We start from the raw sequence: 231,933 nt of genomic DNA on the forward strand, positions 1-231,933 counted from the left end.
ATAATTGTAAAAATCTATCTCTGAACACGCGTTTCCTTTTTTTTGTAAGCACTGTATAAATCCATAAATCTAATAGCTTGGATGGATTTCATCATTATGTTACTCTTTTCTGCTTTTGTTAAAACCACCTTCACATCAGGGTGAACTTCCCCTTTAATGGAAAACTTTTTACCGAGACTGGTATAGGGCTATGCTGGATGCCATTCACCCGTTATTACCATAAACAGACTGTGAATATATCTGTCATATATCATGCAGATTCAAGTTATGGGCAATTCACAAAATGCATATGAAAATCCAATTATTCTCAACCGAGAACCAATAAAAACATGAAAAAAAGACTTCCTTTGAATGAGTGAACAGATACTAAGTATTACAGGTTTAACCTGCTACTACTCTCATTACAATGTCCATTAGAAACCAGGGAGGAGGAGGGGTATGCAGAATCGCAGAGGATGATCCCCCCCCCCAACATTCTGAATAACATGTAGGGATTGAACCTCATACCAACATACGTTTATTCCACTTAATTTGTCTTACCTATTTTTTTTTTTTAAATATGTTGGCAATTCACCATGCCCTGTGATTATCTGACAATAGATGCCGATATAGATCAAACTCACAAATGACATGCCACAATTCTGGTATTTGTGCTCAAGACAGACTGGTTTTATTTTATAAACAAAAGTTCTACACAAAATATCTCCCACAAAATACAAACATTTTCCACCATTTTTTCGTTAGCTCTTTCTGTATCCATGATTGCAGGAATAAAGCAACACTTTCATTGTGAAATATTTCAGTAAGCATATATTTGTACATTCAATGGGTGAAGAAGGACTATGTCCCTTGATATGATCCTCTTTAAAAGATAGATGTGACATACAAATGGATATACAAAATTCATTTTTAATACAAATATGGCTGACAGAAAGGGAGATTTGCTGAACAAGACTTCTTGTAAATTTGAAGTTATTTCTAATTGTAAGCTACATCCATTTTATGAAAAATATTACAATCAAAACCAGTTCTCCCAACAAACTGACCAAAAGAAATGGTATCAAACTGATGCTTATAAGGAATGCATATGAAGAGTTTAGATTAGAGTCTGTTCTAGCTTAATATGCCTAGACGTCAGAAATACAATAGTTCATATAACATTTCAGATTCCAGGTGTATTGAAAATTCTTCACTTATTCAGCCTCGTCTCGATTGTGGTTTCAAAATAATACAAAACCAGAAGCTTTTTTACTGGTATATTTGCATAATTTCAGAATATTCTTTCTACATCAGTATTACAATAAGAATTTATGACCAGACCAATTAAACAGGCCACACAGTATACCATCCTGCCCATCCAGACATAAAGCACACATATAAAGCATAATAAAGAGAATACTACCAAATAGTTGCTAAGTAGTCTAAATGTTATCTGCAAAGTGGAAAATTTGTGAAAAAAATATTAATTAATTGAATCCATTCAGAAAGCTTTTAATAGTAAAGTCTATTTGATTAGATACATTCAATACACATTATTATTCAATTGTATTCTTGTACTGTGTTTAAAGGACTTAAAAATTCCTTTATAGTTTGAGATTACATATAAGAGAATACTGAGTGGGTAAATGATTACATATAGATTTCCATAGGCTCTTTTTTGTGGACTAGAATGTAAGCTGGAGATGAATTATACTCCTAAGATATACGTAAATAAACTTACCTCAAAATCTAATATACAAACCACAATGCTGTTTATGCCATAACGTATTTAAAATAATTGTTCTTCTAAAGAAAATTCATGAATTACAGTAAAATTTAATCAACAGGATTTTTTTTATCATCACTTATGTTGAAAAAAAGAAAACTAGCATCTTAGAAATATGACGAGATCGATGTATAGCATTTACCAAATTACGAGGTTTAAATAATAAATCAGAAATAATGCAAAACTTGATGGCAAAGATGAGATTATAAATCTCTGTGGCAGTTGAATTGGTTGAAGATATATCCACAAATTTATCCTATTTTAGGACATAAACAATGAAATGATTGTGCATTAAACAAAATATGGAGAGTGCATTAAAAAAAGAAAAAAGCCTTCTGGCTTTTAAAGACAATTATAATAAAGAAGAGATTTGATAATCAATCACATGGATGAATATGAATGGGTAAGCACCCTGTGCAAAGAGAGTTCTGTAGTACTTATCATTATCAACTCTTGGAAAGCTGCAATGTGCAATGAAAATAAAAACTTTTACTTATTACTTGATTTTAAGAGAAAATAGTACTTCATATGAAACAAACAAAATGGCAACATTTCTATGCAAGAGAATCTTGGAGTTTCTTGTCTGATTCCTTAAGTCCGATCCACGTATTAAGTTGACGAGCACGGATACGTCCCCAAACGACATGATTGGTCATACCCAGGATTTGAGCAGCCTGCCAAGCTGCACCCTCTGGTGACAGAGTGGTAGTACAACCAAGTCCTGGATAGGAGAATAGATAGGAGAGAATGGTTTTGTGGTATACATGAATACAAGATAAGGAAAGCTAAACATTATTCTAAAGTTCTTGATTGGGAAGAGAGGGGGAGGAACAGGAAGGGGAGCAAGAGGACCAGGAGAAGACAGAATGAAGGTACAGGAGGAAATGGAACGGGAAAGAGGAGGAAGATGAATTAGGGAAGAGGAACGGGAAGAGAGAGATAGGAGAATGAGAAAAGGAAGAGAGTAGTGAGGATGACAGAAGGGACAGGATTAGGAGGAAGAAAACACACAATATAGGGGTAGGTGGAAGAGTAAAAAGGAGGGAGGGGCAGCAGGACATAATAAGGGGTAGGAGGCAGGGGAGGGGAATGGGGAATTACAGAATAGGAGAGGCTGGAGTGGAAAGGAGTTTGTAAAATGAGGAATTAGAAGAGGTTAAGAGGAAGAGGACAACAGAAAATGATGAGGTGAAAGAGGACTTCAAACAGGATTAGGAGGAAGAAACAGAAGGCAACTAGCCAATAAGGGAATATCAGAGAATGGGAGGAGTGAGGAGATGGTGGAATGCATTGTGATTAAAATGATGGACAGTGCACAGTGAGTACATTCTTTAAAAATAGAGTCTCTTCAAATTACAGAACAAAAATTTCTTCACAATTGGTCCAACAGCACAGAGTCTAATTTAGAACAAAATTTTCTTCAAACTATTGATAAATTCTTATTACCACAATCATTTAACATTACACTGAATGGATTATTTCTAACCATCTATAAACAAAACTAGACACAAGATTTGTGTCCAAAATAGAACATATATATTTTTGGAAAAAAGTGCAGAATTGAAATACCTGGTATATGCCCCTATCCACAAAAACCAAAAGGAAAGAAAATCACAATTTCTGCCCAAAGGAGGAGAATGATTTTGCTCCACCCAGTCAGATAGTGTTCTTACACCAATCTACATTCAAAATATAGTGTTCTTTACTGTTCTTGAAAAGAACACCCTTACCTGATGGCAAACGAAGAGATGACCAGATGTCCTGTGCCCCCCAGTCAGCCTTCACAGGTGGACAGTTGATGACGGGGAAGGTGGCATTCCCTGATAGAACCGGTCCCAAGCCGTTACTCCTTCCAGCCACAGCGATGAATACAGCAGGGATACCAAGGGATTCGTAGTACTTCAGAATGTTGAGGGTCTCCTCTGTGCCCTTGTGTGCTGAGGTCACACGGATGTCACAATGAATGCCAAAGGAAGTGCATTCATTCTTGATTTTCTCTCCATGAGGTAGGTCACTGGCTGATCCCATCAAGACCACAACCTGGGCCTTGGGATTAGGGATGAAGTCCTGACAGATAAAAACAAGAGATGGTTCGAGTCTTATGAAATCAAATCCATATTGATGATGTCATTCCTACCATGCAATCATTAAGAAAAATATTTAAAATCAAGGATAACTGATATATCTGGTATTTCTGGCATAGATAAGGAAAGTCAAGAATTTTGAAAAAATAAAAAGTGAAACACCTCTAGAAGTCTCGCCTGCCTTACGCAATGAAATATAGCAGCAGTGCTACCTTTGAAAACAACTAAGTTGAATAATCATTCACACACACAATAAACATTCATATGACAATAAAATACTAAGTTGAAGACAAACTGCCTGTTTAGCTTAGCTTTGTGATTGATCATGGGCCCATTTCTACGATAAAATATTGATTACATTGAATGATCAATCATGAAAATCAACATTATGACCAATCAAAAAAACTTTATGCTAAGTTATGGGCCCTACGATGAATACTTACATTGAGTTTCTTTGCGACCCATTCAAAGTTCCTCTTGACCTGCTGGAGTGCGTCGTCGGTGACCTCTTTCAGATCACGGTAAACCTGTTTGTCCACCATAAGTCGTTTATCTCCAGCCGGCCATAGACGCCATGAGTCACTGTCAATGATGTCAGCAAGTAAGATCTCCCCTGGATGAAAAAAAAAATATTGAAAATTATTAACTATTTGCCAATATCATTTTTTTTCTGTTGAAATTATTTCATTGCAACATCAACTTCTTGTCACATTAGGCAAGATGGGAAGACTTTGAGGTGATCACAGTTTCATTTTCAAATATATCAGTGTCATACTTCTGTTAATTTTTTTCCACAGATTTCAGTGTAAGCTAAAATGTCTATCATTGAAATAGTAACCATGAAATCAGAAAATACATGGAATGCTCTTTTAATATCTTTTTAAACATTTTTCATGTTTATAAATCCTTCATGAAACTGATTAATCAAAGCCCATAACATACACACTGTGACTAACCGGACATTTATAACAATGCTGCTGGGCTTATGGACAGATATTGTAACATATGTTCATACAATAGGCATCTTCACTGGTAATTATCATAAGACAGAATCAATTTCAAAGATTTGTTTTCAAATGGGATAAGAGCTTTATGATAGAAAAATGAATTAAATTTGATTAATGGAATTCGGCAAATTCAGTAAGGTTTGTATGAAACCAGGACTCGTAATCAACCACCCACAGCATCGAACTAGAAATCAGAGTTCCAAACATTAAAGTACCCTTTAAATAACACATGTATTTTCACATAGAGTACATTGTACTTGCCTGTCTCTGCATCAACGCCAAACTCTATTTTCATATCGATAAGAGTACAGTCCAGTGCTGCCCAGGCCTTCTCTAAGACTTCAAAGATTGCGACTGTCATACGACCCATGATATCAACCTCATGAGCTCCAATAAGACGACCACCATGGGTCATCTTAGCTTCAATCAGCTGTGCATACGACCACTCTGGATCACCAGCAGCATCATCCTATATGAGAATACATGCAAGAGTAATATATTTTATTTTTTCCCCCAGCACTCTGTGTTTTTGCCTGTTTGAGGACACAAAAATTTCTACAATTAAATGCCAACCAACACAGATGAACTTTATGATAATAGCATGCCAGCAATATATGAAGAGTCACCTCCACACTTATATTTCACTGAACAGTTGTTGAAAATATGGAAAATATACAGAAATCACCATTTCAAATGTTATCTATTATTCATAGTTTATCTATCAAATTTCATGAAATACAATTCTTGTGAAATAAAACCGACATTCTCTTTTGGGTGATGTTTCTTTATGAACAAACAATAGGAGGGATCCAATACTGTATAATTGGCTGGGATACATGATCCTGATTGCACAAAAAGCTTCAAGGGAATATTACTGGCTTCCCGCAAGAAGGGACTTTAAGGGTAATGTTTATGAATATTTTTTTCAAATTTCATATATAAAGAGAAAAATCGTAAGTTATCCAATGATACAAAGCTATTCAAGTACAACTCAAAATATCAGCGAATTAAAAAGGCATACCGTTAGTAAAAAAATAATCTTAAAAATTTCCTCAACGTCCTTTCTTGTGGAAAGCCATTAATATGTCTAGAAAAAATTGGTGCAAATTGGCAAATGTTTCCACAGCATTTCCACAATCTCCTCCTTCAAGCACCAAAGATTAAGTGATCAACCTACCTTATAGAAATACTCTAGCTTAGGGGGTGCAAAACGGTACCCTTCATTAACCCCTGGGTTGCGTTTGAGGAATGAACCAGTAGCCACACGCCTTGTAACCCATTCAATTGGAATCATTTCACATCGACGACCAACAAATGCTGTCTCGGACTCCTGCCTCACAAAGTGGGTCTTGATACCTGAGGAAATAATAGTGCAACTATGTTTAAAAGCTTTTTAAATGATTTGTCAAATCGTTTTGGCTTTCTTAGAAGTTATTTGTAAGGGATTTTCAAATCTTTCCCAATGTATTAATGACTATAATGCCAACTCTTAATCCGAACATAAACTACCCATTTCCCTAGAGATATCATAATGTAATAAAAGAATACATCAATCTATATAACATCTTAATAAGAAAATTAGGTTTATTGTCTTTAAACTTCTTTTTTTTTAGATATTGGCTTTAAATAGAATGAAGGCAGCATATTAGTTTATCAGCTTTGTTGAGGAAACTATTTCTTTGCTCCTTATGATCTGAATATCCAAATTTGGAAAATCTGGGAAAACTGTTTATCTCCATTCCATTTTTTTTTTCATTTACAAGGAAATCTGTAATTCAACTTTTGTACAAAGTACCAGGGTGCTCTGAACAGGTGCTGATAGCATTATGACAATATGAACATGGAGTGAGATAACATGAACCAAATTTTCTTAATGTCACTTTTACAAATACACACACATGCAAGATTGTTTTTCCATTTCAAGTTTTAAGAAAAATCTACATTGTACAAAAATATGTATTAATACTAAATTTATAAAAATCTAGCCACTTGACTATTAGCTAGAAAAACCTGCAACAAATCTCAAAATGTGAAACAGATCTTCACCTTGCCAGACCAAGTAATATACCACAAACACTGTACCATAAAACTCACCAATCAAGTTGAGGAATTCAAACACTTTTGCAGCAGTGGCATTTGAGATTGCGGCCTTTCCCGCCAGTTCATTAACACGCTGTGCATTGTGGGCAGAAATCCTGTCTTTAGATTGAAGAAGAACTTCATAGTTTGGCAGCTCATAGATGATCTTTGTCTTGCCTTCATTCAGCTGCTTGCCTGGTGTGGCTGTTAAGTGAAATAAGAAACAAAGAGAAATAATAATGCATTATGTTGCAGCTAGATCTGTAATGCAACCATCTATTCAAGTTAAAGTTGGTGCCTGTCTTTACGGAGACTACTACCGAATAAACTGAAATAGTAAAATAACTAAGGTTCATGCAGATGATCGGTTAGAACACGGGGAGGATTAAGACTGTAGAATACTGAACATCAGAGTGTAATGAAATGATGGGTGATTCATGCATAGTCATGCAAATAATTCAGTCTCATTCCTCGTGATGGACAGAGAACATGTAAAATATATTGGAATCCCCACAAACAGCTAGATATAATCAATTTGATCGGGTGAAAATACAGTTTTCCTTAAAAACACCAGAAGTATATGCAAAGAGAATTTTGCTTAGCCTATGTACAAGCCAAGTCCCAAGAAATAAAGGGAGCATTAAAAAACATATTTCAGTCATTTATATAGAGGTGTATACAAAATGCAGTTTGGCTCCCTGTATATAAAGACCATGTGAAAGTAACTATCCTGTTGTTAAGCCACAATATGTTGTAGACTCATTGACATTGAAACAACTATCATGCTCAGTTTAATGCTGATGAAATCTGTCTAGGAGTTTCTTTACCTTCTTTCATTCAAATTAAAGAGAACACTTTCACAACTTTATGTAACAGGAGCATTGATACCCAAATCAGTTTTCCAGTGCTGTGTCATATGTACAGTGTAAGAGATACTTGGATACTCAATACTTGGATTTTTAAATCTGAAATTTGGGGAAAGTGCTGTGAGTCCATGCAAATGTTGACTCTTCTTCTATGACGATTTACAGCCTTATTACAAGTTTGGTGATAATCCTATTCCTACATACAAAACATTTTGCAGCATGCTATTAATATCAGAAAACTAATGTTACAAGGGAATAAATGAGTCTAGAGAGAAGTAGAGACACTGAAAATTTCACATCATGATGCACCACTGCAAGAACTGATCAAAATATCAACAAATGTGCTGCTACCTCAATTTTTTTTGCAGTGATTAACAATTACGTTATTTTGTTATCAAGGGATCAGCTATATGGTAAAGCAATATACCACCATCTCTTTTTAGTTCACTAACGAATGACATGCAGAAATGAGACTTTGAATATCTCTTTTTAATTGCTTAATACCCCCGTCACACTTATTGGGAATCAGCAGGAATTAAGCAGAACCAGCCGGAATGAAGAACTTTAAAAATTTGTGCCACATTCGGGAGGGAATTTGAAATTTTCGCTACTTTTGCAAAAATGTCTTCCTTTTTTGCGACATGACCGGGTGACTTCTACTGCCAAATGACGTTACATCAACAGCTGGCCGCGTTTTATGCGATTCGGTTTTCTCTAGAATGTGATCAGAACCGGATCAGAATGCCTCGAATGTCAAAAGAATATTTAGAGTGCAGTCAGAGAGCAGTCAGAATGCACTTCGAATGTCGTTCAATATTTCTCCACTTCGAATGCACTTCGAAAGTTTTGAACATGAGCAAAACATTCGGGCCGGTCACAACAATGGACTCGAATATCTGGAATGCACTCAGAATGCAGTCAGAATTTTTAGAATGCGCTTCGAATATCCAGGAATGTACCAAGAATTTAACTCATTCCGACGGCATTCAACTCATTCCGCCTCTAGTGTGACGGGGGTTTAATGTAGCTCAGCTGAATGATAGAAAATATTGAATACTCACTTCAAAATCTTTTTAACATAATCAAGGTTTATAACTAGCTGTTGGATTCACTTAGTATTACAGACAAATTGTATTTTTTCTTTGTTAAGTAGGTATGCCTATTTGCCTAAATTGGTCAAATATGTTTTTATTTCTAATCTGCTAGGAGTGTTTGAAAGCCACTGCATGGTTTTATTTTGTACTGCGTAAGTGCGGGGTTTTTGTTTTTGCACCTAATCATGTTAGTTTTACTAATCTACAGTATGTGCATGTGTGTGTGTGTGTGGGGGGGGGGCAAACAGCAATCTCAAGGGTTATACTAAAGAACACAAGTTGCGTGGGGGGAGAGTTAAAAAGAATATAATTAAAAATTATTCACTCTACACGTACAAGCACTCATAGTGAAGATGGGAGACAAGAAAAAACAACACTTCTTTATGGGAGGGGAAGAAGCCAAGTGTCCGTGCATTATCAACTTCTGAAAGCTTGTTTACTCTTTGTTAGTAGCCCCCACCCCAACCCTTGATAGGCTAGGCATCAGCAAATTGAAAGCATTATCCCAGATTGCACATCAAGCAAAAAAAAGTCCATGCTAATACCACATGCCTACCTTTCATTCTCTTTGATGGAGGTTGTTCTGAAAGAACACATGCAAAATAAAATACAAAATAAATGATCTGATGATTAGTAATTGAAAGGATGATCATCTACTTTCCATTTGGTCTCGTCCCGTATGGTCTTATCCTACTTTGAGTTTGGCATTTGAGAATTGATTGCTCAAAGTGGGTATTAAAACAAGAGTAATATGACCAGTAAGCAACCTGAGTACCGGACCAAACTGATGGTCGACCACATACCGGTGTGGTATTAAACTAGAAATTGAGAACTCGTAACTCCCGTCTCTTGCCTGCAACCTGAATTAGAAAGCTGGACATTGACTCACATTAAATTGTACAAGAATATCATGTGCCAGGAATCATTTTAAAGGCGCATGGCCAATATGGGAGACTCCCTATGGAGAGATTATATACAAATAGCGAATAGGCATGAGTGCAATGGTGTAAGATTTCGCATGAGGTGAAAGAAAGATGCTCTATTCAACTCGGCTAACACCTCGTTGAATAGAGCATCTCTTTCTTTCACCGAATGCAAAATCTTGCACCATTGCACAAATAAGAATATTCGCTATTTGTGTTGTAGAATGCCTCGGAATTTAAAAAAAAATAAAATAAAAAGGGAGCAAAAAATTGAAAGTGAAAAGCAAAATCCCACAAGCGCACAAGACCTTGGGCAGCATTGTGCATTTAGCCAGTAGGCTTATACGCGTATTGCACCTTCATTCTACTGAGCGCAATTAATTAAATTGTATTGTGACGTCACCTCCTAAAGCCGTGCAACGATACGTTTGGATGGTACCTCTTGTGCCCAACGGTACAAATGTTTGACGTTCAGCCTCTCATTTGCTCGCATACAACAAGCTAAGTAGGCATTTTACAATCTCCAATATCAGAGACTTTTGTAAAGAATTTGGGTATCCAATTTCAGAGACAGTCTCCAGTTTGGGAGACCAATTTCCTTTGTTTACATTTGCTTCAAATGGATTATCTTGGCAGCAAATGAAAATGTGATGAGCAGATTCCTCATGAAAAATTACCCTTTTTCACCATCTACTTTAACAATTCACCGTCTACTTTTGTTTTCATGAGGATTTTTGCTGTCATCCACACACAAAACAAATGAGCTTCTGACCTCAGTGAGACAAAATTTTGGGTGGAAAAAATGTTTTTGTTAGTGTTTTCTTTTGTTCTTTTGCAAAGCAAGCCCGGGGGGGGGGGGCACTCAATCAAAAATGTGGTAGGGGTGTGCCGCGAGACAAAAAACAAGGGCCTTGGAGCGGGCTTATTGTAAAAAGGAGGGTCCTGGGAACGGGCTTCGGAACTAAATGTTTGTGAAAACGGGGGTCCTTGGAACGGATCGCCAGCGTGTCAGTACGTGCGTATGCATCTCTAAGGAACGGGCATGCGAGCATGATGCAGCTAGCGCGGCTTCCGCCGGGTGCGCTCGTGCAGAGGCGATGGTCGGACAGCGCCCTGCGGCCACTCATTGTAGCAGATCAATGCGACCGGGATGGCGCAATGAAAAATATGCGAAGCTTTGGAGCGAATTTCTTTCTCCTTTTTTTCTCGATAAGAAAATGCTATGCCTTGGAGCGGCTTTCTTTGTTCTTTTTCTTCATAAGATAAAAATGCTATGCCTTGGAAAGGAAATTTAAGTGTAAAAATGGAGGTCCCCTCCGCGGCACATACCCACTACACATTATATACTGAGTGCCCCCCCCCGGAAAGCAAGTCTCTTATAGAGAGATTATCTCCCATATTGAAGAGAGTCTCCCATATTGAAGAGAGTCTACACATTTTGGCCGTGTGCCTCTACTGGACATCAAGGCACAAACTGAACCCTCAAAGAAAGGAAAAGTTAGACCTTCATGTCACGTTCGTTCTCGATCAAACATTTTGTTTTCAATTTTGAAAGAACGAATGAACGAGACAGAAATTTTCCTTTTTTGAAGGTCCAGTTTGTGCCTCGAAGACAGGATTCTGTGTTGTGTGATACACCTTTATCCATAATCGAGGTTAAGTGCATAATGGCGGTCAAGTCTCCATGTAATCACAGCGATTGGACGAAATTCACCCTCTACAAAACAGTTAGCGGTATCAGAAAGTCTTAGGGCACTATGCACGTTACTCATTTTGATTCGTCTATTCACAATCATATTAGCAATTTTTTAATTTTACACATTAAAAGTTATACCAAAGCTGCTTCTGTCTCCGTTATGTTGGCAGTTCAGCTGAACTCCTTTGGCTTCACTCACCAAATACAGAGACCGAAGTTCTAGCGCAATCTGTACAGGGGACTCAATCATGGCCATATGTTTACGTATTAAGATCGGATAAAAAGGGGAAGTGAATTTGCGCGACAGCCGAGGTAAGTTACTGTTTTTGTTCCTTTCAATTTGATTTTTCCCCATTTTTTGGCCATTAATGCCAAGAGGCAATATCAATTTGCATTTTGATCGCATTAATTTTCAAAATTTTCATTCATTAAAGACAAAAATTGAAGAGCCCCAACGGAGGGATTTTGCATTGCAAGTACTCTAATGCACTCCTAGTACCAATGAGGTCCAAACATTACATGTATGGACCTCATAGGCGACATCAGTGCTAAAATTGGGTTAGAGATTTATGTGGATCTAAATTTATTGTAATTTCAACAAAAGTACTAGCTAAATTTGAGGCTTTTGTTGAAATTTTGCTTTAATGATACATTTATGCTTCAATTAGTAACAAAAAATTGAAAGAAATGAAGGGGAACTTACATTTTGACGACTTTTTCCTGATTTTCTTGGCAGTTGTCCTTCACTTCTGACTCTCGATCGGACCTGATATGCAGATCACGTATACGCGTTCTCGTCAGGTGATCGGTCGGTTATTCTTTTCGCCAGATGTTGATAATTATATATTTCATAACGCAGCGTTCATCGCAAATTTAGCTGAAAGAGATTGAAGTTGAACAGCGCAAGCTTTAATTTATTCAGAAATAACGTTTGATTGCACAAGTTTCGCCTCGGACATTTAGGATCATTTGGTCCCATATTGGCGTAACTACGGGGGGGGGGGGGTGTCCCTACCACCGTCCACACCGGGCGTCCACAAGCCAGCAATTATCTTTTTTCTCTCTTTTTAACCAAAATGCTTCCCCCCAGAAAAAAAAGAACCAGGGTTAAAGAGAAAGACAATTATGATAGAGGAACACAAAATACTTTATTTTTTCAGCTTTTAATGCATCGACTTATAATCAAATATTAAATGGGGCTTAGAACATTTTTTTAAAAAGTCAATTAATAAAAATATTCCGCTCTTCGGGATTTGAGCTTTCATGAAATATCAATCTTTTTCATGATTACCGAAAATACTTCAAATGTCCAAAAAAAAATTATCGGTGTATTAGCTGATACCTTGCGCCCGCCTTAATTATTTTAATGTTGAGATACTTTGCTTTAATTTAATGAATTCCTAAAAGCATTAATTCTCAGATCATTTGTCGCAATCGAATGATTCGATTGGTAAGCTAGTTGTATAATTATTATGATTCATGAATTGTTTAAAATGTGTCTCTCTATCAGTTTTGAATATTTAAAAAAATGTCAGCTCGTGCTTTTTGCTCGCAATATTTTGATTAGTAAGAAATTCTTGTGTATGCGAGTTTGATACATAAATAACTAGAGAGAGAGAGGGGGGGGGGGTGTCCCTCAGCTACTTGTCCTTGCTTATTCCATATTTTTTTATTATGCTCGTGTTGTGAGTATTTCAAAGTCTTTTCTTTTTCTCACCCTTTTTATTGTCTCGGAGCTTCCCTCTATTTCTTTGCTACGATGTATAGCCCATCTTACTTGTTTCATTTTTTTATGTTCTCATTTCATTGAAAACATAATTATTAAACTGACGTAGAAGACTTTACAACAAAATTTTGATATTGTTTTTTCTTGTTTGTTTGGCTTTCTTTTTTCTTCTTCTCAGTCCTTTTTCTAATTAGTTTCCCTTTCCTTATTTTATATTATTTCATTTCATGAGGCATCCGCCAACTTATATACAACAACAAACGTTAGAGGCGGATATCCAGTAAGGGGGTGTGGTGGTGTGCCCTCTAAAAAGAGGAAAATAGGAAGGAAAAAAAGCAGGAAGGAGAAAAAATAAGAAAAAAAGACGATGATGGCAATGATGATAATGATGATGAAAATTATCTTGGTGAAGATGATAGTGGTGGTGATGGTGGCGGTGATGATGATGATGATGATGATAATAATGATGGTGGTAGTGGTGATAAAGATGAGAATGAAGTTGGTGACGATGATATGATGATGATGTAATTTTGTCTTTAAAAAAATAATAGTGCAAAGGTGAAATCATTTAAAGTTTATTATGAAAATAGCAGAAAAAAATAATTTGAAAAATTGTACGTATGCGTATGGAAAATCTATCCCCCACCAAAAAAGAAAAAAAGTGAGATTTTGTTTTGTTATTTGTGACGGCGTAGGCCTATGCGAACAGCTGTGTGATATAATTATGGTAAAAAAAGTAAATGAAATGCCAAGAAATACATGATAATGACTTTTATTGTACATTCAGTATATCAGTAGATAAATTCATACTCGTTCCAAAAAAGAAGAAAGTGGGTATATTATGGACCATAAAAAATGGGCAGTTGCTCTATATATTATATTACATAGAATATATAGAGCAACTGCTCGTGTGTAGCGGTAAGTTATTCACCTGATCTACATAATTCATGCGGCGCACGGCGCGTGCGCAATGTTTAATAATTATTGTTGTGAATACAATGAATGTCATCAAAAACATAATAACACAGATCAAATAGTGCCAGCTCGACGCGCAAAATGAGAAAAAAAATATATATTTTCTGCCCTGATAATTGGATAACCCTAACCTAACCCAATTTCTAAGTATTTTTATCATAAACAGGATAACTATATACAATGATTGAAATTAACTTTATATTCTTTTGCGAACAAAATGAATATGAAAGACAGCTTTTTGATAAAGAACACAGTTTTAGAGCGTTAGAGCGCGATTTATACCTACAACCGCTAACATAGGCGGATCCAGGGGGGCCGAGGGGCCCGGGCCCCCCTATTGGCGGAGCAAAAAAAGAAAAAAAAAAGAAAGGAAAAAAGAAAAGGGAAAAGAGAGGAAAAAAGAAGAAAGGCAAACATAAGAGGAGGAACATGATTAAATGAAATAACATTAGGGGAAGACTCTGAAAATAATTTTTTTTTAAATCTATTTGTTAGGATAAAAAATTTTCGCTCGCGCTTCGCGCCTTATTGTCTTTTAGGGTATTTGCATATCTTGCTCAATATGGAGCTTGAAAAATCAAACTTTGAAGTCATTATACAAAACATATTTCAGCTGGGAAATTGAACTTTCATTATTTTGTTTCATTTACAAATTGATTTTTAAAAAGTGCTCTGTAAAAATGTCTGTGTTATCATCTGAACATTATCATTTTCTGCTTGCGCTGCGCGCTCGCAAAATTTGAATTTTCAGGTACGTATTATTTTCCTGTATTCCATAAAGTTCTCAAAAAGTTCCCTATTCAGGTCAGATTGTTAAAACGTATCAGCTAGCGCCGCACGCTATAGCATTTGAATTAGTCGGTTATGTATATCCCAATATTAATTCTAAATCAAACTAATTTGATGACAGTTTATCAAAAAATTCGACTCGCGATTTCTGCTCGCATTGATAGATATATAATGCCTCTTATGCATAATTACAAAGTGCTTTAAATGTCCAGTTTTCAGGCCATAAAATTAACACATTTCGCGCTCCCATGCGAGAGAAATAGGAAGATGGTCATCAATTTCATATGATGACATAATGCCCTCATAGCATGTTCCGGTCCTATGTAAAAACTCAAAGTAATAAAAATAAAATACATCAGCTCTTTTTTAACTGTGATCCATCACAATTCACAATTTTCCCACAAAGTGTTTGCATTACAGAGCTTAAATTCACCCTTTGTTATATCATATATTTTTAGCTCGCGCTTTGCGCTCTCTTTATTGATTTTCATGATAAGTTACTTAGAATACCCAAATTCTAGGTCGAAATCTAAAACACACGTTAATTCAGATACGCAGATTGTTCTCTATTTAAATCATTATCCAGTTTCAGATCACAATATCAAAAAGTGTCTGCTCGCGGATAAATAACTTATCCTTTTCATGATAAAACATGAATAGTGCGTCCAGAATCTTTCCCCATAATTTTGTTAACCCATCACATTTCTCCTATTTTCTCCTCCCTTTTATTTTCCATTAATTTTTCTTTCGTTCACTTTTTTTCTGTCCTCTTTTCCCATAATTTATTTTACCCATCACATTTCTCCCTATTTACTCTTCCCTTTTATTTTCCATTAATTTTTCTTTCGTTCACTTTTTTTCTGTCGCCTTTTCCCTTCTAAGTTCTATTTTTTTTCTCGTCTCACCGCTTTTCCTCATCCCCAGCCCTCGATCGACGCCCGTGCAGATTCGCAAACAATATCAAGAGTATGTCTACTTGCAAGGGCGGAAATCTCTCCCCAAAGGTAGGGGGACCAGGGGCTGGAAAATTTGACAAGCAAAAAACAAACAAAAAAGAAGGTTTATCACCCTCTAAAGAAGGTCATCTTGACCAAAAGAAATTTGACAAGCAAACAAGCAAAAAAAAGGGGGCATGCCAAAAGTAAGATCGTCTCTTCCAAAATACATTTCGAATTTGAACGACATGACCAAAAATAGTAGGGGGACATTTCATAATGTGCCCCCTACTATTTTGGGTGAGGGGACATGTCCCCCGGCCCTGGGGTTTGCGCCCATGTGGGTGGGGGTGTTGCGCCTCCCTATCGGGATCATATCACAGCGAGTATACACTCTTCCATATTGGAAGAGTGTTTACTCGCTGAGATTTCGATCTCACACATAATTTTATAAAAAAAATAGAACAGCTACGCCTTGAACACAGGCCAAAATGCCTAACGATTTCTCCGCGGCATTAACAACTCTCGTAAAGGGCGCTCCATTTGTAAATAACGTTGCATGAACAGCTCTCTATGGCGACAAAATTTACCGCGGAATTGCAGCCAGCAGCGTGGGAAATTGGCAGAAAATTCAAGAAGAGAACCGGTGAGTACCGATTTAACAGTATTCATGTATTAATTAATATTTATTTAATCATAAGAATAATTTTTTTTACGGAAAGAAAGCTTAGTTCTAAGCTAGGGCGGCCCAAATGCGCGTGAGTGGAGTCCCAGTTTCTTAACACGGGTAAGTATTGCGGTGTCGCCTAGAGTGCTCTAATGGTGGCTGCACGATAGCGAGCCGTCTGTGTATGAGAAATTTAAAAAACAAAAATGTTAACAAAACTCCTCGAAACAGACGGCTGCCAGCTGTCTAATTAAAAGTAACAGCATTATCGTGATATTGAAAACCACCATTCACTTATCATGTCATACATTACAGCAGCGCTTATTCAGTCACACGCACAGTTCCCTATTTCCACATCCATTCACTTTGTACACAAGTGTGCGTACACAAATCTACGACTACGAGTGGTTCCCAAAACCACGATTCGGCCAAAGTAACCTCTCACTCTTCTTCAGTCTCAATTTCTCATAGACCAAAAGCTTCAGTCTGTGTTTTATATATCATGTATATTGGTTGTTCTGCTGAACTCTGTTGGCTCCACTCTCTCGAGGAGAAAAAACTGAAAAATGTTTGGCCAAATCGTGGTTTTGGGAACCACTCGTAGATTTGTGTACGCGCACTTGTGTACAAAGTGAATGGAGGTGGAAATAGGGAACCGTGCATGTGACTGAATAAAGCGCTACTGTATGAAGTGAACGGTGGTTCCCTATATCACGATAATGCCAAATGTTTATATTAAAAAAAAAAAAACTGACGGCTACCAGTCACCACTTGTCTTTGTACCAGCTGCCTAAATTTCTCAGAGTCATTGTAATGTTCAACTGTAGCTGATAATTACCTGCCATAATCAAAGATATTCTTGCTAACAAGTCTGTCAGGATTTCGTTGAATCAAGTAATTCTAGGCCGAGTGTGATGATTCCACTCAATGCAGCTGTGTCGTCGATATGTACACTCAGTATGTAGGCCTAGACGGTATCTACAGAAGTGCACTCGCTCTGTACTGTACATAATATAACAAGCCTTGGCTTCAGCTAGCTCGATTCAAATTGCACGTGTACGTAACATGAGCACGTGCATATTGCGCGCGCCACGAAGTGTCAGGTGATCAAGAAAGAACCGTAGTCTAAAACCCAGGCTTTGTCGTTTGGGACACCAATAGTTATTGTGTGTGACATGAATTTTTTTGCATAACATGGAAGACTGCAAAAGCGATATATGATACATATCCCCTTATCCTTGTCACTGCCTCAGATTATGTTAAAATTAATTCCTTCTAGAGAAACAACTTATAAGTTGAGTTCTATAGGCATATCCGCCACATCAAGCCCTAGCTTTTATACGCCTTCTTCTTTAAAGGACAAGTCTACCCCAACAAAAACTTGATTTGAATAAAAAGACAAAAATTCAACAAGCATAACACTGAAAATTTCATCAAAATCGGATGTAAAATAAAAAAAATTATGACATTTTTAAGTTTCGGCTCATTTCACAAAACAGTTAGGCACATCTTGTCGGTATGCAAATGAGGGAACTGATGACATCACTCACTCACTATTTCTTTTGTATTTTATTATATGAAATATGAAATAATTTGATTTTCTCGTCATAGTCAATGAAATGAAGTTTCATTCCTCCCTAAACACGTCGAATTCGATTATTTTAACATTCTGTGCTTCAGGCAAGGAGCACCGGGGTCCTATATCGTCAAATAGACCAGTTCGTAGTATACTTCATGGGCAATTTTGGTCAAATGACCTTTCATTTCTTCCATCATGAAAGGCAGATTTCAAAGCAAGATATTACGTTAGCTTACCTTACATAGCAGGATGAAGAAACTGAATAGATCGGGTGACTAGAATAGCACACCAATGAACACTTAATGAAGGTATTTGTTGCATATGCATATCTTAGCATGTTGCACAATGTACTTGACAAACTGTGAAAATACAGTCGTTCGTGGAAGCATTGTTGTTTTTTGTGGATGTAAATGAAAACGACAATTCAAAAGAATATATGAATAATCAAGACATCAAAGTTGGTGCTTATCTCATTAGATTTTAAAGCACCATGTCACTTTAGTACAAATGACCTTCTTCTGATCATGCGTAGAATCTTTTGATCATGCGCAGAAAGGAACTACGAACTGGCTTATTCGTAAAAATTGAAATATTGTATAATTCAAAAAAAAAAAGAAAAAAGAAATAGTGAGTGAGTGACATCATCGACTCTCTCATTTGAATGTAACTGGCTCGTTCATATTACTATTTTGTACAAATAAGTGGAACTTTGAAATGTCATAACTTTCTTATTTTACATCCGATTTTGATGAAATTTTCAGCATTATGCTTGTCTAATTTTTCTCTATTGATTCAAATCAAGATTATTCTGAGGTGGACTTGACCTTTAAAGGACAAGTCCTCCCCAACAAAAAGTTGATTTGAATAAAGAAACGAAAATTCAACAAACATTAAACACTGAAAGTTTCATCAAAATCGGATGCAAAATTTCACAAAGCACATAGTCAATATGCAAATGAGGAGACTGATGACGGCATCCACTCACTTTTTCTTTAGTATTGAAATATGAAATATTCTGATTTAATCGTCATTGTCAAATGAAACAACGATCCCTCGCTGAACATGTGGAATAATTTGAGTTGTTTACTCAGTCAAGTTGATTCTTATTGTCAAATCTGTATATAAAAAAAAAGAAATATTGCTTATTTGCATGTCACGGACTTATGCATATAATAATAATAATGACCAGGGTAGCCACTTCAGTTGCGAAATTTGTTCTCCCAGCGGGCCCTGCTATTATTACCCCGGCTGCAGCTGGGCTGCCTATAGGCGCTCAAACATTCAATGAATTAATCCTGCCGGTATATGATGATTAATTTACCCACCTGGGTCGAGTACAGCAAATGGTGGATACAAGTTCTTGCAAAGAAAACACGACATGGCTATATAGGATTCGAATCCATGACCCCTCTGAAAGGCATGCAATAGTCAAAACCACTATACGACGCGCCCACGATGTGCCCATATCACTGTCTTAATTGTGAATAATGAAGCGAAACTTTAAAATGCCATAAGTTCCTTATTTTACATCCGATTTTAATGAAATTTTCAACGTAACGCTAGTTTGATTTTTCTCTATTCATGGGTTGACTTGACCTTTAAACCTAACATGTACATATTTTTGTTTTCTTCAGAACAAACTGATTTTTGTATGAATTTATTACAAAAAATGTGGAAATTTGTTAACTTGTGGAAGAAACTAAGTGTTTTGAATTGAATTGAATTACAAACCTGCGGACCACCGCTGATCCTCGAATATCGGGGGAAGTGGGCAATATGAGATGAGATGGGGGCACTAGCGTACCTATGGGGGGGGGGGCAGGGGACAGACTGCCCCCCTGACGAGTCACAATGGCATGCAAGGGACGTATCCATGCCCCCCCTGACGAGCCACGAGTGGCCCCCTCCTTTAAAGTTGAAGACCTTTTTTTTTTTGCTTGTCAATATTTTTGGGCGGCCGATTTTGCCCCCCCCCCCTCCCCTGTGAGTATAGGGTCTACTGAGAAAGGGAGCGTGATATGACAATATAAAGCAATTTGAATTTTTGAAATCAATTTGTTATTTTATTTTTAAATCATTTTCAATTCTCAATTTAATTAATGTGCCAGTACATTATTAAGTATAACCATGGAGGTAGCCGTAATTTATGCACTTTATTATAATTATTTAGACCTGAAAGATGGACATTGATTTCTAACCACCTTTAGTATAGATGAACGGCATGGTTTTATGACAAAATAATCGTAAATCAAATCTTTTTATTTCTTTATTTTCCGAGATGAAAACTGGAAATTTTTAACACATTTTTGATAAAGAACAAGAATAAAGATGTATAGGCCTATCACAATAAATAATAAGGCAGATCGCGAGCAGATTTTTTTTTAGATTAAGACCTTAACGCCCGAGTAAGTTTTTTTTTTTTTTAACATGAAAATTATCCTCAATAGACTGATGCAAGCGTGAGCTGATTTTTTTAAACATTTTTTAAAGAATAAATTGAGTCAGCATTAAACAATAACAGTGAGCACGACTGAAGCGCGAGCTGAGATAAATAATATTTAAAATGTCTGCATCATTCATTATTCTGTTATCCATATTAACCTTGCCTTTTCACTTCTGCCATGCATAAGCTAACATTTTAAAGCTTTCTACAGTAATTGCTGATCGACCATTCTTCCATTTATTCTTACGATAATTCTGTTTCTGTTCATGGGTAACTCCCGTTGGAACTCGGCAGGACAGCGTTCTGCTGGAAAGCTGGTATAGGCCAAAACATTTTGGCCATGGGTGTCGATCCCGGGGGGATGGGGGGATATATCCCCCAATATTTCAAGTGGGGGGGGATGGCCTGTATTATCACCCCCCCCCCATAATTTAGGGTAGAAAAATTATAATAATGATGATGAAAAAATGAAAAGTTTGATCATGATGATTATACATGTAGTATGCCATCGATCAGTTTGTTTCCCTCGCAATTTGTGTATACTGTTATTAAATAAAAACATTCTTTTTCAGGACTGAAACAGATGGGTGGAGGGTCAAGATGAAAAAGAATGAAATGTTTATATGATATTTTTTAAAACATGGCGTAAAAGGACCCAATGAAAAGCAACTTTTGTTGATAGAGTGTTCCATCCCACCGGTGGTGAGTAAATTAATTTTAATAAATCAATTAATTCAAAATTAGGGTGGAAAATTAAACGGGAGTAAAATGGTGGCAAGATAAATCGTCTAAGGAATGACGGTAAGCCCGATATATGGTACACGAGAAGCCACACAGTTTGTAAGTTGTGCTAGTCGGGTTGTATACACAGAGGCGTCGATCCTCAATAATTCCGCATGTGCAACTAAAATATAAGATTGTACTGTTACACTGAAATCAGCAAGCGATATTGAGATACCAACTCGATTTTGATTTAAAATCGTGCTCAAAATGTCTGCTTTTCAGATTGGAATATAAAACTTTTCAGTTCGCGCTTCGCGCTCGCATCATTTCTGTACCAAAAACCCATACTTTTCATGATTAAATAGATGAATAGAATGTCCCATTTTCAGTTCTAAACCTCGAAAAAACTCCCGCTTCGATTTGCAATAATCTTTTGTTGGATATATATCTTGTTCTTTATTAAAAGCGTCCAATAATCTGTCTTTTTTCCCCAGATCGAAATATTTCAGCTATTGTTCTTCTAGATAACCATCTCAATCATTGGTACCAAAAATGCTTAGAATATCAAGCTTTCAGGTAAAAATATAAAGAAATTTCAGATCGTTCTCTAATAAGATACATGTATCTATCCTCCTCATGAGTTACTACAAACAAACCTAAACAGGTACATTTTTCCTGTTTTCATGTCATACTAAAAAATTTCAGCTCGCGCTTCGCGCTCGCATTGTTGGTGAGGGTGAGATTATGTGTCTCTTTCTCATGAGTCATATATATATAGGCCTATCTGTGTGTGTTCGTTTTGTGTGATAGAGCGCCTTTGGAACGTTGATTCATGATTTTGCCCCCCCCCCATCTGAAAAATGGATCGACGCCCCTGTGTATACATCATGCTCAATAAACAGATCACTATGTACATGGTCCAGACAATTTTTGGCATTTTCTTTCTTTCGCATGAGTTTAGAATAGGCCTACTTGTAACACAAATTGAATTTTCAAAAAAAATTATATAAGTAAAGTACACTACAACAATGAAGGAATTTCCAAGAACACCGTGCATATCAACCATTCCAAATGTCCTTATTTGTGATTTTAGTGGCGGTAATGTTGAAAGATCCCCATCCACAAGAAAATTTGTGTCAATCATCCCCCAACCAAGAATACCGATCGACACCCATGATTTTGGCTGACCTTATATAGACGACAGATATTAACGGCCTATAGTGGAGGCTATGCAGGATTCGAACTCGCAACCTTGCGATTATGAGTCCAATGCTCTAACCACTGGACCACACGACCCATGATTTATAATTTATACATGTTTAATGATTTATAATATTTTGATGAACCATTTTTTTCTCACCTCATAGCAGAGTGAGACTAAATAGGCGCCGCTTTTTCGACGGCGGCGGCGTCAACATCAAATCTTAACCGAAGGTTAAGTTTTTGAAATGACGGCATATTAAGGACCAAACTTGGACATATAGGCCCGTATTCTGAAGTCGGGTTTAACTTAAACTCAATAACCAATTGTAACATAAATCACTATAACAGTAGATATTATCTAGTTTTGGGATGGAATAGCCAAAATATTCAGCTGGCGCTACGCGCTCACGTAAAATATTTTTTCAGATACCCTTCCTGTTCATGATTACCAAAAGGGCCTAGAACGATCAAATTGTAGGTCATAATTTTTTTTCAGCTCGCGCTTTGCGCTTGCATCTATTTTTTTTTTTAAAGATAGATGTCTATTCTGTTCATGGTCACCAAAATACTTAGAATCTCAAATTTTGGGTTGGAATATCCAAAACTCTCAGCTCATGCTTTGAGCTCGCATTAATGTTAGTTAGATTCATTTCCTGTTCATGATTTAAAGTGCTGCAGAATCCCAAGTTTTCAGTCAGAATATCAAAAATTTTCAGCTCGCGCTTCACGCTCGCATTTATTTTTCGGATAGAAATCGATTCTGTTTATGGTCACAAATAGGGTTTGGAACCTCAAGTTTTTAGTTTAAATATCAAACATTTTCAGCCCGCGTTTCCATTAAATGTAAGTTAGATACCCTTCCTGCTCATGATTACCAATTACTTATAGTGTACAAGTTCTAAGGCATATTACAAATTTTCAGCTAGCGCATCGCGCTCTCATAAAATGTTTATTTAGCTACCCATCCTGTTCAGGGGGGGGGGGGGGAGGAGGCATCATTTTTCGAAAAGGACACAGGGGCACCGATATCAGGTCGGGCCCGTGGGGTGCAAAATCCTGGATACGCGCCTGCCTTACTAGATATTTTATGTTGTTTGTAAGAAAAAAATAGAAGTACTTTAAAATTTTGACTTTACTGGTGACCACCCCTAAACAAAAGCTTTTAACGGCTGACTGCATATGGGAAAAATGTTGGAGAAAATATTTTTCCGTCCTCCCCCTAAATTTTCATGCTTCTGCCGGCAACGAGTACCTATCATGTATACAGGTAAGTGACAATGCATAATAGTGGACGATGCGGGAGCGGACTTCAGCACCCCGGTTTAGCACACACAAGTCCACTCCCCTATTTTATTTTATTTATTTATTTGGTAATATTTCAGTGATTGTTTTACTTAATTGAATTAAGTTGTCGTATAATTTACTTGAGTAAAATGGATGAAAAAAAGTAATCTTTTACTTAAAACTGCCAAACTTATAGGCCTACTTAAAAAAATTAAAGCAATAAAGTTCTTGCCTCAAAGTTTAGTTTAGTTTACTCCAACATGTTGCAGGACTAAGCCTTTTCATCGATCAAGTAGAATGTATGTTGCTGCTCTAGCTCCTTCAGACAAAATTAGATGCGCTAAAGTTGGCAGGGGTATCGTAGCCAGCAAAAAAAATCCATAAAAACACACGAGTAATTTCAAATACCGGTAATATTTTTACAGTGTATCACAACAGGTCATTTTTATTGTATTAAATAAATAAACTTCGAAAATGTTCAAGCCCTGCCCAGAAGCCCTCCCCCCCCAAAAAAAAAAACGAAAAAAAAGAAGAACTGCGCATGATAGAGGTATATTGACAGAAGCGGATCTAGAGGGGGGGTTGGGGTGGGGTTGCAACCCCCCCAAAAAAATCTGGGGACCATTTTTTTAAATCTCATCTTTTTTTTAAACTTGTAATTTATTTTATTCTATTTCTATGTATTCATTTCATTTATTACTATTATTATTATTATTATTATTATTATTACCTCTTTACCAAAAATAGTGGTGTTTTAGATGCAAGAAAACGCCATTTTCACACACAGATTTTCAAAAATTTCCCTTCTGTGGGAGGGGGACACCCCCCTACCACACCTCCCCCCTCGCTCGCTCCGCTCACTTGGACTCGGTCGCTACGCTCCCTCGCATACCACCCCAACCCCCCCCCCCCTTTATAAAAAGCTGGATCCGCCCCTGATTGATTTCCATATTCACGGCCCCGGCCCCCGGCACTGCCACCTCCAAGTACAAGTACCAACTTGACGGATCGGTGATCACGATCGCTCGGATCTCATCACGTTTTATTTTGATTGCATAACACGAATCTATCGGGCCGACCTGACTAGGCCTACACGAAATTGGAAACTTGGCAAAGCAAAACCAATGAATTTTGCAAAAATGTTATCACCTTTAAAGCATCCCGGAAGGCTATGGACTTGTTTACATTATCTACGGATTCGACATTTCGGAATTTCAGGTATGCCTTTCGGTCTACTGGAGCTGGATTTGATCCAGACTAACGTCAGCAGAGAGCATGCAGACGTCGCTTTGGTCCCATACAATGATAACGGCGTCGGTATTACTAGTATTCTATAATCATTACTCGCTATTGAATCAATGAGTGGTGGCCTGTCCTTGTTGTGTCTACAACTACAAGTTTACAACCCTGTTACCTATTCCACTTAAGAAATGAGGCCAAAATCGTTATTATGCCTAGCCATTGGCATTGACATTGTTAAAATCGGCCAGACAAAGTGAATATTTAGTAAATTCCTTAAATGTTAATATTAATTTATTTTGATATTTAATTGTGTAATTCAACATTTTTGGCAGGTTTATTTTTTGTGGCTTGCATTTGTTTTTTCCTTTTTGGAATGACAGTGTTGTTACTGTTATTAGTTAGAAGCATTAGCCCTGCTCAGGAATGTTCCTTATAATGATTGTAATTTTTTTAAGGCAGTGTATACAGCCACACGCGTGTGTCTTTACCATCCAGCCACTCCTAGTACCAATGAGGTCCAAACATTAACATGTATGGACCTCATAGGCGACATTACCCAAAAATATGGGTTAGGCAATGCTGTTCTGATTTCCAACCCAAGACTTTGGTAAATGTACGCCTTAATACAAATTGGAGTTACGTGATATGACTTTCATTTGTTGGGGAAACATTAAAAGTATTAATTAAGTAGTTCAAATTAAAATATATTATCATTAAACTTACATTTCAGGCCCTTTTTGTTGATTTTCGGTTAGCGTTCCACACAGCTGCGACGAGTGATCAACTCCGAAGTGATACGCGAACTGGTCAGCTGATCGATCAGGTGATCGGTAGATTATCTTTTTGTCAGACGTTCATAATTTATGTAAAGCGTATCAATCTTCAGTATCTTGATTCCAAAGTATCAGTATTGCAGATAAATGTCATTATTGATTGGAATCAGTGGCGGATCGGGGGGGGGGGGTGGGGGTGGGGGTGAGCATTTCTGCCCGATCCCCCTATTGAGATTTGTAGTAAATATTTTGGAATTAAATACGTTGTTCATACTAGTTATGCGACCCCTCCCTTATGATGATCACAGCATTATTTGTAATGGGGATATTTCGTTAATAATTATTCTTGTCTCTTCTTTCTCCTTTTTAGCCTTTTTTTGCTTGTTAAAACCTTTTTTCCTTTTTTTTTTTGGGGGGGGGGGGCTCGCCAAATTTTACGTGGGTCAAAATTACCTTCATTTTTTTAGTGACAATCTTTTTTTCATTTGTCCAGTTCTACGCGAGACAAAATTACCTTCGATCATTATTATAGTTAAAAACTTTTTTTATTTTTTATTTATTTATTTATTTTTTTTTGGGGGGGGGGAGGTTGCCAAATATCACGCGAACGTTTGTCAGCTTTTACTGTTTTATTCGACTTATAATCAAATATTAAATGGGGCTTACCACAGTTTTTTTTTAAGTCAATTCATAAGAATATTCCTCCTCGGGATTTGAGCTTTCTTTCATGAAATATCAATTTTTTTCATGATTACCAAAAATACTTAAAATTTTTTATCGGTGTATGCCTATAAAGCTTTAGCTCATGCGTTGCGCCTGCCATATTTTAATGCTGATCAACTTTATGCTTTTAATGAATTCCTAAAAACAATAAATTCTCAGATCATCAATTTTGTCGCAATCGAATAATTCGATTGCGTCTCTCTATCAGTTTTGAATATTCATAAAAAATATCAGCTCGTGCTTTTTGCTCATAATATTTTGATTAGTAAATTCTTCTCTTATATAATCGAGTCGGATAGATAGATAGATAACTAGAGAGAGAGAGTTGGGGGGGGGTCCCTCAGCTACTTGTCCTTGCTTATTTGTTATTATTTGTTATTATGCTCATGTTGTGAGAGCTTTGTGTTTTCACATTTTTTTCTTTTTCAACCTTTTTATTGTCTCGGAGCTTCCCTCTATTTCTTTACACTATATTATAATGTAGTCCTGTTTCAATCATTGGCGGCGGAAGCCCCAAATTTTAGGAGGGGACAACCTAAAAAATTTTGACAAGCAAAAAAAAAGGCTCTCAACCCAAACATTTTAGGGGGGACGTAGGAAAATAAATTGACAAGCAAAAAAAAAAGGTCAACAACAAATTTAGGGGGGAACGTCCCCGCTTCCGCCGCCTATGGTTTCAATTCTTTTTTTGTTCTCATTTCAATGAAAACATCATTATTAAACTGACGTACATGTAGTAGACTTTATTACGAAATTTTGACATTGTTTTGTTTCATTTGTTTGGCTTTCTTTTTTCTTCTCCTCATCTTCTTTTTCTTCTTACTTTTTCCCTTTCCTTATTTTCTCTTCAGTATTTCATTCAGGTATCCGCCAATTTATACAACACCAAGCATATAGAGGCGGATAATCAGTGAGGGAGCATGACGGTGTGCCGCTCTAAAAAAAGGAGGAATATTGGAAGAAAAAAAAAGAAGAAGGGATGGGGAAAAAATAAAGAAAAAAAAAGATGATGATGGCAATGACGATGATGAAAATTATCTTGGTGATGATGATGGTTGTGGTGACGGTTGTGGTGATGATGATGGTGATGCTAATGATAGTGGTGATGATGATGATGACGAGATGTAATTTTGTTATTTTGTCTTTGAAAAAATTAAGTAGTGCAAAGTTGAATTCATTTAAAGTTTATTATGAAAATAGCAGAAAAAAAAATTGTATGCGTTCGAGGAAAATCCATCCCCCACCAATCTTTTTCAAAGGTAAGATTTTTTTTTGCCCGGGGGGGGGCCACTTCCATTCACGAGTGGATACCATGCGCGACCATGGGGTCTCGAAAAGCAGTAAACACGTAATTTCCATATTCTGAAAATGCACCCCTTAACAAGTATTGGCGTGTGAAACCCTACCCTTAACAAGTATTGGAAACAAAACGATACTCTTGGCAAATATTCCCTGAAATGAACCCCTAAACAAGTACAGGAATGTTTTATTGTTACGGGTCCTTCGGTCGTCGGCTTTACCTTATTTGGTTTAGTACGACCCCACCTTCTACACCTCGCGCAAATCGGACTCTAAACACGAAGTGTTGGAGCAAAAAGGACATCCTTTATAAAACATTTTGATTTTGTTTTATCATCCCCGCAAATTAGACCCTAAGGCGACGGTTTTCCTAGCGAATTAATAGATACCCTTTTTTCGTTATTTTTGTGTTTTTGACACCCTTATCACGTTACGTAGGTAACGTGCCCTATCGTGAAAAGGACATCCTTTTTACGTTTTTTTTTGGTCGCGCATGGTATCCACTCGTCAATGTAAGTGCCCCCCCCCCCGGCCCCCCGGGTTTTTTTGTGACGGCGTAGGCCTTTGCAAGCAGCTATTATTATGGTAAAAAAGTAAATGAAATGTCAAGAAATACATGATAATGATTTTTATGGTACATTTTAGTAGGCCTATATCAATTCATACTTGTTATCAAAAAGAAAAAAGTGGGTCGTTACGGACCATTAAAAATGGGAAATTTGGGCATTTTATATTTAGGATAGAGCAACTGCTCGTTATAGACGTCACAATAAATCAAGCATTCTAAATTCTATCAACTCCATTTTTTGTCAAATAACACCTTCATCGATATTTTGAAATGATTTTTCTCATATTTTCATCATCTTTTTATCAGGGTGAAATTCCCCTTTAATTTACAAAACAGATTCGCAAACAATATCAAGAGTAGTGGGAGGCAAGGGTGGAAATCTAAGGTAGGGGACCAGGGGCTGGAAAACAGGCAAAAAAAAACAAAAACAAACTAACAAAAAAAAAACAAAAAGGAAGGTTTATCACCCCCAAAAGAAGGTCGTCTCGTCCAAAATACATGTTTTACTTCGATTTAAATGATGTAGGCCTATTTCTTTCCATCATATATAAAAGAACAAAAATAGTAGGGGGACATTTGATAATGTGCCCCTACTATTTTGGGTTAGGGGGAAGTGTCCCCCTGGGATTTGCGCCCATGTGGGTGGGGGGTGCTGCACCTCCTTTCGGAATCATTATGGAACAGTGTGAATAGTCGCTGTGATTTCGATCTCATACCTATAAAAAAAAATAGAACAAAAGAACGCCTTGACCACAGGCCAAAATGCCTAACAATTTTTCCGCGGCATTAACAACTCTCGTAAGGGGCGCTCCATTTATAAATAGAGTTGCATGTGTAGCTGTCTATGGCAACAGAATCCATCGCAGAATTGAAGCCAGAAGCGTGGGAATTTGGCAGAAAATTCAAGAAAAGAACCGGTGAGTACCGATTTAAGAGTAATTATATATTCATTAACATTTATTGAATCATAAGAATAAAGATTTTTTACGGAAAGAAAGCTTAGTTCTAAGCTAGGGCTGCCCAAATGCGCGTGAGTGGAGTCTCAGTTTCTTAACACGGGTAAGTATTGCGGTGTCGCCTAGAGTGCATCCAGCCACACGCGTGTGGTTATATCCAGAACACCCATCTGTGGATACCGCCACACGCCGCCAGTAATAACAGTAAAACACGTACTGGTATGTAGGTCTGACCGTCTATATCACGATCAAAATAACCTCATTTCTTCAATAAATTCTTACATTCTAAACCCATTTAATATCCTTAGATCGTTTCAATTTCATTCTCACCGTCTTCTCTCCTTGCTTTTCTTGTCTTGTTACAAACGGTCGTCTGTTTAACAGCAAATTCTCTTTTTCTACTTGTGGCGATTCTGGCTTCCTTCGCGGCGGCGGCAGACCCATACAGCGTCTACTACTGCGCTGCGCTAACGCTGTATGGGTCTGCCGCCGCCGCGAAGGAAGCTTAATCGGTACTCACCGGTTCTTTTGTTGCATTTCCAGACCACTTCTCACAATTCTTGGAAAATATTAGCGGTAAATTTTTTTTTAAATAGACAGCTGTTCATCCATCTTTATTTATAAATGGAGCGCCCTCTACGATAGTTGTTAATGCCGCGGAGAAATCGTTAGGCATTTTGGCTTGTGTTCAAGGCGTTCTTTCTGTTCTATTTTTTATATTGGAGATTGTGCATTTGTTGAATAGCGCCGTCTACGTCAGGTATGAGATCGAGCGTATGAGTGTATTACACTTCCAAAATAATTATGATTCCGACCTAGAATCACGGCCGTCACTAAAATGAAGGGAGGTACAAGTAATCCCCCCAGTAGCGGACCGTGACTATATTTTAACAATGCACAAAATCCTTACTCACTGCATGTGCAGTAACCTAGTAACCTAACTAGAACCTGCTGCCTTGCCATTTTCATCATGTACGTACTGAGCCTAATTTTTATAATGTATACGGTAATATACATTTTTAAAAAAAAAATTGAGAAAATATAAGAACTGGCAAAAGATGTGGTAGATCCTCTCTTATGACAGACCCTTGATCTCCACTTTATATGTATTGTACGGGTACATAGCTCTATGATATGAGAGGAGCCCATGTTGATACATGTATATCATTCCAAGAAACAAAGAACTGCAGATAGACCCCAATGTATTTCCTCTATTACTGCAATCTTTTTCTCTTTTTTTGGGGGGGGGGTCCTACCATTGTATATATTTTATATCTGTCCTGTGTTACATAGTCAATCTCAAGACATCATTAAGAAATCATCATGTCATGAGTTTTCCAACAAAACTATTGACAATATGTTTAGAATTGAAGGATATCATACAAACTGAATAGTGAGATTTGCGCTTACACCATGTAAGTTAGTCCTGAAAAGGATTGTTGATGTATCTTATAGTAGCCCTTAAAAGAAATGTTCTTGATGTTTTGATCAGAAATGCTCTGCTCCTTGTCAGGAGTGATGAAGAACAAAGCATATCTGCTTGAAATTTGGAGAACAGATCTTTTAAGAGGTATTATAAGAAAGATAAGCCAACCGTCCTTTTTCAGGACTAAGTTACCTGGTGTAACCACAAATCTCATCATCCAGTCTTACCAGTTACCACCATGCAAACCTTCAAAGTTCATAATACAAACTTACTAGCACACGTTGGATGATTTTTCTTGCCATGTCTGAACAATGAAATATTGTCAAACTTTGTCACAAGGATGTACACATGGAAAGTAGAAACCATATTTTTCTAATTTTATGAATCCCAGCAGTGGCATAGTATGGAATTTTTCTCCTATGCAACCCCGTACTTGTATCATCCAGGGTTCTTGCTATAATTGTCCAAAAGCAGGCCTTAATTGAGCCTGGTTGAGAGAAAGGCCAAGTGACAATTAATTTTTTTTTCCTCTCTCAGTCCTAGTACATGCTAAACAATACATTTTCTGTTTGTATATTCAGCTTCTGCAAGGACAAAAGCTTCAAGGGACAGAAGTATTCCTCAGAGGTATATTGGACAACCTACCTCCTACACCCACAGGCACCTGTTGAGAGATGAGGAGATCACTCCAGGTATAACCTCACAGGAGTTCAGGAGACGGAGACAGTATCTTATGTCGGCCATCAAGAAATCAATGTATGGTGATTGCCCCAACCATGTTGCTGTTATCTTAGCAACAGACACCAAGTACATGACTGACGAGATTCCCTATCCATTCCGCCAGAATACAGACTTCTTGTATCTTTGTGGTTTCCAGGAACCTTCAAGTGCCTTGGTCCTGGAGAGCACTCCAGGGAGTTCTCTTCCAGATCATAAGGCAACTCTCTTTGTACCCCAGCGAGATGCTGATAGAGAACTATGGGATGGCCCAAGAGCAGGGGTTGATGGAGCAATTAGTTTCATTGGAGTTGACAACGCCAATGTGATCAGTGACTTGAGCGAGTACTTAGATCAGTATGCCTCCAGGGACAAGCTTGTTGTTTGGTATGATGTCTTCAGGAATGTCAACAGTCAGTTGCACAAGGAGGTTGTTGGTAATCTAGTGACTCCTTGCAGGAACAAAGGCCACACTGTGAACATTCTTCAGCAGCTTATGCACTCTATCCGTGTCATCAAGTCTCCTGCAGAGATCAAACTGATGCGCGAGTCTTGCAGCATTGCTTCTCATGCCTTAATTGATGTGATGCGCTTCACAAAACCAAACATCGACGAAGCCCATCTGTATGCAAAAATGGACTTTGAGGTAAGACTGAATGGAGCAGAGTTCCTAGCTTATCCCCCTGTTGTTGCAGGAGGGAACCGGGCTAATACATTGCATTATGTGAAGAACAATCAGATTGTTGAAGATGGAGACATGGTGTTGATGGATGCTGGCTGCGAGTACCATGGTTACGCCAGTGATATCACAAGAACATGGCCAGTCAATGGAAGGTATGATTCCATCATGATTTATCTCAGCATTCTTGTTTTACAAAGATTTATAACATTTTCCACCACAATCACACTACTTCACTTCATTACATTCCCCACTCTATTGAGAGCAACCGTAATTAACATCTTAGCAGAGTAAAGGCATGGTCACACCGCCCAAGCGTTGTTGGAGCGGTTGTGGAGCGGAGAGAAAAAAATCATCACCGCTCACTACGGTTCACCATTTTCGATTTCGATTGGTTTTTTTGTTTTCGATTTTTTCCCCAATTTTGTGAGCGAAATTTGGCCCTCTTTCACGACCGCTCCAACAACGGTCGATAGGTGTAACCATGCCTTAAGTTTGATATTTGTACTTGTGCTTGCATAGCACAGGTCTAACACTTTCCTTTTGTGCTCTACTACTATAGTGCATATCATAAAAAAGTTTACACTTTGAAAAAACCTTGGGAATTAAAAAATATACAACATATAGGTAATATTTTCACATATAATCTTGGGTTTGTGTCTCATCTATCCAATGAAAGTAAAAGTTTTGACAGAATGTTATGCTTGAGTGAGCATTTTTCATTTTTGTAAAGCTCGCAGAAATCTGTTTGCGCAGAAATGCTCATTTTCATGCTGTGTCAAGGGGAAAGTACGAAATCAAACTTACACTGCGAAACATTTCTCATACATTTCCCTTGCACTTCTGGTCAATTGAAATAAGACTGATAATTTCAAGCATTTTGTTACAAACTTTGCCACCCAAACTGAAATTTCAACACTTAGCAAGCACAACCTTTACCCTTTTCGTGCAACCTGGAATTATCTTGAATTTAGATTAAATATAGCATCGGGGCAACTCTGTAACATTGGTGTGGTGGGGGGGGTTGTATACTTGCCAAATGGATACTGCACTCGGTTGTGCGGTCCTCAGTGCGGTATATCTATTGGCTCTTCTTGCATATCATTCATTATTTGGCCCTGCATGCATGCGCTTATGTGCATTATTTGTATAATGTCCTTTGTAAACAAAGAAAAGCACATTTAATTTATCCTACACATCATATCTAAAACATTTTTTGAACAAACATGCATTTTAGAAGTTGGCATTGCTAGCTTTCCATAGTTGTGATTGATTGAATCAAACAATCATAACTCTTTGTAAGACAGGACTGTGGTGTAGTTCACAATGTCTTTGATTCAAGATAAACATGATTAGCCATCCCCTATTGATCCCTCAGGTACTCTGATGCCCAAGCTAGTGTTTACCAGTCAGTTCTAGATGTTCAACAGGAGTGCTTGGACATGTGTGAGGTGGGAACTACACTAGACCAGATCTATCATCGTATGCTGGATGGACTAGGCCAGAAACTTCAGGATCTGGGCATTGTGCCAAGATCAATGAATAATGCAGAGCTTATAAGGGTGAGTTGATTCCCCAGTACAAGCAGTGTAGCATAGTGTGAGAAAATATTATATTTCTCTCCCACCAAATATTTAACAAACAATAAATTAAAGATCATCTGTCCAAAACTGTTCAACTTTTCTCTCAAAGTGCCCCTTTGGCCCACCCCTTGGATCCCCCTCCCCCACGTTGTTGAGAATTATTGTTAAAAACGGAACTAATATCTTCAATTTATCAGACGATCCTAACCCCTCATAATATCTGCCCCTTCTGCATGTATCTAGGAAAGGTCACAATGATCATTTTGTTGAAAATGGTTTGTGCTCATGAAAATGTTCAGGTTATGCAATTTGTTCATTTGCCGGACCAGTGAGTTTTCCATTGCATTTGGTGAACATGTTCACTGTTATCTTAGTGATATATTTCCAAACTTAGGGCCCAACCATTAGCAAGTAATGTTGAATGTTTTCACAAAAAATTGTAATTATTATCACATTTACAATATACAAATAATGAATGTTTATGAGTGCAATGAATCATTACTTCATCTTTCACCAAATGAAGTATTCTGTCCATTGCACAAATGAAAAAAAAATCATTATGTGGTTTATGTGACACCTATAAAATGATTTTTTTATCTGAAATTCATGAATTTCAATGCAAAACATGCTCATGCAGTGCGAGTTCGGTCTGTTGATTGTTACGTCATTGCAACATGCGCACTGCTGGTGCATGAGCTGCAGTGTCGGTGCTCGAGTGCAATGGACAAAATCGTATGGATCCAAAATTGCACGGTTGATGACATCATTGCAAAATGGGCTGAATGAACGATAACAAACAACCAATCAAATCACAAGGATCTATCTAAGTGTCATATAACAAGTAATTATGAGGGTTTAAAGAAAGCAGAGGCCACTATTTGTGAAAAAGCTAATGGGGCATTGTAAGAAAGTAACTTTTATATAATGCTGTAACCGATTTTTATTCCAATTCCCGATCCGATCCGATTTTCCCTTTTTTTCTACATTTTTCCGAACTCCGATTTTTGACCAGTGGGGAAAAAATCGGATCGGAAAAACCAAAACATATAACAAGACAAAAAAACATGTGGCAACATGTTTGCCGTCAAAATGCGCTGGTGAATTGTTTTGATCTCAGACAAAAGCGGTGGAAGGAAAAGAAGATAAAGGGGAAGAAAATTATGATTTGTTTTTATCTCTGATATTAGCGGAAAGGCAGGTGGAGAAGATTATGATTTGTTTTGATCTCCGACATAATCGGGGAAGAACAAAACGACGATGATGATTATAATTGGTGGTAATTTGTTTTGATCTCCGTTTAAAATGGAGGAAGAAAAACAACGAAAAGACGATATGTTTTGATCTTAAGCGGAGGCAAGTAGTTGAACACGCTGACATGCGCGGTAATATTTACGACTATCTGACTATACGTCCTCTAAGAGTTTACGATTACCTCCGCTATCACTACGATGTTGTAGAGAAGGTGAATATCATGGTTAACCCCTCTGGATAATAATGCGTCTTTTTCGGGAGGTCATGCGACCTTTAAGAGTTTACAATTACCTCCGCCATCACTACGATGTTGTAGAGAAGGTGAAAATCATCTCTAACAACTTTGGATAATAGTGCGTCTTTTTCGGGAGGTCATGCGACCTTTAAGAGTTAACGATTACCTCCGCCATCACTACGATGTTGTAGAGAAGGTGAATATCATGGTAAACCACTCTGGATAAAAATGCGTCTTTTTCGGGAGGTCATGCGACCTTTAAGAGTTTACGATTACCTCCGCCATCACTACGATGTTGTAGAGAAGGTGAATATCATGGTAAACAACTCTGGATAATAATGCGTCTTTTTCGGGAGGTCATGCGACCTTTAAAATTTACGATTACCTCCGCCATCACTACGATGTTGTAGAGAAGGTGAATATCATGGTTAACCACTCTGGATAATAATGCGTCTTTTTCGGGAGGTCATGCGACCTTTAAGAGTTTACGATTACCTCCGCCATCACTACGATGTTGTAGAGAAGGTGAATATCATGGTAAACAACTTTGGATAGTAGTGCGTCCTTTTCGGTAAGTAATGCGACCTCTAAAAGTTCACGACGGACGCCGCCATCACCACGATGTTGTAGAGAAGGTGAATATCATGGTAAACAACTTTGGATAATAATGCGTCTTTTTCGGGAGGTCATGCGACCTCTAAGAGTTTACGATTACCTCCGCCATCACTACGATATTGTAGAGAAGGTGAATATCATCGTAAACAACTTTGGATAATAGTGCGTCTTTTTCGGTAAGTAATGCGGCCTCTAAAAGTTCACGACGGACTCCGCCATCACCAAGATGTTGTAGAGAAGAGGCCTATATCGTTCAGCGGTAGTGTCCTGCGCTGGAACGTCATTATCTTATTTTCCTTCCTCCGATTATGTCGGTCGGAGATCAAAACAACTCATCATCTTCTCCCTCCGCTTTTGTCGGAGATCAAAACAAATTCAGCCATCAGTGTAGCGTACCGCATTTGTCCACGCGCCGGCCACATACAAATTTTAATGTATTTTTTTGTTTTTGAATCCGATCCGATATCCGAACCGATTCCGAGTTTAGGAGCAAAACTTCCGAACCGAACTCCGATCCCGTAATTGCTCTAACTTACAACATTACTTTTATATCTAAGTCAGGTATACGTCCCAAAATCAAGAATAATTTCTTATGATTTAAGGCAAATTTGTAGGTGTTCAGTTTGCTTGTTGAATTTCTTGCAATTCCTTATTACGCTTGATTTGGGACTTACATGTACACATGCAATTGAAGTTGAGTTTCTTGCAAGGCCCGGTAAAAATATCATCTTCAACTGTGTTAATACTTAATTTTGTTTATTTTGATTGTAGGCAGCCAAGAAATACTGTCCTCATCATGTTGGGCACTACTTAGGAATGGACACGCATGACACCCCTCGGGTATCCCGTAGCAACCAGCTGCAGGCAGGGATGGTCATCACGATTGAACCAGGTAAATAGCATAAATCTTGTCGGAAACATTTGTTACAACTATTAGTTGATATTCTGGTTGTAATGCTGAAGTTAATCCATGGTTCACTCCAAACTTTAATTGACCACCTGTTGACTTTCTTTCGTAATAAAGATAATTCAGATCGTAGATTAAATAAGTATCGGAATTAAAATTTCCAAAATGAAATAAATGTATTTAAAATCTTCGCTAACTTTGTTTGTCATAGATATTGAATGATATGAAAATTAAGCTGTAGAAGTGGGAAATAACATTCTTGTTTGCTTAGATTTTACCACCCAAAATATTTATATATAACTTCATCATTCCCCCCCCCAAAAAAAAAAAGAGAGAAGATTTTTGTAGAATGAGAGGCGTACCATAAGTTTTCCGAGTTTATAATATATGTTGGAAAATCTGAAAATACAGACAAAATGGAAGTAATTAACTATCTAAAAAGTGAAATGTAACATTGAAATTGTTAGAAAACCATCCTGCATTTATATTTCTTTATGAATGATGTTTTGCTTGTACAATATCAGTAACATAAGCTCACTCTTAGATAACACAATGGATTTATGGGTGAGCTAGTTCTACTGCAAGTGAATTTAAAGAAAGGTTGGACTAAGAAGAAGATAATTCGGAATTGATAAAAGAAAAGTATTTTGAGATGGATGTTGAGGAGGGAGGATGATGATCCTGTGGAAAGAGCATGGGATGTGGAAGTAGCTGATACATGTAGCATAGGAAAGGGAAGACCAAAGATTACATGAAAAGATATGGTAAAGAAGGAAAGCAGTTAGGTTGGACTAAAGGAGGAGGATGCTTAAGATAGAAAGAATGGGAAAGAGGGAGTGTCATCATGGTGAAATATTCAGTTATCCTTGGTAAGAGGAAATAATGTTGACTGATAAAAATGATGGTCAGTGAATATTATTATCACTTCATCTCTGCTCTCTCTCTCTCTCTCTTTGTTACATGACTGTAAGGACTCTACCTTCCTGCAAACGACAATGACATACCTCAAGAGCTGAGAGGGATTGGTATCAGGATTGAAGATGATGTCTTGATCAGAGAGGGCGGTGCGGAGGTCCTTACTGCTGAATGCCCAAAGGAAATGTCCCAAATAGAAAGTATTATGGGTGGGAATTCATGACATAATAGATCATGAATTGAATTAATGAGCAATTATGAAACAGTACTACGTGAACAGTAGTTGACTTTCAATTTTCAAAATGTATACATATTGTTCTCCAATTATTCATTATTTCCAGTAGAGAAAGAGCCATATTGAATAGGAGACAAATCAACTGCCTCCATATACATAATTTGATGGTATTTTCTTTCTCCTGGAAATAAAATGAATTTGAAAACATGTAAATATAAAGCTTTTTTTTTTAGGTTGCTTTCAGTTTGCCTTTTTAACATGCAAAATGAAATTGGATTCAAAGTGTGCTTATTCATTGATAATGGTCTTACCAAATTTCTCAGGAAAAGAGCAATAATAACCTTGAATAAAAATTATGAGGGAATTTAGATAAGAGCACAATCAAGGATTTGTCTTTGATAGTTAAGATGTCAATTTGTTTTCTTTTTTTCGAAGAAAGAAAAAACTCTATTGAATAGTATTCTTTATTTTATCTTCCACCTAGAATCATTTTGGATAAATTAATCAATGATACATAATGATTTACCCATCGATCAAAGTCTATGCACAAAATACATTTTCACCATGGATAATGATAATCATAATTGCTTGTGAATGTGATATTAAAACAATGTTTCTATATTGAAGGATATTTCTGGAATTCAAAGAAATTTAGATCTTGCAAGTTAAATCAGCTTCCAGGAATGTCAGGGAAATCCAGAAATTAGAATGTACAGATTTTTTTTGTATGTGACAATTTTAGTATTAATGAGGTATATAAAAATACTTGGCTCTTTTTGTAGTTCATATTTTTGGAATTTTATGCATTATGCTTATTGCTTGCATTATTGATTTTGTCCCTAGATTTCTAATCACTGTGTCTTCTTCAGGCTTGCTGTGTATTTGTCCACAGTTTGTTTATATGAAAATAAATTTGCATATTACCCTGGGAAAGTCTGGATTCATTTTGAGATTTTCTTTTTGAGCCGTGGAAATACTATCAATTTCATAGATATGTCCAAACTCACATCAAAATGGATATATTTCAGCTATTATTAGATTTGTAGTAGTTTCTTCCTAGATAGTTAACAGATTTTACTGCAATTTGTGGAGAGCTGTGGCCCAGTGGGTCAGTATACAAGGAGCACTTATGCATGAGAGTGATGGTACAAGATTTCGCACGAGATGAAATAAAGATGCTCTGCTCAACAAGGCATATACCCGAGTTGGATAGAGTGTCCCTTTCACTGAATGTGAAATATTGCGCCATTGCACGAATAAGAATATTATCTATTTGTGTTGTACAACGCATCAGAAGTGAGCTAAAATATGAATAATCGATTTTTCCTTAGGATTATAAAGGAAAGGTGATTGAGAGCAAAAGCTCTCAAATGCGCATCTGCTCTGCAACAGCAATGCGTACTTTGTTAGTAAACCCTATGTGTATTGCACTTGCATTTACTAACAAATCACAATGAATTGAATCGTACTATATCAGACCATGCAACGGTACATTTTGGCCAGTACGTGTGCAGCGGTACGATTGTTTCACATTCAGCCTCCCACATGCTTGCGAACAAGCTAAGTAGGTGTTGTACAATAAGAATCAATTTTGTGATAAGTTTTTGCACTGGAAAAGCTTTGACAGACTAAGGCCAGGGTAATGATAGCCAAGGTCTCTTAGAAGTGCATAGAGACGGTATTTGATGTGATATGTGCTATTCAAGAATTTAATATTATTGTGCAGTATTTCACTCTGCCCCATATAAGGAAGATGTATAATACAGTCTATTGGTTCACACGATCAAGATGGGTCAAATAATTACGTTTCTATTGATTTTAATAGTATAGAGCACCAGTCAGCTATAATCTAATCCCACCATGGCCTAGCATCCTTTGGCAAGGCACCAGTCCACACTTTGCCACTCTTCACCCAGGTACTAATTGGTTACCGGGGAGGATGTGAAAGCCTATGTAGTATACCAAGCAATTGAATTGGTAAACTTTTGTTAAATGCTTCCCAGGGAGCAGAGAATGTGCATACATTATATGCGGGCAAGCCTGGGTCTGACGACTAGGTTTATACAAGTATCTGTAAAGCACGTTGGCCCGAATTCACAAAGGTGGTTTTGAAAACCTGCGGTTGAGTCCATAGTTTATGCAGATTTCCATTATAAATTACACTTAATTTAGCGCGTATCTGGCACGTGTATGAAAAATGTCCATTTCTGATGCACGCTTTTGTCACAGTGTGCGAAATTGACGCCTGTTTCTATGGTTAGATACGCTATTTTATTCACGAGTCCACCGTTTGAAGAGCGGACTCATGAATAAAATAGCATGGATAACCACCGCAACAGGCGTCAATTTGGCGCACTGTGACAAAAGCGCGCACTGGCATTTGACATGGTTAAGTACAAGCGGTAAAATAAGCGTAATTTATACAGGAAATCTACATAAACCATGGACTCAACCGTGGGTTTTCAAAACCACCTTTGTGAATTCAGGCCTTAAAGTCATCATGATGTATCAACACAGAATTCATTTATTTTACAATTCCTTAGCTCTTACACAAGTGGCCGTCTGTAAATGTATCTTGAGGCCCGTAGACAAGAGTCCTTAAGAATGATTCTCAACAAATGCATGTTTAGTCTTATGTCAGATCTATAAAGTCTGCATGTACTGTATGTTTTGTATCATAAGCCATGTTCTAGATTGTAAAATTTGAAGTTTTAACATAAAATTTATCATTAATATTATTGAATTTTTAACAAGATTCAATTGTGATTTCGTGTTCACAATTTTTTAGAGGAATGGGAATAGTGCAATTGATAAATCACTGAATTGAAAATCCCATACTATTATAACACACACAAGACCAAATATGAATGAGACTTTGTGGGAGAGGGGAATCAGCTTAAAAGTACAAACTGTGATAAATAAATTCTCAAATATCAATAGCAGGATGCTTTGTATCAACACAGCAATCAAGTGATCAAATTTATGGAATGAAAGTAAAAAAATATGTAAACTGCTTTACAACGCATTATTATGTGTCTCGATTGCTATATAATTCTTGCTAATTTACCTTAGAATTAGAAATATTTCATTTTATTTTTTTCAAATTATTTTACTGAGACATAAAGACTTAAATGAAAATGAATCATTTGCTTAACATACTGATTATTTGAGGAAAGAACCCGATGGGTGCTTTTAAGATGATGTAATGTTTCAGAAAAAAGGTCCTATAATGACCTATGATGATGATGATGATGATGGTGATGATGGAGATGATGATGGTGATGAATGATGATGATGGTGATGATGGTGATGATGATGATGATGGTGGTGGTGGTGGTGGTCATGGTGGTGGTCATGATTGTGATGATGTTAATATCTCTTCACTGTTTGGTAAATCCCAAAATATATTGAATTACACATATTGTATTGGCCCAGATTCAAAAACAGGAGAGGGTACAAAACCTCTATTAATATCAGGCACCCTAGGCAAAATGAGTGCATATATTTTTCTTAACATTCTCAGTGTACACACTGAATCAAGTGCAAATATGTACATGAAATCTGCATTCATTTGTACATGTAGTACCTCTCTTGGTTCCAATCTATTTTGTGAATTCAGGCCCAATTTTTCTTCTATACCTCTCTCACCCCTCTCTCTCTCCCTTTCTTCTATAACCCCAACTACTCTCTCTGACCCCTTTATATATAAATCTCCACCCCTCTCTCTGTCCCCTTTATTCTAGAAACTTCTCCCTCACCCCTGTATCTGCCCCCTGTCTTCTATACCTCTCCCCATCCCTCTCTTTGTCCCCTTTTCTTCTAGACCCTTCTCCCTGACCCCCTTTCTTTTATACCTCTCCCCACCTCTCTCTCCCTCCCCTTTCTTCTATACCTCTTCCCATTCCTCTTTTCACATTTTTTCAATAACTCTCCCCCACCCCCTCTCTCTGTCCCCCTTTCTTCTACACTTCTCCCCACCCCTTTCTTTGACCTTTACTTCTATACCTCTCCCCACCCCTTCTATACCTCACCCACCCTCTCTTTGACCCCTTTCTTATACACCTCTCTCGTCCCTCTCTTTGACCCCTTTCTTCTATACCTCTCCCCACCCTTCTCTCTGTCCCCTTTCTTCTATACCTCTCCCCACCCTTCTCTCTGTCCCATTTCTTCTATACCTCTCCCCACCCTTTTTTTTGTCCCATTTCTTCTATACCTCTCCCCACCCTTCTCTCTGTCCTATTTCTTCTATACCTCTCCCCATCCTTCTCTCTGTCCCATTTCTTCTATACCTCTCCCCACCCTTCTCTCTGTCCCATTTCTTCTATACCTCTCCCCACCCTTTTTTTTGTCCCATTTCTTCTATACCTCTCCCCATCCTTCTCTCTGTCCCATTTCTTCTATACCTCTCCCCACCCTTCTCTCTGTCCCCTTTCTTCTATACCTCTCCCCACCCTTCTCTTTGACCCCTTTCTTCTATACCTCTCCCCACCCTTCTCTCTGTCCCATTTCTTCTATACCTCACCCACCCTCTCTTTGACCCCTTTCTTATACACCTCTCTCGTCCCTCTCTTTGACCCCTTTCTTCTATACCTCTCCCCACCCTTCTCTCTGTCCCATTTCTTCTATACCTCTCCCCACCCTTCTCTCTGTCCCATTTCTTCTATACCTCTCCCCACCCTTTTTTTTGTCCCATTTCTTCTATACCTCTCCCCATCCTTCTCTCTGTCCCATTTCTTCTATACCTCTCCCCACCCTTCTCTCTGTCCCCTTTCTTCTATACCTCTCCCCACCCTTCTCTTTGACCCCTTTCTTCTATACCTCTCCCCACCCTTCTCTCTGTCCCATTTCTTCTATACCTCTCCCCACCCTTCTCTCTGTCCCCTTTCTTCTATACCTCTCCCCACCCTTCTCTTTGACCCCTTTCTTCTATACCTCTCCCCACCCTTCTCTCTGCCCCCTTTCTTCTATACCTCTCCCCACCCTTCTCTCTGTCCCATTTCTTCTATACCTCTCCCCACCCTTCTCTCTGTCCCATTTCTTCTATACCTCTCCCCACCCTTCTCTCTGTCCCATTTCTTCTATACCTCACCCACCCTCTCTTTGACCCCTTTCTTATACACCTCTCTCGTCCCTCTCTTTGACCCCTTTCTTCTATACCTCTCCCCACCCTTCTCTCTGTCCCATTTCTTCTATACCTCTCCCCACCCTTCTCTCTGTCCCCTTTCTTCTATACCTCTCCCCACCCTTCTCTCTGTCCCATTTCTTCTATACCTCTCCCCACCCTTCTCTCTGTCCCATTTCTTCTATACCTCTCCCCACCCTTCTCTCTGTCCCATTTCTTCTATACCTCTCCCCACCCTTCTCTCTGTCCCCTTTCTTCTATACCTCTCCCCACCCTTCTCTTTGACCCCTTTCTTCTATACCTCTCCCCACCCTTCTCTCTGTCCCATTTCTTCTATACCTCTCCCCACCCTTCTCTCTGTCCCCTTTCTTCTATACCTCTCCCCACCCTTCTCTCTGTCCCATTTCTTCTATACCTCTCCCCACCCTTCTCTCTGTCCCATTTCTTCTATACCTCTCCCCACCCTTCTCTCTGTCCCATTTCTTCTATACCTCTCCCCACCCTTTTTTTTTGTCCCATTTCTTCTATACCTCTCCCCACCCTTCTCTCTGTCCAATTTCTTCTATACCTCTCCCCACCCTTCTCTCTGTCCCATTTCTTCTATACCTCTCCCATCCTTCTCTCTGTCCCATTTCTTCTATACCTCTCCCTACCCTTCTCTCTGCCCCCCTTTCTTTTATACATCTCTCCACCCTCTCTTTGACCCCTTTCTTATACACCTCTCCCCACCCTCTCTTTGACCCTTTCTTCTATACCTCTCCCCACCCTTTTTTTTGTCCCATTTCTTCTATACCTCTCCCCACCCTTCTCTCTGTCCTATTTCTTCTATACCTCTCCCCACCCTTCTCTCTGTCCCAGTTCTTCTATACCTCTCCCCACCCTTCTCTCTGTCCTATTTCTTCTATACCTCTCCCCACCCTTCTCTCTGTCCCAGTTCTTCTATACCTCTCCCCACCCTCTCTTTGACCCCTTTCTTATACACCTCTCCCCACCCTTCTCTCTGTCCCCCTTTCTTCTATACCTCTCTCCACCCTCTCTCTGCCCCCTTTCTTCTATACCTCTCTCCACCCTCTCTCTGCCCCCTTTCTTCTATACCTCTCTCCACCCTCTCTCTGCCCCCTTTCTTCTATACCTCTCTCTGCCCCCTTTCTTCTATACCTCTCCCCACCCTTCTCTCTGTCCCCCTTTCTTCTATACCTCTCTCCACCCTCTCTCTGCCCCCTTTCTTCTATACCTCTCTCCACCCTCTCTCTGCCCCCTTTCTTCTTTACCTCTCCCCACCCCTCTCTCTGTCCCACTTTCTCCTAGATATTCCTCCCCATCCTGTGTATCTGCCCCATTTTCTTTTGTTCTTTTATCTGTATGTTTCTCTCTCTCTCGCCCCTTTTCAGGCTCAATTACACATCCTATGAAACAAAACCATCCTTATGTCATACTATTTGTCACTTAAGTAAACCAGTTTATAGACACATTGAAATATAATCTAAAAATAAAAACATGTGTAACTCCTAGTGGCTGCCTGACACAGAATCACTTAATTCATACTGACTGGATTATAAAAACCAAGCCCTATTTGATTCTTTAAAGCAAGGTGCCCCTTGCAGAAATGTCAATACTCTACTGACACCAACTATTATTCACTCATGTTCCCTATTCAAACTTCATTTGATGGGGGTACGTATATTAGATGTAATTTAAACCATGAGTTAAAACTACAGAACGGTCTATATGCACTTCCATTACAAAAACATGAAAAGGATACACACAAAATGACAAAAGACATCTACTTTTATTGTTTGCATCATAAAATTTAATTTTCATTTTAAATAACAACACGAAATAGGAAGAACAAAAATTGTGAAATTGACAATCACAAATTGAAGTACATATTTGTGTGAAGAAGATGATACATGTACATAATGATACCTCTTCCAAGAATATTCTGATCCTGATCAGTAATTTCCTCATATCATTGCGACTCACTTAAAATACAATCCATGCAGCAAAATATATTTTAACAAGGGGGGGGGGGACATTTCTGAGTTCCAAATAAGATAAAATTAAATAAACCTATAAGACATACCAAGGCCATGTTATATGAAAGGTTGCAATCAAATGGTTGAAAATAATCAAAGTAAGATCACAATATCAATTTATGATTGCAACTCTTTCAACGACAGGTCCCTGAATCCTCATATTTATTGGCCAATTACTAAAATGACCATGTAATTCTTTGTATAAATACACAATACACGTATGGATCATCACCCCCCCCCCCCCCCCTCTTCATAACATAAATAAACATTACCAAAATATTCAAAACACACATTCATAAACTGGCCTGTTCACATTTATAAATTTGCACAAAAAATTGTGAAAAAATGAAAACCAAGTTGCATTAACATTTTTCACATAGATGATTTAAATTCATTCCTTCTGGAAAATATTACAAAAATATTGCGAACTTCCAGTTGCATTTTGCAATACATAGCTATAATGTCAAAGGAAAAAGTTAGAATTATATTAACAATCATCTTTGCCATCCACAGGAGGTGCTTTCTTCAAAAATAAAAAGCCAAATGTAAATCACAATACCCGTAGCCTGCCATCAATTATACAAGTTAGCTTTCATTGGTGGGAAAATGTTCACATAAACTGCATTCCTAACAGAAAAGCAAGCATAAAATATTGATGGTATAGAAGTTACCTGGAAAAACCCAGGAAAATGGAGGTGTACAATCAAAGAGTTATAGCTACAGCTCAATTTAGTGACTTATGAGAAATTGTATGTTTGACATGACAGTCTGCAGACACCTAGGATCAGATGATGTGCCAAAAATTATTTACTTTTCTGTTGTGAACACTTTAATAGATAGATAATTACCACAAATGGAGTACCAGGAAAACCTTGTCAGTAAGGGCAATAAATTTCTGACCTCCAAAAGAGGTCTAAGGTCATCAACATTTTCCTTGAATCCTATCCCATAAAAAATAGTGGGCAAGCAACTCCCCCCCCCAAAAAAATAAAAGAAAGTTCATAAAAAAATCTATTGAGGCAGGTGTTACTCTTCCTTCCTGCTCCCTCGGTATGCTAGAGCATATGATGGTAACTATCATGAATTTACAAGGGGGGGAGGAGTAAGTGGTTTAGGGTTATTGGGGTAGGTGATACGCATGTTGGGTTGAGTTTGGTAAAATCCCAAACTCGGCATGCAACCAATCATTCACATAACTGCCAGAAATCAACAAAAAGTGGTACTCTCCCGTTTGCACTGAAAAAAAATCATTGACAACAATCGTCAGAAAACTTTTTAGCTCACCAGAGCTGAAAGCTTAAAGTGGGCTTTAAGAGCAATCGCTTTTCATCCATCTTTTGGTGTGTGCTGTCCGTAAATCTTACATTTTCTACTTCTTCTTAAAATTCCATTGCCGGCTTCCAACTAAACCTGGTTGGAACCCTCCTTGGATAAAGAGGATCCATGTTTGTTCATATGGGGTACACCAACCCTCAGATGTAGGAATGCTAGAGTCAAGTCATGTTATGTAGGTATGTTGCAATACGTGCCCTCACGCTGCAGCGAATCCTGCCGCACCACTGTGCAGGGATTGTAAGGCTGTATATGGGAATCTTCAGAAAATGTGGGCTTCTGATTGGTTGATCAACTTTTTTTTTTGAGAGAGAGAGAGGGGAGATGAAGTTACGATCTTTGGTTTCATATGCTATGCTTTGTATTGGAGAGCCAGATTTTATTGCAAACTTTATACAGAAGTCTGATTTGAAGAAATTTTACCACTGGATACCATATAGGGAGGGACAAAAAAGGTATGTAATATGATTTTTAACATCTTTTCTTGTGTTGTGTGAAATTTTAGCGAAAACTACTGATGCGAAATGTATTTTTTTGGTTGCGAAAAGTGAGATGTTGGTCCGAATTTGCCGCTGCAACTTGCCATCTTCGTTGCGTAATACGTATGGCACAGTAGTGTATTGTGTTGTGAGTGACTGAAAATGATAGTTATACCCGATTTCAAAGTAAATATTTTCATAAAAATATTAATTCTCCCGAAACAAAAGTGGAAAATATTAATTTTATAATTAGTATTCTGAAATAAATTTCACTTACCGAATTGATATGAATTGAAATAGAAAGGATGAAGGTGGATTTTGATTGAATGTTGTGATGGTCTGTGGCATATGAATCTGAATTACATGCAGTAATATACATGTATTAGACATAGTGTGTTGCGATGTTAGAATGAACGTGCCGTGATTGAAATTATTTTTTTATCAGATCTGATTATATTTTTTACTTTCGGAGTTCAGGGGCAGATTCAGGGGGGGGGGGACATCCAGCCCGTGCCTCCCCCTTCCCCCATTTTAATGAGGGGCCCGGCCTAAATTTTTTTTTTTTTTGCTTTTCAAAATTTCCCTGGAACATAATGACATCGATAAATAGTGAATGCTTCTTTCTTTTGCTTAATTGTCATTTTTTTTCAACAAATGAGAACGATTTGATAGTGATTACCTTTTTTGGGGGGGGGTTGTCATTTTTTTATCCCCCCCCCTTTAAAAAAACACGCACACATACAAACACCAGTTAAATAAAGATTAATAAAAATGCAGAGACTCAATATATTTTTTCTTCTTTTTTATATGTTTTATTGAACAAATCAAAACAAATCACACAATTACAATCAATCAAAGCATATACAAATTATTGTATCATTAAACAAAACAAAACAAAAAAAAAGAAGAAAAAAGATTAATAAAAATGCAGAGACTCAGGATATTTTTTTCTCTTCTTTTTTTAAATATGTTTTGATTTAACAAATCAAATAATTACAATCGATCAAAACATTTACAAAATATTGTATCATTCAACAAAACAAAAAAAGAGGAAAAATTCTTTTTTTTGGGGGGGGGGGTAGTGGATGTCTGTTGTATCTGATAAACCTTAGCCTATTGAAAGAAGCAGGGATCAAAATATTTGTTGATCTACATCCCTTCCCCAAACAAACAAACAAAAAATACAATAGTGCAATGTAAATGATTTTTTCTCTCAATCAGAGTTTAAAATTGAGAGTTCAAAAGAGCTAAAGTTTTTTTTTTCATTAATTTATGAAGATGCCTCCGAAGAAGAAACGTCAGCTGAGTATAAATACCAAGCAAGGAATAGCGAGGGCTCACCTGGAAGCTGAATTCTCCACTTTGCCACCTTCAAAGGAAGACTTGCGTAATGGACATGTCCTTAATTTGTACATTCTGTCATGCAAAAATCGCTCAGAAACTGAGAGACGTTTGTCAGCACAATATCTGCTGTCTGATGTGGATGGATATTCCAGTGATATTTCCATTTCAAGGGTGCAGGGTCTTTGCAACAGAACTCTTGAGAAATACAAAAAACTTACCAATCCCAAGGAATTTCAAGTCTTTTCAGCAATATGTAACGAATCATTCATCCTACCAGAGAAGAACACAAGCAACAAACACACTCCATCACCTGCTGCTCAAGTTCCACAAGACCACAACTCTCCTTCAACATCAACCGACATGAAAGACAGTGCTCTTTCAACATCAACAGAAACAGAAATTATGGACAATCCACCTTCAACAAGTTCAACTCCATCAGCATCTGTATCATCAAATAAATCATCAATAGCAACAAGAAGCAGCTCAAAGGTATTAACACCTAGAAAACAGAAACTTAAAAAAAGATTGCTCTTCATGTCATCATCAAGGGCAGAGCTTCTGGCTAAGCACACTGCTCTCAAAGCAAAATTGAAAACACCCAAACGTGTGATCAACCAGTCCTTGAAAAGCAAACAGAAACAAATACTCCTTAAGGATAAGAAGATCAAGGAGCTGCAAAATCAACTGAATGACAATGCTGTGGCAATGGAACTTGAGGCCACCAGAATGAAGTTAAATAAACTCAAGAAAGCACACAGAGAACTTCTGAAGGCAAACAAAAGAAAAAAGAACTATGTGTCTGTTCTTAAGCATCAGAGTGTTGTTAGTTCTTTAGCAAGATGCCAAGATGAAGTGAAAGATCTTGAAACTCAAAATTTAGTTTTGAAAGAAAATATAGAGGCAGCTGAACAGTCTAGTATAAGTGCTAAATTTGACAAGAAAACTTACTCGGGAAATACTCGGATGAAGGTGTTTGACTGTATTGTGAATAAGACGCCGACGGCCAACATTCCTATTCTTTTGGAGAAATTTCATAAAAGGAATGGTCTGGACCTGGAGAGTGTTCCTCAACGTTCAACTGTAGAACTGATGGCAAGAGAATTGGGGGCAATCGCTGAACTCCAAACGGCAGAGATGATCATGGATACTAATAACCAGAGATGCCAACCTCTTGACACAAAAAATCAGACTGAATATCCTCAAAAATCATATTTTTTAGTGAAAAATCAGATTTTCACAAAAACTCAATATGACCAGTGCAAGCCTTGAATTAAGCAGCTGCAGGCCGGGGGCAATTTAAAAAAAAATTGCCCCCGGCTCGCGAGCGTTTTACAGGAACCGGGGGGCAATTTTCTGGAACAAGGGGCAATAAAAAAAAAAGAATATAACTGTGAACCACCCTCCAAATTTGTTTGTAGTAAGCGCAGCTCCTGCAATTTTCAATTAGTACAGAAATAGCATGCTAAGTAATAGGCTTATTCAAACAACTAAGAAATCAGATTTAAATGTTTAAGTGTGTTTTGACACCCTCACTCCACATCCCCTTTACATGGGCTTATATTTACTTTTCATCTTTAATGAACCACAAACAATGAACCCCCAAAAAAAAAATCTAAATAAATGAATAAAATAAACATATAAAAAATAGAGAATTCAGATCAAATAATAAATTTACAAAAAAAAATTTAAGGTTTTTTCATGGTTAGAATCACGGGTGTGGGTGAGTGTTTGTGAGGTGCACTTGGATTGCATGTAAATTATGTTCAAGAAATGAAGAAATTAAATCAATATCTAACTCAGTCTATTCAAATTCCAGCACATAGCCACAGCCCACAGGCTACATGTAAATTTTTAAATGTACATGTATTGTAGGTTCATGTACCTTAAGTTTTTCACAAGTTATTTGAAAACGCAGATCTTCACAGAAAATGCCTTTCATTCTGGGAGAGTCTAAATTCTGTAACAAGTGGAATGCCTCTGGCCGTCTCACCTGCATCACGCGGTTCAATATAGCAGCAGTGCTGACTTTGAATACTACTCTAACTCGCACAAGATGTTCAGTGATACATGGTTACTCTTTTGTCCACTTTTTATGAACTAGACCAATAAACTTAGAGATATGATGGTTATTCAACAAAAAAACCCAACATGGCCAAGGTTCATTGACCTTACATGACCTTTGCCCTTAATCGTGTGACCTGAAACTCGCACAGGATGTTCAGTGATACTTGATTACTCTAATGTCCAAGTTTAATGAACTAGACCAATAAACTTTCAAAGTTATGATGGTAATTCAACAGATACCCCTGATTCGGCCAAAGTTCATTGACCCTAAATGACCTTTGACCTTAATCATGACACCTGAAACTTGCACAAAATGTTCAGTGATGCTTGATTACTATTATGTCCAAGTTTCATGAATCAGATCCATAAACTTTCAAAGTTATGATGGTAATTCAACAGATACACCCAATTTGGCCAAAGTTCATTGACCTTTGACCTTGGTCATGTGACCTGAAACGCGCACAGGATGTTCAGAGATACTTGATTACTCTAATGTCCAAGTTTAATGAACTAGACCAATAAACTTTCAAAGTTATGATGGTAATTCAACAGATACCCCTGATTCGGCCAAAGTTCATTGACCCTAAATGACCTTTGACCTTAGTCATGACACCTGAAACTTGCACAAATGTTCAGTGATGCTTGATTACTATTATGTCCAAGTTTCATGAATCAGATCCATAAACTTTCAAAGTTATGATGGGAATTCAACAGATATCCCCAATTCGGCCAAAGTTCATTGACCCTAAATGACCTTTGACCTTGGTCATGTGACATGAAACTCTAATAGGATGTTCAGTAATACTTGATTAACCTTATGGCCAAGTTTTATTAACTAGGTCCATATACTTTCTAAGTTATGACGTCATTTCAAAAACTTAACCTCAGGTTAAGATTTGATGTTGACGCCGCCGCCACCGTCGGAAAAGCGGCACCTATGGTCTCACTCTGCTTCGCAGGTGAGACAAAATGTATTCATTAATAACTTAAATATTCATCACAATGAAGAAATCATGAAGTTTTTTTACAGTTTTCAAAAATTAACATGAAATCTTAACTCAATCTGAAACAGAAAATCGCCATCACTTAGGCAATTACTGATAGAATTCTCACCCAGAGCTCTGGCAGAGAATATGAGCTCAAACTGGCTAGCTAACAGCATCCAAGTACCACACTCGCGTGCACGGCGTCCTCCTATTTTTTTTTTAGATGGAGCCTTGTTTGATGATTTATTGTCTGATATTTACCCCTCACCAAGAAAGAAATTAAAAAGCTATAATTCACAACTATTGACTTTGGATTAATAAGGCTCCGATTTGACAAGCAAAGTCGGCGACTGTGAGGATACAAGACTCGCATATCCTGTGTTGTGAACGGGGATTTATCTCCTGTGCAATTCAAATTACTATATCACAGAATTGTGATATCCTGACTGGAAATGTGTGCATTAGAAATTGCACATGGTGAAGTTGGGAAAAACTGTTACCGCTATTGGAAGCACGCGCGTACATGTATTACAGGAAAAAAAAAGACGGACGTAGCTCACTTTTTATGGTACTGAAAAAAACACGCACTTGGCAATTTGAAACTGTGCTTATCGTAAATTGAAAGTTACTTGATTTGGGCTTTTCAGATATTTAAATTACATATATGATATGGCTTCACTGCTCACTCACGGGCGGGCGCATACATACACAACACATGGGACAAAAGCAGGACTATGACAGAAAGTCGGGAAATCGTATTTTTGATGGCCAAAATCGTACTGTCGTATTTTACTTGTTTTATCGTACTAAATACGATAAAATCGTACTGGTTGGCATCACTGCATAACCTAACCATGAGGTTTGATGCAACAACTCAGGAGGAAACTCATATTAATAGAATCCATTTCACGAGTAAAGATAAATGCCTCGCTGCCGCTGTAGATGTATTGGCTGGGGGAACAGCAGAAGACTACGCTACACACATCTGCAGCACAGTTGACAACTTGGCAGACACATACTGCTATTTTAACAATGATGCAAATTTGAATGAAGCAAAGGATACAATGGTAGCAAATATACCAAACACATTGACAGACAGATGTGCTTCAAATCATGCAGCAATACGCCAAGTTAACAGTGAATGGGGGAAAACCCTTACAGAACTTAACTGCCATCTCCACCCCCTTGACACCATTGCCACAGCAGTTCGGTCTGCCTTAAAGCAACATGAGGAATCCAGGGGATGGGTGTATGGCAAGGATTGTGTTGCTGGCAACATTGTAGTTCAGATGAACAAAATGAGATATAAATGTGGAAAAGGAGATCCACGAGGGGTTGTTTCCTTCCTGGACAGCAAAGGAATCCCACGGGGTGTTTTGCCACGTTACCGTGGTAACAGGCTCCACATCCTGTTCCATATCAGTGGAAAACTTATTGAATTCTATGATGACTTTGTAGAGTTACTCAGTAGTGGCACATCCTGTGGCAGTTTAAGGAGTGCAGTTTTGCATGACTTTAAGACGGCGACTGCCAAAGTAGAACTCCAAGTATTAGGTCTACTTGGAAAATATCTCACCGGTCCTTGAAAGACTAACTTCTACACAGATAGTGATCATCAGGTCAACCACATTGAGGCCATCAACATCGTGCATGAAGTAGTAGCAGCATTGAAGGAAGCTGGGCAACATCCAGAGCGCCTCCTTACAGCAACCACAGACTTCTTTGGAGCTGAAGTTGGAAAGTCTGATTCAACCTTTTTAAAATTGAAGGAGGTTCCAGAAGATCCCCAGTTTAAAGTAATGATGTCAAGTTGCATCAGTGCTGTCATCGGGGTGCTGGAACGACAATACAGCAAGTATTTTGAACTTGACATCACTGACAAGTTGAAGGAGGAGGCTGCGTCAGCGAGACCCCACAATATGGATGCAGAGGAAATCATGGGAATATTAAGTTCCGCAAAGCAAAGGTCCCCAAATGCCACCGTGTGTTTCCTTTCTTGTCGCATGCGTGCCTGCAAAAACAGGACAGTTGAGTATCTAGATGAGCTTCAGGTAGAGAGGAGGGAAGAAATTCTGCGAAAAGCAGTGAAGTTGGGAAGAACGCACCGTAACAAAAGAAAGAAAGAACAGAAAGAATTGAGGTCAACGATCATGAAAAGAGAGAAGGATAAGCTGAATGTACAGAACACAAAGGAAAGGAAAAAGCTGGAAAGGAAACTTAAAGAAACTGATCTTGACAGTATCCGCACAGAGTATCCAAACTTGGATTATTCCAAAGTGGATGACCTACAAGACATTATTGGTGGAAAGGTGGTTGGGAAGAAAGCCTGCCATGCTTGGTATGAAAACCATGAGTTGAAAGTGTACAATGCAAAAATTGAAAAACTAAAAAACAATAAAGTGCACACAGTTGCCTATTGGGGAGAAGCTGAGAGTTATGATGATGATGCCGAGGATTATGACATCCCCATGTTCCAGCTGGCTGCTGACTTGCTTCATGGCGACCTTATTTTTGCATGAAAGGTATAAGAATATGATAAACAGACAGGTTAATATAATAATCAGGTTGTTGATTTATTTGTTATTCATGTACATGTATTTGCTATTACATTTCCTAAAAGTAAATGCAATGACTTGAAAATATCATGAAATGAAAAAAAGTTAATTCACAATTGATTATATAAAAAGCATTTTGTATTACCGTACCATGGAAAAGACCAAATACTGTAGTTGATCTAACACAATTCTAATCATTTGACAGAACTTTACATAATAAATGTGATTTTATTATGTAAATTATCATTAATTTAATCAATTAATCAACCCCTAAAAAACTCTTTAATATCTAATCTAAAACCAACATTTGATTTGCGCTTAGACATTTGTAAATTTTGACATAATTAATTGATTAATCAGATGGCTAATTATTTAATCAATTAATTGTAGAAATTTATTCCAATCCAGTGTAATTGTAGAAAAATTATAATTATGTTTCTGTAAACTTTCTCAGCTTTGTTGCAATTAAGAGTTATACAGATTTAATGAGTGATATCATGTTTATATTAATTAATTTGTTAATTAATTGATTAATTAACTATGTCATTATCCTTGCTAAAATATATTTGTTCTGTTTCAGCATAAACTTATCTATCATTGCTGAAAATTTCATGCAAAAATCTTCATTCTAAAGAAAGTTATGTTAAATTTTCTTCTCAAAAGGGTAATTTGGTCACAATTTGGTCACAGTTCTGATCACAGCTTTTGTTTTAAAAACAAAAGAATACATAAGAATTATATTGATGATTTTCGCTAGCTTTAAATTGGCATAACTTTTTTATTACTGAGGCTATTGGGTCAAATGAGGTAGCAAATGAAAGGTCTTGCTGAGCTTCAAATGATAAAATAAACCAATATCTTCAATTGTAAATTTTATTTTTTTTGTAACATACCTATGTTATGTGAAGATGTCTGTATGGTTAAAAACTAAAACTTGTTCATTGTAGCCCTTAAGGGTCATCTGGTTCCACCCCTGGGAGGAGTACAGAGCAAGTATGATGACATACTCCTTCTGTGATGAGGAAAAGAAGAAGCTTCATCCTTCTACACCTGTGCAGAAGGCAAGGGGTTAATCACCCAACATGGAGTGGATAGGATTTGAGCAAGGCCTAGATTGTGTGAAGATTAATGTCATCAGTGTTGTTACAGATGCTCATCCACAGATACCAGCATTAATGAAAAGAACAAAGAAGTATGAGTCGGTCAACCATCAATGGGGTATATGGTATGGATGCAAAAACCTGATGATGAAAGAGATCAATGCTGAGCAACAAGAAGGGGCAAGAGGAAATTCAGCCATGGGTAACAAAGATATCCAACCTTCTTTGGCACTTGGCCTGAGGGGATATTGCATTATGGGTGATGAGTCCTTCACTACTGATGACAGACTGGAAACTTAACTTTATGATGTTAAGAAGAGATTTAAAAGATTTCATCACTGTATTTCCTCTGCTATTCTCTTTCATATTCCATGAAATAACACGCGTAAATCGGTACAGACATATGATTAACCATGGTTTTGCCGTGGTCTTACCATGGTTCACTTTGCAGTTTCACTGTGGTATCAACTTGGTTTTACCATGGTAAAAACAGGGAAAAACCAGTTTCACCATGGAATATCCATGGCAAAACCATTATATTTCAATATTATTTTTCAATATTTCCAATTTACTCCTATTATTTCATGGTATAATGGATCCATAGAACAGTAAAACTATGGTTTTACCATACCATGGATCCATGTTTCTTTTTTTTCAAGGGTTATTACTAAATGCAAATGCATATTTGGGCTCGAAATAGGACAAAGCTATTCTAAGAAAAGGCACTTAAAGAAATTGAGGATATTGGGTAGGGGTCAAAATTTGCAAGCACGTAGAGCTGGATGTAAACTACAAGTCCATACAGTAAAATTTTCCAAAAAATAATTATGTTTTTAATAAACTAATTATGCAAATGAGTGCATGCAATTTGCAATAAATGTTGTGTTTGCAAGTTTATATGGCTAGTATAATACTAATTTTCGATGAGAATATCAATTATTACATTTTTAACAAATTTATGCAAAAAAAACGTCGGAGGGAGGCTGTAAGTAAGGGTTAATGAATATTTGATATTACATATATGCTCAAAATGCTTGATGATAATTGACCACGATGTCATCCAACACCCTTGTATTATATACATAATGAATTCACACGCAAATTGTCATTTGACTTTCCATTTATTTCCACAGAAAAGAGAGAGACAACGCAATTTATCGCTGGCGGAGATTTAAAGGGGAATCCAGCCTTAGCCATAAAATGTTGTGCTGGAAAGGAGAAAAATAAATCAAACAGAATGGTGAAAGTTTGAAAGAAATCGGACCAGCAATAGGAAAGTTATAGATGCTTTAAAATTGAGATCACTAATACTATGTAGATTTCAAATTGGCAACTGAGTAAGTAAATTATGACAAGGGGCAAAGACAACTTTCCCATAGGCCATGTATTTTATTATCACAGATTTGTGGTTTTCTCCTAAGTACCCATTCCCCTGGGGCTGTGATCTAAATATAACCCAGGTAGTATACTGTTGTATGTCCTCATGAAAGAAAAATATAATTTGAAATAAAACTTGAGGAAAATTACATTTTAGTCATAATATGTATTAGAGTACATGGAAGAGTAGTCCTTGCCTTACATCACTATGACATCCCATATGCGGCCAATTTGAAGTCTCCATGGGTATAGTGATTACCAATATTTACAACTTTTAAAAATTCATAACTTTCTTGTTGTTTGTTCAAACTTTCACCTATCAACTTGTCTGATTTTTTTCTTACAAAACAAGTATTTATTTGGGTTGGATTCCCCTTTAAGCACTCATCGAATATGTGGCAGCCAACAAGGAGGTACTGTTTGGCAAGGTAGGATTTTGTGAAGCCAGGGTATGTAGGATGGCTTTACTTTATGGTTTAATTCCGCAAGTAGGATAAATACATGTCAAATCAAATGATGCTTATTCTTTTAATCCGCATCTATTGTTCCCCTCATCTCTGACGGAGAAATATAAGATATTTTGCCCTAAGGTCAAATGGTTGCTCAGACACAGCCTCTCTTAGCAACTAGAAGCTCTACAAAGATTATCATAAAAATTTCACCCTAATCTTTACGCGCGGATCTGACAATCTATCAACGCACGCACACAAGGTCATTGAAAAGCGTGTAAACCAGCAAAGTCAATGTTCTTGGATACGTGACTGCAGACTCATTAATTCTAAAATTATATTAGCTTAGAACCCCATATTAAGTTTATCTTAGAGAAAATACAACATTCACATATTGGGGCTCAACGATTTAGAGGCATGCATTGATCATGTAATGAACGGGAGTATTGCGTTAAGTCTTGTCTATTGTTTCAATTGTACTAGATTTTTTTTATAAATCTATTCTTTTCAGGTTGAGGAATGCAAGAAGAGAGGGTGGACGAAGGCCACACAGTGCCTTCATGCTGCAGGGGGCCCAGATAGGGACTGGGCAGAGGCCAGGAAGAAATGGCAGGAGTTGAAAACTAAAGCCCTGTCATATAGGGCGGACAAGAACCTAACAGGTATTACAAATGATGATTTTAAGTTAAGTTAAATTGATCAATGATCCTTTACCTATACAACATTTTTTTTAATGCAGAAGGTACAGGAAGTGTGGAATGTCCAGTATGTATCATGCTCTTAGATGGGCTTTATTTTATATAACTCTTTTATTAAGGACAATGACTGGTGTTTTTTTTTGGAGAGTGTACACCAATGGAAACTGTTCTAAATTGGGAGTTGTAGCCTGCTCTGCGCAACTGATTAGAGACACATTTCCTGTAGCTGATGGACGTTATGTGAAAGTTGAACTTCAAGTTGAAGTAGTTCCAGAAGAGTATGAAATATTAACAGTATTGCATCTTTGAATGAAAAACCCCTTTAGAATTGTGAATGCATAGCCGATTCTACTTACAGCCTTACTTTTATCTATGTTTAATACATTTCATTCAATTTTTCATGTTCTTTATCTATGCTTTATTTATAATTGCTTTTGGTTTCCCTGAAAGATTATCCCATTCAAAATCTATTCATTGGAATTTATTTTTCTTATTCAGGTTCATTCCAGAGGATGCATGGGAACGAGGCAGCAATGTCCCAATCAGCTGTTTACAGTGTCATCAGAAATGTTTCTGAGGCTATCGCAAGAGGAAAGAATGAATTCATCAGGTTTCCAACTACGAGAGAAGAGGTTGAATCTACCCAGTGGAGATTCTAGGAGTACATGACGACTGTAGTGTAAAGACGTGATCAGTGGGAGCTCACATAATTTACATAATAGCAATGTATTTGAATATTTTTTTTTTAATTCCTGGTGTAAAATGCCATGTGATAATGCTTTATAAACAAATACATCATGAGCAGAAATTTTTGCTCTCTCTGCTCATGCATCTGGCATATTTTTCATGGATATTTATCAAATGCTATTGATCCAAACCACAAAATATGGGCAATTGTCATGATTGAGTTAAAGCCACTTTGGATTTACCATGGTGTACTGTTACTACCATGATTAATCCATGGTTTTACTGTACCGTAGATCCATTGTAAACAATGACATAACAGGAGTAAATTGGGACAGACATATTATGGTTAAACCATGGTTTTACTGTAGTTTTTTATCCTTGGATGAAGAGGATCCATGTTTGTTCATATGGGGTACACCAACCCTCAGATGTAGGTATGCTAAAGTCAAGTCATGTTATGTGAAGATGTCTGTATGGTTTAAAAATAAAACTTGTTCATGGCAGCCCTTAAGGGTCATCTGGTTCCACCCCTGGGAGGAGTACAGAGCAAGTATGATGACATACTCCTTCTGTGATGAGGAAAAGAAGAAGATCCTTCATACTACATCTGCACCTGTGCAGAAGGCAAGGGGTTAATCACCCAACATGGAGTGGATAGGATTTGAGCAAGGCCTAGATTGTGTGAAGATTAATATCATCAGTGTTGTTACAGATGCTCATCCACAGATAGTAACATTAATGAAAAGAACAAAGAAGTATGAGTCGATCAACCATCAATGGGGTATATGGTATGGATGCAAAAACCTGATGATGAAAGAGATCAATGCTGAGCAACAAGAAGGGGTAAGAGGTGGGTAACAAAGATATTCAACCTTCTTTGGCACTTGGCCTGAGGGGATACTGCATTATGGGTGATGAGTCCTTCACTACTGATGACAGACTGGAAACTTAACTTTATGATGTTAAGAAGAGATTTAAAAGATTTCATCACTGTATTTCCTCTGCTATTCTCTTTCATATTCCATGAAATAACACGCGTAAATCGGTACAGACATATGATTAACCATGGTTTTGCCGTGGTCTTACCATGGTTCACTTTGCAGTTTCACTGTGGTATCAACTTGGTTTTACCATGGTAAAAACAGGGAAAAACCAGTTTCACCATGGAATATCCATGGCAAAACCATTATATTTCAATATTATTTTTCAATATTTCCAATTTACTCCTATTATTTCATGGTATAATGGATCCATAGAACAGTAAAACTATGGTTTTACCATACCATGGATCCATGTTTCTTTTTTTTCAAGGGTTATTACTAAATGCAAATGCATATTTGGGCTCGAAATAGGACAAAGCTATTCTAAGAAAAGGCACTTAAAGAAAAGGTAAGGCGGTGCTCACTTGGGGGAGGGGCTGGGTCAAAAACCATTAAATAGGCATCAATGGTTAACTTTACTTTTCTAATGGGAAATTAATTGAATTACCACAGGTTACAAAGAGTAGAGGCATAAAGGGCATATTACTTTAGCCTCAGTCTATAAATATTTGGATGGCCTTGGATTAAATTGAGGATATTGGGTAGGGGTCAAAATTTGCAAGCACGTAGAGCTGGATGTAAACTACAAGTCCATACAGTAAAATTTTCCAAAAAATAATTATGTTTTTAATAAACTAATTATGCAAATGAGTGCATGCAATTTGCAATAAATGTTGTGTTTGCAAGTTTATATGGCTAGTATAATACTAATTTTCGATGAGAATATCAATTATTACATTTTTAACAAATTTATGCAAAAAAAACGTCGGAGGGAGGCTGGGAGGGGCAAAATTAACCCCCTTCCAGTTAAGTAAGGGTTAATGAATATTTGATATTACATATATGCTCAAAATGCTTGATGATAATTGACCACGATGTCATCCAACACCCTTGTATTATATACATAATGAATTCACACGCAAATTGTCATTTGACTTTCCATTTATTTCCACAGAAAAGAGAGAGACAACGCAATTTTTCGCTGGCGGAGATTTAAAGGGGAATCCAGCCTTAGCCATAAAATGTTGTGCTGGAAAGGAGAAAAATAAATCAAACAGAATGGTGAAAGTTTGAAAGAAATCAGACCAGCAATAGGAAAGTTATAGATGCTTTAAAATTGAGATCACTAATACTATGTAGATTTCAAATTGGCAACTGAGTAAGTAAATTATGACAAGGGGCAAAGACAACTTTCCCATAGGCCATGTACTTTATTATCACAGATTTGTGGTTTTCTCCTAAGTACCCATTCCCCTGGGGCTGTGATCTAAATATAACCCAGGTAGTATATTGTTGTATGTCCTCATGAAAGAAAAATATAATTTGAAATAAAACTTTTGAGGAAAATTACATTTTAGTCATAATATGTATTAGAGTACATGGAAGAGTAGTCCTTGCCTTACATCACTATGACATCCCATATGCGGCCAATTTGAAGTCTCCATGGGTATAGTGATTACCAATATTTACAACTTTTAAAAATTCATAACTTTCTTGTTGTTTGTTCAAACTTTCACCTATCAACTTGTCTGATTTTTTTCTTACAAAACAAGTATTTATTTGGGTTGGATTCCCCTTTAAGCACTCATCGAATATGTGGCAGCCAACAAGGAGGTACTGTTTGGCAAGGTAGGATTTTGTGAAGCCAGGGTATGTAGGATGGCTTTACTTTATGGTTTAATTCCGCAAGTAGGATAAATACATGTCAAATCAAATGATGCTTATTCTTTTAATCCGCATCTATTGTTCCCCTCATCTCTGACGGAGAAATATAAGATATTTTGCCCTAAGGTCAAATGGTTGCTCAGACACAGCCTCTCTTAGCAACTAGAAGCTCTACAAAGATTATCATAAAAATTTCACCCTAATCTTTACGCGCGGATCTGACAATCTATCAACGCACGCACACAAGGTCATTGAAAAGCGTGTAAACCAGCAAAGTCAATGTTCTTGGAAACGTGACTGCAGACTCATTAATTCTAAAATTATATTAGCTTAGAACCCCATATTAAGTTTATCTTAGAGAAAATACAACATTCACATATTGGGGCTCAACGATTTAGAGGCATGCATTGATCATGTAATGAACGGGAGTATTGCGTTAAGTCTTGTCTATTGTTTCAATTGTACTAGATTTTCTTTTATGAATCTATTCTTTTCAGGTTGAGGAATGCAAGAATAGAGGGTGGACGAAGGCCACACAGTGCCTTCATGCTGCAGGGGGCCCAGATAGGGACTGGGCAGAGGCCAGGAAGAAATGGCAGGAGTTGAAAACTAAAGCCCTGTCATATAGGGCGGACAAGAACCTAACAGGTATTTTAAGTTAAGTTAAATTGATCAATGATCCTTTACCTATACAACATTTTTTAATGCAGAAGGTACAGGAAGTGTGGAATGTCCAGTATGTAATCATGCTCTTAGATGGGCTTTATTTTATATAACTCTTTTATTAAAGACAATGACTGGTGTTTTTTTGGAGAGTGTACACCAATGGAAACTGTTCTAAATTGAGAGTTGTAGCCTGCTCTGCGCAACTGATTAGAGACACATTTCCTGTAGCTGATGGACGTTATGTGAAAGTTGAACTTCAAGTTGAAGTAGTTCCAGAAGAGTATGAAATATTAACAGTATAGCATCTTTGAATGAAAAACCCCTTTAGAATTGTGAATGCATAGCCGATTCTACTTAAAGCCTTACTTTTATCTACGTTTAATACGTTTCATTCAATTATTCATGTTCTTTATCTATGCTTAATTTATAATTGCTTTTGGTTTCCCTGAAAGATTATCCCATTCAAAATCTATTCATTGGAATTTATTTTTCTTATTCAGGTTCATTCCAGAGGATGCATGGGAACGAGGCAGCAATGTCCCAATCAGCTGTTTACAGTGTCATCAGAAATGTTTCTGAGGCTATCGCAAGAGGAAAGAATGAATTCATCAGGTTTCCAACTACGAGAGAAGAGGTTGAATCTACCCAGTGGAGATTCTAGGAGTACATGACGACTGTAGTGTAAAGACGTGATCAGTGGGAGCTCACATAATTTACATAATAGCAATGTATTTGAATATTTTTATTTTATTCCTGGTGTAAAATGCCATGTGATAATGCATTTTCAACAAATACATCATGAGCAGAAATTTTTGCTCTCTCTGCTCATGCATCTGGCATATTTTTCATGGATATTCATCAAATGCTATTGATCCAAACCACAAAATGTGGGCAATTGTCATGATTGAGTTAAAGCCACTTTGGATTTACCATGGTGTACTGTTACTACCATGATTAATCCATGGTTTTACTGTACCGTAGATCCATTGTAAACAATGACATAACAGGAGTAAATTGGGACAGACACATTATGGTTAAACCATGGTTTTACTGTACTTATTTATCCTTGGATGAAGAGGATCCATGTTTGTTCATATGGGGTACACCAACTCTCAGATGTAGGTATGCTAGAGTCAAGTCATGTTATGTGAAGATGTCTGTATGGTTAAAAAATAAAACTTGTTCATTGTAGCCCTTAAGGGTCATCTGGTTCCACCCCTGGGAGGAGTACAGAGCAAGTATGATGACACACTCCTTCTGTGATGAGGAAAAGAAGAAGATCCTTCATACTACATCTGCACCTGTGCAGAAGGCAAGGGGTTAATCACCCAACATGGAGTGGATAGGATTTGAGCAAGGCCTAGATTGTGTGAAGATTAATGTCATCAGTGTTGTTACAGATGCTCATCCACAGATAGTAACATTAATGAAAAGAACAAAGAAGTATAGGTCGGTCAACCATCAATGGGGTATATGGTATGGATGCAAAAACCGGATGATGAAAGAGATCAATGCTGAGCAACAAGAAGGGGCAAGAGGAAATTCAGCCATGGGTAACAAAGATATCCAACATTCTTTGGCACTTGGCCTGAGGGGATACTGCATTATGGGTGATGAGTCCTTCACTACTGATGACAGACTGGAAACTTAACTTTATGATGTTAAGAAGAGATTTAAAATATTTCATCACTGTCTTTCCTCTGCCATTCTCTTTCATAAGGCAGTGCTCACTTGGGGGAGGGGGGTCCAAGACCATTAAAAAGGCATCAATGGTTAACTTTACTTTTCTAATGGGAAATTAACTGAATAACCACAGGTTATTGCTTTGATAAAAAAAAAATTCAGGTTGAGGAATGCAAGAGGAGAGGGTGGACGAAGGCCACATAGTGCCTTCGAGATGCAGGTGGCCTAGAAAGGGACTGGGCAGAGGCCAGGAAGAAATGGCATGAGCTAAAAACCAAAGCCCTGTCCTATAGGGCAGACAAGAACCTCACAGGTATTACAAATGATGATTTCAAGATTAAAAATGCAAATTGATCAATTATCCTTTACCTATACAACATTTTTTTTAATGCAGAAGGTACAGGTAGTGAGCACCTATTTTGTAAATTTGGGATTGCATTTCTGGATTTCAAAAAGTCAGAAATCCATACAATGACATATTAAAAAAATGACAACACTAACCCCAGCAGCACTTTCATATGACATAACAAACTGAATTCAAAACCCATAAAGCCTCTTTCTTGCTTTACAAAACAAAAGGGTTCAGTATAAATATATGGCACAGGAAATTCAGGGGAGGCAATGTTAAAGACAACGCAATGGCTCTAGTGACAGTGCACCTCCATTTCCATCAGCATTGGCTCCAGAGGGCGACAGACTCGCTTACAATGACTGGTGTTTTTGTGGAGAGTGTACACCAATGGAAACTGTTCTAAATTGGGAATTGTAGCCTGCTCAGCGCAACTGATTAGAGACACATTTCCTGTAGCTGATGGACATCATGAACAGAGAAAGTAGTTCCAGAAGAGTATGAAATATTAACAGTATTGCATGTTTGAACCAAAAACGTATTTCGAATTGTGAATGTATAGCCCATTCTACTTAAAGCCTAAATTAATACGTTTCATTCAATTTTTCATGTTCTTTATCTAGACCTATGCTCTATTTATAATTGCATTTTGTTTCCCTGAAAGATTATCCCATTCAAATTCTATTCATTGGAATTTATTTTTCTTATTCAGGTTCATTCCAGAGGATGCATGGGAACGAGGCAGCAATGTCCAAATCAGATGTTTACAGTGTCATCAGAAATGTTTCTGAGGCTATCGCAAGGGGAAAGAATGAATTCATCAGGTTTCCAACTACGAGAGAAGAGGTTGAATCTACCCAGCGGAGATTCTAGGAGTACATGGCGGCCTAAGTGTAAAGACGTGATCAGTGGGAGCTCTGATAATTTAGGTAATAGCAATGTATTTGAATCTTCAGAGTGGACCTATCGTGAAGCAAGTCTCCAGAGTTTTGGCGGACACTACAATGTATTTCACTAAACTCCTCATCAGCACACATGGAATGGAGAAAGTCAGAATTTGAAGATTTTGTCAGGAAGGAAATTATGAATGTAAAGGCTACTCTGAAAGGATTGAAGAAGTCCTGGTATTTCACAGAAAGCAAACAAATGATTTGAAAAAATGTATGTACACACTGAAGAAAAAAGTTGCAACATTAGAGACTAAAATTGATCAGCATGAGCAATGTTTGAAGCAAGCTGAAAAAAAGTTGGAGAGATTTTTTATTCATATTTTGGAATACCCCAAAGTGCAAATGAGAATCCCATGGAGGTTGTGAAAACCTTTCTTAAGCTACATTTTGGCATTGAAGGAGGGATTGAGAAGGCCCATAGAGATGGTCCAAAGATACGAGATCCAGCGGCTGAAGAGGGAGCTGAAAACTCAAGAGCAGTGTTCAAGGAGAAATTGCTTGTGCATTTTTGGAATCACAGAGCTTGAAAATGAAGATACAGATAAGCTGTCATTAATCTGGTTATTAAATCTCTCTCTGTGCCCACCTGGAGAAGGACGACATCGGAAGAAGCCATGGGCAGAAAGCTTGCCCCAAACAGCTTTCCACACCTATGCCATATCATCTACATCTTCAACTGTCCCTCAACCGCATCCACCTGCACCAATCATTGTGAAGTTCACGTCCTATAGGAAGAGATATGAAGTGCTGTCTCACAGGCGAAAGCTTGCCCGCACAAGAAAATCAATTCAAGAAGATCTTACAAAGAAAAATGCAAAGCTACTTAAGGCAAGTCGGGATAATGCCAAGATCAAGGCTGCTTGGACCAGGGATGGGCGATCATTTTACCATGTTTTATTTTTCTTTCTCATATTGACATTTCTCTGTATACCGTGATTAGGTTATGTGTGATAATGCTGGAAAGTATCGTGGCAAGGTGGCCTGGCAGCACTCATGATTCACGGATTTTCTCTGAGAGTGCACTGAAATTGCAGCTAGAGGCAAGAGCAGATGGTGGGTGCTTGCTTGGAGATAGAGGGTATGTTAAATTCCTATAATTTCTTTTGTTTGTATTAAAAACAAATTACATTTTTCCCCACTCAAATAGGATAATTCAAGAGTCATATGTGTATCAACCAAATTAAGAATTATTGGCAGATTACTGTGTTTTCTTTGAGGAATTTGATACCATTCGGAAATAAATCACCCAGAGACATTGTTCACTGGACTGTACAGGGTGTATTGGTGTGTCATGCAATCAGAGACAGATTAATGGTTTATTTGAACTTGTGCAAAGGATTCCTCTAATTTCTTGGGCCAAATAATGATAAACTTATGGTTGGTTTCATGGGTTTCTAGTAGAGAAGAAAAAGTATTTGTCTGTCTCATCAGTTTGAAATTTTTAAATCCCGTGCTTGCATAACACTTTTGTTCCTTAAAATTTTCTAATATAAACTAGAATAAGCAGAATGTTGTTCAGCAGAAATTGGCAGTTTGAAGAAAAAAAAAGAGTACTTTATCGTAAGTCAGAGCTCATTCAGAACAATGCCTTAAAAGTTGTCTATCCAACAAAGCATCATTTTTTTTTAAAACTTATCACATATAACGATCACAGAAATGGGTGATTCAGCCATTTCACAACCAAAACCTCCATCCACAACAGCACCTCCTCATTCTTGCAATTCAAACATACTGTAGTACAAACATGTAAACATTATGGAAATACCACCTCTGAACATTTCTTACTGTAAAGGAACATCTATCAGGCTATTGGGCAATAGCAAATCTATAAAGCATCCTCAAATCAATTAAACATTTTTTTTCAATTGAATGGAAATTTGCAACTGATTGCTGATCTGCTCCATGCAATACAAAGTGTAAACTGATTTGCTGCAGCTACAAGTGATTTATTAGTTGTAATTGCAAATATTTTCTAGCTAATAAATACGTTATTTTAGGTCTCTTGAGGCTTGTGGCTCTTACCAAACTTCAGGATACATCAAACCTACATTGTACCTGAGCTGAGCTGGTATTTCGGCTGAAGATAGCAGACTCTGTATGGCCATCACATTGGTCAGTCATAACTGCCCACTATGCTGGATGAAGTTCACATCAAGTGACCAATGTTGTTGACCACTGGATGGATGGTCATCATATTATCATGCTGAGTGAAGGCCACTTTTCTTCTGGTACTCCTCATAGAACCGAATGCTCTGTTGGGTTGTCTGGGGTTTCACATTGGTCAAAGCTTGGTCAAAGTGTCTCTGACTGACCGCTTGGATGTCCAAACTCTCCTGCATTGCTGATAATGCTGCTTCCCTACATACCGCTACGACCTGTCAATTGGATAAATGAAATGCTGAATTATGAACAGATATTCCATGAAAAAAAATAGTCTTATTAAAGCATTAATGGGGCAAATTAATACTTGTGCAAATTCCTGAAATGGTTGTTAATTTGATAATTCATACTTTGCTTTTAGAGAGAAAGATCAATATTTTCAAAAGGGTGACTATCAAACGTAAAGCATGGAATGGCTGAGTCCACACTTAATTAGAGTTCTGTTGTAAATCAATTTACTAAAAGGAAGACATTTTCTTTAAAAAGGCTGTAAAAAGCCCCGGTAAAGGGAGAATAATGTGCATAAAACTCAAGTATCATCTATTATCCCAACCTCAAAAAGTGCGGTTACCATTTAATCTTATTTTAATAGTTGATTCTTTGACAAAATTTGAAATTTGATATTTTAAGTATTAAGCACCCTTTTTCTGTTCTTCTATTTCTTTCTTTGCAAATTACCATCTTTTTTGTACAAGTTAGTGATTTCATTATAGAAAAAAAGCTACAGGAAAAAAATATAAAATCCTTAGTCCATTCCTTACTTCATAATTGGGTTTTTACAAAAAAACTTTCATTTTGATCAGGCAGCAAATAAACAAATTATTATCATCCGCTAAAACTCATGGCTACTATTATACAGAGATGCCAACCGCTACATTTTTGCCGTATTTGTTACGTTTTTTCACCCAAAATACGGCATTACTTTTTTCTTTGTAAAATATGTTTTCTTAAAATTTCAATCGTGTACAATATGCATTGTGTGTAGCTAGCTGGGTGTTTCAGGCGAGTGTGCATTACGATTGGTAGTGCGGTAATAAATTATGCATTTCTACTAATGCATAAATCCCTAATGTGGTGGTGCGTGTGTGCTGGTGCGCGTGTTCGACAACCCATACACGAGTACTGAGCATAGCAAGCTCGCTGTACTACTGTACTGTATAAATGTAGTGGATCCCCATAGTATGTAAATGCGAAGACATGTTTTGCCCGTGTGTGTGTGATTGGTGCACAATCGTCGTCGATTTGTTGTCTTGATTTGTTAATTTGTCGGGTCTCGATTAATCATGGCGTCAACTTCGTCCTCTAAATCACAAGTCTAAATCACGATGGAAACAGATGTTTCGAGAGGAATACTAGACTCGGTGGCCTTGTATTACCCGTTCCAAACTGGATGAATTTACCGCAGGGTGCACTGTCTGTCAATGTGATTTCACTATTTCACTATTTCACAAGGAGGAGCGAATGACATTACTGCCCATATCAAACGGAAAAAACACCTAAAAGACATTGACCAAGATTGAGCACAGAAGATTTGGTCCAGTTGGTCGAGAGTTGTCATTGTCTGGTAGTTTTTCAGCAAGACTTTTTTCTTTACAGGGAATATTGTGAAGAAGATCAAAGAGACACATTTTACCATTTCCACAGATGCCAGCTCAGATCGCAGTGCTGATGAACAACTGTAACCAATCATCCTGAGATTTTTTGACCCTGATGAAAGACAAGTAGTCAGTGTTTTGCTTGAAATACTCCACAACTACCCCACAGCGATCAACTGCAGAAAACATTTTCCTAATGATTGACAGAGGTCTTCAGGAGAACAGTGTCCCATGGGAATGGGTTTTGTGTTTTTCTGCAGACAATGCAGCCGTCATGATGGGGAGCCTGACTGGGACAGCTGCTTTCATAAAGAAGGCAAATCCTAACCTCTATACACTGGGATGCCTGTGCCATAGACTACATTTGGCAGCTGAGAAGGGGGCACAAGAGCTCCCATTTCCTCCAGATGACTTACTGATCCAAGTGTATTATTACTTGGAGAAGTCTAGCAAACGCCACAAAGAGTTCAAGATCTTCCAAACCATGTGTGGTGTTCAAACTCATTCAATTTTGCGACATGTATGTACAAGGTGGCTCTCCCTGGAAAATGCATTGAACAGACTGCTGGAGCAAGGGACCCCACTTCAGCTATACTTCTAATCTGGAGCCGAATCTGGAAAGAGAAAATGTAAGGAATCATCAGTCCCTCCCCAGTCAAAGAAGCAAAAAGTCAGCCATGATTGTCCAGATGGTACACACCTCTCTAAAGATGGTTCTGTAATAGGCTCAACTCAAACATCTGCCAAGTCATCTGCCAAGACATCCACCAACCCATGTGCAATCAAGAAATGTGCATCTTCCGTAAGTTTGAAAAAAAATGAGTAAAACCTGACAACTTCAGACCATGATGTACTAAATTTAAAATTAATTATACCATGTCAAACATTTACTTACATGTACTGTGTTAGCCCATTCAGTACCACACCATATCAAAATGTGGACCAATGTACAATCATTCTTGATTGACTTAAAAAATAAAATACCAAAGACTATACCAAATGACAGAAACAATTTCTGAAAAAAAGGACCCCTCATTTGTCAGTTTAAAGGCATAATAATCTGCAATTCTTAAATTGGCAACATATACAAAGATTGAAGATTACTATTCTAGGAGCAAATTGGCAACTTTTTCGATCGGAAAGGATTGCCAAATGTTTATATCGTCTACACAAAACATCAAGTTTCACTGAATTGCCATAAAATAAAGAAAGTAATATTGCCAATTTGATGATTAAATACTGATTTATTTCCTCAGAAATAAATATACATGTGATTTGTTACTCAACAAAATAAGGTTGTTAAATTTTACCTGATCTTTTTCTTCACTTTGAAAGATGACCACTAACAGTTCTGCCAATCCAACCAAGAACTAGAGTATTAGCAAGCATCCTATTCTGGCCTCTTTATCTTCACTCACTCTGAGCAGTGCTATGAAGTCATTCAAGATACCACATACTTCAGTGAGTACTTCATTTGCATCTGAATGATCCATTTAATTTTGTATCTGCTAATACATGTAATCAGTCTTTGATTGATGCTTTTTGAGCCATTCATTGCTCTTTTAGTCTTAGTGGATATTTGTTCTTTTCTGACTTTTCATGTATAATGTAAGTTATCATAAACTGTAAATCTTGGTTAGAAATCAAATATAATTCAACAACCAATGCACCCTGAAGACCCTGTACTCTTTAGCTAAGACATTTTCAACTGGTGTTTCTAATACCATGACCGAAGCAAAGAAGAAAAGCACCCAGCATTGAATAACTGAGTGAATATTGAATTTTATAAGGGATAAGTCCATTCATTGAAATATTTAAAATGGAAACAAATTGCCATGAAATTGTTAAAAGAAATCACAAATGTTTATTTTCCTACTCCTTTTTTAGGTCAAAGAAAGCACTACAACCACTGCAAAGTCTAAAATCAAAGTGAATCTGGCCTCTAGTAAGAATCCGCTTGCAAGTTTGGGTAAAGATTCATCATTGAGTGGTCAACAAGTAAAGAGTCCATCACAGGGTACTGTAAAGTTGTTTGCCTGTTCAAGGTCACATAGTCACACCTTCAGCAAGAATGGAATGACATCCAATAGTACCAAGTCTTCAACACAAGGCAGAACTGTTGCTGGGTCATCTCAACAGAGTGCAAACAAGGCTGGTGGAATCTTCAGCAAGTTTCAGGATAGGAATAAATTGTACTGCTTGTTCATCCAAAATGTCAGCCCAATGTACAATCATCTGAATGACAAACTACAATGCCTTCTCCATGATCTGTTAGTTCGCTGGTGCATCTAAAATCAGCTTGGTAGACTACAAATCTGAAATGAATCAGAAAAGCAATGAAGACTTGATTCGAGGAAATGCTGTCCGAGAATTTCTTGCCTCTGGGAAGCTCACCCAGGATGAAAAGACAGAGTTCTTTGCAGCAGTCCAGAAGTACTTTCTGTCTGTGTGCAATTAGGTTCTGGCCAAGTTCCCTTTTGAGGATGAAGTCATACAGCATGCCATGTTGCAAATCCAAGGATGAGGATGGAAACAAGCTTTGCTTGTGTATCTTACTTTGTGAGAAGGTTTGGGTACATGCAAGATAAGCTGGATGAACTTCAATTGGAGTATGGCAACTTCCAAACAGATCCTCTTCCTGGCATCCCTTTGGAGGAAAGAGCTGACACAAAATGGCTTCTCATTTCCGATATGAAGGATGCCTCTCTGAATCAGAAATATGTGTACCTCCCAAAAGTCATGCTCCTGGTGCTCTCTATTGCCCACAGTAATGCTTCAGATGAAAGGCTTTTTAGCCTTGTGAGAAGAAATGCAACTGATTTCCGACCAAACCAGTTTTTCTGATGCTACTCTGGAGGCATGTAAGAAGGCAGCAACCAGCGTCAGTAAATAACTTACAATAAAAAGAATTTTCATGTCCACTTTTTAAACTACAATACTCTCTGCTATTCTAACAATTTACCTAGATGTATTAAATGTGACTCAGAGACTTCTATAAAGAATTTAGCTGTGAATCAGTGGCTGCAGAACTTTGACTGGAACTCATCTGTATTTTGTCTGATATCAAAAGCAGTATGGAAGTTAGAAGTACAGCACATGTATATCAATCATTGTGCATGAAGAGGAACTTATCTGTTTAGCCAGTTTAAAAGCAGTTTGGCAGTGAGTCAAGCATTATACATAAAGTGGAACTTGTATGTAATAAGCATGTTGTTTAAAGCAGTATGGATGTGAAACTTGGCATCAAGCATTATTCATCCGCTGGAACTCAACTGTATTTAGCCTATTAAAAGCAGTATGGCAGTGAGTCAAGCATCATGCATGAACTGGAACTCCACTGTAAGCCTACATGTGTTTAGTCTGTTAAAAACAGTGTGTGGTATGATTAATCAATCCTGACAATTATTCTACACTTTAAATTCGACAGTGCCTGCTGTAAGATTCTATGGTTAGATATTTGTTTATATTGCATATTTTTAAGACATATAAATTTTATTCGCTCGTGCCGGTTTCATTTTTTTTTTTTCTAGTTTGATGAATGCGTTTTGTTAGAAATGGAATCATCTTACCAGAGAATGCACCATGCAGGATTCTGAACCCCAAAGTTGAAAAATCTCCTTACTGTGGGAGAGGCACACCCCCTCTCCCCGGCTCGGTCGTTTCGCTTCGTTATATTTTACAAAATACTTTTTTTAATATCAAAATACTGTTTTTTCCTCTCAGAATACTGTTTTTGCTTTTTGGAGGTTGGCATCTCTGATTATGTATATATTTAGATAGTAGGGTTTGCTGTAGGATCCATGCAAGCTTCAATAAGGTTTCAAACACTTTCCACATGGTCTCAAGCTTTTAATAATGAAAGCGTCCCTAAGTAATTATGCAAAGAAAAACCTTTGTAAATAGAACAGATAATGAATTGAGTGATATATTATCTGTAAAGGAAAATGATTTACAAAAGAAACCAAATGCAGGCATTCCATCAAGAGGGACCGAAAATTACAGTTTTTCATTGATCAATAATCATTCATCTTTAGATTATTTCCCCAAACATTACCTCTGCACCAGAGTAGCCATCTGTCTGTTTGATGAGCATCTCAACCAAACAGCCTTCATCAATGGGCATCTTCCTGAATTGAATGTTAAAGATTTCTTTCCGAGTGTGCTCATCCGGTAATGATACGTAAAGGATACGATCCAATCTACCTGGTCTCATGAGTGCCTGATATCCAATGATAAAAAAAAAGTCATTCATATTATTTTCTGTTCAAATTTTGCAATGCAAAAGCCATTTATATTGCACTAATTGATATCTCCTGGGGCCATTTCTAACAGTTACTACTATGGTAACTTTTCCATTATGGCAACTACCATGATTACTGGTAGTACTAATAATTGTGCGTCTCTATAAAACAGACCCCTGATTCCTGGAAAATAATCCCAGACCAAACAGAATGGTAAAAAAACTTGACTAATTACTTTGTAATATAGTAGAGTTTCCCTTGCAGGATGTGAAAAGGGTGCCCTCTATTGTGAAAGGGTTCATTTAGTCATAATCTCTTACCTTATCTATCATATCAGGTCTGTTGGTAGCAGCTACAACCACCACATCTCTTAGACCTTCTACCCCATCCAACTCAGTAAGCAGCTGACCAAGAACCCGGTCACCAACAGAACTGCTTCCAGAAGAGCTACGGACGAGGAAATAAACCAATCAAAAATGAAGAAAAAAAAATCAAAGAATCTGAAACCTGAAAGAATCTGAAATCTGATTGAATTACATACAAGAAGAAGGAATAAATTTAATTTGAACATGGAGTTAAGTTTTATCATCAATGAGCTTGGCCTAGTAGCTTGCATCCATCCTGTGTCAACAGCACAGAAAGATTGTTAGCCTAACAGAGCACCAACAGTAAGCCCTGTCACATCTGTCGGATTCTAAAGTCAAAACAGCCATTTCAATGTGTTAATAATGCATTGCTGTAATATTAGGCATCACTGTCACATTACCAGTTGTAACAGGTCCTCTGTTAGTACATTGTTAGCGCTAACAATGTTTGTGTGCAGTCAGTACTGGGTGTTAATGTATCTGCCTGTATTCCAGGTAACAATGGATGTTGTAAATTGATTCAACTGCAGACAAGGGGTCCGTTTAATATAGGACTTGCAACTGTTGTAGCTTTGCCATTATGGCAACTACCTTGGAAACATTTATTCTGATTGGCTGCTGAGCCCTGTTGCCATGGTAGTTGCCATTATGACAACGTTACAACAGTTGCAAGTCCTTTATATTATGAAATGGGCCCCTGGTGAGTGACTTAATGAAAGACTGGTGATCCCTTTTAAAGAACTAAATCAACACAAATGAAAATCTGGGGAACGTTTCATGAAAGGATTTGTCTTATATTTTATCCGACAAGTCCTGTTTTATCTAACAGTTGCCATAGTAATGGTGCCTCTCAACCAATCAGAATCAAAGAAAGTTGTCAGATCTGACAACTTGTTGATGAAACCCTCCCCTGGTGTGTATTATTTACCACAAGAAAGGATCACCAGTCATTCGTAGAGTCACTCGAAACAGCTTTATGAACCACCCACTTGGGCAGAGTTTCATGAACCTTATCAGCACTGTCATTGTGCAATTACAACGGCCAGAGACCAGTACTTCTCAGCAAATCAAAACCTCAGAATTCGCTGACATGTGCAAAAGTATGCATACATTACAGGACTGGTTCCTTTGGTGAAACCTACCTTCCTCTCTCCACTGCAATACCGTCTATCTCGTCAAAGAAGACAATAGCTGGAGCAGCTGACCGCGCCTTCCTGAAAACCTCTCTGATAGCTCTCTCGGAGTCTCCTACCCACTTACTGAAGAGCTCTGGGCCCTGGATGAAATGGTTCAGGAAAACAGAGATTTTGGTGCATTCAAGAAGAGCAGTGCAAACACAATTTCAATATGATTACATACACCTTAACCCTAATTCTCCCGGGGGGGGGGGGCATAATGGCGCCCCTCGACAACTTTCGCGATATATCTGCCGCGCAAAATTTTTTGACCTCGCCGCTCACTGACTTTTTACTTTCAAGTCTCGCGCAAATTTTGAGACCAAATTTGTGACGCCCAGGTACGCGGTTACGAAATTAGGCAACATTATGAAAGTGCATGTCAGACCCAAAATTGCTCAAAAATGTGATTTCATGTACAAATCCAATGCAAATTGTGTATATAGCCAAAATTCATAAATGTATCATCATTTCTACTTTTACTGACCAAGCTCAATTGATTTTGCCTTGTTTATGATAAAAACTAAGTCTGGAATGATTTCCACATAATACATAAGAAATTTTAAAACAATAAAATACATAAGAAATCGGTCTTGGTACCAGAGTTTTTTTCATTCACAATTGTTATGAATGCTATAAAGAATATTTTCACCAAAAAATAGCATTCTAGGAGCTTTATTTAGTGAATCAGAGCAAAAAGTATGATTTCATGAATAAATTAGCATAATCAATTCATATAAAATAAAAATATATGAATTCAGTGAAATCTACCAATGCAACTGCCTAGATTACGTCATTCTCTACCATCATGCAAATTTTCGTTCCGTGGCTGAGATCTTAAGGGGGGGCCATAATGCCCCCCCCCCCGGTAATGACAAGAATCAAAATACCCCGGGAGATTTAGGGTTAAAATGTTGGAAATAAACATCACATCTTGCCTCAGGAATGGATCCCAAAACTTGGAATTATCTAAGAATGAAATCAAAATGTTTTGAATGCATATTGGGACAGTCTCCCACCCCCTCCAAACCTTACAAATTTTAACTGAACATTAACAATGATTTTTTAAGTTTGTGGAAATGTTTATGATGGACCTTAGATACATATATAGTGAAAATTACATTTATACTGCATTCAGCCTCACTACTCCTCTGCCGTGTCAAGGATTTTAACATGAAGGAAGTGACTTACTTTCACAGAGATGAAGTTGAGACCACTCTCTGTGGCCAGGGCTTTAGCTATCAAGGTCTTGGAACAACCAGGTGGACCATAGAGTAGAACTCCTCGAGGAGGGGACACACCAAGCCTTGCAAAGGATTCTGGGTGTTTAATAGGCCATTCCACAGCCTGACGTAACTTGAGCTTGATGCTCTCCTGTCCGCCAATGTCTGACCAATACACCTGAAACGAAAAGGCAGGACAAGAAAGAACAAGGATTGAAAATGTGGATTTGAAGAGGACTAATTTTGCATAAGGTGAAAGAAAGATGCTCTATTCAACAAGGCGCAGCCAAATTGAATAAAGTGTCTCATTCTTTCAACAGTACACAATAAAAAGTATGATGTATCTACTATTCCTACTACTGCTGCTACTATGACAACCACCATTACTAAAGAAAAGAAATAGTCACTTACTACATCTACCATTACAACTGCTGTTTCGACCAAAATTATTACTTCTACTTCTACATCTGCTGCTGCTACTACTACTACTTCTGTTGCTGCTGCTACTACTACTGCTGCTGCTGCTACTACTTCTACCACCACCACTACTACTACTACCACCACCACCACTACCACCACCACCACCACTACTACCACCACCATACCATAGTAGTAGTAGTAGTAAGAAAGGTCCTTGAGATAAGAATGAAATGCCTTCAATGAAATTAAAAAATAAAAAATCCATGAGGAGGTTCTTATCATAAGCATCAGAGCTGAGGATTATCTTTTGTATGGGGGGGGGGGGGTGTACCAATAGATCCCCCTCCCTCCCATGAACAAAGGATAATCCTCTGCATTGATGGCCATGTTATCAAGGACCTACAACACATATAAAACACACAATAAACATCATTTTACTTGGGCATTTGAATAATTACGCACATTGGCTTATCTATGAAACAGTCCAAACGCCCTTGGTATGTTACAACTGTTCCATATGTGGTAACATGTCACATGCTCCTGCAACAATTGCTCCAGTCTTCTTAATATCTCACAAGGCATAGGGCTAGCATTAGGACTGTAAAAGAGTTTTTGGTACAGAATAATGTAAAGATAAGGATAGTGGTTTATTTAGTTTTGGAGGTTAGGTTTTATGTTGGGTGTAATGTACAGAATTTCCATTGAAGCAATTGTCACCAGAGCAAATGTCATGGAACCCCATAGGTACTTTGTGTTAACATTTCCTGCTATTGCCCTCAATGATGTATATTACTCGATATTCCATACCTTTGGTATGTCAACTTCAACTTCCCTCAAAGCGCTGGGTTTGACCTGGGTCATAGCATGGAGAAAATCTTCCTTGGTGATTGTACCTGAGGATATGCTATTCCCATTTACTACATCTTGGTTCAAGGTTTGCAGTCTCTCAAAAGCACACATCGCAGCTAAATAAAACAAACAGAGGCAAGAATAACAACAATATTACACTATCATATAGCACTTATTACTAAGGTCAATCTCTTCTGGCTTTTCTGCTAATAATGTATGCTCATTTCCCACTCCCTGGGAAGAATTCAAGAAATTGCAAAGAAATTGGTGAATCTCTGAACCATAAAAAAGCAATATCTTTATAAGAAGTTGACTTTTGACATTGGTTAGGTCGAATTTATTTTTTAACTTTCAAGAAATGTACATTAGGATGAATTTGGTGACTCTATTTCAACATGGAGATATCACACATGAATTTTATTTTTAATCAAACATGCATTTAGGAATTGTTTGATAATTGGGTTTGGATTAAAACACAGATAAAATACTCTGGTTCATAAAATGGGACTGCAAATATACTACTACCCATGTCCATTCACCAAACTATTCATGTACAATAAAGATAATACATGTACTTGCTCATATAGCACTTAACACTTACTTTATCAGAAGTCTCTACGTGCTCTACAGTAATACAGCACAAATGTTCACTACAATTTCTAACATCCAGCTACACACCAGGAATGAAATATAAACAAGCAAATTGATGCTAAAGTATCTACATTCAGTAACGCAAAATTTTCCGACATCACAAGTGCTCCTCCGATAATGTCTCTTAACATTCGGGTTAGGGTCGGAGTAATGATTTGAATATTGGTCCAGAATTATGTCAGGACTGCGATTAAGGTTAGATTTAGGTTTTAATTTGGGATTATGTTTCGCTAAATGTGTGGATTCTCAGTAAGTGCAATTGTTGCAGGAGTTAATGTCATGGAAACCTAGATTCTTCAGCAGCACATAAAAATGCAATTTGTAATAATTTGAAGATACCGTACCTTCTTTACATAATGAAGTTAGATCAGCACCTACATAACCATGAGATGAATCAGATATCATTGTCAGGTCATCAGCTGTCAAGCTATGTGATAGATTACCTGTCAATTTCTCAAGTATCTAGGTTGGAAAAAAAAAATGAAAAAAAATCAGGGTAGTTAATGAAATGGTAATGTATGATCAGTTTTTCTTACAATATTTAAGATACAAAATAAGATTCAGAAATTAGCTCCTCGGGAAGCATGAAAAAATATCGTGTCAGAGGTCAATTTCATTGTTCACCATGAGAGGAAAAAAAACGATCCTGAATATTGTGCTTCTCAGTTAGTGAATGTGTTCTCCCCCTCCCCCATTTTTATTTCTTGAAGTGTCACTATGAAGTGAAAGGTGACTCACATAATATGAACGTATTATTAAGAAATTCACATCATCTAAATCAAGATTGCCTCTTCACTATACAGGGCCTAGCAAGAAACAGATACGGATGGTTCATATCAGAGATAATATAACATGGGTGGGTGGTTTTCACAGTGGGCATAGTCATATTTCTGTTCAAAAGAATATTGACTCAAAGGTTTTTTCAAATGGTTGTAAACTGAAAAATAGATCTTACCAACATTTAGTATGCAGAGTCAATGGTATTAGAAAAATAATCAAATAGAGACACAAGATTTTCTGTCATCAGGCAACAAAAAAAAGTGCAATGTATTCAAATCATATCTACAAAATTCCAGACTTGTATGGACAAAATATAATTTGACACCACTCCTGATATGATAATGAAATCATTATATCATGTGACTATGACATGATGAAAGCATTATGCCAAATATGCAGCCATAACAGTACATAGTCTTTCGAAGACTATTTAAGCATACATGTATTAATAAACAAAAATGGGTTACCTCTTCATATCAGAACATAAATAATGATAAGCTTTGCCAATCCATATGATGAGACTTTATGCAATTTTATTCAACGAACCTGTCTTCTTTCTCTTGCATTGGGAACACCTATTTCAATCTCGCGATCAAATCTTCCAGGTCTCCTAAGGCCGGTGTCAATGGAGTCAGGACGACTTGTTGCTCCAAGAACAAGGACATGACTACGTGATGATGAATTCTGTAAAATAACATCACACACAGGTTATTCATAGGAGGATGGTGGCGAGGGAGCAGGAGGAAGGGAGAGGGAGGAGTGGGGTGAGGGGAGGAGTGATGACAAGGGGAGAGGGAGGGGAGGGGAAGAGAGGGAAAGGAAAGGGAGGGGAAGGGGAAGGGAAGAAAGGGAGGGGGAAGGGGGAGGGTAGGGGATGGGAAAGTGTAGGTTTTTGTCCTCTGTCCTCTCTTCAAGAACAAAGAGTTCACAAACTTCATACATTCAACTTGTCTAGTCGCTAATACAAATTCGAATCTTTTGGAATCAGAATACCGAATACAATCATCAATGCAAGGTAAACCCTACCTTCATCTCCACAAGGAAGCTGGCAAACTTGTTCTTCCCTGAAAATATAGCCCACTGGAAAGAACTCACCAGGGGCCCGTTGCATAAAACTTTTTACCTGAGAAAACTCAGGTTGTTTTTACCGGAGTTTGTGCCCTGTGATAAAGTCAATGGCGGAAATCAGACTAACCTTAGTTTTCAGTTTTTACCAGTTTTCTCAGGTTAAAAGTTTTATTCAACAGGCCTCAGGAAAAGTTTTTATTTAAAAAGCACTGAAATCCTCATTACCCAAATAACAAAGGCCCTCCTAAAACCGAATAAAAATAATATCACCACTCCTCTCAGCCCTGAGTTACATTTCCTAATGGAGGACTGGGGGGGGACTACTACAAGGTAAAAAGGTAATGGGAGGGGAAAGGAAGGGGAGTGGAAGGGAAAAGGGGAGTGTGGTGGGGGGGGGTGGAGAAAGAAAGACACCTAGCAGCATTTACCTGTGCCATTCCATCCATCAAAGTGATTAACATTGAGACAACTCTCTTCTCAAGTTCACTGTTCACCCTCTCTCTACGAGGACAAAGGGCATCTAGTTCATCTATCAGGATTAGACTAGGTGCATTATTAGTAGCTTCCTCAAACATGGCTCTTAGTCTTGACTCGGATTCACCATAAAACCTGTCAAGGGTTAGATTGAGAATACTTTGTAATTATTTCATGTATCTCACAGGTTTATTGATAAATAAACGAAATACTTATATCAATGTAATCCCTTTATAACGCACTGTAAATGAATGACTTAGCATCCTTAGAATCCACGTTATGTACAGTACTTGTTCTGTCAGAAAAGCATCTGCAAGTATTCACAAGAGTTTATCAGAAATCAAAGTAGTATATGTTATTGACATGCAGCTTTTGTATCTCACTTGTACTAATCATATTTACCTGAATGCTAACATGCGAGAAACTGAATTATATAACAGCATATAATTTGACCAAGAGCATTTTGTACTTAATAATTGTTATTATCACAATTTCTGGGTGTCTGAGTGGAAAGCAAACATCAAACAGTATAACTATGCTAAGTCAAATTCATGTACACCCAACTCAAAAATTATCATTTTCCAATAGATGTTTTTTTTTCTTGATAAAGAAAATGATTTTACATTAATGTCCAAACCCCAAAGTGAAAATTTGGTATGTCTCACTCTAACAAATCAGAGGCATACAGTTACAAACTTCATACCAGTATATGACTTACTTGCTGAGCACCTCAGGTCCATTAATGATAACTGTGTAGACTCCTGATTCAAAGGCTACTGCTCTAGCAAGCATTGTCTTACCCACTCCTGGTGGACCATAGAGTAGAATGCCTCTTGGTGGAGATATACCTACAAATAAAATAAAAACAATAGTTACATTTATGTTGCACTTATTACATTCTGTTCTTAAGTGCTTTACATTTCAATTATGATTACTTCCTTCATCGGATGCTGATATATCTGAACAGAATGTATATTTCTCCACTCCCTAGGGAGCATTCCAATAAGAGTTGATTGCTAGGTATACTACATAGGCTTTCACATTCTACTAGGTATCTATTTAACACCTGGGTGGAGAGTGGCAAAGTGTGGATTGACGCCTTGCCAAAGGATGCTAGGCCAAGGTGGGATTCAAACACACAACCCTCTGATTACAAGGCAAGAGTCAGAACCGCTACACCACGACACTTCCACATTCAATAGGAAATTTAGAGTAATGCAAAACTTGGGATGTTCAGAATGGTTAGTTAAAAATAAAGTTAATTTAGCAGATAAAGTAGGTATTCAGAGGAATAGAAGGAAGAGGAGCTTACTCGTATGAGGACTTATTTCATGACTCGAACTGGTCCACAAAAAATCAGACCTTGGGGAATTAGAGTCACTAATCTAATACAATCGACAATACAGGGTAAACTCTACCTTCATCTCCACAACAAAGCTGCATACTCGTTCTCACCCGACAAAATAGCCTACTGGAACAAACTAACCAGTGTTCATTCAAAAAGCACTGAATCTTCGTAACCAAATTACAAAGGCCCTCCCATAACCCCAAATTTAGGAATAATACCCCCACTCTTGTCAGCCCTGAGTAATATTTCCTGATGGAGAACTTCAGGGAAAACTTCTACAAGGTACAAGGTAATGTAACTTGCCAAATCACTAACCAAGAGAAGCAAATATTTCTGGATTCTTGAGCGGCATCATCACCATGTCTCTGATCATCTTCATTTGTCTCTCCATGCCTCCAATCATGTCAAAGGTCACACGTCCGCCTAGTTTAGTGATAAGTTCATCTTGATCTGAACATTTCTTCTCTTGCTCAGAGGTTACAATCTCTATGTGAGTTGTCTTGGTGATCCTGTACACCCCTGATTCCTCTGTGACACACTGACTTCTTGAGTAAGAATCTCTTGTTTTCTCTAGTGATGGCTTTTGAGATAACCCAGGCGTCCTTTTCGGTGTTGAGGATGCAATGATACTTCTTGATTCTGACAAATTCAAAGAACTGAAATCCTTTTCCAAGTCACTTGCAGAATCCATAACCATGGAACAACTGAAGTCTGCTGCGCCAACCTTACTAGAATTTCTAATAATACCACCATCACTACTTGTTGATGTATTTGTATCACCTAATCCTTCATCATTATTTGTAAAGGAGCAATTAGAGATGTCTGTCCTCTTCAGGTGTGATGTTGCATCACTTGACACTGATGCTGGAGTTCTCTCTAGATCATTGATCAGTCTCTCAGCTGATTGGGTGGTCATAGATGACTGGTCTAAACGAGACGGTTCAGCACCCGTTTGTGCAGTAATTTTAGTTACCTCTAGATCAACCGGCTTGCCATAGTAAGTGAGACTGAATAAGCTCCCGCACACTATGTGCTTGCAGTTCAAGTATCTGGAAGCAAAGTTCTGGAAATCTGAAGATTGCATTGCAGATATATCTTCATAAGATCTGTGGAAACCAAGAGAATGAAAGAGAAAACAAAGTATGACTAAATTTATAATCAACAAGAAGACATTAAAAAAGACCCAACCCCCCAAAAAAATCAAATCAAGTAAAGAATGAACAGAAAATTTACTTCCGTGATTGACAAACAGATAGCCGTAAGTAATTAAGATATTTCAAATAGAAATTTAATAGGGGTACTCCTGTTGAAAATACTGAAAATTTGATCAAAATTGGACAAGGAATAACAAAGTCATGGCATTTTTATAGATTTGCATTATTCCAGTGAAACAGTTCTAGGTATGTCTCATGAATATTCAATGAGAAAACTGATTTTGTATTTTATGATATGAAATTAGGTTTATTCAATTTTTTTTCCTTCAAGAACCAACAAAATTGGAATAACTGATTAAGTGCATCAGATATTCATTGCTGCAACTATTTCAATATAAGGAAGACATATCAATCACACATACATGAAAAAAAAGAAACAATCATGATTTCTTGTTATTATATGAAATCATGATTGTTTCTTTAATAACATAAGAAAAAAAGTGGGAAAATGGGGGTGTGACATCATCAGCCCATCTAACGAATATTCATGATGTGCAGATAGCTTTTCACAATATATTGCTAAACTTTAAAATTAAAAACTTCATTATTTGTTATCAGATTTTGATGACTTTTTCAGCGTTTTGCTCTGTGAATTTTACTCTATTTATTTAGATATAAATATTTTCAGCCCAGAGAATCCCTTTAATTCTTGACCCAGTTATTTTGCTTTATAGACAGAATCTAGTAACAAAAAGGATGTGAAAAATGCTTCACAGTAAATATGTCTGCAGGCATTAGTGATTATTTTGATGCCAAACTCTCAAAAAGGACCCCCAAAATAGAACTTTACATCCTTGTATTTGCCAACCCTCTAATTGATAGAAACATTGATAATTGAACCTCTCCTAATCCGGATCAATTTAAGATACCCCCTCCCCTAAAATGGCTTAGCGTAATATAGAGCTACTTAATATGACAACAATAACAATAACTCTTCAATGAACATTGGATATTGGTACTACGTTATATCACCTGTTATGATATTGTTAACGAGTGAGATCTGCATGGGAATCAGACAATAAAGCTGCTTTAAAACACAGCTTTTCTCCTTAGTACCCCCAACCCACCTTATCAGGGTCTCAATGAAAGGGTTATAAAAATGTCATCCCTCCCCTCTAAAAATTTGCTTGTCTTAGCTGCAAAATTGCATAAAAACATTGACTGAATACCCATATATGCAATATCATATGTGTGTACTTTTTTTCCAAACATACAATTTACGTCTGGGACACACCTTCAACGTCACCATACAAAACATGTGACCAGGGCTCAAACAGCTCTGCATCAAACTGTAACTTCCCCAAATAGCTTGGAATAGAGTGACCAGCATTCCACAAGGCCCAGTTGCAGCCCTATTAGCTGAGCCATCTATTCCACTTCACAAGGAACTTTACCTAACAAGAACTGTTGCTGAAGAAGCTGCTGCCACACTCCCAGAGACAGCTTCCACCTTGACCATCTTTCCTTCACTCCATCCATGGACCTTCTGAAGACTCCTGTGGATACCTACGGATCCTGCAGGGAGGTTTGTGACAGGCCATACGATGCAGATGGACTTGGACTGATCTCCATTAGCTGCAGGGGTCGGTTGGGTGAGGATGGCAGGCTGGCCGATGCATAGGCCACAGAGTGACATGGTATCTGGATGTAGCTGGATGACGTCATATTTGGCTGAGCGTGGAAGTTTGGTGACTCCTATATATCGCAGACATTAAGAAAAACAAAGAAATCTTAGAAGAGGTTGTACACCATTCACATATTATTAGCTTTCATCCACTTATAGTATTTTATTAATTTTATAAATATGATGCAGTCCGATTTTGATTTGAAATAATAAAAATAATAAAAGGCAAAAAACTTCATCAAAATTTAACTGTAAAAAATGAAATAAGGAAATTATGACATTCTTGAAAGTTTTCCTTAATTTCACAATCATACAAAGCAAAATATCACTAGAAATAAACAGGGTGTGGACAATCACTTTCCTGCCTACAAATCAACCTTGTAAAAATGAAATATGACCATTCCAAATGTCAATAATATCAAAATCTGATGGTTCTCAACAAAATGCTCATCCTACAGAGTGCTTAGGACACCATGAAGAACAAGAGTGTCGCTAAGGTGAGCACATGTCTGTAACGCGGGAAATGGAGCTATTGGTCAAGCAAGAAAAGTGGAAGATGGCGACTTCACCTTCTGACCTTAAAAAAATCAATAGAACTACTAGGATCTAGCTGGTATCATACACACCAAACTACTAGACTAAATTCAACTAAAGTTATCGTGTTAACAAGGACTTCGGAAGAGTAAGATGAAAACATGTCACTGTGATCTTGACCTTTGACCTCACATTCAATAGCCTTGCCTTGCTGGGATCCATGCTAGTATCATACACACCAAATTAAATGAGCCTAGGTTAAGTTAATGACTGCAGAAAGGTAAGATAAAAATATGTCACTGTGACCTTGACCTTTGACCTCAAAATCAATAGACTTCCTGGGATCCATGCTAGCATCATCATACACACCAAATGAGCCTAGGTTAAGTTCAACTGAAGTTATCGCGTTTACAAGGACTGCAGAAGGGTACGATGAAAAAAGGTCACTGTGACCTTGACCTTTTGACCTCAAAATCAATAGTTATTATGGGATCCATGCTAGTATCATACACACGAAATTATATGAGCCTAGGTTAAGTTCAACTGAAGTTATCATGTTTACAAGGAAAAGTTAACGGACGGACACAGAGCGTGATACCATAAAACTTCCCGTCGAGATGGGCGTATAAAAATTCACAGATGACCAATAATTATGCTGTCATCAGAGCTATTGTCATGAAAAGCTTTTATATGCAATGGTCCAATGATTAAGCTGGATAAGACATGTAAGATTTGATATACTAACAGAGACCGAAGCTTTTGGTCTATAGGCCTACCACTGGGTATACTTATCGCATTAATAGTCACTCCCCTATAGTATTTACCCTTATCATTATGTCCTGTTACTTCTCCGAACAGCACATTGTTGATAATCATGGGAAAACCGGCTTCATGCAAGTCCTTTTCGAGATCTGAAGATGAAGGAACTTCAAGTTTTTTGAAAAAATCAACATCTTTTGGTCGATGAAAAAGATCAAAATCTCCCCTATTCATACGTAGCCAGTTGTTCACAAGATTTCTTTTTTTGCTAGACATGTCAATGCCGTTGAAAGTCATAGGAATGATCTCCAACAAATCCCTAAATCAAAGTTATTTAGACGGTACCAACGCCACCGTCTTCGAACGCTGGTCTGCAAGGCCAAGGCATGGCAAGGAAATGGAAGGCGCATGCATGCAGCGCGCGAGATAGCTAGCTAGCTAGCGACGTGGGTGCGGAGTCCGTCGGCGAGCTGGCGGCAGCTTGAGGCCAAGTCGGCAGCTAGGATAGAAAATCGAACAAGCGCATGCTCAAGTTTATATGGGCAGCCGAACAACACTCTGTTTATGGCGAGCCAAAATCCTCTTGCATAAATGCATACATTTATCCTCACGCCGAGTGATCATACATTTTGCAAAAAAAAAAAAAAAAATCAAGATGAGCTGGCCAGGGGCCCAGGGTAAGTCTTGGATCTAGGGTTGCCAAAATGATTCCCTCATTAAAAAGAATAATAATTTCTACCACCAAACGCGACGGCTCATGGGGAGAATTTTAATGTGATTTTTTTTTCTGACAGAAAAAAAACAATAGGGGAATAAATCATCAAATGCTAGGTAAGTTTCAATTTTGATTAAAACTGAATTAAATCTTGCTCACTCAGATTCTTGATCGGTCCCTTGTCACGAGCTGAGATCCTCATCATGTTGGAGGACACTAGCTTAAATACAGATAGGGGGACTCAGGGCCATATGGACCCCTTAGTTTTTATGACTTAGAAAAAAAAAGAAAAGGAAGGATCGAAGAGTGTGAAATATATTTTCTAAAATAATAAATTAATGTCAAAATTTAACGAAAATTTAGGCCTGTATTATGTTGACTCCTAGAGAAAGTGTGTATGAAAGTAGAAAGGGCCGGGTCAAATGAAACTAATGGTTTACATAGCAAGGAGCTCTAACAGTTATTGTTCGGTGTATAGGTTGGAGAAAAGAACAGAGGTAAGTATTGGTGTAAACCGAAGAATTGTTGACCTGTGTCTATGATAAACACATTCTTGTAGTTTATTTCACATTGATGTTTATTTCTTGCTTAGCTTAAAAATGCCAGACCTTAAGATTAGGTCTGGTATTTTTAAAGCTAATTAAGCAACAAATAAACACATCAGAAGTTAACATAGTCACATATATCCCCAATTAAAATATTAACATAATAATGGTAATGATGATGAAAGTAATAATTATAATAAATATAATAATAATTATTATTATTATCATCATAACAGTAAATGAGTAAATTCTAAAAATGATTAAATAAATAAAAATAAAATTGTCTAGGACAAAACTATCTTTATGCTAATTTTCTCAACGCAAAACATGAACAATATATGAAAGGATCCAACTTTCTTATCTACTTTATATATTCGAGAGTCAAAAGGGGCCTAAGCTTTCGATCCTATCAGAATCTTCTTCGGAGGCAAAATGGCAAACATATAAAGTGGAACAACCATAATATAGACCACAGACATTCAACAGCAACACTGGAAACAAGGAGACAAAAGGGGCATTAGTGAGAAGAGATGACCAATCAGGTTAATGAAGGGGATGAAAGAAAAGGAGTAGGCAGACACAAAGGGAAGTTAGTGTAAGGCCAAAGAAAGACCTCAAGTGGTCTATATATTCATGAACATGTTAGTAAAATAATACAATATCTTCAAGCAAGTTCTTCTTAATGAATGAACTGCAATGTTCGCATGTACAAATTGTTTTATGTCTGGTAAGTACTGGGGTCTGTTTCATATATAAAGATACAATCAAACACAACTTCAGAAATCAATTGCATCTTGCTTTTCAACCAATCAGAAGCATGAATTGAGGATCCATACTTGATTTTGAAAAGCATTCAAATGTCCTGAATAACTTCCACGTCAGACAAATGATGTTGAAAATAAAAATATATATATATTGTATAAAATTTAAATTAAATGCATCTGATAAAAAAGTATAAAAAAAGAAGTCATTATGAACCATTAAAACTTGGAATTCAAGCATTTTATATTACATAACATGTTGGACAGCGGCTCGTTTATGACGTCACAAATCCAAAACTTAAAATTCTAATAACAAATGGATTTTCCTCAAAACTTAACCAATGTTTTTTATCATTTTTCTGCTATTTCTACAACAAACTTTTTTTCAGAATGAACTTCCCCTGTAAGTAACCTGGTTTATAACCCCCCCCCCCCCTTCTTGGTCTTACCCCTACACAAGCTATTCATCATTTCATGTGAAAACTTACAAGTGAAAGAAACAAGCCAGAGTACACAAGTATTGGTTAATACAGCAATCATTCTGTCTTTATTGCCGTATTTGATGATAATCATTTACAACCAAGGTGCAGAATAAAAAGACCCTTGTACTATTTGCATGGTAAACAAAATCTTCAATAACAAAATGATTATGAACTATTACAAAAATATCAGGTACAACTAATTTTAAATATTCACATTCAATCATCAACTATACTTTAACACACTACATACACTGTGAATTGGTCAATGTATTGAGAAGAGCATGGTGAATCAACATCATGCAGTATTTAAAACATTTTTATTTTAATCTGAATTCTAGCCAGTCTTAAAATGTTTCAAATTCAAGTAAATTCAAAGAAAAAAACAGTAATGAAGCGAGTTAATTTATTTATGAGAGGGAAAATAAAAGAAGGGCAGATGGAGAGAGTGTGGGGAAAGTGGCAAAAGAGAGAAAGGAGAAGGTGAGAGAAAGAGAAAAAGAGAGATTAAGATAGAATTCAGAGGAATGAAGCAAAAATATATACTTTTGAACATCATATTTTACACATAATTCCCTACATATTTCATAAAAAGTTTATTCACCTTGAGTTTTCAAACTAAAGATTATATAATCATTAAATAATTTTATAAATTTCAAACTTAAGCTCGGATATTTACCAATCTTACTAAAAATTTATTTATTTATATTCACTTGCAATACAAATTGCATGTACATAATGTCTATTATAATCCTCAATCAAAATCTTATCTTAGTTGAGCTATACAGTGTAAACCATTGCTCGTTTTCCGGCAAAATGTGAAATGCAAAGCAAATGTCATTTAAGCAAATACAGTGAACTGGGAAGGAAACAAAGTCCAATTAAAATCAAATTGTAAAGCCTTGCTGCATTTTGCCACCACAATTCATACACTTACATGTCATTAAACCATAGACTGTAACTGATAACAAATTAAGATTCTGAAAAGCTTAAACACAGTGATTTTGAGGTAAATTTGAAATGTAACATTCGAGATGTGTGGGTATTTCTCATGCTCACTAATTGGAGCTGAGGCATTATTCACACTTGGTGATGAAATGAAACCGTACAGCGAGACCTATATCAAGATTGTGGAGAGTCATTACAAATGTCTTGAAAAGAGAACAGTACTCTGAGACTTATTATGCCGAAAATACCATTCACTTGTGTTCAAGAAAAAATAATTGACTTTTCATCTGGAGACATTTCATAATAGCACTGTATCATGCCTCATATGAACCAATTTACAAATGCATAAATGGATGTGCAAAATGCCTCGGAAGAATGTAAGAGAATGATGTTGAGGAATGTCAAGTGCCTGATCATAACTTTCCTCACTTGAATTCCCATCTTGCATTTTGCGTAGATAAGCACCATAACAGTCTTGAAAGTTCAAACGATTTTTATAATCATCTTTATTTAAGAGTGAAAATATATCCAGTTTACAATCTTTTTGACCTTCAACTTCTTCTGTATATGTGGATTAGACATTCATGACATTATGTATTATCTAACAGAAATACAGATTCTTAAAGTGCATACTATTGTACAAAGCATAAATCAGTTATTTCCATTCTCTAACACTTACAGGATTATTCTTATTCAGATACCAATATTTTCCATCAAATACTATGTTTTCGTATTTATCATATCCTACTCTCAATCTAGTACACATGGTTCTGTTTACCTTGTCCATGAATAGTTTTATCTCTTTTCAATTCTGTTAATCAGTTATTCTTAATTGAAATCAAGAAAACAAGATTCCTTTACTCATTGATAAACTCTTCAATGAAGGGAATTACTGACCGTATCCATTTTTTATACCCCCCCCCCCCAAATCAATATCTGTCTTACTAATAAGCCTATTCACAGTTGTAAACTGCGCATGAGCAGAAAAAGGTCATTTGAGATAATCCATGAAGGTGGCTTTCAAATTCACTGACATAGGCATTTGTGATTTGATGATTATTCATGTATTCCTTTCAAAATATTCATTTTATCACTGAAGAGTAATAAATAGAGCCTTCATAATCACTGGTATTTGACAGTAGCCTAAACAATAGTCAACTGTGCCAAAGGCAGACAATAAAACAGATTTTCAAACTTTATCCCTGATGTACTATTCTAGTCACCTGGTCTATACAATGCCTTTTGTTCTTAGAATTTGAATACTCTACCGGTAATGCTTACACAACATCTAAATTTGAAAATGATAGTGCTTATCCTAATGAAAAAGGTCATTTGAGAAAAGTTGATCATAAGCTAACCGTGAACTGGCTTATACATGGTATCTATGTACTGGGGCAGATCCAAGGGGGCAGAAGGTGCGGGTGCACCCCGTAAAATCGGAAAATGTGATGGTGCACCAGACGTAGTATGCCTTCACTGTGCACCCTGTAAAATTGGAAAATGTGATGGTGCACCAGACAGTATGCCTTCATTGTGCACCCCGTAAAATGAGCGATGACCGTTTTTCCCCCTTGACAATATTTTCAGACACGTTTGCACCATGGAAGCATCTAGCTCTTGATCCACATCTAATCTGTATGCAGTCATTTGTCATGTTAACATCTCACTACTCGTATAGACAGTTGAGAAAGTACCATATCAATTACAATGGAAAGGCATTAATTTGCACTGACTGGTTTTCTGATTTTTTTTTTTTACATACAGAATTAGATTCACACAGCTATATCATGTATGTATTTACAAATATTTATGAATATTCAAATTCCAATTTCCTAATATATATTAGAATTAGATATAAGTTGGTTATGGCTGGGATAATACATTACTATATGCTAAATTTACTTTTAGTTCACAGAGTGTTCCCCACAATTGAATCTGAATATTAATGGGGACCAATCAGTCCTGTAAGACTATACACATTTAAATATATTTATTTTATGCTTCTTTGGTTTTAATGACAGAAAGAATTTTTTTTTTTGATAGTGTGAAATGTTCCATATTGGTAGAACCTGAAGACCATATGAAAAAGTTGTGGAAAAGCAAGGATTCTTCCCACTATAAAGAAAAATAGAATGAGATTTTTCCTCAATACAATGATCTTGGTTTAGACTACTGTGATTACCGTACACCGAGATAAAAATGTGGCACTATTAAATTGAATAGGAATGTAAGTTGTATTATCCCATGATGCAGTCAGTCTGCTGTGATATCTCTACCAAAATACAAGGCTATTGTTTTGTTTATCATTTTGTTTCTTGACTGTGTATTAGGAATCTACAACCAATCAGATTAACCTCTCAATCATATAACAGGTACACAGACAGTGTTGTGTGTCTATCAAAATACAAATTACATATGTAAATATGTGAAAACTTTGGTAGAAAATGAAATGGTTTCATATAGAACAGTCAAGAAAAAAAAAATATTTTGCCCACCTGTGTTCAAATTATAACATTTCCAACATAAGAGCAAAAACCAGGAATTCATATGACTTTCATAGACCAATTTCTCAAATTTGTAATGGTCAGGGGCCATCTCATGAAAACATCCCATGTTTGAAATATTATTGATAGTTAGAAATTCTATTGAAAAAAAAACATTTAAGTTGTCATGGAAGCTTTGTGATGGATCTTCTCTCTGAAATCAAAACGATATATATTAAAATACCTTGCGTGGGTTGTGGTGGTCTTTGGCCATCCGACCCATCATCAGTTAAAATCCAACATCTCAAAATCACTTTCCAAATGTCATTTTTTGCAACTTTCCATGAATTCTGACACTTAAAACACAATGTTATCATAAAATGAACACTATTGAAATACTCATAAGCATATAAAACTTCATTCTATCATAAGGTAACAATAATATTTTGCTTTTTTTTAGTATGAGGGAGTAGGCACAAGTGTGAGATTTTTTTTCCTGTTTCACATTGAACTAGAGAATGAAAAATAAACAAAACATGAAAGGAAAAAGTGTGTTATTTACAAGTAAGAAATGGGCATATAATTGGTATGTTGTACATTTGGTGATATTTTTACAAACACACTGAATAATTACCTAGTAATTTGTGCTACATAACATGGCCAATGTAACAATTTTCTTTTTCTTTAAAAAAAGATTACTTCTATGAGATGGTTCAATAAGTATATTCCAAGCAAAATAAACAAATATGAATTAGATGCAAATGAGAAAAAAAATCTATACATAATTGTACATGTAAACTCTCTATAATTATGTTGATTTATGCAAGAACATGAATAAAGAAATCACTAATTATAAACATAGTATGGATGTTAATGAACACAGTATTGATATTCTATTCATGCAATCTGTATTATACCACACACATATATATTATCATATAATTTTACAAGATTAAAATCAAAATTGGAAACGGGAAATGACGAGGAAAAATAAACAAAAGAAGTAAACTTTGTTTTCCTGTTTTTATCTCTCAAACATTTCATTCCAAATTCTTGAAATATTCAGCAATATTTCTTATTATTCTGTATAAACTATAAAATGTGTTTGTGTAGTATACATTAAATATACTGTTTGTTCTTCTAATTCTATTTAAATATATCTATCTGTGTTAGTATATATATATATGGTGTATACAGACAAACATCATGCTCACATAATATAAATTGCATTTGTTAAAGTCATTTTTATCAATTCTTATCTAAATCATGTACATGTTTTATACAGAGTCTTGTCATTCTTAATTTACACACACAGTCTCCAGCTTGCCACATTTACAAAGAAATTTACAACATCAAATCATTGCTTTTAATCAAACCAACAAAATTAAAAATCACTCATTTAAAAAGAAATGCTCCTTCAATCACTCCAACTCAGAGGTTGATAGCACTTGGCAGTGTACATTGTATCGACTTGTGGATTGTGTCATAATACCTGGCACACCGTGGTACGCAGGAAAGAAAAAAAAACCTTTGGACTTTTATCATCTTTAAATACCTACAGGGCAATGTATTCCTTACAAACAAATAAAAAATCAAGGAGATTTTACTTTTAAAAGATCATTCTACTTCTGCAAAGAAAATGTTCCTTTAATAAGGACATATACTTCTTACTTGTGAAGATAATTCTTCAGGATGAAGAATATTAAATTCAGGGTTTTATAAAAAAAAAAAAGAACCACTCATTTCTATTCATTTGGTTAAATATTAGCAGGAATTAGGTTCTTTCAAGATCTGTAATGCACTAAGCATCATCAGAAACACTTAGCAGTTGCGACCTTTTTGCAGAAACTCGACCACTAAAGGTTACCTATCTTTAACAACACACAACCAAATACCTTTCATAAGACAAGAGAATTATGATATGCAATCCAGACACATTTATTTTGTACCCTGACTCGCCCGAATATGGTTGCATTAATAACTCAATATGAAAATTACAGTTAATCACTATTTAAGAGGAAGTACAACAATAAAAAAATTACAATTTAAAATGGATTTTAAAAAATTCTTGTGCTAACCAATTTTGCACTATAAATATTCATGTATGCCTATATAATGATGTGGATAAAATAGTGAGAAAAAAATCGATAAAAATTAATGTGTACTTTGTTGTTTCTCATCCCTTCCCCTCCCCATGCTGCTTACTCTATAAACTTTCTAATGTTGTATGCTATTTTTTTTATTTGACCTAAACAAAGAAGAAACCATATGAAAAAAAATCCCATAAATTGAAACAAAATCAGTTTATTAGTTTGTAGATGCATCATTAAATTCATTAGTATCCAGGAGATTGAAATAGTTGATTGTCAACAAAATCAAGCTCCATCCAAAATCCTTCATTGCCATGGAAACAGCCCAATGTGAACATTATCATAATTCTTCAGTGAAGGTTATTATTACATCATGCAGTTATCAAACATATTTTTTCCTACTATAAGTGTTTTGAACCACTTCAAGATGCAGTATAAAGTGGACAAAGGCATAATTCTTATATTGATTTAAATACGATTTAGACTTTTCTAAGGCAGGGATACCAACGTTTTAAACATTGTTTTTTTTTACTTTTACCCACCATTGCATTTTTCAATAATCCACCCAAAACCATAGAAAGTATACTGTAACAGTATTTTTTTTATGCTTAATGTTCTTAATTATTTACCAACAATTATGTTCCAAGCTATATAGACTATGAAATGCAATCTCTTTTTAGAAGTGTGTATGTATTCTTCGAATCCACATTAATGTATTCAGTCTATTATGAGAATTAAAAAAAATATATTTTTTCCTGTTTGAAATTCATTTGCAATGTAAACAGACCTCGTGGTTGCAATTAAGTTCGTCTGAAGTATCTTCATGTTATTCCTTGAAGTCATAATCAGGTTGATTTTTTCTGTTATTATAATTCATGCAAATTTGAAAATTGCTCTGTAAAATTCATTTCTTAAAAATGTGCTTGTATGAATTGTTACATGAATGCTTTCATGAATATACAATACGTGAGCTGATGATGTAATTACCCTACTTTCCTTTTTCTAACATCATTACATACAATCATATTAATTATTGTTCATACATGTGTATATGATATGTCTTGCTTGTAACAAAATAGTTGCAACAATGATTATCTCACAAAATAATTCAAGAGTCGATCCAAATCTGTTTTTATTCTTGGAGGACAAAATTTGATAAATATAATAAAATACAAAAGTGGGATATGATATCTTCGGCTGGAGCATTCCATGCTCGTGAAGACATGCACAGAACTGTTTCATCAAAACAATGCAAACTTTTGCCCACTATTCTGATGATTTTTTTTTGTGTGATTTTACTTCATCTGTTCGAATCACATTAATTTCTGCCTTTAGTACCCCTTTAAATTGCTCGTCAAATCAATTCTAAATGACTTGACCAATAATACACGCACAGGAATTTCAATTAAAAGAAAACAATAAATGTAGTAACTGCATTCTGTTTGAAAACAATGACTTCCTATTATTAACATTATTATTTGTTGTTTAGTTACTGCACATACATGTACCTCCCAATAGTGTTCTAGATATTTTTGTGCCAAAATGCATTTGAAAATTGATAAATAGTGCATGGGTGTTCCAGACTCCCTTCACTCATCCATTCAACATATATTAACATTTTTTCAGATTAGAATCATGGCTGTGTTCCAATTTTCAATAAACAAACATGATGAATTTCCTCCTTAAGTGCATGATACATCAATCATACATGCATGAGTGATAGATGATTAAAGGCACTATTTTCCCTGTATTCTAAGTCATTCTTCATTGGTAAAAAATGAGCCTTCACAAATTTCTAAAATATAGCATGTATAGAGTGAATAGCAATATTGTGAAAAAAAAATTCTAGGTTCAGTACAGGAAAAAAAAGTACATGTAGAGTGAACAAAATGTGTGGAGTATCTCATTCTCAGTATTTCGAGAAACCTATTTTTTTTATGAAGGGGGTGGGAAGGACATTAATATGTAATTACCTGGCAGCCTGATTAATAATTAGCAAAACTTTTAATATTTTCCACAGATTTTTTAAATCCGGATTTGAATGGACGCATAAACAATTTGAGAAGCCAATTTGGATTTGGCATGCAACATATTACTTTTACCTGTTCTTCATTAGGATTGGCACTTGACACATACATGTATTTCAAATTTCATCCAATGAGACTACAGTATGTAAGCTTGCCTGTTGTAACAATTTCCAATTTTTGTCTTTCAATCTGAGGGACATGGGTTCAATTCCCAGTCATGGCATGTTTTCTTTCAGCAAGAAATTGACTCATATTAATCTGCACTCAACCCAAGTGAGGTAAATGAGTACTAACTGGAAGTAATTCCTCAAAAAGATATGAGCACTAGAATAGTTAGACAAGTTTAGCCAGGGTAATATAGGAGCGCCTTGAGCTCCTAACACGGTGTGCTAACCTGTGCTATACAAATCCTATATTATTATTATTATTATCTTCATTATTTTCAGACATCAAATTCAATAATGGATGTGAAGAAGAGAGATCCTGGAAATCCATCTAGGAAAAATGGATGATAAACTGACCTGAATCCTTGTTGAACATACACAAGAATCATTTAGCTTTCTGTAATTCACTTGAAATAAACTTTACTCAACTTGGGTCTCTTCTTACACTCAAATGTACAATGTTTTCTGGAGAATTGAAATTGATTTCTCTTCTTTGAATGAAAATAAACTACATGTGAAATGTATACAGGGGTGCACAAAGGTTAGTGAACCCCCTAGAAATTGAATGAATTCAAAGTGTTCTAAGTTTTGTCATGTTTTAGATATTTGATTGCAAAGTCAGGTGATAAAATATTTCATTCAATGAAGTTTGTATCTCTGGGCTCACCAAAATTTTTAGTGTTGTTGTCTACATTCAATATTTAGCATGACAGAGTGCATTTTGTGATGGGGTTCACTTACTTCTGAGCACAACTGTACATGTATGTACAATTGTACATGTATTTTCATCGAGAGCCAATTACCTATATAGATGGTATTACAAGCAAAGAGATATAAAATTAGTCTCCCTTAACACATTCATACTTTTAATTTTTTTAAATTAATATGGTTCTACTTATAAGCTACAATAAATTGAAGTAATCTAATCTAGACATGCAAAACTCCCATTAATGTTTTTCTTTCTTATAGTAGGGTTAGTGTACACATTACAAAAATGTTATTATTTTATTGGGAAATTTACACACACAAAAAAAACCCATAAAATTTACTCACAACCGGAAGGAATTTTCATGTGGTATACAGATACTGGTTATTCTGTCTCCGAATGGACAGTATCATTGAATCATTTAATCAACACACACATAAGGTTTCACATAGCACTAGAAACGCAGGCATGTCTGTCTACCGAATCAATGTCTGAATACGACTTGTGACCATTTCCTGAGGGCCAACAGCCCTTGCATACAAATCAAAAAATATATAAACTATGCGAACGAAGCATGCACAAGATTCCATGTTGAGATGATACACTGATGATACTTCTTGTTTGGGCATGTAGGAATGATTGTTCAACGTTTCAAAATCGACTCTGAGAATGAGTTAGAACGAGGTCCAACAATAAATGGATGGTATCAGGATCTTCATAGAAAGTTCAGTTTGTGAACGTTATCACGTTTTTTTCCAAGTAGTTTCTTTCAGAGAATCACACAACAATTACTCTCCTCTGTTTTTCCTCGGTTTCTCTGTCCTGTAAAGGATGAAAATAAAGAGATACATTTATTTGAGTAGATTTATTCAGATCATGTAGATAACACCATCTAGGATGCATTTCTGGGGTAATTGGACATGGGTGGGTAGCAGGTCAGGTGGAGAGTGCCCCCCGTATCCAGTGTTATTCAAATTTTAAAGGAAGTAGGCCTACTGGTAGGTGTTGTTCTGCACTCACAGGATTATGCAAATAAACACATGTAACCTAATGGTAGATGTCACGTCAGTATTTTATGTAACAATATCTGAAATGATTGAGTTTATGATGTCAACCTTTTACACAGTCTGGCAATCAAATCTTATTCAGACTAGAATAAGAATACCCCGGTAATGGTCCATATAGAAGTTACATACCTATGTGGCTGAATATTTCAGGCAAAGTTTGTGATGTCATATATGCGAGCAGCTCCCAATATGAATAAAAATATTTTTCTTACAGAAGGGTATATGATATGTCTGAGGATTACCACCCACAAATAAAATACCTGTCATTCTTTTACTGTGTTTGTTTGTTGAAAATGTATGGAGAAGCTGTTCAACTGTAATGTCATAAAATGGAAACTATAAAAATTAATAACTGTTATTCTTCGTCAGATTTTCATCAAACCTTCACCAATACTTTTCTCTTATATTTCTGCTTTTATTAGGACCAACTTATTTTCAAGGTGAACTTCCCCTTTAAAAACTTTACAAGTACCAAACTGTCCAAATTCCACTAGATGTCAACATTTCTATAAAAAAATATTAAAAAAATAAGTGGAATGCCTCTGGCAGCTCGCCTGCATCACATGATTCGATATAGCAACAGTGCTGACTTTGAAAATAGCTATTGAATAATTATTCACAAAAGAAAACATTGATATGATAATAAAATACTATGTCCATTGACCAAAAATGACCTTTGACCATGATCGAGTGAACTAAGATGTGTGCAAAACAATCATTTATACTTATTACCCTTATGTCTATGTTTCATGAACTAGATCCATAAACTTTCTAAGTTATTATACCAATTCAACAAATACCCCCCAACATGACCAAAATTCATTGACCCTACATGTAAATGACCTTTGATCTTGGTCATGTGACCTGAAACTCACACAGGATATTCATTGATACTTGATTACTTAAAGGGGAATCCAGCCTTGGCCATAAAATGTTGTGTTGGGAAGGAGAAAAATAAATTAAACAGAATGGTGAAAGTTTGAAAGAAATTGGACAAGCAATAAGAAAGTTATGGCTGCTTTAAAATTGAGATCACTAATACTATGTAGATTTCAAATTGGCAACTGGGTAAGTAAATTATGACAAGGGGCAAGGACAACTTTCCCATAGGCCATGTACTTTATTATCAGGGATTTGTGGTTTTCTCCTAAGTACCCATTCCCCTGGGGCAGTAATCTGAATATAACCCATGTAGTATATTGTTTTATGTCCTCATGAAAGAAAAATATAATTTGAAATAAAACTTTTGGGAAAAATGACATTTTAGCCATAATATGTATTGGAGTACATGGAAGAGTAGTCCTTGCCTTACATCACTATGACATCCCATATGCGGCCAATTTGAAATCTCCATGGGTATAGTGATTACCAATATTTACAACTTTTAAAAATTCATATCTTTCTTTTTGCTTGTCCAATATTGTTCAAACTTTCACCTATCAACTTGTCTATTTTTCTTTTCCTTATAAAAACAAGTTTTTATTTGGGTTGGATTCCCCTTTAATGTCTAAGTTTCATAAACTAGGTCCACAAGACAAGTTATGGTGTCATTTAAAAAAAACTTAACCTTTGTTTAAGATTTGCTGTTGACGCTGCCGCTGCCATAGCCTCTTGTCAAGGCCCTGGCGGCTGCTTCCCGAGCGGAGCAAGGGATTTCCTAATTCGCAAAGCGAATTAGACCTGGCGCGAGCCAGGGCCTCTTCACATCTGAGCTGAATTATATATTCATGAAGAACGTCTTCCTAATGAATATACATGAGTCATGCCCCTGGTCATATTACCGGTCACCTAGTAAACCAATGAAATGTCAAAGCTGTTTCGACGGGGTTCGGAATACCATAGTAGTCCACTTTATGAAAAGATCACCCTGATCTTAACTCAAGTTCTTTTCATTATCATCAAAAACAACCAAAGATTAAAGCTGGACGAAGATCGATCTTAAAATTTAAATTCAACAAAACATCATGCATACTGTTCATTCTCAAGTTTTCTACATTAAAAAAAAAATCTAAAATGTACATGTACTGTATCTGACAAAATGGCCCTGATCAAGCAGCCTACAGCATGATTAGTACAATTTCTAAAAGGTTTTTTGTAGCACAAAGAAAACAAGGTACATGATTGCTTTTTGGATATACCGCAAAAAGCGCATTCAATTAATTAGCAAAGGGGTAGAAGTGTGGTGTAGTGTATGTCTCTATTAAAAACAATGTGCAATGCATACTTGTCTATTAGATAAGCACATTATTATCTTGCTAAAATGTGATTTGCTTGCCCATTGACAAGAACCAATTTTCATTATACTGTATTTAACTCATATATGTGGTTTATAACTAACAAATGTAAATGCTCATGATTTGAGCATTGCATCTTTAATACAATGGTATAATGTACACACTCTTAGATTCTGTCTCCTGAACCCAATATTGCATGTTCAGTATTTTTCTATCCTTTGTACAATATAATAGACAGACGTTTAGTTTTTATTATAAGGGTAAAATGTATTGTACATTTTGGGATGCCAAGAATTGTCAGATAACATGTACTACATGTACATGCTATAAGAATATTTAATGTTGGAAATTGGGATAATCACTCCTTTTAAAATGGCTGAGCAGTGACAGCATTTTTAAAAGGATAGAAGTAAATACTACTGTAACAGCACTTTTCACCTCATTTCACTCTATTTTGCAAATGCAGTGCCTAAATGCTTCAATTGTACACACCAAAACCATTGGCATTCATCAACAGTAACAAGTTTCAAGTAGATATATGGTTCAAGTACCTGGTGGGTGTTTCATAAAGCTGTTCTTAAGTTAAGAGCGACTTTAAGAACGACTGGTGATCCTTTCTTACGCGCTAAACCATCGCCAATGAGTTTTGGTGTATACTATTTACCACAAGAAAGGATCACCAGTCGTTCTTAAAGTTGCTCTTAACTTACAAACAGCTTTATGAAACACCCTCCTGATAAGAAATCAAACATAAAATACTATTGTTATGTCCCAAAACAAACCCTTCACTTAAACACAACCCTACTTTCAGAAGAAATTTCCTTGATTTTCAGGATCTTGAATCATATTTGAAATGTATCTTTAATTTGCTTTATTTAATGAGTGAGAATATCAAACCTTGTGAGTTGGGTTCTGGTAGGGTTTCTCGTGCCATTATATGCATTGCTGTCGTCTTACCAAGAGGCAACTGTAAAGCTTTGAGAAGAAAAAAGACAAAATGGAAGTAAAAATAAGGAAATAAAAAACGCTTTTCACTTAAACTAAAATAAGCCATCTATTTTGCAAAACTAAATACATATTTATTTTCAAGATGTCACATTTAATTTTACTGTTCAATTGATTTGTATGACAACTGCATATTGTGAAAATTGTCAAAAATTTTAAAATCAGCCCGAGCCAAGTTTTTGTTTACTTTATGACGTGTAAATAAACAAGGAAAATTGATAATTCTCGGTTAACAGTACTTCCTGTTCCTGCAAGTTTATGAATACATTTATATGTAGAAACAATTATAAAATGCATGCACTATTTTTGGCTTTAATAACGATACAGAATTTTACCAGGAAAAGGGAAATATTGGTTTTTTTCTCCGTCTCTAACTACATGTACTCACCTCCTAATGATACATTTCCATGAATAAATCTTCCCTGGTATATCAATCGTAGTATATGGGCTGACCGCACTCTGTGATTCTCCCAATCTGTAGAAGAGTAAAAAGACATATTTCATTCTCACAGACTCAAGAAATAATTGTTAACATTTGGATGATATATGGATTAACATTTGGATTTACCTTTGGATTACTGTACATATGGATTGACATTTAGATGTAATTAAAAACACATATTGACAAAAAGTGGCATTCATCTACTGATACATTAGGATTTAACCTGTTACACAAATTCATCATTTGGCACTACTGTACATATCAAATACACTAGTGTTCGTGGAGTGGAGAGCATATGACTACATTTATACATGAACTTTAATATACATTCCTACATGTAACTCCGTGAAATACCCTCTGATACCACAGTACATGCATGTGTTGCCCCATTAGATCAACATAATTATGCTTCAAAGTACATGTACATGTAGCACCATTCGTATTCTTACATTTTTAATTCAAAAATCTATGTTGGGCTATTAAAAAAAAATCTGCATATGTGTGAAAAAAGTTATTTTTAGAATCCATTGCAATGCCAATTTGAAGATTCTGATGATTATTTTACTCTTTTTTTCTCAACCACTAAATAAAAGATGCATTTATGATTTATAACAGGCATTATTCTGAGTCAATATTGTTTTCTTATTTAATCATATCTTTAACTATTAATGTAGGAGGCTTTACACCTATTTGGGTGAAATCACAAAAATGTGGTAACTTTTTCCCAACGAGATTTAAAGTTAATAATTCAGCAAAATTATGTGTGAAATAGTGTGATAGCAAGAGTCCCATGAACAAAAAAATAAAAATAAAAACCCAGAGGGTATTATCAAACAGAAAATTACACACATTTTTTCTACTGCATGTAAAATAAAACAAGTCTTTTTTTAATCTAAGTACTGATCACATTTACTTCAACTGATCATACAAATTAGTGTACAAATGATAATTTTGAATTTTGAATTAATGATTTAAGTTTTCAATGAAAAAAATCAAATTGTATAAAACACACCAGTATAAAGTTCTCCTTTGATAGTAAAAAATTATGGCATGTTCGCTCAAAGATGAATGTCTGCTTTTGTGGACAGATATCCATTAATTCTTCATTAATGAAAATGATATAAAAATCCTGTATCAGACATTGCAAGTATACACTGCATGAAACTTTATCAGATTTAGACAATGTACATGTGTTATCTTGTGTTGTATTGTCTGAGGCAAATGAAACAACAACATTGTAGACTGTCAGCGTACCATGTCAATGTTCACTTTTAGGTTCAACAATAAAATCCCCCCCCCAAAAAAAAAAAAAAAAATATTATACATACATTGTACATGTAGTAAATTTTCATCACTTCTTGAAACAAATATTACCCAATTCTAAGGGACTTGTTCGTTTAATGGCCTTCCGTTGCTCTAAAAAAACTTACCTTGATCTTTGAATAAACAATGTTTAGTCTTAACACAGTACATTACATGAAGAAACAATGTGGCAATACCAATACCAAAATAATATAAAAAAATATATTGTCCAATGTCCACTGATATTCTCATCAATGATCATACTGTTCATACAGTACTCTGTAATGCAGTACATGTACATGTATGAACCTATGTGGGCATCAGATTAAGCCATACCGAGTACTAAATCTTTTGATGGCCTAGTGGTAGAGTCGCAAGATGTGAGGTTCAAATCCTGCTGATCCCAAGATTTTTTCTAACGTTATATTATCAGATCGATCAATGCAATCTTATTTACTGGGTTGAAAGCCATACAATATACATGTACTAAGGGTGCGTTAAATGCGCCACTTTTTCATCCTACATGTAGAATTATGATTCTGCAGAATCAGATTGCGTTAAGTCAAAAGTGAAATTAAACGTCTTTCATATCACAAACATGAAACACGGAAAAAAGGGCACTTGGAAAGACGTTTCTGTAGAATCACGAACGAAAAAGGTCATATAAACGCAATCGTGATTTGAATCGTGATTCTATGACTCCACTGTGTCGGGCTACTTTCGGTTTGACTCTTGCCAAGCTCAAGGCGCGCACTATGCTCAGATCTCATTTCTTGTCATGTTCAAGTTCTCTGTTGGTCATTGCATCATCCACTGCTTTTCATTCTTTTGGTCATGTCTTCAAATTTAAGTTCTAGTATAAAATGAACAATTAAAAACTGGACAGACAATGATCTCAGATATTGTTGAGTTAACAGTGTCAATATTAAATTGGATCTACATGTACGCTGAAATTCACTTCCGAACACTATTTTGATAAACCGACAAAATGAATAGAAGTAAACAAAATGAGGTAATAGACTGAATTCTGGGAGCAAAAGATTGATTTTTCGAGAGCCGAAACACGTGCGTAAAAGTTGACCTATACTTCCTCTGTCAAACTGCACACTAGTGATGTGCACTGGATTGGCCCAATCCTAGGAGAAACAACATTGGAATGAAGGCCGTCTAAACATTGATTCTGTGGTATTGTGATTCATGTTTGTGTTTTAAATCATGATTCCGGTTTGAAATCACATAAACGCAGTCTAAATCTTATTGGAGATACCAGGCAGTTACTTGGACAGGTGTATCAAGTACCAAGAAAATACAAGTAACTGTATATCTTGAGATCTTGCTCAGGTCTCAAAATATCCAACAGCTTCATGCATTCGCATGTCTCCCTAATTGAGGTATAGTTTTTAAAAAAAACATCTTGTTTTGAGCAATAGCATGCTGTAAAAAAAAAAAACTTGAAAAGTTTTGCATTCCTAGGTACATTCATCTTGCCCCACTTCAAAAGTTTTTTGTAAATCGTCTGCTTTCACACTTCAACCTTAGAGGAATCCCTACTTGAATTCTTGTAATTTTTTAAAAGTACCAATTAATTTCTGGGCTCTCTCTTTCTTTGCAAAATACCCAATATCTTTACCGAATATTGTTTTAAAATCTTGTCTTACTCTGCTTGCTAAGCTAAAAAAAATATTTTTGTTTTTGTTTTTTTCATCAATTTCGGTATGTGAGTATTGTAAACAAGTGAAATCATATACCTCTTAAATTGTAAAATATGGGATCATTGATTATAAGGAGGGGATTAACACTGATTGTACCCATCAATGTTTAATCATCAGGTTTATCTTTTAAAGGGGAAGTTTACCCTGACGAAAAGTTTTTTATAAAAATAGCAGAAAAAAATATCAAAAATATTGGTGAAGGTTTGAGGAAAACTCATTGAAGATTCAGAAAGTTATTTATAGAACTTCAAAAATTTTTATTTGTGACGTCATAAACAAGCAGCTGCCCCATATGTTATGTAATATAAAATGCATAAATTTCATTTTTTAATCATGGTTCATGAATCATGACTTATTTTTGTATTTTCCTTTAAGCAAGCGTGAAATGATTGTGGATTGATAATGATATACTGAAGATCAAAAAACATTTTCAATTTTCTTGGAAATGAAATAATTAAAATTCTGATAACTTTTTCACAAACCTTTGTCAATATTTTTGTTGTTGCTAATTTTACAATAAACTTTGTGTCAGGGTGAAGGTCCAAAAGAATCAGTCTGTAACAAATGAAAATCCTACATGTAATATGCAAAGTGGTCCTTACAGTATGAATGAATAAGGATCCTTACCAATATTAGACACCGTTTTCATTACGCTTTCTAAAACTAGTTTACTGGAAACCGGTTCAGGAAACCATTTTGGAAGATCACTTTACCAGCGTAAACATTTGATCACACGAAAGTGGTTTTCAAAATCACTTCATGTAAAGCCATCTCAATGCTGTGGAAACGCTCTCAGTGGGGTGACAAGTTTTGCGCGAAATTCGAAACCACAGCGTAGGCATTCCACACCTGTCGTGTGTAGTGGCGCACTCAAGATGTACGAAGATCGCTTGCTGAAGAATGGTTGTGTCCTCATGCTAAAACCAGTTTAACTAGGCAAAGCAATCTTGACAACTACATGTATGTACATCGCGAGGTGGTTTAATGAATCGGTTTGGACGATCGCTTCGACCATTCTCATTACACGTGAAACTAGTTTCCACTAAACTAGTTTCCAGTATGAAATTACATAGTTTTAGGAAGGTAGTGAGAACAGTGTCTTAGGGGGTGTTGCAAGAAAATATTTGCGACCAATCGCAAATATTCTGTTGCAATTTTACAGTTGATTGATCACTTTTAACTTTAGCAAATCAGATTACACTCCTTGTTTCATGGAGCAGATTAGCAATCAATCGCAACTTTCCAATTAATTGCACGGCATGTGCTTCATTTGGGAATGAAAATAGACTTGATCGCAAGTTTCTTGCAATGCTCCATTAGTCTACATGTGAAAGTGGTCCTTATGAATAGCAGTCCTTACAAAGGTTTGAGACAGGTCATGTACATGTAGGGACCCTTATGAACAGTGACCAAACCCAATATTACCTGGTGGCCAGTTGTCAAAGACATGCTGTGCTACATCTGCTGCAGTGTCTTCAGGCACAAAATTGAATTCTTTGTTGTTCCCATTCATGGGATGTATAATTCTAAGGGTTATCTGCAAGTGGAAAACAAGAGAAAATATTAACAAAAATTAATTATATAGGAAAATCATTATCCCTAATACACATTACAATGAAGAATTTTGTAACATAAGAATTTAATATTTAACTGGTTGCAGTGAACGTTGAGGAATAATAGTCAAATTGAGTCCTCATCTGAGCAGTCTTACAAACATTCTGAGCATTAGTATTTTAATATTTATCATTACATTGTTCTTCTATATTATTCTCAATTTTCATAATTTCATCATTATAATTTGTGGGGGTGTGTAAAAGATAAAAATCACTTTTACTGTACATCGAAGTAAAATTTCACTTGCCCGAAAAAATCCTTGAAATTTTTTTTTACCTCTTCAAAAGAAAGCTTTGCAGTTTATAAACCATTGACCCTTTTCTCTCTTTTGATCTACCTTGTTATTGCATTTCTTTTTCCAAAGTGATTTTATCTTGCCTGCCATGACCAAAATTAGGGTCAATATCATACATCATATCGACCCTAATTTTGGTCCTTCTGCTGTGAGAATTTTGCTTTCTACTGTGTGAATTTTGCTTGCCCAATCCGGGCAGGTACATGTAGTTATGGTCTTTACTTCAAAACACTTGCCCAACTCTAACTTTTACTTGCCCTGGGCAATTGGGCAAGTGCTTGTGTAGCATCCTGCATTTTATTTAATCTCTTATAGGGACAGAGTTGGTGCACATTATAGAGCACACAAAAATACATGAACAATAGAGTACCGCATCAACAGTAAATGATAACCATAAACAATAATAAGAATTTATTATCATTAATTATTCAAATGAGGTATTGCACTTCGCACTACTTAGAGCTGGGAAATACAAATTAGCAGTTTTGATACAGTACATACAATGAAAACTTCACACCATCAAAAAACAGACCTGTTGGAGTTTACCACAATAGCTAGGTTTTAATAATCAATCAATACTATTAAATGCATGTACATGTGCAATGTATATTAATTGCATGAGAAAAAATGTCTATATTTCATTTGCCAAGGACAAGGTAAAAATATACACTGGAGAATTGTCCGCAGAAATGTTCTCATGGGACATGGGGGTGGGTTATTATGTTTTGTGGGGGAGGGGTGGCATACTAAGAAATTTAAAAAATAGTGATCTTCCTCACATTTTGGTGGAATTTGAAAAAATACAGTGGATGTTACAAGAAAGTAAATTTGAAAAATCTGAGGTAGCATTTTTTCCCCACTAAATATGGCCATGCTTCTGTGGGTGCTGTGTACATAATCCAGTACAATACACACATGAGACTACTGTATTGTAGGCCTTCATGCTTTATTGTTACAACATATTTATACAACATAGATTGTATAGTGTAACAAGATAATTTGAAGAGAGACTTTCTTCTAAGGACAGGGAAGATGAGTATTTAGAGACAGAGAAAATCGCTTGTTGGCATGGTAACAATACATGTACATGTATGTACTTATCTCAACTCACTTGGGCATATAGTCAATCCAAATGATCAACTTTCTTCTCAAATCAGTTTATTGGTATTCATCTTTATAAAAAAAATCATTACTGCACCTGGGTTTGCGCAATACTGGCAATCTGGCATAAACAGCTACATACATGTAGATAGACATGACATGTACATGGTTGAAACTAACATCCAGTCTTTTTTTTCTTTCTTTTTTTTAAGTTATACAGTATGGTTTACAATTATATCTCTCATTTTTGTAATAAAAAATACAATGCATTTTATTTCAATAATTCATGTAAATTTCTAAATTAGAATTTACTAAAATTTAATAATTGACTAAAAGTTTTTTGAGGGGAAGGGTGGAGGACCTGGAATTATTCACAAATTATACAAATTCACTGTTATATAATCTCACAATTTCTCACACATTTGTACTGTATTCTGTGTTTATTTAGTTTCTCCATGTTTCAAGTGTATGCATTTTCAACTCATGAATATGAAAGTCAGAAACCAACCTTGTTAGTTTCCGCTGAGCAACTGTACTGGGCAGTTCCACGGTTACGGAGTAACATTCAGAAGCAACTTTTTTGCATTCAAACAAAGATATCACCCATATTTGAATAGCTATTTGCGAAGAAATGGTACCCGACAGTAGTTGCTGAAACCCACTTTTCAAAATAATAAAATTCATTATTTTGATCCACTGAATTAATGAGATATGAATATTCGTAATCATGGTTACGGAGTGACGCAAAATGGACATGCATATTTGAGGAGAAAACATATTGCCCAAACTCTGTGAATTTTGAATTGCTATCATAATTTTGATTTGATTGGATTCCATGTTGTTCTAGCTTTAATACGCTGCATTACATTAAAAAATTGGTGTATTACTTCATTAATTACGACTTAAAACGTAAACCAGTACCCCGTTACGGAGCACGAAAAAATCCACTCACGGGCAGCATAAAATGAACTTATATTTTAAAATTTTTGTTTGATATGATGTAAAATGATGTCCTTCAGATTATCCAAAAGAAAATTTTACAAAACAAGCAATGGTTTTCTGTTAAATTGAAATTAAGTAAAAACAATATATGTAGTCCCATGTATAGAATTTCTTGTATGGTTCGGATTCTCTTATAAGGAGATGCGCAAGAAAAAAAAATTGTGGCTAATTATGTTCCCCCTTTTGTATTTATGAAATTCCACACGAGTTTTGATAGAAATATTTGACCCAGATTTGAAATAGAGCCAATATAAATTTTTGGAAAATGTCCACTTTTGCTTCGAATTGCCCTACTGGCCTTTGCATATTCTCAGAAAACAGAAATTGTTGTGGATGATCGAAACAGGTAAAATGTGTTATTTATCTCCCTTTCTGAAATGCATTTTGTAGAACTGGTTTTAAAAGCATGTTGCAAATTGCCCAAATTGTGCAATTCCTGACATTCAAAAGGGCTTTCAGAACCCCATAACAATCAAACATGCTTGTGTAAAACTGCAAAAAAAAATATTCTGATTTTTTAAAACCTGCACAGTATGTTGAAAACCTTTCATACCTGTACCAGAGAATTGCAGTGTAACTCTCTCACATGAAAACACCCATACGTCTATCTCACAGTGTGCTCTCTGAGACATCAGTGGCGTCAAAGAAGACAAACAAATGAAACAATCAGATCTGAGAATAGCTCATGGTCAGGCTCCTATGTCAAACCTATTCTAAAATACACAGTATATTAAGACAATACATTTTGTCATGGTGTTCCCTGTATGCAGAAGTGTATGAAGTACATGTATTTGTTGTGTTTTTTTTTAAACTTCCTTTTCTGCAAACCAATTGGGGTCATTTTACATGAAAAAGAAAATGGTAGAAGGAAAAGGACTTGCAGTTATTCATCACACACAGCATTATAAGACTATTTTTTGTTCTCTTTTCCAGGTACACATAGGGCCTACCATGTGTGGGTATGTCATGGTCTAGTGGTTCTGACTCTTGCCTTTCAAACAATTCAAGTAAACTCAAAACAGAGGGTCATGGGTTTGAATCCAGTCACTGCATGTCTTTCTTTAAAGGTCAAGTCTACCTGAGAATAATCTTGATTTGAATCAAAATCAGACAAGCACAATGCTGAAAATTTCATCAAAATCGGATGTAAAATAAGAAAGTTATGACATTTCAAATTTTCACTTATTTTCAACAAAATAGTTGAAATATGAACGAGCCAGTTACATCCAAATGAGAGAGTCGATGATGTCACTCACTATTTCTTTTGTTTTTTATTGTTTGAATTATACAATATTTCAATTTTTACGAATTTGATGATTAGGACATCCTTGCTTGAAGCACAAAATGTTAAAATAATGGAATTCCACGTGTTTAGGGAAGAATGAAACTTCATTTTACATGACAATGACGAGAAAATCAAAATATTTCATATTTCATATAATAAAATACAAAAGAAATAGTGAGTGATGTCATCAACTCTCTCATTTGGATGTAACTGGCTCGTTCATATAACTATTTTGTTGAAAATAAGCGAAATTTAAAATGCCGTAACTTTCTTATTTTACATCCGATTTTGATGAAATTTTCAGTGTTGTGCTTGTTGAATTTTTCTCTTTTTATTCAAATCAAGTTTTTGTTGGGGTGGACTTGTCTTTAAGCAAGAAATTTATCCAGACTTTGCTGCACTTGACCCACATGAGGTGAATGGGTACCTGGCAGGATTAATTCTTTGCATACACTCATTAGGGCCGTCTGCACCATCCCGAGTTTTCAAATTAGCATGCTATTTCTGATCCGCCAAATTACATGTATATCCCGATCTGAACAATCTTGAGATTATTTGTAATGGAGACACAATTATCGCGCTACATGTAGTTCGTAGGATTAATCTTGAGATTGCAATCCCAAGTCAACTTGGGATTGTTTGCAAAATAGCACGCATTTCACGAATTATCACACTAATTCGTAGGTGTTATTCGTATTATTTATTCACAGCGTCACACCATAATGCATCGATGCCTCGCTCGAGCAGGAATTGCTCTTCTTGCGATAGTGGAGACGGGGTTTCATGAAACTCAAGATTAATCGCGAGGAGAGTCGATTGGGCTAAACTCGGGATGGTGCAGCACCACCTATTGCACCGGTAATGGTAGCTTGAGCTAAAGCGGGGGTAATAATAATGTACTTGTAGCTAATGTAGAACTTTGTATCCTTAGGCAAAAAGCACTATACAGTGCATATCAAAAAAAAAGTTTACACTTTGAAAAAAATCCTGTAAAATTTATACATTTGAAATATCCTGAAGATTTTTCCACTGGTACAGATTCATTTAAGCAAATGACGATATAAATGTTGAAAAATATTTCCGCTTGAGTGAGCACCACTTACTTTTGAAATTGTAGTGAAAAATGATTTGTGCAGAACTTTGAAATAGTAATATGATGCACCACGCCGTACAACGGGGTACCGTAGTACCCCGGGGTACGGCGTTGTGCAGCGCCATCTCGTGTTGTAATAGTGTACAGTTACATTGTTGTCATGGTAATCACGGTCGTACGATCAGTGCGACAATCATGACAATGAATGGGGACAATGATCACAACGCCTATTTCCTTTCTTTGATACAATCTAATGCCAATAATAGTAAACAAATTATGTTATACTTAAGAATTTAAGTATACTTTTCGACAGCTAACTTACACAAAAGATTAGCTTATAGTTAATTGTTACATAAGATCACTAAAAAGAAAAAAAAAATCTGTACAAAACATTAAAATATACTTGTACACATTTTTTGGTAACCCAGGGTACAGCGCAAAAAATAAAATAAATAATTCAACAAAATGGCGGATTATTATTTGGTACCCCAGGGTACCAAATACTGCATCATATGCACATAAAAGTAGACCTTGATCATGAAGAAAATGTGGAATTTCGCTAGTAAAATTGATTTGAAGATATCTTTTCCCTTTTTATACTTGTTTCCTTGCCCAAAACTCTTCGAAGAGTGCATTGCACCCCATCCCGCTCCCCCACACACCAAGGCCATCGAGACGATATTTGCTTTGCACTGAGCTGTGATTTACATGAAATGGCTGCCGCTTAGGCTTGATTTTAATTTTGTTCATCATTGTCAAGCTTGGGGAAAAGTATGGAGAAACAAGTATTGAATGAAAAATGAAATGTAAACCCACTTTAGATGATAAAAACTCAGTAAAAAAAATGCTGGAGATGTCTGATATAAAGTTTTGTTCAGGTTCAGTTATGTCCGCAAGTGACACAAATATCAGCAAGTTTTCCCTGCCATTCTTAGGTCAAGATTTTTGTACATGTAATTTTGATAAATATGGTCATACATGTATTGAATGTTTATAAGATTGATGAACATCAGCAATCTGACCATTCTACATTTCATTCAATCAGTGACGGAGATCGCATCTACATGTACATTTAAAAGCATAGGTTACATGTACATGTAGCTCCAATGATCAAATCATTAGTCACTGGGAAGTGATTTCCAGTCTACATGTAGAATCCCTCCAAATCGAATCTGAGCTCTGTGTGCTTGATTGGGAAAAGTGGCATGCAGTTTTCATGCTTTGGAAACTGGAATGGAGAAGGTCAAAGTCAACTCAGCCCTGCAAAAAAAAAATTAGCTGCCATTCATGCAAAGTTGTCCTATTGGGCATGAACCGATAACGCAACGATCGGATCACAATTTTGTCGACAAATGTTTATTTCAATATACAATATGGATTAGATCTATATTTGTTATCAGATTTTGATGAAATTTTGATTCAGCATTTTCCTCTATGAATTTTATTCTATTTATTTATTTCATTTAAATGTTTTTTAGCCAAGAGTATCCCTGTATTAACATTGCAATGGGATTTTCCAGGACTTGCATTTGCATTTCAGGGCTGTTTTGAGCATTTGAAGGGGAAACTTGCCCGAGCCCCTGTGTAATTACAACATCCATTAACCTTTTAAAGTTTCACTTCTACCACAAGTACCGGTAGTAACTTTTGTTCATTTACATGAACCATACCGTAAATGCTGTCGTATTGAACTGTTGAATGACATAAAGCAGCAACAGCATCTAGTTGACTGATTTTAAGCAAAACACTCAACTTTGATACTCAACTTACCCTGTCACTTTTATTTATGCTGCCCATTTTGACTTTTGAAGGTAAGCTAACACTGTGTGACTCAGCTCAGTCAACTCAATTAAATGTTTCCAGCTTCCAGTATTGTTGCTGCAGTTGGTGCTCTGGAAGTCGTCTTGCGTTGTCCTTCACGTTTTGATTGGACTTGGCCTCTTCTTGGGATTCCGATCTTGGGACTTGACTTGTTGGCCAACTCCAAGTCCAACTGGCGTGGCCTGGGAAACTGGAGAGTGGAGACAATCGAGTCTTTAGTTAATAGTTTGATGAAATTTGGAATCTTTAACCGGATCGGGACAACTGCCCAGAAATTCCAGCCAAGATGTCATTCCATTTGTGAGATTTCAGCAGGCAGATTCATCATTGTCTTGTTATCTGCAGACTCTGGTAATTGTAGGGAATGTAGGGCAACTAAGCCTCAACTTCTTCACTACAAAAGTCTACAGTCAATTGACTCAAAACATCAACCTGCGCTGTTCTGAAGTGCAATTGCAGAGAAAAGGCAGTGCAGAACGCGAGCGGTGCCGAGACTTGACTCGACGGAGTCGTGACCGACCGTGGGTGGCAAGCGACAAAGTCCGACTCCGAGACCAAGTTAAGAAATAAAATAATCCATCCAATCAGACCTCCTTCCGTACATAAAATAATCAGACACCATTCAAGCCAATGGCAGGAATGAATTGATAACAATCTGACCAAAAGAAGTGTGGTAATTTCAAGTATAAAATGTTAGAGTCAATCGTCATAATAAACAAACAGCTGAGCGTATTGCTTTATTCGTGCGTACGGCACACACGCGAGATGTAATTGCTAGAGATGTATACTAATCTCTATGAAATGCAAGCGCAATAGTTGCGCTATGATATTTGGGTGCGTACATGAAATCCCCAACTAACATCCGTGATAACATGGCGCAGATCGACACTGTACAGTTTAAAGGTAAGCTGATTGCCGTCGCGTCTTCTCGATCTCGTGAACGCCTAGCCTAGCTTGATGCATGTACGGATGCATTGTGGGCAAAGAAATGACGTCAGTCAGACATTTTTAGTGTTCTCAAACTCTGTCTATCCCATATATCTCTATGGTCTATCCCTATTTCTCTGTCACAAGATCTTTGTTACAATTCGGAAATGCGGGGGGGGGGGGGGCTCCTCGTCCCCACTGATCTGAAGGTTTATTAGCAGATATATAATATATCAAACAGATAATATTCAGATCAGTGGTTCGATCCGAGGGGGAACAGATCAATATTTTTAAAATATATGTACATGTATATATAATTATATATATATATATATGCATTTGAATATATATATATATAAATAAAATAAACAAAGTTACGCAGATAACGTGTGGTTCATCATTACTTTATTGATTTGCTACTAGGAGTTGAGTGGAACCCGGGTGGAACCATCACAGCGCGCTAAATTACCATGGTAACTTGCGCTCCATATGCGTGAAATTGGGTTGCGCGCTCTGCGCGCTTTTTCAGTGAATTGTTAATGTTTAAATGGTATTGCCACTAGCCTTTATTGTTGCTTGAAGATCGCATCTGCGTGAAACTCCGAGTAGCAAATCAATAAAGTACTGATGAACCACACGTTATCTGCGTAACTTTGTTTATTTTCTCTGCCTCATCACAGACATCGAGCACTCTTAATTACAAGGATAGCATTCACCAAGTGTGTATATATATGAATATATATATATATATATATATATATATATATATATATATATATATATATATATATATACATGTATACATATATATATATGTATCATAGATTTTAAAAGGAGCATAGCTCTCAAAAATGAAAGGTAAAGTCACACTCTTCGTCAGTGCGCAATATTTGACAAAAAAAATTCAAAATCCGTTTCCGAAACAATGAACAGACATGTTTTTCACTATTGTTTCCGAAACGGATTTTGAATTTTTTTGGTCACATATTGCACACTGACGAAGTGTGTGACTTTACCTTTCATTTTTGAGAGCTATGCTCCTTTTAAAATCTATGATTTTATTTCTACGGCATTTACTTAACCATTTATGATTATTCAATATGCCGAAGCAGACTATTTCTATATGTGTGTGTGTGTGTGTGTGTGTGTGTGTGTATCGAAGCAATAATTTTGATCCAGCTGAGGCATGGCGGCTTGTCATAGTATGGGGTGATCCACATTTCATTCAAAACTACCATAAAGTTGATATTTAATAAAAATTGTCAAAGAGCTAGCATAGGCCAACTCAGGGTTGTAATAAAAAAAACACGGTTTTCTTTATGAAAAAAAATATTTTGTCTTGTTTTAAACAGTTCAAAAGTTGTCGTTCTTCTTTTTTTACGAACTGCAATTTCCTCTCATTCGATTAAGCCATATACAGTTTTGTTGGAGTTATCAATGAATGACTATACTTAATTCATTTTCAATGATTTCAAAAGAAAAAAAAAACATATTTCCAAAGAATTGCTATTCATATTGTATAAAAGCTTCTAATGACAAAAAAAATGAAAAGAAGGCGAAACGTTTCTGTTCCAGTCTCAAAAGACTTATACTGTATAGGCCTACACCCTACACAATACAAGCAAAAAATACACTCATTTATGAAATATGTGTCTTAATGAGATATCTGCATTTCCAGCATATTAGCTTTCATTTGTTTATACTTTTGTTCAACTCAGTGGCGTAATGAGCAAAAAAATATGAGGGTGCTCGATATGGCGTATCGTGTAAAACAAAAAGCAAACATTTTGATATTTTTATTACGAAAATCCATGTTTGTGATAGATTTTGACAGAATATTAAAAAATGATTTCATATTTCACCATATCCCGTTCATTTTTTACATTTCCTTGTTCTTTTTTTTTTAGGGGGGGACAAGAGCCCCCATCCCCCTCATCTATACGCCAGTGCATGGTTCAACCTTACCAAGCGTAAATTTTCGTCTTTATGTGCAACCTAATGAGTATAATGCAAGTAAGTCACAATTATTTTCCCTTTTAACCAATGACATTGTCTTGATTAGAATAATTTAGCATAATGGACTAATTATCATATGTTCAATATTTACACAACAAAAAGAGTAAGCCCCCCCCCCCCAAGAAAAAAAATACACACACACAAAATGCTGTAACTTTTTGAACTAATAATTTTGATTAATATTCGTAGGTGTTTTTTTTACACTCATCAAGCAACTCCTGGGGGAAATGAGTTGATCGGTTGCGTCATGCATGAGTAATCAAAGGTTGAATTAAAAATTACCATTTTTTTGAAAGTCACAATTAAGGATCGTTTTTCAGATTGGGTAAATACAAAGTTGGGCAAATGTTGGTTTTTTATCCGTGTGAACGTTGACTTACTATCTGCTCCGCACAAAATTTTGATAACGTACGTATGTTCATGGCCCCGGTTCATGGTTGAGTGGGCACATTTCTTTGTGGCGTATCATCATAGGGGTTTATGGTAGTATCCTCTATAACTTGTTGAAACATGTTAAAATTGAAAATTTAGTAGCTCCCCTCCCCCAATTTCTCGGAACCTTCTACTTTCAAATTCTGCATCCACCAATAATTTGAGTAACACTTTCCAAAAGGTGCGCACACCACAATACCATTCGATACGGAACTGAATGGGGCTATTTTGCATAATTTTCGAATATTGTGTGCTCACTGATGCATAAGACATCGGGATTTTCATGAAAATCAAATCAAATGAACTATGAAAGTAGGTTTGTGACAGATATTCATAGTTGGCAATTGCTTTTTTTTCCAATAACGTAAAAGAGAGCTAATCACTTTCCACATGTTCATTTAAAAGTGAATGTTTAAGGACGTTCCACAGTTAAAATGAAATCCATGTCATTTTCACCAAACTGCACATTGATACTTTAGAACCTTAATATTCGAAATATGCAAAAATTAAGATAGGTCCATGTGCTTTTTTTTGCTATAGAGCTTCAAAGTTCACCCAAATTTATGTTCTTAAGAATCGCGCATTCAAAAGAATTTGGCATTCATTTAGACCGCCCAAGATTACTACAATGAGTTTAATTCTCTATTACACAGTCAAAATACATGAAAAAGTCATCAAATTTCGCAAGAGAGTAGTAATAATTGTATTGTCAGAATGGAGAATCTATTCATAGTGCTATTTGTTTGCAATTTTAAGTTTAACAGCACTGTCAGTTCTTAAAAATGACGTACTAGAGATAACAACATCCCAATCTAAAAAATGTGAAATTTCAGTAACAAACTACAAACGTACAATAAATGCTGCACTTTATTCAAAATCCATGTCGTTTTCACCAAAATTTTATACCTAAGTGCTTGTTTTTGAACTATCAGCATTTTATTAGAGCAAATGTGCTTTTGATACACCAAAAATGCGCTAAATAAAATATATGAGCAATATAATTACATATAGATATACATTCCTTTGTCATTTATATCAAGAATTAATGCCCCAAAACATGAATAACACAGGTATTTCATAGTTTTATATGACAAAGAATTCATTTATAACATATTTCGCTTTTAACAATGTTAATGTTAAATTAGTGCAATGAGCTAATTATGGTTCTAAAATAATGACGCTTGTTGGATCTGATAACTATCCTAGAATTTGATGAGAAGCAGTGAACGGAGCAGTGAAGCACTGATATGGTAACTGTCGGATAAAACGTCCGACACCGTAGTCCTCTCAGCTAGGGGCCGCGGAAGCGGGGGGGGGGGGGCATGGGGGCTCAGCCCCCACTTTCTTTCTTAAACCGCGTACAAAAACGTAAAAATGACAGTAGGATTGTCATTTTTGCATGGTCAGCCCCCCCCCCCTTGGAAACCGTTCCGCGGCCCCTGCCTCTCATGAAACGCTCCCCTGATGAGTTTTTTTTTAACAAGACCTACCCCACCGATATCCAGTCAGTACACCGTTCATCTCCATGGTACGTACAGAGCATATAGCAGCGCAGCTAGCCATGTAGCCAATCACGTCGCTGGAATGACCGCCGACATAACGTCTCGAAGGTGATGAACTTGTGTTTGGAAACATATTGGGAAGGAAAGGCTATCTAAACATCAAAATTTTCATTCCGAAGTAACGAAGAGAATGGTATGTATCGGCAACTTTTGATACTTGGATATACTTCGTCTGTCAGAGTCAAAGAGAGCAAAGAATACCGACAATGACCCAAATGTGTAGGAAAGCATGGAAAGGTGTTTTTTGAGATGTTTCAATTCTTAACTTCGGTCCCATTCGCTAAGATTTATGTTAGTGGTTTTACTTTATTGCATCTAACGTTTATAGACGTCTCAATTTTTCATTTGAAAGTCAGCCAAGCTGTGCTGTGGAATGTGCCATTCATTCAGTAAACAAGGCTAACCTTGTTCTCTGCTACTATTATTCTCTGAGCTCTGTGTGGTGAAATGAGGTTGACAATGCAATGTTTGGCTTATATATTCTGTTGTCTGTTGATTTGGCCAATTTATGGGGAAAAAAATAAATCATTTTATTTATGGAAATTATGCTTGATTTTTTTGACACCCGCTCTCATGTCAGTTAATTCTAAATCATTTAACGACCAGTACTCTATAGTACCACATAGTCTTGAAATTGACTGCCAGATCTACAAGAAAGCCTCGCATCATTACAATGATCAACTCACTTTAGCCAAGCAAAGATATCACCGCCGAAATCAGCTCAAAGATTGTTCCTCACGGGAATTTTTCAGGAAAGATGAACACCTCTTACGACCAAAATCATCAAATATCCTTCCAAATAATGATAGTTTTGAAATATCTTTGCCAGAGCGCTTTTTGAAATATTTTGCAGAGAAAGTTGAGCTAATCACTGATGAGCTGCTGTCATCCACTGTTGACAACAGTCTCGAATTCCCTGAGAAGCTTGCAATCTCATCTTTCAGTCACTTTAGATCTGTGACTGAGGATGAGGTTGCAAAGTTCATCAAAACTTCTTCTTCAACTACATGTGAATTAGACCCAGTTCCAACTTCTTTTATGAAGAAGTTCCTTAAACTAATTATTACCTTTTATGACACAAGTTATTAATGATTCATTAACGACAGGCTCTTTTCCAGAAATATTTAAGAGTGCAAATATCTTGCCTAGATTAAAACGCTCGGTCTCTGATGTAAACGATCTAAAAAGTTATCGCCCAATAGCAAATCTTATGTTTTTTGGTAAACTGCTAGAAAGAATAGCTGTATCTCAACTTCAAAAGTACTTAAGTACCTTCAGTTTGTATGCAAAGTCACAATCTGGTTACCGCTCGTACCATAGCATTGAAATGGCTCTTTTGCGAGTAACAAATGACATACTTTTATCTCTTGATAGAGGAGACGAATTCGTTCTTGTGCTGCTGGATTTTTCCTGCGCGTTTGATACAATTAAACATGACATTTTGTTACGATGCTTAAGAATGCACTTCGGAATTGATGGAATAACACATACCTGGATAGAGTCTTACTTATCCCAACGCACTCACACTGTAGTGATCGGAAACGAGCGGTCATCCAGACACATAATTTCTCACGGGGTGCCTCAAGGGTCCGTACGCGGCCCAGTTTTATTCACTCTCTATACTTCTCTATTGGATATAATTTACACATGGGGTTCAAAAAATTTAAAAGAAATAATGATGAAGACATTACTACAAAAATATCAAATTGTGTACGATCAGTCAAAGAGTGGTCTCAACTAAATGGTTTGAAACTCAACAATATCAAGACTGAATTTCTTCATGTTTCTTCTCGCTATAGAGTAAGTAACCCAATACTGACACTAGATCTCGATGGCACTCTTGTTCACGCAACCAAAACATGTAAAAACTTAGGGGTTACTTTTGATGACAAATTCACCTTTGAACATTTTGTTTCACAAAAATGTCGGTGAGCATCTTATGGACTGTATAAAATAGGCAAAATTCACACCTTTTTGAATAAGACAACTACTGAGCGCCTAATTCATGCTTTTGTTATGTGCCATTTTGATTTTTGTAAAAGCTTGCTTTTTGGTCTTCCGTCTCGTCAAATTTATAGATTACAGCTCGTTTAAAATTCAGCATCGCGACTCGTAACACGAACAAAGAAACATGAACCAATTTCCCCAGTCTTAAAAAACTTACATTGGCTACCTATCCAATCCCGCATACACTACAAAGTACTTCTATTCGCCTACCAATGTTTCCATCAGTTTGCTCCATTGTATCTTATTGAACTGTTAACACCATATAAACCTGACAGAATACTATGTTCAAGTAAAAAGTCATTAGTTCAGGTCCCACATACTGTGACAAAGTCATATGGGGAAAGTTCATTTTCACATGCAACTGCTATTTTATGGAATAATCTGCCAAAATATCTTTGAAACATACAATCATACGAAAGTTTAGAAATTGCTTGAAAACACATTTGTTCACCATTTTGTAAACAATTAATGTAAGAACCCGGTGCTCTCCTCTTCATCTCCATTCCTTTTGTAAAAAGCGCTTAAAGACATGCAACTTTGCTTATGTATTTTGCGCTATACAAAAACGTTTCATTATTAGTGTTATTATTATAGTTAGAGGACTCCATGATGGTATTGTTTATGATTTTGATATTGTGAGTACATGTACATCACAGAGCCTGGACAGGCTTATGGGACTGTGCCTAGCGAACTTACTTAGACTACAACTTTACAACAAGCAGTACGAAGAGGCGCTGGTCAGAAACTTAGGATCTTGTGAAAATAGACAGTGAACTGGAGAGAATTGAGGGCACTGAATCTATTGTTAGCACTTTCATTACCGTCTACATGTATGTCCCACAAACAAGGACAATCTCAATTTTTCAAGCCATGATTTGTATTGGTTTATGAGGATATCCTTGTTTTCTGGGACAATCCCAAGTTTTGGACCAGCGCCTTTACTGACAAGAAGGGAATTCCCTTCATTTTTTAAAATTTTAACATTGCAAATACCGATCACATTTTAAACTAAAATGTTATGAAATTATATACCTTTATGCACCTAATGAGCTTAAAGGTATGACCATTTTGCAAAAAAAAATCAGATAAATGAGAGGTTTTTTACACGACCGATCTCGTGTATCCATTTGTAAACACTGCAAATACAATAGGCTTGACCCGTGATTCCATGAACCACTTCGTTATGACGTAGCGCCGATGAGTGATGTTACGAAATACCGTTTTGAAGAACAATTTATAGATAAAGTTTTATTTAACAAATAATAAAATTTGAATTTTGATTGTAAATAATCATTATTATTGTAATAATTATTTACAATCAAAATTCAAGTTTGGAAGTAGAGAAATGTTGATTATTTTATGGAATTGCCCAAATATACATGTCTAAATTGTTTTGAAAATAAAATTATTAACGCTTACCTCCAGATCTCAGCCAACCTGCTCCAAAGATCCTTTCATACTGCCGTGGAAATTGTGCAAACAACAATTGAGATGTGAATAATCGGTCTTGATTCAAGTCATAATTGGCTGTTATAGGAAATTGTACCAAAACTCAACGGGTTGCACCTCATGTAACAACTTATAGGTGAAGTATGCCATCTTTTGACAAGATGAAGGGCAAGAGGAAAAAAAATGCTGAGCGCCTAGAATGCAAAAACCTGTTAAGGCAAAAAGTACATCCTTTAAAGCATTTTAGTCTCAATTCTTATACCCTCGAAAAAAATAGACTTTGGTGTTCCGTTGGTTGATAAACGAACAAAGCTTGTACTACTGGTTTTGTTCATGGCACAGAAAACTTTTCTGTTTTTTTTTCATTTGTCATCGTTTTAAATGGAAAAAGAAGTGTTATCACCAAAAGTAATCCTAAAGTACGTTTTTGAAAGTATCACATTTATTGGTGCCCATATTTTATCAAATAATCATATGAATTGCATGTACAATGAATTTAGACACGGTTATAAAACTACCGATGAACTAAATTTAGGTTGTAGGTTGCGATATTTACTAGCGCCACCATGTATAACTGTGAGAAACTACATGTACAACAGCTTTGGCAACTCTCCTATTAAATATGTGAGAGAAATGAATGAAGAGAACAATGGTATGCATAGCTTAAATCAAGATTTCCAGAGCTTAAGAGCTACCTGCCCTTTTGGAAAAATTGGTGATGCCGAAGAAATGTTACTACCAGGAATCGAACCCAGGCCCCCATCTTTGAATGCTGGTGCCTTAACCACTAGACCACAGAGACGGGTTAGTGGCTAGGGCGATCCCAATTGGACTGACCGTCAGATAAACAAATTTTCGACACAATACCAATTTTATTTGTGTAGGTGGGTGTATGTATGTATTATATGCCTACATCCTACGAAAGGGTAAAGTCTATGAATGGGTTTATTTCATGATAATACATATATATAGACGTAAAGACGAAAGTAGAGGAGGGCATTAGGGCGCATTACAAACATTGAAAGAAGACCAAAAATATCGCCTTCAACACAGATCCGTAGAGATGTAGAGAAATATATACATGTATGTATACCATCAAATAGCTACTCACCGGGAAGAGCCCCAGTGAGTAGCTGGAGGTAGTTTCGGCATACATTAGGGACATTTGTCCATGTGTAAAAACAAATGGGGAAAGTGAAATTTCATCAAAATTTATAATTAACTTGATGTAAACCAGAGTAAATTAAGTTTTACATGGGTTATCATAATTGGTATATTACTTTAATTGTGTCGATGAAACAAAACATAGCAAACACTTAAACGACCTTATAAATAGTATGAAAGATGTCTTGCAAATAATTACCTGTGTTAAACAAATGGGGAAAGTGAAATTTCATCATACCGGTAATTGACTGAATGCAAACCAAAGTAAGTACCGGTATATATTACATGGATTATTATGATTGATATTCTATTATAGTATATGATGAAACAAAAGATAACAAACTTTTTATGACCTTATAATTATGAAAGATTTGATTAATAACATAAGACATATGTTAACGAGTATGTTAATATATACACCTTTGCTATTTATTCCAAATCATAACTTTATGACCAGCCTTTTACCAATATTCAACCACTGATACAATATCATTGATCTAAATTTACTTTATCTCTGCTTCTGATTGAAAAATAACCCTAATTAGAATATATAGAAATCCTATGTATAAAAGTATGATGTGTCACGTATGTCACAAAGCTTAATTAGCTGATATGATTAAACATGAAATTAATTTAGTAAATTAACTTCAATTTTTTTATGTTTAGTAAATATAAATTAGAACTCTCCAAAGTGTGAAGAAAACTATTCAACTTTTCCGTAATTAGAAACTAAAAAAACATGTATGTATATAGTATGCTAAATTGTGACGTATCGGACACTGCCTATTGGACACCAGATAATTAACTTAATTAATAAATTTTCAAAATCTTTTTTTTTAATGTTTGCATTAACTTAGCACTTTAGGTCCCCACATAAATATTTGCTGATATATGATTTGCATTATCTGCAGATTAAAAAAATGTGATGTCCCGTATGTCATGCTCATTAATGATTTCCTGGAATCATGACCTTGGCATTCATTAACTTTACATTTTCAGAAGAAAAAAAGGCAAAAAACTTTAGAGTATAAACTATAAAATGACATACAATATGTTAGATTTAGGTAAAGATTTAATTTTGTCTTCAGAGGGGACAATAGCCTGGGCCAGCCCAGGTATTTAATCAAAGTTTTACCTTAGGCTAAGATATAATTTGTGATATCTAAACTGCAATAGTTCATAACTAAAAGAAAACAAAAATAATATCACTAGAAAATTCATCCCCTTGACCAGCCTTGTCGCCATCCTATGCATTTGTGTCTTACCACCGGTGCCTACTTTCTACAAAAATGCACTACCCCATATATCCGCTATTGTTGCCTGAGAAGTCAATACTGTCATATTTTGACCTGGTACTAGGAGTGATTAAGGCCAGCTTCAGAGATTTCATGTTAAAAAAAAGATTTAATGCCATATGGAAAGCTTTTTTTGCATAAAATTGTTGTTACATTGCCAAAGCTCTCCATGCATCTGGTTCCCTCTTCCTCACTTGATATTATTTCCATTGGTGACAGATGATATTGACAATGGACCATTAATGATGGTTAAGCCATCTGTATTTCCCTGATCTTTAAGATCACTCTACCACTTTCATACAGTTAAAAACAAATCAGTGACATTCATTTAGTAAATCAGAAACAAAAACAAAATCGCATGGTCGAGTAAACTGTATCTGTCGTCAGAATCATCACTGACAAAACTAGTACAACTGTCTAAATGGGCACCACTGTGTACAACTGTACGGAGAATTTACCATTGAGTTGTACATTCTAGTTCCCCTTTCAGCAAGTGGAACAAGGGCAATCTACTATTGAGGTTTATTAGCATCATAACTGCAAAAATAATTCTCACATTCCCTTATGTCTCTATTCTAGTCTTCTGGTGAGATAAGGATAAGGACAAAATAAATCTCTGTAGTAAATTTTCTTTATTATACATACTGAAATGGAAACCAGCATGTTCATTTACAACTCTATGTGTGTGGAGGATTTTCCATGCTGGTTGCAATTTCAACTTATAGAGAAGAAACAGCAATTAATTTAATCTGATCTAAGAAGCTCAGAAGCAGCACCAGCAACGGCTATGAAGTATGTCACCGGTAGGGCATACATGTCTTGAGAATGTGTCTGGTTTAAAATGGGAATTGGTTCCCATTTTCTCGATAATGCCACCTTGGGCCATATTTGTCACAAACACGTAAACTCTGCTCATTTATTTATGATCTGTTTTTCATTACAATCTTGGGTATTAGATCTAGAGAACTCTTATTATTTTTATTCACCAGTCCAGAGTGCTTGAGAAATGGTAGCATATCCTTGTGAGGCTGTCTACATGTATCTGTATATTGAAAGAATTGTAGGCCTTTCTACCGGTAGTTTCTTTACCAAGACATGATGGATGACCGTAGTAAAAACAGACTGTGCCCAAAAGAAATTGGCTGAACATTTTCATACCTTATTTCACCACACAGGGTTATTAAAGGTCAAGTCCACTTCAGAAAAATGTTGATTTGAATCAATACAGAAAAATCAGACAAGCACAATGCTGAAGATTTCATCAAAATCGGATGTAAAATAAGAAAGTTATGAAATTTCAAAGTTTCGCTTATTTTTAACAAAATAGTTATATGAACGAGCCAGTTACATCCAAATGAGAGAGTTGATGATGTCACTCACTCACTATTTCTTTTGTTTTTTATTTTTTGAATTATACAATATTTCAATTTTTACGAATTTGACGATTAGGACCCCCTTGCCTGAAGCACAAAATGTTAAGATAATGGAATTCCACGTGTTCAGGGAGGAATGAAACTTCATTTCACATGACAATGACGAGAAAATCAAAATATTTCATATTTCAAACAAAAAACAAAAGAAATAGTGAGTGAATGACATCATTGACTCTCTCATTTGGATGTAGCTGGCTCGTTCATATAACTGTTTTTGTGAAATGAAGCAAAATTTTGAAATGTCATAACTTTCTTATTTTACATCCGATTTTGATGAAATTTTCAGTGTTGTGCTTGTTGAATTTTTCTCTTTTTATTCAAATCAAGTTTTTGTTGGGGTGGACTTGTCCTTTAACTAAGTACAGTTAGACCTTGTAAATATGATGACTGGTCCTAACCATGGATGATGTCATGAAGCGATAGCATCATGCAGGCTTATCTCTCATTTCTATTATGAACCAACCATGCAATTTACTATTAAAAAAAAAGGACTCAATATCAAAATGGTGACTATGAAATATTACCCCAAGAAAAATTAATTAAAATATATAAATCTACTGAAAAATTATTATCTTTAGGATGAGTATCTTAACAGTGGAGAACTTTGTCTCTGGAAAACTCCAGTCACTGAGCTGGAATAGTAACCACTAATATTTTCAGGTGTATAAAACCATGCATTTACATGTAGATCTTATTTCTATAGATATTGTGATCTAAAACCTTAGAAACAAGTTAATTTGTAATGAAAACAGAAAAAGGAAAATTTGAAAACAACTGGACAAACAAAAAGAAAGTTATGAGCATTTCAAAATTTCTATTCTAATGGAGATTCTCCTATTGACCAATAAGACCCAGATTTGTGATGTCACAGAAGTACAACTTTCCCATTGAACACAGAAAATATAACCAAAAACATCTATATTTCCTCATTCTAATGATAGTACAAAATCTTTGTGTATTATATATTTTATGTCCCCCCCCCCCATATTTCACTTTCTAACTTAATTCCCATATACCGTATACATATATGTTAACAGTGTGTTATGGCATTACTTCATTGCTTTTAATTTCACATTTTGAAAACTTCTAATTATTTATTTTGTGCTGTTATTGTTCTATCATGAAAAATAATTGATCAATACAATTTTACATATTTCCATAATCTTTTTATATCATAATTAAACTATTCAATGTAATGCTAATTTCATTGTTTATTATACGTGTTTTGATACCTGATATGTTGATAATTTTTCTATCCACAGACGAGTCGTTATACCAAGACCACCCTGGGTGGGGGGCAGAGAAAGAAGCAAGGTCCAAAGCCAGAGCTTACAGAAGAACAAAAACAAGAGATTCAAGAGGCATTTGATCTATTTGATACAGAAGGAGCAGGCACAATTGATGCTAAGGAACTGAAGGTAGGAAGGAATTCCATCTCTATTCTAATATGATGTGTTGTTCTTCAAGTTAAAGGTCAACTTAACTCCAACAATAGTTTGATTAGAATAAATCAAACAATCATAACAGTGAAAACTTCTTTTGTGCTATTCATCATTAATTATACATTTGCCATTGAATGAAATGTCATAACAACAATAGCTAGTTATTCATGGGAGTCTGAATATATTCCAAAATGAATTTTGGCCTTATTTTTCTTGTTGAATTCACAATCACTTTTCTTGATATACTGCTCTTAATTATAGCACAGTAGAATATATGCACATTGTTTCTGCGCTATACAAATATTAAAGTATATTTCTATTATACACGTACATGTATGTTCAAAATATATAATCATTGTAAAAAGCTCTGCTGCATTTTCCAGTTCCACAATATGCGGCATGTGCCCCTTTAATTCATTCAGTACACTATTTTGTTGTCTTGGAGACAATTCATATTCTAGTTTATGACAACATAGAGCCCTTTTCCGTCTTGAATAGTACATACATGTACATACTCTATTCAAGTTAAGTCTTTAAAATTTCCATTCCTGTTTTTATGAACATGTATCTTCATATATTGTTGATGTATTACACCCTGTCAATATCACAAATTATTGTTATTTTGTACCATGGACCTGGGTTGAATGTGAAACTTCTTTTGACTAGTAGATGAAACAATTAAATGGGGTGGGGGCTTTGAATAAGTGCAATTATGATTGTACATATTGCACTTAAAACCCTTTATTGAAAATGCTGGGGTGATATGTGATCTCTTACATAAAATAATTCAATTTTTGTATTACCGGTAATTCAATAGTACTCATATTTTTTCAAAACTGCATTTATTGAAAATGATACATGTAGTTCCGTCAAGGTTGTGTCCTGTGGTCAAGTCACTTCATTTTGACCTTAGAGTACTACTATCGATTATCAACAGCCAGTCCTTATTACTTTATCTTCCACCTATTGTATTGAAACAGGTTGCTATGAGAGCACTTGGTTTTGAACCCAAGAAAGAAGAGATTAAAAAGATGATTCAGGACATTGATAAAGAAGGTTCAGGAACGATTGATTTTAATGACTTCTTACAACTCATGACTGCCAAGATGGTAAGTGTAACTGAAGCAGGGTATGTGGTAGAGTATTGTAACACAAAGGTCTGCAATGAATAGCAAATATGAAAGAACAATACTGACTGTTTCATTTTACTGTTTTAATCATCTTTTTTACTTAGCACAGAGCACTCTTTCATGTTGATAATTACTGTTCACCTTGAGTTTGATGCTCACTAAGAATACTCAAATTTTGGTTTTAACAGATAAATAGAGAGTTATCAATCAGCGACGCATGATGGAATCAAGAACACATTAGGTGTATTGAAATTACTCATAAAATGATTGCAGTTGGTAGTCTTTCTTGAAAATTGGTGAATCCGAACAACAGTTTCATCCTCAGTTTTAGAGCTGATGAAAATTTGCAAATATTTAGTTTTTCCAGAGTTCAGGTTTTGATTCACCAAGTTTTCGATAAATATTGTTCATTGTTATGAAGGGTATTTGGTATTACGCTTTCATAGTGCGTCGTGGAACGAAAAATCCCTCTTCATAAAAAGACCTCTAAATATTGTCAAAAGAGCAATATACAAACATGAACTTTTTTATGACTGAAAGGAGTCTGCTAATTCATTCAGGGGTGGGGGAATTACAAATGCAACACGATTTCTATCTAGTCCAGAATAGACTGGCATTTCATTTTTCTATGGGTGTAGATGCAAGTTTGTTTTAGGTGTAAATGATGTTGCTTCATGAAAAAGTTTATATTTTATATATTTATATTGTTTTATTTTCTTTCTTCTTCCATGTTTTAGAGTGAAAAGGACTCTAAAGAGGAGATCTTGAAAGCATTCAAGCTCTTTGATGACGATGAGACGGGCAAGATCTCTTTCAAGAATCTCAAAAGGGTAGCTAAAGAACTTGGTGAAAACCTCACAGATGAAGAGCTACAGGTATATTACCAAGTACAGTATTCTTTAATGCAAGCCAGACAGAAAGGCATCAGTTCCTTCAGAGGGAATGTTCACCAAGAAATTATTTTGAATTTGAAGGGCAACTTCATCCTGATATCCATCAAATATAGCTTGAATGAATGAATGAATTTTGAAGCAAACTGCTTAATTAATCAAAATCAGATTAGAAATAAGATGCATATAACTATAGACTTTAGTTGTTGCAAATTTATGAGAAACAGATATATTCATATATTCAAAGGAACAATCTGATGATGTATTTTAATGATAGTAGGTCCTTACATGTTAAGGGATCTCACCCTTATTTCAATGAGTTGACCCATTCTATGAGGAATGCATCTATGTTTTCCATCTTTGGAGAAAAAATTGATATACAGAATCTCTAATATTTTTAGAAAATACCAGAAGAAAAAATACTAACAGAAATGGTGTGCTGTCAATTGCCATCTTCTCATTTAAATAGACCTGTGTTCTGATTTCATAGTGATGAAACGTTTTTCATTTCAGTATTTTAATCAGCGAATCACAAAATAATTTTTAACAGTTACAGCCTCCCTCCCGTCATTGCAGATAATCAGAGCTTTTGTACTTTGTTCTGAACTTCTGGTAGTAAAAAATCTTATAAGTTTAATCATAGAATCCAATGTGCTTGCGTTTCAATCCTCATACTCTTTGGCCCGTATTCTGAAGCCAGTTTTAACTTAAACCGTGGTCTAAGTATGGTTTAAAATTATGGGGAGCCAAAAACTCAAAAAATTCCGCTTATATTTCTCATATTTGCTATTCTGTTTCTCTTTGCTTTTATAATGAAGAAAATATTTCAGTTATCATTCTGAGACACTTAAAAATGATTTGAGCGTCACAGGAGTTAATAAATTGATCATGTACTAATAGAGGATTGTGCCCCAATATTGGCATTCCATAGTTAAACTGCAACTTTAAACCAGGGTTTAATTCAAACCCGACTTCAGAATACAGGCCTTTGAATCTATCATCCCCTTGACAAATTTAATGAAAGGTTTTTATGTCACAAGTTTGTCTACATGTATGTATATACAACTATTTTATCTCTTCAATTTTGACAGGAAATGATTGACGAGGCAGACCGAGATGGCGATGGTGAAATCAACGAGCAAGAATTCCTCAGGATAATGAAGAAGACAAGTTTATATTAATGACACAAGGATCCTTCAAGCACTGTAAATATTGTAAATATTAATTCAAGGTTATATATGTGCAGGGCTCAATATTGATTGAGGGCTACTCTGGCTAATACCTAATAATTTGAATTTGATGTCTAGAGTAGAATCAAACAAACAAAGTGATCAGTTTTTTTTCAAAATATGATGAAAAATAATAGTCAAGACATTTGAAGTTTTATGTTTCAGTGAAAAAAGAGGTTTTCATGAATATCCAATGAGTGAGAAAATCATGTCATCTCCTCATTGATGTCATATGAAGTTACACACTTTCCTGATTTTCTCTTCCATGTATGACCTTATTTAATGTGCTTGAAATTATTGCAACGTTAGGTGGGAGATACATGTTTTTTTTATTGCAGATGAATGAAAATTAAATAATCAAGATTTTATACCAGGAAACAAAAATATAAAAGGGGGGACTTGACATCATAAGCTCACTCATGGTGTATATTCATGGTGACATGCACAAAACTATTTTACTCAAATAATTCAAAACTGGTCAATTCCACAACTTATTCTTTTTTTAAGACTTATGAAAATTTTAGTGTTGTACTTGTCAAATTTCACTTTATTTATTAAACTCATCAATATCAGATTGGAGTATCCCCATCATAAGGTCTGGGTCAAAGAGCGCTGAAATTCTCTTGAAGAGTACCGTAATTTACCTTGATATTGAATTTGTGTTATTTATAAAAGAAAAAAAACCTGCTTTGGAAGTTCAGTCAAATTGCAATGAAAACACAATATTATTTTTCTAAATTAGCCATAAATTGACAACTTTTTATCCATCTTGCCAGCTTCTCTCCTCTTTGCTTGATAATCAGTCATTAAACTTGTTTTAGATTTATTTATGACATTAATGATTTCTACCCATAAATGTAATGAAGCATTATTGCAGTAGTGGATAATTGATGTTCAGAACTTCAGATGTATTTCTTAGTGACAGTTTTCATCAGATTTCAATTTTTCATTTTTTTTTTCAATTGGAGATGTAATGAGGTGTGGCATGAAACATATTTTACTAGGTCCATCTCCTTTTCATTTGTTTAAACATCTTAATATCAAGGTGAATTTCCCCATTAATTCACTGAATTTCTTGCATAGGATATGTAAACGTTGGATACAATTGATAGACACATAAATGACTAATCTTTGAACATTGAATGCTGACCTCTTTACAAAGTGTAGCTCTGAAACTACATGTAGCATATGTTGCAGAAAACTTAAATTGATTGCAACTTTGCCATCATTGGCAAGTAAGTGCTATGATAACAGGCCTCACCATGAAAATAAGGTTTCCATGGAAATTACCCTCAATTGCAAAGTTACTATAAAAGTGAGTTCTTTGCTTGAGAGTTGGCTGTTTTTAAATCTATATTGCACTCTAATTGAGAATTTTCCTTGTGAATGTTGAGCCCTGTTCATTGTAATGAAGTACTAAGATTTGATGTCTGTAAATTGTGTGTATACTTGTACTTAGGAACTATGGAGTTTATATGAATTTTTTTTTTTAAAGTTTGCATCATAAATTAATTATGAACCGTCCTTAATGCACCATATGGATAATCTACATTTACATCACACATTGACATTTCAATTTCGAGACAAAATCTCAGAAGACAATTCCTGAAAATTTTTTTTTTTTTTTCCTAATTCTAAATTGAGCAATAGGTAATTGTGGTGTGGTATACCGGTATTCTAAAAGAAATTGTTCTGTGTACATGAACACAGTTGATAATAGTGATATTATTTTCTTCTTCCAAACTTCAGTCTTATTAATCAGTTGTTAATTTTCTTTATAAATGACAGTATATGGGGTTCACTCTGCCGCAATCTTTCATAGTTTTGCTTCATGTATTTTGATATTTTTTTTTCTAATTTGACCTGTATATATGCAAATAATCCGAAACAGAATTATCAAAATGTCGGTCAATATTTCTCTATAGGACTCGATGTAATTTTGCCATGGGGAATGTATGCAGCAGAGAATACAAGGATTGTTTTTCATGAACACTCATAACCCTTCAGGTTGCATCAGAAATGATGCATTGTAATGTATAACACAGTACTCTATTGGTCAGACCATGCTTATGGGACTCTTCACTGCTTGTTCCATCTTGTGATGTTTTAATATAATATTGAAATCCCAGTAAACAGTGTAAACCATCAATTGAGAAATAACTTGTAACTATTATCCTGTGAATGTTAGAAACAGATACTGTACATGTGATTCTTCTTTTTTAATTGTGTCCATTTCTATATATAACATGTATGATTTTGTGTATAAGCATTCCAGATATTTATTGACTTTCATTTGTATTCATGAGTGGTAAGTGAAAACATAAGTTAGGACTGAATGTACGTGTTGTGAATGTAATAAATACCAGTCGTGTGATTTGAAATGTAATTCTCCGCGTCAATTCTTATTCTCGTTACCTCTCCCCCCCCCCAAAAAAGAAGCTTGTTCAGACAGAGCTCAGCAACATTTTGGTATACAAAGTCAATGGGCTGTGAGGTATCTCAAATGTTGCACAGACAGCCTTTTTTTAAGTTGTATGCCCACAAAAATTAAGTTTTTTCAAGAAGTGTGTGCAAACTAAATGTCCAAAGTTGCACAGTTTGTCAATTAACACTTTTAAAAGTAAAGCATAAAAAAGGGCAATTTTTCATGCCACGTTTCAGCACATTTTGGTAACTAAAATGCGCAAGGATATGTTCCTGTACATTTATTATTTGTAACCCAAATGTGCCATAACACCATGTCTGAACAACATAATTTCAACAATAAAGCTTTGTTGCTTCATATCTGAACAAGATTTAAAGAAACTGCAAGCTGATTTCAGGGAGTTAATTTCTGTGAATTGCATGTAAAACTTTACTCTTTATGTCTTTCAAGGTGATGGCAATGCTGCTGTACTTTGGCAAAAAGAAGCAAGAACTACAAAAGTATCATTTGTTGTAAATGATCAATGTGTGTTCCTCATTTACATAGGCGTCAATGCAATTTAACATATTTTCTTCAATATCTTTCCAATGAACAACCATTTATTCCCCAAATTTTGCCTGAATGTGCAACATACAAAGGGTGTTTCAGAAAGTACAATAACTCAAATTTGACTAATGTGTCACTTGCTTTTAGATGCAACTAAGGTGCCCTTTTAGCATCAAGTATCTATCAGAACTTGCAATCTATTTTTTTTCTCCAAAATGACAGAATATGATTGACTTCAGAATAGACTTTTTACTGGGAGAATCAATTTGAAAGCACCAACAAGTCATTTTACCATGAAGCAATGACATAACAGATACAAAATGAAAATAGATTTTGTATATCATGTATAATGTTGTTCAGTTAAACTACATAAACATACATACAGTATATGCACAACATGTACAAATATCTTTTTTTTTATAAAATAAAAGTCCTTACTTAAACTAAAAAGGCAATATATAACAACGCATACAAAATAAAAATGGATTTTTTATATCATATTTATTGATGTTCAGTTAAACCAGAAATCAATCGATATAAACACATATACACAAATATGATCTTTTTTAAATAAAAATATTGACTTCAATAAAGATAAAAGATCAACAAATAGTACCTGGAATCAGTATTTCATCTCAGAAGATATAATCTATATAATATTGTTATATAAATTCTCGTTATATAATTCAATATAATTTACCTCCTATATTCTTATGATAAATCCTTTAAGTGAAAGTCTGTAGAATATACATGCATAATCTTCTTAAATAGTAAAGACATTTGACAACTTCAGATTTTGTGTTCCAATTACCATAAGTACAATTTCAGTGTTCTAAGTGAGAATCATAATCCCTGCGAACATCTATTCCACACTACTGGTAGATTTATCATATTTCAGTTGTTTTCAAGATTTTCACATACCTTCCTCTCTTTTAGTCAACCAGCCTTAAATTCAACTCAAAATTCCTTTTCTATATTTCTTTTTCAAATCACTCATTCTGCAGACACCACATCAAATCTAAATTAAAAAAACAATAAAATGCAGCAAGGTGGCGATGTAACTGGATTAGAAACAACAGTTTTGAAAAGCCGACTATTGTGCAGAAAAAATATGGCCCCTGAGATAATATGGTCTGACGCCATGAATACATAATCCCAAGTGCGTCTGCAGAGCTGGTAATTAGCGGGATAATTTGTAAAATAGCGCGCTATTTTGCAATTAATCCCAAGTTGACTTGGGATTGCAATCTCGAGATTAATCCTACAAATTAGAGCGATAATTGCGTCTCCATAACAAATAACCTCGAGATTGTTCAGATCAGGATAATTTGCCAGATCAGAAATAGCGCGCTTATTTGAAAACTCGGGCTGGTAAAGACAGCCCTATTGGCTAGATCCCCTACTGCCTGCAACACCAGTAAATTCACAACAATAACATTCGTGATTACTAATGATCCAGTAAATAAATAATATACAAATAACATTCGGAATACTTTTGTTTTATGATAAAAACAGGGAACCATGTCAAAATTTGACCTTCAATATTTTTCAATTTTTGTCCTCATTGACAACTAGTGTATATATATTTCAAATGATTCCATAACTTGATACAATGTGCATTTCAAGTAAGAATGACAACCAATATCTGTATAGTCTAACTAAAAGCTAATGAAAATTAGTGATTCAGAACCCCATTTTGGCTTTCCATACTCCAGTCGATTGTAATATCATTTGCAACTTTACAAAGTATTTATTTTGATACAAAATTTCTAATTTAACACACAAAATAGGAGGGAAAAGAACCAAATGTTTGACTTAATAAAGAGATAGCAATACGATATTGTGTGTGTAACAAGGAAATCATGATTTTGTCAGAATGATTATTCAATATTCAAAATTTACACAATCAACATTAACCCTAAAAGGACTGGGGGGCATGATCCCCCCCCCAGTCCTCGATAGATCTCAAATAGCCCAGTCCTTTTAGGGTTATTAACAATCCAACTATACATTACACTCATGATGAAATGAATAATCTAAACAAATTAAGCATGTTGTCAGATATATGTATGTAAACGTGCCTGATATTTCTGAATACTCCATAGTTGAAAGCACTTTCATACTACTACTAATAATGAAAGTTTTATATAAACATGATCTGGTGAGCAAGATAAGAGAAAGAAAATAATTTTCCTCCATCAGAACGGGCTAGCTGCATGTATACGAATGTTATGAAATTACACAAGGTGTTTTCTTTTTCTTTTGATTTATGTTTGATTTTGTCTCTAATTGTTTTAATCACTCATTACTGTTTGTATATACATACCATGATTTTGTTGATTCAATAAGTAAATGAAAAATGATATTCCACTTTATATAGTGCTTAATATATCGGTACGTCTCTGGTTTACAGATATCATCTGGCAATCGGAGCGTATAGCTTACCCGCGAACATAGCATGCCCTTTCTCCACTCCCTTGGAGTGGGGATAGGCACTGGGTTAGTGATTGGCGTCCCTCTATGTTAGCATTGGGAAAGAGAGCTTCCATATGTCAAAGTCAAATCTGGACTTTGCCATATAGCTGTGGTGAGATTCAAACACACAACCCTCTGATTAAGAGGCGAGAGTCAGAACCGCTACACCACAACACTTACACGGTTCTAATCAATATAGGAACCAAGTGGGGTTACCACCTCTCTCTGATTGCATGATTGAGACAAAAATTGGCAAGTATATCACCCATGATGTAATTTCCAATATTGGATAATTAATAGTACCAAATCATTCAAATTTATGTTTAATCAATCATCCTAATCAGAGCATAAATCATAATTTGGCCTTAAATCTTTCAATATAGCTCCAAAACTGATCAATTTTGGTCTGGACACACTTTGTAGGATACTTAGTCAAATATATATTGAAATAAAGTTGTTCTTTTTTTTATTAGGTATGTTAGAAGTTGTTCAATTTCTTATGTATTTCTTTGTTATTTTGCTTTGTTTTTTTATTGTATTTTTGACGGAAATTGTTAGCAACACCATTTCAGTGGTACATAACATGAAATAAATTACAATTAGTAAAGAAAAAATAATGATGAATCTATGAACTTTAGCTACATACACAATTTGCATTGGATTTGTACAACAAATCACATTTTTTTTAGCAATTTGGGATCTGACTTCCGAATCACATACCCAGGCATTGCGAAGTTGATCTAAAAGTTGCACGAGACTTGAACAGAAAAATATAATGAAATATCGTGACATGATATTTTTCACATCAAAGATTTATTTTTTAAAATGTTGAAGGTGGGGGGACTAGAAAAGCAACATGTACAAGAATATGATAGTGTTATCAAACAATGGCAGCTTTTATTATTTAGATGAAAAGATCCTGACATCCTACTTTGTCTTCTGCTCATCTTTAAGCAACTCAGCTAGTCGTCTTATACCCTAAGGGAGACAGAATAAAAGACAAAGAAATAGAATTGAAATTAAATTGAGACAAAAGACAAACAATTGTCATAAATGTGTAAAACAGTAAATGATAATTCATAGAATTTTTGTAAAGGAATATTTTTCACAAGGTTACTGTGGTTCAAATTTTAATAAAATAAATATTGACAAAAAAAATCAGAATTTATTTAGCGAGAGTAATGTCTCTCATTCAGAAAGCCCTTCTAATCATTTTTTAGTGGTGAAGCAATGGTGTTCAAGGTGGGAACATATTTTCCTTTAATGTGGTGTAGCATGATAGGGGGGCGGGGACCTCATTAGCGTGTTTACACAATAAGAACAGAGACAGATTCTACAACATAGACAATCTATAGTCCAAAGCCCTCCATGACAAAGTGGTCTTTGTCAAATCTTGGTGAATCAAATCAGCAGTTTTTTCCTGGACTATGGACAAATGACACAGTTACAATTTTTCTTCAGCTCAAAATCTTACAATGATCAGCTGTCCCGGTTCACCAATTGTCAACAAAGAACTCTCAGCTGTTCATGTATATTGTCAAACCATTTTTAAACTCTGAACTTAAACCTAAAAGTAATCATAAACTACCATATTCTTTTGAAATCCCATGTTATAACATAATGTAATTGTCACTGACCAAATATCCGGGGAGCGTTTCCTGAAGAAAATCAGTCATTGATTTTTCACTAACAAATGTTATTAAGCTACTGAAATCCTTGCATCTGATTGGCTGAGGGTTCAGTAAAAAAAATTAACATCATCATTTTTTACTATGCACTGACTTTAGTCAGTGAAAATCTCTCACTAAAGTCTTCATGAAATGCTTTCCAGGGCCCCGTAACACAAAGATTAGTGAGTAATTGCTAATTTGAAAGAACAATTCTGATTGGTTCCTAGACAGTCTGCTGAGCAAAATGTGCATGCAACGGTTATCTTGATAGGCCATTTCCGGGCCCCAGCTAGGTCAGCTCAAGTTGATCCCTTTCTCTTACCTCTTCCATGTTATCATCAGAACAGACAGAGAAACATGCCCTGATAAATGGAGATGGTTTGGTCTTATCAGGATAGAAGGCTATACCAGGGACAAACAAGACTTCTTTCTCCATGGCTTTCTTAGAGATGAGGTCATAGGAATCATTGACACCAATCAGTTCCATCCAAACAAACATCCCCCCATTCGGAACATTCCACTTGGCAAGACCTAAGTAAGAGATCATTCAATGAGCAAACATGCTGCAATTTTAGCCTGTGTGTCAAAACAGCTCAGTAAGAGTTTTACTATTAAAACAGTAAGGCAAATTGAACTCTTTTGTTCATAAATGAGCTTTAATCACATGTATATGCATCAACTTTCAATCATTTCAAGTTCTGGATACAAGCAAATTTCAATTCAATCTCATTTATTCTACAAATCAGAACTTGACCCTACAATAATAGCACAAATCAATCCCCCAAACAATGAATGAAAAATGAATCAACAGACATACTCAACAAAGTACAGAATATCAACAAAATTACTACATTTATAAAAAAATAAAAACAAAGGGACAAAGGCCCAAGGCCTATCAATTGTCCCTTTTTATAGGCCCATAGCTGTTTGCAAACAGGTGGTAAAATATACTTCCTGGCACTGCAAACTTTAATTTCAAAAATTTTAGTCCAAAGTCTTTGAATGGCTGACTTGTATGGAAACACAAACAAGCAAAGATGCCAACCTTGATTTTGAAAAGTCCTTCTCTTTAATTCTTTTTGTCCTATTCCCAAACCTGAAATCTGTTTTTTGATTTTTCATTAAAATTTTGAAAATCATACCAAAAATCATCATCCCTACAAGTTTCAAAAAATCCTATATCTAGGACAAAAAAACCTATTTAGTGTCATTTTCCCCCTTTCAAAATCCTATCAAATTAGGATAATATCCTTCTGATTGGCTTATAAACAATCACACAATAGACAGTGGTTTATTTGGTTTCATTCATGTTCAATATTTCATACAATGCACAGCCCCATCTAGTGACTTCACTCAACTTCAAGGGGAAGTAAAAAAAAATAAAAAATAACAGGGAAATGAAAATTCAGAGAAGCAAATAGTTGAACTTCGAACAAAATCTAAATCTGTATGGGGGTTTCATATTGCGTGCTATTGTAATGTTCTACTCTTCTATTTGCTCCAATTCAGGAAATGACTAAAGTTTCATTATTTTCCAAAGTTTTACTAATTCAATTATATTCAATCAAAAAATGGTCTTTATTGATGATCAAACATGTTAGTAACAATCACACATGAAAAAACAGCCAAGCTGGAAAATTCACGTTTACAAGTTTGTGCTGGCACAATAAATTACATAGTTAGTAAAATGCATTTAAAAGGGTATACATTTAAAAAGCTAATGCAATTTAGATAAAGCATAAAAGGCAATTAATGAAAGCAATATGATAATGGCTGACTATAAGGAGAGGAGACTGGCAATTTATTTTAATGACAAAAGTGACTGTATGGTGGGGTGGGGGTGACCACTGTCCATTTCCTTTCCTAGTTGACACAATCATCTTTTGTTGAGGACATGGACTATTTTTAAATCTTGTTCTTATTTGAAATTGTTGATTTTATTGTTGTTTTTATGATGAAAAGATATGTTTGTATGTTTTTTCGAGGTAGCCATGTCTTACACAGAGGATGAATTAAAAGTGATTTTGCACACTTTACAGTGCCAGTCTTCTCTCCTCAAGTGTTGGTAAATTTACAACTCATATTTTGCTTTTATGAGGACATATAAGAGTAGTATGGGACAATCTATTTTTATAATTTTGCCCTGTGAATAAGTGCTCTTGACAGAAAATGGTGAATTCCTGACAATTAAGAGAAAGTTGTCCTTACCACAATTCACAGTCTACTCAACAGATAATTTGATATTTACAAAAGTACTTTCAGATATATCACAAATATATGTAATTTCTTATTCTTCATATGATTTAGTTCAAAAAGTCATTAATAGGATTCTCTTATTTTTCTCCTTTCACACAAGTCATTTCATTACCAAGGTTGGACCCTTAGTGATGCCACTGACCATGAATTATTCATTCAACTAAACCATAAATGATTCATTAGCTTTCCCAGAACTAAACCATGAATTAGTCATCAGCTTTCCCAGATCTAAAGACAAATTATTCATCAGTTTTCTCAGAAATAAACCATGAATTTTTCATCAGTTTTCTCCAGAACTCAACCATGAATTATTCATCAGCTTTCCCAGAACTAAAGATGAATTATTCATCAGTTTTCCCAGAAATAAACCATGAATTATTTGTCAGCTTTCCTAGAACTATACCATGAATTATTCATCAGTTTTCTCCAGAAATCAACCATGAATTATTCATCAGCTTCATCAAACTAGAACATCAATTATTCCTCATGTAGAATTTAAACCAACAAACCTTTCAAGTGCTTGTCCATTGCTGCAAGTAGGATATCTCTTCTCTCTTTGTAGAAGGCTGCTACTTTCCCTACATGGCTTAATAGTCCATCAATACCCCAGTGATTTAATAACTTGTACAAGGTGAGCTGTATAAATGAGAGAGATTGATTTACATCTTGGTCAATTATGGGATGTCAAGTTAGGTGTTGATATGGTGGCTCAGTGGTAGAGCGCCAGCCTCATTAATGGGAGGTCATTGGTTCAATCCCCAGCCAAGTCATACCAAAGGCTGAGAAAATGGGACCTTCTGCCTTCTTGTCAGGCGCTTCACAAATTAGAATGGAGAAGGGTAATTATAACATTATAGTATAGAGGGCCAGCTGGGAGAACTTTTAAAAAAGCTGAAGTAGCTACCTACACTGGGCAAATACAAATAGTTATCATAATAGGTAGTGTTGGCTAACTTTTGACCCCATTCAGGGCAAAAAATTGAACTAAATACCGTGTTTACACACGACTCTGCTCGAGTGTCGAAACCTTAAGCAGGGTTGAACGCTGCAAAGAGGGCAACTGTGATCGCATTTATACTGAAACAAAAAAGGTGAGTTTGACACGTCCCGTGTATCACGGATGGATGTAGAATAGACGTCACAAATATATGCCGTGTTTGACTTAGGCCATGCGGGTTCGACACAGCTTTCTGTTTATATACACACAAAAAAAGTCTGACTTTGCTCGCGGGTTGAAAACTACGATTTAGGCGGATCAAAAAAGCCATGTTCAACACGGCTCACAGACCACACTGATCATGTTTACACGGCATAAAATTTGTGTGTCAAACTCCCAAGCCGAGTCACTGTGTAAACACGGTGTGAGTGGGCTTGGCACCAATATCATCATAATATCCAAGTCCTTTGGAAGCGCATAGGGACATTATGACATAATGTGATATGTGCTATACAAGAACTGCATGAGAATTATTATTAGGTGTTAAGATATTGTGATTGGATTCATTGGGTTGCTATTTTGTAAACCCATATTATTTAGTGCTGGACCAAGGTTTCCAATCATCAACACTAAAACTAAACTAGACATCATCCACTATGTTAATAACGATAGATAATTGCATGATGCAAAAATAAATATATCTAAAGACTGATGTTAATGATAGCGAATGAGATATGATGAACTTGAACATACTTGAAATAATATGCTTAAGTGCACTTGTAAAATGAAAACAAAGAACAAGATTTTATAAAAGCCTCTCAAACCAAACATACATACAGATCGTGGAAACAAAAATATATAGGTATGCGTTATTCTGAATTGCAGATATTTTGCTTAAAATCCCATGCTATTGAATAAGTTGTGATGTGATCCAACGTGGTTCCATGACATTTTCTCTGGCGACAATTGCACTACTGAAAAATCCATACACTAATTAAATGACCAACTTCAACCCCGGATTAAAACTATACCTTTTACTAAACCTAACATTAAAACCCTATTTCAACCCCAACCCTTTCCCTGTATCTTAGTCGAAATAAAGCACAGAGCAATTGTCGCCAAAGCAAATGCCATGTCACCAATCCAATAACTCCAGGATAAAGGTTTGTGACCTTTATAGATCATAAAGAATAGTTTTGCTCACCAATTAAGTCTATGGAGTCACAATGCATCAATAAATATTTTGAGGGCAAGTGTAACAATTGTTTGTTGACAATAAAACCGGCAGTCAAATTGACCTTTTGCAAAAGGTTATATGTAAATAAACAATAAAGTGATCATTAGAATACAAATACTCACAAAACAATTGTTTGTATCTAACTTTGGAGCTCAAGCAGGCCATTTTTCTGAAATTTGCTCTCAATACCCCCTCTCTTTTTTGAGAAATTTCATTCCTTTATCTGTGATAATCTTAAATATTCAGCCCTTTTTCTTGTTGATAGGGCAAGAATGTAGTTCAAGAGACCTGTAAGCTATGAAAAGGAAAATGAGGATAGATAAAATCACAGATACGAACTATCAATGCTCCATTTCGAAATTTGGGAGACTTAACTCTATATGAATTAAACCAAATGTTCACTGGAAAATGGCTAGTTTTATATTCACCATCAGCCTTTCTTACACTTGCATATTGAAATCATGTGTTCCCTCTAAAAGGAGCACTCAACCTGCTTGACTGATTATATGCCATAACACATGTTGTCCATCAATGTGCATACTCTGTCTCTAATGGGTTAAAATTTACTCTCTGCTCGACTTTTTGAAGGACATATTAAAAAAGAAATGAGATTCCATTATATCCAAATGTACAATAAATTCATCTGTATCAGACTCTGAGCTTCAAAGAAGTACTTGTAGATATGCTGACAGTGCACTACATATAGTTACTTTATCACATTCATGTGCACTCATAGCAACTAAGTAAACAAATTATCTTGAACTCACTAGATCTTGTACCAGATGATGTACACATACCACAAGTGGCTACTGTGTACATTAACATATGTTCATTTCAAATCCAAACAGCATTAACAATGATAGTGTTTATACTGGCAAAGCTTAAAAATCAACTAATGTATAATGATGATGATAATACGCAATAGATATGCTGCTGAACAGCTGCTCTTTAAAACACAAGCATTAATTCATCTCACATTAAGTTATACATCAACAGATGAAGTTTATTATTGAATGAATGAATGAATGAATAAATCAATTATAAATGAATATTTGACCAAATGGAACATTAACTAAATCAATAAATGAATGAAAACAAATAAGTTAAATAATCAATAATTAATGAAGGAGAAACTGAGTAAAAAGTTAATAAATAATTCCCAGCTTAAGCAAACTATACATAAATAATGAACTAAACTGTACAAAGAAAGCCCCCCCCCCCCTTGATGATCGCTAATATTTTTTCAACCACTTTGAGTTTAATAGCATTACTAAATGTGTGTACTGAAATTTCTCAACGATTTTTTTTTCTGTGAAAATGTTTAATATAAGACATATCATGCTTCTATGAGCACTGTGAAAATGAAAAGTATTCAAAGTTGCATGACTAAGGTAACTTCAACCAATTGAGGATTGAACAAATCTGGATTTCCAGATTTCAACCCCGAGTGGTGAAACAAATATCATCTTTGTCATGGAATGGGGGGGATTTTTTTTTGTGCAAGGTTTATAACAAACATTGTATTTGACTTACTTGAGTAAGTACACTAGTATGAAGGACAGAAGCCTGCATATGCATGATGATACACGTTACTATCGCCTGAGGACCAGTACATACACCAACACGAAGACTGTCATAATAAGAACAAAAGTTTAATTTTATTATACATATTAAAGAAGACATTTATTCCCACATGATAAACACATTTACTAACTCTGAAGGCTTATTCATAAGGGCTATATCAAAACCAGCATTTTATATGTACATGTAAAGAAAGTGCATTATCTTTGAAATATATGATAAATATTTTATAATAATAAAAATAATCATAATAATAATAACAGTATATTTACCCAGGGTAGCCACTTCAGTTCCGAAAACTGTTCTCCCAGCAGGCCCTGCTATTATTATTACCCGGCTAAGCTAGGCTATCAATTCAGGTGCACACAGCTTTTTGAGGAATTATTTTTATAATCTTATCACTCTTTATTTTATCACTCTATTGATATTATGTTTTACATTTAATCATGTATTCATATTCATTTTTATTTCAATATTTGAATCATTAAAACAGTTATTAATATTTGATGTTATACTTTATACTTTACACTTATACAGGGTGGGTTATCTCAACAAACCTAATGACAACATCATATCTTGTATCTCTTACATAACATCACACCTTTGCATCAGGGTTTTTCTTAATCTTATTACAATATATTACTAAACTTGTGTCAAAGAAAAAAAATCTGCTGACCTCGTGTTTCCTTAACCCTATCTAGGCCAGGGTATTTGGGAGTTCATATGGCCGGGGGGAGGGGGGGCCTAAGATCTCGGCCGTCAACTGCACGATCGCGCCGAAAATTGGCACGCGGGTTGCCTGGGACATAATCTACAAGATTGTTATAGTAATTTATTTCATGCAAATCACTATTAAGTGATTATGCTAATTTATGCATAATTAGTGTGCGAAATCATACTTTTTCCTCTAATTCCCTAAATAAAGCTCCAAATGTACTAATTTTTGGTATAGAAACTTTTTGTGGTGTTTTTAGCAAGTGTACATGAAAAAATTGCGATGTCAAATCATTTTCTTATGTATTATATTGTTTTTTTGCAATTTCTTATGTATTTCCATGTATTTTTACCTTTTGTTTTCCACTGTTTCTTCAATGAAATTTGTTTGGGACTCTTCTGTGATCATAAAAAGCATCAAATAAATACATTTAGACAAGCAAAACTAAAAATAATCATACATTTATGAATTTTGGTTAAAAACACAATTTGCATTGACTTTGTACACGAAATCACGTTTTCGAGCAATTTTTGGTCTGACATGCACTTACATAATGTTGCGTAATTTCGGAACCATGTACCCAGGTGACGCAAAATTGGTCTCAAAAGTTGTGCAAGACTTGAAAGTAAAAAGTCAGCGAGCAGCGGGGTCAAAAAATATCGAGCGATTCGTTGAGGGGGGGGCCTCTGAGGCCCCCCCCCGGCCTAGATAGGGTTAATATTAGAACAAGTAACCTTACCCATAGTGGCTTTATCACCATGAAAACTTTCAGTAACCAGACTAATTTCAATGCCAGGCAGCCATTAGATAATGTGCAGCTATGATGAGATTAAGTTCCCTCATCATGAATCAATAACTTATTTTGATAGGCATATTGAGCTTAAAAACATGAGGCAAAACATAACAAAAGATTAATTATTTCACATACATGTATGTATGCTTCCCAATGTATTTGAGTTTTATAATCCAATCTTCACCTGGTTTGAAGAGTTACCTAGGACATCGCTTCATGAAGCTTGTCAGTACTGACAATTAGCATGGTAACAATGATAGACCATTAAGGCCCAAAGATCTAGCTGCAGTCCTTTATACTCACCCTGCAGAAATGATTTTGGCAAAAGAATCAAATCTGAGAACCCTCCCGTCATCGTCCATGGAAAGAAAACTTGGACTCCTCTCCTGCCAAGAGAAGAGTAAGACAGGAGTAGTTTGAATGCAGTGGAGTTGCTGTGGTTCAGTGGTAAAGACGCCCGACTAGATACTTGAAAGTCCAGGGTTAAATCCCTGGCCAAGCCCCTTTGCCCATTAGTAAAGCGTTAAATTGTCATTGCTCCTACATTCAAGTAAATGAGTGTTGCTAATGCAAGCACGTAATACACCCGTCTGTAACACAGAAAATTTAGTTATTGGTCAAGCAAGAAAAAAAAAGAAGGTGGCGACTACACCTTTGACCTTCTGACCTTAAAATCAATAGAATTCCTAGGATCAATGCTAGTATCATACACACCACATAAAATATAAGCCTAGGTTAAGTCAAACTTAAGTAATCGCGTTTCCAAGTAAAGTTTACGGACGGACAGATGGACAGACATCACAGACGGACAGACACCGAGCATGATACCATAATACGTCCCATATAGTACGGGCATATAAAAATTATGATTTCAAGTATGGTGTTGAAATCCGTTGTTGGTGTTGTGACAACACTAACACCAGCAACAACACCTTACTTGAAATCATGATGGTGTTGGGATTGACCTCAGAAAATATGACATATTTCTGGCAGTTTATGTTGAGCGCTGGTGTTGAATTTCGTCTGCTTATCTGAGCATCACAGCTGATGTTGACGATCTATGTGTAATTCCCCCATTCAACAACACCAAACCTTACGGATTGGGAAAGTTGTGATTTCAAGTTTGGTGTTGAAGTTGTTGATTTGAAGCCCAAGAACAGATGGCGAACAATATGAAAAATCCACGTAAAATTAGACTTTTCAGTTATAATATTGGTGTAAATCAGTAAAGCCTTCAACAATTTAATAGACAATAATTTTTACTCGTTCGGATTCCTGAAGTGATTTAGCCTTTGCATTCTGAAAGATGAGATTTTATTGTAATTTCTCCGATTTGATTTTCGTTGTTCAAAAGTTCTAGCGTAAAGTTGAGATGTTCAGCAGTACAGCGCAGAGGCGAGACGTCAAAGGCTATCGATAACATGAACGCTATCGTTCCTCTGTAACCAGCTCGGTTCAGCAGCCTTTTCACACTCTCAACACCAACACCGAATCCCTCTTCGTGATGTTTACAGACAGGTAGTCATTCCTTACAGGTGATCAATATAAAAGCAGGGCCCTTTGCACAAATTTACTATTTTAGTAACTTTGCCATCCAATGGTAATCCTGAAATCGTTGAATTGGCTGTTGAGCATTATCATCAAGGTAGTTACCATTGAATGGCAAAATAACTTTGATTTAATTTACTGTAAATATAATCTGGATGATATGATGTACAAACGCCTGGTGTGGTTATCCTGTACATTTTTGGCAGCAATGACATACGTACCTCCCCAAATTGCAAGAAATAGTAGGCATCATCTTCAAGGATTAGTAGATCATACTTTCTGGCCAGCTCATAAATTCTTTTTCTCCTTTCCAGTGTAACACAGCTACCAGTGGGATTGTCTCCATTAGGAACCAAATAAAGCACCCTTGGTATATCGGACCTAACATCAGGAGATGAGGTAGAAACATTTGGTGTTACAAAAACAGACACATACAGACACAGTGTTTTTATTTGCACTCCACATAGGATGAAACCAATTTTATTTTATGGCGTGCATAAAAGTATAAAGTAAATGTCATCTTTTTCAAAAGTCACACTCACAATTTTATTTTTCTTTTGTGAGGACACATGACAATTTGACATCTATGTCACATTTTAATCGGTTGGAAACTCAGCCTGCATATAAATATGGGCTGGACTGTATATGGAAAACATGTGCTATAACAAGATCGTTCAGTCTCCAATGGATTTATTATACCCCTGAGTGTAAAGGCTCTTAGGAGAAAACTGGTAGACTTCTGATGTGCATGACATATGGTAGATTTGTCTGTAACTTGTCACCATCTACTGACCAGCTGCCAATTTAAGATGGAAATATCAAGTGATCCCATCTTTCAAACAGCCATTACTTTCTCCTCCCTTGTTAAATTATTGTTTATTCTTTTAAACTTTAACAACTATGTTTTCCTTATTTACCTTCTTTCACAAATATGATTTAATTACAGACGTTAGTTTCCCTTAATAAAAGGGCGGTTACACCAGGTAGGTGTTTCATAAAGCTGTTCGTAAGTTACAAACGACTTAAAGCACGACTAGTGATCCTTTCTTGTGCTACGTGATATATCCCTATGTAGCTGACTTATGTATAAGAACATGTTCCAGTCGTTCTTAAAGTTGTGTGTAACTTTACGAACAGCTTTATAAAACACCCACCTGAATGTTTTAGCAAGCATATGCCAACACATGCAGGCCATGGCAAGCAACTTTCTCTTAACATACCATTTCTTGACTTGGTATCAAGAATTGCCTTTTTTTTAACACAAATGATTCTTCATATAAAGTATATGAATTATTGATATTTTGTGTTGTTCACAAAATGCAATATTTATGATATAAAGAATGGAATGATTAATATCAAGAAAGGGGATTAAAGGAGAAACATGGTGGTTATACAATCTGTCTGCACAAGATGGCCGCAAATCCAGGTATGATGGCCCCAGAAGTTTAATTTACTAATGTTTGTTCAACCATTTTATACGCCCTCTGTCAAAAATAACTTAAAGAAAGAATCTAAAACCTAATACCAAATCATGATCACACAGCTTAAATAAGTTCAAATAATGACTGATCTTTTAACATCTATAGGTAAACTTGATTCCGATTTGTTGCTGCATGGTTTGAGCCCTATATTGATGACATGAAACAGAAGACTTGTTTATTCAAAACTGTTGCTCATTTATGCTTGAAATCGTAGCATTGTATGTCTAGTAGTAAGGGCAGTGGGTTCATGATTGTGGGATTGAGTTTGAATCCCAGCTCAGCCATTATCTCCACTTTTAACCAAATAGGCCAAAAAGTAATGTCTGCCATCTAGGTCAGCCACTAAAACTTATTAACTTAGATGTACATGTAAAATATTTCCTATGTACCAAAACAATTTATAGATATGCGTTAACACGGCAGAAAGTTTCACTGCTGTGTTCTTATGAGAGTTATTTCAACAGAAACAGAAAAAAGCAACAAGCCTTAATTAATCACCATCTTAAAAAAAATCATTATTTAACTATCTCTTATACAAATATGCTAAAATTTATTATTACTAACTTGGTTTTAGTGTCAAGCCAGTTTAATGACTGATTCTGTAAGAAAATCTTTGTCATCAATGCTCACATACAGAAAAAAAAGACATAAATTAAAAGATCTCTAGAATATCATTTCATTTTCCTTAATCAGTATCATATTACATAATTACACCAATAACCTCCAACAAACTAACCTTGCCATAGAAACTGGATATTCTTTTCTCAGAAGTACATATTTCCTCATTGCTACAAATTAATTATCAATCTGAAATATGACAACCTAGCTCTCAGATTACCTACCAGTACATAAAATTCTCATTATCATGATTTTTGTAAAATATTAATGTATCTCTCAGAATTCTTATTATAGTGATTTGATGACATATATTAATACCTCTGTAGTTTCTATCAGCACTTCATAACACAGTAACCTCAACTTGAACAATGAAAACAATCACATGATACCGAGTCAAAAAGTTTTACTTTTTTTACAGAATGAATATTGGTATGACACTGATTCTTTTTCTGTTCTTAATTTTTGTTAATATATAATTTTTTCTTTGTTCTGATGAGCTATATACACATCTTAGCTTTGTAGATTAAGTGTAGTGGATGAGCGGAGAAGTATGATTTGACATTGGACGTTGAGCTCCGATATTTGAATTCCACTGCTCATGGTACAAATACAACATTGACACTGACATCTTTTGGCAAGACATTTTTCTTCAATTGCCACTCTCCATCCAGGACTCAATGAGTACCTGACATGGTTGAGTATTGGTCATTTTGATAGCATGACTTTGGAAAGGGTAATATCGAAGTGCTACGAGTTTCATAATGTGATGAATGCAAAGATGGGTTATTACTTTCATTCATTATATCGTACTTCATATTTTCTAGTGTCATGTAAAGAATTATGAAACACGAGTGAAATCCAAATGGTCGTAGCTATTGACAATATTGATGAAGCTGGTTACACTTCGTAATTCCGAAGGTTCGTAATTCCGAAACACGGAAATTGCCTATACCTCAATGCTCTAATCCGAAAATGTAAAAGGGTTCGTTAATCCGAATATTTGTGGCATTATTCCGAAGGTTCAATAATCCGAAAATGAAATAAAGTTTGATGTTCTGAAGGTTCGTTAATCCGAAAACGAAATAAGGTTCGTTAATCCGAAAACGAAATAAGGTTCGTTGTTCAGAAGGTTCGTTAGTCCGAAAACTAAATAAGGTTAGCTAATCATTTAGTTTTCGGACTAGCGAACCTTTGGAATTACGAACCTCATTTCTTTTTTTTGATTAACGAACCTTCGGAATTACAAACCTCACTTCGTTTTCGGACTAAGGAACCTTCGAAATTACGAACCTCATTTCGTTTTCGGACTAACAAACCTTCGGAATTATGAAACTTCAGAATATGCGAACCTTCCGAATAACGAAGCTTCGGAATTACGAATGTATGCGGATGAAGCTTGCTTTGGCCGATATGATATTGATTTGACAGTCCCATTTATTTTCTCCTTTCTTCACTGCTATGTTTCTTAAACTACCCCTCCACCCCCCCCCCCCCATTTTCAACCATTTTCAAACATTTCTCATCTAATCTGCAATTTTCGTGTTTTACTAAATAATTTATTCCCCTCTTTCTCTCTATTTTCTTACCCCTCTTTCTTACTATCTTCTGGATCCCATCTTGATAGAAGCTGTTCTAGATGATCTGGATTCAAACCTTCACCGTCTACATTAACAGGGATAATGTCTGCCCCAAGTGGTTCCATCTGCATTTGAACACAACACGTGAAATAATTATGTGAATGTTATCTTCTTCTTAGAATATGAATTGAGGGTTTTATTAGTTGTAGTTTGATCAATTACCATTTGTGAAAAAAAATTATAATAGGTAGTATGGTCCAACAACTTCTAATGCACAACCTATGCACATATCTAAGCATTTTGCAGATTCTGCACGTACTGTGCCCTATATCATGGTATTTAATAGTGACTTTTGCTTATATATTTTTTGACAAAAAAGAGAAATTATGCAATCACTGAAATCATTAAATTGGAAATATGAAAGAAATAACAAATTCATTGATTTTCATGTAAATAATGAATTTTGAACTTTGAAACATGATCTCTTCCAATCTCTCATTATTCCAAATACACAAACTTTAAAAGAAGAAAAGGGAAACAATGACAAAATATACTCTGTTGCAATTTTCAAGAATAATAACACCTGATCAAATATACAATTAGTATACTTAAAAAAAATCAATTGGCATGGTGGGATAAGAAACTAAAAAAAAATCACCTTTTATAGACTGTTAGTAATTAAATGGTAACCAAAATGTATAACTCTCAAGATTTGGCCTAAAACATAGTAAGCTTTCATAGTAGACAGAGGCACATTTAAAAAAAGTTGCAATAAAAAACAAATATAAAAATTAATTGCAACCTGATTTTCAACATATTAATAACAATTATTTGGGACTTGTGATTGACTAGTTGAATTGAAAGCAACTCTTGGTGCAAAGTGCAAAAGGCCGAAGAAGAAGTGCATCACAAGGTCAGCACTATATACATGTAAATGTAAAATTGCAGTACGTTTACAATCTGTAGAAATCTACAAGTATGGATGCAAAAGTAGACTTGTTTGTATATTTTCACTTTCATTTTTTTTATATCAAGATCACAGAAATAACATATTCCAATCCAATCCAACATGAATTTGATAAGAAAATCACTGGATATCTGATTCCATGCCATCTCAAAAACAAATTAGATCAAAAGCCGTCAAAGACAAGACAAAGACAAGAGCAATCACTCATCTTCTTTCCATTTCTCTATCCTAAGTGGTGACCACAATGTCCTTAAACTCTCAAGTCTAATTATAACATTAATCAAAACACTTATGAGCTTTCACATGCAACAGAAATGCATTACAATGGCCAATTAGCCAATCCAGAGGGTGGCACGACATAATGCTCCTGCAACATTTGGTCTGGTCTTAATATCTCAGAGGGCATGGGATTAGAGCTGGGATTGTAAATAGTGTTTTTGGTTCATAATAAAAGTTTTGGAGGCTTAGTTTACGCTTTGGATTAATGTACAGATTATCTATCAGAGCAATCGTCACCGGAGCTTATGTCATGGAACTGTCTAGATCTATACATTCTGAGCATGGATATATGGTCATTTGTATTGCTCCTCCTGATATAGCCATTGTGTGTAAGCATGTAAAGCTAGCATGGGGCCAGTTTTATAACTGATTTACACCTATTGTAATTTTGCCAATATTGTAATGTATCAGCAGCCAATCACAATCAAAGTTTCAATGATAGTTTACAACAATAGCAAAGTTACAATAGTTACAAGTCTTTGAGAAATAAGCCCCTGCATATTGCAAACATCCACAAGGGTAATATCATTACAAACAATTTTGAAATTCAAACATTAACTTTAATAAATAGGTCAAAACTCACTTTGTCTATAAAATTATCGGCTGGTCTAAAACCACTTTGTCTATAAACCCACTCTGTTTATTACCACTTGGTCTAAACACATTTTGTATGAAGTATTACTTGGTCTAAATATAATATGTCTAATCACCACTTTGTCTAATCCAACTTCATCTAAATTACCATTTGATCTCATCCGGTTAGCTGCACATGTATGACTAGATCAGTGTAATAAATTCAAACTATCTTTATAGTTTACATTGAAAGTGTACTTCACATAAATTACCATCATCCAAATAACATCATATAGACTTAATCTTTCAAGTATTGCTAAAGAGTCTTGTCTGAACAGACTCATTAGAAACCATCAAAGTTGTTACACTTGGCAAGATCTTCATTGACAAGAGAGGCATAAACCACACAAATAAAGTTGAAATATAAGGTTAACTTCCTTGACAAAATAATAAAATTAAATAACAGGCAGTGAAACTGAGCAGTTTCTTTTTCAGTAGAAATACAATAAATATTTTATTACTCTAATTTATCAATTAAAACAACTTTTAGTATATTTACATAAATACAATACATAGTATTACCCGATGTTTCAGATTTAATTTAATCAATTCAAAGCAGAAAATATAATATGAGGATACATCCTATGATTATGTTGGAAGCATGGCATCAAATATAGAATTTGTATCCTACTCAATGATATTTCATCACTCCAATTCATCATAAAGACAAAAATAAATATATTCTTGTTTGTCCGTCGATGCGACGAGGACCATCAAATCATCCTGGGGTTTGATCATTAGCTTGATGGGTCCGCAGATGGCTAGTCAGGCCAATCTGTGCCCTAAATAGTCTCTGGCAGTGTGGACAGGGAATATTGGCTGCTGCTACAGGGTTGGCAGTCCTTGCCTTCCTGGCCTGCCTGCGGGCTACGGCCACTATGGTCCTATTGGCCTCACATGTTACAGCACCCTTATGTACAGCTGTTCGCCATGCTCCTCTGTCTTGGGCTTTCTGTTCCCATGTGTCATGGTTGATGTTAAAAGACTTAAGTGATTCTTTTAGTGTGTCTTTAAATCGCTTCTTTGGGCCTCCATGAAAGCGTCTTCCTTCCTGGAGCTCGCCAAACAGAAGTTTCTTTGGCAGACGTTCGTCCGGCATACGAGCTACATGTCCTGCCCACCGGAGCTGAGACTGCATCAGGACGGTGTAAATGCTGGGCAGGTTGGCACGAGTGAGGACCTCAGTGTCTGGTATCCTGTCTTGCCACTTGATGCCTAGAAGTTTTCTCAGACAGGTGGTGTGGAAATGGTTCAACTTCCTGGCATGGCGCCGATATACTGTCCATGTTTCACAGCCGTACAACAATGTGGTAAGAACCATGGCCCTGTACACCTTGATCTTGGTTGTTGCCGAGATTCCTCTCCTGTTCCAAACGTTCTTGTAAAGTCTGCCGAAGGCAGCGCTTGCCTTAGCAAGTCTGACATTGACTTCATCGTCAATGACAACGTTTCTTGAGAGTGTGCTGCCGAGGTATGTGAACTTGTCCACCACATTTAGACGTTGTCCGCTTATTGTGATGTTGGGTTCAACGTAAGGCTTTCCTGGAGCTGGTTGATGTAATACTTCAGTCTTCTTTGTGCTGATGATAAGGCCGAAGTTGTTGCAGGCCTTAGAGAACTTGTCAACACTATGTTGCATGTCAACCTCTGTGGAAGCATTGAGGGCACAATCATCAGCAAACAGGAAGTCATTGATAGTGTCAGTTGAGACTTTGGTTTTTGCTTTAAGCCTCCTAAGGTTGAAGACAGAGCCATCAGTCCTGTACCTAAAGCCAATGCCCATGTTTGTGTTGCTGAAGGCATCAGTCAGCATGGCTGAGAACATGAGACTGAACAAGGTGGGAGCAAGGACACAGCCTTGTTTCACTCCGTTGGAGACATGGAATGAGTCAGAGGTCTCGCCGTTGTCCTGAACTCTTGCCAGCATGCCATCATGAAGCTGTCGTACGATGGCGATGAACTTTTTTTGGCAACCATACTTCGCCATGATTCTCCAAAGACCCTCTCTGCTAACAGTGTCGAAAGCCTTGGTAAGATCGACGTAGGTGGAGTAGAGGTCAGCATTCTGTTCCTGACACTTCTCTTGTAGCTGTCTAGCAGCAAACACCATGTCAACAGTGCCACGTGCTTTCCGGAAGCCACATTGGCTTTCAGGTAGGAGGCCTTGCTCAAGGTGTAAGGTGAGGCGATTGAGTAGGACTCTAGCAAGGATCTTGCCTGCGATGGACAACAGAGATATTCCACGATGATTGTCACAAGCTTGGCGATTTCCTTTGCGTTTGTATAGATGTATGATGGAGGCATCTTTGAAGTCCTGAGGCACTGTCTCATGTTGCCAAATTTGTTGAAACAACTGGTGGAGTTTCTTAGACAGGGCCATACCACCTTCTTTGTAGATTTCAGCTGGAATGGAGTCCAAACCCGGAGCTTTGCCACTAGATAATGAATGGATTGCTTTCTGAGTCTCCTCCAAGGTTGGTATGGCATCCAATGTCTCATCGACCGGGACCTGAGGTAGCCTGTCAATGGCTTCGTTTTTTACAACTGAAGGCATGTTCAGTACACCGTTGAAGTGCTCTGCCCATCTTTCTAGAATTTTCTCTTTGTCTGTGATTATAGTAGACCCATCAGCACTGAGGAGGGGAGACGATGATCCTGCGGTAGAGGGACCATAGACTTCCTTCAGGCCATCATAGAAGTTTTTCATGTCATTTCTGTCTGCAAAGCCCTGGATCTCATCCGCTCTGCTACTCAACCAGGAATCCTGCATTTGGCGCAACTTTGCCTGAAGATTGCTCCGCACACTCCTCAGTGTATCTTTCTTAGCTAATGACGTTGGGTCATCAAGATAAGACTTATAGACCCGACGCTTTTCCTCTAGCAACTGCTTGATCTCAGTACAGTTTTCATCAAACCAGTCCTTGTGTTTCCTGGTGCATGGCCCAAGACACTCCATGGCTGTGTTATGCAATGTGTCACGAAGTGCAGCCCATGCATTCTCGACATTCTGGCCTTCCAACGAAGTGGACTGTAAGCGTTGTTCCAGGGTGTCGGAAAAGGACTGTTTGAAGTTGTCGATTTTCAGTTTGTTGATGTCCAGACGCTTTGGCGCTTTCATGCCTTGTGGTCGTCTCTTGGGCTGAACATGGAGATTGAATTTGGAGACGACAAGGCGGTGATCTGTCCAACACTCTGCGCCACACATAGACTTAGTGACACGTACATCTTGTCTGTCCCTCTTTCTTACTATGATATAATCAATGAGATGCCAGTGTTTTGAGCGTGGATGCATCCATGAAGTCCTGTTCCGGGTAGGGAGGTTGAACACTGTATTCGTAATCAAAAGGCCATGCTCTGCACAGGTCTGAAGGAGTAGCAGACCATTGCTGTTGCAGTTTCCGACCCCATGCTTCCCGATCACACCTTCCCAGGAGACGCTGTCATGGCCAACTCTCGCATTGAAATCACCAAGGATAGTGAGTTTGTCAGCATGGGGAACAGCTGTGATGACACTGTTCAAGTCTTCATAAAACTTGTCCTTGGTCTCATCAGGGTTTGTCATGGTAGGGGCATATGCGCTAATGATGGTAATGAATTTTCTTTCCCCACAAAGGGGGAGTCTAACTGTCATAAGGCGATCATTAAAACCCTTTGGAGGACCAGCTAATTTGCCAACCAGTGCTGTCTTCATCGCAAAGCCAACTCCAGACTGGCGTTTCTCTCCAGGTCCACGTCCACTCCAAAAGAATGTATAACCTGCACCTCTTTCACATAGTTCTCCCTCACCTGCCAGCCTGGTTTCGCTTAGAGCAGCGATGTCAATGTTGTATCTTCCAAGTTCACTCGCAATTAGTGCTGTGCGTCTTTGGGGTCTCTCTGAGACATCTCTGTCGAGAAGAGTGCGAATGTTCCAAGACGCAAAGTTAAGATGTGTTGTCTTTGTTTTCTTCTTTCCTTGTTTTCGACCGCAATAGTAGGGCCCCCACCAGATGCGGTATTCTGGTTAGGGTTAGGTGGAGCAGGCAATGTTTGGGATACCTTTTCCAGTCCTCTCCTCATGCCATGGAGGTGAGCAGTGCGTTCCTAAAGAGGGCTGCTCAGTCACCCAGACGGCTGCCGAAATCCACTGCTGCTCCGGTCAGTGCATAGCGACCATATGGCCTGGGCCGCCTGTGTGCAGGATTGCGGCTACGACTGCCAGTGTACCCACACCTGTCGCTACGTCGCGTGCCAGACGCCACAGGACTTGGTAAATGAAGTTGATGAAAGGATGATTGATGACTTGCGCTGTGAATTTTGTTTAAAGTGAAGAAGAGTTGCGCATCGTCGACCTCACTCTCTCGTCCGAGACCATCTGGATCCAGTTGCAAGACAAGGTCAAGACGCCTGGAGATAGAAACGGATGCAGTGGATGACCAAGATATTCTACGTGCCTCATCTTGCCCTATGCACTCCACAGTGCATAAAATATAATATGAGGATACATCCTATGAGGATACATCCTATGATTATGTTGGAAGCATGGCATCAAATATAGAATTTGTATCCTACTCAATGATATTTCATCACTCCAATTCATCATAAAGACAAAAATAAATATAAATAACTTTACAAAGAACAATATATTTGATAAAGTCAATGATTCCTTACTAGTATTTCTTTTTAACCTGTATTTTTAGGATATTCATTGTTGTACTTTAATGATGCTTTCATGGGTACCAATCAAAGTTGAATTTCATGGTTGTTGGATTCTAAGATTCTAGCATAGACTGTACAATAACATTTATAAATTACTTGTTAGCTTGCACAGTACAGATATATTTTTGGCTTGATTTACAACTACAATTACATCAACTACATGATCTCGGCTGTTGATCACACGATCGCGACAAAACTTGGCATGCAAGTTACCCATGGCATAATCTACAAAACTACTAAATCAAATTCTGCGAAAAATCTCATTGCTAATTAATTATGCTAATTTATGCGTAAAATCAAAATTTTGCTTTAATCAACTAAATAATACCCCTAAAATGCTAATTTTTAGTACACAGACACTTTATATGAATCTGACCAAAAGTACAAAAAAAAATCAAAATCATATTCATTTTCTTAAGTATTTTATTGTTTTCTAAATTTCTTATGTATTTCTTTGTTTTTCGACTTTCTGTTTTTAGTGTTTTTTCAATGGAAATTGTCGGGGACTTTATTTGGACCAAAAAGAAGATGGAATTAATTGATTTCAATCAGTAAAAGAAAAAATAATGACACATATATGAATTTTGGCTAAAAACTCTATTTGCATTGGATTTGTACACAAATTCACGTTTTTGTGCAATGTTGGGTCTGCATGCAGTTACAAAATGTTGCGTAATTTCGGAACTGCATACCCGGGGGTCGCAAATTTGGTCTCAAAAGTTGCGCGAGACTTGAATGTAAAAACTCAGTGAACGACGAGGTAAAAAAATTTCGCGCGGAGGATTTATCACAAACAAGTGGAATGCCTCTGGCCGTCTCACCTGCATCACGCGGTTCAATATAGCAGCAGTGCTGACTTTGAATACTACTCTAACTTGCACAAGACGTTCAGTGATACATGGTTACTCTTATTTCCACTTTTTATGAACTAGACCAATAAACTTACAGAGATATGATGGTTATTCAACAAAAAACCCCAACATGGCCAAAGTTCATTGACCTTACATGACCTTTGACCTTGATCATGTGACCTGAAACTCGAACAGGATGTTCAGTGATACTTGATTACTCTTATGTACAAGTTTCATGAATCAGATCCATAAACCTTCAAAGTTTTGATGGTAATTCTACAGATAAATGTACACCCAATTCGGTCAAAGTTCATTGACCTTTGACCTTGGTCATGTGACCTGAAACATGCACAGGATGTTCAGTGATATTTGATTACTCATATGTCCAAGTTTAATGAACTAGACTAATAAACTTTCAAAGTTATGATGGTAATTCAACAGATACCCCCGATTCGGCCAAAGTTCATTGACCCTAAATGACCTTTGACCTTAATCATGAGACCTGAAACTTGCACAAAATATTCAGTGATGCTTGATTACTATTATGTCCAAGTTTCATGAATCAGATCCATAAACAATCAAAGTTATGATGGGAATTCAACAGATATCCCCAATTCGGCCAAAGTTCATTGACCCTAAATGACCTTTGACCTTGGTCATGTGACGTGAAACTCATGCAGGATGTTCAGTGATACTTGATTAACCTTATGTCCCAGTTTCATGAACTAGGTCCATATATTTTCTAAGTTATGATGACATTTCAAAAACTTAACCTCAGGTTAAGATTTCAATGTTGATTCCTCCAACACGGTCTAAGTTCATTGACCCTAAATGACCTTTGACCTTGGTCATGTGACATGAAACTTTAATAGGATGTTCAGTAATACTTGATTAACCTTATGGCCAAGTTTCATGAACTAGGTCCATATACTTTCTAAGTTATGATGTCATTTCAAAAACTTAACCTCAGGTTAAGATTTGATGTTGACGCCGCCGCCGCCGCCGTCGGCGCCGCCGTCGGAAAAGCGGCGCCTATAGTCTCACTCTGCTTCGCAGGTGAGACAAAAATGTAGAGGGGGGGCTGAATCAGCCCTTCGTCTTTTTAGGGTTAATAGTAGTAGTAGTACTACTACTATTACTACTACTACTACTACTACTACTACTACTACTACTACTACTACTACTGCTACTACTACTACCACCACTACTACTAATACTACTACTACTGCGACAACTTTCCTATACTACTACTTCTAACAATAGCTACAACTACTCAGGCCTTGGCTTATGTATTTCCAGAGCAAGGTAAATTTTCTTTATTACAGCACAAATAGAAAAAGAAATGACAAAAAAAATACCCAATGCCACTGAAAGAGGCATTGAGAACAGTGACTCAAAAAATCATCCATGGCCATGAATTTTAATTGTCTCTAATTAATTCAAGCTCTGACTATTACTTCTACTCAATTATATCAAATGCTTACCATTGCTATAGCACCAGAATACAAGGGTACACCAGCCAACACCTTATCCCCTCTTGATATAAGTGCTTCACATGCCTGTATATAAAGAAAATATACATGTATTACAGTCACTCAGAAATTAATGGCTTGGCTCTAATTAACCACTTATCTTCTAAACATTTCTTTATACTTTTTTCAGCAATTTTAAAAGAAGAAATTATTTATCTCTACAGCAGGACTGCTCAATAGCAATACAGGGTTTCTCAGAATACTCAACCGTCATAAAACCGTATCACAATTTACAGCATTTTAAACAATAATGAACTTTTGTATGTGAAATGATATTACTTTGTGTACATCTTCGCAAAATGATCAAAAAGGACCAAAAAAAAGCAAGAAGGAAGAAGAAACAATAAAGAATAACGAGTGAATTCCTTTATACCATTCAGCACAAATAACTCTTAATTGCACAATAATCTTTTAAATGCACTTCTTTCAACAATTAACGTCACAAAAGAAAAATAAAGTACAGTAAATCTATTAAAGGTGATTGTCAGCAGGGGCAAAACACCGAGTATGTGTCTCATTATGACATCACATGACTGTGAAATTACAAGTGTTTATGGAATTTTAAGTACACATTTTATGGCATGAGTGTGATCTTACCGAAGACTGTTTCATGAAGCATATTGTCAGTGATTTTTCACTGACAAATTACCATTGAGCCAGTCAGGTGCAAGGATTTCAGTAGCTTATAACAATTTAGTCAGTGAAAATTAATGACCATTCATTTCATGATAGGCTTCCCAGGGGCCTCTTACATAACATTTATTATAATAAGAAATTTGCATTAACAGTTTAAATGTACTGTAATACTTCGATCTGATTGGTTGATCGTAGATTTGTTACAAATATTGATACAATACGCTATTCATGAAACAGGATCCAGATGTTTTAAGCCCAGCTCTCATACAAGTTGATATACGTGTACATACCATACAGAGCCCATGTTGGCTTCCTGCTGTAATAGCCATTTCAAGTTTACTGCCATCTGTTCTACTTTGTGTTGGAGGATTGTGCATTTTAACTTGGAGGGCCATCAGCCAGTCACGGAGGTCACCATAGCTGTATTAATGAATATTCATCATATATTAAGTTTATTACATTCATCTTCTGGTTTCAACTGTTAACATTACAACAATAATTTAGGGGCTACACTCACTCATTCACTCACTCACCCATTCACTCACTCACTCATTCATTCCCTCACTCACTCACTCACTCGCTCACTCACTCATTCACTCAGTCAGTCACTCATTCATTCCTTCACTCACTCACTCATTCACTCACTCACTCAGCCACTCATCCACTCACTCACTCAATCGATCAATCACTCATAGTAGACCGGCCAAAATGATTTTTTATACTTTGGAAGGCAAAATTTGTTAATGCTTGCTAATGCTTGGCATTCCAGCTAAAAGCGCACTTTTGAGTGAAAGTGTCATTTTTAGCGTAAAATCTGAAAGAATGTAAAAAATCACGCATTTTGATATTTTGAAGGATTATTATAATATTTTTAATTATCTTTGATATACAATTCTTTTTATTTAGAGTTTCAAATTATAAGTCTCATAAATATGCATTTTAAATTTGAATATTACACACACACACAGTGAAACATAAAACTGCAATTTCCTCAAAATAAAACTATTAATAGTTTGAGGTTTTTTACGCAACTTAAATTCTTTGATTTAAATTCGTTTACCCATCGAATGTATAGTAAATGTCCTAATGCCACAAATATTAAAAGAATTTTCATGTAAGATGGAAGATATCTCATTTTATGTTATCCGAAAGGAGACAATGTACATTTTACCAGGTGCGCATTTTGAAAAAGAAAAAGAAAAAAAGAAGAAAAAAATTATACTTCATCTTAATTCAAACCAATGACTGGTCTAAAGTATGATTAAATTAAGATCATAGTGTATATGCTCAACACTCGTCTAGATTAAACCTACTTTATGAACATTATCATTATTATTACTACTATTATCTTCATTATTATTATTATAAAGTGTATATGCTAGATGTAGTAAGCCACAACACTTGTCTAGATCAAACCTACTTTGTGAATTCTATCCTAATAACCTTTTCATTAAAAATGAAAAGATTAATATCATGTAGTCAGAAAGAACATCACGAAAGGAATGGAATGTTGTATTTATCACAACTCAAGTAAAAGGCAGTAATTTACTATTAACTATTAATTAACTGTTGCCAGTTTCAGTTGTATACTTTTAATTCATGTTTCTTTTATATTCTTATACTGACCTGGATGGAGGCAAAGGGGTGTGGGAAGGAAGACCTGTGGGTCATGGTAATTCAGTTAACCTTTTCCAAACCCAGGCAGCCCCTTCATCTCTATTCCAAGCCATTTGTATTATGTCACATAATTTATGATCCATTGTTTATGTAATTTGAATTGTATAATTCATGTATTTTGAAATGCCGAATAAATAATAAAAAATAATGACTGTATTTTAATATTAATCAATCCCAACATAATAAAACAGAAACAGAAAAGTCACTCAATCATACCTCAAGTTATTTTTTTCATTTACCAAGAATATATTGTAATTATTCATCAGGTAAATAATAAATGATTTTAAAGATATGAAACCAACCTACCCTGAAGTGACACCATACTGTTGTGCTACTTTCATTTCTTCAGATGACATTTGAAGTTCAGTACCATCCCTAAAAGAGAGTATGAAAGGCAAGTAACCAATCAGCAAGTATCAATAATAGGTTTTTTTCTGTTAATCTCAATATTTTAAAGCCATTGACTACACATGTAGAATCCTCTAATTCACATAGACTTTGTACACGGGCCACTTTTTTAATTGTATTTGAATCACTGACAATAATTACCCAGATTCTAGACACAAACCAAGAGAATGCTGATACTGTATTACTTAAATTGGAATAGTATACCAAAAGACGATACCCACCACACTCCTTTAAGGGAATAAATAATAAAATAAACAAAGACTTTGATATCTTTTCACTTTGGATAACAAGTACATCTGTACCAAAACACATTGAGAATGTAGTTCAATACGATTTTGAAAGTATGTGATACAGTGTAAATTCAGATGTTTATTAAAAGAAGAGAAACAGAGCAAGCATTCAAAATGGTGAAAGTGTGTTATGTCCAGAATTGATTATCATTTATTTCAAGTGCATATTGTTAGTAGATAAAATTATTTAGTAATTATACATCTGTTGTTTGAGTTGGGGTTTTGATCACTTCATGAAAAGCCTTCTTTGATTCTTTTTTTTTTGAACGTCAGTCTGATATCTTAAAAATATCTCTAATAAACTATTTCTAATAACTTCTAGAAGTAAAGTAAAAAGTTGAAAAACTGATTTTTTATTTTGGAATAGAATTTTCCTATTTCTCGATTCACATAATCACTGCATATCATAATCTTAGAAATTATATCAAATGAAAAAGATGATAACTAACTTAAGTGTAATGCTTGACTTCTCAAAGGGAAACATGTCCACGTTAGGTATACCTGCTGCAAGCGAGATCAAGGTAGGAGGCCCCGTCATCAACAATTCAGCTGCATCAGCAAGCAGGAAGAAAAGGTGTAAATTGATTAAAGCTTTATGTTATACTTGACAAAAGTTAAATGTCTGGATGTAGAAGTTTTAGGATACACCATGCAGGAAAAATAGTCAAGAAAGGACTGCTTTTTAATATTTTGTTGAAGATTGGCATAAGTTCTGAATAAGAAATTTCATTAAAGCGATTCTTCTATGGACATATCAAACAGTTATTTTCAGAACTTTTACCCAAAGATAACTAACAATCCTCTTCAGGGACACCTTGCCTACATGCTGCGTCCATTCTTCTTCATCCAGTTTTTCCAGCATGCAAACCTATGAAGCCCGTGAAATAATTACGTCAATTTCATTTTATATACTACTGCACATCCATTGCCAGCTGGTCTACAACCCCTTTGTCTATAGTTCTTTCCCTTAGGTCTCATCCCATGTACATGGTCTCATGTTTGTCTATAAATCATTTGGTCCAATTGCCACTTACCGGTAACCCATTAACCAATTCATCATTTACCAATCATTTACATCAATTAGTCTACAGATGAACTGTATATAAATCTAATTTTTATTTGACAAAGCGCATGAAATAGATGAAGAAGAAATAAGACCATCATGGTATCAGACCAAATGACTTATACCACATACATGTATAAGACCAAGTGGTTGTTGAACCAAATGGATTACACCAAATTGATGGTAGACTATTAACAATGACAATCTGAGAATTAGACCATTTGCTATTAGCCCAAGTGATACAAATCCATACATTTATACTCAGAAAACTGCTCTTTATTCAGAATGCATTTTGTATATAAATTTATAGAGCGCAGAAACTATTCCATAATGTATTCTATTGCGATTTATTAAAACTCCCGGCGTTTTGAAATGACGTTTGAAAACGCAGATTCTGTCTACGCAATGGAAGCATAAACACACCCTAATTCTTACTAACACCTATGCTGATGTGTATTTTTATGTTGGATTGGAATTACGTAGATCTTGTGTTTTACTAGTATTCATGGACCTTTTCACAAATGAATCTTGAATCATCATTGTCATGATGATTGCAATCCGTCTTTAGGATCATCGGACCTTTCACATGCTTGTACTCGAAAACTGTGATTTGAATTCAAATTTTTGTAATTCTCCTTTATGCTGTGATTGAGTTCCTATCTTAATAAACCATTTAGAATTGAATTGAATTGAATACTACTATCTACTTATTGTTATGTTTGTAATCAAGTCTGACCTGGCTCTAGGATCTAACTAACCTTTGATATAATTCCAACCACGCAACTCCCCAAAAGAATGTTGAAATATACCAGGTTAAACAAAAAGTTTATCACTCACACTTATCATGACTTAAAATTAGTGGCGAAGTAAAATTGAAATGGGGAAAACAGGGAAAAGAGGTGATTTCCAAACTATCTTGACCCTTTCTATATTACTGGTAATCACATTCATCATCATACTTGTGTACTTACTCAAGACATGAATTGGTGAAGGCTTTCGCGATCCAGCGATTGGGTTCAAAAATCTGTCAAAATCCTTGGTAGCAGACATTTTCATAAAAATTAGGTTTATTTCAACAGAGCAAAAACAGTGCCTTCTAGTATTCAATCCAATCTGATCTATTTTTCACATTTTGTTTTCAAAGTGGACCCTTTCAGTTGTGAAAGAGTTCTATATCAACATGAAAAAACCCCTGTAGACAATCGATAAAATATTTGCATGTCAGGGTACAAAGTCAAATTGATTCCATTAAAGGGTGTTGCAATTCAATGATCATTATGAAAGGTCTTATTACAATACAGGTATTTCATTAATACAATACAGGTATTAATATGAGAATTTTCACTTGTCAGGTAATCAATGACTGCAGTCAATGATTATGGTCCTGATGTAACCAGGGGCGGATCCAGGATTTTCCAAAAGGGGCACATTTTCCCAAGAAAAAAAAAAGAAAAGGTTTTCAACAAAAAAATAAGGAAAACATTTCGTCAACAAAAAAAAAACCAAGCCAAAAAAAGGGCTTTATTTTCAAAAGGGGGGGGGGCATACTTGTGTTTTGACAGCATTTTTACATTACCAATTTTAATTGTGCCTCTCAAAAGGGGGGACACAGGACAGCTTCCCCCCCCCTGGATCTGCCAGTGGATGTAACCATTGACCATGAAAGCTGGTTCCTTTTCAGGCTTATTCATTGAAAAAGGGCCTCAGTAAGGCAAACAAATTGCTTGCTATTAATTCTTTTTTTGGGGGGGAGGGTCTATTTTTCACAAGCTATAAAGCATTGTCTACATGTATATCTGCTATATTGGAAAAATATAACATTGCAGTGAATGAAGATTTTACAGCGCTCTTTTCCAATTTCAATGGCTCTTTTAGAGATTTTAGGGGGCAACATTGCCCTGAGGCCCCCCCCCCTCCCGTATTATTTTACCCTGGTCCTCACAAAAGAAGTCTTGTCTGCTGTAAATAATTGAGAGCAAATTCTACTCATCGGTGTAGACTATTTTTTTTTTGTGCAGACCAGAAATCGAACAATTAATCAGGTACAAATATGGCAATAAATGGTCCTGATATAACCAGGCAGTTACCATGTCAATTGGAAATCTTTTGGAATTTGGACCCATACAAAATATTTGTAGTCTGATGTGAATTACTGAAAGTAAATTTTACTATTAGATGTGGGCTATTTTAAGTGAGAACTATAGGTACAATAATTACCGGTAATGAAAACTGTGTATATCACTATATGGCACTGAAAAAGAAAACCACAATCTTGGTTAGGAGTACTTGACTCGTATGATGCTGGTCGTTCACTTCTCTCCATTATTCTTCTCTATATCCTAATTGCATGTTGAAAGTTGTTTGTAAATACATGTAGGACATACTAAAGATACTAGTATGCAGCAAAATTATATGAAGTATGTTTGTTTCTCATAACATAGAATTGCTTCATCATATAGACTACTACAAATTTTACAAAATGTTTGGTTAATTCTGATTTATATCTAAAAATATCTCATAAGTTTTACACATTGTAATATAAGAGCAATGGAAGAAACACAAATACTCAAGCACGACCCAATGTCTTGTCAAAATATTTATTTGAATATCTAATATCTAATTCTCATGGTGAATGTATATATACTATACATACTATTTGTACTAAAGTGACAGGGTGCTTTAAAATCTAATGAGATAAGCACCAACTTTGATGTCTTGATTATTCATATATTCTTTTTCATTCACATCCACAAAAAACAACAATGCTTCCACGAACGACTGGTATTTCACAGTTTGTCTAGTACATTGTGCAACATGCTAAGATATGCATTCAAAGTAGGAATGCAACAAATACCTTCATTAAGGTTCATTGGTGTGCTATTCTAGTCACCTGTTCTATTCAATTTCTTCATCCTCCTATGTAAGGCAAGCTTACATAATATCTTGCTTTGAAATCTGCCTATCATGATGAAAGAAATGAAAGGTCATTTGACCAAAATTGCCCATGAAGTAACTACGAACTGGTCTATTGAATGTAATGCTTTGTTGCCATAACTTTTTTTTTGGGGGGGGGGCAAGTAAAGGAGTTCTAGCAATGTTGAATGTTCAGTGATTGTAATTGACTGTGGCACTTGTACTGCATATCTCAATCTTTGTAAAGTCACAACCTTGCATAAATGATTGTATTTTTATATGACTGTTAAGTAAGGTATGTACTAGGTTGAGCCTAGCATTGAAAGGGGAGAGCTGAAACCAGCCCCCTGACCCCACTACAACCACCATCATTTTGAAGAAGAGGATGAGTTTGACAACCTTGCTTCTTTCTTTCAGGCTTAGAGGAGACCTATTATGCTTGCTGGAAACAAATCTTTATCTCTGGACACATAGTTCCCTGTGATAACGGGGTAACCCGGCCGCATCAGAACAAAAGACAATAAAAGATGGGAGTTGCTGCTACCCTGTTTGGCGTTCAACAATACACGGGATGGACCCTTGTTGATCTGGCGCTGCACATCGGCTGACAGGCCAACGATCAATTGAGCAAAGAAAATTTTCTGAGTATTTCTTATCGCATCTACTTTGAACAAAACTTGAACCTGCAACCACATGAAGCATGGTGCATTGTGGCCCAGTGGATTAGTCTTGGGACTTTGAAAGTCGGTTGTGGGTTCAAAACCCAGCCATGGCTTAATTTCCTTCAACAAGAAATTTATCCACAATGCACCCAGATTAGATAAATGGGTACCAGCAGGAAGTTATTCCTCAAAAAATGTGTGGACTGGAATTGGTAGCTCACTGAGCTTAGCCGGGGTAATGAAGGAGCGCCTTGAGCACCTACATGTACATGTATCAAGGTGGATACGTGTGCTATAATACAAATAACCTACATGTATATCTATGAACGTGAAATGTTGGGGTAGAAAAGAAGAAAAAATAAAACAAATTTGAAGGTCTTTTAGAATATAGATTTCTTTGACAAAAGCTTCAGTCTCTGTACTGGTTGTTCCATTGACCTACATTGCCATTCGCTAAAATTATCTAGTACATAGATTAGACTGAACCATTGCAATTAGATGCCAATAGCATTGAGACAGCATTGAAAAGTAGGGGTACTTGATCGAATCACTTTCACATATTCAGATCTATTACTTTGCAAAAAATGACTCCATTAGCCTATAGTCCTACATACGCATTATGTTACAAAAAGTTCCTTGGATCACAGCTTGTGAAACACATTTCAGGACATTGAAAATCCTTTCCTCTTCACTTTAACTGTCAGAAGTCATAAGTGACCATCGGCAATAATCGGCAGTCTTGAACCTACAATATTGCAAAAAAAATGTTTAATTCTTATGGAAATCCTTTCAAGCTCAAATTTATGAAAAACCATGGAAACTAATTCTCCTGAATTTGCTCAATATTATAAAGTCAGAACGTCAAACACACTTCAGGAACAGAGAAGTAATGATGGGTAAATTTCAAGTAGTCGCTGATCTGAAACATCAATAATACCACCAACACTAGTAATTGACTAAATAAATAGCAGGGCTCCACACTAACCCATTTTTTCTACTGGTCCTACCTATTCATGTCGGACCAGTAGATACCCAGTTTTTCACATTTTTACTGGTCCGAACCTAAAATCTACTGGTCCCAAAAAATAAAGAAAACATTAAAAAAGGGGCAAGTTTATTTTTCTAGCCTTTCGTTAACCCCCCCCCCCCATGAAATGAAGGAATGAAGGACAAAAAGAAGCAAGACCGAAACGAAGAAGGAAAGAAAGGAAGGAAAAGAAAGAAATAATAAGAGAAAGGAAGGAAGGAAGGAAGGAAAGGGAGGAAAAGAAAGAAAGAATAAAAAAGGAAGGAAGGAAGTAAAAGAAAAGGTAAAGAAAGGATAGATGTGAAGGAAGGAAAAAAAAGAACTAAAGAAGGAAAGGAGGGAAGGAATAAAGAAGGAACGAAAATAAGAAAGAAAGAAAGAAAGAAAGAAAGAAAGAAAGAGAGAAAGAAAGAAAAGAAAAAAGAAATGAAGGAAAGAAATGAAGCAAGCAATACAGAAAGAAAGAAATCCAGAAAGTAGTAAAGGAAAGAAAGAAGAAGCAATAAAAAAGAAAGGGTTAAAGGAGAGATGGAAAGAAGGACAAAAGAAAGAAAGAGAGGAAGGATTGAAAGAAGGAAGAAAGAAATGAAGGAAGAAATAAAGGAAAGGTAAAATGATAGATAGAAGGAAAGAAATAAATAAAGGAAGGAAGGGAAGGAAGGAAAGAAGCAAGCAATATAAAAAAAAGAAAGGAAGAAAAAAAGAAAGACTGAGAGACAAAGAAAAGAAGAAATGAAAAAAAGGTAAATAAATGATGGGTGGAAGGAAGAAAGTAACGAAGAATGAAGGAAAGAAAAGGGTAAAAGGAAAAAAAGGAAGAAGAGAAGAGATGAATATAGGATGGATGGACTCAAGAATTAAAGAAAAATATCAAGAAGGGAGGGAGGGAGGGAGGAAAGAAAGAAAGAAAGAGAAAAAAAAGAAATAGAGAAAAAATATTTTTTAAAAGGATAGAAAGAATGAATTAAAGAAAAAAAGGAAAAATAAAAAAGAAAGACAGTAACAAAAAAATGAAAGAGAGGGAAAAAACAAAGAAAGATTGAAAAGAAAGGAAAGAAAGAAAACAGACGAAGAAAGCTAAAACTATCATACATAATTTACCAATTTCTTTTTGGCTCAATAGCTACGAAAGAAAGGCAGAAACCAAGTGTATCAACACACACATAAATGCATATGTGGTGCTAATATGTATTCAGACGGTATCACCCGAAACCCGATCTGTTTGAACCAAACAGAAGTGAAAATTTATTCTTTACTGCCTACAAATGACAGAGTTACTCCAATTTTTAGGAAATATGGACATTATAAGAGCCTTTCATGAGTATGAACCGTGAATTTTGACAGTTCTGTGAGAGATTTCTGCCAGAGTTTAGCCAAGCTTCGTTCGTGCAGCCAGTAAAGAATTTAAGTGTGGCTGGCTACATGTACACTGTATCTGCTCTAGTAGCAATTACGTGCGATTCGAATGACAGAATTTATCGGAGGGAAATGGTTTGCAGTGAATTTGACCATTTCTGGAAAAGTTATTGGCCCAACAATGGTTTTTATTTCTGGTCATGTCGGACCCTTAAAATCTTGCTATTTTTGGAAAAATTACTGGCCCGACAACGATATTTTTTACTGGTCATGTCGGACCAGTAAATCTTCCTATTTCTGAAAATCTACCGGACCGACAGCGATTTTTACCGGTCTGGGACCGTCAGACCGCCGCTAGTGTCGAGCCCTGCCCTGTAAATACTCATTTAAATAGTAAAAAATTGAGGTTCATTTCTATTCTAACTCGTGTTCTATCATTGGTGCACTGCAAATTAGACCGATAAATCAATCTATTTTGTTTGGCTTCGCAGTAAGACTCGGAGGAGGACTGAAATAAAAAATCAGAAAATGTTAAAAAAAAATTTTTTTAACTCAAGAGTCTGGCACTCAGCAGATTATCAATCATGCAAATATGACATAGCTTTGCTTAGACAGGAATAACCATCATTTCTGGGGATTTATTCAACAGTTTCTGACATTTTACTGTAATCCCCTAGACCAAAACAAAAGCTTCGGTCTCTGTTTTGTTGGTTGTTCAGCTGAACTCCGTTGGCTTCACTCACCAAATACAGAGACCGAAGTTCTAGCGTGATCTGTACAGGGGACTCAATGGCCATATGTTTATGTACTTAAGATCGGATAAAACGGGGAAGTGAATTTGCGCGACAGCCGAGGTAAGTCACTGTTTTTGTTCCTTTCAACTTCATTTTTCTCTTGTTTTTTGGCAATTAATGCCAAGAGAGAATATAAATTTGCCTTTTGGTCGAATTAATTTTCAAAATTTATAATCATTAAAGACAAAAATTGAAGAGCCCCGACGGGGGGATTTTGCATTGCAAGTACCCTAATGGTGGCTGCACGATAGCGAGCCGTCTGTGTATAATTTTTTTTTTTAAATGTTAAAAAACTCCTCGAAACAGTCTAATAATCCCCATGAATGGACCATTCAACCAACTATCGCCTATCGGGTTATTTAACATAATACTTACAAAGTTTACGAATTGGAGATGGTTTGCGAGAATTGGAGACCTCGTTGAAATATCGATGATGGTCCGTCGTGTTGACGCTGGTTGATGATGTCGACGCCAAACGACAGTGATGTAGCGGCAGCTTCAACTGTGGCTGTGCCTGTAGACAGTGTAGTCCCACTCCTTTCGGTGCATGTAACCGGCAAAAAAACGAAAGTGTTTTGCCTGTCATCGATGGGATAAATGTTAAGTGATTGGGATTCATGTCGGTAAATATATACTTCAAAATACGAACAATAATGATTAACAACTTTACACAGACTGACTGGAGAACAAATGATTCCTTCTGCAAAACTTATCTAACGTTATTTAGATAGTGTTTCAAGCATCAACTTTTCAATGCAATGCAAGCAGGAGATATAGATCGACAAAACAATAACATTCGTAGCTTCAATTCAGACAAAATAGTATTTTAATTATTTTGATGGTAAATAGAGCCTTTTTTGCCCCAATCGGGGCCAAAAGGTATTTATTCAATAAAGTTCAAAGATAAGATATTTATTCGTCTTTCTTTCTGCAAATACATTTTGTCTTACAAGTGGGATTTCACATTATACAAATGCAAATCAATTTATGATAAACCATTGTGACAGAAGAAAAAGAAACACAGCAAATAAATAATTACGTATTGAACAAAAGACAAGGGGAAACAAGGCGCACAATATTAACCCTAACTGAACTGGGCGTTGTGGCGTGCGCCTGTAATCCAAGCTGTGGGGAAGTTACAAATTGATGCAGAGGTTCGAGGTTCGAGCCTCATCACGTCTTTCGGATGGTGACGTTAAAGGTCGGTCGGTCCAGACGTAAATAATCATATCTGACGATGCACGTCTGACAAAACTCAAATACACACACACACACACAATATTCACTACTGAATGATACGCGCCGTATAAGCTAAAACAACAACAACAAAAACAGGGCTTGTAAGGCTAGGGTCTCCTTTGTTTCAAGTACATGATTTAGTGTATACATGTAATATCTTTAAAACTAAAAAAAAATAATAAATAACAATAAAACTAAAAACTTAACGAATCAATGACGAAAACACACAAAAAAAGAACATTGCTTGAATGTACAATCATTAAGTCTAATAAACTAACAACAATATAATTAAGTGATATATGATGGAAGAAGAAATAAGTAAAATAACGTAAAAAAAAGAAAATCGTAAGAATCAATGATAATAGTAGAGTAAAATAAAACATGACACAAGATAAGAATACATAAGGAAAAACGATGGGCTGACCCTTTGCAGAAGAATCCAGTTAGACAAGATATAAGATAAAAAATCGGTAAGCATTTATACTTTTCAGCGTGTACTTAAAGCTTATCTTCTTAATTGTTATTTGTGAGTTGCTCTAGGTTAAGATATGTTATTACATACTTTGGGGCCTATAAAAAGTGTATGTATGACCATAGGCGGCGGAAGCGGGGGGGACGGGGGGGACGTGTCCCCCCCTAAATTTTAGGTGGGGGGGACGGTCCCCCCCTAAATTTTGTTTTGATAACCTTTTTTTTTTTTTTTTTTTTTTTTTTTTTTTTTTTTTTTTTTTTTTTTTTTTTTTGCTTGTCAATTTTTTTTCCTGCGTCCCCCCCTAAATTCACGTGGACCCCATTGACACGTGTGTTGTCCCCCCTAAAATTTAGGTTGATGACCTTTTTTTTTTTTTTTTTTTTTTGCTTCTCAAAAATTTTTGGGTCGCTTGTCCTATTTTTTACATGTGTCCATCCCAAAATTTCAGGTGGACACCCCCTAAATTTATTGGCTTCCGCCGCCAATGTATATGACTGGAGAATGTTATGATATATCCGATATCATAACATTCTCCAGTCATATATACACTTTTTATAGGCCCCAAAGTATGTAATAACATATCTTAACCTAGAGCAACTCACGAATAACAATTAAGAAGATAAGCTTTAAGTACACGCTGAAAGGTATAAATGCTTACCGATTTTTTTTTTTTTGTATATGCATAGAGAGAGTTCCAGAACCGGGTCCAGAACCTGGGTCCAGTACTTACAAGTGTCCTAAAAGCAAGGTTTGTACGTAATTTGGATAAGTTGAATGCAGAAGCATTTGGTATGTCATATATATATATATATATATATATAGGCCTATACATCGGCTTTGGCCCCCCCCCCCCCTTGAATCCGCCAGTGCCCGGTAATATATTTACGTTTTTGTCCACACTGGGGAAAAAAAGTGAGGACCTCCGGTTCCATGGTCCCCTGTTTTGAAGCTTTACAACACAGTGCCATGAACACGTGATGTATAGTGGACCTAATTCACATATGACCCTGTCATGCAAGCAACGCCCCTTTCCGAAAGTCATTTTAAATTCCTTTCATATCAAGAAAATGAAAATGCCGTTATTGAAACTTTTACGATTCAATCACTTTTTATTCATTACCAATTCTTTAATAATTGAAATAGCTTTAAACATTCTCAGATATATAATGTTGTGAATTGAAACTGACATGAAATAGTTTGATAAATTTATTTTAAAAGAAATTCAATTTAACACACAATATTTACTGCACAGAAACACATAAAATTATTGGACACAATATTCAATTTGATTTAATTTTATTGTCATCATATTTCTGTGATCAATGATTCACTACTGAGTTTTGTGGCGTTTGTACCTATTGAAAATAAAATCATAGGAGACACTGTAAAACGAGATCAACATTATTTTAACAACACTTTCTTTATATTCTCGGCGTTAATGTATATGTGTATTGTATGCTTTCAGATACATGTATAATTTGTTATCGCTTTTTTCTTTTTTACAAATCGCAATTAGCCAAAGTACCTGCTCCTGCTGCCCGCTTTCTTTCTACGTCATGTGCACTGCACTTCTCTATCCCTCCCCTCTTCTTCCCCTAACCCCCCCCCCCTTCCACCTTAATGCTGTTTGTATTTATTTGTAAACAAAAGCTCTACATATCATTACGACCCAGTGTTTTTTGTGTATAATGAAACTAAGTTTATTTAGGGTCTTGCCTTTTGTACAAGACTTACAAGCTTGGCTTTTTTCGGCAAGACCCTCCGTTTTACTTTCAAATACAAATGTCATATTAGGTTGTTGTTTTTTTTATTTGTTAAATCATGTTCCTTAAGTCTAAGATTATGTTATATATATTTATATGTTTTGCAGTATTTTCGACCTTATCATGTTATATTTATCATTCTTATGTTGCGAGTGTGAAACGGAAATCAATAAAATCAAATCAAATCGAATCAACACTACAAATCTTGGTTGCAATCATAATTATGAGAGTGGCCGCCACGTACCACTACCACGATACACTACACCCATAGGCGTCGATCCTGGGGGAAAGGGGGGGGGGGCAATCGGCCAGTCCCCATGAAAATATTAAGAGACAAACATATTGATTTGCCCTCAACTTTGGACAAATTATAACATGCAATGCAAATATTTAAAAACCTTGCGTGAATTAGGACTATAAAATAAGTAGAATCGGCATGAAAATGTAAAAAAAAATATTTTTTCGGCGCAATTAGTGCACTCCAAGTTTTGACATGGATCGACGTCCCTGCACATCACCCCTCCTGTACTGGCTAAGTTGACTTATACAGGTGAATTCAAGATGGAGGGCTGTCCACCAGATGGTGTCGATCCACTGAATGCCAAACATAAATGGCCTCTCCGTTACTTATGTCAAGTTATACCTTTTTAAAAAAAACGGTATGGACTTCAATCAGATCACGGTGCAAGGTTCAATATTTCTTTATTTTTTAATATGTCTCCATTACAAACAAACGGAAGAATATATTGGTTTGCATTTACTTGTTATGGCCTATTCTAGCCTAGTTCTATTGTCAACATGTATTGTTGACTCAGCAATACATCATTGCTAAATACACTTGATCTATTCTAACCATAGGCGCCGGAAGCGGGGGGGGGGGCAGGGGGGGCACTTGCCCCCCCAAATAAAATTTTTGGGGGGCAAAACGAGATTTTGCCCCCCCCAAAAGTGCCCCCTAAAGTAGAAAAATTATAAATTATTTAAGGACAAAAGTAAACGATGGAAGCACTTTTCTGCCTAAAAAGTGTCATTTCCATTGTCAGAAATGAAAAAATTTCGCCCCTGACGGGGCAATTACATATCATAATCATAGTAAGCCTCGCGTCTTTTGACAAACATGTCCCTCTGTGAAACATACCTTTGATAAGCCCCTTTACCATCTTATTACAGTGTTATAACGTTTAACCTTTTAATGAATACATTTCAGACTAAAACTGTATGGCAAATTGAAAGTGTACCACATCCGCTTTTGGAATGTAATTGTTTTCTTCTAAATAATGTTACATAATGTACGTTATGAACTGCGGTAGTTTGTCAATCAGTTCATGATTATTTACAAATGAAATTTCCTGGAATTTGATATTCATCATTTTCTGGTTATGGTCACATTTTCCCCAGAAAATATGTAAAGAAAAAAGAAGATTTTGAAGTCATCCAAAAGTGCTTCCGAGCCATACAAAACATGCAAAAGGAAACACATAAATCGAGTAATGTATTAAACTTTAATGATTTTCAGAAAAGTTTTAAATTGTTAGATTTCTTTTTCCTCGATCCAGTTACAAAATATGAAACGTATTGCCCACGCATGAATAATCAGGGAGTATCTCCAATGCTGATGTCAGAAATGATTTGTAAGAATGGGTATTTAAGTGCTTATCGACGTCTGCCACGTCAGAACAGTATAACATTTTAAATTTGAAAATACATTCATTAGAATTTCTTTTGTTTCTGTTTAATACACTCCTTGTTCTGACAGGAATTTCTTGAAACTTATGATTGTGCTCTCTCGCGTCGTCGGTGTGTATGTAAATGTACATAAATAAATGTTTCTGAAAGGATATTGCATGAAAATTTTAATTTCTGGTATTTTGAGTCAATATAAGCGTGATACGTAATTTAAAGGGATGGTCCGGACTGAAAATATTTATATCTTAATACATAGAGTAGAATTCACTGAGCAAAATGCTGAAAATCTCATCAAATCGGATAATAAATAACAAAGTTGGTAAATTTCAAAGTTAAGCAATATTTTGTGAAAACAGTCGCCATGAATATTCATTAGCTGGGCTGATGATGTCACATTTCCACTTGTTCTTTTGTATTTTATAATATGTAATTAGGTTTATTCAATTTTTTTCCTCCAAGAACTAGAAAAATTGGATTGACAACTGATTTAGTGCATTAGATATTTATTGCTGCAACTTTTTCATTATAAGGGGGACATATTCACACAAGTATGAAATAATGAAAAAATTATGATTTTACGTAATAACATAAGAAAACGGGAAGTGGAGATGTGACATCATCAGCCCACCTAATGAATAATCATGACGACTGTTTTTACAAAATATTGCTAAACTTTAAACTTCAATAACTTTATTATTTGTTGTCCGATTTTGATGAAATTTTCGGCATTTTGCTCAGTGGATTATACTCTATGTATTAAGATATAAATATTTTCAGCCCGGAACATCCCTTTAATTGATCAGACATGAAAACCACATACCGGTTCGACCGTTTTGCGCATAGATTTCATATAGGTTCTCATAAATTATGAGTATAGTTTTCGAATTGAATTCTATGTTCAATTCGCAAGAAATTTATTTTTGAATGCTCTTAAAAACGCAACTTTTATACTCAATTTTTGCACAAAGTCCTTAGCGTGGGCGCCACACCCTCTCCAGCTCGATCGCTTCGGTCACTCACGCTGTCAAAAATATTGTGCCCCCTTCGGGATTTTGCCACCCCAAAACTGAAAGTGTTCCGGCGCGCCTGATTCTAACTGCTATTTTAATAACAGTCTAATGCCAAGATGGTATATTTTCACTTCGTTTACATACATTTTCGTTCACATGAAAGATTAGTTCAGAATTATAGACCAAGGTTATGGATTTTAATATAGGTTTAAAGGTCAAGTCCACCTCAGAAAAATGTTGATTTAAATCAATAGAGAAAAATCAGACTAGCACAATGCTGAAAATTTCATCAAAATCGGATGTAAAATAAGAAAGTTATGACATTTCAAAGTATAATTGTATAATTCAAACAATAAAAAAACAAAAGAAATAGTGAGTGAGTGATGTCATCAACTCTCTCATTTGGATGTAACTGGCTCGTTCATATAACTATTTTGTTGAAAATAAGCGAAACTTTAAAATGCCATAACTTTTTTGTTTTACATCCGATTTTGATGAAATTTTCAGTGTTATGCTTGTTGAATGTTTCTCTTTTTATTCAAATCAAGTTTTTGTTGGGGTGGACTTGTCCTTTAACCAACCTTAAAATTAGAATGGTATGAGCTAGGTGGCAATAGACATATTGGATAGTAGTTGAGCTGGTTGTGGACTATATATAGAATTAGATCATGTGAGAAAGTAGACAAAATGAGTTGAGACCAAGTAGTAATTTACAAACACTATAACGTTGAAATTTACAATCATTATAACGTTAAATGGTGGCGCCAAAAAATAGGGGGGGGGGCAAATCCACTTATCAAGGTCAATATAATTATGTGGAGTAATGAATGCATCGTTCGAGTTTGATATCATATGGAGGAAAAACAAAAGAAGTTGTTCGATTTTTTTTTTCTAACTAAACGATATATCAAGTTCCGCTATTTAAGGGGGGGGGCTGACCATGCAAAAGTCATATAGTAATTTTTACGTTTTATACACGGTTTTCCAAGAAAAAGTGGGGGCTGAAGCACCCAGCCCCCCCCCCCCCGCTTCCGCGGCCCGTGCTAAGTAAGACCTTTTTTTCTTCTTGAGCTAAAAGAAATAATGTGTTCTTATCAAAGATTTAGAGTATCATGAATGTGATAATCATGTTGGTGAGTGATACTGTAAGGACCAGTAGGACAGGCCTAATGACTTTCCATGAAGAGCCACATCTACACTTGTGGAGCAGAAATTTAGATATTGGCAATTTCATATCAAGAATTACAAAAGAAAAAGATGTGCTTGAAAAATCATTACCCCACTCGTTTTGCGCAACGTTGTTCTTTGGGCATGTTAGGGAACCAGCTAAACTTCAGAATGCAGTACTTTTAACAACTTTCAGTTAATTTCCTTGTTTGTTTGACCCATTTATTCAAATGGGCTCCATTTTCTTTGATGTTTTGTGCACTTGCTACAAGCTGTGCTTTCAGAGTTGTCACCTTTAATATAATACTTTTATGACCGTCTTAATGTGAATAATGATTAGCCTTTAAAGTATATTGGATTGAACTGAATTGAATTGAAAATGAAAATGATTTATATTTACAGCCTTGCCGGGGATGGTAACAGACTTATTTTAGTACGGATCAGACAGAAGAAAATTACGAAAGGGCAGTGTTTTAGAGAGTAGCTAATATTAATCAAGTTCTGTATTTTAGGGCATAAAATTCAAATATCGATTTGCCATTGAACTTGGCCATTGACACAAAGGTTAAAAAAGTAACATTCTCGATGATTTCCTCCAGATTTTTTTTTTAATAATCCAATTTGGATGTGGGGTATAGAGATTGACAATTGAGTACACGTACAGGTTCGGATGTAATTAGGTATTTTTTTATCAACATGATCAACATGCACAGGCGGGTCCAGGGGGCCGAAGCCGAAAAAAAAAATTAAAAAAAGAAAAGAGGGAAAAGGGAAAATGGGAAGGAGTCAAGGAGAAAAGAAAATTGAAAAGTGAATAAATTAGGGTGAAGAGAAAACATAGGAAATAGAAACTCTTTCAGGTAACTGTTTAAACAATATCTATCGCCCTTTTCAATATAGCATTGCCTGATTCATGCGAGTATTCTTGGGGTGCATTCGGGGCCCGGGCCCCCGGGTAGGCGAAAGGGGGGGGGGAAAGAAGAAGAAAAGAGAAGAAAAGAAAAGGGGAGAAAAAAGGAGGGAAAGAAAAAGAGAAAAAGAGAAAAGGGGGAAAGAAAGGGAGAAGAAAAAAGAAGAATAGAGAAGGGGTCGCTGAATTGATGTTATTGGCGGAGCCAAAAAAAGGAAAGAAAGAAAGAAAGAAAGAAAGAAAGAAAGAAAGAAAGAAAAAAGGGAAGGAAAAGAAAGGAGGAAAAAAGAAGAGGGGAAGACGAGTAAATAAAATAAGATGAGATGAAGACTTGGAGAAAAAAAAAGAATCTTTCATGTCACTGTATAAACTTTTCGCTCGCGCTTCGCGCTCGCATTGCCTGTTATGTGATTCACATATCTTGTTCACCATGGAGCTTAAGTATCAAGTTTGGAAGTCAATATATAAAACATATTTCTCCTCGGAAATCGAACTATCATTATTTTGTGTGATTTACAAATTGATTTTTAAAAAGTGCTCTGTAAAAATGTCAGTTTTATGGTCTGAATAATAACATTTTCTGCTCGCGCTTTGTGCACGTATTATCAATGTAGGAAGATACCCTCTATCTCATCCTTTTCATGATTTACAAAACATGAATACTAAGAGTGTCCCGTTCTAGGTCTAAATCTCGAATTTCACGATTTCAAGATTACAAAAATTGATTAAAATTTTCCATTCTTTATGTAGAAATGTCAAAAAATTTCAGCTCGCGCTCGCATCATTTGATTGTTGAAATATGTAACGTCTTCATGGCTAATTGTAAGCAGTCTTTAATAGGTAGGCCTACCTTTTCGATCAGTTCAAAACGTGTATCAAACATTTCTGCTCGCGCTTCGCGTTCGTAATAACTATTTAGTTGCAGGCCTATCTTTTTAGGATAAAAACTATGCCCAGAATGTTCAAATTTTAGGAAAAAATACATACAATTTAAAAAAAATTGATCGCGCTTCGCGCTCGCATTATAAAATAAGGATTATGATATTATATATTTATGTTGATTTACAGAATAAAGCTAAGAAGTGACTTTTAGGACTACCCCCTTCAAAGAAACAAACAAAAAATCATCTTAGAACGGCCGATCGGGGAAAATATGGCTGAAAAAAATTCTGCCCCCCCCCCTATTGGCGAAGGCTGGATCAGCCCCTGCTATATAGGGGGCGCCGAATTGAAGGGGCGCTGAATTGATCTTTAACCTGGGGGGTCGCCGATTCTACTAAGGGGTTCCGAAGAGGAGTTTTATATAGGGGCGCCGAATCTATGTTCGACCGGGGGGAGGGTCGCCGAATTATTGTCGACCTAGGGGCAACGAATTGAAGTTCGACATAGGGGCACCGATTTGATGTTCTACCTATCGGTGCCGAATCGATGTTTGACATAGGGGGGCACCGAATAGATGTTCAACCGATCTGGCGCCAAATTGATGTTCGACCTACGGGCGCCGAATTAGTGTTCGACATAGGGGGAGAGCCAAATCGATGTCTGACCTAGGGAGCGCCGAACTGATGTTTTTCTTAGGGGAGCCCAATTGATGTTTGACATAGGGGGCGACGAATTGATGTTTAACCGGGGGCGCCGAATTGATGTTCGATCTAGGGGCGCCGAATTGATGTCCAACATAGTGGTGCCGAATCGATGTTTAAATAGGTGCACCGAATTGATGTTTGGCGTAGGGGGCGCCAAATTCATATTCGACCATTGGGTAGCCAATTTAATGTATGACCGCGGGCGCCAAAATCATGTTTCACACTTGCGCTTGAATCAAATGTATAGTTAGATGCTCATCCTGTTCATGGTTACCGAAATTGCTTAGAAAGTCCAAATTTTAGGTCAGAGTATCAAATTTTTTTATCTCGCTCTTCGTGTTTGCATTGATCGATCCAGTTCATGGTTAGATAAGTACTTAGAATGTCCGATTTTGGATGGAAATCTCAACAATTTTACGCTCGCGCTTTGCGCTCGCATAACATGTTGATACCCATCCTGTTTATGATTACCAATACTGTAATGCTTAGAACGTCCAAATGTTAGGTCAGAATATCAGAAAAATTCAGCTCGCGCTTCGCGCTTGCACAATTATTTAGAAAGATACCTATCCTGATCATGGTTACAAAATGCGCTTATAAATGTCCAGTTTTGGGTAGGAAATAAAAAAATCAGCGCTTGCTTTACGCTAGCATGATGTTGAGATAGATACCCGTTCCCTTCTTGATTACCAAAAGTACTGACAGACTTTCCAAATTTGAGATCAGAACATCACAAATTTTCAGCTCGCGTGTCGCACTCGCATCAATTATACAGATATAAGTATGCCCATCATGTTCACGTTTACAAAAAGTGCTTAGAATATCCGATCGGGAAACATATAGATGAAAGTATTTTTCAACCCCCTCCCTATTAGCGAAAGCTGGATCCGCCCCTGGTAAAGAAACGTAGGCTTCCGCGCTCACATAAGATTAGTAGGGCCTACTCTGATGAGAAGTTGAACCCTATAGTGCTTAAAATTATATGCTTTCAGGGGGCCGTTTCATAAAGCTGAAAAGCTAAGAACGACTGGCGATCCTTTCTTTTTAGAGCGTAAGAAAGGATCACCAGTCGTTCTTAAAGTCACTCTTAATTTTACGAACAGCTTTATGAAACACCAACCTGGTCAAATTTATTCTCTTCAAAGAGTGGTATGACAACATTATTCATGGATATTTTTTTTCATGAGCACATTAAAAAAGTGGTATTCAATCGCATTTTTTTTCACATGATTATGTAATAAGATCTTTCAACGTGTACTTAAGGCACGTTTGTTTGCCTGGTGGCAGTGGCGTAACTACAGGGGGCATGTGCCCCCCCCCTTAGCTGCCCCCCCCCCCAAAAAAGAGAAGAAATTAGATGAATATAATAGTCCTTAAAATGTCCTGATTGGGGTCAATATATACACAAATTTCAACTCGCGCTTCGCACTCGCATTGTATGTTTAGTGAGACAAATACGCATCATGATTTACAAAAAATTGTTTATAATGTCCAATTTTTGGGTCTTGATATAAAAAAATTTCGTGCTTCGCGATCGCATTATTTGATCAGTGAGATACTTATTCTTTTAATGGCACAGTCCTTAAAAAAATAATGTCTCTATCAGGTCGGCATACTTGGCAATCGAGCTTGCTTCGCGCGCCCACTAGGTGACTCAACAAATTTTACTGGTCATCCCCCCCTCCCATGCCGTGACCCACGGTACACCACTGCCTGACGGGAGGGGAGGCACCATTTTCCAAAATTTCACAGGGGCGCCAAAATTAGGTGGGGGCCCCCGGGGTGCGAAATCCTGGATTCGCGCCTGTGATCAAAGAGATCCATATCTTGTTTAAGATGATGAAATATCCACTTTTCAAAGCAAACTACACAATAAATACTTCAGCTAGCACATCGAGCTTGCATTATTTTCTTAATCATTTTTAAAAGTGTTTGAAATATCCCGTTTTCAGATCCGAAAATCATCAATATTCAGCTCGCCCTGGGCGCTCGCATTATCTATTTTTGAGAAGTGCCTTTACTCTTCATTAATTCTTACAAAAAAATCCTCCTTTCCAGGTCTAATTGCCAATAGCAGCGCTCTCCCTTTGACTAATGAGATACGTATCCCTTTCATGATTTCTTATATACAGTCACTAACAGTAGCGTACCTAGGATTTCCCACGTGGGGGGGGGGATCGTCCGCCAAAAAAATTGACAAGGAAAATAAAAGGTCTTCAACCAATAAAGGATTTCGTACCAGAAAAAAATTGACAAGCAAAAAAAAAGGACCTAAACAATACAGGATATAAAGGACATTTTGCGCCAGAAAAAAAATTGACCCCCCCCCCCAAAAAAAAGTCTTCAACTTCAAACGATGGGGCCACCGGTGACTCGTCAGGGGCGGGGGCAGGGATACGTCCCTTGCAAGGGTTGGAACTCGTCAGGGTGGCCAGTCTGCCCCCCCCCCCATAGGTACGCTAGTGGTCACTAATGTGCCTTTTCATACATTCAGTATTTCATAAATTTCGCTTCTCACTCATATCAGTTGTTTAGTTAAAAATGCCTACACATCCTGTTTGTTAAAAAAGGAAAAGATGAATGAAAACCGATAATACAAAGAGAGAGGAAAGGCAGAAAAAATTGTCATGGCAAATAAAACGCATTGGCGCTTTGGCGTGCATATTTAAAATAGCCCTCGCCATTTTCTCTCTCAAAAACGCGATCAGGATATAATGTATATTTCCTTTTACTGATTGACACTCCCGTTTACTCTACTCTGTTTAAACTCTAACCCTTCCTTTCCGGAACCCCTTTTTTCTCCACTTTCTCCTTTCCCTTTCCTTCCTACGTATATCGCTCACTGCTTGCTTTCTTTCTTCATGTTTCTTAGCAAACCGCCCTTTACCATGTTTACTGTCCTGTTTAGATTTATATTTTCATTCATTTCATTTATATATACCATGTAAATCAAGTAAAGTCAATCATAACAAGTCAAAGTAAACAATTAAAATTAAATAAAATAAAATGATGTCATTAAATCGACTTAAAACAGACATGATCGTAAAATTTTATATGAATAGATTAAAAATATGTTAAAGGATAAAGATATGATACATGATTTGTGAAAATGGTGGATCCTACTCGAAGCAGAGCTTGTGCTTTGTGGATTCCTCACTTTGAACACAGAGATAAATTTGAATGTCTGTATGATTTTGGTCGCAGAAGGACATTCTGTGCCTATACTATTTAGCACCTGAGTTGAAAGCGCTAAATGTACATTTAACGTCTAGTCCACCTGGATGGAGAGTTGCAAATATAATGTCCCGCCAACGTGAGTATCTATAATTTGAAATGAATAAAATATATATACATAAATAACAAAAGAAGGCTATACTCATCGACACGGGGAATAAGCCGTCTAAAATAACCATAGACAGGTGCGATATGATAGACATTATTAGAAAGTGTGAGGAGCTATGCCCTTCATGATTATTTATATCTTTAATCTAATTTTCTATCTTGAGTGCAAAGTACATTGACCATCAGGAAGAACAATGAAATGATAAGAAATCAATAAATATATGAATGAAAATATGGATAGGACATCTGGCTCAAATCGAATGAGAGCAGATGGATAACGCTATGTAGAGAGATAAACAGGATATATGCTTAAAATATCAGAGATGGCCGAAAAACAAGATACAAAGTTGATTGCGTGCGTGGCATTTTGATGACCCTAACTTGATGACCTAGATGGATATACAGGCCTATACATCATGGACACCAACCTTGATATGAAAAAGGCGATTTATTGTTGGGGGTGGGGTGGTCTATGGTCACTGTTAATTTCATATTTAATCATTTGTTGTTGGTGGTGTTGTTGTTGCCATTTCCAGTATTTCCATTCTTGTTATCACCAACATCATCTTTATTATTATTATTATTTGGTGTTAATATTATCATTGTTATCAATTATTATAACTGTTATTATCATCAGTATAATTATTATTACCATATCATCTTCATCATCATCATCACCACCATCACCATTATCATCATCATCATCTTCATCTTCATCATCACCATCACCATCACCATCATTATCATTGCTAATGTCGTTGTTTCGTAATTATATAGCCAACAATATATTTACACTTTTATTATTTCTCCGTTTTTAGACATATGCTCACTTTTTACAACTTTGTATAATTTCTTAACTAAGTAATACAATGATGGATTATTATCTTATATAAATACATTGTACAAAGTTCATGTAGTACAACAGTGTCATAAAAAATATGAATCATACAGAGTACATCAGCTTTAAAAATAAGTTCATGTACCAATAATGATAATGACAGTAACAATAATTAGAATGATGATATACATATTGATGAACAGTTCATCAATATGTTATTATCATCATTCTAATTATTGTTACTGTCATTATCATTATTGGTACTAGTAATATTTTCATCGTCATTATTATCATCATCATTATTTAGTATTTCACGCAATAATCACTGACCATTTAGCATCATCATTATCATTATGTTTATGTTCGATGCCAACATCGTCATCATATGCATGGCCATCTCCTTTTAAAGTTATCATTCATCATGATTAGAATCTAAGAATAAAACCTGGGGTTGTTTTTTTTAAGTCTGATGTTTTTTTAATTATGATTCCTTCTCATTAGCAGTTATATCAAACCATAGGGGAAATAATAAACTGTCCGTCGTTTATAAATGTACTTTGAGTTATATCAAAATGACCGGAGGTCTGTTCCATACGACGCCGAGAGGCCGGGCTCTGTGACGCCGGTCCTTTACCCGGCAATTAACAAAGAAAATAATATTCCCAGGAATATTCATCATTAAAGATTGGATCCAAGTGTTGCAGTATTTCATTCATATAAGCAGTTAAAAAAATCATTAAGTCGATATTTTCACACTGACAGATTAGATCATTATATAAAAAAGAGAGAATAATGACGATGGCAAGCCTGGAGTTAAATACAGAGTAAATTTGTCCACTCATTGGGCTTTCACCATGGATGATAAACTTACTTCTTCATCCATCCAGTGTTCAATAAGATTACGTCGTACTGTATGTGTATATCGTTGTAATCGTTGTAATAATGTCATATTTAGATAGGTCTATACCCATTGCCATATTAAGCCTGGAACGAGTAATGACTATGATGACGAAAGACTGAATGTGAAGAGGTGGGTAAATTACACTCTAACAAAAAGTTTACCCAATATTGGGTAAAATGGGAAGATGCATGCTTGTTTGGTAAAAAGATATCAAATATTTTGTAAATTTCACGCAATGATGCATTTAAATCTTCAACAAACCTACATTTTGCCCAATATTGGGGGGGGGGAGTAATTACAAAGCAAACATGCATGTTCCCTTTTACCCAATATTGGGTAAGTTTTTACTCTATGTTTTTAGAGTGTAATATAATAGGCCTACCCGGGGTAATGATGTATATGGAATAACAATGTAATAATAATGATGATAATAATAATAATGATAACAATAATAACGGTATAACCAGGGTATAGCTACTTCAGTTCCGAAAACCCTGCTATTATCATTACCCCGGCTAAGCTATATAGGCTACCTATTCAGGTGAACACAGCTTTTTGGTGAATTACTTCATGTCGGTACCTATTTCCCTCACCTGGGTCGAGTGCAGTACACGCTTAAAAATAATTAGGAGGAATGCTTAACACATAGAGGAAAATGTGTTGAAACCAGTTCAATGAAGAAATTTGTGAAATGGAAGAAAATAAATGTTTACATGAAATGAAATGAAAAAAAATAGGAGAAATTAACATAATTACATATTGCTAATCATCTGATTTCAAAATGAACTAAAATTCCTTTGCAGGTTCCCTGATATTTCACTATTTTTAAATTGTCTTTAATTTCAAATCGTTGAATTCTTTAATTTAGATGAAAGATTATGCCATGTCTGAATTTCATGTTGAGTCTTGTGATATAATTTTCTTTATGTTTAATAGTATTATTAAGAAACATGTAAAAATAAAATATATTCTAATACAAGACAGTCTTTGCCTGTATACGCGTGTCAGGATGGTAGTCTATGCAGAAGGCATGGGATTGTTGGGTAGAGTAAATTACTAACTAAAATCAATAGAAGGAAAGACCGAGGAAGTGATAGCTTACCTTCCCCCACACCAACCCGTCGACGGCGTCCCTCCCCGCGCCCCTCGATCGGTGTGCCATCAGATATATCAGACACTCTCTAATATGAGCCAAAGGTTCATTTTATCACGGACCTACTAGTACTACCACCATGTTTTTACCCAGGGCAGCCTCTTCAGCCGGACTGATCTTCCAGGGCTTCCAGTGTACACCCTGCACCCATGCCTTTCATTCTATCTAACTCACCACCCTTCTTCCATTTTCAAATATCTTTAGTAGGCCTGTGACTCCATGGAAGCATTTTCATCAATATATTTAGCCCGACAGTGCTTTTGATTGCCTGAAAAGCATTGTTATGGCCACTGTCGGATAAAACAGGATCAGATAAAACGTCCTACATCCTTTCATTAAACGCTTGTTTTCCTGGAGATCGAACCTGGGGATTGAAAACACGACTTCCCACTCCTCATGATAAGGGCGCCTTACCACTGAGCCACCATGGCATGTATTTCCAAGTTCATTATTATTTTTGTTCTAAGACATAAGATGTACATCGTTTCTGATACAGATCTTTATATATTGCATAAGACAAACTTCACTAGTTGGGTTTCTCTACATGAGTTATATTGAATTCAAATCTGGTCTCAATCGAAACCAACGAAAGTTTATTTTGATCTTAATATAACTGAGTATAATCTGACCTCCTATTTCCCTTTCATTGCTCAAGAGTTCAATGTACTTCAAACCAAGTCGTGCAATCAAATCTTGATGTACTGTATTAATTTCAATATGTTTTTTTTATATTGGATCTAATAGGGCCTATCTGATGCAATAGGCGTTTATTGTCTCAAGCTATACTCCTAAATGTTATCATCGCCTAAATTATGATTTTAAAAAAATCATATAATATAAAAAATGAGGAAATGCAATTCTGCCTAAAGCTTTCAAAAGCCTATAAGCAGAAGTGACGATACAACCGAGTTTACATCCTCAGCATGTTTATAAAAGAAACTCCTAAAAAAGAGCAAAGAATAATATAATCTTTCATTCTAGGATCAAGAAAATACTCAGATAACAACTCTTAGTTTCTTGATAAGACAAAAGTACATGATGAAATTCGATGAAGATTTAACCACTTGCAGGTTTTGCATTATATTTCCTTGAATTAACGTGAACAAAAGTCGTTGTGGGGGTAAATTAGCAAAAACGAATCAAAAAGAGGAAGAGGATATAAGGGAAAATGAAAAAAAAGAATAAGATGAAGAGGTTGAACCATAAATTTACTCAGTATAGTATGGTCACGCATGAAACAAAGGGGGCTCAATTATTTCATTGATTATCATGATTGTCTCCCCACTCAAGCATCTCTTCAAAATATGAAAATACAATGCGATAAGCCCCCCCAAAAATAATAATATGCAATAATGAATTATGAAATATCAATGATAAAAATTATTTCGTTTCTGAAATTCGGTTATCATGATGGTCAATTATAATTTCTTTTGATTTGCCGTAAATTACATCAGTTCTCATTTTAAAAAGACATAGATTTCATCAAATTTGGTAAGAAAATTATTAAAATAATGATCATATATAGTAATAATAACAATTTTACGATCAACGAAAATCTTTGACTATGCCGAAAATTATTAGGAGATCGTTAATTCTAATCCAAATAAAGGTAAACTTCAAAAGAAAAATATATCTCCGAAAACAATATCCACATGAAACACTCAGATTTGCAACGAGAAAATCCTGAATTGGGATGCCCGAAAAAAACAGTTTATTTCAAGTCATCTCGTCAACCTTTTTCAGCTTTCTTTTTAGTTATAACTCAATCAACCTCCTGCCGAATTCCATCGCGGGGAATGACTGGGAGAGATGGCACACATCGACATGAAAAGGCAAATCAGAACGGGCATATTCTAATGGAATCTAATTCAGACTAAAATCAGTCCATTCAGGATTTCGATCAAATCCCTACAATCACAATTTAAGTGTAATAACGATGAACCTTTTGAATGGCCATCCCAAAGTTTGTCATTCTTATTCGTTCCGTTTTTCCTCTTCTATTGAGAGAATTTTCTTGAGAATAAAGGCAGAATGATTGAACGAAGACGCCACTAACGAAAAGTAATGCGCGCCAAAAAAGCGAGCGATGATCGTATGTAAGAGAAGATGGGTACCGATATTTATTGAACGTAAGAGGGTTGTGATTATCTTCCGTTTGAGTAATAGCGATTTAATAGGAAATAATGGCTGTATGATACCCGTGCGAGCTCGCAAGCGGACGAATGCCAATTTAGAATACCAACCCCCTGGGAATCTTCCTTCCAGACCATTAAGAGTTCCTAAATTATTTGGGACGGTAACCATTGTCAATGCTAAAAGATGTTTGGAGGATGACTTTGCCACGCGTCTTTCACAATAGACATCACTTCTACCACAGGCAAAGAAAGGTGATCTTGAAATGGACATAAATAATCTTGTCTTTAGTGTGTAATTACGTATCGCCAACATATGAGATAAGGTTAACTTTAGATTAGGAGAACGACATTTGTACAGCTTCGTTCTTTATATATACAGTTTAAGATAAAGGGGTGCATTGCAGTTTCTTTGGGGGCATGTTCAAAGTTCGTCTTTCGCAATCCTTTTCTCAAACACAGTTTGGTAATATGGTAAATATGATCATTCTGGTAGTCATGGTTACTGCCTCGCGGGGATGAAGATCTGCTAATGGAGACAGATAATCATAATCAAACAAAAATGGGTAAAGGTAAAAACTTGAATGTTCTCTAAATGCTGGGATAAAGATGAAGGAAATCATAACATAACGACGATGCAATTCTAATTTTGCAAAAAGCTCCACCGACGGGGGATAGATATTGGGATGTTTGTTGCTTGGCTATAGGACTCCACCGAGTCTGGCTCTATCTGCCCAATTCAAGGGTAAATTCGATCCAATTGTCATATATTAGTTACATGAATGGAGCTCGCAAAGGAAAGACGGGGATTTGTTTTCTTTGCTTTTGAAAATATGAAAGCCTGACAGACTGAGAATAAAACAGACATCACAATACGGTTATGCATATCGAGATGCGAGGACGTCTGTTATAGAGAAATAAACCAGTTGTCTTTATATATATACATTGAGTGAAAAGCTTCGGTCCAAAGGAAAAAGTTATGATGAAACATTGAAAGGCAAAGAAAAAATGGCATTGTGTATTCTTCAATATATTATATGTAGGTTAAGAAAATACAACAATGCCGTGACCACTACGAATCAACTCTTGTTCTTTCCTAATTGAACATGATGAGCTGTTTCCTTAAAAACTATTGGAAAAGGCAATAATGATGATTGTCTGTGAAAGTCTGATAAAACTAAGCACCTCGACAATTCCGTTTTTTCAAACACGAACACAGATTTTGATTTGGATTACTTGAAAAACATTAAGATTTTGAATACATATATACTTGTCGTGATGAAGCAGACATACAGCTTGGTATTAAGTTCAATATCCTTATGATTGTGGCTTATAATATCGGAAAGTGTTGGTTTAATGATTATACATGTATTTAGAAAGGGAGGTCAATCGAAAAAAGGACTTCAATATTTCGTTGATCTCTGTATTTTGGCGCCTATCTTCATTTCTTTGTCCACCAGAAAACAACTAATTACCCTGTGCTATACAATAAAAGGGGAAAAATAGATATATTATTTTCTTCAAACAAGCAAGATCCTTCCTGGTCCAAGCAGCCTTTTCCTTCACCATCATAAGTCGAATTTCCTGTACATTTAAAGAAAAGAGACTCGACCAATGCCATCCAGGAAATGGCTGCGCTTATCTAAAGCGAATTTCTTTGGACAGAAGAGTCTCTCTCTCCCTCTCTCATTTCCAAAATTCCCAGGTATGCCTTTGTGTTTGAAAACCAACCAACGCCAATGCTCTTTTGCTCAGGACATCCTCATATATCCCAGTGACCCACGCTCATCTGTGATTGGCTAAAAATCACTCAATGAACTCCAAATCCAGGGAAAGAGAGATACGATGATCATACATGAGCGTGCATGCTTGTTGAGCTACGCCCATCTTACGTGACGTCATATCACAGTTGTCTCAATTGAAATCGAACCTCTTTTCCAGATCTGTCATTGACGAGTGAAAGAGGTGTTCCAACCTTAGTTTCGGACCGTGAAGTATTTATTTCTGATCAGGAAAGAAAACTAACGGCTGTCATTCGATGATGCTAGTCATTTTGCAAGACATATGGTGTGGTGCTTCATTTGGGAATGTGCATCGTTGCAACACCATTTTCATCAAAGATAATATTCGTTGAAAATGAGGATTCCAACTCTTTAGCATTGTAGTTTTTCCTAAAGTTTGTCCGAAAATACTACAATCGCTTTATAGCATGAGATTGACAGGAGTCATTGGTCACATCCTCACCCGCAGTGCTACCAGAACGATTTATGGAGGAACAGGAAAATTACTAATTAAAAAAGGACAATTTTGTTGGTAATTGGACATATGGCGGGAATTTCTTTGTAAAGGTGGTATCGATATCAACATTTATCGTGCCATGTCGTCTGCCCCAATGTTCCCTCTCTCATGGAGTGTTAATGAGTAAATTGAGAAGTGGTGCGTGCTCTTGTATCATAACATTTATATATCAACTTCGGAGGATATCTCTTCTGTAGAAGGTCCTATGGTAATTCAGTTTCTCGGCAACGATTGAGAGGATTACTTGAAAATCAACCTATACTCAAAGGATCTCAAGGGTACAATTGTTATCATATTCACTGAGTGACTAACGAGGCTGGCAGTGTCTTAACATCATCGCTGTGTTACAAAAATAAACCAGAACATAGAATTGCTATATCAATTTCGGCTAAATTGATTTCTCTTAATGACGGTGAAGAAAAAATTTAGAGCATCGGGGATTATAAATCTTAATAACCTGATGTCACAACAACCATTAGTAGGCGTCTTATTACTAGTATTTCGAAAGGTATATCGTCTGCTTCATTGAGGATTGCATAGAGATTTGATAAAGCGATAACTGATCTTGAAGGCGGTGGAGTGCATTAGATTCGAAATGATAAATACAGTTGAACAAATCTTGCAATGCGTATGGTATAAATACATGTACTAACAATCTGACATTATCTTCTACTCTTGGTTCGTCAGCGTTGATAACTAGAATGCAAACCAGTTGGATATCTTTACTAATTGGTGTATTTAGTCTTTACTGTTGACCTCGATCTGAAACAATACAGTTTGAAGAGAAACACGATATTATGTCATAACATTATGTATCTTACTTGGTAAATTTGGATTGAACATATTGCATTAGAATTCGTGAGGAGTAAAAAGGGATCAGTTCTGTTATTCAATGTGTTGACGATATACTAAAGTGATAGTTCCTGGATACTACTTGAACTGCGTATGATTAACTGATGCAACAAATCTTTATGTCGTCCGAAGAGCATTTGGTTCTCAGGAAAGAGAATATTTTGCACAATACCTTCACAATGTCTGAGGGGGGCGTTTGTCCACCTGGGGTGGGTGTCTATGATATTCGCAATTATTCAGTTGCAGAGGCAGACACGTTTCTCTATCAACCAGGTGAAGTTGTTCTCATCACGATCGTCATGCCAATAATCTGGGCCATCGGAGCTATCTCCAACATCGCCTTCATCTTCGTCGTCGCCCGCATCCGTCGCATGCGTACCGTTACCAATTATTATCTCCTCAATCTTGCCTTGGCTGATATCATGTTTTTATGTTTTGCAGTCGGAGATAAGGTAGGTCGGTATGCTGCGTCTCCGATCTACAACGACCAGTACGGCTTGAAGACAGTAGGATGCGTCCTTCTCAACTACTTCGTACAACTCTCCTATTATGCATCCATCTTTTTAGTAACCCTGGTAACGCTTGAGAAGTACTATGCTGTGTGTCGACCGGTTCAGCATCGGCTCATCAGTGGACGAAAACGAACAATCCGGACCGTAGCGGCGGCATGGTTGTTAGCCACTGCCTTCGCGCTCAGCCTTATTCCTGGATGGTTTAAGTGGACCCCTCTCTGCTTCTTGTGGCCTGATGACGAAAAGTACGAGTCCTTGCCAAATCTGTCCGGCTACTGCCTACCAATATCTGACATTTTCTTATCAATAGGGAACGGCCTGCAGACCATCCCGTTTTTCGTCGTCATGATCCTTAACTTCCTCATGTACGGACTTATAATACGCGCTGTCAACACGCGCGTAGCGGTACGCGAAAATCAACTCGCGTCAACAGCTGTGCGTAGTATTCAGATGCGTAATCAAGTGGTACGCATGCTCATCGTAAACGGCGTCATCTTCTTCATTTGTCTGGCTCCATACCAGTGCTCATCTTTCGCTATGATGATTACATCAGCCACTGAGAATTACGTTTTATCCGGGGATCAGGTAGAGAAAGTTATGTGGACAGGTAGAATCCTCTCCTATGTCAACTCTGCCATCAATCCATTCGTGTACACCTTCGTCAACCCAAGGTACCGGCACGCATTCTTCGAAGCTTTCGCTTTCTGTCCGTCCATTAAACGACATCTGGTGAAGAAAGCTAAGATGGAAGAAAATGGATCGAGTAACATCAGCATGGACCAATCTGCAACCATCAAGCGAACACAAAGCCGCAAAGAGTCAACTGCTACAACAGATTCTCAGATCTCACAGATTGACACTGCGCCGGTTGTTGCACACGACGTTGCCATCTGATTTTTTGTAGACATTGGTTATTTTTGTATAAACTTGATAAAATTGTTAAATTTTATAATTTCGAAACAAGTATATACATATATATATCATACGAGAGTATGTTCGTCGTAATGGGGCTGGTGTATGACTCGTTTTACTTGCACTATTAAAAAAGCAAACAGACAAACAACAACAATAACAAAACACACCCATCTCAATCGATTGAAACGTGAAGCTACTAACGGATTGTTAAAAGATGCCGCTCTTTACAAACAGCATGATTCCTTGAGGGTATGAAACCGAATGGCATTGTGATTGTCAGAGAATCAATGAACAATTGCTTATAAAACTAGTTCACGTTTGTAATTGATGTATCTCTATGTGTTTCATTCATGTTTAAAATTGTATATTTTGCTACATGTAAATAAGTTTCTTGTTTCAATAGGTTTCTTGTTTTAATGTCAAGTTGACTTATCTTTATATTGCCATGGTGGGTTTTGGGACTCGGCCATCATCGGTGAAAATCACACAAAGTCTCAATGAAAGTTCTTCACAAAGATCATAGAGAATTCATTATGGTAATAAGCCCATATGATAATTTTCTACATCCAAAACGCATGAAAAACAAGGAAGTTGTTGAATTTAAAAAAATGTTTCAGTTCAGTGACACAGTTCTAAGCAAATAATAAATTTGAGCTGAATACGCCGATGATGTCATGATCTTACATTCGTTTTTCACATTTAATTACAAAGAATTTGACTCTTTCATTATTTTCCTTGTAACATAATAAGTTGCAGTGACGACGATCTTACTCATTCGAAAATGGTCAACCCCATATTTGAGGGAAAATTTTGACATTTATGAAAAGTAAAAACTGTAGAGATCATGAGCTTGAACGGACGCCATTTTCAAAGTGCAAAGCACAAATAAATAATTTCCATAGCCCGTTGTGCGTATAAACCTGTCAACATGGCAAGTTTTTAGCGCTAACACGCATGCATGTTTAAAGTAATTTTCGACATAATGTACATGAACAGATTCTAAATCATGATAACAATAATTTTGATTAATTTATCATCGTGTGTATCTAATCTCCCGTAGCCCATGAGAACTTCCCTGTCAATAATTGTAAAATTTGCACACAATTATGGTAAAATGATACAACTATATTCATGATATTCCATTCGATGTAGCTGATATTAGACATATTTTAGAAGCATTAGGAATTTTAATTTATAAGTGAAATTTATCAAATGTAACTGGATTTTTTTGAATGGCTGCATAAGTTTATGTTTCCTTGTTCGACTGTAGGTGGTGAAGTCATGAATGAAGTAAAATATTTTTAATTTGATGGTCAGTTTATGGCATCACTGTAAATACCGGGGATTTTAAATAAATCCAGCTGGATTGTAAATTTAGGGACCAAATCGACTTTGAGACTTAGTTTTAATCCTAAATATAAGTTTTCAAATTTCAAAGGATTCATATTTAAACTCCTTGGAATTCAAAAGATAATCTTTCAGGATTAAAAGTAAAATCCCAAGTTCGATTTGTCCCTAATCATAGTCTGACTTGATTTATTTAAAATCCATGAAATTTATGCTGCCTTGTTCTGTCTCAGTCATGTCAATGATGACTTGTCAGTCACAAGATTTCAGTTGAGGAGTCTTCGGTGCATATAAAATGAGATGAAAAATAGACAGTTTATATCTAATCCTAAATGTTTATTAGTTTAGGAGAAAACTTTGTCATTCTTGTTAAGACTATTTTAGCTTCCACTACTTCATGTTCATCCATGAAATTATGAAATAAGCGGGATGAAAATTTTGCAAAAATAATTGCAATTAAAATTCATAATTTGCCACAAATTGCCTTGAATATCTGGCAGGTTTTTTTCAAATGTGGCACATCATTTCAAATCGTAGAGGTGCATTATTACTGCACGTTTGTGATTGAAATCATTGAACAACCAACGATTGATAATTCAAGTAGTATTCTTTACCGTCCACTAAATCATTAGAAAATGTCTCATTGAGGTTTACCGTATGGTATCGCTTTAGCGTTAGATAAAACGAAATTCTAAAACATTACACATTGAAAGTGTAATGGCACTTAAGATATAATTCTTTAAATAGCCAATTAAACCACTTCCACTTCCACTGTTAACAATGTCCAAAGCAAACGATCATTCTGATTTCTGAGAGATATATTTAAAAAGTTGTTTCCCGTTGACGGATACGCTTCATAATGGGATCTATGTGGTTAACGATTTCGATGATAACAACAGAACTGACATTGAAATCAAATTTTTACACTTACTTTTTTTTTGTTCCATATTATAAAATAAAATATCATTTTTTGATGTCCAGTGTCGACTCAAAAGAAAAACACGTGTTTAATTAGAGAGTGACAAAGAATAACCACATTTTCAAATGATCTTTCAACTATTTAACGAAAGTCACATGTTAATCTCTCAATGAAAAGAGTAGCTTATACATAGTGAGTACCAATTCGTCACTTTGGATTTTAAATGCCACTTTTCCCTGTCCTTGATATATGTCTCTCTCTCAAAAAAAAGAGGAAGAAAAGTTTCCAAAGTCCTATTATCAACGTCTTTCGCAGTTCAAGATATTATCTTAATGCCATATGCACGCAACACAAATCCAAAGTCTGATTTAATGCTACGGGTAGTTTATGGTTAATGAATTTACTAGTTAATGAATTTACTGACCTACCTAATATTAACAAAACTAACTTCTAAAAAGTATATTCATTGTTGTGGAAATGACATCCGTCATGACAATGTTATTCAGTTTAGTGTAGTAGGTTTCACGGTACCCCATGCATCTTTCTTGGGCATGTTGGGCAAGGGATGGTCCTGAAAGGGACCACAGAACACTGGCCAAAGAAAGATACATGGTGTACCGTGAAACCTACTACATTATATTTCTTCGCCATGGAAACCTTCAGAAGGTACGATTTTTTTCAATCTGTACTATTTCATTGAGATTCTTTGAAAATGGCTTGTGAATTATTTTACGTCACATTATGATTGTTATTTCAAATTCGCCTATAATATTTCCATACTTTGTTTTAGTCTCGCCCCCAGTTTATGTTCGTTCTCCAAAAATAAAGAATAAGGGTAAAGGGGTGCTTGATAATTCGAGGCATTTATGAATTATCTATGTACTTTATACATTCAAAACTTGTCAAAATTCCTGATTTCAAAATAGCACCTTGAGATTTTAAACTCCATCAAAATATAATCATGATGTTATTTATTTTCCTGTTTGTAATATTCTGTTAAATTCATTTTCATCGAGATTCAAAGAATATCGATTGTATTCCATTTTACATTTTCTTGCTATTATTGTCGGTTCTTCTTCGCCTATATACGTGCATTTGTATAGTTTTTAAAGCATGTTAAGTATAGTATCTTCATTTGTCGTTAACCTCTGTCTTCTGTATATTTTCCTCTGATAAATTAACAAATTACACAGTATGGGAAGAAAAAAAGGAAAAATAAATATTTCATAATAATATATCTTCCTTGCAAAATCTGCACATCAAGCCCCCCCCCCCCTAAAGAAAATGACTTCAAATCTATTTCATCCACTGTGTGCGAATATTGCTTTTTGTTGACCCCCTCTTTTCCATAATACTAATAATACTCTATTTCATTTCTTTCCAAGTCCGTATTATAACCACCGGTTATGTTATGGCTTGATTTATATCAATTTGTATTGTTTGAATGGAAAGAAAAAAAAATTTAGGAGGGGACAACCAAAAAAATTTTGACAAGCAAAAAAAAAAAAAAAAAAAGGTTCTCAACCCAAAAATTTTAGGGGGGACGTATAAAAATAAATTGACAAGCAAAAAAAAAAGAAAAAAAAAGGTCATCAACAACAAATTTAGGGGGGACACGTCCCCCCCGCTTCCGCCGCCTATGGGTACTGGATTTTGAATCTGCATATACCACTGAACTAATTATTCTGCTGAATCTATTCCTTTTACTAAAAGTTTGACCTTTGTATTATGTACTGAATTGCGATCAAACAAGATCACTTTTTGTAGATTTGTCAGGTCACTGACTAAATGAAGCTATCACACCTCTCCTCTTGTGTTTATTTGAATGGGTGGTTGACAAAATTAAATTAAATTTTCCCCGGTTTAGTTCTCAGAAAGAATCGGAGATAAAGATGTCACTCAATCGACTGATAAGGAAATAGGAAATGCCTTGAAAACCATTTAAAATGTGAAGGTACTCTAACATCCTCTTGGATTTTCATAACTATCATTAATTTGCAACTATTTGATTGTTGTGTATATGATGACCAATTTTCTTTATATAGTGTGTAAATTAAATCTTGTAAATACATCTTTGAAGTATAATAAAATTGTTTTGTTCATTAGACATTTTTCTGTGTAACATTGTGTTTTAACATTAAAGTCGCAGAATAATCATTAGCCCACTTTTTGTAACATGCTAAGAAATAATGATTGCTTCTTTGCAGCATTCCAAGGCCGTACGCAATATTTTTTCATGGGGGAGGACGCGTAAATGATTTTGAAGAAACTCGGAAACGAGTGAGCGAAGCGACCTATCTTACCATCGGGGGGGGCTTTACATTTTAAAAGTGAAATTTAGGATTTTGTGCCCACTTTGGGTGAATCTTGTGTTAATCTTCGTAAAAATATGTAGGTTTTCAAAATGTCTACCCCCCCCCCGCTGCGTACGGCCATACTGCATTGAGCGTCATCATTTATATATATATATATTCTGCTTTTACGCATCCTGTAAAGAAAAGCCAAATTGACAGAGAGCTAATTAATAAATGCTCCCTTCGTCTTTACCTAACATTAAAGTTTTTAATATTGACGCACTTCAGCAACACGGCATCGATCGACATTGAAAGCGATACAGCGGGCAGAATATAAAGTATCTCTCTAATGAGGGCATGAATGAAATCACAAATTGATGGCAATATTCACGTTCTTGTACTTAATAGTAATAACAGCAATAATAATAATAGATAGAATTTGTATAGCACATTTTCCATCTTAATTAGATGCTCAAGGCGCCCCATAGCAAATTACAGAGAAAAAGTTTGCCCGCCCCTCCCCGCACCGCACTCACGGTTCCTCGGCCCCCTTTTTTGTGATATCCATAGGGAATTGCTGCTAACCCAAGGTTCGACTCTATTCAAATATGACCAAGGATAGAAGCTCCTTGGTCAAACCGCCCATTCACACGGTAAAAAATCGTAATTTGAATGATGATCCAGTGAAAAATAATTCTAATGACGAATTTTTAGCTCGTGTGAAACCATTTTTGTGGTAGGGTCCATGGTGAAACCAAACTATATCACGAACGCTAATAACAACAACGAATTCAAATTCTACTCCGGAGGTGAATTCCAATTAAGTTTCACTCAAATTACGGCATGAATTTTACGTCTGAACGGGTTGTCCTGCAAAACAACTTTTGAGGGGCGGAGCTTACGTGACCTTTCAAGCACTTCCGTATTATAATACGATTGTCATGCACTCGTCGTAGTTTCTTTTTGCGATGCAGTGCTTTGATTGGGTTTGATTTACAAGTCACCATTGACAGAATACCGCCTTCGCTCAGGAATTTGAATTCAAATCATATAGTTTTCGAGTGAACTTGTGAATAGTAAAATGATTCTAAAGACGAATTGCAATCACCATCACAATGATGAAGATTCTCGTGTGAAGACACCCAAAGTCAATTCTGGTTACATGATAGTCTATTCTCATTTGATGCAAAAAATATCAAACTAGCACATCAATGATGTGGAGCTCGTCCGGCATCTCGCAACACAATTTAACACAATTTTAATTTCAGCCCAGTTGACACTGTAGTGAATTATATTGGTGACATAAAATGAGGATATAGAATTGAAATTAATGAAGAAATGACATAGAAGCATTTTTTGTGATCTATGAATAAATTTCATATGAATTAAGTATTAATTATTATCTAGTCAAGTTTCTTAACTCTGTGTAGAACCTTGGTGAACGTAATGTAGCTCTCAGATGGAACAAAAATAACCAAACTCAATCAACAAATAAGTAAGCAATTTTTGTGAGTTTTGAAAATATATGAATAAATAGCAGATTCAATGAGTTTCAAAATTCTATGTTTAAATCTTGTATCACCACCTCGAGCTATTATATAAAGCAAACAAAACTGAAATTGATCAACAAATGAAGAAGAAAAAACATTTTTTTTGTGATTTATGAATAAATTTTACATAAATTAGAACAAATAATTTTCCAGACAAAATTTCAAAATTTTGTGTACAAGTTTGGTGAACCTCATGCAGCTCTACCAGATGGAAGAAAAAAAAATCAAAATCTGTCAACAAATAAAGAAAAAGAGGAATTTTCTATGATTTATGAATACATTTTGCATAAATTAGCATAAATAAATTTCTACTGAAAATTTTCAAAATTCTGTGTAGAGGTTTGGTGTGCCTCATGAAGTTTTACCGGGTGGAAGAAAAAATATCAAAATCTGTCAACAAATAAAGAAGAAGAGGCATTTTCTGTGATTTCTGAATAAATTTCGCATAAATTAGCATCATAAGTAATTTTCTACTGAAAATTTCAAAAATCTGTGTCGAAGTTTGGTGAACCTCATAAAGTTCTACAAGATGGAAGAAGAAAAAAAGTAAAAATCGGTGAACAATTAAAGAAGAAAAAGCATTTTATGTGAAATTTTAAAAATCTGAAGAAATTAATTTCGAAAAAATCAGCATAAAAATTGTTCTAGTCAAAATTACAAAATTCTGCGTACAAGATTGGTGAACCTCATGAAGCTCTACCATATGGAAGCAAAAAATTCAAAATCGGTCAACAAATAAAGAAGAAGAAGCATTTTATGTGAATTTTTAAAAATATGCATAAATTAATTTCGCATAAATTAGCATAAAAATTGTTCTGGTCAAAATTTCAAACTTCTGTGTAGAAGATTGGAACCTCATGAAGTTCTACCAGATGGAAGCAAAAAAAATCAAAATCGGTCAACAAATAAAGAAGTAGCATTTTTGTGAATTTTGAAAAATGCGCATAAATTAGCATATTTAATGAATTTCAAAATTCTGTGTAGAAGTTTTGAATGCCCCACCTAGTGCTATCATATAAAGCAAACAGAATTGAAATCGGACTTGAAATGGCGAAGTAGTAGCATTTTGAAATTATGGACAGACGACGGACGCCACGCCACGGCATAAGCTCATCTTGCCCTTCGGGCCGGATGAGCTAAAAATGAGTCAAATTCAAATCTGAATGACTTTCCTCCCTTTCACAATGTAAAAAAGTCGTAATTTGAATGATGATTCCAGTGAAAAATAAGGCTAATGACGATTTTTTTTTTGCACATGTGAAACAAAACTCGAACACGAGGAATCACGAACGCTAATCACAATCACGAATTCAAATTCTATTCCAGAGGTGAATTCCAGTTAAAGGGATGGTCAAGGCTGAGATATTTATATCTCAATAAATAGAGTACCATTCACAAAGCAAAATGCTGAAAATTTTATCAAAATCGGATAATAAGAAAGTTATTGAATTTTAAATATTTACATTATTCCGGTGAAACAGTTCTAGGCATGTCTTTATGAATATTCATTAGGTTTCACGTGTGAAAGGCCCTATACAGTGCGTCCCACAAAAAACGAAACCGAGATTTAACGAAGATTTATCATAACTTAATCATAAGTACAATAGACAAATGAATTACCACTTTAAAGTTTAGAATCTCCTCTTTCATCTGGAATTACTTATATTATTTCTCATTCACACATGACTGGGCAAAAACAATTTGAAAAGGAACTACCAAAAAGTCACTTGGCGGGCCGTATCTAGGTTTAAAAAGAAAACCACATTTTAAAAAAAGTTTGATATCTGCTCTTTAATTTGATACCCCAATAACAGTAAATGGTCAAGAAATAACAAAGTTCTGGTTATTTGAAATAAGGCTTGAATTTCAATAATTTCATAAAATGAAGAGGTTTTACAGGCTTGCGTTCAAACTCACTCGACACTCCGTTTTTTTGACGATCAGCCATGCATTTAGTCTTTTGTTACCGTGCGATTATACAAGCATTGTTTCGAGGGATCATAACTTTTTTACTTCTTGACCATTTTCTGTGATTAAGGTATCAAAGAAAAGAGCAGATATTGAACTTTTTAGTCATGTGATTTTCTTGTTGAAATTCAAATACCCCCGCCAAATGAGTTTTTGGCATCCTTTCTTCGAATTGTTTTTGCTCACTCTTGCGTGAATAAGAAATAATCTAAGTAATACCAGATGAAAGAAGAGATTCCAAGCTTTACAATGATATGTCATTTGTCTATTTCATTTATGATTAAGTTATGATAAATCATCCCTAAATCTCGGTCTCGTTTTTTTCTGGGACGCACTGTATATGACTAACTCTGTTAGCATCATTTCCAGTCAAAAAATCTTGCAGGAAATAGACAGTAATCTTAAAGGGGAAGTTCACCCTGAAGAAAACTTTGTTGTAAAAATAGCAGAAAAATAATAAAAAAATATTGATGAAGGTTTGAGGAAAATCCGTTAAAAATTAAGAAAGTTATTAGAGTTCAAAGTGTTGTATTTGTGACGTCATGAACGAGCAGCTGCCCCATATGTTGTGTAATATAAAATTCATGAATTTCCAATTTTGTATGGTTCCTGATGACTTAATTTTGTTTTCTATTCATGATCGGGTGTGAAATGATTTGTCTATTGATATACAAAAGGTACAGTGAAAACCATCTTCAATTTTCTGAGAAAATGACATTTAATTGATTTTTTACCATTCGCTATATAGGAATGCGGCTTGCATGCGACGTCACAAATCAAGTAATTGAAATTCTAATAATTTTCTAATTCTTTGATTAATTTTTCTCAAACCTTCAGCAGTATTTTTAATCATTTTTTTCTACTATTTTTACAATAAACTTTTTGTCAGGGTGAACTTTACTGATTTAGGGGGAAATTTTGCATAGCGCCTGAGTCTCCTGAAAAACTAAATAAACATGATAAATGATGATAATCAACTCTCCACTCATAATGCGCTGGTAGTATTGAGTGAATCGTGTTAATTTCCTCCTCATCATGAAGTATAGGCCATTGTACCAATAGATTTATATATAAAAATATACAAAGGGTATTTTGATATATAGTTCATTTCTCAGTAATCACACAGTAATCCCACAGTAATCTTAAGGATTTCGGAGAAAATTTTGCATAGCGCCGAAGTCTCCTGAAAAATTAAATAAATGATGATAAAAGCAACTCTGCGTAATGCGCTGGTAGTATTGAGTGATTCGTTTTAATTTCCTCCTCACCATGAAATATAGGCCAACTACATGTACCGATAGATTTATTTAAAAAATATGTACAAAGGGTATTCTATTGTACAGTTCATTTCTCAGTTTCGAAAGAATTAAAAGTTTATTCCATTAATTTCCAGTGCCTTTAGTTATGTTTTGAAAATATCGATTTAACAATAATCGCGAAATCGATTATGAAACTCTCCCAATGTTTAGAATCTTAATTTCATATCGAGGAAACCAATGGTGAATAAATTTGTAATCCATCATCTAAGAAAAAATGTATAGAAATCAGTATCTGTCATTTTCTCTGCATGAAGTTTTATTTTTAGCATAGATTGGCTAAGTAAATGTGAAATTGATACAAGTACGTATATAAGAATGTCATTATATAACTTTGTTGAAATATACGATACTATTGTTTACAAGTTGATTAAATTCCAGATAAAACTTGGGTATGCTTTGATAGACTGACAAATTAATAATTGAGTGTCTTACCCAGTGTCGGTATTTATCCTTATAAAGTGGTAAACATTATCACAGATTTAGTGTTGAAAAAAGGCCTCAATTATTAATCGAAGTTGAATAACAACTTTAAAATAAAAGTCAATAGCCTATAATAAATGAACCAATTCCGTTGTTACAATAAGACTAGTATCAAGCATTTTATCTGACCTATTATCAATATCAATGTTGTTTTTTTTAACGGAGAAATAATCATATAAAAAATATCAATAGATTTATTTGTGGCTTAAAACTCATAGTTTAATTATTGTTAACGCAGTCAAACTTTTATTTTTATAACAAATGCGTATACATCAGTGCAATTTCTGAAAATTATAATTTCAATTGATAAAGTAAACCTTAGCTGTTCATTTACCATCTTTTGTGCAATGAAATCATAGATAAAGATGCACATAAAACAAAATTTACTCATGCACAGAGCTTTTCATGAACCTACATATTGATATGCATATACTTAAAATGCTCCATATTTTTTCAGCATTTTTTTTTTCTTGAAATAATTACGTAACACTCCATATTTATAAACGATTTACAAGTCTATTCCACCCAAAACAGAAAGTTGATTTATTTATAAATTAGAATAAACAAACGCGAATTATGTAAACTGAAAGTATAGACATAATTGAAAAATGAATATCAAATACATTTCATAACTAAGATCTATGTTCTAGGGTGAAGCCTTAAAATATAAACTTATTATTCAAACAAATATTTAAATCGAATATGAATCAGATATATACAGTGGATGTTACGATATCACAAATTCTATTCAATATCAAATTCATATTAAACTCATTTCCATCGAGAGGCAGATTTTTATGCAAGTTAATATTCCTATTTACATGTTCTTAGGGAAGTTTGCCCTGACGCAAAGTTGGCTTTAGAATCAAAGCAACGATAAAGAATAAAATTAAATAAAAACTTTGCTGAAGATTTTGGGAAATCCATCAAATGTGAACGGAGTTATGATTTTTTTTCTTTAAATTTTGCGACGTCACATGCATGCGAATAGATCCCTGCATGTATTATCTGATATAAATTCCATCAAATGCAATTTTCTAATAAAAATTGAACATGATTAACTTCACGTGCATTGATTGATTGATTCATTCATTCATTCAGAGACGCCATCTCATTACCAGGGGCACTTTTATAAAGCTGTTCGTAACTTAAGAGCGACTGGTGATCCTTTCTTGTACCCTTAACCATCGCTAATGAATATACCATTTTCCACAAAAAAGATCACCAGTCGTTCTTAACTTACGAACAGCTTTATGAAACACCCACCTAGGCTCCGTAACACAAAGGTTTGCAATTGATCGCTAATTTCAAAGAATAGTTATGATTGGTTCATAGTCAGTCTACTTAGCAAATTGCGCATGCAACGAGGATCTTGATTGGTCATTTCATTTAGCGATTTATCGCTAACCTTTGTGTTACGGAGCCCTGGATGTATATTGCCGTATGAAGCAATGCAACGTCACCAATATAAAGTACGAATATACTGGAACACGGTGACAGTGGGATCACAGTGTGTTCACATAGTGGACGATGTGAAAATATCCACACTGTTAAAATACTCAAATATAACAGTGTGAAGACATTTTCACATTGTGGACACCTTGACAATTTGACTGTTTAGTATTACAGCTTGTTCACAGTCATGGTCGATCGACTATGTGAATATTTGATTCACACCGTTGATACGTTCATATATGCGTAATATAAAGCACATGACCATCATGACCATGGCATGATTTAACAGTGCATGTGAAGGTGATTTCACATGCATGGTGTTCCACACTGTGAACACACCGTGGTAGACAATGAGTTCTTTCTAATAGGGATTCTGTGATGGATTTCAATCAAACATCTTTAATATTTTCTACATTTTTATGATTTTGTGAAAACACCTTTATCGTCATGCTCAACTGGCCTTTGCAGTTTTTCTCACAATTTGTGATCCGATTTTGGAAAGGACCATTAAACCTAGCCACACATGATGATATACCACGTGTGTTTTATTTGGCCTATATAAGAACGATATCTCAATTCAACATCATTTCATTTTATTTCCATTCTAACATTTACAATGTTTTTCCATACACCTTGCTTTACATAAGCAATAAAACAAAGAAAATATATATGTACTTTATAATCAAGATAATCATAGGATGCGATGAAGGAGACTGCTGAAAAGCAGAGCTTGTAGAGTGCAGCCTCCTGTTAAAATACTCGTAGAAAGTATATAGCCGGGGTATATAGACCAAAAAAACAAGTACAAGAGGATGACATATTTAGAATAAATCCAGTTAAATATATATTTACTAAATCCAGTTATGTATATAGGCGCTTTCCAATATCTGGTCATTGGTGATGATTTTGAATTAATGTACGTGCTTTCCTTGGGGATCACCCTATAGCAATGAGGTCCAGTTGAAAGCCAAACTAGGTCGGGTGATCGATAGTTCCCACTCATAGGCGGCGGAAGCGGGGTGGACGGGAGGGGGGGGGGTCCTGTCCCCCTAAATTTGAGATGGGGGACGGTCCCCCTACATTTTCGTTGATAACCTTTTTTTTTGCATCTCAAAAAAAAAATAGTGGTCCCCCATAAAATTTTGGTTGATAACCTTTTTTTTTTGCTTGTAGATTTTGTTTCATGCGTCCCCCTAAATTCAAATGGACCCCTCCCACCTAATTATTTTGGTTCCGCCGCCAATGTACCCTCTACTAGTATTTGCGCCACGATTGCTACGGTGGTATTATCGTGGAGTAATCATAATGATTGTAAGATCAGTCTTAGAATCAGTCCTTTTAATCGTAAAAAAATTGAATGAGTAAAAAAAAATCGCGCTCAATCGTGGCCTTTGTAACGGATCGTATCAGACAGTGGGAAAGAGGATATATTTGCACAGGGATTCAAACACACGACCCTCGGATATACAGTTGAAAAGCAGAGCAAATTTCAAGTTCAGAGCTACCTCGAAAATGTTTGATTAATATTTTGATAATGAGACAGAAATGATAAAAAAATTACATCTCCATGAGCCTTCTTGTCTGAAAAAAAAGGAAAATCGGCTCATAATCGTAGTGACGTTACAGCAGTCGTACGATTGTATACGATAAGAAACCGATTATGCCTTTATTTAGGATAAAGAATTCAGAATTCAGTAGAGTTTTGTTCAGAAGCTATTAAAATCAGACATAATCATTTTAATGCAATCAAAGAGGCAAGCTTATTATGACCATGGAGCTAAAAATCCTTATCTGGAACGAACAACTCAATTTCTGAAGTGGAAATGTACATCAATTTCGTTTATATACACACAGGTAACTCAAGCTAGCACAAACACGATTAAAGATAATTTGTATAATGATACGAGGTTCAAAATAACACATGTCAAAACTTGTACATTGAAGTAAACACCTATATACCAGTATATACATGTAGAAATACAGTACATTGAGTTTAGATGAAACTTGTTGTGATGATGATTGAAAGGGTCTAATGAGCGGGAAATTTACGAGGGAAGAGATGTGATAAGGGGAGATAGATAGAGAGAAAAAGAGAAAGAGTGAACGAAAAAAAGAAAGAAAGAGAGAAAAAAAGAAAGAAAGAGAGAAAGAAAGAAAGAAAGAAAGAGAGAGAGAAAGAAAGAAAGAAAGAAAGAGAGAAAGAAAGAGGGAGAGACAAAAACAATATAGTCCCAGAAGCAACCAATGTGCCCTATAAATTAGCACTAATTTCGATATGGCTCTTATACAATGAAGTAAACATAAATACAAATGCTAAATTTCAAACACTATATCGACCAGCTGAGGATGAGAAATTAAAGGATATACAAATACTTGAGCATTTATGTATAAAAATGGATGAAAAATAGTTGAGATGAAATATATTAGTCATTCTTATTTACATTATACTTTACAGCAGTTTTTGGTAGAAACGCGAAGCCGCCGCACAAGATACACTCCAGCGGGACTAACTAAAATCGGTACTAATTGGTAACTACCTTATATTTGATTTGTGTATTCACAGCTGCAATTAATTTGTTATATTATTTTGTATGATATTTTCTATATTTACAATATAGAAAATATCATCAAAAATAATATAAGAAATTAATCGCAGCTGTGTATGTATGGATTTTATTTGAAGTGAATGAATAATAAAGATTACTCCAAAACAAAAAAGTATACCATGAAAATCTTGATTTTGATTGGGTGTTAACGGGAACGATTTCTTTCACTGAGTTGTGCCGACTCACAACAGGAGAGGATATCCCGGAAATAATGGGCCCATGACTTGAAAGAAAAGAAAACTTGGGTCGAAGGGGGAGCAAGAGCATATTCAGCTCTAGAGTGATTATATCCAAGCAACCAGCGGCCACGGGTCTGGCAATAAGATGTATTTGGAAGTTATGATAATCATCGAGATAAACTATTATGATTTTGGAAAAAAGTCAACGCCATCAACTTTATATCCAGTGGCGGATCCAGGATTTTTCGAAGGGGGGGGGGTACATTTTCCCCAGGAAAAAAAATGTCTTCACTTTCAAAAGGGAGCCTGTGCCCCCCCCCCCCTGGATCCCCCAGTGTTAAGATCATAATCTTTGTGAATTCACCCCACCATTTGTTTTGAAACAACCAAGAGGTTATCCCGTTTTGATCATTCAGGGTTATATTATTTTTGTGCTTAGAGAGATATCATTGGGATATTAATCACATCTCTAAATTTATATAATTTTCAGTTATTTATATAATACACTATCAACATAGTAAGCAGTGTAAAGTATAGCACATAGTATATAGGCGTATAAGAACGGAGTAATATCGTTAAAAGAAGTGATAATTTAGCTGTGATTAATGATAATTGTGATAATGGTGATAATAACAATGACAATAATAGAAATAATAATAATAACAATGATAATAACAATAACAACAACAACAACAATAATAGTAATAATAATAATAATAATAAAAATAACAATAATAATTGTAACAATATAACTATCATAACTGCTTCCCAAACCAACAAAAGCACTGCTACGCTCCAATCGACTATCCCGTGTCTAAACCCTGAATGTACTTATTGGCTGTCTTGGCACCTGCAGTATCACCTGCAACATCAATCCCCCTCCCCCTATAAAATAATGATATTGATATGTAAAGTTCAAATAAATATAAATGGGTTTCTAATGTTCTTTAATTTGCTTAATAATTGTTTAATGTAACAGTGTAAAAGAGCCACGCAAAGAGCAAATCCGATGCTATCGCCTCCGCCCATTGTACCACCCAGCATGTTGCAAAATAAAGGTTGTTCCATGTGGTCTGACCGGAGTAACTGCCGTTTCATTAATATTTTTGTCCGGCAAGTTGTCAGCTCTGGTAACTTTCCGTGATTTTGATTGGCTGATAAGCGCTGTTGCTATGGTTACCGTCGGATAAAACAGGACTTGTGGGATAACACATCCGATAAGTCCTTTATCCCCCGGAGATCCATGTTGCGCTAGGTGTATCTTGCGCGGCAACCTATAAGTATACCCGTAACAAATTTTGCACCATCTTTATTAATGAACTTTAGTAACAGCTTCAGCCTCTTTGGATATAGGGAGGCCAAGATCTTGGTGTCCATTCTTGAAAGATGACTCGCAATCATAATCAGGTAGATGCGATCTCCGACATCATCGTTTGCCCTAGATTTATAGTTATAATGAAGGGCCCTGGAAAAGGAGCTTATTATGACAATATTCAGGCATGCGCCCTTCTTTCAAGAATGGACCCATGAACCTAGCCATATTGCATCATAATCAACAAACTGACAGGGTTAAATCATATCAATACTTGTTCTCCTAGGCAACGCGTCGATGTTTCTCAAGACGTCTCCCCGAGGCACGGCGAGCCAACCCTTGACCGGTTCACGTCCTCGGGCAAAGCCGACCGTCGCATCGCCACCTTTGACTATCCCTCTTTTCATGAGGAAATAACACGTGACGTATGTCGTCACAAAAGACACGACACAACTGGCTGCTATGATTCCGATGACAATGAGGATATCGGTCGCCGAAAACTTCGATGACGACTGGTGACCAATCGCAGTCGCAGCCAATGACGTCGTAGGTGTCGGTGTAGACGATGATAACACGGGCAGAAACGAATTCAGCTTTTTGGTGGAAATCGACCCTGTTGATTGCAGAATTGCAATTGTCGACATGAGTTCATCGACCTTCCCAGCCCCAGCAGCCGCTGTAGATGAAGGATGATGTGCTTCAGGATTCAAGAAATGAGCTGTCACAGTATCTGTCGATATCTTGTCCAATAAGGACAAATTATCTAGAAGATAATAATTTTTAGGAAAAGAAAATGTTTGTTTGTTTATATGGAATACATTCGAGAGAATGGTTTAGATAACATGAAGACGCAATAAAAGAAGCAAAATGCGAACGGACTTAGGATGGTTGAAATAGTGATATCCTGGAATAACAAAGTGCCGATATTATACGCACAGTTAACGCCACAGTCAGCAGACCTCCTCCTCAACATGACTTGCAATAAGGTTCATTCAAAAAATGATAATGTGGATTGTACGTCTTAAGAAAATCACCTAAGACTTATTCCCTATCTAATCCACTCACGTAAAAAATAATAAATTGATTAAATAACCAATAAAAAAAATCTTCACACATTTTCCTATTATATCATCATGTATAGGCCTATACAATAATTTTAGTTGGCCCCTATCCCCTGAAAAAAATATATATCTGAAAATTGTCTGGTAAAGAAATCGTAACTTTCACTACCTGTCATCCCATCGCTATTGTCTTTGGTGATTATTGATGGGTTTATCTTCCTGGCTCTAATGAATGAGTCTTCTCTACACTGGTAGTTCCCGCTTCCTTCATGCTGTGTGCATTCATAAACCCTATCACCGCCAGTATCAGGGCAAAGCGAACACTGTTTGCACCGTTGGGATACAGTATCGAAGTAGTAACCTTAATATAAGAAAACAAAGTCCAGGAATTATCAATTTAAATTCACCTTTGGGACATAAAACGGAGTTGAGAAAATTAAAGAAGTCCCCACCTTTCAAAAATATTAATCTTGCCCCCCCCCAAAAAAAAAAGGGTCTACAATAAATTCACAAGCTCAACTTTTCATTGGACTCTATTTTTTCCAGCTAAACATTGAAAATTTACAATTTTTTCACATTTTATATTCATCCATTCTAATTTCAAATATATAATTTAAGTGTCTTATGTTGTGTATACCCTACTCAAATCGTTTATTTCATAATAAATGTACAGACTTTTGTTTACCCCTTTTGTTAAATAGGAACAATTTATAAATGATTTATAAATTTCGATGATTTCAGGATTGCTTTTCTAAGTAGTTGACGATAGAGGGCGAAAGTCTTTCAATACCTTGGACCAGCATTAAGCTGCAAAATACAAACAGTACCAATGTCATTTAATCAATAAATAATTTTTCGAGTTGGTCACCAACAGCGACGTGTTAGGAAGGATATGAACAGTGGCGTAAGGGGGCGTATTTCTAATCAAAGCACTGGGAGAGGGGGAGGCACGAACAAATATTTTGGGTCGTTTTCGCGCGCTCAATGATTTACAATGACTTGAAAAGAGACATTTAAGGAAAGTTTGTAGGAATTCATGGAGGCCATACATATGTCACTGATCAATAAAGCACAAATCGCGAGTTATTTTTTTACATTCTGACCTGAAAATATTACATTCTAATGATATCACGTGTCTCAATAAATAAAAAATGCGAGCACGAAGCGCGGGCTGATTTGTTGTGTCTATGCATTAACCACAAGAGAGAACTTTTTTTTAAAAAAAGGACCTTACGAAAAGGGAACATTTTTAAGTACTTTTAACTGTAATCTTGAAAAGGATTTGGACATTAGTGATTAAATAATGCAAAAAAAAACTCGCAGCGCGAGAAGAAATGTTTGTTTGTTATTGACTTGAAAAGCGCAATTTAATCCTCTAGAACAGGAATTATGTATCTCATTAAATGATTGTGCCTGGAGGAGTAAACACATAATATTATGCCCTCGGCAAATAATTTGTATTAAACTCTGAAATAATGTATTTCCCTTTTCCATTATGTCTATCTTTCTTTCCCACACTTTCTCTCCCTTTCCCCCGGTTTGTTAATGTTTCTTGCCAGCCGATGGAGGGGGCACGTGCCCCCTGTAGTTACGCCAAGGTACCGGATAGGACATAGGAATGTACCCGCTTAGTACAAGCTCGTTTTAACCTAATGTGAAGATAACGTGTTTCAACAAAGACCTCTCAGCTATTCATTGTGATTTGACGGTCATTTTCAGTGATTTGCTATGTTCAAGAATCCAACCCAGTTGCAATCGCGAAAACTCGATAATTATATGCCCATCAGACTCTCCATTATACCTTCAAGGCACTGAATACAAAGAGCGCCATCTCATCATCTCTCCCATAGATAAATTTCTGACCAGAATTTGAATATCAAGGGGGCACGTCCCGCCTTATTGCCGGAAGTAGTGTTGGTAAAATGTCCCCTGATTTATTGATTTATATATATCTCTTTTTCTTTCCATAAGGATACTGATTTTTAAATATAGGTTTTCACATTTTACTCCTCTCTGAATGATCAAGACTTCCTTCCCTTCACGTAAATGATGTAATTAAATACAACAGTAAATACTGGGAAAGGTAATAAGATTGATGTAGAGAGATACATCGAGGTATTTGGATTATAAAAAAATAATAAATAAAAAAAATAGTTGCCAAAATTAAGCAATATGAAGGTTCTAGTTACTCATTATGAATCATGGATATCTCCGTGGAATACTATCATAAAAAGAGGCTGCCACTTTGGCCCCACTGAATCCCTTTACGATACATTTTTGTTATCAAACTTTGAAGTAAATGTTTAGTTATTATCACAAGAAAAAAAGAAGAAATGAGATACAATTGGAGCCCAGAGTTCCTTACCTGTGCTGCATTTCGTCCTACACAAGGTATCTTTCATTGGTGTACAAGGATCGCTTAGCTGATGTATGCCACATACTTTACATGGCTTACACACAGATAAAGACGTCCAACCATTGGAGTATGTATCTATTATGATGGCAAATATAATGATGAAAAATTATTATGGTGTATGGTTAATCAAAACGACAAATAAAAAGAACCAAGGACCCGTATATTTAGGACAACAGACTACAAGGTTTGAGGTTTGGCAAATAAGGGTTATACTAAATTTGTCAAAGTATTCGTTTAAGATTATCATGTAAGACTTAGTGCCTTCCAAAACTTTTTAAACTATCCTTTCTGTTTAAACAAAGAGGGGGGTCTTACTATTAGAGACGTAGTTTTGATATTGATCTCAACATTCCCAATGGGGATGACCGCCATGACATCAGGATTAGTTTAATAGAAAGGGATTAATGAGAGAACTACATTGATGAAGTTATGACGAAAGTCCTTCAAAGGATATAACCGTTATATCAATTTGACAAAGTGTCATGATTTTGTGACGTCACAATGGTAACTTCCAATTATCCATTTTTTATGGCTCATGAAGAGCAAAAGTAATATTTTTAAACATAGTAGCGTGTGTGAAATAATGTGTCTGATATGGTATATATTTGATGCACACTCATCACTTTCTATGAAAATGGCAATTTATTAAATTTATATCACATGACATATCAATAACTTTGATATTTTTCAATAAATCTTCATTCTGAGATAATTTTATATATCTCTCATTTTCTATTATTTTTCATACAGACTTGAATGTCAATACATTTTTATCAATTTTTCTCTTTGCTATATCTTGCAAATGTACTTAATGTTTGCTAAAGATGGTTTCACTGGAATGATAATTCCACATTTGTCAAATATAGGATAAACCAGAAGAACATACTCGTAGGGCATACAGCACACATGGTATCATCCGTAGCATTACAGCTACTGATCTGGTAATAACCCGGTTGACATCGAGAGCAAGGAATGCACGGATTCACACTGTTTGTCATCAGCGATGATGCGTAGTATCCAGGTTCACACATTGCTAAAGCCTAAGATAGGATAGTTGTAGGAGAGATTAAGAATTACAGTCAATTCTTTATTCCATTTCCATTCAAAACATAATACAAAGTAATATAAAGTAATACAAATCAAGTACAATTTTACAGACGAGCAGTCTTACTTTGTAAAACACACACAAAAAAAGTTTGACATTGAGCATAAATGGAAATGAGGGGAGTCCACTAAAATGCAAAGCTTGTTAATTACAAGCTACATTATTAATCACAATAAAGTTGTTTTGCGTTTCATATGCCGTTTAATGTACAAACGTTTTTTTTTAATTAAGGTATGGGATACAAATTGAGAAAAATGTACATAATATTATATACATTCCTCTTCCTCAAATATCATATAGTGAGGATAAAATGTTGTTATCAATCGTGTCAATGGCCTTATAAAAGTCTATTGTCTTATGCATTTATCATTATTTTCAATAAAAGTTTCATTAAAAGTAAGCAAGTTATGACAAGATGAATTCTTTTAGTACACCTGATTCAGCAATGTTATTCAAAATTTCACAGTCAGGAAAGTGATAAAAGGGAGAATAAATAAGTTTCGCTATAAATTTTTGCAAATGATGATCGTAGAAATCGGTTGGTAGTAATGATAGATGACGAGGATACTCTCAGCAACAGAAACAAAACTTTGGTTACATATTCCATGAAATGAAGATGATGGGAAAATAAGGGGAAGCGAGTAAGTTTATTCTACGTTATACTGGTACGTGAGAAATACGAAAGTGAGAAATATTTTATTGCTGTTTCAATCTCTGTTAAGTGATTCGTTCTGCGTTTCACTTGTTAATTAAATAAATATTAATGAATTCGAATACTGTTTTTTTCTCTTTTATACCATCCAAAATTCATTTCATGTTTGACATTGGCTATATCAATAATCAATCATGAATGGTTGCATACGTTACCCCCAGAAGGGAATTCCCCTAATGATTCCCAACACGTTCTATTCAACATGAATAGAGAAACGATTGAAAATAATGTCTAATACATGTCATTTGCATTCACCATGACACAGTATACGTTTACATCCCACATGTAACTCTCAGAGTAGTTTAAAACAGTGTTCTATAATCATGGCTAAAGGAATACATCATCAACTTAACTTTAGGTATAAATTGATGAATTTCATTAAAATTTAATGCTATTGATTTTATGTATACTGGGGCACTTGCCTATAGATAAGAATCGGGGCGCTAGACCCACTCTGCCCCCCCCCCCGCGCAAAAAAAATTCCATGACCAAAAAATAACAAGTGGAACGCCTCTGGCAATCTAACCTGCATTATGCGATTCAACATAGCAGTAGTGCTGACTTTGAAAACTACTATAAAATAATTATTCACAAAACCATTCATATAATGATACAATACTATACGTTCATTGACCCTAAATGACATTTTACCTTGGTCATGTGACTAAAAACTCGCACAGGATGTTCAGTGATACTTAATTATTCTTGTGTCTAAGTTATGTGAATCAGATCCATAAACTTAATTCAAAAACTTAATTTTCGGTTAACATTTGATGTTGCCGCCGCCGTCGTCGGAAAAGCGGCGCCTCCACAGTGCGTATAAAAAAACTGGGACAGTTCTGAAGTCTAAAAAAATTGTTTCAAATTATTATATCTATATTTTGATGTTAATAGATGCTCTGAGATGTTACCATTGACAGGGGCGTCGATCCGGGGGGGGGGAATCGCCCCACCAATGAAAATATTGGGGGACAAACATATCGTTTTGCCCCCCAAATAATCCCGCATGTGCAAGAAAATAAAATAAGATTGTAATGTTACAAATAAATCAGCAAACGAGATTGAGATACACAACTTGTTCTTTGTCTAAAATCGTGCTCAAAATGTCAGATCGCGCTCGCATCATTTCTGTAGCAAAACCCATACTTTTCATGATCAAATAGGTGAATAGAATGTCCCGTTTTTAGTTCGATTTGAAATAATCTTTTGTTGGATATATATCTTGTTCTTTATTAAAAACGTCCATTAAACTATTTTTTTCAGATCGAAATATCAAAATTGTCAACTCGCGCTTCGCGCTCGCATCTATTTTTTTTTTAGATACCCATCTTAATCATTGGTACCAAAAATGCTTAGAATATCACGCTTTCAGGTCAGAATATAAAGAAATTTTAAGCTCGCGCTTCGCGCTCGCATTAATTTGTTGGTGAGATATGTGTCTCTATCTCACGAGTTTTATATATATATATAATGTAGGCATATGTGTGTGTGTGTGAGAGTTTGTTTTGTGCGATTTGGAAAGCTGATTCATGATTTTGCCCCCCCCCCCATCTGAAAAATGGATCGACGCCCCTGATCATTGAAATGCTATTTAAAAAATAAATTTTGTTCATGCTTGAGCGAACATGGGACTTTTTGTCGGGGGTTCAAAAAGAGGCTTGCGCCAAAATGGCAGAAATGAGAAATTTGATTAGACTTTTGGTTATCAGCAGACTTCCTCTTAATCTTTTCATTGTCTTTGCCATAATAATTTCGAATTATGCTGCCAAATTTCATTTACAAATTTATCTATTTACCTGAATTATTTTGTTTTTCATTTAAACTTCTTTTACCTTTGAATTTTCCTTCATAAGTAAGAAAAGAAGACTTTTTGTCAACCCAAGTAAGAAGATTTGCATTATTAATTGGGAGAATTTGTAATTATTCAAATCCTTTTATTATGTGAAACAAATTATGCTATGGTACCTATAAAAGACATGAATCCTATTTTCAAGGGGTTATGGAAATTTTCACCAAGTTTATGTGCTTGACAGGACAAACAGGAAAGGATACATGTCTTTCAACGGCAATGGTGTATTGAGTCATTTTTTGAAGGAGCAAGATATGGCAGATCGGGTAAAATGTATTATAAAGTTGTGAAGCAATCAATGAAAAAAATCCACTTTTTAAAAATAAAATATAAAAATTTGTGATTTTGACATAATATTCAGAAAATAATATCATATTTCGCTTTCTATGTTTTCTGTTATTTTCCCTTTCACTTTTTTTTTCTTGGTCATGATTTTTTTGGGGGGAGCACCCCAAGCCCCCACCCATCAGTATGCCACTGTTCAAAGGAAACACCTTTGTAGCACACAATCAAAGGATTTGAAGAAAAAGAACACGCTCTCCCATACTTCGGTTGAAAAAAAGTTATTGCCTAAAGAAGGAATATTCAAAGCTAAAAGAGAACATATTAAAAAGGAACAACATAACTATTCAAGCAAATAAGTATATTTGGAAATGAATTTTGACCGCATAATTCGAAAATTATGGCAAAGGTAATGAAAAGTTTAAGAGGAAGTCTGCTGATTAGCAAGAAGTCCAACCATTATTTTTATGCCTTTTTTTGCGCAAGTCTCCTTTTTAACCCTTGACAAAAATATTCCGTGTTCGCTCAAGCATGAGCGAAACAAAATTATTTTAATGGCATTTGAAGGATAAGACTTCAGAGCACCTATTGACACCAAAATATAGAGATCATGATTTGAAACAAAAATTTTATAGACTTTTCAAATCTGTCCCGTTTTTTGGATACGCACTGTATAGTCTCACTCTGCTATGCAGGTGAGACAACAAATGAAAATATGGGGGGCGGAGAAAGGGACAAGGATTAAATGAAAATAGGATATGATTTCCAAGTATCATGGCAAAATCTATCACAAAATTAGATTTGCATTTTAAAAAGGTAAACTTGGTAAAGACAGCTAAGAAATTTCGCCCCATATAATATGCCATGTTGTTTCTCCTCATTTTTTTCAGGGGGGTGGGGGAGTGGGTTCATTACGCCATAGATAGCAAAATGAGGTACCAGTTTGTAAATTGGGCCGGGCTGCCTGGCACAATTTTTAAACGTATACTTTGGTATTGGTATTTATTTTCCATATCACATTGTTAAAAACAATACAAGGTGAATTTATGTACATAATAAAATCAAAAGTATAGTGAGATGGCTTGATAAACCCACCAAGCTTTGTTAATATAACAAAACTGTTCTTCCCTGATGGGGTCCAGAGAATATGTAACAACAGTTACTGTATATAACATGATATAACAAAAATTACTGTACATAACATGACATAACAACAGTTACTGTACATAACATGCTATAACAACAGTTATTGTACATAACATGATATAACAACAATTACTGTACATAACATGATATAACAACAGTTACTGTACATAACATGATATAACAACAGTTACTGTACATAACATGATATAACAACAATTACTGTACATAACATGACATAACAACAGTTACTGTACATAACATGACATAACAACAGTTACTGTACATAACATGACATAACAACAGTTACTGTACATAACATGACATAACAACAGTTACTGTACATAACATGACATAACAACAGTTACTGTACATAACATGACATAACAACAGTTACTGTACATAACATGATATAACAACAATTACTGTACATAACATAAAATAGAATTATACATCAGAAATAATTGAGCTAAACAATAATGAAAAACAACAAAAAGAATACACCTATACCCTAATGCGACCCCCCCCCACCCACTTGTCGCTAGTATTTCTTTTAAAGGTCAATGCAAGACTGAATTATCTGATTTAAATTTTTATAAAAAGTAAATAGGCTATTTTATAATTTTATTGTAGATGGTAGATCATTATATTCTCGTGATCTTCTATACAAGAACGTTCTTCGACAGCATTCACTCTTGGGTTTGGGAATTTTAAAACTTCCTTGCGATCGGAGAGAATACGAATAATTGCAATATGGGAAAGACTCTTCTAAATAAGGTGGGGCTATAAGTTATGAAGGGATTTGTATATCATTATGTTTAAATGTGATTTACGCCCTGATTTGAGAGTCTTCATCCTAATTTTATATGAATATCATTAATTGAAACGTGATTAAACCCCAGATTTAACAAATTTATTTTTAAAATGAGACGTCCGGCCCAATTTTGTAATTTTTGCAAACAACTTCACTGCATAAGGCTTCACTGCATAAAATGGGGAATCCCACGTTGTATTGAAATATAAAAGATTGGAGAGAGGAGATGAGCAGCTGGGCGGAGCTTGATGTGCAAGAGTGCACGTGCGTGAGAGGGAGAAAGGGGGAGGGAGAGAAAGGGGGAGGGAGAAGGGGGGGGGGGTAAGAGGGAGACGGATAGAAAATGGGAGGGCCCGGTGGGAGGGGTAGGCTGGATTGAGTATGGGGAGCCTGATGAACATCTTGCACAATGAAAACGCTGTTTATGATTTTATACAATGCTGTTTACTACATGAACCTTACAGTATTTGTTTAACCGTTTAAACAATCATGTTTAATTTATTGAAGATTAGATATTGAAAATTAAACTTTGTTGCTTAAGATTTAAACACTTGTTTGAACTGTTTAAACAATTACTGTAAAGTTCATATAGTAAACAGCGTTGTATATATTATTTTTTTGTTACTGTGTGGGGAGGTGGAGCTAAAGTTTAGAAAGTCACCTATCGGGTACAAATTTCGTTTTGCTTGCCAGTATCGCAACTCCTCTGCCTCAGCGGGAGCATGGCGCTAACACTGATAGCTCCATGAGCGAGCGGGAGGGATGAAGCTAGTCTGCAAGCACAGACCCTCATTGGAACTTTGATCAACAAGTGTGCCTCCACGCGAAGACTAGCACATACAAAACTTAAGCCTTCAGTACACAAGGCATGAGTAGGCTGCACATTCAGACCCTTATTTCGAGTGAAGGGTTTGCCCAGCAGACTAGGATGAAGCATGGAAGTCCGTTCATTTATGTACAAGAGTGTGCTTGTTCATTCATGTACCAAGTCCATGCGCCTGCGCACTTAAGTTTTTTAGCTCGACTTATGAATAAATTATTCATGCACCATAGCGTTCCCATGTTCGCGAGCGGGAGGGTGCTCGTGGGGGGTTGACAAAGAAGAAAAGGCGGGGAATTCCACGTTTTATGTTAATTCCATTGACTCCATCCGGTGCACCTTCACTGAAAGATGTTTCTTCATTAGGCGCCAAAGTAGTAGCAATATTTGTAATTTTAAGCATCGCCGAACTTTCTATAGCTTTTCAGTAAGAAATATGAAAATATTAAAAATCTACATGATAAAAGAAATAGCTACACTCTAGCTCTCAAAGATTTACATAATATGAAATTAAAAATCTATATAATCTAAGAAATGGCTACACTCTAGCTTTCAAAGATTTAAGATAGGCATGAAAAATAATTGCTTTTACTCTAATTCAAATCAAATCAATCAATTCAGTGTGAAGAGAGCCATAATATAATTCTCACTATGTCTGTCTGAATAATAAAATAATAATAATAATAATTTCGCTTTATATATACATACAAGAAGACAAAATCAATAGTTTATCAGTCTCCTCTTTTATTTCCTTCGGTAAACAGTAGTAAATGGACTTTTAAATGGCCCAATTTCTCAGCAAAAATCGAGAAAGAGGTGTTCTTTTAAATCCATTTTCGAATGATAACGGTTGTTGAAAAAAGAAACATCTTTATTTTGATAGACAACACGATGCACAATAAGAATTAAATTTTACAGGGCCTCAGTTTGAGATAAAAAAGCAAAGACGTAATGACTTCGTAAGATAATTCTATCATTTAGGAGCTAATATTATTTTATTAATTTTTCATTTATTTATTCCATCTTCATATTCCACAAATCATTAATGAAGATTTTTTTCCATTTATAATCATTTCAATTGAAAAAAAAATACATCATGTTCATGAAATATGCAATTTTAACACGAACAAATACATAAAAAAAGTGGACCGGTATACTGAAAAGCAAAGTTTGTAAGATGTAGACACCCTATATATATACAATGAGAATAATGATTAAAACAAATTAAAGCAAGTCACAAAGTTCCATAGAAATTAACATTTTATAACACATGTATTTACACAGTGTACACAATTAATTGCGTATAAGCACTATACATGCATGGATACAAAGTTCAAAATTCACACGAGATATTTGACTAAATCTGTAAGAATTACGACAGATTTTTTAAAAGAGTGATTTACATCGGTTCACATTATTTTCCCGGTTTACTGTGAAAAAGACCCGGAGAAAAAGACAGTTTGCTAGAAAATACTGTTTGGCTTTTTAGGTTGTAAGTCATTTGACCGTCAAGTATTATACGAATGCAAGTTATTGTTTCTTCTAAATTTATTTTGTATACTAATTTTACCTAAAAAGTAAATAAAGAGTTAATGCCATGTAAGGGAAATTATGATGTAGAAAGAATGATTTTTTTTTATGTACCCCTTTTGTGACCCCCTTTATTTCAGTACTCATGCATACACATGTGCTGAACTGTTACTTTAATGATCGGTCAAAATATGAGAAAAATTCAAACCATAATTATTACTTTGTACACTATTACGAAACATTTTACACGTGTCTGCAATGAATTGATACATGAGAACACGACCGCCGAATAAAAGATAAATGATATGAATCTCCTTGGTTGCGGTTTCTACGATCATTGTGAGGGGTGTTGGCTAATTAATGCTAAATTCCCCCGCAATCTTTGAACCGGGATGCATTGTGGTGATAATTTCAGTATCATTTTCAAAATATGGTAGTTCAAACGTAACGAAGTGTGTATGATTAATATGTATATGTTGTATACACAGGCGCGTACGCAAGGGGGGGGTTTCGGGGGTTCAAACCCCCCCTTTTCGTTTCCTTTTTTTTTTTTTTTTTTTTTTTTTTTTGCTTGTCTCCCCAGAGGTCGGTCTGGTCAAGGAGGTCTGGTTACGGACAGTTCCCCTACCCAATAATGTATATGACAGCAATAATGAACAGAATCTCATGTTTCCGACGAAAAACACAGAAAAAATTTCCGCTCGCTTCGCTCGCTCCATTTTATTATATCTTTTATTTCCGCATGTCGCCGACATGATCACGGTATCGCCATTAACAAGGCCATACATGATTATCATGATGTATACTTATGAATACAAGTGAACCAAGACAAAGACATACGTTTTCTTACAAAATATGTTTTACCAATATGAAAACCAAAATGAAGGAAAACGCTAAAATGTCGGTTAGCTCGCTCCGCTCTCTCGTAATAATTTATGAAATTCCATAAGTATCTAGTCTCCTGTTCATGGCCGTATTATGAGTGTTACGAATAGAAGGACATGTAGCATCGACTAATACTTGATTCACTAACAAACTATTGACAAGAAATGTATGTTTTGACGGGAAATCGCGAAAATTTCGGCTCGCTCACTCCGCTCGCTCGTAATCATTTATGAAATTTCTTAAGTTTCTAGTCTCTCGATCAAGGCCATATCATGAGACTTACGAGCAGAAGGACATGTATCATCAACTAATATGTAATCATTACCAACAAGCTATTGAGAAGAATTGTATGTTTTGACGGAAAAACGCAAACATTTTGGCTCGCTTGCTCCGCTCGCTCGTAATTATTCATGACATTTCTCAAGTTTCTAGTGTTCTGATCAAGGCCATATCCAGGCGCGTAGCCAGGGGGGGCGGTCGCCCCCCAAAAAACGTCCCCAAAAAGAAAAAAAAAGGGAAAAAAGGAGAGGAGAAAAGGAAAAGGGAAGGAAGGAAAGGGAAGAAATGTTGCTTTGTGTTTTTCTTGCTTTAAATTCATATATGAATTTTGCTTCCGCGCTGCGCGCGGTTAAATGACAATATTGAAGTTCTCCATTGTTCCCCCACCTTTTCTCTAACCCTGTTTTTCCCCCTCAGCTATGTGCTTCTTGCCAGTTAAAGTTAAAATTGTATACATTAGGGCATGAATTTGAGTAAGGTTAGGCCGAAGTAAATGTATGAAGTTATCTTTTTTTTCAATTGATCGCGCAACTTCTGGTCTGGTCGGCTCCGAGCGGGTAAAATCTTCATATCAGTTTCTGCCGTCACCTCCATAAAGTCAGCTTCTCCCGCTTTTCAGCTCATAAAACAACCATAATTTGGGGGCAAACATGTTCCTAATTTAAAAAGAGGAAGGTATGGAATGTCGTATTAAATAAAAAAGTACAATATTTTTTTTATCAAATTGTATTAAACTTCATGTCATTTCCCTGTATACATTCATCTCCTATCCTGTTTTGCGCCCTCAGTTTGAAGTTTCTTTATATTCAAAATAAAGCGCTTCTGGATAAGTCAAAAAAATTAATCATCCTTTATTATATAGATAGATAATTTCAATAAATCACAGAAGTTTCAACTTTATGCGCACTATTTTCCTTGTAATGAAGTTCAATAAGCTTAGAAAATCAATTGAATTAGAGACGATTGGGTATTAGAGATATCTACATTTGATGACACGTCCGCCCTTTGAAATTTCAGAGTTTCATTGCTCATCGCGGGGAGGAATATCTTCCTCTACCAATCTTCTCATCTGTTTTGCGAGTTAAAAATATGCACTAATGCTAAATTGTTTGTAATCAAATCTGATCTTTCCAAAGAAAGTTTCAATATATCTTTCAGAATACCCTTTTCATTGGACCCTTTTTATGGCAAGAAAAATTGATAAATCAATTTAGCTTCCGCGCTTCACGCGGAGTTATTGTCATTTTAATTTCCTCCATTGTATACCTCTTTTGTGCGTTTACAATCACTTTTGAAAACAAGGTTCAAAATCGCAATATAGTCAACCGAATTGGAGGTACTAGAGACAAGAGAAACGGCTCCTTTTCATTTTAATTTATGAAACACTAAAAGCTTCGCGCTTCGCGCGGGAGGGGGAAACTCCCCCTCCCTGCACCCACCCCCTAGGGAGCGCGCTTTGCGGCTCTCTAAGCGTTGGCACGCTTTGCGTGCATTTACCGCCCCCTTCAAAATGAAATCCTGGCTACGCGGTTGGCCATATCATGAGTGCTACGATCCGAAAGACATGTCGACTATGATGCCAACAAACTATTGACAAAAAGGTTATGTTTTCAACGTAAAAACGAGAATATTTCTGCTCGCTCGCGGGTCATGACCGCACTGTTACATACCCATCCCCACTTAAATGTTATTGTCTTATTTGCAGCGCTGAAAAAAAAATCATCACCTCCCCCCCCCCGACTTCATCACTTTTTAGGGACTGGGCGGGAGATTTAAAAAAAAAATCAGCTCGAAAAACCCCCCCCTTTCAAAAATCCTGCGTACGCGCCTGTGTATACATAATACACACACACACACATATATATATATATATATATATATATATATACATATATATATATATATTCATATATATATATATATATGTGTGTGTGTGTGTGAGGGTGGGTGTGTTTGTGTGCGTGTGTTTGTGTGTGTGTGTGTGACACATTATACATGTACATGTACATGTACAAAAAAAAAAAAAAAAAAAAAAAAAAAAAACAGCTTTGGCAACTCTCTGTAATTAAGTATGTTTAATTACAAATACAATCATTTATATATATAACAAACTACAACTTTCTTTTAATTCCGTCGACCATCAGTATTTCTTTCATCAAAACATTGAGGTAGATGAAAGGGCCGGGCCGGAGCAGGCCGGAGCATGTCAAACATTCAAACAGAGAGAAATCCCCGGTAAGAAAGGGGAATCAGCCATCAAACATCCCTTAAAGACTATATAATCGTCCAATTCTTAAAAAAAAAGTTTTTGAATTAGCTGTTTCTCCCCCGCCTCTTCCACATCGGCTAAAACAATTCAGTCCTCATCATGTCTATGACACTTCCACATCCTCGTACAACGCGCCCCTCCATAATACAGATATTAATATTTATTGAAAAACTATACTTGGTATCACTATAAGGATCCTCTTTCACTTTCATCAACAAAATGAAAATAATCAGTTAAAACCGAGTCTGACATTGAGTCGAAAAGTAGCATATAGGCCTGAGCATCATAATTACTTGTTGTACCTAGAAAATAGTGTCAAAAGTGGGACAAATTTTCAGAGAAATAGAAAAAAAAGGAAAGGGAAAAGGTCACCATTTCCAGAAACACTTTCCCGTCACAAGATTTTTGACAACCAGAAAAAAAAATAGGTGTAGAAACAAAAATTAGTTAAGGGGCACTGTGCCCCTGCTCCCCCGTTACCATGGTTACACCACTTTACATAAATGTATATTTTCTGAGCTATAAAGGCAACTGTAAAATATATTCAAAATAGGAGAAATCACTGAAGCAACTGTATAGATAAGAAAAACTATATAAATTCATTTTTATAGGAAAAAAGAATTATTTGTACTTTTTCCAAAGCATTTGCGTTTTAGTGCAAATGGTATATTACAAAGCAGTGAAAGCACATGTTTATAGGGACTATACGAATAACAAGTATCAAATAAAAATAAATTTGTATATATACCCCCCCCCCCAAAAAAAGGGTCTAAGTACGGTTGACATAATTTTTTGCTAATCAGATTTTAGGGATGAAGTGGATCCAAATCAAATAAGGAGTCTTGTAAAGACAATATAGATAAACAATGAAAAAAAAGTATATTACATAAATGTTAATTAATCGATTTGGTGCCCCTTACAGTGAGGTGAAAATACTAAAGGTAATTTTTTTCACTTCTCTTACCATCTTCTGTGCTGGTGTCATTGCACAATTTAAGAGAACCATTATCATCAAACTGAAAACTAAAACCAGCATCATTTGATGACGACACAATATTGTGAAAATGAGATGTGAGCTAGCTTGCTACGTCTGTCCAAAACACAGATTTAGAAATATCATCAGAGGCACAAAGTATATCCAACTGCGCGAGCGAATTATAGAAAGCCAGTCCGATGAGGCACTGAAACGATTGAAATAACCATGGAGCATAAAATGTCTTCTAGATACGCACTTCCGATGGATGAACGCTTTATTGGTTGGTCCCTTGAAACATTGGAAAAACCAAGTATATCGTTTTGAATTCTAAGGTATCTGTTTACATTATTACTGCCCAGGCCAGTGTAGAGTCTACGACTATCCTTGCATACATAATAGTTTAAAAGCTATTTTTAGACATGGGTTTTCCCAGCCAGCTATTTTGCATACTGTAGTGATAAGGGGTCTTGGGGAATTCCAACGTTGAAACCATATGCAAGGACCTTATCAATAGCCTTTTTTATTCAGGCGTATTTAAACGAAAACATCAGAATAGGCCTATATCTGCACCTCCCTGACCAGCCACGGTTCATTACACACAGACAAACAACCCCCCCCCCCCCAAAAAAAAAAAAAAAACGTAACTGGCAAAACGAGATGTGCGCATGACAAGTGATACAGCCAGACGTTGATCGTTACGACCAGTTCGGTTTGGGTGCTCAGGTAATTCTGAGGGGCATCTGTAGGCCTATTATTATGCAATGACATATTAACCCATTTGGGTCGTTGCGTAATCCATTGAAATGCTTTAGTCGTTCTGTGGGAGCAGGCATGAAATAGGCCCCGAATGGGAAGAGAGAATGAATAAGAGTATGAAAATAGAGGCCTACATTGTAACTATAGTAGGTAGTACCCTTAAAGTTCGTTTGAGATTAATGTGACGTAAAAAGTTTTAGTTGGCCAATATAACAAGACTATATGGTGGCCCTTAAGGGACATCGCAAACAGACCAAATCGCGAATATTTACGACGAAATTCACGACGTCGCCAATTTCGTCATCAATTTGAAATATTCACGACGAAATTGGCGACGAAATTCACGACATCGTGAATTTCATCGCCAATTTTGCCCCGAATTATTCACGACGTCGCCAATTTGAATACCGACGACGAAATTCACGACATCGTGAATTTCGTCGTGAATATTCGCGATTTGGTCAATTTGCGATGTCCCTTCAGGGCCACCATACTAGACCCCCATAAAATACATCCAGGCACTGCCACCGAGAGAGGCTATATATAAGTAAATATTTTCCCAATTACACGGGGACGTTTTTAGCGGCGAGATTCACCATTCGCTGTAATTGCCGCATGCAACCGAGTTTTTAAAATCATATGGGTTCAGTATATAGCCCCTTCCCTATATTAAATCTCATTTTTAACGCAAGAGCCTAGATGAACCAATATTATTTGAGGTTTGCGAGTCGACTACCGGTTGAAAAACAAATTTGACCTTCGGGAAATTTGGAACGAGATCCAGTGGGAAATTTCTATCTGTTCATACTTGAACAATGATGGGGCACTTTTATTGATCCATTGCACAATATAATTAGGGTTTACGGTAGTCGACTGGAGTTAAAACTCAACAATAACTTTCTTCGCAGGGGTTGATAAATAAGGATGCAAACGACATATCGCAATAACCTTTCCAATACACTTATATTAAAATAATTATCAACACGATGATTTTGTTTTATCACTTAAAGGGAGGGTGTGTAATTTTTGACGCCCTTCGCACAAGTCTTTGGATCTAATTTTGATATTTGCAAAACAATCTTTTGTAACGAAATATAAGTTATCATCCCGACCATCACCCCCAACACCACCATCATCGTCATCATCATCACCACCACAACCATCATCATCATCTTCATCATCATCATCACAACTACCATTATTGCGTCATTTTCACAATTTTTTTCTATGTCTTACCCACAAGACTAATTTGAAGAAAGTCAGGGGAGATCATGGGGGTGGTTTTCCTCGGATTGTCATCGTTAATTCCCGGATGCAATCTTGTGGGGGGGGGGATACCACGTACCATACCACGCCATAGTACAGGCCGCCGCCGGGGAATGCTCAGTTTCTTTGAAAAATATTTCGTAAGATATGGTGGTTAATACAGACAAAATGAAAGAGAGGGGAGAGAGGTTTGGGGACGTGATCAAAGAAGCAGTAAAGCAGTCCCAGATCTTTGTTTTTTATTTTTATTTTTTTTATTGAGTAGTTTTTATTGGCAACTTCAATTCATATACAAAATAAAATATATATAACAAATAGAACTTTGATGTCTTTACAGATACCTAGACAACTCATAAATTTGACATAATTTTTTCAAGAATGTTACATTAAAACACAATGTCAGATATCTTCCAATACAGAATTATAAATAACATTGATGATAATTATATGCATCAAGAAGAAACTTCTACAGAAAATTCCAACATATTGATTTTTTTTGTTCAAATCGATAATCGATTTATTTGGTAAATGCTATGCCTTCTGATTATATGTGTAAAATGAGCAGTGGCAAATAGGGCCTTTACAAAAAAATATATGAAAATGTGCCTTAATTCAGCTTATTCATGCAGGCCAGATCTGATGCTACCTTGTGGCTTGAAACTTTCCTGGGGGCGTCTATAGGGGGCTATTTTGAAAAAAAAGAAGAGATCAATATCATGGGGAGAAGAAGGGGTTTTGGCCATTAAAGAGGAATTAAGTTCACCCTGACGTAAAGTTTATTTTTAAAATAGCATAAAAACATTGGTAAAGGTTTAAGGAAAATCCATCAAAGATAAGAAAGTCATTAGAATTAATATTTTTAGATTTGCAACGTCATATACGAGCAGCTGCCCCATATGGAATATGTAATATAAAATACATTAATTTCATTTTTGATAGTTCGTGATGACTTATTTTTAATTTCAGCACTTATTTTATTTGTCTTTTTTGGAGCAGGTGTGAAATAACGATTTTATTGATGTACTGAAAGGTTAAACAAAAATCATTGTCAATTTTGTGAAAAAATATACATTTCATTGATTATATTTTTACTATACGATATGTACGAAAGCTGCTCGCATATGAAGTCACAAATCAAATAATTTAAATTGTAATAGCTTCTTTTGCATTATTTGATGGATTTTCCTCGCACCAAGTTTTTTTTATTATTTTCTCCGGCTTTAGTATTTTTAGTATTTTTATTATTTTCTCTACTATTTTTACAATGATTATTTTGTCAGGTCAGAATGAACTTCCACTTCAAGGCCAGATATATGACCTCGTGTTTTGCATGTTCATGAATATTTGATTTTGAAATTATTATTATTCAAGTGTGACGAACAAGCGCAGCGAGCGATGAAAATACGCATCTTTTTCGTGGTCGAAACATTAATTCATAATCAAATAACACGTTCCGAGGATGTATAAGACATTATCTTTTTATATCACGAAGGCCCCATCCCAATTACCATCTAAGTAGGCCGCCTACAGGCCTACTACACTGTTAAAACATTTATCCTTAAAGGACAAGTCCACCCCAACAAAAAACTTGATTTGAATAAAAAGAGAAAAATTCAACAAGCATAACACTGAAAATTTCCTCAAAATCGGATGTAAAATAAGAAAGTTATGGCATTTTAAAGTTTCGCTTATTTTCAACAAAATAGTTATATGAACGAGCCAGCTACATCCAAATGAGAGAGTTGATGACATCACTCACTCACTATTTCTTTTGTATTTTATTATATGAATTATGAAATATTTTTATTTTCTCGTCATTGTCATGTGAAATGAAGTTTCATTCCTCCCTGAACACGTGGAATTCCATTATTTTAACATTTTGTGCTTCAGGCAATGAGGTCCTAATCATCAAATTCGTAAAAATTGAAATATTGTATAATTCAAACAATAAAAAAAAAAATAGTGAGTGAGTGACGTCATCGACTCTCTCATTTGGATGTAACTGGCTCGTTCATATAACTATTTTGTTGAAAATAAGCGAAACTTTGAAATGTCATAACTTTCTTATTTTACATCCGATTTTGATGAAATTTTCAGCATTGTGCTTGTCTGATTTTTCTCTATTGATTTAAATCAACATTTTTCTGAGGTGGAATTGACCTTTAAAATAAAAGAGGTTAATTCATGCGACAGAGTCTCGATCTAGAACACCTGTAATCTTACCAGATTGCGTAATCTTATAGGAAATTGGTATTTGGTGTATGGAACCTTACAAATTCCTTTAATAAAACACCCTTTTCCCTTTTTATACAGACCTGTTCTGTTAAATTGCAGAAAAATTCCTGTTTTATGAATTTACAGAATGATTCTGTTATTTCTTTCTGCAAAATCTTTTCCCCCTGTAAAATCAAGGTTTTTTAACAGTTTATTTCAGTCTGGGGAATGATGAGATATGCTCCTGTAACATATTGTTCCAGTCTTAATATAGGGTTAGCATTATGACTGTAAAAGAGTTTTTGGTTCAGAATAAAGTATAGATAATGATCAGGGTTTATTTAGATTTGGAGGTTAGGATTTATGTTGGGCTTATAAAATGCATAGGGTTAGCATTAGGACTGTAAAAGAGTTTTGGTTCAGAATAATGTAAAGATAAGGATGAGGGTTTATTTAGCGTTGGATGAATACCATGGGTCCTGGGGAATACCAGTTCTATCAAGCCTGGGAATACCATGCTGACCATAATATTGGCAATATTGATATAAATCATGTGCGCGCCAGAGAGTACAGATTCGTAGAATCCTTAGAGGAACGAGAAAGAGGATGAGAGAGCAGGAGGAAAGGGGAGGGGTGAAGATTATATATCATCTGATTATTTCTTTTTTATTTGATTTTATTTTATTTCTGCATTCAAATCAGTAGGCCTATTTCAGAATTTCAAAACATACAATAAACAAAAGTAATATTTAACAAAATTTAAATAATAGTAATATATATCAGCAGTGAAAATGAATATCAACAACATGTATTTTATAAAAATGATAAGTTTTGAAGGAATGCAGGAGACCGCCATCGTGAGCGTTTAGGCTTGATGACGATGACGACAGGGTCATGTCCACGGAGGATTATTCTATCGTTACTGGGTGTGCTGAGCATTGTCACAGCACCCCAGTATGATAGGCTCCGTGGATGACGGCCTTGTAAAATTGACATCATTGCTGTTATCTTTAAGACGACTACGAGCATTATCATTATTGACGTCGTCGCTGTCGTCATCATCATCACCATCATCTATGTTTAAAAATCTTATGCTTGAAATCGAGCTGTATATAACTTAATGTAAATCATCAGCTAGCCGTGCATGGATGTAAAAATAATTGCCATATTTCTGAGACAATTGGTCTCATGGGGAATACCAACGAACTATACCGTGGAAAGATTTGTTCAAAATATGTTCTTTTTAATCACCCATGACCACGCGTATAATCCAATCTCTGCGTATATATATACTCCCTATAATTTCATATTTACGTTTTTTTTTAACATTTGCGTTCTGTTCGAGAGATCAGCTAGCGTCATACAAGCCTCGCTTCTCAGCTGGTCTTATTTTTCATTCATTTTCTTTTTCCAAAGCATACATAGACAACCATTTATATACTTTAATTACTTTCTAGGTTTTGATTTATCAATGATATTTGTTAATTGTATATTGTTTGTATTATTGTTACTTCAGAAAGTGAGTGTAAGCTTAATCATTGATTTGTATTTAGATTTTATATGTAATTTTTCTTGGACTTATATTTTGTATTTATTTTGTACGTTAAAAAAAGTGAATATATGAAATGAAATAGATAAATTCAGTTCTAAGGCATCTTTTGTCAAAGGGGAAGGGTGCATTATATACGATTAAATAGGGGAGAGACAATGAGGGAGGTATGTAAGTTTATGACACTCAATCATGATCTTAGTTCTTCTGCGCCGAAAATCCAAATATTGCAAAGGCACGGTGCTGAATGCGTTGCCGAATTTACTGATTTAAGAGTAAGTTCACACTGAAAGAAATTTTATTTCAACAGATTGCCGAAAATTTGAGAAAAATTCATCAGAGAATAAAAGGTTAATGCAATTTCAATTATTTGATTGGCGTCATATGCGAGAAGCTTTTCTGCATATCGAATGGTAAAAAAATCAATGAAAGTAATTTTCTCAGGAAATATAAAAATGTTTTTTACTGTACCTTTTAGTGTATCAATAGACAAATATTTCACGTCCGTTCCTTAAAAGAAAACAAAAATAAGTCATTACCACTAAAGCATCCTATATCACATAACATATGGGGTAGCTGATCTTTTTAGAATTCACAAATCCAAAACTAAGAATTCGTATAACTTTCCCCTTATAGGTTTAAGATCAATTTGGACCCAAGATTAAAATAATTTTGGCACCCGCCCCCGACATGAGCCCCTTAGTATGAGAATCAATCTTGCGCCCCGACTTATAATTTTCTTCTTTTTCCCTCTCTTCTTCTGTCTTTCTCTTTCTTTTCTCCTTCCATTCCTTTTCTTTCTTATCCTTTTTCTATCGATCTCTCTTTACATTTTCTCTTCCTTCTCTTCTCCACTTTTTTCTTATATATTTCCCTTTTTTCGGCTTCCTTCTTTTTCCCGACCAGGTGCCATGGTCCCAAGGCCCCAGGGAAAGCCCAATTATCAAGTTTGGCACCTTTGGTGCAGACTCATCAAACACTTCTGTAACCGACACTGAACATATAATTTTCAAATAACCTGTCTTCTTTTCACCAACAAGTTGGCTTCCACTGCGAAAACTCCGGTGTTGATTTAACACCAGCCCGGAATCCATAATGTCCACACCAGAGAAGTATTGTAACAACTCCAGTTTGGAATCAAACCGACGCTGTTCTAAAACATAATTGGTGTTGTATAAACATCTATCTGGTCTTAGACTAATACCAAAATCGGTGTTGTTTAACACTCATCTGGTGTGGACATGTATATACAGATTCTGACTGGTGTTAAATCAACAACGGGGTTTTTGCAATGTGCCGAGTTTCATCAACTCGCCATCTTGTCCTTGATGAAGTCGACTCGACGAGATTCTGAATATTGTCTTCTTATCTTCTCATCCTAATATTATAAGACGACTTGACAAGATTGAGGATCTCCAATTTTCTTCTTACGCTTTCGTCCATATTTACTCTTTTTCTCGTCTTCTTGAGGCACGTCTAAGCTTAGGTTGCTCATTTTGCACGGGTTGCGCATTTGTGAAATTAGTGAAACTTCGAATAACTTACTTCACATCTGATCTTGACAAAATAAGTGTTATGTTCTTTTGATTTTATCTATTCATGATGATCAAATTACTTATGATTGACTTGACCTTAAGTACAATGGTATGATGAGTGTTTGAGAGTTTTCTTTAGTGACACAACGGGGAATACCATATTGTCAGTATAAAGGATGTGTCTTTAAAGAACAGGGAGCATTAACTTTTAATCTTCGCGAGGGGTGCATCTCCTGTCCAGGACCTGTGTAACCCTCTGTGTACAAGACATATTTCCGTAGACTGATAGGGTTAGGGTTTCCGATGAGCTTTTAAAGGTCAAGTCCAAATGAAATTGAGAAAATCAAACTAGCATAATGCTGAAAATTTCATCAAAATCCGATGCAAAATAAGAAAGTTATGACAATTTAAGGTTTCGCTTACTATTTCGCTTTTCACAAAACAGTGATGTGCACAAATGAGACAGGCCATGCAGGGACGGATCCAGGATTTTCTAAAGGGGGGTGGGCACATTTTCCCCCGAGTGACAAAAGGGGGGGGGGGTGGGCACGGGCCAGCTTTGCCCCCTGGATCCGCCAATGAGACAGTCGATGATATCCCTCACTCACTAATTCATACTAATTCACCACTCAATACAACAACACTAATTTTGTTACTAAGTATCAAAACAAGTGATCCACCCTCTCTGTGTCTCTCTTTTAAAAGTTTTTTTTGCTATAGGCTTATTCATTCTCTGTATTATTCATGGTTATCTCAAAATGTATGTTTTTAAGACTATTTTGTTGTTTTATTACACACAGATAAAGAGAAATCACACGTTGATCAGTTTGCTCCCTCTTAAGGTGCAAATTTTAAATGTTGACAAAACGAAAAACCAATGGTTGAAAATACTTCCTCCGAGACATAACGAAATTGTGATATTAAAAATATCAGATATAATTATCCGAATTCAGCAGCGTTGTCACTAAAGATAGGTCACAGGTGGATCTCTCTCTAGCATCAGGGTGTGATGAGACACTCATCAAAGGCTTTGACACACATCCTTGTGCTTGAGTCAATTGATAATAACGCTTATATATTTTATTATGTCTTCTTACCTATAATGCTTTATCTTGCAGAATGCTTTTCAGATATGATCATCACTTGTTCTATTTCGCAATAGAACCTTCCTCTTTCTGCTTTTTTAAAATTTTATTCTTCACAACTTTCTCTACAACTCTATAAATACTTGTACCATATAGTACACGTTTTCTTTAAATTTAGTTATAACCTATTTTGTAACCTGTTACCTTATGTAAGGCCCCACACTAACTTTTTTTCTTGGTGGCCCGATCTGTCCACCAAATCATTAATTTCACATTCTTGATGACCCTAAAAGTATAACAATAGAAAACATTACAAGCTACCAAAACTTTGGTAGCCCAACCGAACCACCAAGTGTGGGCTTTTGCAGAATTTTGGTGGCCCTACTCTCATTTTTGGTTGCCCCAGGCCACTGCTAATATTGAGCCCTGCCATATGTGTGTGTATATATTTACAAAATGTATACAGTTTAGTGCAATATGCCTCCATCATGTAAATGAATAATTCATTATTATCATTTCACTATTTACAAATGTAGCTTCATTTATCTCACTATGAATTTATGATTCCATTGTAAACTTTGTTTACATCAGTCTCCCTATTGCTTTAACAAGGAAATATTGGCAGTAAACCTTACTAATTGTGAAT

The 231,933-nt window shown here is 35.9% G+C and overlaps 9 protein-coding genes across 10 annotated transcripts; 3 read left to right on the plus strand and 6 right to left on the minus strand.

Annotated features, from left to right (window-relative positions):
* Nucleotides 1–647: 647 nt before the first annotated feature.
* Nucleotides 648–17,636, minus strand: LOC121410898 (multifunctional protein ADE2-like). 2 transcript variants are annotated; one of them, XM_041603280.1, is made up of 8 exons: nt 17,445–17,636; nt 9,452–9,478; nt 6,951–7,139; nt 6,034–6,212; nt 5,118–5,325; nt 4,293–4,462; nt 3,496–3,832; nt 648–2,486 (listed from the first exon to the last, which is right to left on the minus strand). In XM_041603280.1, the coding sequence occupies exons 1-8, from the start codon at nt 17,449–17,451 to the stop codon at nt 2,320–2,322; spliced, it is 1,284 nt and encodes a 427-aa protein (XP_041459214.1). In that variant the 5' UTR covers nt 17,452–17,636; the 3' UTR covers nt 648–2,319. The 2 variants fall into 2 exon arrangements, with proteins under 2 accessions (XP_041459214.1, XP_041459222.1); XM_041603288.1 differs by lacking the exon at nt 9,452–9,478.
* A 7,246-nt stretch (nt 17,637–24,882) lies between these two features.
* LOC121410913 (xaa-Pro aminopeptidase 3-like) lies at nt 24,883–39,260 on the plus strand. Its single transcript, XM_041603300.1, has 5 exons — nt 24,883–25,056; nt 31,407–32,376; nt 33,600–33,783; nt 36,677–36,797; nt 37,784–39,260. The coding sequence occupies exons 1-5, from the start codon at nt 24,963–24,965 to the stop codon at nt 37,948–37,950; spliced, it is 1,536 nt and encodes a 511-aa protein (XP_041459234.1). The 5' UTR covers nt 24,883–24,962; the 3' UTR covers nt 37,951–39,260.
* A 25,982-nt stretch (nt 39,261–65,242) lies between these two features.
* LOC121410921 (ATPase family protein 2 homolog) lies at nt 65,243–85,538 on the minus strand. The gene is made up of 13 exons (XM_041603312.1): nt 85,090–85,538; nt 83,502–83,802; nt 81,209–81,999; nt 80,264–80,393; nt 79,500–79,680; nt 78,550–78,687; nt 77,568–77,685; nt 76,531–76,688; nt 75,272–75,481; nt 74,048–74,181; nt 72,861–72,987; nt 72,354–72,518; nt 65,243–66,919 (listed from the first exon to the last, which is right to left on the minus strand). Exons 1-13 carry the CDS (start codon nt 85,319–85,321, stop codon nt 66,743–66,745), a joined length of 2,862 nt encoding a protein of 953 aa, XP_041459246.1. The 5' UTR covers nt 85,322–85,538; the 3' UTR covers nt 65,243–66,742.
* A 2,027-nt stretch (nt 85,539–87,565) lies between these two features.
* LOC121410928 (ubiquitin-like protein 3) lies at nt 87,566–112,318 on the minus strand. The gene is made up of 5 exons (XM_041603325.1): nt 111,865–112,318; nt 105,130–105,241; nt 100,637–100,723; nt 100,141–100,218; nt 87,566–96,764 (listed from the first exon to the last, which is right to left on the minus strand). The coding sequence occupies exons 1-5, from the start codon at nt 111,889–111,891 to the stop codon at nt 96,712–96,714; spliced, it is 357 nt and encodes a 118-aa protein (XP_041459259.1). The 5' UTR covers nt 111,892–112,318; the 3' UTR covers nt 87,566–96,711.
* Nucleotides 112,319–116,862: 4,544 nt separating this feature from the next.
* On the plus strand, nt 116,863–131,001 carry LOC121410935 (caltractin). Its single transcript, XM_041603332.1, has 5 exons — nt 116,863–116,985; nt 125,463–125,618; nt 126,623–126,751; nt 127,510–127,647; nt 128,754–131,001. The coding sequence occupies exons 1-5, from the start codon at nt 116,983–116,985 to the stop codon at nt 128,841–128,843; spliced, it is 516 nt and encodes a 171-aa protein (XP_041459266.1). The 5' UTR covers nt 116,863–116,982; the 3' UTR covers nt 128,844–131,001.
* Nucleotides 131,002–135,237: 4,236 nt separating this feature from the next.
* LOC121430250 (kynurenine/alpha-aminoadipate aminotransferase, mitochondrial-like) lies at nt 135,238–172,279 on the minus strand. The gene is given in 13 exon segments (XM_041627531.1): nt 135,238–135,315; nt 136,330–136,538; nt 138,773–138,899; nt 141,971–142,067; nt 143,830–143,912; nt 145,296–145,455; nt 148,760–148,875; nt 157,663–157,737; nt 158,637–158,766; nt 160,330–160,398; nt 161,171–161,270; nt 168,912–169,244; nt 172,255–172,279. Coding segments are annotated over 13 exon segments (1,602 nt in total).
* Nucleotides 172,280–188,430: 16,151 nt separating this feature from the next.
* Nucleotides 188,431–191,428, plus strand: LOC121410940 (neuropeptides capa receptor-like). The gene has a single exon (XM_041603346.1). The coding sequence runs from the start codon at nt 189,990–189,992 to the stop codon at nt 191,289–191,291; it is 1,302 nt and encodes a 433-aa protein (XP_041459280.1). The 5' UTR covers nt 188,431–189,989; the 3' UTR covers nt 191,292–191,428.
* Nucleotides 191,429–206,882: 15,454 nt separating this feature from the next.
* Nucleotides 206,883–208,605, minus strand: LOC121430259. Its single transcript, XM_041627539.1, has 3 exons — nt 208,593–208,605; nt 207,972–208,163; nt 206,883–207,504 (listed from the first exon to the last, which is right to left on the minus strand). Exons 1-3 carry the CDS (start codon nt 208,603–208,605, stop codon nt 206,999–207,001), a joined length of 711 nt encoding a protein of 236 aa, XP_041483473.1. The 3' UTR covers nt 206,883–206,998.
* Nucleotides 208,606–210,105: 1,500 nt separating this feature from the next.
* On the minus strand, nt 210,106–223,320 carry LOC121430269 (tumor necrosis factor receptor superfamily member 3-like). Its single transcript, XM_041627550.1, has 3 exons — nt 222,871–223,320; nt 211,105–211,258; nt 210,106–210,293 (listed from the first exon to the last, which is right to left on the minus strand). The coding sequence occupies exons 1-3, from the start codon at nt 222,943–222,945 to the stop codon at nt 210,106–210,108; spliced, it is 417 nt and encodes a 138-aa protein (XP_041483484.1). The 5' UTR covers nt 222,946–223,320.
* Between the last annotated feature and the right edge of the window lie 8,613 nt (nt 223,321–231,933).

The sequence above is a fragment of the Lytechinus variegatus genome, chromosome 1, assembly GCF_018143015.1.
Source record: "Lytechinus variegatus isolate NC3 chromosome 1, Lvar_3.0, whole genome shotgun sequence".
NCBI classification, from domain to species: Eukaryota; Metazoa; Echinodermata; class Echinoidea; order Temnopleuroida; family Toxopneustidae; genus Lytechinus; species Lytechinus variegatus.

Bases quoted from the DNA above. Each gene is read 5' to 3' on its own strand.
- LOC121410898 (XM_041603280.1), bottom strand. The intron at 6,213-6,950 runs GTGAGTTTTATG...TTATTTCCTCAG, and splicing joins TGAATTCCTCAACTTGATTG to GTATCAAGACCCACTTTGTG. The intron at 5,326-6,033 runs GTAGGTTGATCA...ATTCTCATATAG, and splicing joins AGCTAGAGTATTTCTATAAG to GATGATGCTGCTGGTGATCC.
- LOC121410913 (XM_041603300.1), top strand. From the start codon at position 24,963: ATGAATTTTGCAAAAATGTTATCACCTTTAAAGCATCCCGGAAGGCTA. The intron at 32,377-33,599 runs GTATGATTCCAT...TTGATCCCTCAG, and splicing joins ACATGGCCAGTCAATGGAAG to GTACTCTGATGCCCAAGCTA. The intron at 36,798-37,783 runs GTAAATAGCATA...CATGACTGTAAG, and splicing joins GGTCATCACGATTGAACCAG to GACTCTACCTTCCTGCAAAC.
- LOC121410921 (XM_041603312.1), bottom strand. From the start codon at position 85,321: ATGACTTTCAACGGCATTGACATGTCTAGCAAAAAAAGAAATCTTGTG. The intron at 83,803-85,089 runs GTAAATACTATA...TGCGATATATAG, and splicing joins AACAGGACATAATGATAAGG to GAGTCACCAAACTTCCACGC. The intron at 82,000-83,501 runs GTAAAGTTCCTT...TGGTTTCCACAG, and splicing joins TCAGCAACAGTTCTTGTTAG to ATCTTATGAAGATATATCTG.
- LOC121410928 (XM_041603325.1), bottom strand. From the start codon at position 111,891: ATGGGCAGCATAAATAAAAGTGACAGG. The intron at 100,724-105,129 runs GTAATATTGGGT...ACTCTTCTACAG, and splicing joins CTTTGACAACTGGCCACCAG to ATTGGGAGAATCACAGAGTG. The intron at 100,219-100,636 runs GTGAGTACATGT...TTCTTCTCAAAG, and splicing joins TGGAAATGTATCATTAGGAG to CTTTACAGTTGCCTCTTGGT.
- LOC121410935 (XM_041603332.1), top strand. The intron at 126,752-127,509 runs GTAAGTGTAACT...TCCATGTTTTAG, and splicing joins AACTCATGACTGCCAAGATG to AGTGAAAAGGACTCTAAAGA. The intron at 127,648-128,753 runs GTATATTACCAA...CAATTTTGACAG, and splicing joins TCACAGATGAAGAGCTACAG to GAAATGATTGACGAGGCAGA.
- LOC121410940 (XM_041603346.1), top strand. From the start codon at position 189,990: ATGCAACAAATCTTTATGTCGTCCGAAGAGCATTTGGTTCTCAGGAAA.
- LOC121430259 (XM_041627539.1), bottom strand. The intron at 207,505-207,971 runs GTAGTGAAAGTT...ATTATCTTCTAG, and splicing joins CAATAGCGATGGGATGACAG to ATAATTTGTCCTTATTGGAC.
- LOC121430269 (XM_041627550.1), bottom strand. From the start codon at position 222,945: ATGATGCTGGTTTTAGTTTTCAGTTTGATGATAATGGTTCTCTTAAAT. The intron at 211,259-222,870 runs GTAAGAGAAGTG...ATCCTATCTTAG, and splicing joins TGACACCAGCACAGAAGATG to GCTTTAGCAATGTGTGAACC. The intron at 210,294-211,104 runs GTATGTTCTTCT...CCATCATAATAG, and splicing joins GTGTGCTGTATGCCCTACGA to ATACATACTCCAATGGTTGG.